This window comes from Panthera uncia, chromosome D1 (assembly GCF_023721935.1).
Source record: "Panthera uncia isolate 11264 chromosome D1, Puncia_PCG_1.0, whole genome shotgun sequence".
Classification (NCBI taxonomy): Eukaryota; Metazoa; Chordata; class Mammalia; order Carnivora; family Felidae; genus Panthera; species Panthera uncia.
In genome coordinates, this window is record NC_064808.1 from 61,477,109 (window position 1) to 61,765,466 (window position 288,358).

Genomic DNA, 288,358 nt, shown 5'->3' on the forward strand with positions numbered 1-288,358 from the left:
ATCATAATGTAAGTTTGCTGGTATAAAAAGCAAAAATAAAAACAGAAAATGACACATAATAGAAAGGAATAGTGAAATGTTTGTGTATATAGCCAAACAGTTTTCTAATAAGCATCATTATTTTAGAGCACAGATATAAATACGTAAGACTAACACTGGGGAAAAAAACAAACAGAAAATTCACCATGCAAAATCTTGGTGAATCTATAACTTCATGAAGTACAGAGGGATGAAAAACATTTGACTACATTAAATATAGATCAATAAAACCATACTAAGAGAAATGAGAGCCACATGCTCTTCTGGGGAAAAGCTCACAGAGGCAAAAAAGAAAGAGAAAACTGGTATTAGCAAAGAAGCTCAAAGTTTCCCTCTCCTGAGAGCCCTCTCCTAATGGAAACCAGAGTTTCCATTAACATATCAAGGGGATTGATATGCTGGGAAACAATTGGTTGCAACAACAGAAAAATAAATCAAGTATGATATAAAACTAATGAATATTTCTATATAATTAATAGACATAATTTCTCTGTATTCCTCATTTTGTGGAAAACAATATAGGAGTGCTAACTTTTTAAAATAAGAAAACCAGGGGCGCCTTGGTCAGTTAAGCGTCCAAATCAGTTTTAGCTCAGAAACCAACACGGTTTCATGAGTTCAAGCCCTGCCTGTGGTTCTGCACTGGCAGCACAGAGTTTGCTTGAGATTCTCTGTCTCCCTCTCTCTCTCTGCCCCTCCTCACTACTGCTGTCTTTATCTCTCTCAGAGTAAATAAATAGGGGTGACTGGGTGGCTCAGTCTGTTGAGCATCCAACTTCGGCTCAGGTCATGATCTCACAGCTTGTGAGTTCAAGTCCCGTGTCGGGCTCTGTGCTGACAGCTTGGAGCCTGGAGCCTGCTTTGGATTCTGTGTCTCCCTCTCTCTCTGCCCCTAACCCACTCGCATTCTGTCTCTGTCTCGCTCAAAAATAAATAAACATAATAAATAAATAAACTTAAAAAATTTTAAATAATGAAGGACCTGTAATTCCTAAGGTGGTCTCTGGAACCAAATTTTATTTTTAACTCTGAATAACTGAACCAAATTAAAAAATATATTTTATGTGCTATTGAATTTACAAAGGTATTTTTATTTTTAGTTATTTAAAAAATTTTTTTAACATTTATTCATTTTTTTGAGAGTGAGAGAGACAGAGCATGAGCGGGGGAGGGGCAGAGAGAGTGGGAGACAAAGAATCCAAAGCAGGCTCCAGGCTCCAAGGTGTCAGCACAGAGCATGATGTGGGGATCGGACTCACGGGTCGCAATCATGACCTGAGCTGAAGTTGTATGTTTAACCAACTAAGACACCCAGGCACCCCTACAAAGGTATTTTTTAAATATTTATTTATCTATGTTTTAACTCTTGAGTAACTAGGAGTATGGAATTTCAGAAAAAACTATTTTCATTGACAAATGTTCAGTAAGTGTCCAAAGAGAAATGTGTATCCTAATCAGATCATAGTTCTATAAATGGGTCAAGGGGAGTGATTACAATATTATAGGGATTGTAGTAAGTGATTTATTTGTATTATTTAACCTAATATTTAAAAATGGTGACAAGTTACTCTTGCTTTACACACGAGAAAATTGAGATTCACAGAAAACATGTATCTGTTGTCTAGTTAGTAGGACGTGATAAAGCTGAAGTTAGAAGCTATGCGTCTAAATCCAGAGCTTACCATTATCAGGACACTGCTCTGCTTGTATTTATGACAGGAGCATCCCAGGACAAACCGCAACTCATACAGGCATAGCCAAAAGGTAAAAACCACAGGCTCTGGACTCAGATGGACCTGGATTTAGTGTTCAAGTCAGAAAGTACCAAGTCCAAACTGAGAAACTATTTAACTTCTTGAACTTCAGTTTTCTTAACTATGAAATGGGTGTAATATTATCTACTGCAAAGAATTGTGAAGGTCAAATAAGTTAATTGTTTCTAGGAAGTTTCCCATTCTTTCTCCAGGTAGATTCACTCTGTCTACTTGGTGAACCTTATATTATTGTAGCATTTATCACACTGACCTTTAATATTTATACCCAGCATAACATGTTGCATTAGCAGATCTGAACTCATTATTAAAATAGTAAAAACTGGAACACCTGGGTGGCTCAGTCGGTTAAGTGCCTGACTTCGGCTCAGGTCATGATCTCACAGTCCGTGAGTTCGAGCCCCATGTCAGACTCTGTGCTGACAGCTCAGAGCCTGGAGCCTGCTTCAGATTCTGTGTCTCCCTCTCTCTCTGCCCCTACCCTGCTCATGCTCTGTCTCTCTCATCTCAAAAATAAATAAAAACATTAAATTTTTTTTTGAAAAATAGTAAAAATTATTTCATTTCAAAAATAGTCTGTTAACTTATTCAACAATAATTGAATAGTTTGGTTTACAACTGTGAAAGGGTTTTTTTCCTCCTCATAAAGCACACAGAAAATACATAAATAACAAAGGAAGAAACGTTTTCAGGTAATGATAAATGTTATAAAGAAAAATAAAATAGGGTAAAGGGATGAAGATCTGTTTTAGGTAGGCCACTCGAAGACTGCTCTTCTGAGGATACCCTTGAGGAAAGGCTTAAATGAAGGCAAAGTCAGGCAAGCCTGATTCAGGAAAAGACTGCACCAGGCTCAGGGAAGAGCACAGGTAAAAGCCCATGTAACCCAAGTGTAGGGAGGTAGAGAGGAGAAGGTAGGAGACGGAATTCAGAAGACAGTAGGGCTCACCCGTAGTTGTCTGGACTGTAATCTAAATGTTATGGGAATCCATTGGAGACTTCTGAGTAGTGACAGGCATGATTTAAGTTGTGTTTTTAAGAGTCTTCTGTCTTTTCTCTCGGGAGGAAAGGGGAAGGAAAGAGGTCAGTGAGGTAGCTACATTGGTCTTGTTGAGGACAGATGGAATTGTGACTTGGACTAGGGACAAAGATGTGGTGAGCAGTACTCTGATTTAGGAAATATTTTGTGAGTGGAGATAACAAGACTGTTGCTGGATTGGTTATGGGATTTCAAATACTGTGCATTCCTTTGTTAAAAGATCTATTGATCTCACTGTGTCTACAGTAATGAATGAGAAATTTATGAAAGCAACATGTAGCTATGACTACATGTGAAAGTAGTGAAAGTTTGTGAAAAACAAAGTGTTTATTAAAACCTGAGGCTGTGATAGACGCCAAACCACATGGACTGCTTATAAACAGTTTAAATGCTATTTAAAGTTAAATGCCTAACATTTATGAATTGAATGCAAGAAGACAGCGTTGTCATGAGGCTTTGAGAGGTATTTTGACACCTCCTCCTACATCCCTTACACCAACACCCCATGTCCTGCTATTCTTTGATATGATCAGTGAACATTTTCTCTATCTTCAGGAAAGTGATATACTAATGCTATCTGAAGCCCTTTCCCTCTTCCTGTCAAATTTCTGGACAGACTAAGCACTTCTTAAAAAGGAACACAAACATCTACATGCTAACCAGGGTGTTTAAGGTTTTTTGTCTTTATTATTAGTAGTAGCAGTATTATTGATATATATCACACACTTGCTTGGTAATTGGCTAAAGTGATCACATGAAATCTATGTTCATCATTATCTTGAAAGAAAACCTGTTAAATAAATAGAAAAGATGGGAGATGATTATGTAATGTTACCCAAGCCTCTTTTTCTTCCTAGGTGACTGGTACTGGTTACTGGTATGTTGGGGCTGGTCAATGTGTTCAAACCTGTGAGTCTGTGGAGCAGAGAGGGCTGCAACAGATAATGTGCCTGGATTGACAGTTATGCCTAAAATAGGAATTCTGGAGCTATCCTTGGGTCCCAAGCAATTAGCTTATACTTTTTATCCCTTTCAATTTGGCTGTTCTGGTCAGTTTAATTGTAGCTGTCGTTCAATGTGAGTAATCAGTTTAATCACTGTATCTGGAGTGGTTAGTCCAGGCAGGCAGAGTGTCTTTGAATGTGTCCTATGCTCAGACTTGGGTTTTTACTGCAGAGTGGAAATAGAGGTTTGAGTGGAGGAATTGTTGGCTCCTTGTAGGATGTGGGTTTCCTGATACCAGAAGTTTCCATCTGGTTTTATGGAGCCAGTTTTTGAAAAGATGACATCTAAGTCCTGAAAGCGGAAGAACTGATGCACACTCTTCCTTACCACTATCCAGTTACTTCTTTCGAACTTAGATGACACACAGGTAAGGTACTGGAGGTAGCATGATCCTATGGGTATGGACTGTCCATCTGCCTAGGTCATAGCCTGGTTGATAGGACACTCATCTTTCTCTCTATGGCCTTCTCCCAAGCTTCTTACAGGGTGTGCATTCTTGTCATGATCCAGGGTCCCCGAGAGACTGTACTTTCCCAAACTCAGTACTTTCCTTCTTCCAAATACAGTGTGTTGTCAGAGGCAGCATGTGGGCTGAGAACTTTGGAGTTGGCCATCCTGGATAACTTAATTTCCCTTAGGTAAGTGACTTAACTCCTATGATGCTCAATTTCCTCATTTTTGAAACAGGTACATCATTTCTGACTTCACAGAGCTCTTGTAAAGAGTAAATTCACTTATGCATGTAACCCACTTAGCTCATGTCTGGCATAGTGTTGGTGTTCAACAAATGATGGATATTATCTTTCAGATTAAAAAAATGATTCAGTATACTTTTCCTAAGTGCACTATGTAATTTTCATGACAACACTATACTGGTAGAATAAACAAGTGAACACCAAATCTTTGAGGACCTTAAGGAAATAGTCAACAACAACATTTAAATTTAGGAAACATGCCTAAGAAATTTAAAAGATGTATTTACACTAATGTTTCTCTTTTTGTACTGAGCCTCATGAGCAAAGATACCATAACTTATTTATATTTGAGTATGCTCAAAACTTTCTCATAATCCACACTTTAATTATCCTTCAATGACAGTATGAGGCAATGAATATATGTATTTTTGCTCTTTAACTGAACTGCAAGTCCTAAATAGCAGCAAGAGTATTATCTTAACTAGAATTAGAATATGTATTTTATTTCTTCAATTTATTTTTATTGAGGTATAATTGGCATATAACATTATATTAATTTCAGCTGTAGAACAATGATTTGCTATGTGGGTATATTACAAAATGATGGGCACAATAAGTTCAGCTGACATCAATCACTACATATAGTTACAAAGAAATGTTCTTTTTTTAATGAGGACTTTTAAGTTTACTCTCTAGGCAACTTTCATATATGCAATACAATATTATTAACTATAGTCCCTATAGAGTAGTTATATCCCTATGACTTTTTTTTATATAGAGAGAGAGACAGAGAGGGGCGGGGGTAATGGGGCAGAGAGAGAGAGAGAGAGAAAGAGAGAGAGAATCCCAAGCAGGCTTCACGCTGAGGAGGGGATAAATCCCCCGACCCTGAGATCATGACCTGAGCTGAAATCAAGAGTCGGATGCTGAACTGACTGAGCCATCCAGGCGCCCCCCACCCATGACTTATTTATTTTATAACTGGGAGTTTGTACCTTTTGACTCCATTCAACCATTTCACTCACCTCCCACCCCCACCTTTGGCAACCACAAATCTGTTCTCTGTATCTACAAGCTTGTTTTGTTTGTTTATTTATTTAGATTCCACATATAAATGAGATCTGATGGTATTTGTCTTTCTCTGTCTGACTTACTTTGCCTAGCATAACACCCTCAAGGTCTATCCTTGTTGTTGCAAAAGGCAAGATTTTGTTCTTTTTTTTTTTTTTTTTTTTATGGCAGAATACTCCTGTGTGTATATGTGTGTATGTAACCATTTTCTTGTTTTCTTTTTTTTTCTTTATCCCTTCATCATCTATAGTGTATATATTTTAAATTATTTTTGAAAGCATTGAGTGACACATATAAAATCTGAATACATGCCTTGCCTAATGCTGAATGAGTTAGGTACTCCAGCTCTCTTTATAAGCCATCTGTTTGTATGGGTGGTCACTGACAAACAGAGCAAGCAATTTACCTCATTATCAAAATTGGCCTGAATATGTCTTTAAATGTCAATTTTGGAAGAATCAAGTTTCCTCAAAAGACTACTGTAGTAGTTTGATACACTGTAATTTTAAAAACCCTGCTTGCCTTATGCCCAATGTTGTTCTCAATACACTGCTAACTAGCACATAACTAGCATAACTGTAGAATGAGGCAAAAAAGAGATGAATCATTCAGGTCCCTTTGTATTAGAAAGAAGGTGGAAAATCAGTAGTAATGGCCACAGTTAATTAGCAAAAGCATGGTCACATGCAAACAGAGGCTCAGATGAGAGTAAGGGCTCAACCTGTGGCTACACTAAAAAGAACGTTTATTTAAGGAAAGACAAGGATTTCTGCTGAACCAAAATATACTTTTGTGCAAATTAGAAAAAAAAATAAATTATATTTTTTCATACCCTCAACAGCTGGCTCAGGAAAACTTTTCAGAACCCAAAAGCAGAACACTAGCTATCCATGCGCACACATGCCCAAAAATTAGCCTTCCCACACACTCCCTGATACTACAAGGACGCAAATGCCATTACTACAGAACATGCTTTGTGCCATGCCACCCCGACTCAGGTTGAGATGACTGTGTCAGATTCAGAATTGGACGAAGGGGCAGATTTTGGCCTCAGAAATCAGTGGGTAGGCAGGAGAAAGCAACCTCAGGGTACATCTGGAACATAGTTGGAACAAAGGCACAGCTGAACATGAATGGCTGCAAGGTAGATTTATGCAGGTAGGGTTTACATAGGTCAATTTATTGCTGCCTACTACTTGACTTGAAAGCCCAGAATCTCTGTGTCTAAGATGTGAATGGCATAGCCCTCGGTTGTGCCTTCTTTGTATAGTACACAACCTGAACACCCAGATGTGACAGATACGACTGTAAGAAAGAATGAGACATTTTCACACTTATATCTGATGTCCAGTGCAAATATTACACCCAGACACAAATATAGAATGGTCTAAGACAAGAATAAAAAGGTAATCCAAGATGACTAATAGGCACAAGTAACGCATTTGAGAAATACGTGCCATTATATAAGAGTCTGTATTTCTTCCAAAATTCTTTCTGTTTCTATTTCCTTTTCGGTATTCTTTAGGTCACTTTGTTAACTATTTTGTTAGTTATGGACTATCACTAACATGGAATATTAAAGCTACATAGGGATTTAGAGATAATTAACTTTTAATTAGTTAACGTCATAGGTGATGAACTTGACATCCTGAAAGATTAAGGGCCCTGGGATGACATAGCACCCAAAGAGGAAAGCAGAAACAAATTCTTAGCTGCCTGATCACTGGTATTGTTTTTGGCATGCATCTTTATTAGTCATTTTAAGGAAAAATAACTTAATCATTTTAATGCATGCGTTTAATTATTTTGCTTTTTGCTAGTCATGCCTTTTGTCTTCCCCCTTCAGTTTACCTTTCGTACTGCAATTGCTGTGATCATTCCAAAACAGAACTAACAGAAATAGGATCATGCAAATCTCTCCTGCATGGAATATTAATGCGTTTCCGCTCTGTGTGTATTGATTTATTCATTTCTTCAAAACATATCTATCATGTATCTGAAAGATGCTGGTTACACTGCAATGAAAACACACATAGTTTCTGACCTCATGGTATATCTGGTGAGAGACACATACTATGGCAAAGAAGCAAAACATCATATAAATAAGTACATAATTATAAATTTTGCTTAGTGATAATAAGAAAAATAGGGGTTGTTCTAAAGTTGATGATGCAGGAGAAAGAGAGATTCACTCAAGAGACAGAGTCATTCAGGAGAGAAGGGCAGGGTCTGGAGTACAGGAGACGGCGCCCACACACTCGTGGGCTACCAGCTGCAAGTTCACAAGCAGTCATACCGTTGCATCTCTCTAGCCTCATCTCTATCCCTTCTCCTTATTGCTCCATAAAATTTTCATGCACCCCTACTTCAAGATACTTCCTTTTCTGTTCCTAGAAATATAATTCAGACTCTACAATCCAGTTAAAAAAAAAAAAAAAAAAACTTTCTCCTCTGACAAACCTGTGAAGAAGAACTCACCATAGGCTCCCACCACTCAACCAGGGCTCTCACGTGCTTCACACAGGTTCCAATTACCACTTGGTACTTTGCTGATCTATTTGCATTTGTTTGTACTATTAGACTGTGAATTCAATGAGAATAAGAACTATGTTTTACTTATTTCTCTACATGAATAAACTAATGAGTTAAATTCCTCAAGTCACAAAAAATGTCGCAAGGGTGTTAGTGACAAATTTGGGACTAGAACCCAGAACTGTGAATCCCCAACCCAGTTCCACTTGGCATTCTAAACATACAAACTGGGTGTATCTTTACAACATGACATAGTATCAGAAAGACAAAGGCAATTTATATGGAGTTTGAAGGGGGAGATGATATTGGTTCTCTCCATGCAAATCTAAGAAAATGTGTTTGGAAAATGACATTCAATTTAGAGCACTGCCAAACTGCATAAACATGAGGACACAGGAAAGAAAAACAGAACGTGTTAGGCAAACGAACATGCTGGCTTAGAAAGAATCACAAGGATTCACACCTGAATTGGCTACTTGACAAGAAGGAGGAGAACAGTGCAGTGCATAAATAAGAGAACGAAATACTGGATATTTTCTCAAAGGAAGAAATAAAATCAAATTTTAAGCCAAGGTTTATTACAACTAATTAATGTAGTAAATAAGTAACATACAGTAGCTACGTTTTTAAAAAATTTCTCAATGTTTATTTTTGAGAGAGAGACAGAGACAGAGCATGAGCAGAGGAGAGCAGAGAGAGAGGGAGACACAGAATCCAAAGCAGGCTTCAGGCTCCGAGCTGCCAGCAGCCTGAGGTGGGGCTCAAACTCATGAACCGTGAGATCATGACCTGAGCCAAAATCGGACGTTCAACTGACTGAGACATCCAGGCGCCCACAGTAGCTATGGTTTTTAAAGCACGTTTATAGTCACTGCCTCAAAACTGTACAGTAAGATAAGGTAACTTTGTATTATGATCTTCATTTAACAGCTTGGGAAAAGGGGTCTGATTGCCAAAATCATACTAGAGTTAGAATCACATGTGAATCATCTACTTCTTGGGAGAGTGTGCTCACGGCTATATCACAATGGAATCAACCTTCTGTAAATGAATGCATGGTAGGCAAAACATGAGAAAAATATCTAGGAGCGAGAGCCCTGCCTTTGGGATCTGATCATTTTCTGACATGTCAATGCATGTCCCAGTGCAAAACATTACTGCATCTTACTTTAGAGGAGAGATATGTATCTTAACAGTTCTGCATAAATCTCTTTTGCTTTGGTAATTACATATTATATTATAAATGTACTGACAGCTTACAATTAAAAGGAAACCTAAAATAAAAACTTCTGTAACATAATCACATAATTATAATAATCATTCCATTTCATAGTACAGGTATCTTGTAACTTCCACATTTTAAAAAGCAGGAGCAACTTTGATTCATGTTGATGTCATATGATTTTTGTATCCTACCATTCAGGAAAACCTTATCTTACCGCTGTCTGTTGCCTTCTCCCTGGTACATTCAATGTTTGTTCCCTCTTTGCCTTTCCTGGATTTCTCCGTGTCAGTAATCATATGATTCTTACTCTTCTGTCATTAACTATTTAAAATTCTGCTTCTTTTCCAGAAAATAATTTTGATGATTTGAAAATGAGAAAGGACATCGTAGTGTCCACCCCTGCTTTTGATCTTTTGCTCCAGCACAAGATGGAGAATATAGTCCTGACTAGTGGGGAGACTGGGAAATGGAGCTGTCATATCCAATACCCATATCAACTGGTGACATGACCTTGAGCAAATTCAATCACGTTGTATACCTCCTTAGACGCGGTTTTCTTAACCTCCCAGAGAGCGAAGAAGGTTGAGTGTTGATGTAAATAACCTGGGGTCAGGAGGCATTTTTTTGATTGATGTTCATAGACCGAATCCCACCTCTAGGATAGGACCAGTCTTTTTGGCACTCAGTTGAAGGGATGAACAGGAGGTAACAAAGTTGTCATTATTTGAATTTCTATTATCAGACATAATCTTCTCTGAACCATGTCAGCACTGCTGAAATGAAAAGAGTTCTGCTTATCAGGGTATTTGATTTGCAATGACAGCTGTCAGAGGGCTCTGCTAAGGCCCAGATTTTAGAATGCAGGATTAGAGAACAGCTTCCCCAGTCCTTGTTTGCTTCCATTTTTTCCCTTATTTTAGTTTGAAAGAGCAAATTCTAAATTGCATTTCATGGTTCAGAGAAGATAGGAACAGAGCTCAATTATCTAGGTTTATTTATCATTTGTACCAATTGGATAAATTGTCATATTCTATACTACTAAAGCAGAAACCAGAGATCTTGGTATATTTTGCAGTATTCAGTAGACTCCACCCAAGAAAATTAACTTTAGGTCAGAGGAATCCATTGCTATATAGATAGCTTGGCTTCTTAAATTTGTTAGCACTTGACAAAAATCAAGGCCTATTTATATTATTTTTCTGATCAAAATGTTGATATCTGGGGGGGTTGCCTGGGTGTCTCAGTCTAAGCATCCTACTCTTGATTTTGGCTCAGGTCATAATCTCACAATTCCTGAGATTAAGCCCCGCATCAGGCTCTGCATTGATCACAATTGATCTGCTTGGGGTTTCTCTCTCCCTCTCTCTGACCCTACCCCACTCACCTGCATGAGTGAACTGTCTCTCTCTCTCTTTCTCTCTCTCTCTCTCAAGATAAATAAATAAACATTAAAAAATAAAATGAAATGTTAAGATCTGGTATTGGACTTCTTAGAGAATGACATAGCTAGAAGAAAATTTACACAGACGCAATGATAAGCAAAAAGAATATGGTACTAATGATCCTGAAGCTTACAATCTAAGAAGAAAATCAAATATAAACATACACAATTATATATTCAATTATACTGAATTAATTGATATAAAGGAAAATATCTAGGTAAGAGTATAACTAGAGTATATCTAGGTAAGAGTATATCTAGGTAAGGAAAATGCTAGGTAAGAGTATAACATGGAAATCTAATTTAGATTGGAAATTTGAAGAAATCTTTACACGCGAATAATCATGTCATTTAATCTTAGTAATGTTCAAATAGCTTAATATCATGCCTACTTTGTGGATAAAGAAAGGTGGCTAAGAAAGTGTTGAGAAAAAAAATTATTAGCAAATCACCATGAGAACTGATAACCAAGGCAAGATCTTTTCTCAATCCCCAAGTCAATGTTTCTTGTCTGTGTGAATTCTACTTCAACACTGTGATTTTGTTTATGTCATCCTGGCAAGGCTACTGTTCCCAGGCAGACTCAAACATTAATCTAAGTACTGCTGTAAGGATTTATTGTGGATGTGATTAAAGTCCATAATCAGTTGACTTTAGCTAAGGGAGATCATCCTAGAACTACTTGATGGGCTTGATTCAGTCAATCAAAAGGCCTTAAAAGCAGAATAGTCCTCAAAGGGGGAACTGCACTGGAGAACAGTAGCTTCAGCTTATGCCCCAGAGTTCTAGCTCCTTCTTGACAATCTGCTCAATGGATTCCAGGTTTGCCTAGCAAGCCCCTGTAACCACACAGCCAAGTCCTTGCAATAATCTCTGTATGTAGATCTCTTAATGATTCTTCTCCAGTTGAAGTCTTACTGGTTTAAACCTTCAAATTTGTACCTGATACAAAGAAAATGTAGATAGCTCTTCAAGTATCAGTAAGCTATTTTAGAAAGTGAATGAAAAAAAATATTTATAGCAGCACTTTCAACAATAGCCAAATTATGCAAAGAGCCTAAATGTCCATCAACTGATGAATGGATAAAGAAATTGTTGTTTATATAAACAATGGAATACTACATGGCAAGGAGATAGAATGAAATATGGCCTTTTGTAGCAACGTGGATGGAACTGGAGAGTGTTCTGCTAAGTGAAATAAGTCATACAGAGAAAGACAGATACCATATGTTTTCACTCCTATATGGACCCTGAGAAACTTAACAGAAGATCGTGGGGGAGGGGAAGGAAAAAAAAGTTAGAGAGGGAGGGAGCCAAACCATAAGAGACTTAAAAACTGAGAACAAACTGAGGGTTGATGGGGGGTGGGAGGGAGGGGAGGGTGGGTGATGGGTATTGAGGACGGCACCTGTTGGGATGAGCACTGGGTGTTGTATGGAAACCAATTTGACAATAAATTTCATATTAAAAAAATAAAAAAATATATTCAAACCATTTTAGAAGAATTTTTGAAAGTTATTTTCAAGTGTTACATATTTTTCTTTCCTTTTTCAAAGACAGTTCTCCAAAATTCCATGGCACCAAGCTGAAGAAAGGAGTGAAACAATGGATACACTTTTTTCTCATTGCCTTGGGAAAAGGCACTGAACTGGAATAAACATGTCTTGGTTTCAGGTCACAACTCTGCTACTTTCCAGTTCATCAGTTTTTGTGAACTTCACCTTTTTCAATGTCAAATGAAGCTCATGATTGCTGTCCTGCTTATCTCTGGGCTTGCAGTGAGCATTACAGAGATTACAAATGTGAAAGCGCTTTGCTTGATATTAATGCTTTTAACAAACTAAGAAGTAGAGCAACGTGGTAGATTCAATTTTGATTGTGTGTCATTTGCTTGATCTGCAGCAATGCCTCAGTAGCTTTGCAAAGCATAGGGGCACAGATGCTTTCTTCTTATTATGACTTACATGGATGCAAATTGTAGGCAACAGAACAATACTGGTATTACATGTCAAAGCACAATAGGAGACAGAATGAAAAGGTTATAATCAAGCTGCACAAATCTCTTCAGTCAACTTTCTGTCTGAAATATGTCAAATGCTATTTCTTGGAATTTTAGGCACTTGATGACTGAGCTTATTAGAAAGTACATCTATCTCAGGTAGGCACTACTACAAAATTTTAGTAATAAAACAGCAAACACAAATGCACGCATACACGAACATATACAGGTTATTATGAATTATTTCTTGTCACTATTATGAATTCTACTTGTCACTCTTTTCTTAGATATATAAAGAATATTTTATTTACTTCTTTGTTCTGGCACTGAGAAACTTTTTGTATTGAGATTTTATTTTTTCTGATCATGAAAACAAAGCGTTAGGTAAAAAGGGGCAATGAACTATTTTAGATCTGTAGTATTTCTATGGCTTTCCTCTAATTTCATCAAGAAAGCATTTAAAAAAGATGTAGTAATAGTACACATAATTTTCAGAAAGTATTGTTACAGAATTAACAGCTAAAGCTTTTTAAAGCTCTTAAAATCAGCAAAGAAGCAGAAGAAAATAAAGTTGCCCTACACTGTCTTTTGTTGATGTAATAATTTTATATAGACAAAAGCAATATAGATTCAAAAGGAAGAAGAAAACAGTAATTATCTAAACATACATGATAATCTATAATAGAACAATTATTAGAATCACAAAATTTCAAAAAGGTGACAGATATAAGGCTAAGGTTCAAAAAGAAATTATTTATTCCTTTTCACCAGTAAATCCAAGCTGAAAATGAAAGAGATAATATAACCATTTGCTTTCGCAACAAAACTATAATGTATCTAGAAATTAATCCAATTATTTTGAAGAAGGTTATGAAACTCTATAAAGGACATAATACAAAATACAAATATACTGAGAATGACACCACACCAAATACAGTGACTTAGTATTATAAAGATTTCAATACTCTCCACATTGATAATTTCAAAATAATTTTAATAAAAATACAAGATTTTTGAAAAATTAATAAGTTAATTCTAAAATTTGTATGACAGAATAATAGTGTACCAATAGTAACATGATTTGAGAAAGAATATCAATGACAAGAGGTCTCATTTATCAGCTATTAAGACATTTAGAGCCACATTAAATTAAACAAGTTCATACAATTAAAACAAAAGAAAAATAAACCAGTGTGTTAGAATAGGAGTTCAGCAAGTTACCTATGCTATTTTTTAAAAATTAGTTCATAATGGAGGTAGCATAGAAAAATCAGTATATCAATGTAGAGTGAGTTATTTTGTAAAAGAATGTTGGAAATATCAGTTCATTGTTTAATAATAATGATGGTGATGATAATAATAAAGAAATAACAGTACTTATGTGGCATTCAAAATGTGTCAGATAATGATCTAAACACCTCAAATTTACTAACTCTTTTGATGAGACAGTGCTATAAGAAAAGCATTATTTGTGCATTTTTAAAGATCAGGAAACTGAGGTACAGACTGGAGTTAAGAAAATTGCACTAAGAGACACACAAGTGTGGGGAATAAGTTTAGAATGAATTCCCTGGGCTTGCACAGATGGGTTAACAAGGCATAAATAATTAGAAAGCCATAGGATGCTTACACCCAAGTTTGGGTAAACAAGATTAGGCAAATAGGTATAGAGAAGGCAGGGCAAAGGCCCCAATATAGAACAAAGGTATATGAGGTAAACAAGAATAGGTATTCAGGGTGGAAATGGCCCCCAATTTAGTCCAATAGCAGAGAGCTGCTTTCACAGGAAGGAAGGACCAAATTAGGTAAACAGGTAAATAGGGCTATAGACCATTGTGGGGTGCCCAGCACAGAGGACCTAATTCACAAAAGAAAGGTGCCTTGTTGATCCTGAGGTAGCATGCTCTGTCTTTCTTGTCACCTAGACCACTTTAGGTAAACAGAGGTGATGCCTCAAGTCTGCTGTAAACAACCTTCCACCCAGCACTGATTTTGTTTTGTATTAACCCAAAACTCTAACATCGCATATTCTCCAAACCCCTTTCCCTCACGCCCATGAGTTAATGTTCACAGTTTCACTGTCTCTTTGTGCATGTCCATCACCATGTTTGTAAGCCTTCTGATCCTGACAAAAACGGAGCAAGGACCCTTAATCGGGGCTCTTGTCTTCTCCCGGACATTAGCCATCTCTCACAGTTTTTAAAATTTGTTTTTTAATTTTTTTAATGTTTATTCATTTGTGAGAGACAGAGAGAACACAGTATGAGTCGGGGAGGGGCAGAGAGAGAGGGAGAGAGTATCCAAAGCAGGCTCCAGGCTCTGAGCTGTCAGCAGGGCTTGAACTCAGGGACCAAGTGATAATGACCTGAGGTGAAGTCAGACACTCAACCGGCTGAGCCACCCAGGTGCCCCAGCTATCTCTCATATTTTCACCCTGTGTTCTGCTTTCTTGCTGGACAAGAAAGAACTCTAGACCCAGAGTTTATGACAACAAGTAATAGTCAGGATACAAACTCAATGGATTGGCTACGAAGTCTTATCATGTATCCATTATATTTTGCTGCCTTTACAGGGGAAAAATTAGAGTCTTATCTCTTGCCATATACACAAGGTAAATTCCAGGTGACTTAAGGATATATATGAAATTTAAATCTAAAAGTATTAAATGCAGTGGAATATACAAGGTAAACAGATGGATTCCCTACTGTAAATTGATATTCTAGATATTTCTAGACTACATTAGGGAACACCTGAAGATCAGTGAAGAAAAGCCATAAAAGTAATGTAAAAATAGTCAAAGAATAGGGGCGCCTGGGTGGCGCAGTCGGTTAAGCGTCCGACTTCAGCCAGGTCACGATCTCACAGTCCGTGAGTTCGAGCCCCGCGTCAGGCTCTGGGCTGATGGCTCGGAGCCTGGAGCCTGTTTCCGATTCTGTGTCTCCCTCTCTCTCTGACCCTCCCCCGTTCATGCTCTGCCTCTCTCTGTCCCAAAAAATAAATAAAAAAACGTTGAAAAAAAAAAATAGTCAAAGAATAGAAAACAAGTAATTTATCAACCAGAAAGCCTATATGCCTAATAAGAATATTAAGAAATGTTCAACCTCACTAGTAATTAGCAAATGGTTTAAAGATGAGGTATTTACTTATGAGCTGACAAAAAAACAAAATGCTTTTGATTACAACCAAGTACTTGTTAATGTGGGTTAAAAGTGACATAACCATTTAGAGAACACTCTGGAAAAACAAAATTAAATATGAGCCCTCTGCCTGCTCCATTCTATTTCTGGTTTTATCCACCAAACAAAACCTAACAAAGGAGTCCAAGGAGACAGGTGAAGGTGCTCATCACATTGTTGACAGTAAGTGTTGGAGGCAACCTAAGTGACTTTACCAGAATAATATGTACCAGGAATTCTAAGGAGTGATGAGAAGGAGTGACCTAAGACTATACAGAGAAACAAAGGGAAATAGGAGATGCAGGCTTTCAGTTAGATGGTAGCCACACTTGTGGTGTGTGTGTGTGTGTGTGTGTGTGTGTGTGTGTGTGTGTGTGTGTGTATTTAACCGGTTGAACTGGTTAAATGGAAGTAAGTATAATTTTGTCACGTTAACATATTAGAAAAGTAGAGAAGACACAGGGGAGTGAGAATATTTTCTTTTATAGAGATTTAACTGGCATGCTGTTAAAGTTATATTTCCATGTAATATTTTTCTAATATAATTTGGAAATCACACTTTCACAATTCAATGATGCTTCTTTGATTTATATAAGAAGAGCATTGGTATATCAAACCAAACTTAATAAAATCAAATAAATTAAACCATCTTCTTGAAGAATGAAAGACAATAAACTTTCAATTTAGCCTTAATATTATAATTAATTTTATAGAAATATTAATATTTATAGAAATATAAATTAGGGATGTTTTCAATAACTTTTGAAGGACAATTCATATGCAAATAGTCTTTTGACCTTCAAATTGAAAATTCTAACATTTATGTGTATGTTTTAAACAAAATTACCTGAATTATTACACACATGGATAACTGAATTTCATAATATAATTCCAAAACAAATAAACCAAATACAACAAATCATTCAACTTTCTTTCCCAAAGTACATTTAATTCCTCTCTCTACTCAAATGGAATAAAGAAACAGAAATTATCTTGTAGAGATTTAAGCCTTGCTATTCCTTTATGTCTGCTCCTAAATCTTTTTGATAAATTGTTCTGTTCCTTAACAAGAGAAAAAAAAAAAAACTGTAAGAAAAACAACAGAAACACATTTCTGAGGATGAAACTTTTAGTGTTTAGAAAAGAATGTTTGTATAATCTAATTATAAACATGAAATCTCCTAACATTGCTTGCTAAGATTTTCTTCTGATAATATTATGCAGGCAAGACCCTGGGCTTTGGAACCCAAGATATCTGGTTGAAACCCATGCTCTATTATTGCAAGATATATGGTACTTGACAAATGTCTTTGCCATTGAACTTCATAGATATTTTGTTTAGGATTATATCAGGTGGTGATTTCTTAGTTATAGTTGCTGGCCATAGAATATAATCGGATAATGATGATTAATAATAAAGGTAATGATTAAAATGATGTAGTTGGAATTGATAGTAATGAGGAGGATGATAAAGAGTAGAAGCTTCATCACATTCTTTTGCTAAGGAGTTTTTGCTTCAAATAGGAGTCAAATAATCAAACTGCATTGTAAAGAAAATAGCATATAGATCTTCACAGTTTCTTCCTGTATGGAAGCACTTTCATCCCTTTATTAATCACAAAAGACACATATTCTTGGGTCTATAAAAACTTGGTTTGGGGATGCGTGACTGGCTCAGTCAGTGAAGCATTCCAACTCTTGATTTCGACTCAAGTCACGATCTCAGGAACCGTGAGATTAAGCCCCATGTTGTGCTCTGCTGACAGCACTGGAGCCTGCTCAGGATTCTCTCTCTCTCTCTCTCTCTCTCTCTCTCTCTAACCACCCACCCCTACTCTGCTCTCTCTCTCTCTCTCTCTCTGTCTCAAAATAAATAAACACTTTTTAAAAACTTGGTTTCATGCCCTTTAGAGGAAGGACCAGGGCTGGCTTCATGGTGATCTGTGCAGTTGCACTGGGTACCATGCTCACAAAGTCTCTCTCTCTCTTTCTAAGTTTTTATTTTAATCACCTGGTGCTCATCACAACAAATGAACTCCTTAATCCCCATCACCAGTTTCACCCAAATCCCCACTCACCCACATCCCCTCTGGTAACCAACAGTTCTTTCTCTATAGTTAAAAGTATGCTCCTTGGGTTTCTCTCTTTCTCTCTTTTTTCCCCTTCGCTCGTTTGTTTTGTTTTTTTATATTTCACATGAGTGAAATCATATGGTATTTGTCTTTCTCTGACTTATTTATTTCACTTAGCATTATACTTTGTAGTCCTATCCATGTCATTCCAAATGGCAAGATTTCATTCATTTTTATGGCTGATTAATATTGCATTGTATGTATATGTGTGTGTATATATAAATAACATATCTTCCTTATCCATTCATCAATCATTGGCACTTGGGCTGCTTCTACAATTTGGTTGTTGTAAATAATGCTTCTATAAACACAGGGATGCATGTAACCCTTTGAATGAGCATTTTTGTATTCTTTGGGTAAATACTCAATAGTGTGATTCCAGGATCATAAAGTAGTTCTATTTTTAACTTTTTGAGGAACCTCCATACTGTTTTCCACAGTGGCTACACCAGTTTGCATCCCCACCAACAGTGCAAGAGGGTTCCTTTTTCTCTGTATCCTCACCAACACCTACTGTTTCTTGTGTTGTTGAGTTTACCCTAGGTGTGAGGTGATACATCATTGTAGTTTTGATTTGCACTTCCCTGATGATAAATGATGATGAGCATCTTTTCATGTATCTGTGGGCCATCTATATGTCTTCTTTGGAGAAATGTCTGTTAATGTCTTCTGCCCAATTTTAATGGTATTATTTGGTTTTAAGGGTGTTGAGTTTTATAAGGTCTTTATATATTTTGGATATTAATCTTTTATCACAAGGTCTTCACTCTTGATTTAATGTTCTTTTGTCCCCATAATGAAATTCATAATAATCTGTGAACAAGAAAACCTACATTTTCATTTTGTGTTGGGCCCAGGAAATTATGTAGCCAGCCCTGAGAAGAACTAAACAAACTAACCAATTGTTTTAAAATTTGTTGCTTGAACTTCAGAGCATACTTCCTAATAAAAAGAATAGTATAACTTATTTTGTCCTAGTTGAGCCATTAACATGCTCTACAATCCATAAACATGTTAAACTATTGAACATATTCCAGTTATTAACTCCGTATTTTGGGGTAGGTTGGCTAACTGAAATCAATATCTCAGTTTGTACCTCTACAAGTTGGGGATAATTATACTTATTTTGAAGATTCATTTTAAGGGGACACCTAGGTGGTTCAGTCAGTTAAATGTCCGACTATTGATTTCAGCTCAGGTCATGATCTCACAGTTCATAGGTTCAAGTCCCACATTGAGCTGCTTAGGATTCTGTCTCCCTCTCTCTGCCCCTTTCCTACTCTCTCTCTATCTCTTTCTCTCTCAGAATAAATAAATAAACATTAAAAAAAGTTAAAGATTTGTTCTAAGGATTAAATAGTATAGTGTATTTAAAACTAATTTACTCATACCTAGATATGGAAATGGCTCAATGGTAAATATAATCATGTATACATGAGGTAAGATAGATAATGTTATATAATAATGTTAAATAAGTTAAAGCTAATAGTTTATAATATAATAATTATTTATTAAATACATGTTTGAGAGCATAGTAATATATACATGCTTTAATAATTTTTTAAAGGAATTACTGAAAGCAGGTTTATAAACTTTTGACACAGCAGTTTTCAACCATGTCTTTTTTTTTTTTTTTGCCTACTACCTTATTCCCTGATTTTGAAGTTTCAAAGAAAGCAGCATGTCTAAGGTAACAGTGGTAGTAAGAGCCAGGCCTGAGGCTGAAAACATGGTTTTCTAATACAAAGTTCTTCCATTTACACCAAACAGATACTTCACACAGATAATTCACACTCAGTAAATGATAGGTTGTGTAACACTCCAAAAGAGCAGAAATCTTAGTCACTGTCCTTGAAGAGTTTATAATTTTGTTGGTACAACAGAATACATGGAGACCAGTACACATGAAACAAATAGAGATTAGGACAGTATAAAAAATAAAGGCTGCATTTTGTGATCTGAGGAGGTCTGGGGATTTGAAACATTCATCTAAATAGATTGCTTTAAGGCATACTAAAGTTTGGTCCTAAAAAATTCTTGAAGGGTGTGTGGGTGGCTGAGTTGCTTAAGATTCCAACTCTTTATTTTGGCTCAGGTCATGATCTCATGGTTCAGTGACAACATGTGGCCTGTTTGGGATTCTCCTCTCTGTCTCTGTCTCTCTCAAAATAAGTTAAAACATTCTTGAACCTTCTCAACCCTATGTTACTAAAATGCTCTCAGTCACTGGGAACCTTTCTGTCTGTGCTAACCTGCCTGTCTCCAAGATTATACCTCTAAAACATACTATTGTACTTATGGGAATTTAAATGAAACTAAGATTTTCGCATTTCTGTTCTCAAGTTTTGATCAATATGTAAATATATTTTTGCCACCACTGACTATAAATGTGAACATTATGGCCTAATGAAGACATAGAAGCATAACGGACTCCTAAATAAGACTGTCTATATTCAAAGCCTAACTGTACTACCTACTGGGTCTTGACCTTGGATGGATTATCTAACCACAATAAGACTTGCTACTCTAATTTATACTATTAGTTTAATGATAGCACCCTCTGAAGAGTGGTGATGAGGAATTAATAAAGCAAGTCATATAAAGCATTTAGCTAACAGGACCTGTCAGATAGTAAACACTCAATATATGTTAGAAATGATGATAAGAAGGAGAAGAATGATGACAATAATGGTGATGATGGTGATGATGATGCAGGGATTACAACATTAGGGTGTTGAATTGAGTAGCTTTCTAGAAACTGTAGTGCTAAGTACCACCTGTTTAGAAGTATGATGCATAACACAGCATCTGTCTGGCAACACAGAAAACACAGGAACTTACATTTTGAGTAAGAGCTACATTTATGGAGTTAACAGCTCTACATAGATAATGAATTATTTTATATACTTTATCTAGACACAGCCATAGTTTTGTGTTGTAATTACTGCTAATATACTAACTATTGTTTGGAGAGTTTTAATTACTTAAAATGCACCACCAACAGTTCTTAAACACAAGAAGGCCAAACAATGTGGAATTACCTTTCATGAAGGAACAGGAAAGTTAAACATATTATTTATTAAAAATCTACTCTATTACAAGTACTGGGCTTGGCTTTTTTTGCATAGTTTAGATCATCTAATCTTCACAGTCTTATATAATCTTTGAGGCAATAATGGGTATCAACCTCTCACAGATGAGGAAATCGGAGAGACAGGTTGCCTAACTCCTTCAATATCATACAGATACGACACGAGAAAAGATTCAATGTTAGATCTCAGTTTCAGAGGCAGAATTTGTCCCCCTTCCATTAACACCTCTTATTCCTACCCCCACAGGAATGATCACCATCATCTACAAAAGACAAAATTATGAGTTAAATATGGGCAGATCTTCTGTAAACAGGCTACTTTTGAATGCCTTGATAATTCCCCAGTAAAAATGGTATCTATCTTGGAATAAAGGGACGCAAAGCCACTGAAGTTTTAAAGATTGTCATGCGGTTGGGGCACCTAGGTGGCTCAGTCAGTTAAGCGTCTGACTTTTTTGATTTCAGCTCAGGTCATGATCTCAGGGTTTGTGAATTCAAGCCCCATGTGAGTCTATGTGCTGGCAGTGTGGAGCCTGCTTGGGATTCTTTCTCTCTTTCCCTCTCTCTCTCTGCCCCTCCTCTGCCTATACACACACTCTCTATCTCAAAATGAATAAATAAACCTTAAAATAATTAAAAAATAGATTGTCATGGGGTTCAAAAGTGTGCTGTACAATTACATTAAAAAATCTATGGCTGTCCAGTATGTCACAGTAGAAAAATCTCTGTCTATTCAGGGGCTGACGGAAATCTTGATTAAATTTTGGATCCATGCTTGACTTACCTCATCTTTCTCAGTCACAGTGTCTCCACTTATAAAATAAAGAGAAATATATAATTTAACAAATTATTATTGGGCTTGAAATGTATAACAGAGTAGAAATCACTGATAAACTTTTAAGCATAATTCAAATGAAAGTCATTATCATCATATCAGCTGAAAACCAAACTAGAAGCTGGACATATTCTTATGAATCTTAAGAACTATTAATTACATTTATCAATCAGGTAAATTTCCAAAATATCATCTTATTTGTAAGTTTTATTCAAAAATTTTTTCAATACTGCTGTACTTATTTGACAAAGTTATGCATTATCTATATAGTCCAAATACACAAATGTGCCTTGAATTGTGTCTCCACATCCATCTGAAAAACTAATAATTACTTGTACATGAATATACAATTGTTTACAGTACTGGTAATTATTATATTTTCCTAAATTTCCTAAATCCTACACAAATGTGAAACATTCATTTCAAGGAAGATTTATTTGTAAAATATACTTCCTACTATAATACTGGAGCCCCAAAACAAAGTAATTCACAGTAGGCAGTGGAGAATAGTTTTGGTTAGCATGAGTTAGAAATAGATGTAGTTGGGGGTTGGGAAGAAAAAAGAGGAATGGTGGCAGAAAAAGACTGAATGTCTTGGAGTGAAGCATTGAAAGAGGAGAATAAATCAGGGATAACATGTCCCAGAGTCTTAGGAACACATCTCTGGATATATGCAGATTGAATTTGCTGAGATGTACAATGAAGGATGTAGGCCAGAATGATCTGCTCCACCCAGCTGTCTTTCAGCATGGTATTATCATGACTGCAGCTAAAATCAGAAACAACATATGATTTTTTCTGACTTATGTAAGTAACTGAAGTTTATTCTGAGCCCTTTTATATGACTCCCAATCCACTCAGTATCCATAGAATCTCAACACACCAGTCTGCTCTAAAGTTTAAAAGTATAAAAAAAGTCCTCATTATGACCTTGAACTTGGTTCTGAAGGCTAACAGAATTAACAAATAGGTAAACTTGCATGAGACTCATTAAAAATCTTAATATATATTAAAGGTAACTAAATAGGCTTTTGGTCACATTGAGGTATATGGGGCCCCATGGAATGGGAGATGAAATAGGAGTCAAATATGAAAGGAGCAGAAATATTTTAGAATTCCAGGAAAATGCACCTTTCAATTATCATAGGACTGGCACATTTTATTGAATTCTACTGTATTTGTATTTCACCAAATTTACGTGATTTAGTCTTTTGCTGACTAAATCAAGAAAAAAATAACCTGTCATAATCACTATTAATCTGAGATGATCTTAAAACTAAAGAATCCAGGGGCACCTGGATGGCTCAGTCAGTTAAATATCAGACTCTTGGTTTCAGCTTGCTTCATGATCTTCCAGTTCATGGGTCTGAGCCCTACATCATGGGCTCTGCCTACAGCACAAAGCCTGTTTGGGATTCTCTCTCTCCCTTTCTCTCTGCCCCTCCTCTACTCTTTCTTTCAAAATCAATAAACAAGCAAACAAACAAACAAAGAACCCATTGATCAAATGTGATTCCTTAATGAGTCCTTGGAAGACTGTATTATTTCAATGTAGTGCACCCAGCTCCTTGTGCAATACCTTTCACCTAACAAACATTCAGTAAGTGCAAGCTCTAGAAAGCCTTCCCCTGGTAAATACAAAGATTGTACACAATCAAGTACTTGCAACACCTGCATTTTTAGGAAAATCTTACATGACAGTGAATAATTTTTTAAGTTACAACTTGGCTCCTTTATTCTACAGAATGTATTCAGAAAGTCTCCATATTAGGTATGTAAAGCAAAAGTAATATGGGAAAACATCTCTAAGGGGCAATGCAGGAATGGACTGACTGAGGGAAGAATCTAGATGAACTGGCATTGTCTTCTCTTTCTGTAATGACTTTTTATTCTACTCCTAAAACCATTTGTGTCCACATATATAAACTGCATTTCCATGCAATCTATTTGTATACAGTACCCTTAAAATAGTTCAATAAGTTTGAAATCCAAGAGAAAGGTACAGTGAAGAATATAAAAGGAAAGGATTCAGCTGTAAGAAAATTTTGAGGAACATTTACCAAACTATCTAAAACATAATCACTGTATTTCCTTATCACATTTATGCCCTCTGTCTTATCTCCCCTCTCCTACATTCACACAAAGATTTCTCAGCCAGAGAGGAGTTCTTTGTTGATTCTAGGTAGGGAAAGTGAAGTGGGGCTTCCTGCCTGAGGTCACAGAGGCACTAACTGCTGGAATCAGTCTCCAAACTCAAGGCTCTCTAGCTCCAGAGGTGGAGACTTGACCAATACACATTGCTTCCTTTTTTAAAACCAGAAGAAGACGCCTTGCTTCTCTCCTTTATAATGTATACTCTAATGGAGGTTTGGTATAGCTTTCTATATTAATAAAACATTAAAATGATTCTGTTAATTAAAAAGCTAACTGTGCCATCGCTTAATCTCTAACAAATTTAATTTCCATCTAGTGAAGGATATAAAAAGTAAGCCCTTTTCTAATTTTTGTTTTACAATTTTCTTTTTAAATTGGTAGACTAAACTAAATAGAGATTGCACTGTGGAGTTTTGTTTTTGTTTTTGTATTTATTTTTATTTTTGCTTTTTGCTCACTAACAGCATTTAGCTAATTTAGCCAAAATGAAAATATGTATTTATAAAAATCCTAATAATACTACTGCCACCAGCACATAGCATTTATGTACTATTTTATGTTTTTTTTTCTTTTTTAAGTCTATTTTTACTTTGCGAGAGACAGAGAAAGCATGAGTAGGGGGAGGGACAGAGAGAGAAACCCAAGCAGGCTCTGTGCTGCCAGCACAGAGACTGATGTCAGGCTTGAACCCAACAAGCCACAAGATCATGACCTAAGCTGAAACCAAGAACTGGACATTTAACTGACTGAGCCAACCAGGTGCCTCTATTTTACGCTTTTAAATTGTAATTTCTATAAGACACGGGTGACTTCATAATAGATAATGATAGCATCATCTTTATTTTATAGGTGAGGCAACCAAGTTCCTAAACTTTTCAGTGATATAATTAGTATAATTCTCTATCTAGTAAGATATAGAGTCTAGACTAAAATTCATGTCTTTATCCTAATCTAGTGTCTATTCTTCTACATTTAGTCACCCTTAACTGTTTTCATAAAACTGTTACAGGCAAAAGTAAAATGAGGTAAAATGGGCAGCCAGTTCAAGGATGTACCTCTAGTGACAAGAATGTTTAGGAAAGAACATACATTCCAGATATATTCCCTATGGTAATAAAATGCTATTTTTAAAACAAATTAACTTTTTTAGAACAGCTTTAAAGTTGAGCGGAAGGTAGAGTTTTCCATGTGTTTGTCCTGCCCCACACATAACATAGCTTCTCCTGTTACCAATATCCCCACTCGAGTGGTACATTTATTGCAACTGATTAACTTAAAATGACAAAGCATTATCATCGGGAGTCTACAGTTAACACTAGGGTTCACTCTTGGTGTTGTGCATTCTTTGGGTTTGGACAAATGTATAATGACATGTAGCCATCATTACAGTATAACAGAATATTTTCACTATCTTAAAAATCCTTTGTACTCTGACCACATGATACTTTCAATATTATAAATAAAAATATAATGAAAAAATGCTCATGAAAGTTAGCCCTTCAGAGTACTTATAGTCTTAGACAGACATCTTGCATTACACTGTGGTGTATTTAGAGTTTAAAAAGAATCCCTCAAAAATATGGGATCATTTGTGCAACAGTACATGACTGCTTAGAAAATACTTCACAAGAACACAACTCACAGCTCAGAAAAACTACTGGAAGACTAGGCCAGATAAGGAATCACACTGAAATTTAAAAGAGCAAACCTTCTTTAGGAAATTTCAGTAATATAAATAATGTATAAATGTGCTTTTCACAGATGAATGGCAACAGGAAGAAAGAACTGTAGACTAGTCCATGGTGGGATATGGTCATTTCAGCATAAGAAAATTTAGGTTGAGAGAAGACATAAGGTTTATCTTTTTTAATTCTTTCAACTAGACACATTTCATATAGGTTTATAAAGATGCTACTTTAGGATTTATATACCAAAATGCCTGAACATTAATCAATTGAGCTAATGTTTATTGTTTTAGATGATTTGTCAGTACCCCTGTTTTAAGTATACATGCACATTTTCTCTTAAATTTAAAAGTTCTATAAATTTAAAAAGCTATAAAAGTAGACAAAAATGTTGTCTGGCCATAGTATCAATTAGTGTTTCACTGGTATTTTTTTTGTCCATTAATTTCAACCCAACACCTGATGTATGGTTAATTCATTGTCTGGTAACTGTACACATTTCTATATTCAAATTTAGATCTACTAAGTCAAATGTGATTATTAGATTTGTTGTACTTATTCCAAATCCAGAATGTTATCTAGTTTTGCTTTAAATACATAACATAAAAATTTCTTCCTTTTTTTTTTTTGCCTTTTCTGCTAAAATATAGGGGATGCAAATAAAGAACAACTAAACATCTCACTCTGCTCAATTGAGGTTTGAGTCAATCATGGCTTACGTTTATGATCTTATCTTGTTATGCAATTATATGCAGCCACCTCAGGAACTAAGTAATCAGTAATTTTTTTTTGGATTTTTAAAAATAATTTATCAATTTACTCATTCGGATGTTAATAGACATCTATACTATAAGATTCTTATTATATGAAAACACATTCATTTATTTCATTCCATAATATTTTGTTATTCACTTTTCAAAATTTCCAATTTTGAAACCATCTACACAAAGCATACTTACTAGAATTTGAACATAAAACTAAATTGTGAACATTCTGGCAGTCAATGAAAAAGGGTAACTCAGTGGTTTTTACACCTTATTAGATGGTAGGTATATGACTATGTATGGAAATGACTTTCTGTTGCAAGCATCTAACGTTCTGTAAAGAAAAGGAACACAACCAATAGATTCCAATAGAACATGGCAATAGATTCAGAGCAAGTCTGTGAGCAACTTGTTCTTAGTGCATGGAATGAAGAAAATAATTTTTTTGTGGACAACCCCAGGAAGGCTTCCTAGAGGATATACAATTTGAGTTTTACTTTAAAAGGTAACAGACACCAGCATAAAGAAAAGGTTAGTGGAAATAGCAATAAATATTGCATCAAAGCAATCTAGATGCTTTACAAAAATATAAAGACATATAAAAATATGTCTTCATAGCAGATGTACCATGTTAGGACACTGACTCACATAAGTATTTAATTCTTCCAAAGCACAAATAAAAAAAAAAAAAAGCAGAGGTATTATATTTATAACAATGACCTATGTTGATATTGGGTAAAAAAACTAATGACATACTGTGGCTGTCACTCTTTAAATTGCAGAAATTGAAACACATAAATATTACATGTGCACACATGTTCACACACAAGCAAGTATACATGCATGCTTCACTTTTCCTTATAAATCCATTTTTCATGGCATTTTAGCCTGATAAAAGACTCTCAGAAATGCTATCTTTACTCATTCAGTGTTACCAAAAAAAAAATGAAAAAAATTAGGAGACTCAGAAGTAAGTCCCTTCTGTCCGTTACTTATTGATTAGTGCTCCAGGTATCCATTTCTGTGCAACGAAGTACCCCAAAGCTTAGTGACTTATAACAATGACTATTTAATTTTTCTCATGATTTTGTGGGTGAGGAATTCAGTCTTAGCTCTATGACACTGATGGTGGTCTTCAGGTAGTATTCAGCTGGCAGTTAGGATCTAGAAAGTCCAAGACAGATTTACTTACATTTTTGGTGCTTTGAATGGAATGGCTGGAAGGCTGAACTCAGCTGGGGCTGTCAACAGTGGCCTCTCTAACACAGTGGCTTTAGGGTAACTGGACTTTTTATAAAGTTAGTCAGGGCTCTGAGCAAACTTTTGGTGAATAAGTCAGAAACTTCCAGGTCTTATATGACCTGGCCCTGGAAGTCATTTGGTGTCAGTTCCACTGTGCCCAACTGGTTGAAGCAATTACAAGCCTATCCAGATCCAAGGATTAGGACGTAGACGCCACCTCTCAATGGGAGGAGTTTCAAAGAATGTGGGGCTATGTTTTAAAGCTACCACTATGGACTGACTTAGATTAAAATAAGACTTAAATCCCTGTTCTGAAATACACACTTAGAATATTTGCCTGTGTCTATTAGCAGGTTAGCCAATCAAACCTATTCTCCTCACTTTCCCTGATTAACCATCATGAAATTAACCATTCTGAAACTATTAAAATATTACAGTTTGTAGCTCAATGTATTCCTATGTCTTAAATATGCATCTAATATCTATGCATATTACTTTTATATGCATAAGTTTTCCTTAACACAGATGTCTATGTCATCATCTGTGCCACACGTTGGAAAATGTGCCTGAGGTTTTCAAAATCCATTGACTTTTGGAGATTCTAGGGCTATACTGAGAATATCGGGCACCTGTCAGATGTTGGCAGCTAATTATGACAGCAAGAGCATTCTTAGCTCCCAAAAATCTGGCCCAAAGGTTTCCAGATAGTGACATCAAATATTCACATCATGGGAATAACCCTTTGATCTTACTTAAAGCCAGGGTGGGACATATCATCTGTTAAATGTTAAATCCAAAGGAAATATATCAAGTAACTTTCAGACAACAGGACATTCTGGAACACCAAACAGGGGAAGGGCAGTATGTATGTGGGTTGTCATGGTGAAGCTATTTTGGGCAGCCAAGAGATAGATGACACTGACAAAGTAGAAGAGGGCCTAAAAGGAGAGGTCATGGAATAAGAATGAGAAGATTTGGAAAAGAGGAGATTAGGGGAGGAATATTTTTCTTAAGAATATTAAGAAGCAGAAGAGGGTAAATAAAACAGAAAACCTATTTAATAGAAGATTGCTATTACAGGCATTCATTATGTATCAACACCCATGCTTATTTTTTTTTTTTAACAGACGTATGGTTACCTATTAGGTGATTCTCATCATGTTTCTAATGGCAAGAAAGTAAAGTATAGAAGTGCAAACTAACTTGTTCAAAGTCTTAAAGCTAGAGATGGAAGCACCAATATTCAACCTCGGGTTTATCGGATTCCTTAACCACTCTACCTACTTTAAAGATCTTATGCCATTTCAACTCTCAAAAGACTAGTAAAATGAACAGTTGGGCAAGATATTCTGTTATTCGGAGTTTGGGCAGACCTTCCAGAAGGTAATAATTTAATTGCCTTTTATAGGACATCAAGATTTTTCTAGGTGGAAAAAGAAGGGCAACATTTATAAAGGAATCATTGTGAGCAAATGTCCAGAAGTATAAAAACTGGTACCTTGCAGGATATGATGCACATTTAAATGAAGCAATCAGAAATGAGTCTGCTAAAGGCACAGAATATTTTAGAAGGTTCTCAGGCTTTGGAACCAAATAGAGTTAAAGTCATAGTCATATGTGGTCATATATATTTTAAACGATCTATGTGACGTTAAATTTTTCTCATGTATTCCATGTGTGCGTTCATTACTTTATTCATTATCTCAGCAAATATCTATTTGGACACTTATTATATACCAGTCAATACGCTAGGTACTAGGGATGTACTTGTGAACAAAATGGATATAACCTCTGCTTGTATGGAACTTAGAGTCTCATGGAGGAGACTCATGACTGATTATCAGTATTGAGCTTCCAGCTTGCATATGTGAGAGATGGTTCTGGAAACAGCTAGTAGGGGCTACAGCCACATTTTGTGTTCTAGATCACAGCTACTGTGGAGTGTCTTTGAATTCAATAGTCTAGTGACAGTCCCCTGATTTCTGCTGCCCTAGATCTTCCAATGATTTGATTTAAAATATATTTATGTATATATGTATATATATATATATATATATATATATATATTATGTATATTTAAATATATATATATAAAATCGCTTTCTGCTTAAAATACCTAGAATATTTTTTGTTTCCTAAATTAAATCATGTCCATAACAGTGAGTCAGACATATAAATAGGCAACTTATATAATATGTTAAGTGCTATGGCAGCCAAAAGCATAGTGACAAGACAACCAAAAAGTACTTTTAATCAACCTATGGATTATAGCACCGAATACTAACCACCAAAGAGTTTATAAAAAGTCTTCCAGAGAAATCGGCATAGCAACAAGAAGAGCATAGAGTCACCGAGAGCAAGGGAGGAAAAGAAATATCATTCTGGCCACCTTTGCCAAGACTGAGTTTTTCTGAGCATGTCTTTCCATAGATGCAAAAGCTTGAGACTAAACTAAGTGCTCTTTCTGTTCTAAAATTCCATAAATCTATTAGAAAGACTTTGCTTATAAGAAAACATTTTCAAACATGTCAGAATTTCATAAGGTATTTTCTTTTGTATCATTAGTCTACACTCTTACAAGGATAAAGGTCAAACTAGTTGTTATAATGGGAGGAAATCATTTAGCTACTTGGGAGTTTTCAGATTCTAATGAAATTAAGATAAAATTCATACGTCTTCTATGTGAACAATGGTACACAGGTGTTAGCGAGCCACACCATCAGAAAACATAGAGTGAGATATCAATATCTTAAGCTTTTATCATGACACATGCTCCCTGTTCTTGTTGCCAATTTATTATTAAAACCAGAGAAAATGAAGTTCTCAAATTCAGGAACAATTTATACCTTTATTGTGAGATAGGAAGATTGGGAACAAAAAAAGATACTTTTGTATTTTCCAGGCACTATAATTTCTAAGAAAGTTTCAAGAGTAGTCAACATGTCAGTTGTCATCATCCCCTACCCTCAATTATAAATGATTCATGAGCAGAAATTATTACTTAATAGCCACTTCCAGAAGCACCAAAACATTGTAGCTCTTCAGTTCAAATTATTTTTTTAATTTAATTTAATTTTTTTCAATATATGAAGTTTATTGTTAAATTGGTTTCCATACAACACCCAGTGCTCATCCCAAAAGGTGCCCTCCTCAATACCCATCACCCACCCTCCCTTCCCTCCCACCCCCCATCAACCCTCAGTTTTTAATCCTCAGTTCAAATTCTTATGTTTCTGACAGTAATCATACAACCCAGACATTCTTTTCCTATGCAAAGGCATTTCTATAAATTGTTGCTGGTGCTGCTGAACCTCAATGCTCAGTGTTTTGGGTTTTTTTACTATTCTTTAGGCTTTGTGCATCACAATCTCTGAAACAAATGTAACCTTTTGTTGAGAGAGTAGAAAGATCTTTCTACTTATCACAGTAAGTTTCTTTGAAAAGAATCAGTGACCTACTGATTGGGTAGCATGGCAGGGAAACGTGCATTTGTTTGTTTGCTTGCTTTCCTTCTATAAAATAGGCAGGTCACCCCATTCTATTTAGAACAGAGTGACTTTCCCTATCTCAGAAAGCCTTCCACACACTGAATGCTTTTTTATAGCTTTTGAGACATTGTGGTGTACTGTACTATTGTCTAACAGAAGTAGAAGGAAAAAGAGCTCCCTGAGAGCAAAGGAAGTGTCTTTTTTTTTCTCCTTCTCTGTAGCACCTAGCACAAAGCTTGACAGTTTGACAAAACTCAATAAATTTGGACTAAATCATCTTAAAATATATACAAATGCTAATTTAAAAGATCTGGTAGGGGCACCTGGGTGGCTCAGTCTGTTAAGTGTCTGACTTCAGCTCAGGTCATGATCTCGCAGTTCATGAGTTTGAGCCCTACGTCGGGCTCTGTGCTGACAGCTCAGAGCCTGGAAACTGCTTCAGATTCTCTGTCTCCCTCTCTCCCTGCCCCTCGTCCACTCACATTGTGTGTGTCTCTCTCTCTCATAAATAAACATTAAAAAAAGAAAAGATCTGGTAAATTTAGTAGACCTAAGAAACCTAGAGGAAAAAAAATAAATTCTTACTCATAGATTGTTACATAAGGAATTATTAGGAAGCAAGTCTTTAAAGAATGACACAATTTCAAGAGTGTTTGAGCAGATGTATAAGCAAATGCATTGATTTTGAATATGAAAATGTAACTATTCAAACTACCTGTTTATTGTAACTTTGATAAAAAAAAGTAAATGTGAAATAAAGTCTAAATGCTTTAGTAAAATAAACTTGGACTTACAAACATAAAATTTTATAAACCTCAAATAAAGTTTGAGTCCTTAAGGTATGTAATGGTTAATTTTACATGTTGGCCTGACTAGACTATATTGACCAGTTGCTTGGTCAAACAGTAGTCTAGATATTGCTTTAAAGATACATTTCAGTTATAACTAACATTTAAATCAGTTGACTTTAAGTAGACTACCCTGCATAATTTGGGTTGGCCTCATCCAATCAGTTGAAGGCCTTAATAGCAAAGGTTTCCCAAAGAAAAAAAGAGTACAGTTTCCAGACAGCAACATATAGATGCTACCCAAGTTTCTAGCCTTCAGAGTCAAAACTGCAATATGAACTCTTACCTAAATCTGCAGCCTGCTGGCTTGCCTTATAGATTTTGGAGTGACAGTCCCCAGTCATGTGATCTAATTCCTAATAGGTGATAACATAAGCCAGGAGAAGAGACTTAGGTTACTGTATAGGCCCAAATAGCCTATGGACCTATAAAGGTCTATCATTTTCTGGTGATAACAGATGGTTTGCTATTAACATCTGTATTTTAGGTGATTTCCAAAGCATTCCTTCTTTGTATACTAAAGGGTGTAACTCTTAAGAGGGTGTGAACAATAAAAACATTCTTTCTAGTATTCCCAGTTCAATGTTCCCTCCTCTTCTTTTCCATTCCTACTGCTATGCTTGATGTGGGTACATAATTTTCACTATAGAAAGGAAGATAGCTTCCTATAACTCTTCCTCTTCCAAGTCACAACTCCTTGCAGCCTCTCCTCCCAGGACAGACTTCCAACGGGAAAATTTAGTTTATTTCTCTCCTATTTAATATCTGTCAGTAGTGGCCCAGGTCCTTGAACAAGAAGGCTAAACTCCTATAAAGATGACACTCACAGTCCACTGTAATCATGGCCAACCTCTTCCTTGCTCCATCCCCAAACTTGCCTTATCCTCGGTCTCTGATCAAGCATTAATGGGCTCTCTGGTACCCTGCACTGCCTTATCACATCCCATCTTTGATCTAGAAATGTGTAGACCTCACACACTTTTTCAGCCTCATATACTTTAGAGTTGAGAGTATAAGCTATCCACAATGTGAAACCTTCGCTGTCAGGTAGAATTAGATACATGTTCTCGCATGGACCCACTGCTTCTCAATAGCACTCTGACTTCACAGTAGCAATTGCCACAAGAACATGGTTGCTGACTTCCATATACATTTCCCTATTAGCTTTTGTCCTTCTTGAGGGTAGTTTCCATGGTTTCAGACTTGTATTTGCGTGCATATTCTAGGGCATAACGCACAGACAGTGAATTGTTGTTGACTGAATAATGATACAAATGTAGAGTTGGTGCCAGTAATTGGTTTCAGTGTAACTCAGCATTAATTGTTAGTTGTTTCTTCACAGGCCAAGACCATTTCCTTTATCTCCATCTAACAATATGGACTCTGAAAACCTAACAACAAGTTTACTTTTCAATAGCTGAATTGCATCAATTTGGTGAACTTATAATGGGTTTGTTTTATTCATCACCTTGTTTTATTCACCATCTTCAGTTGTAAATTCTTTTCATGGGGTTTCTATGGTTTAATGATAACCAGAAATGACTCAAGCAGTTAAAGAATTCACTTCATTAGTGCAGAGTGTACTAATTTGCATCACAAAACAATTCATTTAAATACAGAAAGCTGCTCTGCATGTCTCTTCTTCATGCCTAGTATAATTGTACCTTTATTAATGCAATCTCTCAAGGTATCCATCTTAACTAGCTTGTTCTCCAGCTGTCTGGGATGGTGAAGACCGACATTTCCTCTGATGCTTTTAAGCAGTGAAGAGAGGCCAATGCTATGAAGTAAAAACCTATGCTAATTAAGCATATTGTTTTCACTTTGGCAGTAACAAACATAGTATGCGTGACCCCTTGTGTTACAGTGGCAGGACCATGGAAGGGACCTAAATTCAAACCCTAGTTCTATCACTTAACTGCACTACATTTTATAAATTCATGTAGATTATTCCAACCATCTCCCAATTTCTTTCTTTCTGTGTGTGTGTGTGTGTGTGTGTGTGTGTGCACGCACACGCATGTGCACATGTGCTTATGCAAGTTTTTCAAAACCACAAACTATGTAAATGTCCCAGGAATGATACCACTACAGAGTAATATAATTGTAGTATTGTGCTTTTGAGTCAGCAGACCTAGAATAAAGTTCTTCTCTAGTGTGTATTATCTGCACATTTTAAACTCATTCTTCACTGAGTAGTTATGAGGATGAAATGAGATGGTGCATAGTACAATGTTAGATGCCCAGTAAGTGATGGATAAATGTTAGGGGACCCATGCAATGATGACTCAGGCAGTATATGCTACGTTTCTCCCTCTCTCCCTTCCTTCCTCCTTTCTGTGTGTATCTATTACCTATCCAGGGATGCAAACCCTTAAAAAGGGAGGTTCAGACTCACAATTGTAAAGAAATTTCTAAACGTGTAGCCTTCATTTCTGATGCCCTTCCTCTTCCTCTTCAGAATATGCTGATATTTTTCTGATACATAATCCCCTTCTAGTTTTGAACAGAAAATTATCTGCTACAATCATTTATATCTGGATTGATATACATTCAAAATAAACTCAGACTCCTCTCTGTGTTCTGAGTGCTTCTGAAGAGAGTATCTGCTACAATCAAAGCTATTGGAGGTAATTGCAAGGAGGATGGAAACCAGATATAGCAGCTGCCAGTATCTGAGCACCTATCGGGGACACTAAGTGTGATCTCTAAGTCCCACAGCCACTATGAAGGTGAGAGTTCCTGTATATAATTCAGAAATGAGAAACTAAGGGTCAAAGAGAAATAAGGGATCAAAGACATCTAATTAGAAAAAAAAGCCACATTTCTCATCTGCTTAGTAGTCAACACCTTTTCTATTTCTAATTAATCATATTGCCTGTCACACCTGAAATTATCTTATGATAAAGAAGAAATCTGATTGCTTTAGGAAAAATAAAGGCTGTCTGCTGGACTTGGACATCTGTTTCATAAAGCTGCTGGATAAAATGTTCAAATATCATTTCCTTTATGTGAGGGTCTTCTCTCCCCTCTACTTTAACATTTACTCAGTCTTATAATGAGGCACAGGGAAGAGCTACAGACAGAGGCCCATATACCATGTATGTAAACATTTAAAAATTATTAATCAAATGATAAAATAGTTAAAGTATTGCATCTTTCAACCAGAAAGGTCAAACATACATTTAGAACGATTGCATTTCCAGGAATCCTCCCAGTCCCCAATCCCCAGCCCCAAATCTGCAGCCCCACTCCTTCTCTGCTGCCCTGGCTCATCCACAGTGAGGAGGGCCTTGGGGACACATATAGGGGTCTCCTTTCAACACATTCAAACTCCATCTGTATCCCCACACACAACCTGTGACCACACAGGTCTACGATGTATTTCACAAAAGTGCAGAGGAAGACTACAGGAAAATTTAGACAGTGAATTCTGGGATCCCAAGTACTCAAAGCATATACGTATCTAAGGACGTTCACAGGCTCCAGGCAGTCATGTCTCTGACTTCATTGGATTTTCACCAAATAAGAAGTTGTATAGTGAGAAGAAGGCAAGGTGCCTAAACAGGTCCCTCTTGACCTGGTATAAAACTAGTTGTGTTCTTTCCCTACATAGTGAGAACCCAGGGCCACTTCTCCTTGAAGTCCCTGCATCCTGTGTTCCACCATCCCTGTTAGAAGTTCTGCCACTTGCTATAACTGGGAATCAAACTGATTTCACCCTTCTCTCCTCTATTTCTGTGTCGTTCTCCTTCGTCCTCTTTCTCCTTCATTCTCTTTCTCCTTTCCACTCTCTCTGTTTAAATGCATTGCCTTAGGAGTCCAACAACAGCTCAAATACTGGCTCCTTTACTTGATATTCATATGGACTTGGTGTCTCTGTGTAGCAGGTTCCTTATCTGTAAAGCCTGGAAAATAAGAGCTACAATCTTATTTGACTGTGATGAGGATTATAGGAGGCAATGTGTGTGAAGCATTTGACATGGTGCCAGTCAAATTTAGTGGCTTAAAAAACTGTGGTTTCTTTTCTGCCCTATTGCCTCCCTCCCTCTTTATCACCTTCCTTTAATTTTCCCACGATTTCCCCCCCCCCTTGTTTCTGTTTTTGTTTTCCTTGTTTCTTAATTAATCACTGGCTAGTCTGTGGCTACTGTAGTTCTAGGTCTAGAAGCACAGTGATTCTCAAACTAGGGACGGTTTCTACCACCAGAGAACATTTACCAATGTCTGGATGCAAAACGTTGTCACAAGTAAAAGAAAGATGCTAAAACATCTGGTGGGTAGAAGGAGGGATGCTGTCAAACATTTATAATGCACTGGACGGCCCTCTATAATAAAGAATTATCCACTCCCAAATGTTAGTGGTGCTGAGTTTGAGACCCCTGTTCTAGAGGTTTGGACTCTCATCTTAAAGAGTCTAAAGTCTCACAGGAAAGACAGACGAAACACTAACAATATTCTCTTTTAAGCCGCAAGTGCTGGTTGCTGTAGAAGTAAAAAGAAAACATCGGTGAACTTCTTACAAAAGAAATGATATTTTGGATGACTCTTAAAGAATACTAAAAATACAATAGACGTTTCCACTTACTGAGTGCTTTTTATACACTAGCACCGGGCTAAGCTATTTCCATACATTATGAGAGAATGTGTTCTGAGCTTTGTGTGGGGAGGAACAAGATCTACATCTTCAGCATCTGTATCAATGTCAGGCACATATTAAGAACTCAATAAATACATGCTGAATGAATAGATGGATGTAAATATCTTAGTTCTGAGCTTAAAATATAATAAGAACTCAGCAAATAGCATTTATTATTAATGTATCTTTTATTATTAATGTATGTCATATTGAATATACTAGGTCATATACTAGTAAGTTTTAATACAAATTGGTTTATGATTTCAATGTTCATACTCTTAACAATTAAGCCCCCGAAATTGTATAGGAAAACAAGTTAAGAACAGATGAAGGATAAAGCATTATGAATGGAAAAGCGGAGGACAGTCACAGAGAAAACAAGGGCTGTCGTGAGGCAATATTAGATGACACAAGGACAGGAGAGGTTACAAGGCAGAACAACAGCAATGAGGTTGAAAAGGTGGGTCGCAGTCAGATTGCAGAGGCCCTTGTAGGTCATGCTAAAGTGCGCCTTGGATCTGGGCTATTGACAAATGAATGGATAAGTGTTTCTTCTGCAGTTACCTCTTCAGTCTTTAGAAATGGGGTCAAGTGCAAGGATTTCTATCCCTGCTCAAGGAATACTGAGCAGTTTGTAAAAGAGGGACAAGTGGTAAACGAGATGGATTTTGAAGGTATGGCAGGATAGCTGTCCTAAGGAACAGGGAAAAAGAAGCCAGTGCAAAAAAAAAAAAAAAAGTACCCAGGAACCTGATTATACAAAATACCAAAATTACATGATGTCAGCCTCATTGTCTAACATCTTTTTTTTTTGCAATTAAGAATTCGGTATTAAGATTTTTCTAAGTTTCCTGTCATTATCACCCTTTGTGCTAACAGTGTTTTTCCATCACACAGGTGCTACAGGTGCAAACGTTTTGGCACCGAATAGTTCAGACTACTGCCAGAAAGTCTTGCCACACAGCAAGATTTCCAAGCTCAATCATGGCCTAATCTTGATTCTTAGCAAGTCTCTTCTCTGTAAGACTCCTCAACTGAGTTTTGGAGATAAGAACCTAAAATGAATTATTCCCATTTCACTAAACAGGACCAATGGTCAAAGAAAATTAACCAATAAGTCCCTCTTTCAGATTTCTGTCTTAATTCTACTTATTCTTTAAGGACCATCTCAGAGGACTGAGTGTTATTATACTATACAATTCCTAGGTAACATGAACATGATACATAATTTAAATATATCTCATGTAAGCTCTTCTAAAACCCTGTGGCTAGATAATCTTCATTTTGCAAATGAAGGAAATAAGTCTTAAAAATCCAATAATAGCTAGCATTTATTGAGCAGAAATATTTGACAACAAACATTCTAAATGCTTTCTCTTGCACTATGTTACTTTTTCTCATAAGATATTTTCTGTAGACTCACCCTGACTATCCTCCTACACCAAAGTAATGAACAAAACTATTCACCTACCTCCACAGTCCTTAACCTCAAGTGCTAAGGAGAAGGTGTTCAAGGAATGTGCAATGAAGAAAAAGAAGAAAATATAAAGAAGGAAAGGAGGGAGCTGTAGGTAAGGAAAGATGGAAGGTAGGAGGTTATGAAGTTCATACCATTCTAGTGAAAAAGAAAAATAGGTAAAATAATATGTAAAGCCCAGTATGGTCAGCTCTACAATGGAAGTATACACAACAATAAAGCACAAGGAAAAAGTAATTACAATAGTATGGGGATTCCTGGAATACTTCTGTGGAGATGCTTTGTCTTGGCTAAGTTCTACAACATGAAGAGTAGTTTCCTGGGCAACAAAGAGAGATGAAGCCATGGTCCACATGGTTGAACAAAAGAGTAAATGATAAGGTACTAATAAATCTTAGAAAATAATTTCTGTTAGTCAAATGAAGGCATCAGTTGTACACGCATTGCAACACCTCCTTAACCCTAGTAACCTCATGAGCAATGATTTACTTGTGAGGAACATTTGACAAGAGACTTTAGGTGCAGAAACACACCAAAAAAAAAAATAACAAAAAAAAAATCAATTAAGGGTTTGTTTTCACCCAGATGTGAAGTTGTGAGCACTTTAACATTTGGTCCCTTAATTGTTTTGTTTCTGACTCAGATCACAGCTTGAAATGCTGAGTGTTAGGTTTGGCAGGTTCCTACCATAAATCTCCCCATGGGGCTTGTGGTTGTCATTACAGCCTTACTGGAGTATGTTGCTTTTTTGAAGACCCTTCTTGGAATCACCAGGAAACTGTGATCCTTATCAATGATCTGACATTTAATCATTTATTGGAGTTATTTTTGGAGAGATGTTAACTCCTCAGCAAAACAATAGAGACCTTGAGATTTGGACCATACTTGATACTTTCTGTTTCCCAGTGAAACACCATATAGTGACATGTCCTTAGGAAAACTGTGAGAATATATCCTCAATTAATTAAGTAATGAAGAGGCTAATTCTTCAGAGCTTACTAAAAGGGTAAAATCTGCCTTCTAGTCATTGACTACAAGGTCTGTATAAAATAGATTGTAGGCAGAAAAAAAGGATGAAAAATGGACTGTGTGGAGAAAAGACATAAAGCTATTGCTCAGAATCACAGCAAGAATGGTAGAGGGAGGGAAATGCTGCTGTAATATGCTAATCACAGAAAGATGCAAGACTAGAACATAAAACAGAATGGTTTAAGAATCAAGAGGAAGAAGAAACAAAGAGAGCCAGTTTGGAAGAGACAGCAAAAGACAGTAATAACTGGACATTGATATATTTACTATGGGACTCACTACCTTCCCCCCCTACTAAAGACATAGTATATGCTCAGGACAAAACAAGAGACCAGAGTCATGTGGGAGCCTTAAGAAAAATGCAATGGATCAAAATTTAATTTAGCAATTCAGCAAACATTTATTAGGTATCTACTGTGGACCAAGAATTGTGTTAGGCTGTGAAAGTACAAAGATGAATGGGACAAAGACAAATGAGCTCATGGCTTACTGGGGCTAAATGACATGCATTATAGCTTTTTGTTAACAGTGTGGTAAGTGTTATAATAGAAGTATATGTGCAGGGCTTTGGAAACAGTGGAGAGAACAGTTTAATCTATCTGAAGAGAGTCCAGGAAAAAAATAAAATCCATGGCAAAGCAATGACATTCACAACTGGCCTTCAAGGTTGTTAAAACATTCTCCAAATGGACAAGACAGAGTAAAGGACAGATTTTCTAGGTCAAGAAAAGGTCATGAGCAAAGGCAATGCAGATACACACTGTTGGTGTGTCGGAAAAAAATCTCCTGTAAAGTGGCAGGATTTGGCTGAAGTATTGGCTACTCAATTAAGGATCAAAAATAAGTAAGAAGTAGCTAGGTTATAAAAGGCTCTGAATTATATGCTAACAAATCTGGACCTTTTTCTCTAGCCAAGATATTAGAAGCTTTAAAATGAGAAGTTGTGATCAGAGCATGTTTTAGAAAATCACTCTAGTGCCATGGTAAAAATAAAATGAGCTTGGTGAGGTCTTAAAGAGATTAAGGCAGGAAGGTCAATTAGGGGGTGATTTTTAGTTGATTCAAACTGAGAAAGAAAAGGGAAATGATTGAAAATATCCACAGAGCCACTTCTGGCATAGACTCTTACTAGTGCCTTTTCTAAGAGTCTAGATATTTAATAATGTGGATATTTGTAGGCAACATTGTCTAAACAGACTTATGGCCAATACTATATAAATATATAGTGCATTTTATTTGAATAGTTTGTAACATGGTCGTGCTTGCATCCTCTTATTATTGCCCAGCACATAAAATAATTTGTGTGAATGAATGAAAAGTGTTCATGTGAAACTGCGCTCAAAGGTTTTTCTCTGTAAGCAACACTGTCAGACCTCTATGAGGGATTGTTTGTATCAGAGACACCTGTGTCTGGTGGAACACCAGCAGTAACTGAGTTTTCTGATTTATCAAGAAAATATTTTGAGTGCGAAAATTAATTTTTACGCATTTATAAAAGGCTGCCTAGGTAAATGGAATGGTAAGCATTAAAAAAGAACAACGACAGAAGACCAATCAACTCAGTAAGTTATTTCTGTGGACTGAAAAGCGTAGGATTATACAAGCAATGTTGGCTTAAATGAAGAGTAGGTAGTGTTACCGGTACTGCCTTGCTCTATTGTGGCAAGAATGATGGCACACCCCTTTCAAATAGAAAAAGAAAATACTTCAGTTGTTTTCATTTCCATATATAAGTTAATATGGCTACTTGGTGTTGGGCCATTTTTAAAAAGCATTCTTGCTTGGCATAAAATTTCCATATTTATCAGTATCAGAAAGAATGTTTTATTTGAAGGCAGATAGAACTGGTTTCAAATCTTAGAGCTTTTCCTTGATGGTTGTGTGACCTGGAAAGAGACCAAATTTCTTTGACTCTCAGGTGTTTTGTTTTGTTTTGTTTTATCAATAAATCCAGGCAAATGTTTCATACCCATTTTTGGAAAGAGCAGATAAGACAACGTATGGAAAATGCTTTACTCTCTTTAGGAGCACATGTGAAGATCCAGAATTCTGCTTCTCCTTCTTTCCTCTCTCATTGCACTCATTTATCTTCCTATCTCCCCACATACACATATTTTCTAAAACAGACAAATAAAAAACAAAAATTTTAAAAAGCCCTGTAGTAACTGGAAAGCAAAATTGTCACAAAGTTCAGAGAAAGTTGAAGTAATTAGACTGCACTGGTATTTGATCTCAAATTAAAAACCCGACTCCCTGAGAAGAGTTCCAGATATGCTGGCAATAATTCCAACACCCAACACTTTTCCTATCTTAGGTAGTAGCCTTTACAAAGTGACAATTTTAAGGAGCAAAGTACTAAGACTCTTTGTGTATGTGACTGAGCAATAAATACAGTTAAGACTTTACATTTCAGGGACAAAATAAACTTAAAAAGTTTTTAAACATTTATTTTTGAGAGAGAGAGAGAGAGATGGGAGGGAGGGAGGGGGAGAGAGAGAGAGAGAGAGAGAGAGAGAGAGAGAGAGAATGAGTGGGGAAGGGGCAGAGAGAAGGAGGGAGACACAGAATCTGAAGCAGACTTCAGGCTCTGAACTGTCAGCACAGATCCCAACGTGGGCCTCAAACTCAGTGACCATGAGATCATGACCTGGGCCAAAGTCGGATGCTTACCTGACTGAGCCACCGAGGTGTTCCAAAACTTTAGAAGTCTCAGCTCACACAATGATGACACTCCCAAACTTCCCACTACCCAACAAATTTGGTTTGTCATGCTTTAAACAAGAGAACAAGTATGTTTTCTACTCAGTTATGGGTAACTTCTCTCTGGCCTAGAGAAAGCAGTGGAATCATGGTCTAAAGCCATGCTGAATGCCTCCTGATCCCTCAATGCATTTGGCATAACATGTTTGTTTAATTTGATGCTATCTCAGTGTTAATGCTTTTGTTTCCTTCCTAAAAGATTCCTGTGAATCCTTTAGCTGAACTTATTTATTATACTGTGTCTGTGATTTTGTGGAGAACCACTATGTAAAGTAAGGAAGAGCTGGATCTCATTATGGCATTGCTAATCTACTATTTTCAACTCTCATTCCATAGTATATAATTGGCATTTTCCTAATGTCATGCTGACAGTAAGTCCTACGCCATCACTGGAGATTAAAAAGCCCTTGAAAGTCTATTATGTAACCTTCATTTCTAGCAACATTTCTGCACCTCTCTGGGGTAAAGAGCAGATTTAAAGAAAAGCTGAGGACATATATGCTTCCTCCTGGAAGACAACTGTTTGCAAGAGAAAGGGAACCAACTATGACACATGCAGAATGTCGAAGCTCAGTTTTCCCAGAATGGACTTAACCATCAATATTGTTCAGGTTGATACAACTCAACTTTCTCTCCATCACTGCTCTCTATAAACATGTTCCTTCTCTGGTGTTACTCACAAGGGTGAGCAGCACTTGTGTTCTAAGAGGTGCTCAAACTAGCAATCTGGACACATTTCTGAGCTTTCTCTCTCTCCCTCTGGATCCTTTCAACAGCAAATTTTGTTGGTCCTACATCCTAAAACCTTAAGACAATCCATATGAGAATTTCTGAGAAATTCCACTGCAACTTCTGTGGACCTGGATACCACTACTTTTTGATTGGTTTATTGAATAAGCTTTCTAAGTAGTTTCCTGCCTCTATATCAACCAGCTCTGATACAGACCCTACAGACAGAATAGCCTGACTCAGTGCAAGTATAATCATATCATTCCCCTATGAAAAACCCCTCAATGTCTTCCACTTTATCTATAATAAAACCTTATGTCTTTAAAACATGTTAGTTAAGACTTTCCACCCTCATCATCAATCTTCACAGTAATTCACGTGATACAAATCTCTTTCACATCTTTACTTGCACCATGAGCTTTCCTTTATGTCTTCCTGCATGCTGTTCTCATTGCCTGAAATAATTCCTCCTTCTCCACATCCCTTAGGCCTTAGCTAAGCCATCAATTTTGCAGGGAAACTTTCTTGACACACTAAATCTGGTCAGTTATTCTTCCAAGGTGTTCCCATATTTTTCTATATTTCTTTTAATTAGTCCATAATTGGCTCTATTTATTGTATTACAAGTTTACTCATCTATATCTTTTCAAGATGCTTTTCAAGTATGCTTTTCAGGAAAAGTACTCTATGCTAGTCTATTTGCTATTGTACCCTCAACAATTAGTCCCGCATATAGTAAAACCCAATAGTTATCAATTAAATTAATGATTATGTGAATCCTGTGTACAAGGCTCATGATATGAAAAATTACTTGGATTCATAAGAGAATTTCTTTGTTTTTCATGGTCTAAGTAAACAATAAATAGGTAACTTAAAATTTTTATTACCTCAAACATTCAAACTTGTAGATCACCCTGTCTCTGTCCCTAAACAAGGATCTAGATTAAAACATAATCTTCCTGGACCCTTAGAAGATACATAGGAATGTTTTTTTTTTTAAATATTCTATTTTCCTCTATTAAACTAATTGTCATAGGATCACTTCCACCTCTCTCACATATTAATCTACAACTTGGTTAACTGTGAATTAACACTCTAAGGTGGGCCAGGAAGATAAAAGACATAGTTAACTTATCACTGAGGCAGAATTCATGCATCTTGGGAATGCTATTTTTTTAATGTTTATTTGTTTTTTTAAGGTCACACTTTTTAAAAAATATAATTTATTGTCAAATTGGTTTCCATACAACACCCAGTGCTCATCCCAAGTGCCCTCCTCGATGCCCATCATCCACTTTTCCCTCTCCCCTACCCCCCATCAACCCTCAGTTTGTTCTCTATATTGAAGAGTCTCTTATGGTTTTCCTCCCTCCCTCTCTGTAACTTTTTTTCCCCCTTCCCTTCCCCCATGGTCTTCTGTTAAGTTTCTCAAGATCCACATACAAGTGAAAACATATGGTATCTTTCTCTGACTGACTTATTTCACCTAGCATAATACCCTCCAGTTCCATCCACATTGCTGCAAATGGCCAGATTTCATTCTTTCTTATTGCCAAGTAGTATTCTATTGTGTATATAAACCACATCTTCCTTATCCATTCATCAGTTGATGGACATTTAGGCTTTTTCCATAATTTGGCTATTGTTGAAAGTGCTGCTATAAACGTTGGGGTACATGTGCCCCTATGCATCAGCACTCCTGTATCCCTTGGGTAAATGTCTAGCAGTGCTATTGCTGGGTCATAGGGTAGTTCTATTTTTAATTTTTTTGAGGAATCTCCACACTGTTTCCTAGAGTGGCTGTACCAGTTTGGGGAATGCTATTTTCTAAAAACCTAAAGTTCATTCTAGGTAAATAAACAAAGGTCAGGGCCAAGAGATTATCATGCCTAGATAGAGAAATGGTCTGTGCCCTGGAATTCATTGATATATTAATAAAATTATATCAAAAGTTAGCTACTGAAGAAGTAAAAAATGGTAAAAGACACTTGAGGTTGGTGTCTAAGGCTGCTATCAACATGACAGAAACAATCCTTTTACTTTGAAAAAGACATGTTAACTTTTGGTTTTTCTCCTCTGTAAGCTGGGGCTCTCTGCCTCACTCTTCATAACCCATAGAATTTTTCTAAAGCTCAAACAGTAATGATGTTGGCTCTGGAAAATATCCACATACTAAAGACTTGCAGTATCTTGTAGAACTCTTAGAAGACAGCGGAGAGCTACACACTAGAATGCAGTGGCCCCCATACTGTGAAGGCTGGGTGGTCCTTCTGTACCTTCTCTTTCCAGAAGGAACTGCATTCTGGGAAATCAAAGAAGTAATATTCTTCCATTTCTGGTGCTTATGAAGTGCCTAGAAAATACTGTGTTTTCAATAAACGCCGAAGAAAGAAGTTTGTATATATATAGATATATATATCTATATATATATCTATGTGTGTGTGTGTGTGTATATATATACGTATATATACGTATATATACGTATATATACGTATATATATACGTATATATACGTATATATACATAGATATGTATATATATATACATATATATATATACTTTTCCTTTTTTAAAATGTTTATTTATTTTTGAGAGAGAGAGTGTAAGTAGGGGAAAGGCAGAGAAAGAGGGAGACACAGAGTCCAAAGCAGGCTCCAAGCTCTGAGCTGTCAGCACAGAGCCTGACCCAGGGCCCGAACTCATGAACGGTGAGATCATGACTTGAGCCGAAGTTGGACATTTAAGTGACTGAGTCACCCGGGCACCCCTATATATACATTTCCTGATGCAAAAGTATCAACAAATATTTTAAGAGGAAAGAATAAATATCTAAATTAAGTAGAGCACATTTCAAGAAAGAGGGAAAGAGAGCTGCTGTGTCACTACTACAGACTCTATTCCTGAATCTATGCTAATACCATTAGATATTTTATTCCATCTGAAACTCATTTATGAAAGGAAATTGGCACCATTTTACTGCTGAGACAACCGAGGCTCAGAGAGGTGAGAGAGATTGTTTCACAATTAAAAAGTGGTAGAACCAGGATTGAAAACTGAGTCTACTGCTTTCAAATTTAATTTTCTATCTAATTTCAATTATTGATAGAGGTAGGATTCTAATGCAAGAAAGAATATTTTCTGTAGCTTCCTCTTAAAGATTCTATACTTACTTACATTTCCCCAAAGCAAGTAGACCTCATAGTAGTTCTCAATAGCTAGGACTATTTTAATCACCCCCAATAGAAAGAATGGTGAATCATACTGTGTGGTCAGAAATTGGAAGATAAATTAGGTTCCTTACTGAAGCACATTTCCTTGATGCATATGTAATATCAATCAGGATCTCTCTTGATGACTCAGTGGGATAGAACAGCAGGAACTTGTTCAACATCCAGCGGGAAGCCTGATCTGTAGCCTGTTCCAAGTGTTATTTGAGAAGGAAAAGTTTGAAGGAGGGTACAAGATTGGTCCTGCCAACTCAGTATTAACCAAACTCTAGCTGGGCTGAGATCAAACTTCCCCAACTTGTTCTGATGTCTTGCATTTCCAGATCACCCATATGAATTCAGTTAAATCCATTCTAAAGCATACAAAATACATTTTCAATATTCCTATGCAGCATAAACACCATGTTAATCATGAAGGACATTTTTTTCCCCTGTAAGAATAGGTAGAAGGCAAAAGATAACTCTAAAAGTGTTTTCTTCATGTAAATGACAGGCAGAAATTAATTCAAAGGCTAAATGTGTCAGAATGCTCAGTGGTCCAGGTATAATACAGCTCAATCTCCTCTTGTTTGCAGTCTGTGACCATAGTGGAGTGTTGTGCAAAGATTCTGAAAGACTCTTTGTCAGGGAACTTTGCATCCAGTTCCAGATCTAATATTTCCTTGCCTGGAGCCCTTAGCAAGTAGTTAGTGCCCTAAATGATAATATAATACAGCCATCGGGCTTTGTATTTTTACCTGAACACTATTCATCCTTCAAGACTCAATTTTAATATTTACCTTATTATAAGATAAATTGTATATGGAGAGGAATTTTATTATCTATTTTTATAGTTACCAGAACCCATATAACCTAAGGTCTCACTTAAACTAGGTACTTTTCAATATTTGTTAAATACATTAATGTGAAGTGATCCCTGACTTCTGATGGTGACTTATCCTTCTCTGTGGCTCTTACCTTATTTTACATTTATCTCTGTCAAAGTATTGATAGCATGGAACAACCTATATTTACCTATCTGTCCCCCTATTAGATTGAGATCTTATTTATATTTGTATGTCCAGTGCACAGAACTCTACATGGCTTGTGGTTTTAAATAAATATATCTTAGTGAACTGTGTGATTTTGTGATTATCAAAGCAAGTTCTTCTGTGTTTGAGAGTCTTTGCTTCTACTGGAGCCTATTCTGATCTCATTCTTGCTCAAACTTCTTGTGTTTTAGTCAGTAGCACCTAGTAGTGATTATGTATTATATTTCTACCATGATAAACATGATAGTAAACACTCATATGGGGGTTATTGTCTGTCAGATGCTGTTTTTATCTATTATCAATATTATATTATTATATATAACATATATTCAATCGATTTCTCTTATTACATAATGGTGGCTATTATTTCCATTTCCTAAATGAGAAAACTGAGGCACATATTGGTTAAGGGACTCGCCTGAGATCATATAAGAAGTGGAAGAAACAAGATTATAAAGTCTGATAATCTAGTTCCAAAGTCCATGCCTTTAATCATTATTCCATACTGCCTCTCTTTGGACTAGGTATTTATGTGTATGTTTTCTATTATTCCCTATAATAATTCTTTAACATCATTATTACTATTTCTCTGAAACCAATGAGGAAATAGAGACTTAGAGAAATTAGGTAACTCACTCTCAAATCTCACATGTAGTAACTATCCAAGGTCAGAATTTCCCTGACTACAGCTTTTAACTCCATGTTCTATACTTGTTCTATGTTGTAGCACAGAATTTAATTAATTACCATTTGTTTCATACTCTTCGGTCTGTTTCCTTCAACTAGACTTTAAATCTTTAGTAGAAAAATTGTATATGTAGTATTAGTATATCTTTCTCAACACTGAGTACAATTCTTATCATATAAAATTAGTATTAATTGTTGCCCTATTAATTAATATTAACTGAGACTTGCACAATTATGAGCCTGTGTATGTAAAAATAGGGAATACAAGTGAGTTACAAATATAAAGATATGAGCTATGCAATGAGCATTTTAAGTAAAATGTAACTAGGGATTTAAAGAAAATTTATGGCTCTGGGTTATTATTCACACAGCATGAAATTGAGAAGTAATTTGGTCTTGTGGGTAAAACACAAGAAGTCAAGAATTGTGGGCTCTCTGTTTTAAATGCTACTTTATGTGACTTTCTTTACATAGCTTCTCTGTCTATGAAAGCGAGGGAATTTAATTTCTTTGTCGAAAAGAAGAAACATATTTTCCACTGAGAAATCCATACAGAAAAAAAGTGTGTTACACAAATATCCATTATTCTTAAAAAGCTTAAATCATCTAACTCTTCCCTATGTGGATGTCTTTTTTTGTCCAAAACCAGCAGTATCTGGTTTACCTGAGAGCTTGCAAGAAAATGAAGAAATCTCTGGCTTCATCCCAGACCTAGTAAATCAGAATCTGTTACTTGAACAAAATATCTAAGCAATTCACACACATTAAAGTTTGAGAAGTTTGTTCTTTACGTTTAGGAGTCTGTTTCTCTCTTTGTCATTGCTACTGTTCGTTCATTTGTTTTGCTTTTTTAGATTCCACATGAGTGAAATCATATGGTGTTTGTCTTTCTCTTTCTGGCTTATTTCACTTAACATAATACTCTCTAGTTTCATGATTGTTGTTGCTAATGGCAAGATTTCATAGTTTTTATGGCTGATTGATATTCCATTGTGCATATATACCACATCTTCTTTATTCATTAATTTATTGATGAAAACTTAGGTTGCTTATATATCTTGACTATTATAAATAATACCACAATAAGCATAGGGTGCATATATATGCCAAAGGGGAAGGGGGTGGGAAGATGGGTGAAATAAGTGAAAGGGGTTAAGAGGTGCAAACTTCCAGTTAATAATTCACAGGGATGACAATTACAGCACTGGGAATATTGTCGACAATATTATAATGTACTTATCTTGTTGAGCATTACATAATATATGTATTTGTTGAATAAGTATATTGTACATCTGAAACTAATTTGATATATGTCAACTATACTTTAGATAAAATTTAAAATGTTTGTACTACAGTAAGTTCATCCCATATGGAAGAGTTCCTCCAGGATTTTTTTTTTCTTTTTGATATCTTATCCTGGGATTTAGTTCAGAATTGTGTGTTTTTTAGTGTTTACTTATTTTATTTTGAGTAAGAAAGAGTGTGTGTAAGCAGGGGAGGGGAAAAGGGAGAGAGGGGGAGAGAGAGAATCCCAAGCAGGTTCCACTTTGTCAGCACAGAGCCTGATACGGGGCTCTATCCCACAAACCTTGAGATCATGACCTGTGCCAAAACCAAGAGTCAGACGCTTAACCAACTGAGCCATGCAGGCACCCCCAGAATTGTTTCTTAATCTTACATTTCTTCTTCCCAGTACCAGGATTACCAATAAAACCATTTTCCACTGCTTGAGATTCCATAGATCTTATTTTGGGTTACTAACCCTTCCAAACAAAGCAAATGACCAGGTACATCACTAGCAGTTCTTCTTACACGGATGTTCATGACTAACTTTTGGGGTCACTCTTGATAGGATCTATGCAGGATCAGGTTAGTTTTAGCTTGTGGGCACATAATGAGATGTCCCATCTTTGAAAAAGTGGGTCCTTTTTTCTCCTCTGTAAGAGTCTCCACTTACCCTCAAGCAGCCATACATGTAACCTAAGTTGATTACACCTAGTTTCAACCAAGTGCCACCACCTGGCTTCTATTCTTCAAGGATCCCTTTATCCCCATTACTCTCAGAAAGCACTCAGAGAAGAGCCACCAATGAGCTTCTCAGTAATGCTGTTTCCTCATTAAGACATTCCTCATGGTAATTCCTTTGGTAAATGGATTGCCCCAGGCCCTGCTTTCTCATGTTCTGGACTTAGGAAACCTATTCGCTCTATTGTTCCCATAGCTCTGAGCCATTTGATGACTTTTTTCCTCACCATCTTCTGTGTCATTTCTGATATTCCTACTTCATTTATCTTTTCTTGTGAAGTTTCCAAGAACATCCTTAGCTTCCTAGACCTATGACTAACTCCCAGCGTCCTTGCCAAAGTGTTAAATCTTCTTTTATGGGATAATACTGCTGTATCAATAAATATTTGTAGATAAGCTTTTCCTTATCTAAATTAACATTTCATCCTCCCTCCAAGTCATGGCATCTTTAAAATCCATACATTCTCCTGACTTCTGCTAGTACATGTTGGCTAGACACTGGGTTTTTTAGGTATAAACACTGTCTTCCTATAGAAACATCACCTCTCCAGTCAGATTATAATTTGACCTTAGTTGCTGGTTTCATAGCCATATTATCTTAGATAGAGATAAAAATCTCTCTATCATCTTCAAGCTATGAGAGAACAGTAGGCTTCAACAGAAAGGGTTGAGCCATTTCTGTAGGCCAGAAGTTTCAGTGGAATTTATGGATTCAGAGTTTTAAAGTGCACCGACCCAGGTATTCTCATCCCAAGTGTCAGATTCTTACTTATCCCTATTCATGGTCCTGACCTTGGCATATAGACTTGCAGTGTTTGAGAATTTAATCATTTTTGGAGCTCTGTGGCACATATAATTGAGTCCTGGATCTGATCCTCCACTTTGCCCCCCAGGTGCAGATGAGAGTCTCTTTATGTGCTGCCAAAGAGGTCCTCTGGCTTTGACAGTTTGCCTTTAATTGGTGATTAAAAATCTAGTCTTTCATTATCTTTTCCAATCCATCAATCGTACCCAGCAAGAGCCATTCAAATGCATACTCCTTATAATTGCTACTCCCTCAAATTTTCCAAGGTCTGAGTTATTGTACCAGTCAGTGCATTACCTTCTGTGGTATCTCATCCCAGTTCATCACCAGAGAGTTTTAACACTGCCAGGGGCTATAAGTACTCCATCTATCACTGCACTGCCAACTGCCTGGAGGGTGACCAACTCAAAATCCCATTTTAGAGTCTGATTCCTACAATCGTTTCAAATACCAATCATCCCAAAATTACATTTCTCAGGAAACAGACTATTAGGCAGATATTTATGTGCAGGGGTTTTACTGGAGAGTGTTTAGGAAAATATACCCGAATGGGAGTGCAGAAACAGGTTTGGGCAGAGGGAGAACTGTGAGATGTAGTTGTTATACAGTCCTCACCATATCCTCTGGGAAACCCTTGAGCCAGAATAGTCCTTCCAAGTTTCTTGAATAAAGGCAAGGCGTTCAGACCCTTGTATTTCCCGTATTAACCAGTTTTGGATATGGTTATTTCCCGGGAAGGAAGCACAACCTTAGTTGAGACAACTCACTTCAACTGAAATCAATTCCTTGAGAGGACTTAGATGTGCGATATTAGCACCAGCACTCCTGGCTGAAGTGAGAAGAAAGTGAGAAGAAAGAGAGAAAAAAGAGAAAATTAGTGTCAGGCTGCCTGGGTGGCTCAGTCAGTTAAGCATCTGACTCTTGATTTCAGCTCAGGTCATGGTGTCACACACAGTTTGTGAGACTGAGTACCACTTCTGGCTCAGTAGCATGGAGCCTGCTTAGGATTCTCTCTTTCTCTCTTCCCCTCCCCTGCTCATTCTCTCTCTCTCTCTCTCTCTCTCTCTCTCTCTCTCTCTCTCCCTCTCTCTCTCTCTCAATAATAAATAAGCTTAAAACAAGGAAATTACTGTCTTTTTAAACTTTGAAATATTAAACAAAACAACAGGACAAGAAATAAACAAGTTATTTCTTATAAGTCTTAGGTTTGTTGCTAAGATCAGAAAGATAAGGCAGAGAAGAGGTCCTGAAAAGTGAACAACAGTATGCCCAAACACTCTTTGACTATCAAATCCTTAAGGTATTAGAATATGTAGTAAAGTAATTGTATTTTATGTTTAAGATCTCTATTTGATTAGTGACATGCTCAGTCAATCATTCAATGCTAGATTTTAAATTCATTAAGGCAGAGCTCACATCTGTCCTGTTCACTCTCAACATAGTACCTCTCACGTAATAGGCATCCACTATATACTTAATGAATAAAGGATTTATGGTATGGCAATATCAAAGAGAATTATGAGCCTTAAGTTCCAATATAAATTCTATCTTTGTTAACCCTAAAGCCTGTCTTTTATGTGTCCCCACATGTCTCATATGTAGCAAGCCCAGTGCTACCTTCTGGAGTGAATATTAACATTATTGCAACCTCATAGAAATATGAATAAAATATGATATTCGTGTCTTAAGCGTGAACAAAATTTTCATGAATGCTTAGTATTTTTTCCAAAATGCTAAACAAGTCAATTGAGGCACATGACTTATCAGACTGATCAAAATGTTAAGCTTTTGGTATGTGTCTCCTGTCAAATTAATACTTTATATTTGGAATGATTTCTCTAGTTGAAGAGGAAATAAAAATTAAGACAAGTGCACAGAATTAAAAGGCAAAAGCTAATGAAGATGAAATCAATATCAAGTTCTGTAAGTACAATACTCTTGTCAAATAGATACCCCAATCTAAGGAAAAAGTTTTGGGTAAGATATTCTGCCCTAAATGTGGCTATATTTTTAACTAACAAGAAAAAAAGTAACTAGGCTTGTGATGAAATGATAAAGTACTGTATCTAAATAGTTTAGGGAAAAGCTCCAGGAACTCACTTGCCCTTTACAAAATGGGAATATTCCTGTAGGATTTTCACAGTGCCTGTATCCAATAGTTATAGAAAGCCAAAGCCAAAATGTGCTCTGTAAATAGAGCCAGCTTGAACACAGAGTACCAACTTGGACAAGATACAAACACAAGAATCCAGAGATATGAAGCCAGAAGACATTAAACTGTGAGCACCTATCTGTTACCCTGTAATTTGGGACAAGAAGAAGAGCATGTGTCTCAAGCTCCTAATCCCTGAAAGGGAATGAACCACACCAGCAGAAGCCTAGGATCATCTCAAAGACTCAAGGAGATAATGGATGCAAAAGCACTTCAAAGGCTGTGTATCTTCAACCTATATTTATAATCACTGTTATGGCAGTGATTTCAAATTTTCTCTAGGCTGGTGAGCTCACAAGTTTGATGGCAAGGGCTCAGAATTAAATATAGGCCTGGCAAAGGGATATACAAGTATTTCAAGCAGAATGGTGTCTACATAGAAAAAGGGGAAAGCTCTCTTTTTTTTAATCTATCAGTGATCTGAACATTTTTTTCTGCAGTGATATTTTTCTCTATACATGTTACTTAATAATAATTACAAAGCTTTGTATAAAGAAAACCCTATCACATTGTTACATTGCAACAGATATACTTGAGACCTAAGTAGCTGAAAGCATTAATGCAATAAAATACAATTATGTAGCTAAATTATTCCTTGAATTATTGATGCAATATTGACTCATTTAGTATCTCTTGTAACAAATGGGCAGAACATACACTTACAGGTTAATATACCCTACCAAGGGAAGAAATGCACAGCAGCTGAACCCATAAATTCAGTAATTTTATAACCCTATGTTTTATTAAAATCCATTAGATTCCTTCAAAGGCACAAGGTCAAGGAAGAACAAAAAAAAAAAAAAAAAAAAGAAAAGAAAAGAAAAAGGTATCCCATACTAGTTTAAACAAGTTTAAACAGGTACAAAAACAATGGTGAATATGTACCATTTGTCATTTTAATTACCAACATCCATTTTCTGTTAATTCTCTGTAACGTAGAGATGTGGTTAAACAATAAAAACTGCTAATAGCTCATGAACTCTTTGGCCCCAATTATCTATCTCTACAAGGAATGATTTTGTTTTTGCTAGAAAATTCACTACATATACTGTTTTTCTGAGACATGCAGAAAACCTAGAGATGCATTTATTTTATCTTTTTTTTTTAATTTTTTTTTCAACGTTTCTTATTTATTTTTGGGACAGAGAGAGACAGAGCATGAACGGGGGAGGGGCAGAGAGAGAGGGAGACACAGAATCGGAAACAGGCTCCAGGCTCCGAGCCATCAGCCCAGAGCCTGACGCGGGGCTCGAACTCACGGACCACAAGATCGTGACCTGGCTGAAGTCGGACGCTTAACCGACTGCGCCACCCAGGCGCCCCTAGAGATGCATTTAAATACCAGTGACCCTGAGAATCATGGTGTATATACAGTAAGTAAGTAATTGGCAAATGCTTGTTTATTTTTTAAACTACAAAAGACTCTTACGTTCTTCATTTTCAACGGTACATATATTATTTGCTTTTGCATATTCTTTCTTCATAGCTAGTTAACAACTTGAGAATAGAGCCTGTCTCTTAAGTTCTTTTTGAATATCCCATAGGTTCTGAAAATGCACTGAATACAGAGACAAATTAATATGCACCAAAATTACTTATAACATTCAAGCTCTCAGTTATGAAATGGAGGTCAAAAAGATAATACTATCAGGTGACAGTATCCTAAATCTCAAACTAAATCCAATGTTTGCATTATATTTAAATATGATATATAATGTCACAAAGAACAGCAGCTGAATACCATCAAAGATGGCTTTTTTGACCAAATATCATTCTTTCGATAAGCATCATATAGTGTGGTTCTGAGTCATAGTAGCTTTTGGCTAAAATGTGAACTTTACCAAGTTTTCAGGTAATTACTTTGAGTAAATAAGAGCTTTCTGAGTTCTTAGGTATAAGGGTGAATGTTGGCATTTCTGACATTTCAAGGGAATGCCTCAAATTTTCATAGAATCTTTAGGACTTGCTCTTTACCTTTTTTTTTTTTTTTTTAAGAAAACAATTTGGCCATATATTACTGATTAAATGAGTCTATAAAAAGGAAGAGAAGTTCTTTTTTTTTTCTTTCAGGGTAAGTGTTCTTCATTCCATTGAATGGCATCTTAAAATTACAGAGTTGGGGTACAAATAAAATAAAAACAAGTTTGGTTTCATTAAGGAAAAAATGCTTATATAATTTTATCATCTGCCAACATAAAAAAAAAAAAGTCTTCAATAGTGCCTTGTAGGGTTGATTGAGAATTCTGCATTGCTGTATATCTCACTCTCTTCATAGTCTTGAGATCTTCTAGGCAACGTGAACAGTATCTCCTGAGTCTGATGGTTAACAAAAAGGTTTGCATAGCTTCAATGTCTATGCTACATACAAAATGTACTCTAACCTTTAATCTGGTTAGAAGTAGGAGACTAAGGCACTATTTCTAGATGGGGAAAGTCCATTCCCCTAATCTCTCTTGCCCAAAGTCCAGTGCATGAGCACCTTGACCACTGCAACCATCCCTGAAGAATAAATCACTTCTTTATCTGGCTACCTCTGTACCTGGTACATACTTCCACTTTTGCACTTACCACACAAGAATTTAATGTATTTCTGGCATGTTTGTCACTTCCAATAGACTGAACTTCTGGAAGAAAGGAATTTTGTTTTATATATCTTTGTATCTCCAGGACCAAGCATAACCCCTAGTCTTTAGTAAATTCTAAACAATTAGCCTCTGTTACTAGTCAAACTTCAATAAATATGTCTTATTGAGTATTTTATGTGAAATATCTGCTTATATTAATCCTGATTCCTCAGTTCAATAAATGTAAGGAATAAGGTGAATCATTTTTCTAGACAAAGTCTGTAAGTCTAATTAATAGAAAAAGAAAGGGAACCATGAAAGGAGCATCTATGGAGAAAGGAGTAAAGAGTAGAGTTAACCTTAGGAACTTTGGGCTAGAGAGTCCTGGTGTCTGGAATATTTTTCCCCTGATTTTGGCATATATGAATACATTTTGTCATTTAGATCTCTGTTTATATCTTAAGAGAGGTCTCTCCCTTAAGTGCCCAATCTAAAGTAATCACTTTATCATGTCATCTTATTTTAATTCTCTGCATAATTTTAGTCATTGTCTGATGATTGTTTTTATTTATTTATTCTTTTTATGTATGCATTTATTTACTGCCTATCTACTAAAATGTAGGATCCATGAAACAAAGCTGCTAGTCACTACTTTTATGTCTAAATACTACTTGGCTCATAGTAAGTGCTTAGTAAATATATGATGAGTAAATATATGAATGATGAGTTGATTTAAAAAGCAAATCAATTGGGGTGGCTGGGTGGCTCAGTCAGTTGAGCGTCCGACTTCGGCTCAGGTCATGATCTCATGGTCCGTGAGTTCGAGCCCCTCATTGGGCTCTGTGCTGACAGCTCAGAGCCTGGAGCCTGCTTTGGATTCTGTGTCTCCTTCTCTCTCTGCCCCTCCCCTGCTCATGCTCTGTCTCTCTGTCAAAAATAAGTAAACATTAAAAAAAAGCAAATCAATTGCAAAATTTGATATTTTTCACTAAAAGTAAATTACTTTAAAAAATACCTAACATTTAAATATTCCCTAAAAATATATTTCAAAAGTCTCAGGTAAGAATAGGAAATGTAGGAAGTCACAGAGAACAGAACATATTGGTCTTCCATCATCACCCCAATGAGAAAGGAAGGGACAAAAGTGTTGGATTCAAAAGGATCTTTAGGGTAGTTAATGGTAATGCATTAGAGGGACAGTCAATGAAAACCTAGGAGGAAATAAATGATAAATTAAATAGCTTCCTTAATAGCTGATTGAATACAGTCATACATATGTGAAGAGATTCTTTTCGCAAAACCAGATGAACATCAAGGTTGTTAAACAAGGAAGCCATTAAACTGACGTGGTTTTAATGCCTTAGTAGCCTACATAACCAAACCAAAACCTAAGCCTATAACACCTCAAGATTAAGAAATCAAAATCTAAGGACAACAAATCACAATCAGCCCAGTAGCTTCACCAAATAAAGCAACTGTGTAAGTTACAGCCAATCAAATAATTTCCTAACTTTGCTTCTGCCTTTTCTCTAAAACGTCCTTCTCCTAGCTCCTATCAGTGGAGTGCTTCTAACCACTTCTGGTTTCCTGCTGACCAATTTGAATCAATTTTTGCTCAATAAACTCCTAAATGTGTAATATGCCTCAGTTTATCTTTTAACAAGGTCAATTTGAATCTTAAATAGGAAATACAGTATTCATATGGATTTGTATTTTTATAAATGGCAGAGAAAATGCTATCAGTCCACCAATCCTGCTTCCTTTACTCTTTGCTCTCACAGTCTACATTTAGGTACAGTCCTATGGTCTAGACAATAGACAACAGAATGTGGACAGAAGAGTTTACCATTTCCAGGCATGGCCCCTAAAACTCTCAAGAGATCTCCCCCAATTTCTCTGATGCAGTGAATTCAGTGGATGGTTCTGAGGTGCCACTGAATAGAAACCTACCAAACACCTAATTGGACTCTGAAGTGAAGGAGAAATAAACTCTGCCAAGCCACTGCAATGTTGTAATCATATATGCTGACATGTCTTGATTTTATTTCCCAACATGCTCCTGTCCTCCTCCTCTTTGAAGTTTTATCTATATGCTTCTATGCTAATTAGTGACCAAGGTATTCTATCTCAGGGTTGATTTGTACAAGTGTAGAAATAAGGCTGAGGTCAGGGCAAGTGCAACCCTCCTTTGGATTTTTTAACAGAATCTAGGGGAGAGTTTGAGGCCCTCCATAATGGTGAGATTAGAGTATGTGCAAGTAGACTTCCTGAGAGACTAAAGCAGATGGCAGAGTAATACAGAGATGAACATCCTGTAAGCATCTGAGGCGCTGGCTTTGTGTGTCCCAGAGGTCCGGCTAAAAGCTTGCTTTTCCACAGTTTTCAGAGATACCCCATTATTCTTCTTGTCAGTTCTCTGTTACTTAAACCCAAGAATTCATGTATAATATTGAGACTGAATATCACTGTATTTTAGCAAATAGAATTATGTGGGATTCATCAAAACCATTTATACAGGGCTTTCCCATCCTCACTGTATGAGCAAACTTGAACCATAAAGCACTACTCTCTATTCTCGGCTGTCATTTCTCAGACATATGACAAGTCCATCTGCCAGGGAATAGGAAGAAGGAGTGGAGGAAACAACCACAAGTCACCAAATGATTCGGCTATTCTATATTTAAGTAGTGTGTCTCAAACTCTAATGTATCTATGAATTACCTAGAGATATTATTAAAATGAAGATGTGGATACAGGTCTGGACTGGGACCTGAGACTCTGCATTTCTGAAATGCTTTCAAGTGCTACTTTCAAGTGCTTGTTTACTACCACACTTTGTGGAGCAAGGTTCTAGAGCAGATTGTGTGTCTCTTGTGGTTATTCCTTCCTTGTATATGATGCTCAGTGGGGACAACTAGAACAGCTTCATAATGTTTCTCAAAAGCTCTCATAGGATTCATTATGCAGTTCTCAGAAAAGCAGCATTGGCATCATCTGGGAGCATATTAGAAATGCAAATTTTGGAGTTCTACCTTAATCTACTGAATCAGAAGGTTTGGGCACGGGGCCCTAGAAATTATATTTGTAAACTCTGTACGCAAACATTATGCACTATAAAGGCTGAAAAAACTAGAAACTGTGGATTGGGAGCTGACAAAGTATCTTTGAGTAAATACCACTTTCATAGGCTTCAGAAGCTATGCTATGACTGAGAAAAACACACAGGCCAAGCACAAGAGACTTTGGGAAAGGCTTAGTCAACCTGAATGACACTTTAACCCTTTACATGTGTTCTATCAAGAGCAAAGTTCATTAGTGCATGAATGGCATGGTCCAGCAGGAGAGGCTGGGCAAAGGTAGAGATAATAGGAGATCCATTTTTCTGTCTGGGCTTCACATGCAAGCCATAACTTCTACAAAAACAGTTTCCTGATATACAAACTCAAATTGTTACCATCATTCTCTACCTGTCAGAGAAAAGGGGATAACTAAATGTGAGACTTCATATATTGCCCTTTGAGAATTCTAACCACCAGGGTATTTGCTAGTGATTGATATTTATGTAAGAAATATTTTAATCAATTATAAGGAGTTCATTATTTGTCAGGAAAGAAAAAAGGAGAATTTACCATATGGAAGGTAAAAATAATTTAAAAAGGAAAAAAAAAACGTTTAGAAGAAGAGGGTAATAAAGATCTAAGTGATCTCGAGAAAGGCTTTATGCAATAAACAGCTGAAATCAGATATATAAAATCTGATACCTATATATAGAGAGATAAAAATATATACCTATAGAGACTAAAGAAAGTCTTTTGTTACTGTCTTCTACACTCCTTTCTTCTATTAATGCCTGGTTACCATGAATGTCTGTTGTTCAGACTATCATGCTGACAGCTATGTATTTATTTTAATCTTTAAAACAAGGCTGTGAAGTCTTTGAAACAGGGTCATTTGTTTTTGATGAAATATATTTTTGATAGATTTATTTGACCTGGATCTATGTAGGTAAAGAAATATCATCTTGAGAAAAGACTACAACATTAATAAAAGATATTTTGCACAAGGAGTCTACCTACCTGTTTATTATTACTCTTTTATGCCCAGATTTGGGTAAAAGAAGCTGAGAAGCTGAGTGGGTACAGTCACATAACAAAGATGTCAACAGAAATGGATTCATCATCAGGATCCTCTGACCTAACTTGGACAAATTCTTGGTGAAAATAATTAAAAGGAAATGAAGATAAAGTTACTAAGGAGTGGAAAACAGTAGGGAAAATAATATTTTGTACCTTGCGTTTCTGGGCAATGATATTCAACATCCCTGAGCTTTTGGTTAAATTAAGCTTCATATGTTTTTTCTCATCCCAGAGCACATTGCACATGGCTCCACCTCCCATTCCCACCCCTTCTGCTGTCCACTCCATTTTAGTTTGTACAGGATGTGTAATTAATACCCAATTTATGTCCTTTTCTGAAATGTTCATGAAGACAAATAGATATGGCCCCCCAAATGACCTTTGTTGAATCCCTTGATACCTTTCCCTCAAATGGATGTTTTAGCATTTACAAATCACTTTCATTTTCTTTTCGCCTGCCAGATGGCTTTGAATCTCTGTGGTGGCTTTCTTCTCCAAACACCACAGTTTTCTAAAGGATCAAATAAAGTTCATCGTGGCTTATCTCAATTTCCCTGGGATAACTCACATTTCAAAATGAAAAAGTCAGAATAAATCAACAGCAGTAGCAGGCAGTTATAGAGGTCCACGCTGAGGGCACTTGCTTCCCCCTACCTACTGTGAGGTATATGTGAAGCGTGGTCTCAGGAAGAGAGGCGCATGGGACGGCGGCAAGCAGAACGTGTGATGGAGATGATTAGGAGGTGACCAAATATGATGCAGCATCCAGGAAAGGTAAATATGTGAAAGGCCCACAAGCTTATTAATCCTCTGTCCATAAAACAGTCGGTACAGATGCGCAAACCAGGAAGAGGAGGAGAGGGAGGAGCCCAAATTGGAACCGGAAATGCCCGGTGCTTAAGACGATCTGGCAAGCAAATGACTCCCTGAGCAGAGTAGGGAGACATAATTGTTTTGTGTTGTTATTGATAATAGTATAAAACCTTTTTTTAATCCTATACTGAGTGCCTGTTGTGCTATGTATGCACTTTATATGTGTATCTCATAATTCACACAATCCAGAATTTGTATTATGATCACACTCATTTTAAAAACATGAAAACTATGTGCACCTGGCTGGCTCCGTGGGTACTGCATGTGGCTCTTGATCTCTGGGTTGTAAGTTCAAACCCCACATTGGGTGTAGAGATTACTTAAAAATAAAAAATATTTTTAAAAAAGGCTCCAAAAGACTTCAAATATCCTATTGATTCAGAACTAGGTTTCAAAGTAGATCTCTAATGTTGAGACAGTTACTTAACAAAGTTAATATATTTTAAGCAATCGTAACTTGCTATACTATTGCTCTCCCTCTAATTCCTATCATAAATATATATGACTTTTAAAGTTACTGTGACCCATGGAGTAAAATTATGGAGACAAGTTGCTTCTCATTGATTATGGTAATATCTAACAAATTAAATAGTGATGAGAGTTTAAATAATTTTTACTCTATGTCTTTAATTTTGCTTTTATATAATTTTTCTAATTCATAATAAGCACAATGCTTGCCACATAAATATATGTTAACTTTCTTCTATTTTTTTTGTCTTGATACTAAGAGTACTTGCAAAGGAGTAAAAGATCCCCAGTTGTGCCTGCCACTTGATGGGCCATGCTTAATGAGTAACAAGGGGAGCAGAGTGAAGGGACCTTCAAAACAGGGCCACAAAAGAGATCAAAGGGGAAAGTATCTCCATGCAGCACAATTCCAGAAGACCTCTCTCACACCATACTCTAAGTAAAAAGCATGCAGTGGAGCAACACCATGTGAATGGTGCCTAGGGGTTGTGCAGTACATGGCCCTGGATGAAGGGGAAACACCTGTAAGTGCTTTCACAGCAAAACAGCACTGACATCTTCCAAGATGTCACAGCAAAGACTTTTTTTAATTTTTAATTTCAATTTTTTTTTTTAATTTTGAGAGGAGGGGGTGGAGAGGAGGGGCAGAGAGAGAGGGAGACACAGAATCCAAGGCAGGATCCGAGGCAGGATACAAACTTTGAGCTGTCAGTACAGAGTCCGATGCGGGACTTGAACTCATGAACATGAGATCATGACTTGAGCCAAAGTCAGATGCTTAACTGACCGAGCCACCCTGGCACCCCCACGGCAAAGCCTTATAACTCTTAAGACTCACTTGCATAGAAAATGCTGTAGGAACTTCTCCAGAAGCTGCTTATCATTCAAGACTTAGTTGAAATGGGGCTTTTCCTGACACTTTTGGTTAGCTTCAACATCATTGTTGTCTATGTTCCTAACCACTTTGTTTATACCTCTAGCTTAGCATGTGGACTTTGTGTTACATGGCCTTCTACTGTGTAGGACTATGACTTTTTTGAAGCCAACAGCTTTGTGGGACAGGTACACCTCAGAGTCACAGCTCTGGGGTCAAACCCTGTATATACCAATTATTAGTTCTTGCCTTTTTGAACTTTAGTTTCTCTACCTTTAAGTGGGAATAATTTATGGTATCTATTTCATAGATTTGTTTTATGATTATACGAATGACAAGGTATGAAAATATTGTTGGATACTTTATTAATAGTATTTCTTACCTAGAACTAAAGGGTGCCAGAGGAATAGCAGAATTTCACATATAGGTTAGAATTTTCTATTATCTCTTAAATCATGCCACCCAAGGAGCTGCCTATAATAGAAATTATTGCTGGTGTTACAGGTTTTCTATAGATTAAATATTTTGTTATGCTATATTATTTTTCAAAACTTAAATTGAGTTTAAACCATTTAAATACTACTTCTAATATAAATCCCAGAACAAATCATCTTAACAATAAATTTCCATATAGATGCTCAGTCTGTCTTATTAAAGGCACATGGTCGCCTTCAATGGTACAAACTATAAGCCAGTGCTTAAATAACACTGGTGCCCAGAGATAAATAGATGCGAAAGCATGGATTCACAGACACACAAAATAAGACTTATTTTGATTTTTCTCCCCCAATACTGGACTCCCCAGTAATACAGAATTGCATATCCTTTCCCATCCTGACACTTACTCAGAAACCTAGTCTTAAGTAACAATGGGACTTTCAAGTGAAGCCTTTTAACCCTTCTAGGAACAGTTAAGAACCTTTCCTCCTTTGGGATCCCTTGATAAAAATCTCTCAGAATAATAATCACTGTGACTTAAGCTCACTGAGCATGCGCATCTCTCTATCTCATCCGGGAGAGAGACAGCACTCAGTGTGTTCGTAAAGTGAATGAATGAATGAATGAATGGCCAATGAGTCATATCACAGATACCCACAATCTTACCACCAGGGGTAGAGCAGTGATAGAAATGGTTCCTGAAAGCGTGGCAGCTCCCACTGTTACTCTCCTCCTCTATCTCATGAACTAAAAGGCAGAGAAAATCAACTTGGAAATTCCCTTTTCTAGAGTTTCATCCTTCCATAGTATGTAATCTTCACAGGTAGGCATGTGCTAAACTATAAGGGTATAGTGAACTCCCAGGCCACAGCACACCTAGACTCAGGGTAAACAAATGTCCTTGTGAGGGAAATGAATGCAAATCAAGCCTGTAAATATTGAAAACAAGATGCAAATTCATTGTACAACTGTATATGAGAAAATGTCTTTTTAAAAATTTCCCTCTAGGGGCGCCTGGGTGGCTCAGTCGGTTGAGCGTCTGACTTCAGCTCGGGTCATGATCTCGTGGTCTGTGGGTCCGAGCCCCGCGTCGGGCTCTGTGCTGACAGCTCAGAGCCTGGAGCCTGCTTCAGATTCTGTGTCTCCCTCTCTCTCTGACCCTCCCCCGTTCATGCTCTGTCTCTCTCTGTCTCAAAAATAAATAAACGTTAAAAAAAATTAAAAAAAATAAAAATAAAAATAAAAATTTCCCTCTAATAAAGCAAGAATTCTCTTGCAATATAAAACGGTCTTCATTTCACTTAGATCCCTATAATCCTACACCCATATTTTGAAATTACAATCAAAAATTTTGTATTTAGACATAAATAGTTCTTTTGAATTTTTGTCACATCTTTGGTTATCATGATAAAATATACATAACAAAATTTAACCACTTTTGAGTGTACAATTCACCAAACTTAAGTTCATTCACTGTTGTGCAACCGTCACCACATTTTATCCCCAGAACTTTTTTCATCTTCCCAAACAAAACTTTATATCCATTAAACAGTAACTCCTCATTTGCTTTTCCCTATAGCCCCTAACTTCTATTCTGTTTCCATTCATTTGATTACTGGAAAAGGCAAAAATATGGAGGCAGTAAAAAAATCAGTGGTTTCCTTTCTTTTGCTGAAGGATCTGGAAGGGGTCCCTTGGCTATGCCTGCCTACCTAGAAAGGGTAAGAAAAGGTTCTGCTTCCTGCTCCTTCTTGCAGGCTGCTCTGGTCATAGGCAGGATTAGGGATATCCTTTGCTAGGACACACGCATAACCAGCGTCCTCCACAGAGTCTCCCAACCTGTACATTAGTTATTACAAAGATTTTTTTCTTTCCTGACTATATCACAGAGCACAAAGGATTTTTAGGGCATTGAAACTACTACACAGGATACTGCAATTGGATATATGTCATTCTATATCATTCAAACTCACAGAAGGTACAATACCAAGAGTGAACCCTAATCAACTACTGACTCTAGTTGATTAATGTACCACTCCAGTGGGGATGTTTGTAATAGAGAAGGCTATGTTTATGTGAGGGCAGGGGTGATATGAGAAATGTCTGTATCTTCTGCTCAATGTTGCTATGAACCTAAAACTGTTCTTAAAAAAAAAAGTCTATTTAAAAAAAAAGAAAGGAAGGGTGCCTGGTGGCTCAGTCACTTTAAGTGTCCAACTCTAGGACACTTTCAGCTCAGGTCATGATCACAGTCATGGGATTGAGTCCCACATTGGGCTCTGTGCTGGGCATGAATGAAGCCTCTTGAAGATTCTCTCTCTCCTCTTCCCTCTGCCCCTCCATCCTTGTTCAAGAAAGAGAAAGAAAGAAAGAAAGAAAGAAAGAAAGAAAGAAAGAAAGAAAGAGAAAGAAAGTTAGTTCTGACATATGCTACAACATGAACTTTGAAGACATTATGCTAAGTGAAATAACCAGTCACAAAAAGACAAATGTTAGGGATGCCCAGGTGGCTCAGTGGGTTAAGTATCCAACTTCAGCTCAGATCATGAAATCATGGTTCATGAGTTTGAGCCCCACATCAGGCTCTGTGCTGACAGTGCAGAGCCTGCCTGGGATTTTCTCTCTCTCCCTCTCTCTCACTCTGCCTCTCCCCCATTCATGCTCTCTCTCTCAAAATAAATAAATAAAAGCTTAAAAATTAAAATTAAAAAAAAAGACAAATGTTACATGATTCTACTTATATAAGGAACCTAGAGTGGTCAAAATTATGGAGATGAAAAATTCTTTTTAATTTTTAATTTTTTAAGAATTAAATTCCATTTAGAATCACTGCACAAATAATTAAAGCATCTTTAAAGCATCACTCATGGCACCTGGGTGGCTCAATTGGTTGAGCTTCTAACTCTTAATTTCAGGTCAGGTCATGGTCTCATGGTTCGTGGGCTTAATCTCCACCTTGGGCTCTGCACTGACCGTGTGGAGCCAGCTTGAGATTCTGTCTCCCTCTCTCTCTCTCTCTCTCAAAATAAGCAAATAAACTTAAAAAAATCATCGCTCATAATGCAATATTTTAATCCTAACACAACTGTTCAAATGAATCCGTTTTGTGTACTGAAAGTTATTTATTTTGTATACATAAACTTAAAATGCTATAGTCAAACTCTTTACATTGTTTTATGTCTTCTTCATTTCAAATAAGAATTTACTTATAAGCATTAATTATGTAACTAATGTTATATTTTTCAACTGATACATTTAATAATTTAATCATCCTCTTGGAGTTTTTTTCCTATTAATTTGTATTTATTGACAGTAAAGACCAACTCAATGATCATCTTTATGCTCACATATTTCTTCCTTATTTTTAGAATGGATGCATTCAGGTCAATATTCTTTTAAAGACACCTCTCAAAATTTTATATCTATCACATTATTTTGTCTTACTTTATAGCATTTATCCCATGTAAAGTTTCTGTTCCTGCCTGCATGCGTGTGTATATGTATGTGTGTGTGTGCGTCCATGTGCACTTATTTGTGTTCATGCGTACTGTCTCTTCTCTGACTACTATGCTTGCTTATGATGACAAGGACATTGTCTGTTTTCTCACTATTATATAGTCAATCACTGTAACATTTCCAGATATATATTAGGCATTCATAAACATGTATGAAAATTAAAGTAATAATTACATGAACAAATAAATGGATAGCTTTGGATAAACAATAAGTTATTTCTTCACACTTCAGGGTATTATTTGGCATCAGTATTTAGAATTTTTTATAATTTAAAATATGAATAAAATTTCAAAGTAAAACTTACTATTTCTAAAACTCTCATAAAAATAATGCTTAGAAAAATAGAAAAGGAAAATCCTCCACATTCTCATTACTCAAATGCTGAGCTTTTCAGCGACTTTATTTCTGGTCTTTTTTGTTCATACAGATTTACATAAAATTATGAGCTAATTAGCATATAATATATACACAAATTTCTAAGCATATTTCTCTTCATGTAGTGGATGTATTCACAAAGAAACATTTTGAAGACTGCTTTTATATTAGGTATAAATAGTATTATGTGCATTTTATTGAATTTATGGTTTATTTATGCTGCATTCAGGAGAATATGCTGAATGCATCATGCTACCAACAAAGGAGGGTTAAAATGCTAAACATGGAGAATGTTATTTATAGGGATTTTAATTGTTGTAGAAAAATATAACCATAAATCTGCATGCTACACTGAAAGCTTTATGAAATGAAAAGGTTTTAAATGCCTATTTCAAGGTTGACAGTGTCATACTATTTCAACTAAAATATCTTTTTGTGTTCAGGGTGCAGTGTAAAGATACCAATAAAATCACCCACAAAAATTATCAGAGGTAAAGATTATATGAGCTCTTAGAAATCTACTCTAGTCTCTCTGAAATTATGAACAAATAAAAATATCACCCAATGTCAATATTTCTTATTTACTGGGAAAGTATTTTTAGAAGTTAAAGGAAAATTATTTTTAGTTACTGTTTACACAGCAGAAAAATTTGGTGGTATAGAAAGAGTGATCTCTTAAGTGAGACAAATGTTCAAATTCTGGTTTGATAATCAAAGCAAGTTATTTATTTTTCCAGGCCCCAGATGCCTCATTTCTAGAATTAAAAATAATATAACTTCTTTTATGAGATAATTATGAGGATTAAATAAAAAAATGTGCACTCGGTGCTTAGTATGCTACCTGCCCCATGATAAGCACTCCGTAACTGGCAGTCACGTAATACTAAAAGATGATGGAGTCTATTCATGAGGTGAGGGATGAACCACACTCATTTCTGGTGGTTCAGATTACTCCCTGGTTACAAAGAGAGGCCAAGTCACATGCCAACATTTGTTTGGGAAGCTGCATATTTTGAAGACACTAAATTTATTTTTTAGTAAGACTGTAGTTGAAAATAACAAGGAAAAATGACACAAGCCAAACAAGTTTAAAACCAAAGATAAATTAACTATTATTAATTCACACAGTTAAATTTCAGAGGCAGTTTTAACTTTAGACATAGCTTAATTAGAAGCTAAAAATCTGGCCTCAAGAGGAATTACGGTTTCAACCTACTTCTCCAAAACTCAGCAACTTAAAGTCAGAGATTTTGGTTTCTGATTGGCTATCTAGGGTCAATTACCTAGCCATTCCTGAACCTGTCACCGTGGCCTGTGGCATGGGAGATTCTAATTGGCTCATCTAAACCCACATTTCTCCATTGGAGCTTCATGAACTAAGAGCTGAAGAAGGATGGTGTCACAAATACACTATGCTTCCTTACCTCTGTCAAACCAGGGTGTTATTCTCAGGAACAGGATAAATAAATATTTCAGTGAACAAACACAATGGATTTCTACTCCCATGACCTAAAACAATCTAATGCAGATGAAATAAGGACTGTGGAGATATGTTATGAGATTCAGAACCCTAATGGAACATACTTCTGTTTTGCTGAATAACAATAATTCTTACAAAAATTCATCTTTAGCATGTAGGAAAGGCTGGCCAGCATTGCAGGTTAGACAAGTTATTAATACTAAGCAGTTCTTACTGTATGACTAATCATTCACTTACTCTTTCTGCCCTTTATCCCCTCCTTCCTTTGTTGTCTCTTTTCTCTCCCAATATTATTTTCTTTCTCAAACATTTATTGATCACCTCCTATGTACAGCCTTCCTGTAAATTGATAAAAGATATTTCTGCCTCTAATGAAATTTATGATCTAGTTAGAAAGGTACAACAGAAGAAAGTGTATTATATTGAAAAAAAGCAGTGCCAGATAGGACCAAACAAGTACAATTGTGGAGGGTAGCAATAATGTTATAATGGAATTAAAATATGGCTTGGGGTCAAACGCCCTGGATCATATTCCTAGTTCTGTCTCTTACCAACTGTGTGACTTTTGGAAAGTCATGTAAGCAATATGAGCCTCCAATTCTTCATTCATGTCACAGAGATGATACCACCTGTTTCAAAGCAATGTGGCGAGGATCAAAAGAATGACATATGTGGAAGTGCCAACAACATTCTCTGACACATAACTGGCATCACAACGTTTCTAAATAAAGTGTCCTGGGTTTTTCATAAGAGGGAGAAATATTTTAAGCTGCAGGAACCAGGGAAGACTTCACTGGGATGGCATTAAATAAAATTAATAGAACTGGATAACACATATGGAGGAAAAGACCATTCTGGTATTAGGGGAAAAATAAGCAAAACAATGGAAACAAGAACACATAATTTTTTAATGAAAGTAGAGAACATTGCATGTTGGCTGAAATAATGAGGTTTTGTTTGTTTTAGTTGTAGAATTATTTCCTCAATGAATTTTTTTAGACACCTAATACGTGCAACAGCTAAGGGACCCACTCTTGTTGAAAATAGGTGTGAGAAGACCCCCTACCTCACAATCCCACTAAGGAAATCTAGGACTTCACAATGCATAGTTTTAAAACCAATGCAGTGTTAATAGAAAACAGGAAAACTGGGCTAGGGATCAAAGACAACATTCAGTGACTGAAGACAGACCTAATTTGTAGTTTTGCAAGTTATACCACACTTGCTTATGTCTCATGCCTTTGCACATGAAGACTCTGTTATTGGAATGTATCCCTCATGAATCCACCAGCTTCTTGTCCTTTAAGATGCAGTTCAGCAAAGCCTTCCTTGATCTTCTTTGTCCATCCTTTAAGCTTCTTGCTGAACTAAGTGCTAATTCTCTGAGCCACATGCTGAACCAAGTATATAATTTTTCTTGATCTTCTATGGATATGAACTGACTTGCTCATTATTAGGAAGCTTGCTTTCTTTCCTTTTCTTTCTTTTCTTTCTTTCTTTCTTTCTTTCTTTCTTTCTTTCTTTCTTTCTTTCCTTCTTTCTTTGTTATCTTTTCTCCTCTTTCCTCTTCTTTTCTTTCTTTCAAATTTCTAACAGCCTTATTGAGGTATAATTGGCATATAACAAACCACACATTTCAGAATAAAACACACATCTCTGAAAGTACAATTAACATATAATAAACCATACATTTCAGACATATAATAAACCATATATTTCTGAAACCATACATTTCTTAAATGTATACATATCATATATGAAATTGTATACAGTTTGATAAGTTTTGACATATATATGCACCCATGAACAAACTTCCACAGTCAAAATATGAAGATTATATTCTTAATATCCTCACACCAGTTTGTAATACCTTCTTTTCACCTTTGTCAGTCCCCCTTTATTCCCAGTCAATGACTGGTCTGCTTTCTGCCATTAGTTTTTTTGTTTGTTCATTTATTTGTCTTCTATTTTCGAATACTCTAATTGAATCAAAGAGCACTTTTTTTGTCTTGTTTTTTTCAATCAGCATTAGTTATTTTGAGATTCACCCATGTATGTAGCATTGCCAAGTAGTATTCAATCATATGCATGTACTACAGTTTTTTGTTTTTGTTTTTGTTTTTTGTGTGCTTTTTGTGTTCTTTTAACTCACGAACTTGTTTAGAGATGCTAGGATTATTTTTGATTTTTGGTTATTACAAGTAGAGATGCTATGAACACTCATATAAATTATTTATGTGGATATATATTTTAATTTCTCTTGGAAAAACACAAATTCATAAAATGGCTGGATAATAAGGTAGGTATATGTTTAACTTAAAAAAATTTTTCTTTACAGTTAGTTTATCAATGTATAATACCCACTTATATTTGTCAACCTTTTAGATTTTAACTGTTCTAATAGGAACAGAGAATAAAACTGCATTTCTGTAAAGAAGAATTATCTTGGGCATCTTTTTATGTGCTTATTTATATTCCACATATTTTCTTTAGTAAAGTGACCAATTATTTATTTATTTATTTATTTACTGTGTGTTTTGTTTTCTTATTGTGTTAAGGGTTCTTATTTTTCTGGCATAAGTCACTCATCAGCTATATGATTTGCAAATATTTTGTTCCTAAGTCTGGCCTTCCTCATTCACTTAATATCTTTTGAAGATATTAATTTTGATTAAGTATAATTTATTGTTCTATGGATTTCTGCTTTGTGTTTAAGAAAATTTTGCCTAACTCAAGATCACAAAGAACTATTTTTTTTATTCTAAACATGTAATAACTTAATGTTTCACATTTAGATCTATGATTTTAATAACATAAATAACATGTATATGGTATAAGTTACGAATTGGAAGGTCTTTTGTGTGTGTTCTTTGTTTTTGTATTGTTTTGCAAATGAATATGCAATAGTTCAAAAAATCAATTGCTCATATATATCTGGACTCGACTTTATTCTGTTCCATTTATTTATTTATCTTTTTTTAACTTTTTTAAGTTTATTTATTTGAGAGAGACAGAAACAACACAAGTGTGGGAGGGGCAGAGATGGAGGGAGAGAGAGAATCCCAAAATCCCAAGCAGACTCTGCACCATCAGCATACAGCCTGATGTGGAACTCAAAAGCATGAAACTGTGAGATCATGACCTGAGCTGAAACAAAGGCCCAGACGCTTAACCGATTGAGCCACTCAGGTGCCCCTGTCTATCTTTTATTTTTTAATGTTTATTTACTTATTTTTGAGAGACAGAGAGGGAGAGAGAGGCATAGAAAGAGGGAGACATAGAATCCCAAGCAGGCTCTGTGCTGTCATCACAGAGCCCGATGCAGGGATCAAGCTCACAAACCATGAGGTGATGCCCTGAGCCAAAACCAGACACTTGACAGAGCCACCCAGGCACCCCATCTATGTATCTATTTATTATACTATGCACTACATATTTGTGGTTTATTTACTACTTGTTGAAAGTTTGTATCTCAAACACCATCAATCTTATCCCCTTACCCTCCATCCCCTGGTAGCCACTACTTTAGTCTCTGGTTTCTTTGTTTAGAATTTATTTTGAGAGAGAGTAAGAGAGAGAGAGAGAGAGAGCGAGAGAGAGAGAGCATGAGCAAGGGAGGGGCAGAGAGAGCAGGAGAGAGAGAATCTCAAGCAGGCTCTACACTAATAGCACAGAGCCCAATGTGGGGCTAAAACTCATGAACTGTGAGATCATGACCTGAGTCAAAATGATCATGACAAGAGTGAGATCATGACAAGAGTCTCACGCTTAACTGACTGAGCCACCCAATCGCACCTATTTATTTATTTTTACAGATTTGACTTTTTTAGATTCTACATAAGAGTGGTATCATATGGTACATGTCTTTCTCTGTCTGACTTATCTCACTCAGCATAATGTGCTCAAGGTCCATCCATGTTGTCACAAATGGAAGGATATCCTTCTATGTAATGGGTGAATAATATCCCATTATGTGTGTGAATAAATATAAATATATAAATATAAATATAAATATAAATATAAATATAATGTATATGTATATCATGTCTTTTTCTTTGTCCATTCATCTGCTGATAAACATTTGGGGTGTTTCCATATCTTGGCTATTGTAAATACTCCTGCAATAAACATGGGTGTACACATATGTCATCAAAATCCTGTTTTCATTTCCTTTGGGTATATACCCAGAAGTGGAATTGTTGAATCATATAAAGATGTATTTTTAATTTTTTGGAGGAAACTCCTTATTGTTTTCCATAGTGGTTAGATTATTTTACATAGTCTACACCAACAGCGTAGGATTCCCTTTTTACCACACCCTCACCAACATGTCTTGTTTTTTGCCTTAAAAGTTTTAATTTAAAGTCCACTTAGCTAACATATATTGTAATATTAGTTTCAGGTATACAGTATGGTGATCCAACACTTCCACACAACAGCCAGTGCTCATCACAGCAAGTGCATTCCTTAATTCCCAAGGAATTTCATTCATCCCCCCACCTACTACCTCTCTTGTAATTATCTTTTTGTTTTCTATAGTTAAGAGTCTCTTTCTTGGTTTGCCTCTCTCTGTTTTATTTTTCCTTTGCTTGTTTGTTTTGTTTCTTAAATTTCACACATGAGTGAAATCATACAATATTTTTCTTTCTCTGATTGACTTATTTAACTTAGCATGATATTCTCTAGCTCTATGAATGTCATTGAAAATTATAAGATTTCATTCTTTTTATAGCCAAGTAATATTCCTGTGCGTGTGCATGTGTGTGCATGCACACACACAAATGACACATCTTCCTTAGTCATTCATCAGTCAGTGGGCACTTGGGCTGTTTCCACAATTCTGCTATTGTAGAAAATGATGGTATAAACATCAGGGTACGTGTATCCCTTTGAATTAGTACTGTTCTATTCTTTGGGTAAATACCTAATGGTGCACTTACTGGAATGTAGGGTAATTTTATTTTTAATTTTTTTGAGGAAACTCCATAGTGTTTTCTAGAGTGGCTGCAACAGTTTGCATTTCCAACAGTGCAAGACAGTTTGCCTCCCTCCACATTTTCTCCAACACGTATTGTTTCTTTCTTTCTTTTCTTTTAATGTTAGCCATTCTGACAGGTGTGAGGTAATATCTCATTGTAGTTTTGATTTGTATTTCCCTGATAATCTTTGATGTTGAGCATCTTTTCATATGTCTGTTGATCATCTGTGTATCAAATGCCTATTGGAAAAATGCCTATTCATGTCTTCTGCCCATTTTTAATTGGATTACTCATTTTTGGGTGTTGAGTTTTATAAGTTCTTTATACATTTTGGATACTAACCCTTTATCAAATCTGTCATTTGCAAATACTTCTCCCATTCTATAGGTTACCTTTTAGTTTTGTTGATTGTTTCCTTTTCTATACAGAAGTTTTTTGTTTTTGTTTTTGTCTTTTATTTTTGTTTTGGTTTGGTTTTGTTTTTATGAAGTCCAGTAGTTTATTTTTCTTTTGTTTTCCTTGCCTTAGGAGACATATTTAGTAAGAAGTTGCTATGGCCAATGTCAAAGATGTTACTGCCTGCGTTCTCCACTAGATTTTAATGGTTTCAAGTCTTTCATTTGGGTCTTTAACCTGTTTTGAATTTATTGTTGTGTAAAAAGTCATCATGTTTCATTCTTTTGCATGTTGCTGTCCATTTTTCCCAACACTTGTTGAAGAGACTGTCTTTTTTCCATTGGATATTCTTTCCTGCTTTGCTGAAGGTTAGTTGGCCATATATTTGTGGGTTCACTTCTGTAGGTTCATTAATTGTGGATTTTCTATTCTGATATATTGATCAATATGTTCATTTCTGTGCTGCCACCATACTATTTTGATCACCATAGCTTTGTAAAATAACTTGAAGTCTGGAATTTTGATGTTTCCAACTTTGATTTTATTTTTCAAAGTTGCTTTGGCTATTTGGGGTCTTTTGTGGTTCAATACAAAATTTAGCTCTGTTAAAATTGTTCTAGCTCTGTGAAAAATGTTGGTATTTTGGCAGGGATTGCATTAAATGCACAGATTGTTTTGGGTAGTATAGAGATTTTAATGATATTTATTCTTCCAATCCATGAGCATGGAATGTTTTTTCCATTTCTTTGTGTCATCTTCAGTTTATTTCACAGGTGTTCTATAGTTTTCAGAGAATATGTATTTTACCTCTTTGGTTAGATTTATTCCTAGGTATCCTACAATTTTTGGTGCAACTGTAAATGGGATCCATTCCTTAATTTCTCTTTCAGCTGCTTTATTATCAGTATATAGAAATTCAACAGATTTCTGTATGTTGATTTTGTATCCTGCACTTTAATGAATTTGTAAATATCAATATTGTAAATATCAATTTGGGCAGTGTTTTGGTGGAGTCCCTTGGGTTCTCCATATAAAGTATCATGTCATCTGCAAATAGTGAAAGTTTTATTTCTTTCCAACCAATATAGATGTTTTTTTATTTGTTTTTGTTGTTTTATTGCTATGGCTAGGACTCCCAATCCTATGTTAAATAACAGTGGTGTAAGTGGACATCTCTACCTTGTTCCTGACCACAGAGGAAAAGCTCTCAGGGGGCCTGGGTGGCTCAGTCAGTTAGGCATCTGACTCTTGATTTCAGTTCAAGTGATGATCTCGAGGTCATGAGATGAAGTCTTGAGTCAGGCTTTGCACTTGGGATGGAGTCTGCTTAACATTTTCTCCCTCCCTCTCCATCTTCTTCTCCCCTGCTCCTGCTCCAGTGCTCTAGCTCTCTCTTTCATTCTCAAAACAAAACGAACAAAAACAAAAAAGCAAAAAAAAAAAGGAAAAAAAAAACCTCTCAAATTTTCCCTATTGAGGATGATATTAGCTGTGGATTGTTTTATATATATCACCTTTATTATTTTGAGGTATGTTCCTCTAGCCCTATTTTATGTTGATCAGGGATACTAGCCTGTAGTTCTCTTTTTTTTAGTGGAGTCTTTATCTGGTTTTAGTATCAGGGTAATGCTGGCCTCATAGAATTAATTTGGAAGTTTTCCTTCCTTTTATATTATCTTGTAAGAGTTTTAGAAGAATGGGTATTTACTCTTCTTTAAATGTTTGGTAGAATTCACAAAACATGTGAAGCTATCTGGTCCTGGTCTTTTGCTGAGACTTTTTTGATTACCGATTCAAAATTTTTGGTGGTTATTGGTCTGTTCAAGTTTTCTGTTTTCTCCTGTTTCTGTTTTGATAGTTTATATGTTTGTAGGAATTTATCCATTTCTTCCAAGTTGTCCAATTTGTTGGCATACCGTGTTTCATAACATTCTCTTATATTTATTTGTATTTCTGTTGTATTGGCTGATATTTCTCTATCATTTGCGATTTTATTTATTTTGGTGTTTTCTCTTTGCTTTTTGGTAAGTCTGGCTAGAGGTTTATCAATTTTATTTTATTTTTCAAAACCAGCTCCTGGCTTCATTGATCTGTTGTATTGTTTTTCGGTTTTTTTTTTTTTTAGTTTCTATGTCACTTATTTCTGCTCTAATCTTTATTTTTTTCCTTCCTTCTGCTGGTTTTAGATTTTGTTTGTTCTTCATTTTCCAGCTCCTTTAGGCATACATGTAGGTCGCTTATTTGAGACTTTCTTGCTCCCTGTTATAGCCCTGTATTTCTATAAACTTCCCTCTTAGTACCACTTTTGCTGCTTTCCAAAGATTTTGCACTGTTGAGTTTTCATTCTAATTTTTTCCAAGTAATTTATAATTTATTCTTTAATGTCCTGGTTGACCCATTCGTTGTTTAGCAGCATTTTGTTTAACCTCCATCTAGTTGTCATCTTTCCAAATTTTTTCTCATAGTTGACTTCTAGTTCAAAGTGTTGTGGACAGCAAAGGTGCATGGTACAACTTCATTTTTTGTGTATTTGTTGAGGTCTGTTTTGTGACCTAGTTTGTGATCTATTCTGGAGACAGTTCCATGTGAATTTGAAAAGAATGTGTACCCTGCTATTTTAGGATGGGATGTTGTGAATATATCTATTCATTCCACCTGGTCCAGTGTGTCATTCAAAGCCATTGTTTCCTTGTTGATTTTCTGTTTAGATGATCTACTGAAGTAAGTGAATTGTTAAAGTCCTCTACTATTATCGTGGTATTATCCATTAGTTCCTTTATTTTTGTTATTAATTGTTCTACATATTTTTGTGCTATCAGGTTGGGCACATAAATATTTACAATTGTTAGATCTTATTGGGTTGTTCTCCTGATTATACTATATTCTTTGTATATTTTTACAGTCTTTTAAAAATTTTTTTTTATGTTATTTAATTTTTATTATGTTTATTTATTTTTGATATAGAGAGACAGAGTGTGAGCAGAGGAGGGGCAGAGAGAGAGGGAGATACAGAATCTGAGCAGGCTCCAGGCTCTGAGCTATCAGCACATAGCCTGACGTGGGGCTTGGACCCATGAAACTTGGGATCATGACCTGAGCCAAAGTCAGATGCTTAACCAACTGAGCCAACCAGGTGCCTCACAGTCTTTTAAAAATGTTTTGTTTATTTTTGAGAGGGGAGAGGGGCAGAGAGAGGGAGACAGAGGATTCAAAGCAGGCTATGTGCTGACAGCAGAGAGCCTGATGGAGGGCTCGAATTCACAAACTGTGAGGTCATGACCTGAGATGAAGTTGTATGCTTAACCAATTGAGCCACCCAGGCACTCCCAGTCTTTATTTTAAAGTATAGCTTGTCTATTACAAGCATTATTATTCCAGCTTTGTTTTCACACCATTTACATGATAAACGTTTCTCCAGCCACTCACTTTCATTAAGCAGGTGTCTTTAGGTCAAAAGGAGTCTCCTTTGACACACACATATAGGTGTGTCTTTTTATTTTAACCCACTCTGACATCCTATGTCTTGTAATTGTAGAGTTTAGTTCATTTTCATTTAAAGCAATTATTGATATGCATGTATTGCCATCTTAATACTTCTTTTGCCATTGTTTCTGTAGATTTTCTCTTTTCCTTTCTTGTCTTTGTCACTTTTGGTTTCTTCTCCTTTAATATTTCTCCTTTAACATTTCTTGCAGGGCTGGTTTAGTGATCACAACTCCTTTAGTTTTGTTTGGGAAACTCTATCTCTCCTTCTATTCCAAATGTTTGACTTGCTGGAGAGAGTATTCTTGGCTGCAGATTTCTCTCATCAGCACTTTGACTCTATCATGTCATTTCCTTCTCGATTTTCACATGTCTGTTGAGAAATCTCCAGTTAGCCTTACGGGTTTTCCCTAGTAAAGTAAGGACTATTTTAGACATGCTGCTTTAAAATTTTTTTCATCACTATATTTTGCAACTTCAATTACAATATATCTTGATGTTGGATTTTGTTGATTTTGATGGAAGTTCTGTGTGCCTTCTGGATCTGGATGTCTGTTTCCTTTCCCAGATTTGGGAAGCTTTCTGCTATTATTTCTTGAATAAAAATTTTCAGCCCACCTTTTCTCTCCCTCCTTCTTTTGAGACTCCTATGTTATTATGTTTCATGGGATCACTGAGTTCCCTAAGTCTATTCTCGTACTGCATAATTCTTCTTTCTCTGTTTTGTTCAGCTTCATTATCTTCCATTATTTTGTCTTCTATGTCACTAATTCATGCCTCTGCTTTTCCAGTCTACTATCCATTGCATCAAGCTTGTTTCCAATCTTATTTATTGCATTCTTCATCTCTTCATCTCTTTTTTAACTCTATTATCTCTTTGGTAAGGGTCTTATTGAAGTATTCTATTCTTTTCTCAAGCCCAGTGAGTATCTTTATGATTGTTTCTTTAAATTCTCCATCAGGCATGTTATTTTTGTCTATTTCACTTAGATCTCTGGCTGTGGTCTTACCTTGTCTTTTCATTTGGGATAAATTCTTCCATCTTGGCATTTTTGTAAGTTTCTGTCTCTTCTCCGTGTTAGAAAAGCCAGTATGTCTCTTGATCCTGAAAGTAAAGGCCTTACAAAGAAGAAGTCATGTAGTGTCCAGGGCCATGGCACTTCAAGGAGTGTCTCTAGTGTGAGCTGCATGTGCTTTGCTGTTGTGTTTTGGCTGCTCTATCCTTTAGGCCAGTCATCTGCTGAGGCTCTCCTTGCCTACTGTGGGAAATGTTTGGTCTCTGGCCTGAATGTGGTGAGTTTTAACAGGTGTGCTCTGGTCTGCCTGTGAAATGAGACCTGACACCAACTCCACCAGAATGGAAGACCAGCAGAACTCTCTGGTAGGGAGATGTGGTATAGACAGGGTATTGTGCCCATATTCTGGGGGAGGGGTCTACTGTGCTGGGACTGAGGCAAGCATGAATGAGAAGGGGCAATCCTTCCAGATTGCAGGGTGGAGGGGCTTGGTGTATGCAAGTATCCTTGCTGAGCTGTTTCCCATAGGTAGCTCTGTGTTTATGTTCAGGGGTGGGAGAGGAAAATGGTGCCATCCAGGTCTTTTGTTCCTGGAAAAGTATGTCCATGAATGCTGCTTCTCAGGAAAGTGCTCCTAGAATAGCAAATAATCTTCCCTCTGTGTGCCCTAGGTGTTTTTCAGATTGTGGTTTCCACGCCATTTTCCTCCAGGGTTTTTGCGTGCCTTCTCTCCAGGAGCAGTGCAGGGCCTTTCAGGCTCGATCCCGGCCAAGCTCATTGATCTTTAAAACTCCAGGCTTTAAGCCCCACTGGTTGCAAGAACTCATGAAATTCAGCCCATCTCCTTTTCCAAGCAAATGGCTTGGGGGAAATGTTCTCCTTGTGCATTTCCCTACGTGTTCCTCTCTCTCTCTCTCACCCTTTTGTGACCATGGCTCCCTCCCCTCTGCAGCATGGTGAGCCATTTCTCCCCTAAACCACATCTCCACACTTCCTACCTTCTTCAGTGTGGCTTCTCCTTACCCTTCAGTTGTGGTGTTTGCTCTGTCAGTACTGGGTTTATTTCTGAGGTATTTAGGATGATGATAGCTATCTAGTTGTATTTGCAGAACAAGATGAACCTAGTGTCCTCCTTACTCTGCTGCTATCTTCCTTTCCTTCCAGCCATAGGTTCTTAAGATGTCCTTTAGCAGGTTAGGGACATTCTTATCTATCCATAGTTAGGTGTGAGCTTTTATCAAAAATTTGTTTGGTTTTGTCAAATGCTATATTTCTTTATGTCTGAAAAAGGTTTTATTTTGCTTTTGTTTTAGAAAGATAGTTTTTCCAGGTATAAATTCTAGATTGACAGTGTTTTATCCTTTAGTAATTTATAGATGGGCCCCACTGTTTTCTCAAGTGGATTGGAAACTAGGAGAAGTCCAGTAACAAGATTCCAGTCTTATCTTTGTTGCTCTGTACATAGTGCCTTTTCCCCTGGATTCTTTTTTCATGGTCTTCTTTTCCCATCTCTATTCCTAAGACCATTATTCATAATTTTAGTGGATTTCCTCCTGGTTCCTTGACCTCTAATAGCAGCTTATCTCCCTTCTTCCACTCTTGTCCTCCAGAGAACCTTCCTAGCTCTTTCCTTTACTTTCCATTTTATCTACAAATTACAGTAATATTGGCATTCTTTCTGTTTTTCTAGTATGTCAAGCTTATTTTTGCCTTTAGAACCTGAAAACATAGGTCATCAGGTCTTCAAGGCTTGGCTTCTCTTGTGAACATCTCAGTTTAGAGGTTACCTCCTCAGGGACTCTCCCCATTCCTGACCTAAAAGAACAGTCTAATCACTCTGAATGACATCATCCTGTTTTAAATTTCTGCAGGTTTCTTGAGATCTATAAAGAAGCAAAATATAATTTGTATTTTTATCACCACTTTAAAACAACTTTATAATGAGGTGCTTGGTTTAGTTTTCTTCATGTTCCTTGTAATTGTTGAGCTTCCTAAATAGGCAATTTTATAGTTTTCCTCAAATTTGACAACTTTCAGCCATCCTCTCTTCAAAAAACTTTGCTGCCCTCTCTTAGGTCAATCAAAGATGTCTCCAAGTTCACTGGTGCTGTTTCATCCTGCCCCCTCTTTTTTCTTTTTCTTTCTTTATTCCATCTTGGATAGGTTTGTTGTTTTTTTCTTTGTTTGTTTGTTTTTTGCTGTACTTTCAAATTTTCTTTTCTTCTGCAATGATTAATTTATTTGGAATCCTATCTAATGTAGTTTTCACCTAAAACATTGTACCTTTCACCATTAGAAACTTGATTTGGGTGTTTTCTTATCTCTTCCATATATCCTAACTTTGAGAATATGCCAATGTCTGCTAGTTTTTACATCTGTGTTGGTTCTGACTTCACCTCAAGTGATCAATTTTCTTTTCAGTATGGATTATGTATTCCTGATTTTTTTTAAAGCGTGGTGATTTTTTATTGGATGCTAAATAATATGAATTTTATCTTATTTGAGGTGGATATATTTATAAGAAGTATTCTTGAGCTTTCTTCTAGAATGCATTTAAATTATTTAGAAACACTTTGATGCTGGGGTTTCTGGCTGCCTTAGTCAGTAGAGCATGTGACTCTTGATCTCAGGGTTTTAAGTTTGAACCCCCATTGGGTGTAGAGATTAAAGAAATAATTTGATCTTTTTAGGTCTAGCTTTTAAGATATGCTATGCAGGATCAGGGTAGTGCTCAGTCGAGATCTCTATCCTCCACTAATGAAATAAAATCCTGAAATGTATTCTACCCAGTCTCCCATGAGTCATGAATTTTTCCCATCTGCTGATGGAAGCAGACATTACTTCTCGTCCTGTAGTAATGGTAGGCACTGTTCCCTCCCATCCCTTCTAGGTAGTTCTTCCTCTAGTCTCATGCAGTTTTCTCATATGCAGGCACTGATCAGTACTCAGTTGAATAGTCAAAAGGACACTTGGTAATCTCTAAAGTTTTCTTTCTGTGCAGCTTTGTCCTCTGTGCTATCAGTTTTGTGAATTCGCATCCTTTTGGTCTCTCCAGACTGTCAGGTCCACTTTCTCAACTGTAAGAGCCAAGCGTAGTAATTGACATAGAACTAAGAGTCCAGGTAAATCTGACCACATTTGTTACCCTATCACTAGGTTCTGCCTGAGTTCCCTTTCTTTGTACCACAAACAGAAACTCAAGGTAATAAAGTATTTCTTCAGGATTCTACAGAATACCTAATTCTTAATAAGGACATAATATATGCTCCATACCTTCATTTTTTTAACGTTTATTCATTTCTAAGACAGAGTGTGAGTGGGGGAGGGGTAGAGAAAGAGGGAGACACAGAATCCAAAGCAGGCTCCAGGCTCTGAGCTGTCAGCACAGAGCTCAACCCTTTGCTCAAACTCACAAATTGTGAGGTCATGAACTGAGCTGAAGTCAGATGCTTACCGACTGAGCCACCTAGGTACCTCACTTCATACCTTTAAATTAATCAATAAAATTACTCTGAGTTCTAAAGTAGATAAATTTGAAATGCAAGTTAAATGTACAGGATTTGTTTTTAAAATCACAGGCTCTCAAACAAATAAGACTTCTTCTAAAGGATTAACATTGGAAAAGGAGAAAATGAGGAAAACATGAAACATGTGGGATAAAAAAATAAAAATTAAAAAAATCAATATAATGGATCTCCTGTGTGGACTTTCTGAAAAGAATCAGAGGAAGACCATTAGGCAAGGCTTTTGAACCATGTCCCAAAAGAGATACAAGTCAGGCTCTGCTGAAAAAAAAAAAAAAATCAAACAAAACAACAAACAAACAAAAACATATGGAACATCCAGGAGGAGAAAAAAAGATTTGGTATCTGGAGAGTAGTAAGTCCTATAAAACTGCTACAAAGGGTAGGAAAGCAGATGCAGGAAAGCAGATCAGAAAGATAGATTAATCCAGACTGTGAAGATCATGCTTGCAATGCAACAGGATTTAAAATTTATCCTGTAGGCTAATGGTTCTCAACCCTATTAGTGTATCCGAATCACCCTTGGAGATCTTGAGAAATGTACTTGCCATAATATGACTTTTGGAGACACTTATGTAGTAGTTCTCAGGCACAGCCCAGGCCTCCAATGTTTTAAAATCTTAACAGGTGGGGCTGACGCACAGCCAGATTTTTATGACAGCAGTTTTAGGTCAACTTTGTAGGTCAAAGTTGCTACGAAAAATAAAACAATAATATATACCTTCTTTAATATTTATATTTGTGCCTTTTCTAACTCTTCAGAGAATAATAGCACTGAATAAAAAAATATAAAACTTATCCAATAGGAAACGATCTCTAAAATATTCCCAGTACCCATTTATCCAAAAAACACATTGAGAGGTATGTTCTGGGTACAATACTGACCATCTGTTTCATAATTATATGATATTAGGCATGGTATTATTTTATAGTGGCAGACACAACACAAGGACTCAGGTAAAAGTCAGAAAGTTCTCTTTATTACTGACCTCTCCAAATAAGGGAAAGCTACCATGCAGGGTCACACACATGGTTGCACCTGCGACAGAGTAACAGCAAGGTGGCACTGTAGAAGGTAGTTTATGCATAGCTAGATTTCACGGTCTTTATGTGGACTGCATATTTTAAATAATTCTTACAGCCCAAGGAAGAAGGGGCCTTTCCTGAGTGTTAGGTAACTGAGAGCCTCTAGTATGGGTATGTGTGTTGTAAAATCCAGGAGTGTTAGGGCCTGATAAGAAAAGTAGTTGGGGGTCAAGGCTTAGAAAAATGCCCATGAAGGGGAATTGAGAATTTTTAGCCGTGACTTCAAATCTGGGTCAACACACCACTTGTGAAATATTCTATTAGACTACACCATGTAAAATACATCGCTAGCAGGGATGTTGCAATTATTGTATCTTATAGTTGACTTTTGGCTGTCCAGTAATTAGATCCTTTCATAGTGTGGATATACCCACTGTATGAATCTTGGAGAGAGGCAATAGTCATATAGTAGGAGATCTAAAAAGTATCGTGCTACTCTTAGCAGAGAGCATCAAATTACCATTTTGATGAACTGGTCAGGAAACACTTTACAGAAAAGTTTGTGATTTCATGTACACTGTGGCAGAAATTATGCCATATGTTTGCTACATCACTTTTTCCATGGTAAATAGAAAAACTACATTTCTCAACCTGTTTTTAAAAAAATGTTTATTTATTTTGAGAGAGACAGAGAGTGAGTGGGAGAGGGGCAGAGAGAGAGGGAGAGAGAGAATCCAAAGCAGGCTCTGTCCTGTCAGTGCTGAGCCCATTGCAGGGCTCGAACTCATGAACTGTGAGATCACCTGAGTCGAAACCAAGAGTCAGATGCTTAACCAATTGAACCACCCAGGTGACCGTCAACCTCTTTTAGACTTATTTTGTAAACACATGACAGTCTGGCCAATAAAATGTGAGCAGAAGGGTTTTAATCCACTTTAAGACTTGGCTTTTTAAAATTATCACGTTTCTCCATCCTCCTTCCCCTACAATAGCCTCAAATGGTATTGTCACAGGTTCAAAGAGCTAAAAGCTGAGTCACAGGAGGAGATCCTCAAAGGGAAAGCCACTCAATCTGCACTAAATTTTGCACGAGCAAGATAAAAATCTTTATACATTTAAGCCATTGAGATTTAAGACTTCGTTATTGCAGCAGAGCCTGTAATATCCTGACTAATATGTGTACACCACGGAAATGCAGTTGAAAAATTTCTCTTTGCCAGTGTCTATTAAACTTTTGGCATTTTGTAGAGGTTAGAGAAACTGAAATGAATAAGAAAAATTTCCTAGTCATAAGTATCTCAAAGACACTAAATGATATTGCCAGGATAGCCAAGCTGGTAGATTCTAGATTACATCTGCCAAAATTCCAAAGCATGAAATTTAAACTTTGTTTTAATTTTAGAGTTTAAAAAAGGATGCTGAAGAGGTAGAGAAACCCCATGAGTCACTCATACACATAATGCTACTAGTGTTTATGTTTTGAAGATGAGAATTTTGGGGTTCAGAGATGTTAAACAACATGCCCAAGGTTACATAGCTCATAAGTAGAAAATAGTGAATTTGAACACTGATTTATCTAACTATAACTATAAAGAATGCCTCAAGGACTGTAGTCTACTGCATATAATTATCTACTAAGGATACAAAACAGTAAGTCCAAAAACCCAATCTTGTCTATATAAATGCATACTGATCTATCTGGTTTTCCCTATTTCCATAGTTTATACCTTTAACTCTAAAAAGTTAATATGTTCTCCTATGTTGAGATATTGACACAAGAAAAATTCCTGGCACAAAAGAAAACTCTACAAAGTTATACCTACTTCATTTTCTTAATTAAAGCAAGAGTAACCTAAAAAAATAATAAAGTAATCATAACCTTAAAACCATGTAGTAAAATTATTCACTTTGGTATGAAAACTCTATTTCATATACTTAGCTTTTTATTCTATTCATGTAGGTATGTACATATAATAGAGGAACAAAGCTTATTATTGCTTTAATTGAATTCATTTTTTTCCAATTTACATTTTCAGAAAAATCCTTTTAACAAGTGTTACTGTTATATGTACCTATTTATGCATCTATCATTGGTCTATCAATTTTCTGTTTGTTGAAACATTCGGTATCTTCAGATAACTTTAAAAACAAGGAGAGGCATAATGTATCCTGGTCCATACTATATTAGTTACAACTTTCTCAACAAAAATAACTCAGTATTATCAGTCTTTACTTATCAGTATTTATTTATTTATTTATTTATTTATTTATTTACTTATTTATCTATCTATTTATTTTGATAGAGACAGAGTGAGCAGAAGAGAGGGGCAGAGAGAGAGAGAGAGAGAGAGAGAGAGAGAGAGAGAGAGAAAATATCCCAAGCAGGCTTTATGCTCAGCATGGAGCCTAAAGCAGGGCTTGATCCCATGACCCCCAGAATCATGACCTGAGCCAAAACCAAGAATCAGACACTCAACCAACTGAGGCCCCCAGGCACACTAAAGATTGTTTTTAATATATCAGGCTTTTTTCTATTTTATTTCAATTTGAAAATGTGGTGAGGCTGGAAACGTAGTTATTTGTTACTGTGATAAATATCAAGATAAGCCTTAGAGAAAAAGTGACAACTCATGGACAACCCAGAAAAATGTTGCTTTAAAGCACTATTCTATTCATGTTACAATTTTTGTTTGTTTTTCTTGTATCCTTTCTTTATATCCAAGGACATTTGCATGATATGTATGTCTTTTTGAGAATGCAGTTTATCCTTCATGAGAAATCAAACAGTGAAACCTACAGAATTCAAAATACTGCTTTCAAAAGATGAACAAAACCTGTAGGGAGCAATATTAGAGATTGATAAGCCTATTTTGGATTACATCATAATTTTAATTACTGTTGGATATAGAGTTAAGCTATACAGATCTTGGCTGTGTTGCTCCATAACTATATGTTTGAAATTCCAAATATGTTTTTCAGCACAGTCTTGAAAATATTATACATATAATATACACATGATATATATATATGTATATATATATATATATCCCTCTTACTATGAGTATATGTACGATATAATGTTTATATATGTACATAAGTTTGTGTCTATACATATGTACATATGCATATATGTGGGTATATCTTAAACACACACACACACCTCTGGCTGAGTGTCATGGCATGAATAAAATGGTGTTGAAATTATATGCTACATAAAAAGGACTCCTCAGAAAATTAGTCTATTTGGAAATGCAAAAACTCATAGGCTTGTATTTAAAATCCTAGAAATCAAAGAATATTTTGTTTACCAAAATTGCTAATAAAATGTTAAACAAAGATTCTATTTTCACACCATTGCCTTTGATGATAGAGAATTAAAAACAGCAGGAGAAACACCTACAATAACAAGCAGAAGCAACATTGATAAGCAAATCCCATTGAGCCTAGAGGCAGGATTGAACAGAGAAATGCTGGACTGAGAGACACAGGAGAACTGATTCCAAATTTCCCTGATGTTAATTTCTTTGATTCTGTCAGCAGTAGTCATGGTATTATTTGGCAGAACTATGCCAAACAATGCTCTTACACTGTGGTGTCTGTCTCCAGCCTCTGTAACTGCACATGATACACGTAAACAAAAGAAGTAAACTCCCTTTACAAATCTGAAGATTGTTTGCCTTTCCACTACCTAAAATATCAGGTTCAATCTCCTTACTATGACCCACAGAGCATTCACATTTTGCCCCCTTTGATTTCCCTAAAACATCTTAGTCTCATGTGCCACCCTCTTCTCACAAATGGTTCTTGTCTCTAGTCACTTTACATGTGTAATGCACAGAGCACATAGTGCTGCTACCTCAGGCCTCAGTGCCTTTGCACATGAACTTTCTAATACTTAGAACAATGCCCAAACATGATCCCACTCTGCATTTAAGACTCAATGAAAATGTCATTTTCTCTGTGAATTCTTTGTGAAGAAATCCTCCTTGTTTCCCTAATTTTCTCCTCTTCATTTTGATTCCAGATTCCCCGGGAGAAAGTAAAATGTGTGCTTGGGGATCTAAGATAAGATATTTAAATTACAGATGAACTACTTATTACAACAGTGACCATAAATAGAATAATTTAACTATTCAGAGTTTCAGCTTATTCAGACATAAATCAAGCATGATAAAATCAAAATTATGGGTTTTTTTCATGAAGACTTAAGGAAATATGCAAGTAAAAGTCCTCAAAAAGGTCCTAACACAGGGTAGATATCCAAGAAGTACTGTCCTTTATCCTCCATTCCTTTCCCCAGACTCTTATGGGCTTTTCATAAAACCAAAGTAACTCATCTTATTTCCATATACATGCCTACTGATCTCCTTACCATCAACAGCTTGATGGGACAGTCATGATTTATCTTTGTACTCTCAATCATGGCAAATTATTGTTGGTCTTCAAGGATGTTTAATAAATATATCAAATAAACTAGCCTCCTTTTCCTATGTTTCCTTTTTTCCCTCATGTGAATATACAGATTTGACATAAAATAATGAAAAAGATATCTTCAAATTGTGCTTTAATTTTAACTTAATATTTTGTCCAATTTGTTTCAGATTCCTCTTAATTGCTGCTTGTGATGAGTACTTATTATTTCATTACGGTGATATGCCGAAAATTTATAATCTCTCAAATGTTGTTGAGTACCTAAGGTGTTTCTTATTTTTTACCATTATAATGATACTTGAATAAGTATCTTTATGCACACATGCTTTTTCTTCAAAATACAATTCGTAGTTTGCATTATTAGAATGCACTGATATGTCTAAGAAGGGGTGGACACACCTTTGGCTCTAGAAATAATTTGCCAAATTACTTCCAAAATGATTTCCACAGCTTCATTCTATCACCACTGAGGCATGTATAAGCCAGTTGTACCAAAATCTACAGAAATTGCATTTAATCTTTCTGCAGATAACTGTTTCACCTGCTCTTCACTTCTTCCATTTCTTTCTTTTTTTTTTAATGTTTATTTATTTTTGAGGCAGAGAGAGACAAAGCATGAACGGGGGAGGGGCAGAGAGAGGGAGACACAGAATCTGAAGCAGGCTCCAGGCTCTGAGCTGTCAGCACAGAGCCTGATGCGGGGCTCGAACTCACAGACCGTGAGATCGTGACCTGAGCCAAGGTGGGATGCTCAACCGACTGAGCCACCCAAGCGCCCCACTTCTTCTATTCCTATGACAGCTTCTCCTATTCCCATTTCAACCATGTGGTCTAACTGGATGTTATTTGCTTACTTTAACCCTGTCTTATTAGGCAGGGTTAATTGCTCTAATAATAAGTACCTGGACCTCACAGAGAATTTTCAAGTCTATAATTAAATAAGGAGCCAATCTCTTTCTCAGGCTAGGAAGTAAAGGTTGTAAAGATATAGACTTTGCTTTTCTGTCCCCAGGGCTTTGAACTTAATATGGTTGGTTCATTCCCATCATCCCCCATCACTTTCTAGTTTGTCTATATTATTTTATTTTTTAATAAAAAATGTATAAAATTACTCATTGCTAGATTGCTTATTTTCTCTCTCATTCCTCAATATCCCAACCTCCCTCTGTAAGAGACAATAAGCTTCATGAGGTCTGGTTGTTTCAGTCGTATTTGGTATTGCATTCCTAGCACCAGGAAAATTACCTGGTGAAGAGAAGAGTGTCAAGAACAATTTGTTGAATAAATATTGAATTAATATGTAAGATACCCACTTTTTCTGTCAATAAATTTGAACTGAAGTTGAATCACAAAAGAATTCTGATTGATATAGACCTAAATTTGAGTCTTACTCAAAGACTATATATGCTTCAGTTTAAAAGTAAAATTCATGGCATGAAAAAATATAACTTCTTCCAATGGGAAATTTGCGGAAACTCCAAAAGGAAGAACAAACTCTTGTAATCAAGGTCTCTCATCAGGTTCCACCAGCCATTTGTCATGTCGCTAATTCTCTACCCAATTTCATACAGAGGAAAGGAGTTTTACAACAGGAGCTCATTGCAGAAATTAAAACTCAAACTGGCTGTCCTCTGTTCATTTGCCACACGACATAGGTTTCTGGTGACATTCAGCTAATGAATTTTCTTCATGATTAACTACCCGTTATAGGTGGCCATTATAATGGAAATATATTCAGCCTGTGCTGCACCCCTTACAAGCAAGGTAGTTGTGTAAAGGGTCATTAATATAAGTGAGCTGGGACAGTCTTCTTTTATGAAGTCAGAGAAAAATGGAGCTTGAAAAATATTGCTCACAATCAAACAAATTGCTGAAACAAAAACTATGCTCTGCTGGACCATAACATCTATTCTTTTTTATTAGGATGCAAGCAAAAGTTATGCAAAATTAGATGATATATGCAATACAGGAATTCTCTATTTCATTCTTCTGGATGCACTGAAGGAAAGGCAAAAAGAACTAAAAAAAGTCAAACAACTGTCCAATTATTTCTCTTTTAAAATCAACATCTTCTAGTATTTGCTTAACTTGTCAAAATTCTCTGTAGAATTTATACTATGGGAAGCTTTCACCATTGCTTAATCTGTAGTGACATCTGGTGGCCCAAATCACTCAAGTAGTTGGAGAAAACTTGCATCTTCATTATACATCTTTTAAGACTCCTTATTGGATATAAGTCCTTATGTGATCACCATTAAGAATGAGTTAACCCTTTCTTGGATTCTAAAGCCAAGTGTACATGTGTGATGTGCAAGAGAATGGAGGGATAGCACAACTAAATTTAAAAAGACTATAAAAATGCCTAAATTTGGGATTAAAGTATAATCTCACTTTATGATTCTTTTTCATGTTCAAAATGGTTTGCCTTTATACATTATTTTGGACTAAATTATTTACTGACTGCCTAGTAATCGTCAAATACTATGGGTACTTTGCTTCTTTATCATTAATCTACTCAATATTTTATTGAGCATCTATTATGAACCACATTATTTACAAAAATTTACCTATAAATAGGATTGATCACTCTGATTTTATCAGTGGAAAATCAATATGCCATTTCAATAGCGACTTCTGGATTTCCTAGTGTCCCAGCAAATATCTCAAGATTTTCAACCATGTTTTCACAGTTCTGCATACCTGATACCCTTAGCATATCAGGTATATTTCTGGGCATTCAGCAATTATTCAGATATACATGACAATCAAATGCCTGCTGACTATTGATATATTGTGCACTTTTAATAAATTAATCATTAATAGACTAATGAAGCAATGCATTCTTTCACTACTTCTATTCTCAATAAATGGGTACCCCTTCAACAGTTACACAAATCAAGTACATAGGAAATACCCTTGATTCCTCTCCTTCCTTAAAACCAATCCATCACCAATTCCTATTGATTTTATTTCCTGAATAGATTCCAAATGTCTTGAAGTCTTCCCATTTATCATATCCTTAATGTCAGTTCCAATTATTTCTCAACAGAATTACCAACCAGACTAACTAATCTCCTCATATGTACTTGTATTCTCCCAGCATTTTTCTCCGCAATGCAGCCAGAGTGATCTTTTCCACATCAAATCTTGTCATCTCCATGCTTAAAATCCTCTACTGGCTTCCCATTACTCTAGTAAACAGACAAAAATGTTTAACCATGCATGGTCTTACTGAGTCTTACTTTGAACCTCAATCCATCAAAGGAGCCTTCTTCCTACCTTAGAAAAGCCTGTATCATTTTTGTATATCAGGTTACAAATTATTTTGTAAAAAACGGCCTTCCTGTCCATATTAACCTGTCCATATATTTAAGCAGGTTAAATATAACACCCTTAAAATATAAAAATGTACCTCAATATAATGGTAATTTCATATTACTTCCATTTGGTTAATATCTGCCTCCCCTCCTAGACTGTTAACTTCTTAATGAACAGAAATGTGTCTGCTTTGGCTAATCATTGTATCTCTAGCACCTAGACCAAAATCTGGCATACACACTGCAGTTGCTTGTTAAATATCAGTTAAAAGAATGACTCTCTCTCTATATATGTAAGGGTAATTAATAAAATGGGTGTTGTACTCCAAAACACTTGTGTTTAAATCCTGACACTGTTGTTATATTGTTCTATGAAACTTGATACATATTTCTATGAACCTCTGTCTTCTCATCTGCAAATGGGTAAAGGCTGTTGTAAGGATAAAATTAAATAAATTAATGAATGCAAAGCCCTTACCACAAAGTTAGTTGCCTAATAAATGGTAGCTATTGTGATTATTATCATCCATATTTAAAGAAAATGCATCAAATTATAGAAGAATATGTGCCACTCTCAATGGCTTTGTGATTATGTAGAAGGTTGTAAGCAGGGCTCTAGGTGAGCTTACCTGTAAAACTATATCACACATCAATTCCGTATTAGGAAATGGAAAAGATGCAAGAAGGTAGTGGACAAAGTGGTTACCAGCAATTTTCCCGGAGTAGTAAAATGTAGAATAAGCAGGTGAATTATCATTTTAATGTTTATTTTTGAGAGAGAGAGAGAGAGAGAGAGAGAGCGCGCGCATGAGTGGGGGAGGGGCAGAGAGAGAGAGAGAGAGAGAGAGAGAGAGGGAGAAGGGGGGTGAGAAACAGAATCTGAAGCAGGCTCCAGGCTCTGAGCTGTCAGCACAGAGCCTGATGTGGGGCTTGAACTCATAAACTGTGAGATCATGACCTGAGCTGAAGTTGGATGCTTAACCGACTGAGCCAACCAGGCGTCCCAGCAGGTGAATTATCATTCTATACATATATACACACACACAGGTAACCAGAAATACATTTGTGTGTGTGCGCCTCTGTGTGTGTGAATACTTTTAGTAAGCATGAAGGCTTTAAAAGACACCAACACTACAAAATGGGTTTGCTAAGAAACACCAGAGGGCTCCCCTGCAAGGCAGGACACTGAAGACTGTGGCAAGAAGAATACCCTGGGGAGGGACATGAAGAGGTAAGAGACTCTCCCCAACCATCGGTAGGTGATAAGGAAACATGCTATTCTCGTTTGAACCACAAAGTTAGAGATCTGAGTGAGGGGCATCCTCATCTATTTTCTCATGATTCCTTACTTGTGCATAGATATTTTTAGACAAAAGTACTACATTATGCATGATTTACATTTCTAGTTTTCCTTGCCTACTATATTGTATAATAAAGAATATGGTTTAAATTATATTTTTTATAAATCATTTAGAAAAGATATGAAAGGCTAGGATCTATGATATATCTTTTTAAAGTTCTGAGTGTAAGAACCACAACTCTTTGTGATAAATATGTGTGTGCCTGGCCCTAGGCACTTCTTTCCACCCTCTATTTCTGAGAGATTATTCCTGGTATGTCTTACAAGTATATCATGGAAGTAGAAATGGAGAAAAATCTGGAAAGCACCAAAGATATACCAGAGTAGAGAGGAAACATAACAACAAAATAATTTGACAATTAAGGAAGAGCTATAGTTTTTAATTAAGGGAGCATACCAAAAACACATGCCCAAACCCTAAACTTTACTACTTGCAATGGACTCTCTAGGATATGGAGCTGGATGTGTCAGCTTTGAAGAAGTTTCACATTGGTTTTAATGAGCATCCACATTTAAGAACCCACAAGTATATACCAGAAAGCAGCAAGTTGAGGGGGAATTATTTCCCTATTAGTTTATTCAGTACTTTTCAAACACATATGGATTTTAATTTCTCCGTGTTTTTTTCTTGATGTTCCCTTAGTCTCAGTTGCCATTCTGTTTTCGTCTTACAAGGGCATTAAATCATCTGTCTGTGAAAGGTTTTCCTATGTTCTTCAATTAATATGAACCCCCGCCTTCCTTCATGTTCCCATGAGTCTTTTGATGTAAACACAACAATAATTTTGCTTGGCCTCACAATACTTAAGGTTGTATGCTTTCTTTAGGTAAAGAGCTTATTCAGATCTATATCCTACCAGGACTTTTGCACAGAGCTTTAGACACAGAAAGTGCTCAATTAATGTTATTGGACAGAAAGAATGAAGGCATAAATTAATCAATTACTTATTTTCCCAATTTCAAATTTATATTCAAGAAAGAATAGCATAGTGATCTAGATGTCAGACTCTGGAGTCAGAATACCTGAGGGCTTATACCAGTTTGGCCATTTACATAACATCTCAGTATCTCAGTTTCCTTATTTGGAAAAGAAAGATTATAATAACATCTACCTAAAGTGTTGTTATAACACTTTAGCATTTGCAAAATACTTAGATAAACATTTGGCATGTAGAAAGTATTCAGAAATAGGCTTCATTGATTGAACCACTAATCTACAGAGACACTGTTCTCGGTCATAATTAAAACAGTTGGAAAGTATTTATTGCCTCTTCTTTTTGCTCAGTCTAAATTACAATAAAGTAAAATCTCATGTTGAATTGATAGTCTCTTCTCAAGCAGTCCAAACACTTGCAAAAAATACATTAATTTTAACTCTGTGTAGCATTATCATAATTAATATTTATTAAGCGCCCAGTGTGGAATATACAGCATAGAGAAGATACAGAGAGAGCTTGAATTTGAAAGAGACAATCTGATGTTTCCCTATACCTGCATTGACATTTTAATCAAGCATTCCAGTAGACATTCCACAGACCATTTTCAGGATCTGTAAAGCTTCTGTGACTGCCAAAAGTCCCTCACATGCCCCATCTAAAGTCATTTAACAGGGGGCTAGATGTAGTAGAAAAAGTCCGAGTTGCACGAAGATGTTCCTGGGTTTGAGATAAAGATAAATTGGCTTTATGACTTTGGGCAAGATACAGGACCATTTTGGGCCCCAGTTATTTTACCTTGAATACTGGAATTATAATATTTACATGGCAGGGATAGTCATTGGCAGATACTAAATGTCATGGTTATTATTTTCTCAGTCGGTTAAAAATGATTTTGAATTATCATTATGGTTCTAAGATCTAATGTTCTGGGAGGTCATCCTAGGTTACCAGAATTACTTAAATATTTGCATGGGGAATTAAAATTGCTCAGAGTCACAAAATTTCATATTGGTCATAGGAATTGTCGGCAGCTACAGAAAAACCAACTTCAAAGCCCTATGCATTAATAGCATAGCGTCTGGTTATGGGGGGAGTCTGATCTATCTCTCATCCATAACAAATGACCTGCAGGGCAAAGAAGAATAATTATCCTTGCAGTCACTGGTTTTGTAAGGTGACTCACCTTTCTGCTTGAGAGATTTCTTTACCATTGCACATTTAGAGGAGTGAGAACCGTAAAAGAGTTGAAAGTACATCAAACATTTATCTCTAGTTTCATTTTCTAAGGAAGAGCAGGTGTGTCATACGATTTCTCGGAGGGGCAAAGACTCCTCTAAGGCCTCTTCTGGTACTCATAGAGATGGAGGGCATGGGATGGAAAGCCACAGATAAATACTTCACTCAGAGACACCAGGTCCAGGCAGTACATTCTCACAAGACTAAGAGTCTCAGAAATAGTCAAATTGTTATGACTAAAAGAGAAAACTCTTATAAACTCTTACAGGAGACAGTATTAAAAACTGATATAAACTCAATATAAAATATCCTTAAATCACACTACTGAGAACACTTCAATGATGGCCTCTGAGACATATTTCTCTCTCCATCCTCTGTGCCTACACCCCACGTCTGATGCATGCACATCTACACATTCATAAAACCAGAAACAAGATTTAGCATACCGCCACTGTTATAGTTTATTTGTTTTTGCTATTCAACCAGCCGGTACTGAACATCTAAAAAGAATAATTAATGTATGTAAAAGTGTCTCAAGCACAAAGTGCTTTGTGATTACTATTTAACAGAGAAAATCTCCTTTCCCATAGGCAGAGTAACGGTCTTCAAACATATTTTACCTGTGAATTTTCTCTAAATAACAATTCTATTTTTCTTTTAAAGTTTTATTGATTTATTTTGAGAGAGAGAGAGAGACACACACACACAAAAGCAGGTAAGGGGCAGAGAGAAGGAGAGACAGAATCCCAAGCAGGCTCCATGCCTGAAACCCTGATGCAGGGCTTGAACTCATGAACTCTGAGATCATGAACTCATGAACTCATGAACATGATGAACCTGAGCCTAGATCAAGAGTCAGACACTTAACTGACTGAGTCACCTAGGTGCCCCTCCAAATAATAATTTTAATAGGCAACATTCCCTGAACACTTAACCAGTTACTAGGTATTATTCTGTTTGCTTTCCATTTACTAATTTATTTCACTATCAGAATTTTACAAGGTTGGACTATTATTAGTCTTTTAAAATTATTAGTAGAGATGAAGAAACTGAGGCTGAGAGAAGTGAAGTGATTCGGCGTTAAATAGCTCGTGAGTGATGAAACTAATTTTTGAACCCAGTCTTTTTCCAGAAACCTTACTCCTAACTTATCCAACATGTGTTAAATTTAGAAAACAATGAAGCAGAGAGGCTCTGGTAAATTCATTCATTCAACAAATATTTAGTACCTACAATGAGTCCTGCTACATCTTAATCATTAGAAGTAGCCAATGAATTTGTTCTTGTTCATATGAAACATGCAGTAGAGTAGAAAAATAGATAATAAAACTAATAATATACAAAGAAAAAGCAAATGTATAGTAATTGTGATAACTCTGTAGTCCTTTTCCACACATGTTCTTTCTACACCTCCGTGATCCCCAAGACAACACAAAGCGCCACCATTCACCAAGTTGTTCATTGCTCAAATGTTGAAATAATTTGATTCAAATCCAACCAAAACTTCTATCAGATATACCTTCAAAGTATATTTCTAATCTGACTTTGTGCTTCTATAATATGATCCTAAGCCAGGCCACATCGTCTCTTACCAGGATTACTGCTCTAACCTCCCCCTAGTCTTCATGCTTCCCCTCCCCCCTTTCTCTCCAACATTCCCTGTCTAGTGGGACAGTAAGTTCTGCTAATTCTACCTCTTGAATCATTCTAACTCTTCAATTTGTTGTTATTTTCATAATTTAGATCCACATCTTTGACTCTATTAGTGCTAAGTCAGGGACTGTGGAACACTGAGGAGCCCCAGAGTTGTAAGAGGTCTCTGAAGACATGTGTGCACATAAAACTTTCTGTAGCTTCCATAAGGGCAAGAAAAACTACCACTAATTGGGAATAAGGAAAAAAGTTACATTTAAAATAGACTTCTGTGGGAGTGCTGACAACACTGACTCTCATTTTTGGCCCTCCATCTTGTTCATGCCCATGCAAAACCTCCCTCCCTTTCTACGTGTTCCAGGCCCCATGGTATTAATGTGTGCCCTGACTGGAATGTGGGAAGGTTTGTTCTGCTCTTCCCCAAAATGGCACACAGAAGCCTCCACTTTAGACAAGTAGTAGAGATGACTGACACACAGAAACGTCCACTTTAGATATGTATCCTGTGACCTCATCAGCATGTCCCATTGCTCCATGAAAGCTGAGGATTAAGGTCTGGACTGGGTGGAGAAGCGCTGTAGAGACTGGGGGCAGAGAATGGCCAAGTACCCCCTGGATTTTCCCTTCTTCCAATCTCCCCCATAAGTTATCCTGAATAAAATTCTTTATAAATGGTATGGAGTAGTTTGCTTCATTTCTCAGTCTTGAAGTGCTTTCTCAATCTGGAGGATATTTTACTAAACCTCCTCAATTTTCTAACAACTTCCAAATTGAAAAGTTAGGAACCAGTGACAAACCTCTTGACCACTTACACATATCATACATTTTCTTCACTCCCAACACTGTTCCTTCTCAAGTAAATAGATCTGATCATTTCACTAATATGCTGACATTAATGTCTTCCTATTGTTTAGGGAGAAATATCATAACTCCTTAGTTTGTTGTTTGGGATCTCTGTTGTACCATACCCTCATTCTTGTACCCTCTGTACCTTAATTACTACCTAATTTGTCATTCATTAGTTATATTAAAAAATCTTCATGACTTCATGTTTTAGCTTATGTTTTATTCATGTTTTGGCTCTAATGTCTTTTTTATTCTTTATCTCCTAGACAAAATATTTCAAGACCAAGCCTAATTGCTCTTTCTTTGGAGCCTTTCTGATTCCCTTTATGCAAAGTAAGTTAATCTTTCTACCAGTACTTCTATAGTACTTATAAAGTGGTAATAAGTTACACATCATAATTTTCCCCTTTGACAGAATGACCTAAAACCAGAAACTTTAAAAATCTAAAGTATCAACAAACCTTAGAATATATTCTGCTGTATAGTAGGCCTGTAAACATTTGATACATCATTCTTTTTTTTTTTGTCTTTGTCTTTCTGACTTTATTTTCTTTCTTCCTTCCTTCTTTCCTTCCTTTCTGTCCTTTCTTTCCTTCTTTCTTTTCTTTCTTTCTTTATCTCATTTTCTTTCTTTGAGTATAGTTGACACGATGTCATATTGATTTTATATTTGTCCATATTATTTAAATTTAAATTCAAACATAAAGTATGCAAATTGTATGCTTTCAAATATCATCTTAGTTTCAAGTTTTGCTTATAAATTTTGAAAGGAAATATATTATTATTTATTACTATACATACCTTAACAAGTCTTGATTCACAACCATACTTAATTAGGGTAAACAGCCTACTATTTGGTCTTCCACCTTAGGCTTACCCTTCTTCAGTTCAATGTCCATTTTATAGTCAGAGAGCTATTTCCATAATAAGAAGTTTGATTATGTTTCTCCCTTGAACTGCAAACCCTTTCACATCCTAGATGAAGTCCAAACTCCTTTCCATGGTTTGCCAGATCCCTCCTTTCTGGTCCCTCCTCGTCTCTTCTGTCTTGTCTCCCCCCACTTTCAACTCTATCTACCCCAAAGCTCTAAATCCGATTCTATGCTCCAGGCATGTCAAACTTGTTTTAGTTTCCCTTTCATCATCCACCTCTGTGAATGCTGCTTCTCTATGCTTCTGTTTATACATCCTTCTCCTATCATTTTCCCTTCAATTCCTTGGTGTTCTTTAGGGTTACTACTTAATTTAAATGTCAACTAGTCCAATGTCTTTCCTGACAAACTCTACACTCTCCCCTCCAACAACACTAGGTAGCTGTTGTTCCTCTATCTTCCACTGTACCATGTGCCTGCCACTATCACAGCACTTACCAGGGTTTATATTTACTTCCTGTTTACTTGTTTAAACACCTCACTAAACTTCAGAATCTTTGAGTTCTTGAACAATCTTATTATCATAGTGTCTCTAGAACCTTGCACAGTCCCTAGCACATAATAAATACTAAGTAAATATTTGTTAAATGGATGAATGCAAACTCCTATTCAGACCTTAGACTCAGCCAAAATCTCAAGAGCAATGTGAGATCTTAGGAAAAATAATTCTCAAGATGGTTTAAGGATTCTAAGTGAGAAACTTATTCTAAATGAGGCTCATTCTGAGCCTTAGGCTGGGAGAAGAGGATTTTAACCACAGAAAAAGAGATACTCATCATGAAGTAGACCTTCAGATACCAAATCTGGTTTTAAAAGCGCTAGTAATTTTAGAATGAAAACATGTTGTTCCCCAGAAAAGCTGAGCAGGTAGGTTTTAGTTTTCTTCATAGGAAAGGAGAGAAGACAAATCTACAAGGCAGAAACAAAGATTACATATCCGAAATAGCTGGTGACCTTGGGCAAGTAAATTCCCCTTTTTCATCCCATTTCAACCACAAAATAGAGAAACAGGTTGAATTTTCTTCAGGATCCTTGATGGCCTATTTCTGTTTAATGAGTCTAGAAGATAACCCTCACCTCTATTACCTACTACTGCAAAGTCTCCCTAAATGTGTATCATCTTCTGCTCTGATATATCCTCTATACTACCAAAACTTTCATTTCTTACATAAGAACATAATCATACCACCAATAATTTCTATCTTCCAATCACTGCCCTATACTCCTTGATGCCCCAGCTGGGGAATGGACCCATGTTCGATCAATAGAATGAATAGTTTACCTACTCATACTTGGATGTGTCCATGACCCATCAGCTCGACATTTTGGCTAGAAGGACTAGAAAAGTGTTCTTGCCACTGCTATTGCCAGGCTGGTAGGATATCAGCCTCATGTGAATGTGGCAAGAGCCAAGCTGTAAGAAAGATGGCACAAAGGAAGGCAAGGCAAACAGGTACAGTGAGGATTAAGACCTGTTCCTGGTTCCAATATTTTTGAGTCCTCAGGTTCAGTCAAATGTTAGCACTACCTTGCAGCTTTCAGTTATTATGAATTGGTTTACTATCACTTCAATAGTCTTAATATATTATATTTAAGGTGAATCTCAACATCTATGTTTAATAATGAGAAAAATGCCACTTCTTTTAAGGTTGTTGTTAAAATAATGTATGAAAAATTGAATAGCCTATTGTGTTGACTTGTATGGGCTTTCAACACATACTACCTTCTTTCTTTTCTTACCTGAATATATATATATATATATATATATATATACATATATATATATATGTATGTATATATATGTATATATATATATAGTCTTGGTAGTCTTGGTAGTTATATATATAATATATATATATATATATATATATATATAGTCTTGGTAGTTCTATTATCCTTCCCATGGAAGGTCAAATTACTGTCTATATTACGAAATAAATAAATTCACAAGGCAAATGCTTTGTTAGTGTGTGGACTGAAAAGCTAATTTATGTGAACAAGGACAAGTTTCAAGCATTGAGGCATGCTTGGGCTCCACATTCTTCGACCTCATAGTTTATATTGCTGACTACTTTTTTGTGTTTACTATAACAGTTAATCCTCACAACAATCCTATTAGGGAGGTCTTTATTATGCCTATTCTTAGATATATAAACCATATTAGTTTCCTTGTGTTTTCCCACTTTCTAGAGGCTACCTGCATTCCTTGGGCTAACTCTGACCTCTGCTTCTGTCACACTGTCTCTGTCTCTGACTTTGACCTTCCTGTCTCCCTCTAATAAGGACTCTTGGTTACGCTGGGCCCATCTAAACAATGCAGTATAACCTCCCCATCTCAATTCCTTAATTTAATCATATCTGCAAATTCCTCTTTAGCATTTCAGGCGACATATTCACAAGTTTCAAGGATTAGTATGTGGACATATCGTTAGGGTAGGATGAGCATTATCCAGCCTACAATATAAACTAATCTTATAGAAATTAGAGACAGGCCCAAAGCTACACAGATGGTTGCTCTGAAGGCTAGGTTTCAACTCCAGTCACGACAGTCTAATTCCGAAGCGTGTGCTCTTATCTATCATGTCTATGATATGTAGACAGGGCTTCATGGCACACTCTATAATATTATAAAAATATAGAAAACACAGTATAGATTTATTCACTGTCAGTCTCCAGAATAGTTTGTTTGGTTCTGCCTGAAGCTTTTTTTCTCAGCCATAAGCTGCAGAAAAGTGAATCTGTTACTTGGAAAAGTACATCTGTGTGCTTTCTCCAGGCAGTCATGAGACTTTCATGTCCTTATGATTTACACTGTATATAAACCTTGGCACCCAGTTAGTTTCCTGTTGGCAAAATGACTTCACTATATACATCATTCTTATCTTAAATGTTTGTGAAAGTCAGTCAGTCAACAAGCATTTATCGAGTGCCTAAAAAAGCATTTCACATAAATCAATGTGCTATAAGTCAATAAGATAATCACTCAAATGTCACCAATATAAATGGCATTCCTCAAATGAAAGTTTTAAAACACTGAGATTGTGAAAACACACAAAAAATATGACTGCATGGCTAAATTATACTTAATGACCTGAAGGTTTAGAAGATGTTTAAATGTCTGTATGTCTGTCTAGCTACCTACCTAACCACGCCCCTCACACATACACACACACATAAGACACCTACATGTTTAAGTCAAATATTTTCAGTGAATCAGGCTATTCATTTTTTTAGATGTAATGCTGAGCACATGGATATAAGCACAGTAAATAATTAATCATAAAATGTTTGCTGAACTAGGAGGTACTATGAATTGGACCCTAAAGCATACATATGCACTCCACCATTGAGGCTTCTTAGAGATGAGAATGCCGAGTTACACGCAGCTCTCTGGATGTATTATATACTCTGGTGAAGGAAACTTTAACATGCAGTTCCACTGACTGAAATGCTCTCTTCAATCTCTTCACCTAGTTAAGCCATATTGACACCTCAAGTGTCACCTTCTCCAAGGTACTTCTCATTCCCATTTACACACTTTCACAGCACTCAGTACTTGCCTCTATGATGACAGAGATTATCATTCAAGTTAGCTGAGCTATCAATCTGTATTACCTACTGTATTATGATATCCATGAAGACAAAGCTGCATTTTATCTACTTTAATCCATGCAGTCCCCAGCATGGATTCTGGCTTAAAATAAAGAAAATGCAATGGGATCTGGAAAATGAAAGGTCTAATATTGTGTAGAGATACATAAGATTTCTGTAAAACTGGAACTCTCAATACAAGTACTACTCAGAACCATAATCCTACTTTCCCCTGGTTGATGAAACCCTTTCACTTTTAGTTCTGAAATTAGTTCAGAATGTGGAATCAATATTTCCCTTAAATGGAAGCATGTAAATTATATGTGTAACTCTTTATGGATAGTAATGAAAACACCAATAATGCAAGAATCATGGCCCAGGAAGAAATTTAGCTTCTCACATCAGCCAGTATCACCACCAGATGCATGGCGGCCCTCACCTTTGAGGGATTTGGAGGCCAAGGGACTACACACTGAACTAGGCTGCATCTGTTCCAGTTCTGGGTGGTCAAACTTGCTTCTAAAAATATTCTCTTTTCTTGATGAAATAAATTGATAATGTAATCTATCAGATTGTGTTGTGGGGTGTGCACATCTGCATCTGGTTTCTATCTGCCAAACTTGAAAATGACATAAAATATCAGGGAAAGCTTTATAAAAGAACTAACATTTGAACAAGGAGTTTTATAGAAGTTTAGAGTTTGTCCCGTGCAGGAGTAAGAATAACAGCCTTCAAGGTAGAGAGAAAATGTACAAATCTATAGAATATTCAGGAAAAGAGGAAAAAATGGCTGCAGCATAAAATGAAATTGGACTTATAGGTGGAGAATATTGGAAGTATTCTCCTCCCAATATTGAAGGTAAGGTTGGAGACATGGATTGGACCTTGACATTGAATGTCTTTGAAAACCAAATTAAAGAGTAAATGCTAGGAAAACAAAATGGCATGAAAAGGATTTTGTAAAATAGGATATTTAGTAATTAATAGCTATTTAAAAGCCATATAATGCTAATGCTGTTTTGTTGATTTATCAGGACTCTTGAATAAATATTTTCCACTGTTCATCTTCCCAGAACACTGTCCTTGCTGGTTTCTGATGATAAAATATACACAAGAAAATCATCTAGGCCCAGGCTAAAGACCTACCTCATTTGTGAAACCATTCCAAATTCTCACTCATTAAGTGCCCCTATTATATTCTTTCTATTTATAGCTTCTGGAATGTATCATACTTTATATTATAATTAGTTTTGTTTATACCTGTCTCTCCTACTATAATATGAACACCTTAAGCTTTAAGGCATGTCTGATTTCCAACAGCAGCAACTATGAAAACAATAATAATGATTAATAACCATGTAATGTTTGCTGTATGATAGGAACATCTCTAAGCACATTACCAGCTCATTCAATATTCTGAGACAATGAAAGTATGACATAGAGAGGCATGAGATCATATACTTTGGATGAGCCGGATCATCATCCCCAAATTCTGGATCCAGAGTTCTTGCCCTTAAATATATGTAATACTATTTCTTTACCAAAACCAAGGATGATGTTTTTTATATATTCTATAATCAAATGATAATTGTAATAATAAAAACACTATTTACCCTCAAAACATATAATTGATTTATTTTTAAAAAAATTTATTAAAGTAGGTTATATTTCAAGCACTTTTTGTTTTCTCAGGATTCAAAAGTAAAGCCGCTTCTGCTCTTGTAGACCTCATAGTCACAAGAGATTATATATCTACAAAATGTCACCTACAGATAAATTTTTAGTCATTTAAAATGGTATCAACAGCCAAATTATGTCTTCAGTCATAATTTCTAATGATAAATGTAAACCTGGATTAGTGCTGATTATTTTAGTGAATTCATATATCCTTTGGGCATTTTATTGTTACATGACCTTATCAAGAAAACAAATTTTAGTCATTTATGTGGTTGAGAAGTTTTAACAAATTACTTTAGAGAGACTGTTTTCTTGCTTATCAGGATTTATGTATCAGAAAGTATATCCAAACTAGATAGAAATTCTTCAATTGCAAGAAGGACTAATTTTAGACCCAGAAACAAGCCTTTGATACAACAATTCTTGACATTTGAATTCATCATGGTATAACTGCTTGAGAAATAGCTGCTTACCTATAAAAGTTAAATGTACTCTCTCATCCATACGAAGTATTCAATCATATGTTAGTCAGTTTCTCATGTTTCCAGCTCAGTACCACAAGCCATTATTTTTCTCTTGATTTAACATATACACTTACATAGTTTTTATAAATTCCATAATTTGGTGTTAAATGAAGTACAGAAATACTGGTACTGAAAATAGCTTTTTTTTTTTTTTTTGAAAGTTGAGAGGTTAAACAATCAAAACTCAAGGCTGCTTCTTTGAACCCACTAAATGGCTGTTCAATTTCACCAACAAGGCTACTTAATGACTAGTTATTTCCAGATTAAATTTCAAGAGGTCCTTTATAGCATTTTTCTGCAATCTTCTACATCACAGGTCTCTCTAATATGACTGTCGATCAGATCCTGCTTAGTTAAGGTAACACATGTCAAATATTTTCAAGAAAAATGTCTCAACAAGTCTCATATACTTCATTTTAAAAATCAAATTAATTTAAAAATATGTTAAATAACCAAACATCTCTTCAGATGCCCTAACTTTCCACTTTGTAGACAGCATGTTTACATAAAAATACTCTTGTTTATACATAATGACTTGGTCTCTCACTTTGCAACTTCTATATTTTCTATTCACTGATTTAATTTCTTTTCTACTTTTATTCATTCTATTTTTTCCAGGTTTTCATGGGCCATTTAAAAAAAACATAACTTTTTTAGAATATTCTCAACTGATTCTTAGAATGTAGGCTATAATTGCTCAACATTATAATATTTGCTTGTGGTGATATCAAATAGCATTGTCTCATTTGCAAAATGAGTACTTAAAAGAGAAATGCTATGGGAACAAATCAACTTTATTATAAAATGTTAATAGGCTGGTAAGGTAGTATAGAGTAAGCCTATTTCAACTCCTCTAATAATATTTCCTCCTGTATTCTCAAAGGAGACGGTTAAAAGTGTTTTGTTAAGATGTCTGTGTAAAATAAAAATATTACATAGACATTAATATAAATCCCAATTCCTAAATAATAATTAAAAATTATGTGTAATCGTATTTTCACTGGCTCTCCCAAGAAGATATCTTGCATTATTCAATGAAGTAATGAGACATGAAAACACCAACAATTCCTCTTGAATAACCCATCTGATTTATAATACATTTAAGTCAAGAATAAATTCTTCCTGCTGTATTGCTTCTCAGCTAAGTTACATAGATTCATAAGGACACAGAGCCACAGAACATCTAAATTATTTATTAGGAAAGAAACGAGATTTCCCTTGGTTTAAGATAAAACCTGTGACTTCACAGTGATGGTTTTTTCAACTTCGATGCATTGTGAATAGCAACAGAAAATATCAACTGCCATTAAAATTATTAAATAAACTCCCCAAAAATACTTAGTTTGAAATTAGCTCTCAGATAAAATTAATAAGTTCTTGTAAACTTGATTATTAAATGTGCATGCTTCAATATTAGGAAACCTAACATTTTCTGACAGGATTTTATTACTTTGATACATCAAAGAAACTAAATACTTCATCCATTCAAATTCTGGAACAAGAATGAATCATTCATTTCCATATTTCTAAGCATTTTATGAGATGAAAGAATTTCATAGACATTCCATATTTTTCATGGGGTTCTAAAACCTTTAAAAAATAGAAAATCTAAGCAAATTACATTGTTCATAGAAGTTAGCACTGTATAGTTTGTCTCAGGTTAGTTTTTCTATTTTTCCTTTTTTTTCTTTATTCATCTGGACCCTGGTTTTTCTTTATTCATATGAACCCTGTGTTTTCATGACAACACAAACACTAAGTGTTCTCCAAATCATTTAATTCCATTATCTTTTGCCACTTTGCAGATGGAACTGTTTCACCCATCATATCATTTAGTGAGGGATAAACAAAAAATATTTCTCTAGGAACTTTATCTGCAGGTGGAGAATAGAATATTACAATACCCCTAAATCATAGGTTTGGTTTCTAGCTTTAAGGATCAGGGTGTCAGAATATATACTTTTTAAAAATGCATCACATTAAGAAACGTGGTATCACTTACCAGTCAGTTTACATCTCAGCACCCATCTCCAAACAAAATTGACACTGAAAGAATTAAAAAATATTAAATAAAATATAAAAGCAAAAAATACAAAGTCTGATTATTTCATAGTAAAATTATAAATCATATTATTAAGTATACATTAACACAGCTACTGAAAAAAATACAGTATTTAGACAGAATGCATTTTAATAATATAATGACAATAGACTTTCCATAGATAGGCAAATTTGTACAAACTAATCTTCATTTATGGCAAGGAAGTAAATTCAGTATAAATTTTTTTAAGGTATCAGCTAGGTTAGAATGCATTAAGGATAAAAACAATTTCAGTTAGCACCTATGCTGAATTATTGTCCAAGCAGTTAGGATAAAAATAGTGCTGGTCAAAAAATAATAAAATATATAGGAATAAACTTAACCAAATTGGTGAAAGATTTGTTCTGTGGAGACTATAAAACACGGATGAAAGAAATTGAAGATAACACAAACAAATGGAAAGACATTCCATGTGCATGTGTTGTAAAACAATACTGTTAAAATGTCTATACCCCAAAAAATCTACACATTTAATGCAATCCATATCAAAATACTAACATTTTTCAAAGAACTACAACAACAAATGTAAAATTTATATGCAACCACAAAAGATCAAAAATAGTGTAAGCAATCTTGAGAAAGAAGAACAAAAGTGAAGGTATCACAATCCCAGATTTCAAGATATACTGCAAAACTGTAGTAATTAAAACAGTATAGTACTTGCACAAAAATAGATGCAGAGATCAACAGAACAGAATAGAAAGCCCCCAAATAAACCCACACCTATATGGTCAATTAATCTTTGACAAAGAAGGCAAGAAGACACAATGAGAAAAAGACAGTCCAGATAGTCCCTTTGATAATGGCTTTGGGAAAATGGGACAGCTACATGCCAAAAAGAAAGAAAGAAAGAAAGAAAGAAAGAAAGAAAGAAAGAAAGAAAATGGACCACTTTCTTACATCATACCCAAAAATAAACTCAAAATGGAGTAGAGACCAAAATGTTAGACCTGAAATCATCCTAGAAGACAGCAGTCAGTAATTTCTCTGACATGGGCAGTGGCAACATTTATCTAGGTATATCTCCTGAAGAAAGGAAAACAAAAGCAAAAATAAACTTTTGGGTCTACATCAAAATAAAAAGCTTCTGCACAGCAAAGGAAACAATCAATAAAACTAAAAGATAGCCTACTTAACTGGAGAAAATGTCTGCAAAGGACATATCTGATAAAAGGTTAGCATACAAAATTTATAAAGAACTTATCCAGCTCAACACCAAAAAAAAACCCCAAATAAACCAATTAAAAACAAATGGGCAGAAGACTTGAAAGGACATTTATCAAATAAGACATTCAGATGGCCAACAGACACATGAAAATATGTTCAATATGACTTATGAGAGAAATGCAAACTGAAACTATAATGAGATATCACCTCACACCTGTCAGAATGGTTAAAATAAGAAATGGAAGAAACAAGTGTTGTGAGGATGTGGAGAAAAAGGAATCCTCATGCACTGTTGGTGGGAATGCAAACTGGTACAGTCACTGTAGAAGACAGTATGTAGGTACCTCGAAAAATGAAAAATAGAATTACCTTATGATCCAATAATTCCACTACTGGGTATTATCCAAAGAACAAAAAAAAAAGACTAACTAAAGAAGGTATATGCACCCCTATGTTTATAGTAGCATTATTTACAACATTCAAGATATGCAGCCTAAGTGTTCTTTACTAGATGAATGGATAAAGAAGATGTGGTGTGTGTGTGTGTGTGTGTGTGTGTGTGTGTGTGTGCATATGCAACAAAACAAAATATTACTCAGCCATTAAAAAAATGAAATCTTGCCATTTGCATCAACATGGGTGGATGTAAAGAGTATAATGCTAAATGAAAGAAATCAGAGAAGGCCAAATACCAGATGATTTCACTCAAGCAAATGAACAAAGGAAAAAAGTCAAAAACCAAGAAACAGACTCAAACAAATTGATGGGTACCAGAGGGGAGGTTCCTGGGGAGATGGGTGAAACAGGTAAAGGGAATTAAGAGTACACTTGTTTTCATGAGTACTGAGTAATGTATAGAATTGCTGAATTAGTATATTGTACACCCGAAACGAACACCTAATGTTTACCAGACTGGAATTAAAATAAATAGAGATGGTCATATTCATTGCAGCGTTAAAAAATAAAATATACATAACATGGCGATTGGCAACCTTCTTATCTAAAGAGACAATAAATATTTTAGGCTTCAGGGGCATGCAGTCTCTTTCTCAACTACTCGACTCTGTATGTAAAGGAATAGGTATGTCTGTGCAATTAAACTTTATTGACAAAATCAGCCAGCTGGCAAGAATTTGGCCCCAGGCCACAATTTTCTGAGTCCCAGGAAAACACACTGAATATTCCAACTCAGGAATATCAATCTTAACACACGACAGACAAATGAAATATAGAGAATTACTGGGACTGAATAATTAGAGCCCAATGCTTCAGAATAAACTATGTGATTTAAAATCACCCTACAGGGGCGCCTGGGTGGCTCAGTCAGTTAAACGGCTGACTTTGGCTCAGGTCATGATCTCGCAGTCCGTGAGTTCGAGCCCTGCGTCGGGCTCTGTGCTGACAGCTCAGAGCCTGGACCCTGCTTCAGATTCTGTGTCTCCCTCTCTCTGACCCTCCCCTGTTAATGCTCTGTTTCTCCGTCTCAAAAATAAATTTAAAAAAAAGTTAAAAAAAATTTAAAATCACCGTACAAACACCTGCAGAGCTCTCAGCCCCAAATGATGAAAAAGGAGACTCAGAGTAATTATTTTTAATATTTACAGTAAATATTAAAAATATATTGTAAATATAAAGTAGATATCTAAAAGTGATAGTAAATAGGAAATCTCATAATTTTAAAAGAATAAAGACAATTATTTAACTTTTAATTATGCATTTTAAAAAATGCTAAGTAACAGCAAGATTCCTGGGACCTAACTTTTGCTTGTAGATTAGGGAATTCTACTAAATTAGGAAGAATAATAGATTGGAATTACCCAGATAGAATAATAAGGCCAAGCTTTCCAATCCTTGGAAAATGAGTTGAAAAGATGAATCCAGAAAGTATTGTTCCAGATAAAGATCTGGTGTCAGTCTGGAAGGGAGTTTACGGGCTTCCTGCAATAGTTTCACTATTTGATCATTAGCTAACCAATATGTAATACTGGTAAAAACAAGAGAACAGACTCAATTGCAAACACACTCAGGTATTCAAAGAAATACTAATTTTACTGATTTTGGCAATATGAGATAAAACTCAAACTGGGAAACAGATTATGCAGAAGACAACTAATTATATTTGCTTTTCTAAAATTTTTATTTATTTTGAGGGAGAGAAAGTGCACGAGTGGAAGGAAGGGGGGCAGATAGAGAAGGAGAGAGAGAATCTCAAGCAAGCCTGATGCTCAGCACAGAGCCCAACTCGGGGCTTGATCCCACGACCTTGAGATCACAACCTGAGCTAATATCAGGAATTAGAGGTTTAACCAACTGAGCCACGAAGGTGCCCAGAAACTATTATATTTGTGACAGATTTGTGACAGAAGAGGCTAGCAATAAGAATTCTTGCTATTACTTCACAGTTAGAATTGCTATTTATTCCTTTTTGAATTTTTGAAAATGGTTGTGTGTGATAGACCTTGAAGTTGTGCATTTTAGTTTTTAGTGAACACTGAACACTGACCCCAGACCACATACCTATACACCTACTTTTACTCCATGTGGCTATTTTTCATTTTGAATGGCTAGATCATCCTAGTAACTTTACCTTTATAGTCGAAATATGGTTCTACTTGTCAGAGCAAAAGAAAAAAAAAATGTTAAGAAGGCATCTCTGACAAACATAAATAATAGATTTCTTGTGCTCTTCATTCATGACTCCCAGTTATGGGCCCCATGTGTCTTCCCAAAATCCATATAAAATCCTAACCCCAGTACCTCAGAATGTGACTGTACCTGTAGAAAGAGCCTTTACAAAGGTAATTAAAATGAAATGAGATCATTAGACTTGGCCCTGATCCTTTATGACTGGTGTTCTTATAGGAAGAATAAACTCAGAGACAAACATGAGCACACACAGAAGATCATCTGAAGACACAGGGAGAAGAAAGCCATCTACAAACAGACAGGCCTCAAATAAAAACAGAAATAAAAATAAAACAAAAGCACAACCCTGCCAACACCTTGATCTCACATGTCTTGGCCCTAGAACTGTGAAAAAGTAAAATTCTGTTTTGAAGCCACTTTGTGGTACAGAGAGTGTATGATGCTCTTGCTCTCCCCTCCCCGCCTATGAGGCCAATCGAGGAATGGCAGCAGTGAAACAGACTAAAAGTCAACTTACCCACCCCTCTTTCTCTACCACCTCCAGTGACTACTAGCAATTACCGAAGTAAGTATGTCACACACTTGCACTGAGAAAGAATAACTGGCTACAGGTGGAGGAAGGAGGAGAAAGGCTCATTATAAACGGCAGTTCTCCATTTTAAGAAAAATGAATGCAGAAAATGTAGTTGAAATCCATGTGGTCAGAAACTATACATTGTCCCTCTTTTTGTAAATTCTCAGTTATTGGCTGCATTCCAGAGGCCACAGGTTGGAATTCCAATTAACCATGAAACTGTCAAAAATAAGGGTTGTATCAGGAGACCTTAACAGTCTGCTCATCATTTCAGAGAAAACTGAGGCTCTTAAACATTAATTTGCTCAAAGTCACAAAGGTAACGAATGTAGATCTTGCATTCATTACACAATCACGTTGGTCTTTTTCCAAAGTTTGTACACTATGGAAACTCTGCCTCAGTGGGCAGTTCATTCATTGTTTCAACAAATGTTTATTGATTGCCTGCTACGTTCCAGAGACACTTCTTGGTATTAGGATACAACAGTGAACAACATAGACTAAAGCTGGCTTCTTGAGTTTATATTCTAACATTGGGTGATAGACAGTAAACAATAATCATAATAGGCAGTTGTATTACATAATATAAGATTAAAAGTGTTAGGAAGAAAAGAAAAAGTATAGCAGGGTAAAGGGATTGGGGATAGCAGGATGGAAGCTGATGCAGAGCAGGGCAGGAGGCAGTTTGCGATTTCAAATTGGGTGTTCAAGGTAGGTTCATTGACATTTAAGCAAACAATTTAAAGAGATAAGGGAGCTAACTAGAAACCTATTTCTGTGAAGATTGATCCAGAGAATTCTAGTGCAACCTTAAGTTTTCAGATTGGCCCCTGCCTGACTTTTTGGAGAAACAACAGGGCAACTAGTGTGGCTGCAGTAGAGGGAATGATGGAGAAAGTAGTAGGAGAGGAATGGAGGCAAATGAGGGGTGGAGAGGTGAATAGATCTGGTTAAGAGGGCCTTGCAAACTATTGAAAGGAAACTGGATTTTACTCTAAGCACTCTAAGTACCCATTACAGGGTGTTGAGCAAAAATTAGTGTTTTATTAATGTTTATTTATTTTTGAGATTCAGAGAGAGCAAGATAGCGCAAGCATGAGGGGGAGGGCAGAGAGACAGGGAGAGAGAATTCGAAGCAGGCTCCCAGCTCTGAGCTGTCAGCACAGAGCCTGATGCAGGGCTGCAACTCATAACTGGTGATATCATGACCTGAGCTCAAGTCAGACACTCAACCAACTGAGCCACCTAGGTGCTCGGAGCAAAAATTAATTCTTATTAAAAGTAATACTCTGGCTGCTATCTTGACCATATATCTGGGTTTTAGGCAGGGTGTAAGCAGGGAGAGGTGTTAGGAAGTTAGTTACTGCAATCATACTCAAGAAAGAAGGTGGTGGCTTGGACCATGGTAGTAGCATGGAAATGATGAGAAGCAACTGATTGTTGACGTATTTTAAGTATATTATAAAGGTGAAGATATTCTGGCACATTAGGTATAGGTTATGAGAGAAAGAGAGGAAGAAATCTGTTGTGTTAGCATGTAAGCTTTTTCCATGAAGGTTTCTCTTTTATATAATACATGTGTTATGGTGTGATAAGCATGAGCTTGGAAGAAAGGCAAATGTGGTATTGATTTCTGGTCCTAGTGGGTACTAGGCATCTCTTTCAACAAAACAGTGCTGTGCTTAAGAGCTCAAATCTGGGGACACATGGGTGGCTCAGTCAGTTAAGCGTGGGAAGTCAGTTTAGGTCATGATCTCATGGTTCATGGGTTCGAGACCCACATCTCCCGCTGTGCTGACAGCCTGGAGCCTGCTTCTTATTTCGGGTATCCCTCCCTCTCTCTCCCTGCCCCTTCCCCACTCATGCTCTGTTCCTTTCTCTCAAAAATAAAACATTTAAAAAAAAACCTTAAAAACAAAAAGAGCTCAAGTCTAAAGCCCTGTGATCCTTTCTATGAAAGCTGGCTCTTTCACTTACTGAGAAACTTTGAGGGATTTAAATTTGACCCTCTAATCCTCAGTATCCTCATTATATTATTGGGTAATAAACATAATTACCAGAGAGGGAGAGACAAAGAGGTGGGGGAGGGAGGAAAAATGTATCACATCTGTTAAGGCCTATTAAGCAGTATGAGCTTAGTGCCAAACATATAGCAGGTGTAGTAGATTGAATTAATGGCTCCAATGCCTTCTCCCTCCCTGTAGCCACACCCTTTGCCATGTAATTTCCTAATAGCCCCTACTCAAGAGGAAGAGTATAGTTCCTTACTGTTTAACTTTGGGTTGTGCCCTGTGACTTACTTTGGCCTGTAGAATGAGAATAGAAGTGATAGTGTGACAAATCCAACCAAGCCTAGTCCTTAAGAGGCTTTGGGTATTTCTGCTTTTCCTTCTGTACCTCTCTCCTGTCCCTGGATTCCCCGAACATGAGAGTGTTGTGGGGCAGAGCCACTTCTTCTGACCCTTGACCTGCATCTGGAGGCAGAGCAGCTTCAGCTACCTCACCCTGAAGCAGAGGTGCCCAGAGCCCGGAGGAACCCCCGACCGATGGGAAGATATGTGCGTAAGAATAAGCAGTTTGTTCTTTCAGTCACTGAGGTTGGGGATGCTTTGTTACACGTAATAGCTCAGTAAGTGATAGAGTCGGCACTGAATAATCCTAGTCTATTTCCTTAAAGTTTTGATTAAAACAACAACAAAAACCCAAATACCCTCTACGTTGATTGAACTGTCTTCCTTTGCTTTATAGTTTTTAATACTTTGATACTGAGAGCAGATTGGGAGTTAAGACACAAGTCAAATTCCACAAAATAAAATTCCAGGGGTTCCTGGGTGGCTGAGTTGGTTGAACATCTAACTCTTGATTTGGGCTCAGGTCATGATCCCAAGGTCATGGGATTGAGCCTGCATCCATCTCTGAACTGAGTGTGGAGCCTGTTTAAGATTATCTTGCTCCCTGGGGCGCCTGGGTGGCTCAGTCGGTTGAGCGTCCGACTTCGGCTCAGGTCATGATCTCGCGGTCTGTGAGTTCGAGCCCCGCGTGGGGCTCTGTGCTGACAGCTCAGAGCCTGCAGCCTGCTTCGGATTATGTGTCTCCCTCTCTCTCTGCCCCTCCCCCGTTCATGTTCTGTCTCTCTGTCAAAAATAAACATTAAAAAAATAAAAATGATTATCTTGCTCCCCCTCTGGCCCTCTGCCCTGCTTCCATGCTCTCTCTCTAAAAATAACATAACAATAAAATAAAAAAATTAAAAAAAAACAAACTCTACATTATACCAGCCAAGAGTGACTTAACTCTTCCCTCTTTAAGTTATAGAATACCTTAGAGAGTTGGTAAGTGTTAAAAAGCTCAAATGGGATTGTCAGCCAGCGCCAGTGAGTTTGAGCAATATCCTTGACTATATCAGAGCACTCTCTTACTCACTGTAAATACAATTGGGGATTGAGCTCCTATAAGCCAATTCTTTCTGAATGAAATATGCCTAAAAGAGAAAATAAAATATTCTCTAGTGTGTGTGTTGGGGGTATATATTGCTCTCACTGAGGCTATCACTATATTTTAAATAATTTTAAGTGATATGTATAGAAAAACGTGTCTATCCTCATTTCTCGTGGATTCTGTGTTTACAAATGTGTGTACTAAAATATACGTGTAATCCCCAATTAAACATATATGGGACTTTCAATCATTTGTAGACATGCTCAGTGTGGTGAGAATTTTGAGTTACCTGGTGAGTCTGTTCCCAGTGGAGGTCCAACAAGGCAGTTTCTGCTTTGCTTCACCACTCACTCTGGAAACAAGTGTGTCCTTTTCATGGTCTATTTAGTGCCATGTTTTTCTCATTTTTGTGCTTTTTACTGGTGATTTCACTGTTTAAAATGGCCCCCGAGTGTAGTGCAAAAGTGCTGTCAAAGCTGTGATGTGCCTAATGGAGAAAATAGATAAGTTATATAAGCTTTGTTCAGGCATGAGTTACAGTGGTGTTGACTGTGAGTTCAGTGTTAACAAATCAACAATATATACCGTGTCTTCATGCATACTACAAGGTTATATATTAATCAGTTGACAAAGATGTGTGACGGGAGGCTCACAGAACAGAACCCTGTATTTTTCCTAGGAGCATTCATTTACTGTTTGCTAGTTTAATATTTGTGGTAACTATAGCACAAAACTACAGCAAAACGTGAGAAGTGACTGTGTGTATATGTGTATTTGTGTGTATTCATATATCTGCATATCTCCCTATATCGATCATACGTCTCCCTTAGAATAGCATTTTAATTATATCCTCCAATAGTTTCAATCACCAAACAATTCTTTACAGAAAGAAGCTACTACCTTCTGTAAGGCAAGCCTGGGACCTGTCATGAGAAGACAATGATAGACAACTTCCTATCAGTATTAGTCATTCAAGTCTTTACCTTTTTATACTTCTTGGGTTGTAACACTTAAATGAGTAAGATTATTACCATGAGATTCAGTGGAAGAAAAAAACCTGAATGACTGACTTTCTCAAACTTGGAAAACAACCTTCCAGAAAGAGTTAAAGATATTATTAAAATAAGGATTATGAAAAGACTTAACAAGAAGTATCAAGGGCAACCACTTATCCCTAAAATAACCATTTTCTCACTGGATTCTCCTTTCTTTTTGACCTTAAAGTATCTTCTACATATCTCATTATTGCACGTGAATTCTATTGCAATAATCTTACTGCTTTTCTCTTGTCTTTGATCTCTCAATCCCTAGCCCACTGTCTGCCACACAATGAGTTCTCAGTGCACATCATGAACTATAATGACGGACTATTTAAGTGTTACCACACTACACTGGAGCTTCACATGCATTTTATATGCATATGTATGTGTGCATAATTTGTGATATTTAAAAGGTAACATTAATCTCAGTATAAACTACCCCAAAGCAAATACTTTACTCACACTTCCCAGGAATTTCTTTTTAAATTTACTTCAGTCTAAGTCAAAACCAGTTGCTGGAGGAAGTCATAGAGAAGATATGACCACCGATCAATCTGCGAGCTGGAACCAGAAATAGGAGGCTCTTCACCTTCTCGCCTGTCCTTGGAATGTATGTTGCACCCACTGTTCCCAAAGCTGGAGTAGTTTTAAAGACTCAGCCCTGAGGAAGTAATGCTGAGACCATCTGGAAGGTATACATGACTTAACCTCATTAATGTCTCTAAATAAACATTTTAAGATTCTGTCAGGTGGATGGAGATATCTACTTGTCTTGTGGCCACCCAAGACAAGCCTCATATATAAGTTCTCTTGGTTATTAAACCTGTCTCCTGGGGCACATGGGTGGCTCAGTCGGTTAAGCATCCAACTTCAGCTCAGGTCATGATATCCCGGTTTGTGAGTTCGAGCCCCATGTTGGGCTCTGTGCTGACGCTTCAGAGGCTGGAGCCTGCTTGAGATTCGTGTCTCTGTCTCTGTCTCTGTCTCTCTCTCTGCCCCTCCCTGTTCACACTCTGTCTCTATCTCTCTCAAAAATAAATTAAAACAAACAAACAAACAAACAAAAAAAAAAAAAACACAGCCTCCTAACAGTCTGCAGTGGCCTGTCTCTTTCTTTGGTCTTTTCTTGCTGTTCGTGTCTGGGCCTGGTTTGCAAACCAACACCAGCATAGTGGAAAGAACATGGTCTTTATTAAATAGGGGTTTATATTCTGCCACAGCTGAAACAGCTTCTGATTCTGTGTCTCCCTCTCTCTCTCTCTGCCCCTCCCCTGCTTGCACTCTGTCTCAAAAAAAAAAACAAAAAAACAAAAAAAAACATTAAAAAAATTAAAAATAAAAAACAACACCAAAAGCCACAGAGCAGCTAAGGGATGGAACCAGAAATTGAACCGAGTCTGTCTCTAGAGTTCACATTCTTCTCCACTCTATAAACTGTACTCATTGTGGAACATCCAAAAAAGTTACAAAACTTTTCTAATCTTCAAGTTCTTTATATGTCAAGTGGGTGGTAGAATAAAACTGCTCATGAAATAGCTGTGTGGATCATGCCAGATCTAACATGTGGATATGTGTGCATATCGTATCCACTTTATATATGCTAGTTCTTTTCTTCCAAAGCCTTATTTATGTCCATATCTTGAAATAGTTCAATGATAAATTAGCTTCTCGTAAACATGATCCTTGTTGTTTTAATTTTCAGAAATGTAGGAATCTGGATTGCAGCTGGAGGGCTGTGAATTATCAAAAAAAAAGTCTCTGCTATAGGCAATAATTTTAATGTTAATTAACTCCATCTGGAAGGAAAAGCAGGTGTTGAAATTGATCACTTAAGTACAGAAAGCAAAGGCTGTTTACTAAACTCTCCCTAAATTAATTTGGCTGAGCTTGTGGTTAAATTGCTTTCAAGTCACTTTTCTTTAAATGCCTTATACCAAATGCTGAAATTGGAAAAAGAAGTAGACCAAGCAGATTTTAATGAAATGTAACAAACTGGACTGAAAGGTCACCTAAAAATAAAAATTGTATCTTAAAAATGAAAAAATGTAACAGCTTTGCTTCAATAGCAACTGGAATTTGAACAAAAACCTGTGGTACTTCTCATGTGTTGTTCACAAATCACCTGAATCAAATCAAAGTGCATGCACTAGAAAAAGTATAGAGTTCTGGGCTCTCTACCGGACCAATTGAGTCAGATGTGACAGCAAGGTCTAGGAATCTGCATTTAACAACTCAGGTGATTTTTATTCTCACTAAAACTTAGGAATCATTGTCCTAAGGATGGGGAGATACCAAATCACACAGTAGTGATATATAATCCTAAAAAGATGACAGATTAGTATAATAGTTATCTGAGAAGGTAAAATATAACACTGAAGCTTGAAAAATATCATTAAACGAATCTTTACTCTTTCAGAAAATATCGAACAATTATAGTGTTCAATTTCCTTGTCTTCTGTCATTACCTAACACCTCACTAGAAAGCCCAGATTCCCTAAACTTTTTCCAAGGCCTTCCATAACGTGATTTGATTGTCCATTCCACTCCAAAGTTCAGTCCCAAACCAGCAGAATCAGCATCACTCATATTTACAGAATCAGAAATTCTGAGGGTGGAACCCCAGCAATGTGTGTTGTAGCAAAGCCTCCAGGTGATTTCAATGCAGACTAGAATTTGAACATTATGTACCCTTCACGATTTGTTGTGATTCATCAGACTTCAGTCACTTGTTATGCACAAGGCATTAGGGATGATATTATTGTAGTAAAATAACTGGGTCTCTTGTTTCCATTGATAGACAAAGGGCACAAATTTTCAGTTGTAAAATGAATAAGTTCTAGGTATCTAATATACAGCATGGTGACTATAATTAACAATAATGTATTGTATAGTTAAAAGTTGCTATGACAGGAGAGCTTTAATGTTCTCACCATAACAAAAACAAAATGGTAGTTATCTGAGATAAAGGATGTGTTAACTAAACTTATTGTGGTAAACATTTCACAACATAAACATGTATGAAATCATTACCTAGTACACCTTAAACTTACACAATGGTGTATGTTAATTATATCTCAAAACTAGAAAAAAAGAGAAAATTGCATGGAAAAAAAAAGTTTTTGATAGAACCTGCTATTGTCTCCAAGTATGAAAGAACCAACACTTAATGAATATTTAGCACACATTAGTTACTCTTCTGAGTGCTTGGCATTTATTATCACCCTAGAGGAGCCTGAGTGGCTCAGTTGGTTAAGTATCTGACTTCCACTCAGGTCATGATCTTGAGATTCGTTAAGTTCAAGCCCTGCGTCGGGCTCTGTACTAACCGCTCAGAGCCTGGAGCCTGCTTCTGATTCTGTGTCTCCCTCTCTCTCTGCCCCTCCCCCATTTGCACTCTGTCTCAAAAATTAAAAAAAAAAAAACATTAAAAAAATTAAAAATAAAAACCACCAAAAGCCATAGAGCAGCTAAGAGATGGAACCAGAAATTGAACTGAGTCTGTCTCTAGAGTTCACATTCTTCTCCACTCTATAAACTGCTATCAGTTTGTCAGCAATTCTCAAACACCACCTGAAGAATCCTTAGCCCTAATCAGGACAAAGACAACGCCCAAACCTGAGAAAAGAATAGGACTTTTAAGATCGTAAGATACAATATTTTTACACTAGAGTAAATTTGTTCCCAATATCCTACCTTTTTTAAAATCATCTCAAAGCCTGCTTATCTTTAGGTTTCTAATAAAACAGACTTTATTAGAAAAGCCTTTCACCTGTGTGAACATGAAGCAAAACACAGTGTATCAAAGCCTAGGCTTCCCTATGTATAGACTGAAGATAACAATATTATTTAACCATAGAGAAACAGTATGAAATGGGGGAATATACGTGAAAGTGCATTTTAAACTTTCAAACAATAATTATTTGCTTGTAATGTGGTGTCACAGTATTTTTCATACCAAAGTTTTCAGAATTTGTTTGCAAAGTGTCTCCTTTTACTGACCTTTTATACCACAATTAGCACTGTCTGTATAGACTGATTGCACAAAGTACGTTTAAAAAAATTTTTTTTAATGTTTTATTTTATTTTTGAGACAGAGAGAGACAGAGCATGGATGGGGGAGGGTCAGAGAGAGACAGAGACACAGAATCTGAAGCAGGCTCCAGGCTCTGAGCTGTCAGCACAGAGCTCAAGGCGGGGCTCGAACTCACAGACCATGAGATCATGACCTGAGCCAAAGTCAGAAGCTCAACCGACGGAGCCATCCTGGCGCCCCACTTTTTTTTTTTTTTTTTAGTAACTCATTCATCAAATCTCAACCCTCAATCTCCACCTCTCAGTGGAGTTTTCAAACTTTCCTTACTATAAAATTAACCAAAGGTGCTTTTGAAAATGATAGTTTCTAGTGTCTCCCTGGAATTTTTATTATTTAGATCTGGCATGAGATCCAGATACATAGTTTAAGAAATATCCCAGGGGCGCCTGGGTGGCTCACTTGGTTAAGTTGTCTAACTTCAGCTCAGGTCAGGATCTCATGGCTCGTGAGTTCAAGCCCTACATCAGGCTCTGTGTTGACAGCTTAGAGCCTGGACCCTGCTTCAGATTGTGTTTCCATCTCTCTCTGGCCCGCTCCCTCTTGTGTTCTCTTTCTCTCTCTCTCAAAAATAAATAAGCATAAAAAAATAAAGAAATATCCCAAATGATTGTCATAATGAGTTGAGTGGCAGAAATATTAGAGTAAATACTAAAACTCTTCTAAAGATTTAAAGCAGAAAAAAAATCCTCTCACTTTCTATTAGCATCAAGATTATTTTTGGACATAGTTTTGGACATAGTTTTTTTTGTTTGTTTCTTTGTTTTTGGTTATTTTGTTTGTTTTACTCCAAAACATTTGTCAGAAATGGCATTTTTTTTTCCTGGGAGGAAGGTATGTTAATAAAGTATTTATTTAGATAGACAAAGTTATGAGAAAGTAACAACGTAGACACAAATCCCAGTGTTTTAACGTAATAACTACCTCAGTTTGGTTCACAGGGAATGCCCACTGAGGGTCAGGACAGATGGGGGAATGAGAATGGAGGCTCTATTCCATGGGTGACTAAGGGAACCAGACTGAGCTTCTAGCACCTTGCAACTATGTCATCTGGAACTTGCAGCCTTTCAATTACCAAGGTAGGGGAAGGAGAAACTGAAAACTCAAATTTGGGTATGTCACTGCCTCAAGCCAGAAGTGGCACACAACTCAATCCTTAGTTCATTGGCCAAAACAGCCAAACATGCCCATCACAATAAAAGGGGCTTAGAAATATGGAGTGACAAGTGGGGTATTTTGCAAGCTTTACTATCTCTGCTTCGGTCTACTTTAAATTCAGTGAGTACTCTAAATAAATAATCACCAATCTTTAAGCAATGTAAAGCTACCCAGCAATCTGGGAAAAAGAGAAAGTGCTAATCAAATTGGTTTCTCACCCCAAGAATTTAAAATTGACCTAAGAGAGGGCGCCTGGGTGGCTCAGTCGGTTAAGGGTCCAACTTCAGCTCAGGTCATGATCTCACAGTCCGTGAGTTTGAGCCCCGCGTCGGGCTCTCTGCTGACAGCTCAGAGCCTGGGGACTGCCTCAGATTCTGTGTCCCCCTCTCTCTCTGCCCCTCCCCTGATCACGCTCTGTCTCTCTCTGTCTCAAAAATAAATACAAACATTAAAAATAATAATAATAAAATAAAATTTACCTAAGACTGTAGTAAATCATCAAATTACAAAGATTATGCATTAAAGAGATGACTTGTGTGACACATGGTTTAATCTAAAAAAATGAACACCTTTAGAAGGCAGAGCTTCATGAAAGAAATGAGATAAATTAGGACCACAAGATTTCCAAAAAGAATCTGAGAATATGCAGATATATCCTAAACTTTGAGGGACTCACCATGAGAAAAACACAAATCAAATTTAGGATAAATCATGGAATTGAGTGCATGATTCAGGAAAATACAATATGACTCATCATTATAGGAAAGAAAGGAAGAAAATAAAACAAGTATCTTTAAGAATGTTCCATATGCAAGGACTCAGCTGATGCTTTACCTATGTTATCTCCATTTTATCAACTAAACCCTCAGAAGCAAGTATTATTCCCATTTTACAGATGAAATTTAAAAATGTGAAGGAGCTAGATTAACACTACACATTTAGTAAATAACAAAACTAAGATTCAAAACCATGACTGTGAGTCCCATGTTGTGTACAGGAATGTGTATATTTTTTAATTTAAATTTTGTTAATATTTATTTACTTTTCAGAGAGAGGTAGAGAGAATGGAGGAGGGGCAGAGAGAGAGGGGAACATAGAATCCAAAGCAGGTTGCAGGTTCCAGGTTCCAAGGTGTCAGCACAGAGCCTGATGAGGGGCTTGAACCCACCAACCATGAGATCATGACCTCAGCCAGTCAGACGCTTAACAGACTGAGCCACCCAGGCTCCCTGGGAATGTGTATATTTTCCCCATTATATTATGTGATGCTATGCTAACCTAGGACCTCCTTCACTAAAATCTTGCCTTTATAAAAGAGAAAGAATACTTCTAAGACACTACACTAGTAATGTTTAATGAAGTCATAATCTATTCACAGCCATAGTCAGTGATCCTGTGATAACTTCATGTATAACATTCCTGTGCTACAGTACCAGAGACATATAAAACAAATAGGCAAGACCACTGAGGCATATTCCTTTGAACAGTCCTTCTCTGCCTTTTCCTTCTAAATTGCACAAGAATTGGCAGCTAATTAACAACTCATTAGCAACATTGATAAACCATGTGACAAAAACAAATTCTGTGCTAACAGAAAGGAGAGCTTTCCAATGAATATAAAACAGAATATAGGATAACATCAAATTTCTGAAACTAGCTTCCTATGGATTTCTTTAAAAAAATTGTTTTTAACATTTATTTACTCTTGTGACACAGAGGGAGACAGAGCATGAGTGAGGGATGGGCAAGGAGAGAAGAAACACAGAATCCGAAGCAGGCTCCAGGCTCTGAGATGTGAGCACAAAGCCTGATGTGGGGGTTGAGCTCACTGACCCAACCATGAGATCATACCTGAGCCGAAGTTGGACACCTAACTGACTAAGCTACCCAAGCGCCTCGTATACAGATTTCTAAATTATTCTTGTATTTCATGTTTTCTTAGTCATTCATACATTAAAATATATATCAATCACCATGTTCAAAGCAATGTGGTAATTTTAGGGACACAAAAAGTGTCAAATACAATTCGTACCTTCAGGAACTTTACAGTATAAAAAGATGATTAGGGAGTGTATACATTTCCATTTTAGGAAACAAACTTTATGAGGCTGGAATATGATCTTTTTAGCTAAATGTTGGCATTTCATTGATGTATCCACAGATGAACATCTGACCGCAGATTTTCTAGATGCACTGCTATTAGAGTAGGTATGAAATTCATGGTTAAGAGGCTGGGAAAATTTTGGATGTGTATAAAAATTGGATCTCACAGATTAATTTGAAGCATTTTGAATAACTAGACCTGCAACTTTTTCAATTAAAAACATTCAGTTATTCTCATTTCTGTTAAAATAAAGTTGTAACTCCTTAAAATGGTTCACAAGGTCTTGACAATGTCTTTCCACTTTTTGTGTGTTCTGTCCATTTCATGGATCTCAGAAGAGGCCACACTGTATCACACTTGCGTTATTCCCTTTCCACTGTGTGAATTTCACCCAACCTACCAACTCACTTGATCTTTACCATTGCTCCTCACGCTTTAAGATGTAGTTAACTTCACTAAATATAGAAGGCCTGCCTAAACTCAAGTCAGATTTACTGTATCTACTTATATTGAACTCATCACACCACATAATAGGTATCGTATTTGTCTTGTATTTATCCCTTTGGCCTTTGGACTTTCTTGAGAACAGAGGTTTTATCTTTTCAGCTCTGTATCTTTGGGGGCTAATACTAGGCAAGGGCATAGTATGAACTTAATATCTTAACTATTAAGTGGATCAATAAGTGTGTACTATTCCATTTCACATCTATAATGAGAATATATGAATGCTGGGCCAGTGGGTATCACGGTCACAGGAAACTACTTTAAGCTACAGACATGGTTAATAGAAAAAGATGCACTAACATTTTTTTCTCCTAAAAGAACAGATCCAGCTATTTTAATGAAGTAGTTAAGTAGATCATCTCATACAACAAAACCTTAAAGAAATAAATATAGATTTTTTAATGTTTCCTTTCAATAAAATTTGTATTTGTCATGATCATAGCTTAGTTACATAATTACATCTAGGAGATCCAAATAGAATTATAGAATACTTACAATTCTCTGCTTCAACAGATAGTAGCTATTAGCATTCTGTGAGTTTTCTTTACAACCTGCCTTTGCAAAAGATGTAACACTTAAAAGAAGTACATCATTTTTTTCCCTAGTCTTTCTTAAGTTTAAACAGGAAAAAAAGAAAATCCTAGGTTCAGACCATTGGAACATGAATGCACCTGAGCTGAATGTACTTTTGAAGCAAATAAGAAAGTGAGCCATGAAAATGAGACAAGGAATGTGAAAAATCAGCCTATGAGTACCACAATAAGAAAAGGGTCCTCTTGGGGCAACTGGGTGGCTTAGTTGGTTGAGGGTCTGACTCCTGATTTTGGCTCAGGTCATGATCTCAGGGTCATGGGATTGAGCCCTGCATCAGGCTCCATGATGAGCATGGAGCCTGCTTAAGATTCTCTCTCTCTCTCTCTCTCTCTCTCTCTCTCTGTCTCTCTGTCTCTCTGTCTCTATTTCCCTCCACCCATCTCCCCCACTCATGCTCTCTCCCTTTCTAAAAGAGAGGAGGGAGGGGAGGAAGGAAAAAAAGGAAGGAAGGACGGAATAAGGGAAGGAAACAGGGAAGGAAGGAAATGGTCCTCTTCTTCCTTACTTCAGTGTTATGCCCATTTAATCACTTTTTAATTCACTCTATCTGACCTGAGTCTTGCCAGAATTGTAGGTGCCTGTAACTATAGGATTCAGGCCCATTGACATTAAAACAAGTGTTTTATCAATGTGATGAACAGAAAAAATATGCAGCCGAGAATCCTTTATCCAGCAAGTCTGTCATTCAGAATAGAAGGAGAGATAAAGGTTTTCCCAAACAAACAAAAACTGAAGGAATTCATCACCACTAAACCAGCCCTACAAGAGATCCTAAGGGGGATTCTGTGAGTGAAATGTTGCAAGGACCACAAAGTACCAGAGACATCACTACAAGCATAAAACATACAGACATCACAATGACTCTAAACCCACATCTTTCAATAATAACACTGAATGTAAATGGACTAAATGCTCCAACCAAGACACAGGGTATCAGAATGGATAAAAAAACAAGACCCATCTATTTTCTGTCTACAAGAGACTCATTTTAGACCTGAGGACACCTTCAGATTGAAAGTGAGGGGATGGAGAACTATCTATCTATCATGCTACTGGAAGTCAAAAGAAAGCTGGAGTAGCCATACTTATAATCAGACAAACTAGACTTAAATTAAAGGCTGTAACAAGAGATGAAGAAGGGCATTATATAATCATTACAGGGTCTATCCATCAGGAAGAGCTAACAATTATAAATGTATATGTACCGAATACGGAAGCCCCCAAATATATAAAACAATTACTCACAAACATAAGCAACCTTATTGATAAGAATGTGGTAATTGCAGGGGACTTTAATACCACACTTACAACAATGCATAGATCATCTAGACACAGGATCAATAAAGAAACAAGGGCCCTGAATGATACATTGGATCAGATGGACTTGACAGATATATTTAGAACTCTGCATCCCAAAGCAACAGAATATACTTTCTTCTCAAGTGCACATGGAACATTCTCCAAGATAAATCACATACTTGGTCACAAAACAGCCCTTCATAAGTATAAAAGAACTGAGATCATACCATGCACACTTTCAGACCAGAATGCTATGAAGCTTGAAATCAACCACAGGAAAAAGTCTGGAAAACCTCCAAAAGCATGGAGGTTAAAGAACACCCTACTAAAGAATGAATGGGTCAACCAGGCAATTAGAGAAGAAATTAAAAAATATATGGAAACAAATGAAAATGAAAATACAACAATCCAAATGCTTTGGGATGCAGTGAAGGCAGTCCTGAGAGGAAAATACATTGCAATCCAGGCCTATCTTCCAAGAAACAAGAAAAATCCCAAATGCAAAATCTAACAGTACACCTAAAGGAAACAGAAGCAGAACAGCAAAGACACTCCAAACCCAGCAGAAGAAGAGAAATAGTAATGATCAGAGCAGAAAAAAAAACAATATAGAATCTAAAAAACTGTAGAGAAGATCAATGAAAAAAACAGTTGGTTTTTGAAAAAATAAATAAAATTGATAAATCCCTAGCCAGGCTTCTCAAAAAGAAAAGGGAGATGACCCAAATAAATAAAATTATGAATGAAAATGGAATTATTACAACCAATCCCTCAGAGATACAAACAATTATCAGGGAATACTAAGGAAAATTATATGCGAACAAACTGGACAACCTGGAAGAAATGGACAAATTCTGAAACACCCACCCACTTCCCAAACTCAAACAGGAAGAAATAGAAAGCTTGAACAGACTCAATATCCAGCGAAAAAATTGAATCAGTTATCAAAAATCTCCCAACAAATAAGAGGCCAGGACCAGATGGCTTCCCTGGGGAATTCTACCAGACACTTAAAGCACAGATAATACCTATCCTTCTCAAGCTGTTCCAAAAAATTTAAAGGGAAGGAAAACTTCCAGACTCATTCTATGAAGCCAGCATTACTTTGATTCCCAAACCAGACAGAAACCCAGCAAAAAAAGAGAACTACAGATCAATATCCCTGATGAATATGGATGCAAAAATTCTCAACAAGATACTAGCAAATCGAATTCAACGGCATATAAAAAGAATTATTCACCATGATCAAGTGGGATTCATTCCTGGGCTGCAGGGCTGGTTCAACATTCGCAAATCAATCAATGTGATACATCACTTTAACAAAAGAACAGATAAGAACCATATGATCCTGTCAATCGATGCAGAAAAAGCATTTGACAAAATTCAGCAACCTTTCTTAAAAAAAACCCTTGAGAAAGTCAGGATAGAAGGAACATACTTACACATTATAAAAGCCATATATGAAAAGCCCACAGCTAATATCATCCTCAACAGGGAAAAACTGAGAGCTTTCCCCCTGAGATCAGGAACGCGACAGGGATGACCACTCTCACCGCTGTTGTTTAACATAGTGTTGGAAGTTCTAGTATCAGCAATCAGACAACAAAAGGAAGTCAAAGGCATCAAAATTGGCAAAGATGAAGTCAAGCTTTCACTTTTTGAAGATGACATGATACTATACATGGAAAACCTAATAGACTCCACCAAAAGTCTGCTAGAACTGATACATGAACTCAGCAAAGTCGCAGGATACAAAATCTATGTACAGAAATCAGTTGCATTCTTATACACTAATAATGAAGCAACAGAAAGACAAATAAAGAAACTCACCCCATTCACAATTGCACCAAGAAGCATAAAATACCTAGGAATAAGCCTAACCACAAATGTAAAAGATCTGTATGCTGAAAACTCTAGAAAGCTTATGAAGGTAATTGAAGAAGATATAAAGAAATGGAAAGACATTCCCTGCTCATGGATTGGAAGAATAAATATTGTCGAAATGTCAATACTACCCAAAGCTATCTACACATTCAATGCCATCCCAATCAAAATTGCACCAGCATTCTTCTCAAAGCTAGAACAAACAATCCTAAAATTTTTATGGGACCACAAAAGACCCTGAATAGCCGAGGTAATATTGAAGAGGAAGACCAAAGCAGGAGGCATCACAATCCCAGACTTTAGCCTCTACTACAAAGCTGTCATCATCAAGACAGCATGATATTGGCACAAAAACAGACACATAGACCAATGGAATAGAATAGAGACTCCAGAATTGGACCCACAAAAGTATGGCCAACTAATCTTTGACAAAGCAGGAAAGAATATCCAATGGAAAAAAAGACAGTCTCTTTAACACATGGTGCTGGGAGAACTGGACAGCCACATGCAGAAGGTTGAAACTAGACCACTTTCTTACACCATTCACAAAAATAAACTCAAAATGGATAAAGGACCTGAATATGAGGCAGGAAACCATCAAAACCCTAGAGGAGAAAGCAGGAAAAAAACCTCTCTGACCTCAGCCACAGCAATTTCTTACTTGACACATCTCCAAAGGCAAGGGAATTAAAAGCAAAAATGAACTATTGGGACCTCATCAAGATAAAAAGCTTCTGCAGGAGGAGCCAAGATGGTGAAATAGCATGGAAGCTTTTTGCGTGTCTCGAGTCCATGAAATACAGCCAGAACAACACTAAACCATCCTGCACACCTAGAAAACTGATTGGAGGATTAATACAACAATCTGCACAACCTGAACCACAGAATTCATCAGGTACACAGCGCAGACAGGTGAACTTGGGGAGCGAGAAGCCGCGGGAAGGGAGGAGCTTTTGCAGGTGGAGAGAGAACAGAGAGGGGGGCGGGGGAGAATACAGGAAAAGCACCCCTTCCCAAAAGCAGCTGGAGAGAAAGTGGAAAATTGGAAACAGCCGCAGAGACTAAACAAAAAAGTATAAAGGAGAAAGGAGAGGGTTTAAATTCCATTAAGACTATAAACAAGGGGAGCGCAAAGTCTGCAACTCTGCAGCTCGATACCTGGCGGTGATCTGGTGGGAAGGGTAAATCCCCAGGAGCACAGTGGGGTCCAGGAGGTTCTCGGGCCACACGGGGAAAAGTGGTTCCACTGCTGGAAGGACATTTGGTAGAGACTGTTGAAGCCACCTGGTCCCAGCAGACCCTGGAAAACTGCCACATTCGCGGGTGCTGGAACAAGGTCGTTAAGGGTGAAGCCTGGTGCCACGTGTGTGTTGTGATTTTCCATAATCCCTGAAACGCTGCTGCCACAATATCTCGCGAACTTTTTCTGGGGCAGGCTGGCAGCTGGCCGCAGTCTCGGGGCACCAGCAGCACCAGGGTCCAGCAAGCATTCCTGGGTGCAGCCGACATTCCGCCATTGCTCGGTGAGACCCCCCGCAGAGGGGCAGAGCAGGTCAAAGCCGCAGTCCTTCGGAAGTAAGGGGCCAGGGAAAACAGCCGCATCTGAGACAAAACTTGGGAGAGAGGTACTGCCTGGGGCCTGGTCACGGAGAGTGAAAAAGCAGGAAGTGGACAAATGCTGAAGACAGAGAACAGGTGCATGATTGCTGATGCGGGAGACAGAGTTCCAACACTAGAGATTGGGTAGATGGGTGAAGACAGGGTCACCGCTCCCAAGCATGCGCATACTCACCTACAAACGCCAAACACTCCACCCCAGTAGGCTAGCAGCGCCATCTAGTGGAGAACGGAGCCGTTACACTGAGCCCCGCCCAACTGGGCCAACCTTGTTCTTCAAGAACACATGTCTCACCACCTACTTAGTTTATGGACTATAAAGCGCTTCATAATCTGACTTCTATGGGAAAATGACGTAATTTTAGTCCTATTTCAATCTGTTAGCAGTTCCATCTATTCAATTTTCTCTTTTTTTTCTTTTACTTCTTTTTCTTGAATACAGAAAGGGAAAAAATTCATTTTTATTTTCAATTTTTATTAAAATATATTTCTTTAATTTTTTAGCTCTATTTTTTACTTTGGTGTAAATTTTTTTAATTCTATTTTATTTCGTACATCATTTTATTTTAGTCTACTTCAGTGTATTCCCTTTTTCAAATTTTCAAATGATTTCCTTTTTATTTTTCTTTTTTCTCTTTTTTGTTTCTTTTCTTTTTCCTGAATGCAGAAAGAGAAAAACTTCATTTTTACTTTCAATTTCTATTAAAAATATTTTCTTTAATTTTTTACTATATTTTTTGCTTTTTGTAATTTTTTTCAAATTCTATTTTACTTCCATCACTTTATTTTAGTCTACTATAGTGTATTCACTTTGTCAAATTTTCAAACGATTTCCTTTCTTTTTTTCTCTTTTTTCTATTTTTCTTGAATACAGAAAGAAAAAATTCATTTTTATTTTTTTATTAAAAATATTTTCTTTAATTTTTTCTACTATATTCTTTACTTTTGTGTAATTTTTTTCAAATTCTATTTTACTCCCATCATCTCATTTTAGTCTACTTCAGTGTATTTATTTTTTCAAATTCTCAAACAATTTCCTTTTTTTTTCTCCCCACCCCTCTTTTCTGTCTACTGTCAAACCACTTTAAACACCCAGACCAAAACACTCCTAGGATCTAGCATCATTACTCGATTTTTTGTGTGTATGTGATTTTAATTTTTTAATTTTAATATTATTTAATTTTTTTAATTTTAATTTTTCTACCTCATTAATCCCTTTTCCCCCTCCAAAATGACAAAACGAAGGAATTCACCCCAAAAGAAAGAGCACGAAGAAATGACAGCCAGGGACTTAACCAACACAGGTACAAGCAAGATGTCTGAACCAGAATTTAGAATCACAATAATAAGAATCATAGTTGGAGTCAAAAATAGATTAGAATCCCTTTATGCAGAGATAAAAGAAGTAAAAAATAGAATGAAATTAAAAATGCTATAACTGGGCTGCAATCATGGATGGATGCAGCGGCGGCAAGGATGGATGAGGCAGAACAGAGAATCAGCAATATAGAAGACAAACTTATAGAGAATAATGAAGCAGAAAAAAAGAGGGAGATTAAGGCAAAAGAGCAAGATTTTAGAATTAGAGAAATCAGTGACTCATTAAAAAGGAACAACATCAGAATCATAGGAGTCCCAGAAGAGGAACAGAAAGAAATAGGGGTAGAAGGGTTATGTGAGCAAATCATAGTGGAAAACTTTCCTAACCTGGGGAAAGACACAGACATCAAAATCCAGGAAGCACAGACGACCCCCATTAGACTCAACAAAAACTGACCATTAACAAGGCATGTCATAGTCAAATTCACAATATACTCAGGCAAGGAGAGAATCATGAAAGCAGCCAGGGAAAAAAGTCCCTAACCTACAAGGGAAGATAGATCAGGTTTGCAGCAGACCTATCCACAGAAACTTGGCAGGCCAAAAAGGAGTGGCAGGATATATTCAATGTACTGAATCAGAAAAATATGCAGCCAAGAATTCTTTATTCAGCAAGGCTGTCATTCAAAATAGAAGGAGAGATAAAACGTTTCCCAGGCAAACAAAAATTAAAGAAGTTTGTGACCATTAAACCAGCCCTGCAAGAAATTTTAAGGGGGACTCTCTGAGGCAAGAAAATATGAAAATTATATATAAATACCAAAAGAAACAAAGATCAGAAAGGATCAAAGAACACCACCAGAAACTCCAACACTACAAGCATCATAATGGCAATAAATTCATATCTTTCAGTATTTACTCTAAACGTCAATGGACTCAAAGCTCCAAACAAAAGACATAGGGTACAGATGGATAAGAAAACAAGATCCATCTATATGCTGTTTACAAGAGGCCCACTTTAGACCTAAAGACACCTTGAGATTGAAAATAAGGGGAGGAAGAACAATCTATCATGCTAATGGTCAACAAAAGAAAGCCGAAGTAGCCATACTTATATCAAACAATCTAGACTTTAAAATAAAGACTGTATCAAGAGATGCAGAAGGACATTATATCATAATGAAGGGGTCTATCCACCAAGAAGACCTAACAATTATAAAGATTTATGTGCCAAAAGTGGAGCACCCAATTACATAAATCAATTAATCACAAACATAAAGAAACTCATTGATAGTAATACTATAATAGTAGGAGACTTCAACACCACACAACAATGGACAGATCATCTAATCAAAAAATCAACAAGGAAACAATGGCTTTGAATGACACACTGGACCAGATGGACTTAACAGATATATTCAGAACATTTCATCCTAAAGCAGCAGAACATACATTCTTCTCCAATGCACATGGAACGTTCTCCAGAATAGACCATATACTGGGACACAAATCAGCCCTAAGTAAGTACAAAAAGATCGAGATCAATACCATGCATATTTTCAGACCACAACGCTATGAAACTCGAGATCAACTACAGGAAAAAATTTAGAAAGGTAACAAATACTTGGAGACTGAAGAACATCCTACTAAAGAATGAATGGGCTAACCAAGAAGTTAAAGATGATATTAAAAAGTATATGGAAGTCAATGAAAATTATAACACTACAACCCAAAACCTCTGGGACGCAGGAAAGGTGGTCAGTCATAAGAGGAAAGTATATAGCAATCCAGGCCTTCCTAAAGAAGGAAGAAAGATCTCAGACACACAACCTAACCTTATGCCTTAAGGAGCTGGAAATGGAATAGCAAATGAAACCCAAAACCAGCAGAAGACAGGAAATAATAAAGATTAGAGCAGAAATTAATGCTATCAAAACCAAAAAAAGAGAACAGATTAATGAAACCAGAAGCTCGTTCTTTGAAAGAATTAACAAAATTGATAAACCGCTAGCCAGTTTGATCAAAAAGAAAAAGGAAAGGACCCAAATAAATAAAATCAATAATGAAAGAGGAGAGGTCACAACCAACAAACAGAAATAAAAAAACGATAATAAGAATTACATGCCAATAAAATGGGCAATCTGGAAGAAAGGGACAAATTCCTAGAAACATATATACTACAAAAAGTGAAACAGGAAGGGATAGAAAATTTGAACAGATACATAACCAGCAAGGAAATCGAATTAGTAATCAAAAATCTGCCAAAAACCAAGAGTCCAGGGCCAGATGGCTTTCCAGGGGAATTCTACCAAACATTTGAGGAAGAGTTAACACCTATTCTCTTGAAACTGTTCCAAAACATAGAAATGGAAGGAAAACTTCCAAATTGTTTCTATGAAGCCAGCATGACCTTAAGTCCAAAACCAGACAGAGAACCCACTAAAAAGGAAAACTATAGACCAATTTCCCTTATGAACATGGACGCAAAAATCCTCAACAAGATATTAGTCAACTGGCTTCAACAATACATTAAAAAAATTATTCACCGCGACCAAGTGGGATTTATACCTGGGATGCTCGGCTGGTTCAATAGCTGCAAAACAATAAACGTGATTCATCACATCAATAAAAGAAAGGACAAGAACCACATGATCCTCTCAATAGATGCAGAGAAAGCCTTTGACAAAACACAGCATCCTTTCTTGATAAAAACCCTCAAGAAAGTAGGGATAGAAGGAGCATACCTCGACATCATAAAAGCCATATATGAATGACCCAACGCTAATATCATCCTCAATGGGAAAAAACTGAGAGCTTTCCCCCTAAGGTCAGGAAGAAGATAGGGATGTCCACCCTCGCCACTGTTGTTCAACATAGTATTGGAAGTCTTAGCCTCTGCAATGAGACAACACAAAGAAATAAAAGGCATCCAAATTCGCCAGGAGGAGCTCAAACTTTGACTCTTCGCAGATGACGTGATACTCTATGGAAAACCTAAAATATTCCACCAAAAAACTGCTGGAATTGATTCATGAATTCAGCAAAGTTGCAGGATATAAAATCAACACACAGAAATCGGTTGCATTCCTATACACCAACAATAAAGCGACAGAAAGAGAAATCAAGAAATCGATCCCATTTACAGTTGCACAAGAAACCATAAAATACCTAGGAATAAATCTAACCAAAGAGGTGAAAAATCTATACACTGAAAACTATAGAAAGCTTATGAAAGAAATTAAAGACACAAAAAAATAGAAAAAGATTCCATGCTCCTGGATAGGATGAACAAATATTGTTAAAATGTCAATACTACCCAAAGCAATCTCCATATTCAATGCAATCCCTATCAAAATAACACCAGCATTCTTCACAGAGCTAGAACAAATAATCCTAAAATTTGTATGGAACCAGAAAAGACCCCAAATAGCCAAAGCAATCTTGAAAAAGAAAACCTAAGCAGGAGGCATCACAATTCCAGACTTCAAGCTATACTACAAAGCTGTAATCATCAAGACAGTATGGTACTGGCACAAGAACAGACACTCAGATCAATGGAACAGAATAGAGAACCCAGAAACGGACCCACAAACGTATGGCCAACTAATCTTTGACAAAGCAGGAAAGAATATCCAATGGAATAAAGACAGTCTCTTCAGCAAGTGGTGCTGGGAAAACTGGACAGCAACATGCAGAAGAAGAACCTGGACCACTTTCTTACACCATACACAAAAATAAACTCAAAATGGATGAAAGACCTCAATGTAAGACAGGAAGCCATCAAAATCCTCGAGGAGAAAGCAGGCAAAAACCTCTTTGATCTTGGCCACAGCAACTTCTTACTCAACACGTCTCCAGAGGCGTGGGAAACAAAAGCAAAAATGAACTACTGGGACCTTATCAAAATAAAAAGCTTCTGCACAGTGAAGGAAACAATCAGCAAAACCAAAAGGCAATCGATAGAATGGGAGAAGACATTTGTAAATGACATATCAGATAAAGGGTTAGTATCCAAAATGTATAAAGAACTTACCAAACTCAACACCCAAAAAACAAATAACCCAGTGAAGAAATGGGCAAAAGACATGAATAGACACTTCTCCGAGGAAGACATCCAGATGGCCAACCGTCACATGAAAAAAAGCTCAACATCACTCATCATCAGGGAAATACAAATCAAAACCACAATGAGATACCACCTCACACCTGTCAGAATGGCTAACGGATAACTCAGGCAACAACTGATGTTGGTGAGGATGCAGAGAAAGAGGATCTCTTTTGCATTGTTGGTGGTAATGCAAGCTGGTGCAGCTACTCTGGAAAACAGTATGGAGGTTCCTCAAAAAACTAAAAATAGAACTACCCTAGGACCCAGCAATTGCACTACTAGGTATTTATCCAAGGGATAAAGGTGTGCTGTTTCAAAGGGACACATGCACCCCCATGTTTATAGCAGCACTATCAACAATAGCTAAAGCATGAAAAGAGCCCAAATGTCCATTGAGAGATGCATGGATAAAGAAGGTGTGGTGTATATATATATACAATGAAGTATTACTTGGCAATCAAAGAGAATGAAATCTTGCCATTTGCAACTACATGGATGGAACTGGAAGGTATTATGCTAAGTGACATTAGTCAGAGAAAGACCAAAATCATATGACTTCACTCATATGAGGACTTTAAGAGACAAAACAGATGAACATAAGGGAAGGGAAACAAAAATAATATAAAAACAGAGAGGGGGACAAAACAGAAGAGATTCATAAATATGGAGAACAAACTGAGGGTTACTGGAGGGAGGGGGGATGGGCTAAATAGGTAAGGGGCACTAAGGAATGTACTCCTGAAATCATTGTAGCACTACATGCTAACTAATTTGGATGTAAATTAAAAAAAATAATAAAACATAATATAAAAATAAATAAAAAGCTTCTGTACTGCAAAGGAAACAATCAACAAAACTAAAAGGCAACCAACCGAATGGGAAAAGATATTGCAAATGACATATCGGACAAAGGGCTAGTATCCAAAATCTATTATCCAAACTATATCCAATCTATCTAGTATCCAAAATCCAAACTCCACACCTGAAAAACAAATAATCCAGCGAAAAAAATGGGCAACAGACTTGAATAGACACTTCTCTAAAGAAGACATCCAGATGGCCAACAGGCACATGAAAAGATACTCAACGTCACTCCTCATCAGGGAAATACAAATCAAAACCACACTCAGATACCACCTCATGCCAGTCAGAGTGGCCAAAATGAACAAATCAGGAGACTACAGATGCTGGAGAGGATGTGGAGAAACGGGAACCCTCTAGCACTGCTGGTGGGAATGCAAACTGGTGCAGCTGCTCTGGAAAACAGTGTGGAGGTTCCTCAAAAAATAAAAAATAGATCTATCCTATGACCCAGCAATAGCATGCTAGGAATTTATCCAAGGGATACAGGAGTGCTGGTGCCTAGGGGCACTTTTACCCCAATGTTTACAGCAGCACTTTCAACAATAGCCAAATTGTGGAAAGAGCCTAAATGTCCATTGACTGATGAATGGATAAAGAAACTGTGGTTTATATATACAATGGAATACTACTTGGCGATGAGAAAGAATGAAATATGGCCTTTTGTAGCAGCGTGGACGGAACTGGAGAGTGTGATGCTAAGTGAAATATGTCATACAGAGAAAGACAGATACCATATGTTTTTACTCTTATGTGGATCCTGAGAAACTTAACAGAAGACCATGGTGGAGGGGAAGGGAAAAAAAAAAGTTAGAGAGGGAGGGAGCCAAAGCATAAGAGACTCTTGAAAACTGAGAATAAACTGAGGGTTGATGGGGGGTGGGAGGGAGGGGAAAGTGGGTAATGGGTATTGAGGAGAGCACCTGTTGGGATGAGCACTGGGTGTTGTATGGAAACCAATTTGACAATAAATTTCTTATAAAAAAAAAACAAAATAAAACAAAACAATTAAAAGAAAAAAAAAACAAGTGTTTTACTTCCAATTTAAAATAACAAATTAGCAGCCTTTGACACATCTTTCAACTTCAAATTCAGTTTTTTTCTACTTTCTTACGATGATACATAAAAAGACAAATGGAGAAAACTATTGGCAAAATGACGAAACAAGTGATATTAGTTTGACAGTATGCTGATCAACATGGGCTTTGTCTCATGAAAGAGATTAACTTCTCTTGCAGAAAAGAACACAGACATTTCATTACAGTGTTTCGTTAATTTAGAGACTCAGGGTCTACTAAATCAGAAACCGTTGGTGGTTGTGGTGGTGGTAGTTTTGAGTGACAAGAAAGAAAGCTGTAGGAAATGGGAGATGATTCCACTTGAGCGGAGCCACAACCGCTAAATTTCTATAGTAGTTACACACACCTCATCACCTTCCAGGTATTACACTAAGACAGGTTCCATAAGAATTACAATGTTGGGGTAGAAGATTTAAGAGGAATACTTAGGCCCTGTATGTTAGGAAACTTCAATTTTGTCTATATCTATCATTGGCTTTATTTGGGGAGAATAAGATGGAAAAAAAAAGAACCTTTAAAATAAATTATAAAAATTAAAAGTATGTGTATTCTTAAATCAACATAAATTTAAGAAAAATAGGCATTTTCAATAGAAGAAAAAATTAAATTGCTTTTTGAAACAAATAAAGACTAAAAAGGAGGTTGTAATAGGGGCACCTTGGTGGCTCAGCTGATTAAGTGTCTGACTTGGGCTCAGGTCATGATCTCACAGTTTGTGAGTTCAAGCCCTGAATTGGGCTCTGTGCTGACAGCTCAGAGCCTGGAGCCCACGTTGGGTTCTGTGTCTCCCTCTCTCTCTGCCTCTCTCCTGCTCATGCTCTCTCTCTCTCCTTCAAACATAAATAAACATTAAAAAAAATTTAAAAATAGAGTTTGTAATAAACAGAGAGTGTTTTTCTACTTTTAATAATATCCTAAAAAACTAGTCAACAGCATCAAACTTATTTGAAAGAGTGCATGAAAAATAAAATTATATTACCAGTGTCATGAAAGCCAGTGTAAATCTATAGGGAGTCTAGTCATTAATGCAAAAAGCAGACTGAAAAATCTCTTGAGAATACAGAAGAAAAATGAAAGCATGGCAAAGATTAAAGTATTGAGACAGCTAGTAGATAGACAGAAAAAATACATCAAATGTTGAAATCTAAGGATTTCAGCAAATATAAACAAAATTGTATAGTGTAATTAACAGTGACATAATTGCAGAAATTCCTCAGCAAGTAAAAGTACCAATGTCTTTAAGTTCTTCAAGCTAAATTAAATAGAAATGTTCCATAACAAGATGAACTTTGAAAAAAACAGTTTGATTTCAATGACAATTTTAAATGATCTACACATTAAAACAGTATCTAAAAGTATATGGAAATACTCTGATTCAACCAAACCTTATGGCAATAAATTCCAAAAAAAAAAAAAAACAAAAACAACCCACAATGAAACAAAATTTAAAGGATTTTGAGTCTATGTATATATAATGTTCCAAAGGATAATAAATATAGAGGAAGACAAAAATATATTAATCTATAACAGATAGGTAAATATACTCAGAAAATGTGTTATTTTTTTTTAAATGAGATTTTCCCATTATATTTATAATAAAAATTCAAGAAGAAAAAGATGTAAAGTGAGTTCAACATTAGATTTGCTCTATATTTTGTAAATATGGGAACATTTGTTTATAAAACATTTAATATAAAGACGACAAAAGCTATTTATATAAAAAATACGTTAACACTAAAAATCAGGTGGTTGTCAAAAACTAAGAACTCACTCTCGGTAAGACAGTTTTGTTATAGTTATCTCATTATTAACATACATGTTTTTTGTAGAAAACACAAGTAGACAGAAACACGTGTATATGTGAGTGTGTGTGTGTGTGTGTGTGTGTGTGTATGTGTGTGTATAATCTCCTTCCAATTCCCTAGAATTAATCTTGCATAACCTTGCTCTGGTGAGCATCTTTTATGAAATGGGAAAAATTCTCCCTTACTATATTCAGAAGTCTTTCTTGTTGTTCTTAATAGTGCATTACTCAAAAATCCTGTTATGAAGGACTCTTTTTGTTTTCTTAAGGAGGTGATGGCTACCTGGCATGCCCAGGAACTAATTCTAAGGCAACCTTATATAGTTGTTGTGTGTCTTAAAGGTCATGAAAAACATACAACTTCTTACATATCTGGTTAAAAATGGTGTGAACATAACAGTGACAGCTAATGGTTAAAGAAGTGCCTTATGGCTGAAATGGGTAAATGAAGCCATGGTTTCATAGGTCCATCCTAAGAATCATGATATTCTCTTGCATAACCCCAGTATAGCTATCAACTTCAATAATTTTTACATGAATACAATCCTTCTAATTTGTTATTTGTATTCGACCATTTTCAATAGACCAAATAATGTCCTCTATAGCATGTTTTCTCCTCCCATCTAGGGCCAGGTAGAAAATTACTTCTCAAGCCTCTTTTAATCTAGAATATTACCCTAGTTCTTCAATGACTTTGATATTGACATTTTTGAAGATTTCAGTTCACCATCCTTTTTTCTAATAGAACATTTTTCATTTCATTTGTCTGAGGTTTCTTAATAATTACTTTCACTCTTTGCTTTATTGGCCAGGACACAACATAGGTGGTGAGTACTTCTTAGATTTGGAGGCACATGATGTCCATTGGTCTTTCACTAGAGATTTTAATTTTGATAATCTGGTAAACATTTTGCCCACTTAATGGACATTTGTCCATTGACTGATTATATACAACCATATACATATATATATATATATATATACACACACACATACATATACACATACACACACACACATATATACACATATACATATACGTATACATATATATACTCAAATATATATTCAAAGCGAAAGTATTCAACTTAGTGATCATTTTGTGTGTGTATTTCATATATGTCTCTACATTGAGTGTTGTTGTGGTTTTTGTCTAAGTCTAAGGGAGCTGGTCATGACTGAGGTATTGTATGAACATTATTAACCTTATTGTACCCTCAGATTGTAGAAGAGTGAATTTACTGCATGTGCTAGTAAGAAGGGGAACACAAAATACAAAGTTCAGACTTTTCTAACTGAAAGTGATTAAAAATAACAACAAATATTACACATTATAATTAATTAAATGCATCAGAGAGAATCAATCTCAAGAACAAAGAACAAATCAAACAACAAGGATGGAGGGGAGGAAAACAGTAAAGACAATGAAAAGTGATCCATTGGAAAGGGTAGGGACAGCAAAAACATCACATGTCTATATGCCTAAGATTTACAAAAAACCATGTGTAGTGGACACTGGGGTCTGCTGTTTATAATTCTCTTTTGGGAACAGAGCTGGCTCTCATTACCCAACCTGCCAGTGACAGTAGCTGCTGATGACTCAAAGTTATGCTCCTTTCTGGGAGTTGCTCTTGACCAAAGAGAGGTATCTCAGCTAAGGTTATATTTCCCTCTCAATGTGTGTGTGACTGGGGGAGGCAGCCTGAATCTAGTGACTAGTTGATGAGATGTTAAAATGTTCAGGTCTCGGGGCGCCTGGGTGGCGCAGTCAGGTAGGCGTCCGACTTCATCCAGGTCACGATCTCACGGTCCGTGAGTTCGAGCCCCGCGTCAGGCTCTGGGCTGATGGCTCGGAGCCTGGAGCCTGTTTCCGATTCTGTGTCTCCCTCTCTCTCTGCCCTTCCCCCGTTCATGCTCTGTCTCTCTCTGTCCCAAAAATAAATAAACGTTGAAAAAAAAAAATTTAAATGTTTAAAATGTTCAGGTCTCCTTGGTTTGATTTTGGCCTTCGTTTAAGGTCCAGACCAGCTGATGAAATTGCTATTGCAAGGCACGGATGATGTAGGATGTTCAATCCCTGCCTGAATATAGATGGCAAGATGGTATCTATAATATCATTGTATGCCAGAGTAGTTTAACCTTCTTTGAATAAGGAAAATCTAATTTAAATTTGCTCAGCAAATCATGTCTGATAGAAAAAAATACAAATATGTACACTTTATATATTGCTTTATTATTATACACACACACATTCAACAAGAAATAAAAATAAATGGAAAGTTCTAACATTTCAAAGCACAAATTCTCATTTTTATTTCATAATAATATATATGGAAAGTGCTGGCCCAAAATAAACCTTTCAACTTTCCAATGAGTAGACTTACACAAAGTTTTCTCATCAACATTTTTAGCTATTTTCTCATCTTCAAACCAGACGGAGATAGTATCCATATTTACAGAAGGAGAAAATGAGGCTTGAAGAGCTTAAACAACTGGTTCAAAGCCACATGGCAGCAAGTGATAGAGTCAGGATTTGAACTATAGTTGACTTCAAAGTCGTAATTATTTGACCCCTTTCAAAATGTCACTGCTCCAAAATATGATTTAGAGGTTACTTAAATTACTTGGAAAACGTGGGAAACAAAACCTCATCATATTTCCACCCATAAGTGATTACTTCCCTTAAAGAATCAAGATAAATGCATAGTATGGCATGATAACTTCGTATCCATACACCCAGGTTCAAGCACGGACTTTGCCACTAAGTAGCTGGGTGATTTTGGCTGAATTACATGACTTTTCCAAGTCCCAACTTCTTCATCTGAAAATCAGAACGGTGATAGTAACCTCCAAAAGTGTTGGTGGAGATAAAATGTGTTGACGAGTTAAAGCGCTTAGCACAGTGCTTGGCACACAGTAAGCACTCAACAGATGATAGCTGCCATTACATTAGATAAAACATGACAAAGAACAATATCAGAAGATTGTTTCTGTTTTCTATTTGTACTAATACAACATTATAAATCTCAACAAGTCACAAGGTATTTCAAGGTCAAACATTTAACAATAACTAATTAATTATATTTTCCTTTTAGTAAATCATTATCAGAAGAAATCATTAGGTGACCTTTTTTGGTTACAGCAATCCAATGAAACTTACATTAGCCAGTGTTTCAGGAACATTAGTCTAATGTGCTTTCAGAGATCACCTTCTCTGAGCAGTATAATAAGTTTGTGTGAAAAGCATAAAGCATGTAATATATAATAAGATTTGGACTTTAATGAACCATCTTGGCAAACTGACTAGTACTATAATTCAAAGGTGAGTTTTCCTTAATTAATGAATTAAAAAAGCCAAGAGTATTCCCTAAATGCTACACCTGATTATACTTTCACTTATTTTCCGTTTTTGCCACAAGTCTTTTAATTGTTTAGCAACATGAAGTAAATCTGAAGTGACCTTGGTTATGAAGTTAATAGGGAAGAATAGGAGCAACTTAAAAACAGTTGGCACAGTTAGCAATTTGTGTAGCTTCAAAGCCTGGAAATATTAGCAAGTTTGGCTTCTGTTTGATTATAAATCCACTCAGGTAATTTCCTGAAAATTCCCCCTACCAGGTGTATACAAAAAGGGTCTTACTAAACCACTGGGTCAGACTTAGGTAAACATTCACACTGCAAGATTCCAAGAACACAAGACTAGCAGGTCACGTCACAGGGTAACTTCATCTCTGTTAGTCCTACAGCCTTTGAAAGAGTCTGGAACAGGTGACTGTATTATGTATTGTGCCATACAAAGTAGTAAATTCCCCATGTGAAGGAATTTTGCAGAATTGCAGGGTGTTTCTGATATTTAGTAAATGCCTAATAAATAGGCTTGGAATGCAGTGAATGTGTGATTGCTGAAGAAATGAATATGTGAACGAGCAAGTGACAAATAGTAATATTTCTTCATTTGGCTTAAAGTATTCTCCTATGAATATGCTCGACTTAGCTATACCTGGAAGTGTTAGTCCTTATGTAAATCTAAAATTTCAACAAGTCTCAGGTGCCAGGAGTGATAGGAAGAACTAGTATTTTATGTGAACTTAAGAAAGAAAGCAAAACACTGCTGACTTAATTGTGATTACATTGTCGTGCCTTCATTTCTAAAGCAAATTTCACTGAAATTTGGAGAAATAAAATTTGGAAAAAAATACATCTTAGCATGAATACTATTGCATTTTTGTTGTTGTTTTATTTAAATAAGCCTTAAGTTTTCACGGAAGACAAAAGCAGAGAGAATGAAATAGAACTGTTTAACACCCCTTGATGAAGAAAAATGACTTAGGAAGAGGCCACTGAGGAGACTGTAGATGAATCTCTACTCTTTAAATCTTTTTTCTGGAGGCAGTTCTGGGAAGCTGAGGATCTACTAGAACTTGCGGAGAACACTGAGCTTTCTATGGTAGTTAGACTCAGCAACTGTTAGAAAAATGACTTTTCTTAAAATTGTTATAAGGAGAACCAGCATGAAAACAAAAACTGCAATAGTTATTTCTAACCCCAGAAGTTGTACTTAGTGTGTAACAGAAAGGATTCAGTTCTAGAAACAAAAATATAAATTCTGGGTAAATTTATTGAGGTTCACTTACCTCTGATGTAACTAACGATAGCCACAACTTTTAAGTTAATTGCTTCCTAAGTGAGTTGCACTGCATTGCTTTCTACAACAGTATAAATAATATAAACATAGGTAGTCATAGAGATGTACAGCTTATGACTCATGTTTTAAAGGAAGTAAAGAGAGGTCTATACATATGAGAAAGAGTTCTTATATTTTTGGGCTTCTGGTATCAAAATGGCAAATTTTGAGAGAAAGGATAGGCTTTGGAAAATTCAATGCGCCTTTTGACTTTAGGCTATGTCTTAACAAAACTAGATAATCAACACTATAAACTATCAGCTATTTAAAATATTTTAGAGGTAATTTAGTTTATCACATAAATGTCTTAGCCACTGCGCCTCATTTCCTTTGAACTTAAGTAGGGCTTATTTTCAAGGAGGGTATTCTGGTTTCACCTACTTCTTTCTTGAAGAAAGGAATTGTGTCATTTTATCTCTATGCTCTTTCATGGTAAACTTAAGACAGCCAGGGATTGAGTTAATAGTTGTGTAACCTTCTGGGGTCTTCATGTACCTTAATTGTAATAAAAGGATACTTGCTCACCTCCAAATGATACGCTGGAAATAAACCAAAGTGGTGACATCTACCAGGAGCATGTTCCTGTCTCTATATATCTTCTCTGTTAGCTGTCCATAACAATGGCTAGCAGTGTTGTAAAGGGACAAGAAAAACTTTGAAATGTGATATGGTTTCTCTTGGAGGTACCCAATAAGTTGCCTAATTGTAAAAAAATATAAACTTTTAATGGAGGAATCTATTTTTTTCTTCTTTAAACACTCAAAGCCCTTTGGAAAGGGCTCTCCTGCCTCTTGCCAAGCTAGTTCACATATGTAGCAACCACGGGACAAAGTGTTGCTATCCTTATTGATCAGAGGCTGAGGCATCTATGGGTCACCTCTTATTAGTGGAGCCAGTTATGTTGCCTTACAAGGACTTCCCTATACTCATCTTCATTCATTCTTTACTTACAGGGAATGTAGCTTTCCTATATTTTCTCTTTCCCTCAGGGAAACACACTTAAGAAAATGAATGCCTTGTTGTGTGACCACACTATTGCTCACCAATTTATTCCACTTGCAAGTAAGTTGGCTCAGTACCCTGCCAATGCTTGTCCTGCTGCTGACTATCACTGTCTTGTACTATTGTCATGAAAATTAAATGAGTTAATACACACAAAGTGGTTTGAAAAGCACCTGGCCCACAGAGTACTCTTAGTAAGTGTTTGTTAGCATCATTGTCGCTGGTAAGTGTACCTTGATTCTATACCCTATCTCAGGCCCTTTAGATGCAAGGAAGAAGGAGAAAAAGTCCCAATTAGCTTCCTAAACACAAGCTTAGGTGATAACAAATTTTACTAGTATCACTAGCATTCATTTCTCAGCTGGCTTTTGTCCTCATGAAGATAATTCTTTGTCCTAGAACCTGAGGACAGGTGAGTAGTAGGATATTCAGACACTAAAATTTCTGACAAGTCTTAACAAGAGTGATTACTGTAGAATTCCAGATAAATATTTGGGAAAAAATTATCCCTAGGTTTTATCAGCAAGTAAATATTACTAGTGTCAGTGACAAAGGTTCAAAGGTTAGCGGATCACATCTGTTTTCAGTTTAGTTTTGATTGGGGAAGGAGGACAGGGTTGATCAGGCATAACTCAGCATGACTGTTGAAAACAAAGCCATGTCCAACTGAAAGAAAGAACAAGATGTTGGCCAAATTCAGGTATTGTGTATCCTGAGACAACCTAAGAAAAAAGCTATTATAAGGGACCAAGAAAGTTACCTAAAAAATGCAGAGCTTGCATTATATTTTTTGCCTCTGAACAATACTTGTCTGGACCACACATGAACTTCCATAACATTATAATTCAACTAATCCTCTGGCTGCCTTATTCCAAAGAAAAGTAGCCAAAATGAAAAGGTTGAGCACTGTTTATGAACATGAGTAATGAACAAGGCAGCTATGTATTTCTTGGTGAGAGACACCCTGCTGAAACTGAGGCAGGATGAAACAAAATAAAATACTCTTGAGATTGAAATCCTGTATTCTATGCACTGCATATTTACATGTATATAGACATATCTATACATACGTATACCAAAAGTTGGGGGGATTGAAGGAAGAATCTTCTAGGATAAAGATTCAATTGCTTACCAGTGGTAACTATTAAGGAAACTATTTAATGTTGCTGAGTCCATTTATCTATATGCAACAGGGAACTATTATCATCTGTTCTCTTTATGTTTCACTTGTACTTTCAATTTGATACCTCAGATCAAGTAATGCAGAAGAAAACATTTTTCATAGTAAAAAACAGTATGCATAAGTAAGAGCTTATTAACTGTAAACTAATATAATAAACACTGAATTTAAACTTTCCAGACTATGTTGGACTGAGGGTGTAGGCATCTGTCTCTTCCCCAAACACTAATCCCATTTGTAATACATAATTGCACAACTTGGAAAGAAAAATGTTATGAAAATCTCAGGAGCTTCCTATTTACCTTCACGGGTTATTTCTACAATTTCTCCAGAAAATGAATTGTTAATGTGTGTGCTACGAATAATTGCATAAATAATGACAGTGCCAAAGAAACAATCAATAATTATCCATGCAACTTTTATAACAGTAAATTCCAAGTGCAAAATGCTTGGCAACTTAAAGAAAGAAGTTGAACTTGTTAATTTTCTGGCAATAAGGTTAAATAGAAATGAAGCAATTCAAACATATGTGAGCAGCTGGGCTCCCTGGCAATTGAAATCCCTAAACAGCTGGCAGAGAGAGAGCCTACTATAGAGGATGCATCACGGCTGGAGGTGTGGGGGGAGAGGGTGCGGATAAGAAGAAAGAAAGAGGCAAGAGAAGGCATTACAGATGTTTTCTTGGAGATCTGTTCAATTTGTCCCTCAAAACTTGTCTGGGGAGGCTGGGTGGTTCAGTGGGTTAAGCGTCTGACTTTGGCTCAGGTGATGATCTCGTGGTCTGTGAGTTCAAGCCCCGCGTCGGGCTCTGTGCTGACAGCTCGGAGCCTGGAGCCTGTTTCAGATTCTGTGTCTCCCTCTCTCTCTGACCCTCCCCCTTTCATGCTCTGTGTCTCTCTGTCTCAAAAAGAAATAAATGTTAAAACAATTTAAAAAAAACCTTGTCTGATTAAGATCAAAATTCTGCAATGCTACAGATAACATTTTCTGAAGATCTATTCCATGTTAGAAATTTTATATGTGATTATCTCATTTTACTCCACACAAACTGAAGATAATACTATGATTCCCATTTTGTGACTGAATAAACCAAGTCTAGGTGGTTTCAGTGATTTGGCCAAGGTAAGTTATAGACTCAGCAGCATTCACATCTGTGTGCATCTGACTCTAAAGCCCACGTTTTTTGTAGTTTTTACCCTCTCTTTGGAGCATGCATGTGCAGAAGAGCCACAGGGAATCTTTCAAGGTTTAAAGCTTCCAAACTTCTGTCACACAACTTCTTGGCGACCAGAGACACTTAATATTTTTCAAACTAGGTTAAATCATATGAAATTGCCAACATTAGACCACTTTGGACCATCAAAATAACAAATTAATTTATGTACCAAACAATTTAGCTTTTATGCTCCAACCAAAAATATGTCCTCCCGACTTTTACCATTTAGCCACCCCTCAGTCTCTTATTCTACTCTCCAAATACCAAAAGTCTCCTCAGTTCTTTTCAGAGTTGGCTCAAATGTAAACTCCTCCTTTAAGACATTTATCAAACTCCTTGATAGGAAAAAAATTGTCAATGACCCTAAATTAAGATGCCTTCTCTTAAGTTTCTTTATCTGAATACTCCTTGGAGAATTTTTTCTCTTTCCATCTTAAGTTATAAATATTTTGAATCCATATTTGATATTATAATCTCTATAAGGTGACAGACTGCAGGTTCATCATATTTCAATTCCTTAAGATTGGAACTATAGTAATCAATAAGTATATACATAATTCACGATGCCATGTTTGAACCATAAATACCTGGATCTTACCACTTTTCCCATTGCTTGTTACCTTTCACATTTTGCACATGATTCTAGCACCTAAATGCAGGGAACTTGTCTTGTATATCTTTGAATCGTTCAAACCTATTTCAGGGCCAGTACACAGTTAGTGCTTACTGAATGCACATTCCATATACAGTGTGCCTCCCTGATTCAGTCCCAACTCCACCCATTAACTAAGATTAATGTAGCTTTAGTTTATGTTTACCAAGTTTGCTTATACCATGATGCGATAGTCAGCCTCCACGTCTTTTACTTTACCAGTTGATCGCTCACGAAAGTGTCGTATGCACAGATGGCAATGGTCTTTATTCAATATTAAAGCTTTGGAGGCATCAATTTTCAGATAATATACTTGAACCTGCCTGTAATTGTTAATTGTGTACATTTTTGTTTGTGAGTGAGGACTCAATAACTTAATCTATGTCTTAACAATTTTAAAAGCAATAATTAAGTTTCTAGCACTTTAATGTTACAGACATGTAAATTTTTAGAAATAGAAAAAATTTAACAGTACTCATGTGCTCAATAGATGCTTTGCAACCTAATTCATTTAATTCTTTTTTTTAGAAAAATGTTTATTTACTTTTGAGAGAGAGAGAGACAGAGAGAGAGAGAGAAAGAGAGACAGAGCGGGAGAGGGTCATAGAGAGAGGGAGACACAGAATCTGAAGCAAGCTCCAGGCTCTGAGCTGTCAGCACAGAGCCTGACGTAGGGCTTGAACTCACTAGCCGCAAGATCATGACCTGAGTAGAAGTCGGATGCTTAACCAGCTGAGCCACCCAGGCACCCATTAATTCATTTAATTCTTAAAGTAATCCTATATGTGTCATGCTACTAAACCAGGTTAACTGTAGGATGAGACTTAAGAAAAGGTAAGTAACTTAGTCAAGATCATATAGTAAGCAGTTGGCGGAGATGAAAGTTACCCAATCTTCTCTCACTCCACAGTCTATACTTCATTCACTTCATGATGTACAAATATAAAATGAATCCCAGGAATCCCAGGAATAAGGCTAACTACAATCACTGTTTTTATTTTTATACCATAATTTACCTTTTCAGTCATGTGCTCATACAACCCAATGAGTCATTAAACAATCATAAGAATTATTAAGAATTGAATCATTATGAATGCAGAAAGGTAACCATCATTTGCTCAGTTTCTAGAAGGTGTCACAATTCCTGCAAGAGTTTTCTTAAACACTGTTTTCTGTACTCTGCAATAACCGTTGGCAATAAAAATATATAGTGACTTTCATGTGACTCTGACATAGGCAAAGGAGAGCTCAGAAATTAATAACTCACTCAGGCCAACAGCCAAGAGGTGAGTGAGGTGCCATGCAGATCCAGGTCTACGTAACTTTAAACACTTGTTCTACCACATGAGTCCAAGCTCTCTCCCTAAGAGAGATAAAAATCCTTTTTTGGGACAAATGCATAGTGGGAATTATACTGCAATGAACCATTGGACCTGCTATTGCTAATTCTGGGACTCTGCACATTATGAGGAAGTTTTTTGTTTGTTTCTTTTATATATTTACTTAAAAAAATTAAAGCCCCTGACAAAATTACAATTAGATAAAAAAAGTTCGGGAAATCTAATGTAGATCATAGTGATCATTGTCAACAATACAATATTATAGGCTTCTAAGTTGCTAACAGACTAGATCTTAATTGCTTTCATTACCAAAAAAAAAAAAAAAAAAAAAAAAAAAAAGAGAGAGAGAGAGGAAGAAATGATAATTATGTGACAGAGGTGTTAGATAATGCTATGGTGGTAATCATACTCCTACATATAAATGCATCAAATCAACACATTGCACACCTTACACTTATAGTGTTATATGGCAATTATGTCTCAATTTTAAAAAGAAAAAAACTACATTGACCCTTTAACACAGACAAATGCCTTACAAAGAGAAGTTAAGGAAATTCACCGAATTAACAAGAAATCCTCTGCACCAGAAATGATTAACATTTATTTTTATTGGTGTATTTTCTTTTTCATTATTTAGCATCTTATGTATTCATTGAGTACGTGGAACAAAGCAATGCCCAGCATTTCGGTATCCATTTCCAGGAATGTCATTGTCCTTGGCACTGGATCCCAAATCCAGTTGGCATCAGGATAATCAGGGATATTTGAAAAATACAGCTTTTCAAGTCCTATAGTTTATTTAGAATCTTTGGAATATCATTATAGTTATATTTAATACAATGGATTTTGGTATTAACAATGACTTGAAGGATTTGTATTGTGTCATTTTAGGCAAATCTGGAATTACATTCCCTAGAATTACCTTCCATTCATGGTTCCTGCTTAGCTTGCCATACAACACATTTTGCATGAGATCTGGAAGGCAGGAGTGAAGCAGCAAGTGTCTTATTTTTAATACTCAGAAAGTCAGTGTAAGACATAAAGTCCTATGCAGCACCCACCTATGATTTATTGTAACCAGGCTCACCTTGGTGGTGTGGAGCAACAGTTGGGCCCAAAGAATCTTGATTCCCTGATAAATTTCTTCCATCTTCTCTGACTCCTTGGTCAGGGGCATATCTTACTCTGTGATGAAGGGCAACCAACTATCATCTTTTGGAGGATACTCCTAATGTTTAAATTAGAGCTTTGGAGGTGATGAGAGACCCAAAGTTTCCAGTTCATCTTTGTAGGTTCCAGTTCAACCTTGAAGATTCCAACTGTTCTTATTTCTACCACATCATGTGTATATTATGTTCTCAGATATTAACCCCAAACACAAACAACAGTTTTACATAGTTTGTATGACCATCTCCCACAGGTGCCTTATGCCAAATCCTTATAATAAATCTTTATATATAATTTATATGTGTGTAGGTGTACGCATATATGTATACATATATGTATATTTACACACTCAAACATATATATATTTATTCATGTATATACACAGATATTAGTATGGATATAAGTGTGTGTCAGTGTATACAAACATATACACTCACATAAACACATAAATATATACACATCCATTTATCCATCTAACTAAAAACATCCAAGTGGTTCCGCTTTTCTGAAAACCTCGAATGATAATGAATTTGATATTAAAAGTGATTTCAGAGGAACTGAACTTTAATGATGAGTTATCTGAATTGGTTCTGGTTTCTCTGGAGTTAGTTCCCTGATATGATTAAATACACTAATACTCTTTCCAGTGGTAAGCAGGACATTAGTAGTAGCTGTTTAAAAATATCACCTGTAGACACCAGTAATAAATTGCATAGAGAGAGCAACCCTTTATGTCGCCAAGTATTTGAGGCTGTAAAATATATTAGTAAAAGTAAATAAGATAATTGAGTGGATTGATTACTTCTAAGTGCTTTTTGGAGAACTTGGGGGAAAAGTGATGACCTCAAGGCTTTAAATTCCCAGCTAAAACTTCATGTAGACTATAAAAAACTTCTGTGATCACCCTAAAATAAGCCCTTATATCCCACAGCTGCAGAACAAAGATTTTTGAAAACCAAACTAAGTCTTATCTTCTAGGCAGTTAAATTATAATGCAAATTGACCTTCCAACTTCTCAGAATGTATTGTATTAAAGTTAGGCTGTTAATTGGGAAGGATTATAACTGAAAATTGGGATGGAGACATACGGGCAGATTTTCATAAACCTAGGAGCAGGGAACATTAAATTCTGTTGAGTCTCATTTGTCAGTAGAAACAGCTTTCCTGCTGTCTGAGGGGGTTAGTCAGCTCTTGTCTCAAGAAACTATCATGGCTTTCCTTGAAGTACTTATCTTGTGAAGGGTCGCTAATCCTTTTAAAGACATATCACCAGCACTCCTCACTGCTTCTAGACCTAAAACTAGATTCGAGACCACATGGACTCCAGATAATAAGGTACAAAGTTTGACCCTTAATAAGGTGTGAAACATGTCACAAATGCATGACTTTGATAATGTATATAAACCGAAACTGGGGGTAAAGATCCTTCAGAGACAGGATTGTGGTGGAAGAAATTTAAAATTAAATTAGATAAAATTATTTTGGCTTGAACCATAATTTATTATGGATTCACTAAGCAGATACTTGGATTAAACATGTTAGATTGAGGGTTAGGAATAAATTCTAACAGTTAAGTTACTTGTGGACCAAAAAGTCACCCACAGTAAATAACTTGAAATATAGGAACTTCTTTGGTGTATAAAAGAAGGCTTTTAGGGTAACGAGTGCTATAGTGTGCTTAAAAGATCTTCTCATTCACCCCCTAAATATATCTCCTGGAAGAGTCTGAAGGACAGTTAGTTCTGTTATCATGACTGGAAAATATATTTGCGAGGGGAGTTCCATCATCCTTGACCAGCTCTGAGATGTTCTCTGTAAGCCAGAAATGACAAAAGAAACTGCTGACACTGATTCTAAATCCCTAACTGTAAGGCATAGGATCCTAGATATCAGAAGCCAAGTTTCAGCACTTTGTTGCTGAAGCCAAGGTCAGTGTGGTTGCCAAAAAGGGTAGCATAGTTGAAAACACTTGTCATCGTATACTGAGCCTCAGAGATGTTTGTCATTGACTAATAATGCTGATCCTAGAACTGAAATATATGGGTAGGTTTCTAAAGTCTTTATTAGTACAAGCAGAAGAGCTCTAGGTCTGAGTTTATAATGGAGAGTCAAGACCTGTCAATTAAATCTCAGACACGAGCCAATTCCCAGACACAGATTCTCATGGAAGAAGGGTAGAGGAATTCTCTGCTATTAAACCAAATATGTATATTGTAAATCTTCCTCCTAGATTTCTCCCCAAAGAAACTTCTGCCATTTATTGGGAGGCAGCAATAAGGAAGCCAAAAATAGCATTCGGACTTGCAGAATTCCTCGATACAGGATCCGAAATGACACTAATTCTTACAAACCAAACCTCAGTTGTGGTTCCCCCAGTCAGAATAGAGACTTGTGGAGATAAAGTCATCAATGGAATTGGGTGTTGGTTCTGTCTCACAGAATGCACAAATAGTCCCTGAGCCCATATTATAGTTTTCCCTCAGATCTGGATCATGAAACTGGAGTAGACATGCTTGCAGATGGAGAATTTCCACAATTGTTATCTGACCTGTGGAGTACAGTCGCTTATGATAGGGAGAGCCAAAAGGAAAACTTTAGAACTGGCTCGGTCTACCAAAATAGTAAATTAAAAGCAAGGCCACACTTTTTAATGGATTAGAAAAATTACTGAACCATGTAGGACTTGAAAAATGAAAGAGTACTTATTCCTCCCTCTTCTCATTTCAACTGACCTTCCTGGCCTGTGCAGAACCCAGATGGATCTTGGGGAACTACATTGGCATATCATAAAATTAACACATGGTGGCTGCAAATGCGGCTACACTTCTAGGTGTGATTTCATTATTAGAATAAATCAGTGCATCTTTTGGCACCTGGTATTAGATGTTGATCTTTATATCCCCTTTCTGTATATCTCCCTTGCTTCTGTAGTTGTTAGCAAAGATCACCAGGAGATATTTAGTTTCAGCCAGAAGGACCAGCAACATGTCTTCGCTGTTACACATTGAGACTCTGCCAACTCATCATTGCTATTTTGTAATCCATTCCTCAGGAACTTGGTCATCTTCCCATTCTACAGGACACATATTACATTGATGATGCCATACTGACTGGACTTGATGACAAGGACGTCATTGGTACTCTAGGCTCACACGTAAAGGAAGTGTGCCAGAGAGTGGGGATTTTTTTTTTCACAAAAACACAAGAACGTGCCAACTAGTTAAATTTCTCTGGACCCTGTAGTCTGCTGGCTTGTTGAGATATATTTTCTGAGGTAAAAGAAACTGTTGCATCTGAACTTCCTACCATTAAGAAAGAGGCATGATAAGTAATGTGTCACTTTGGATATAGGAGGGAAGATACTTCATTTAAGCAGGCTGCTTTGATTTATTTATTGAAGAATCTGAAAAGCTATTAGTTTTGAGTGAGGCCCAGAAAAAGATAGGGCTCTCCAACAGGTCCAGGTCATGGTACAAAATGTTCTGCTCTTTGGGCTGTATGCCTCAGCAGACCTGATGGTGCTTCAAGTGTTACTGGAAGACAGGAATGCTGTATCTCTATGTCAGGCCACAATAGGTGGATCATAATACATACCTTTATGATTTGGAACTAAGCTATATCTTCAGATAACCATTCTACTTTTGAGTAAGAATATTTGGCTTGGTGCTGGACCTTCTTAATATAGCCAGAATGCTTGACAATGAGCCAGTAAGTTATGTAATCTGTACCAATCCATTAAGTTGATTATGCAGAGCATTACATCATCAAATGTAAATTATATATATATAAGACTGTGCTCAAGCACATTCTGAAGTTGCATGAGCAAGTGGCATGGATGGCTATGGCTTACATTCCTGTTGTGTTACCTCCTTCCTTCTGACCTGTACCTATGACCTCATGGGGAGTTTCCTTGTGGTCATTTGGCTGTGGAATAAGCAAAAATAAGATCTTGTTTACAGATGGTTCTGCAAAATATGATGGTGCTACCTGAAAGTATATGACTGTAGAATTATAGCTCTACAATCCATCACAGATCCATTCTGTGGAAGCCCTGAACAACAGTGGTAGACAAAAATTCTTCCTATGGGCAGAAATTCAAGCAGAAACTTGATTGGTTATTTTGACAGTGTGGTATGTGCTTGTGTGTGTGCATGCATGCACATGCATAAAATCATGAGCTAATGGTTTGACGGGATGGTCAGGGCTTGAGAGAACATGATTAAGAAACTGGCAACAAGAAGACAGAGCTATATAGACAGACTTCTCTGGATGGACACAAAATATGAAAATATGTGTTACATGTGAATGTTCACCAAAGGTTAGCCTCAGGAGAGGAGGATCTTAATAACAGGGTGGACCATAAACCTGTAATCATTAATCATGTTCTTTACCCAACTACTCCTACTTTTTCCCAGTAGGCTCATAACAAAAAGTGGTCATGGTACCAACAGTGGAGTTCATGTGTGGTTTCAGCAAGATGGAATTCCACTCACAAATTATGATCTGGTTATGGCTACTGCTCATTGCCCAATGAATCAACAGCAGATATCAACACTAAGAACCCCCCCTCCCCCATATGCCATCATTCCTGGTGGGATCACATGGTATCAGGTTGGTTAGATAAGATCATTTCCATTAAGGAAGAAGAGCTTTGTTCTCACTGAAACACATTTAGGCTGGATATAGATTTACCTTCCCTACCACTGTGTTTGCTAAAATTACTATCTATTGACTTACAGGATGTCTAATCTACTGTCATGATATTCCATATAGCATTGCTCTTGACCATAGAACTCATTTTACAGTGAACAAAGTATGGCAATAGGCTCATGGGATTTGCTTGTCTTACCGCGTTACCATCACCTTGAACCAGCTGGTCTAAGAGTGATGAAATGCTTTTCGAAGACTGAATTCAAACCTGGGTGACACAACTTACAGGCCTGGGTTAATGTCCTCTAGGCTGTGGCACATGCCCTAAATCAGTGACCAAGAATTCCTAACCTATGGGGAATGTTAGTGAAAAGGCAATTAGAGCTTATGATTCTAGATACCCCAGGAATATACATACTAATTCATATTTCCAGGGGACGAGTGAGGTATATTCTGAGTTACAAACAACCAGGAAAGAGATAGGATTACCCTGACTTGGGAAATCTGGATTGTCCTGCATGGAAATTAAATGTTCCTTGTTCCAAAAATATAACACACATAAGCAAATATTACTGTGTTGAATAACTGTATCACTTAATTATACTTCAGGAAAGGTATTCGCCTTGAAAGAATGTGGCTCCAACATGTAATTTTAAAGAAAAAATAGAATAGTAATGTTTACTATGATGACTGTCCATCCAAGCACTTAAAACACAAGTGAATCATATGAGGAAAAATTTACCAATTGCCAGTGTCACCCAAAGTTATTACAAACACAACTGGGATGAAAATATATCACAGTGTCAATTTCTATTATTTTACATAATGCAAATTATTCACTGGAATTTGAAAACTTAAATAGCCACATGGATCACGAGATTGCTCATTAGTCCATAAAAAGAAGAAAAAGGGGAAAAACACTATATACAGCCTCAGCACTTTGTGTAATCTGTTGTGTTTGCATTATTTTAATTATTGACGAGCTCATAGGAATATCTTAACACTTTGAGTAAAGGAACTTGAAATTTAGCATTGGACAAGTAGAGGGGCAGAAGCCATAGAGTGTGTCCAGTACAACAGCAAGGATCCCCACTCTAGTTCCAAGCCCAGACTTTTCCCCTCATCCCAACTGCAATGGTTTTATGGGAGGCCTTCTCAGTGGAGAAAACTGGTTGGCAATGATATTATAGTACATTAAAATTCTCGAAACTTTGTGGTACTTGTTCAACTACTTATATTTAATAACTGTTATATGTGACATGTTTGCTAAATACCTCTTGTCAGCGCCTATTGCAAGTTTTTATAGGAAAGGAATAATTAATTAGAAGAGAGAGATTTAAAGGATCAGAGATGCTCACAGGCTGAGTACCTGCAATTTAGTCCCTCTGATGTGTCTGCAGTCCTGAGTAACTAAAAACACTCAAGACCTATGCTCAATCCTGGGTTCTGTGACCTGTTGCTGGGTGACTTTGGGCAAGATACTCAACAACTGTAAGTCTTGGTTTACTGATCCATATAATATCACTATAATATTGATCCTCTGCAACGTATCTATAAAAACTGCATGTGAAACCATTGTAAAATCCTTATTCTGAAATTCTTTGTGATGCATGCTAAGTACTCAGTAAATGGTAGCTACAATTATTTTATAAGACATCCAAATTTGCAAATTAAACGCTGTCATGATTTGTTATATTTTGAACAAGAAAAAACACTAATTCTACACCATTTTTTACTTGCAAATAAAAATAGAAAGTGACAAGTAGCTGCTAGAAACTGTGCAGATAAGGTTCACAAATTCTTCAGAATGATCATTTGCCTCTTTCTTTCCAACTTGAAAAGAAAGGTAATCTGTTTTCCAAGTTGTTTTGTGCACCACCCCCCCCTCAATCTTTAACAGTACCTTATTTACTTGTTTTCTAATGATTTCCTGCTGCTTTTCTCATCAGGTTGTCTCATCTGGAACAGAACATACGCACTACAGGCCCTAATTAAGGCTAGCTAAAGTACCTCTTGCTTTTCTGTTTATCCAGTCTGCTAGCAATCAAGAGAAATGACCCTGCCATGGCAGGCACAGCCACAGCTCGGCTGCGCTACCAAAATGGGACACTGTGTCCATGTCAAGTGTGAGCCCAAAATGATACCAGATAAGAATGAAAAATGACAGAATCCCTCACATGACAAATTATGCCTCTTAAGAGCCAACAGCCAGTTTGAAAGCGTTTAGGAAAAACACAGAGAAAATATTTGGAAGTAATTAGGAAAACCGAGTGCTTCGAAAGTAAAAACAAAAATAACCTCCTGTTATATAATTTCCCACTCCTCAGCCTTCCATGTAATTCTAAAATTAAATCAAACTTGAAGGGAGATTATTTAATTTTGAGATTTATGTCCTGTTTTACCAAGAAATGAGATAAGATGGTAAACATGGCTTTCCTTCAGCTCCAAGAAATTTTGTTTTGAGTCATTGCGTGGACACATTCTGACTGTTCTCTTTTTCTAGTTGATGAGAACCGTTTATTGAATTATGTGCCTTCAGAACCAACACCAAGACTGATACAGCAAGGTACTTTGTGGACACCACTTGGCTCCCTTCAAAACCAGTCATCACCCGCTTGTCTTTCCTTGGTAAGTCTGTGCAATGGCACCTGCCAGGCAATGTCTACTGCAGTGGAACTGTCTTCTAAAGAGGCACTGCCTCTACCTCTCCAGGGGCATGTGTCCTCACCTTTAACTCCTTGTCACACTATTTTATTCTTCTTTAGTTATTTTCAACCCTCTTCCCTAAAATCAATGCAATTCCCAGTGACAGGATAACAAGGGTATTTCCCTGGCTGGTTCATACCCATTGTGACTAACTGGTGAAGGGAAAGAGAACAGGTGTCGGATCCAGACAGGTCTGAATTCCCCTCCAGTCTATGTGGTCCTTGACAAGTCCCAATTTTTTTGGACTCCACGCTATCACCTGGGTTTCTGCTTTAAGACAACATTGCATAAATGCTTCAGAATGGTTGGATTTCAGTGATAAAATAAAGTACCTGTAATGCCTGATATGGAGTGGGCACACAAGTTTTGTTTCAAATTATATTAAATTATGGGATATGGAAATTCTATCATTCAGATGTCTTCCCACTTCGCCACCAACCATAACCTCCTAAAGGACAGGGCTCTAATTCCTAACTACTGTTCAGCTACCCGTGACTTTTGGTTCTAACAGACTTTGTCCCTGCTGCTCTATCAAAAGTTACGGGTCTATTGCCATCGTCATACCCCTTCACACTAAAGAAAAAGGTGAGGTTGCAGGCCCCCAGAACAATGTCAGAGCATACTGCTTTGAAATCAGTAAATTCCCGTCATTGTGCACCTTTCAAGAGCTTTATTTTTCGTTTAGATTAAAGCTCATCCTTCCTGGCATTTTATAAAAGCTTCTTCATTTATGGTTCTCCTCGACCTCTTCCTGCTCATTTTCAGCCAGTTCCACTGTTCAGAGACACTCCTATCTGTGTCTGTATTTGTTTCTCACTGCCTAGAAGACTCTTCCGAACCCTCTTTACAGCCTATCCACTTCTCAAGACTCGGATCAAAGATTCTCACTGCAAGAAGTCTTTCCTTAGTAATTCAAGACATGAGGTCTTTCTTGCTCTTCATTCTCTAAGTCATGCCTCATTCCAGCCCAGAACCATAACTACCAGAGAGTCACTCAGCACACATTTCTTAAATTACTTAATGAATAATATTTATCTCAATGAATTATCATGACTTGACTGTTCTTTTTTATCCACGAGAAACACCTTAAGAACAGAAGATAATGTTCTAGCTTGGTCTCAAACTTGTCAGAACATGGGTAGTCAGTATGTGTGTACTGAAAAAAGAAGGTCAATAGCAACACAGATATTAAAATTTCTCTTACATACAGTTGTACTCTATATAGGTGGAAAGGACAGAGCCACACCAAGTGATATACACATGAACTGGGTTATCTTCATAGGAGAAACAATGACTTTCTATTTTATTAATAACTAATATTTATTATGTGCAAGGTAATGTGCTAAGAGCTATAGATGCATTATCTTATGTAATCATCATTACAACTCTATGAGGTAGATACTGCTATTACTCTTGCCTTAAAGTTAAGGAAACTGAATCTTAAAGGGGCTGGTGGGTCACCAATGTTACAACTCTAGAAGATGATAAAGTTGGGACAAGAATCACATCTACGTGAGCCAAAGCCCAAGCTGTCAATAATCTACTATATACTGTCCACTGCTGCTCCTATGGATGTTACCTTGTAGATTGTCACTAATACAGTAACAATATTAATGTTTTAGAAATGATGCCCTGACAGCTTAGAGAAATGCAGGTGGCAAGTGACTGAAACATTCCTGGGGAGAACTTTAAGCTTCAGGGGACCTGAAGTCATTAATTGGGGTTTGATTAACATCCCAAACATTTGGCACAATGCACACAAACACAATGGGGCAAGGGTTGCAGCATGGTCAAACACTTATTGTGCACAATCATAATGCTGTGCAGTACAAGACTTTGAAAAGGTGAGAGCGGATGATGCCTATCATATGTAATCATCAGGATAACTTTATGATGTGGGACATTACATTTCATTGATAAACTAATTCATACAATCACGGTAAGATAATTTTTTGAATTAATTTCTGTCTTGTTCTAGTTGCTGTAGGAATAAGAAAGATAAAGTTTCCCCTCATTTCTTCCATTTGCCATAGTGACTCTCTGGGTTCTTTTATCAAGCAGAGGCTGGAATACGGGATTAATATCTCATGTTTCTTAGTGCGCTCTAAATGTCATCACTCCCCATGTGTTACATGGCCTGGCCTTTGTTTATCTGGGTATATTGGCTAACAATTTGGAAAATACAGGGTTGCCACACAACCAGTGGGTAGAAGGTTGTCTCCCCATTACCTGAGAGAACACTGAGTATTATGTGTTCCTGGAGGTGCTCTTTGGCTATCACTGGTATACAGCACTCCAAGGGAAGTTGAAACTTGAGGTTAATCGATTCCATGGATGTTTTAGGGACTAGGACTCAGTAGGTATCCACATCCAGCATAGGGAGAATGAAATAGCATAATTATCAATAGCCCATGTGAGTGAGTAAGCACAAGCACTGGCATCTATAATAAATTTAAAATCAATGGGCACTTTTTAAATTTTTCTGAACAGTGAGAACCCAGGGTTTTCTGTATGACCCCAGGGAATTATTTCTTGATCCTTCCTTTACCCTCAAATAACAAATTACACTTCCAGGCAGCCCTAAAAATGTGAAAATGACTCCTTGCTAATCGGATAGAGGGGGGAAATACAGAAATTAGTCTTTTTTCTGCAACCTGAGTGTGTTAGTATATATTTATTTAATAATTCTTCATTAATCACCAAAATGTTTCAGTCATTCTGAAGCATACAGGGATAAAATAATGAACCTTATTTTAAAGGGCCCAGAGTTCTAGAAAGACAAAGATAGGTGGCAGATACAGGATAGCATAGAACACCCAAGACTATAGTAAGCACATGCAATCCATTATAAAGGATCATAAAAGATATTGCTGATTTACTCTTTCAGGATCAGGGAAGACTTCCTGGAAAGCTGTTCTCAAAGCAGTCAAAAAACAATGCCAGTTTGGGCAGGTCTACAAAGGTTGAGGAGTATGGACTCAGAAAGATTAAGTAGCTAGTGCAACTAGAAAATGGCAGAGCCGCAATCCAAATCCTGTGCTGTTTCTACTAATGCGTGCTATTAGGGGAGGACTTCGTCTAATGAAGACAGGAATGGGCCAACCAAACAAAATTAAAAGAAAAGCAGACTTCAGCTACTGAGGCCAACATAGAACTCTTGTGTTGAGGCCCCATCTGAGGCCCAATCTTCAGAAACAGATGAGCAGGCCAGATGTACACAGTTAGTCTGCTACCTTACTGGTTCAATAATTCTCATTATAGTAATTGCAATCAAATGTTGGTAAGATCGGAGGCCCAGAGTCTCTCTTTTCCCCTTTAATTCCATGACACAAAACAGAGTTGCAATTGCATCTCCAGACTAGAGAGGAAATGCTACTTCCTCTCTGGATGGACTCCTGCAGACACCATTGACTAAAAGATGCTAAGACGAAAAAAGGAAGTATTAGCAGTCCCTAGGCTTACCATATGTATTATACAAAGCACCCAGGAACTGCACACACGAGAGGATAATACACGCTGTGTGGCAGCAGCAGCATGAGCAGCAGTTATAGACAGCTGTGGTACAGCCACCATGAATTTGCATGAGATGTAATTTTATTAGATAGATGGCCCTATTTGATTAATCATAGCAACTGGTGGCAAACAATATTTGCATAGAACATATCTTTTTTGTCCTAGCATCCATTGGTATGTGAGACACATTCAACAAAAAGCAGTTAGCAAATGGGCATCAGGCGCATAAAAGGTTTATGTTGTTTTTACGAACAAAATTGCTGTTTACAAATATCACACAGCAGGTTCTCTGTTTTATGGACAAAAATAATTCACTCGGAAGCTATAAAGGTCCCAGAGAAATGGGTTTGCTTATATCTATTCCATTTTAAATTATGAGAAGCCCATGCCACCACCCCAGAGGCTTGCACCTTTCCTGGCCATGCCTTGAATATTCACGCATCCTAGCCAAATGATGAATCCTAGCTAGGAAGGCTTGCGGCTACAGTTCATTTACAGCATGTTAGCTAAATGTCATTCTTTGCGAAGCACAGGCAAACACAGAAGTTTCTATAGCAGGAAAAGCCTTACTCCTCATTTTTCCAAAAGGGGTATGTTTCAGTCCATTTCAAGGGGACAGGAGAACAAAGATTATAAACAAATAAAAAGTAATTCCCACTGTAAAGCACTTTGGAAACAATCCTCCCAGACACATTTAAATCTTTTTTTCAAAAGGAATTTAAAGCATAAGATTTTTTTTTTTTGGCCTATTTTAACATTCTTTATTCTCTTTTACTTAAAACAGCCAACGACTTAATTTGGAAAGTGAGATTGGCTTTCAAATTTATTATCATCATTAATGTAATAGGAGAAGGAGGATCTCTCTCCTCTGCCCAATTATTAAAGGTATTTATAGGACTTCTGATTTGAAATGGTAACCAAGCACTGATGTTGTCTTTCCATCCATAGTAGCATTTTTCTGACAACCAGAAAATATTACTACAACAAAAGCAAAGAGAAAAAAGTCCTAACAGACTTTCTGAAAAACAAAACAAAACAAAATTTATTTATTTAAAAATTTTTATAGTTAATAGATAACTATGCAAATAAAACCTAATAATTATAGAATGGGATACAAACATCGTATCATTATAAAATTTTAAGAATGAGCTGGAAGGAAAGTGAAAGGACAGAAGGGAGGGTAAATGTGAACCTTTTAAAGTTTTTAAAAACTAAACTATGTTAATTTAAGCTATAATGTTAATCATTAAAGAAAAGAACTAAATATAGTTCTTTTTTTTCACTTTATATCCACTTGTATTGTTCTAAAAAATTTGCTCCGTATGCATACATGTTCCTCTGTAAATTAAAACATGAGCTGGGACACCTGGGTGGCTCAGACAGTTAAGCGTCCGACATTTGGTTTCCCTCGGGTCATGATCTCACAGTTTGTGAGTTAGAGCCCCTCATCGGTTTCTGCACTGACAACAGCGAAGCCTGCTTGGGATTCTCTCTCTCTCCCTCTTTCTCCGCCCCTTCACTGATCACACACTCTCTCTCAAAATAAATAAACTTTTAAAAATTAATTAATTAATTAAAACATGAGCTAGCTAGCATATATATTATGACTCCAACTATGTTAAAGAAAAAGAAAATATAATTTGTTTAATATGCATAACTAGTAGTAGAACTAAAGGCAAAAACTATAAGGGGAAGAGGGGCTGATGGGACTAGGAGAGCAGCAGAGGGAAGGCAGAAGCACTTCAGTGGGTTTGTTGTATCTGAGTGAGAGTTTTACTCTCTGTGGTAAGTAAACAAGTTTGGCTCTCCTGAGGAATGCATGTGAGAGATTTTTTAAAGAGCCCGTGGGACCCTATGTAGGACACAGTGCTAGCATGAGGGAATCCACTTCTCACATCCTAGTATCCCTACCCACAGTGCACACTTCAGCCCCTTGCTTCTGGGGTTACCTCAGCCTGGAGACCACCTTTGTTCAATGTCAACTAAAACCAAGAGAAACTCACCTCTCCTTTGTCTGTATCAGATCAAAGAGGGGGAGTTCAGGATGCTCCACTGAAACCATCTCTCTCTGCTCTGGGACCATTTTTCACATCCCCTGCACATACACCCATCTCAGATGAGCAAACACAGACTAAACAGGGGCCCACCCTGGAACTGTGAAATCAGTGTGCTGGTTGTAGACATCCTCAATCTCATGGTTGATTCCCTTAGAAATCACCTCATTTGGATATAGGGAGTGGAAAGTCTTTTAATAGGAACACTGCATTTTGTGCAAGATCAACACTTTCTGCCCTATAGCATCTCCCTTCAAGGTGCTTTTCTTGTAACTGAGAAAAGGAAATGAAAATGTTTTGCAATTGAACTGGTTCTGCCCTTGCGTCTCTCCAAAAGCTGGGCTTGGTGGATTGGTCTGAACTGCAGGTGACTCCTTGACTTTGTTATGTGGGTTGCCTTTGACCACAGCTCAGGTTTGAGAGAGTAAGAAAACTCCCTGTCTATGCATTTGCTTACAGTGAGAGTTCAGTCCAGCAGCTATTATAGTATTCTAACTAGGAGAAGATAAGGCTGAGTTTTGAATAGATGTTCGCATGGAGGTTATAGAAGTTCAAAAGACATTTCTCAAATAAAATCAGTAGGACCATGTGAAAAAATCCAGCGCAGGAGAGGGTAAAAGGTGTGAAAAAGAGAAAGAATCAAGAGGGTTTTCCAGGTTTTTGACTTGAGTAGTTCCCTAGATCACCATCTGAGAAGGCAAATGCATGAGGATGGGTTTGGGGCAACAAAGTTGATGACGAGACGTTGAGGAAAATTTCAGTTTGACATATCTGTAGCACACCCTGAAGAAAATGCTGAGAAGATAGTTGGTCTGAAACTCAAGGTGAGCAATCAGAGCTGGAGTCCTGTGTAGGTAGTCATATGAATACTTCTGATGAATAGGACTACAGGGAAAGAAGAGGAAACCTTGTTTTCAGTGAAAGGATAACAAAGAAGCCTCAGTTATTTGACGACAGGAGACTGTGTTTTAACAGTGAAGGGGTAGGGGTGCCTGGGTGGTGCAGTCAGTTGAGCGTCTGCCTCTTAATTTTGGCTCAGGTCATGATCCCAAGGTCATGGGATGGAGCCCTACATCGGGCTCTGTACTCAGTGTGGAGCCTGCTTAAGATTCTCCCTCTCTCTCCTTTTGTCTCTCCCTGCTCTCTCTTCTCAAAAAAATAAAAATAAACAAATAAGTAGAAAAATAAAGAAATAAAAGTGAAGGACTAAATAAAAGATGGGATTTCTCCTTCAATAATAAACTCAAACTAACATGGCTGGTTATTCAAGAATCCAGTACTTCTGGGGCACCTGGGTGGCTCGGCCAGTTAAGCGTCCAACTTAGGCTCAGGTCATGATCTCACGGTCTGTGGGTTTGAGCCCCGCACTGGCCTCTGTGTGGACAGCAAATAAATGCCCCTCCCTCGCTCATGCTCTGTGTCTCTTAAAAATAAATAAACATTAAAAAAAAAAAAAGAATCCAGTACTTCTACCAGTAGGAGTGACTTAGATGATAAATGAAGAGGTAGCTGCTGCATGGTTGCCAGACCCCTTCTCTAGCATTTTACTAAAATAGGAAGGAGGATAGGATGGTAAGGAAAACATGACTCCCGACTTTAGATAAATTAAAAACTTGCTCTATGTGATGTTTCAAATGTTATTAAGAAAACAGTTTTTAACTTGGAACCTAGAAAATGCTATTTTTGTGATCTTCTTAGTTGAATCACTGAAATGCATTCTGCTTATACCAAGACAAACTTAGTGGCAGAGTTAAGCCACGGTCTTGTAGCAAATGATTATAGGTAGGAAATTCCATTAGATGAGAATTTCGTTGCCATTCATGCAGCAACCTCAGGACCAAAACAACTGACTGAGGCTTGTAATATCTCAGGCATAATATTCCAGTGACTGAAAAAGCTGATATCACACAACCATTTGTAGCACTTCTAACCCATAGATCAATAAATTATTACTGTAATATTCTATCACAGGAGATGCACAGAAGATAAATTGATTTTATGATTACTCAGTTTAGTCATTATCAAACACAGGTACTATGTGATTCTTTTTGCTAATTCAAATGCCATCCTAATTTTCTTATTTTATAGTGTAGAGGATCAATCAATAAATACTAAATCAATAAATATTTGTTTGCCAACATTTCTCCCTCCTCCTTCCTTTATCCTGCCCTTCACAGCCCTCTGTGTATCTAGCAACTAGAATGTGTCTGAATCACAGTAGGACAGAGAAGAAACCAAGATTTGAGGTTCACAACTTGGTTGAGAAATAAGACTAAGATAGTTAAAGACGAGGAGCTATGGGCATCAAATTCCACAATATAGACTGGAAATATGATAGAGAAGCCATTCAGAGAAACAAGAGATGAATAGGGCCATAAAAAGTAGTAATGCCCTTCATGGAGTGTCAGCTAAGTTTTGAAGGGTATTTTGAATACGCAGAGATGAAAGAAACTGAAAAAGACACAAACAAATGAAAGGATATTTCATGGTTATGGATTGGAAGAATTAATGTGAAAATGTCCATACTACCCAAAACAATCTACAGATTCAGTGTAACCCCTATCAAAATTCCAGTGGCATTTTCACAAAACTAGAAAAAAACAATTCTAAAATTTGTATGGAACCACAAAAGGCCCCCAAAAGATTAAGCAATCTTGAGAAAGAAGAACACTAGAGGCTTCACCTAACCTGATTTCAAAATATATTACAAAGCTATAGTATTGAGAACAGTATAGTATTGGCATAAAAACAGACACATTGATCAATGGAACAGAATAGAAAGCCCAGCAATCAACTCCCTCATAAATAGTCCATTAACTTACAACAAAACAGACAAGAATATACAATGAGGAAAGGGCAGTCTCTTCAATAAATGGTGCTGAGAAAATAGGGCAGCCACATAAATGAGAATGAAACTGCTCAACTGTCTTACACGATGCACAAAAATTAACTCCAAATAGATTAAAGCCACAAAACTCCTAGGAGAAGATAGAGGCATTAAGCAACTTGATGTCTGTCTTAGAAATCATTTTTTTTTAATTTGACACTGAAAGCAAAGAAAACAAAAGCAAAAATAAACACGTGGAACTACATCAAACTAAAAGCTTCTATGTAGCAGAGAAAACTATTAATAAAATGAATATGAAAACTAATGAATGGGACAAAATGCTTGCAAATCATATATTTGATAAGACATTAATACCCAAAATATATAAATAACTCATACAACTCAACAGCAAAAAATCAAACAATCAATGAAAAATGAGAAGATCTAAACATACATTTTTCCCCCAAAAGACATACAGATAGTCAACAGGTACATGAAAAGATTTTCAACATTACTAATCATCAGAGAAATGCATACCAAAACCACAATGAGATACCACCTCATCCCTCTTAGAATGGCTATCAAAAGCCCCAAAATTAACAAGAGTCAGTAAGGATGTGGAAAACAGGCAACCCTTGTACACTGTTGAGGGGGATATAAATTGGTGCAGCCACTATGGAAAAGAATAGGGAGTTTCCTCCAAAAAATAAAAAATAGAACTACCATATAATATAGCAATTCATCTTCTGGGTGTTTATACAAAGAAAACAAAAACAGTAATTTGAAAAGGTGTATGCACCCCCATGTTCACTGCAACATTGTTTACAACAGCCAAGAAATGAAGCAACTTTAGTGCCCATTGATGGATCAATAGATAAAGAAAATGTGGTATATATATTTATATACATCCATACATACACACATACATACACACATACACACACAGATACACATACAAAGATAAACACCATGGGATATTATTAAGCCATAAAAAGAGTGAAATCTTGCCATTCGTGTCAACATGGATAGACCTTGAGGGCTTTATGCTAAGTGGAGTTAAGTCAGATTTGTTTGCTTTTCAGATTGGCATGGTGTCAGTTTAAAGAATGAACTGAGTTTCACAAAACAATCTAAAGGTTATTCTTTCAGGTACCCATATGTGGACCAACTAAGACTAAGTGCCTATTCTCTGTATATCTGTTGGGTCACAACACTCTCAGGAGTTTCCCAGGTGTAATCTGAAACTGGCCCCTGAACTCAGAGGGCAGGGGGAGACAGAAGAAAGAGACCACTCAAGGTTGGTAGGTGGCAGTTTCAATAAGCAAAGGGAACTTACACATGAGGTTTGTCTTGCGCAACAACAAGCTGAGTGGATCTCTGCACCTGCCCACCAAATCTTAAAAATTATTATAAAGAGGTATGTATGTTGTTTTCAAGACCCTATCACCATCTCAAGGCCATGTCTGGAACAGCTTCAGAGAAAGACGAGAACCCACATTCCAAGCAAAAGACAGTGGATGAGGAGCCTCCGAATACTTGGGTCCAGTTCACAGGTCAATCTGTGGTCATGTCCTTTTTTAAAAATTGTAATTCCAGTGTAGTTAATATACAGTGCTAAGTTAGTTTCAGATGTACAACACAGTGATCGAAAAGTTCTATACATTACTCAGTGCTCATCAAGACAAGTGCACTCCTAATCCCCTTCACCTATTTCACTCAGCCCCCACCCACCTCTCCTCTGGTACCATCTGTTTGTTCTCTATAGTTAAGAGTTTGTTTTGGGTTTCTCTATTTTTCTCCTTTGTTCATTTGTTTTGTTTCTTAAATTCCACAAATGAGTGAAATCATATGGTATTTGTCTTTCTCTTATCAGCTTATTTTGCTTACCATTATACCCTCTAGATTCATCCATGTTGTAGCAAATGGCAAAATATCAACTTTATCTATGGCTGAATAATATACTATTATATATATTCTTCTTTATCCATTCATCTATTTCTGGACACTTAGGCTGCTTCCATACTGTGGCTATTGTAAATAATGCTGCGATAAACATAGGGGTGCATATATCCCTAGTAATTAGTGTTTTTGTATTCTTTGAGTAAATACCCTGAAGTGTGATTCCTGGATTGTAGGGTAGTTTTAGTTTTAATTTTATAACATTTATTCATTTTTGAGAGAGACAGAGCACAAGCAGGGGAGGGACAGAGGTACAGGGAGACATAGAATCCGAAGCAAGCTCCAGGCTATGAGCTGTCACCACAGAGCCCAACGCGGGGCTCAAACTCACGAACTGTGAGATCATGACCTGAGCCAAGGTCAGATGCTTAACCAAATGAGCCACCCAGGCACTGCTCTAGTTTTAATTTTTGGAGGAAACTTCAAATTGTCTTCCACGGTGGCTGCTCCAGTTTGTATTCATATCAACAGTACACAAGGGTTCCTTTTCCTCCACATCCTTGCCAACACTTGCTGTTTCTAGTGTTTTTGGTTTTAGCCATTCTGATACATGTGAGGTGATATCTCATTGTAGTTTTGATTTGCATTTCCCTGATGATGAGTGATGTTGAGCATCTTTCCATGTGTCTGTTGACCATCTGTATGTCTTCTTCGGATAGATGTCTGTTCGTGTCTTCTGTCATTTTTAACTGGATTGTTTGTTTTTTGGGTGTTGTATAAGCTCTTTATATATTTTGGATACTAACCCTTTACTGGATATGTCATTTGCAAAATTATCTTCCATTCAGTAGGCTGTATTTTAGTTTTGTTGGTTGTTTTTCTTTTGTTTTGTTTTTTTGCTGTGTAGAAGCTTTTTATTTTGACCTAGTTCCAACCATTTATTTTTGCTTCTGTTTCCCTCGCCTAAGGAAACAGATATAGAAAGATATTACTATGATCAATGTCAGAGAAACTGCTTTTACTCTATTCGAGGATTTTTATGGCTTTAGGTTTCACATTTAAATATTTAAACCAATTTGAGTTTTATTTTTGTGTATGGTGTAAAAAGTGGTCTTATTTTCATTCTTTGGCATGTAGCTGTCCAGTTTTCCCAACAGCTTTTGATGAAGAGACTGTCTTTTTTCCATTGCATATTCTTGTCTCCTGTGTCAAAGATTAATTGTCCACATAATTGCGGGTTTATTTCATGGCTTTCTATTGTATCCTATAGATCTGTGTGTCTGTTTTTGTCCCAGTATCATACTCTTTTGATTACTACAGTTTTGTAATATAATTTGAAGTCTGAAATTGTGATACCTCCAGCTTTTTCTTTTTCAAAATTGCTTTGAATATTTAGGGTATTTTGTGGTTCCATACAAATTTTAGGATTGTTTGTTCTAGTTCTGTGAAAAATGCTATTGGTATTTTGATAGGGACTCCATTACATATGTAGATGCTTTGGGTAGTATAGACATTTTAACAATATTTGTTCTTCCAATCCATGAGCATGGAATGTCTTTCCATTTCTTTGCTTCATCTTGAATTTCTTTCATTAGCATTTTATAATTTTCAGAGTACAGGTCTTTCATCTCTTTGGTTTAGGTTTATTTCTAGGAATTTTATTATTTTTGATGCAATTGCAAATGGTATTTTCTTAATTTCTCCTTCGGCTACTTCATTATTGGTGTATAGAAATGCAATGGATTTCTGTACATTCATTTTGTATCCTATGACTTTACTGAATTGATTTATCAGTTCTGGTAGTTTTTGTTGGAATCTTAAGGGTTTTCTTTACATAGTGTCAGGTCATATACAAATAGTGAAGGTTTTAATTCTTCCTTACCAATTTGGATGCCTTTCATTTATTTTTGTTGTCTGATGGCTGTGGCTAGAACTTCCAGTACTAAGTGGAACAAAAGTAGTAAGAGTGGATATTATTTTCTTGCTCCTGGCAGTCATGTCTTTTTTTTTTTTAATTTTGTTTTAAGTTTATTTATTTTTGAGACAGAGAGAGACAGAGCATGAACGGCGGAGGGGCAGAGAGAGAGGGAGACACAGAATCAGAAGCAGGCTCCAGGCTCTGAGCCATCAGCCCAGAGCCTGACGCGGGGCTCGAACTCACGGACCGCGAGATCGTGACCTGAGCCGAAGTCGGACGCTTAACCGACTGAGCCACCCAGGCGCCCCCAGTCATGTCTTTTTGATGACATCCTCCAATGATGTCATAATGTTGGATCCTATCTCATGGGAACTGATAGCTTAAAGTGGGTTTGGAGAAAAGCTATAAAATATGCAAACTCAACAAAAGAAGAAGCACAATATAAATATGATTTTAAGTGGACTGCATAGTATACTGAAGAGAAAAATGTTTTAAAAAATTTTAGCAAATTCCAAATAATCAATAAAAATACTGATTAGATAGGTGTTATCTGTATACCCATGTATTAAATGTAGCCATTTTTTCCTACCCATGTAAATATGTGTTTTTAGACAGAATGTAAAGAATGGAAAGTAGATAGGGTAAAGCAGATTTTTGGTTGGAATAACAGCTCATCACTCATTTGTGTAAGCATGAGTGAGTCACTTACTTCTGAAATTGAACATCTTCATCTGTAAAAGAAGGGATACTTAATCCTCCTATCTCATAAGATGTTATAAGGATTAGAGATAATGTATGCGAAGTGCCTACCAAGCAAACAGCAAAGACTTCAGGAGTTGCTAGATCCCAGGTGGTCTGCAGATAGGTTCAGAGTGCTTTTAAAATTACATAGAAAAAAATTAATTTTACTACCTCCAACTGAAATTTAGTGTTTCTTTCAATGATAAATATAGATAATATATATAACAAATAATCTTAGCAGTACCTGTGACTTTTATTACCAACAGAGATTGTTATAGGTATCTTCATATCACATTACAGGGTGCAGATATATTGAAATATCATTAGCAATTATCACTATTTTGAAATTATGGCATAAACCTGCTATAGTATCTTGCTATTTGATGAATTTAAAAAGAATAAAACAATACTATAGTAATAACTTTTTAGGAAAATATTTGGACAAATATATTGGAATGCAAGTGATTGATTTGTGCATTTTATTTTATGAATTTGAAGTCATTTACAAACATTCCTTTGAGAAAAAGCCCATGAACTTTTCAAGATCGCCAAAGGAGTCCACAGCATAAAAGGGTTAAGAGCTCAAATTCTTATTGCCTTTTAATAGTCTGTTAAATACTTAGACATCTTAGCACTTAACAGATGATCATTACATACCATGGAACCTGGCTGGGAGTTAAGTAGAAGAGAAGCATAGAGATTTCATAGCACTAGGGGAGCTCTGAATTTTTGATGTTAGAAATTTAAAATGAAGTTGGAGTTGTTTACTTCACACCTGTTCATATTATCTCAGTGCCAAGAATCAGACAAAGCTGCCAATCGTCAAGCAAACAGATTTTCCTCGTATTTAGGTACTGAGTCCTCAACTGAGTTTAGCTCCTAACTCCATGAGTTCATGATTAAACAACACAAATCTTTCCTTTGTCCTTGCCATGTGTACCAAGATTTAGATTGGGAACACATACCATTATGTAAGCTTACATTTGTCTTATGTCTCATTTAAATGTATCAAACACTTTAACATAAATCAGGAGAATTGGAAGCCATTTGAGGCATTCATTATTCTGATAAGAACACAGCCCATCATAGTAAAGGGCACAGGCCCTCCAATATTGTACAGTTATGAGTATAACTCTCTGTGCCACTACTTAGTTTAGAGAAGTTGCCTAACCCTCTGAGCCTCAGGGTACTCATGGGGAAAGTAAGAAGATCAATACTCATTTTACAGAGTAAAGATCAAACACACCCTCAGTAGTTGTTAGTTCCTTTTCTTTCAAAAAGAGCAGTATTTCTACAGCTAATGGTTTATTTCAAATTCCAATTGTTATTTGTGGCTATCCTTTTTTTTTTCCTTCAAGTTTATTCCCCATCCTCCCCACCCCCACATAATTCTTCCATTTTGATTACTTCCTGGGTTAATGACTGTGTTAAGTTTTTCCTTCAAACAACGTTGGGAAAACCTGATTCACTTCACAGTTAGTAAGCCCTGAATTTAAATTCCAGGACCAACGCTTGCTAGTTTTATAGCTTTGGATTGTCATTTGCCTTCTTGGTATATCTGTTTCTTTATCAGTAAACTAGTTTTAATGATGCCTAAGCTACAAGGTTATTGTGAGAGTTTGTATATGAAGGTACCTGGCACATAGTGATTTTTAGAAACTAATTTTCTGGTTTTAGAGAAACATTTATCAGGATCCAGTGTTATGTGTATGAAGGAGAGAAATGGGTGACATCACAAAGGTGGCCACGATAAAGCTCTTGATGGAAATACCATGTTACTCAAAGTATTGCCTATTTCTTTACTATATGAAATCTCAGTGAATTTTGTGTATACTATGAAGTCCCAAAGGAGAAGAGTACTATGAATATAATGCATATATCTTACCCTAATATGCTATATACTATATATACAACCTACTATGCTATATAATAAAGTAATCTAATATATTAATACTAAGCTTATTTTAATAGAAGGAACTTCAGCATGAATCTTTTGGAACAATCCTAAATTTTCTGGACAATCTTACACTCAGCACTATAACGGAGAATACTTTAAATATAATTGGAAGTTGAGTGGCAGAAGACAAATACATGGGTCAATTGGAGAATCATTTTACAACAGTGTGTCAAGTGTTTGAAACAGACAGACATTTAGCAAATCCAGGGGGAAAACTTCTTGTTAGGGTGTGTACTGGCCAGAGGAAACATACAGTGAAATCCAGTCCAAAACTTATTTTGACTTATGAAGAACCAGGAAATTCATCCCAAAGAGAAAGAGGATGAAGTGAATGCCAACTTCATAAGTGTTGCAATATTATGATGTTCTGTTCATATATGTTTAAATGCCTAAAAGGATGTTTAAGGTTGCTTGCATTGATGCATTCATTAGATCTTCAACCAGCTCTCTAGCAAATATGAGAGTGCCCCTATAATGAGAACTGTACTTCCATTATGGGCCCCATAATGACAGATAATTACAGGTGGTCCAATTATCACTGCTGACTGGGGAGGACTACTTTCTATTTCCCTCTTCTTTTTGTAATATTTATTGATTTTGAGGGAAAGAGAGAGCATGAGCAGGGGAAGGGCAGAGAGAGAGTGAGAGAGAGGATACCAAGCAGGCTCCATGCTGTCAGCACAGAGCCTGACATGGGGCTTGATCCCACAAACTGTGTGATCATGACCTGAGCTGATATCAAGAGTCAGATGCTTAACCAGCAGAGCCAACCGGGTGCCCCTCTATTTTCTTACTAATGTGAAACTGTAAAGGAAGAAAAAAAAAATTGGGTTTAACTGTGAAGTATTGAGACGGCAATTACTCACCTAGATTCTGTGTCCCTATGAAACAAACTATGACAAAACTGACTCCATTCTTAGTGTGACTAACTTAATTGAGTCCAAATCAGCTCTACCAAATCTAAACAAGACATGAAAATAATACCTTGGAGGTTAACAGTACAAGTTTCTCACGATCTCGTCGGTGTTTGTGACAACCCATGTGGGGTGAGTTTTATTATAACCATTTGATAGAAAGTTAACTGAGGCTCAGAAAGGATGTTACTAACCTAAACTTACAAAACTAGTGAAACTAACCTCAAATTATATCTGGAGACACCAAAACCTGTCTTTCTCCTTACTACAGTTTATAGCAGTGCCTGGGCAGGAAGGATATAGCCAGACTCCTAGTATGTGGATAGCAATTCCTTATATTTATTTCATAGCCTCCCATCTAATTGTCCACTTGTTTACTTTCTCCTCTCCCTTTTCTTTTTAAGTTTATTTATTTATTTTGAGAGAGGGGAGGAGCAGAGAGACAGGGAGAGACGGAATCTCAAGCAGTCTCTGTGCTGTCAGCGTGGAGCCCAATGCGGGGTTCAATCTCACAAACAGTGAGAGATCATGACCTGAGCCAAAATCAAGAGTCGGAAGATTAACTCACTGAGCCACCCAGGCACTCGGACTCCTCTCCCTTTTCTAACATTTTGTTTGAGTTGCTCAAATAAGATCTTTTATAAAGTAGTCTTAATGTAAGGGAACTACTTGATATAATGTTTGATGCTATTTCTGTAGGATCAACAATCTTAGCAAGAAAAGCATATTTTTATCATTAACATATGATACGTCATACAGTCAAAAATAGGGTTCAGCTGGGTAATGGGACCCTATACCAGAGTGCTCCAGTGGGAGCGAAGTCCCAAAGGCCTTTGCCCTAGTTTGCACCTGATTAACTATTCCAGTAATGAGCACAGAGTACAATTAAGTTTAAGTACTTCCTCAGGTACTTCACAAAAGCCGATTCTGGTATAGTTAAACCCATGCACACAGGGAGGGGTAAATTGAACCACATGAAAATAGTGTCTTTGGTGTTTATAAAGTTGATCTGCCCCTGCTGTTTATTACCCACCTGAAGTCATAAGCCTGTGCTTGTGACACCCCAAGTGCTTGCTGTATGAATTATGATTAATGTGGAAAATTAAAAGTGCAAGCACCTTGTTTCCCACACAGGTGTTACCAGCATCTGAGGTGGAGCTTCTAAAAAGGAGGAGAGATGAGGATGGCATAGCTCCTCAGACAGGCTCTGTACCTTCATTTGGATAATTGGAAACATTAAGAGCAGCCCACTGTAGGTGACTGGTAATTCCCTGGTGCCCCAGAGGAGCCTCATAAAGAGATGATCTGGCAATCAGCAACATCATTTGACAATTTGCTAGGAGAAACCTCATCTATTTAGTTTTATTTTTTATCACATTCCCTACATGATAGTAATTTTAATAGAAAGTGTGATTCAAAGAGTTTTCAAGTCCCTAATTTTTCCAATCCAGAATATTCTCTCCAAGGTCCAATTACAGCAAACCCTAGAGAGTGGATACTGATTTAAGCATATGAATCAGGGTATCAACTCCTTGTTTTATCTTAAGTTTGTAAAGGGATGCTTATTTCATTGGATAGTTTATCTGATAAAGCTAGTTTCTCCACTTGCCCAGTCAATCTTTCCTCAATTAAATTACTGATTAAATTCCTACTGCCTGGTAGGCATTGTTCTGGGCAATATAGATGGGGAAAAAATCACATTATTCATCACAAGGAATTTAATCTCTAAAATCAGCAATATTAAATGCAATCAAATGTTGCAGGTGATTGAGAGGAATTGAACAGCATGACACAGAAAGAAGGCAGGGTGATGGGGATGTATTTCTGTCTGGACAGATATCTAAGACATCTTAGAGAAGGTGACTGTCTTAAACTGAATACTGAAGATGACAGTCCATTCACAATGTAAGTGGAAAGAGAAGTGCATATTAGAGTTCTAACAAAGGAAACAGAAGGATCGGAGGTGTGAAGGTGCAGATTTACTTTGTGTATTCAAAAAATGGGGCTAGGTACATGGCTATAGATAATAATAGCTAACACTTACCTGTATCTGGAATACACATATATTCCATAGATAGTTCTAAGTCCTTTATATGTATTAATCCATTTTAAATGTATATGCTCCTTATGACATAAATATTATTATCCTCATTTTTCAAATGAGTAAAATGAAGGTTGTGTGACTTGCCCAAGATCATACAGCTAGTGAGAAAAAGAAGAATTCAAGCCAGGTAGTCTTATTTCAGAGCAATGTTTTCAACCATGATATTGTATCTTGAGGAAGAGGTCCACAATCATGTCAATGACTTTAACAGGATCTCATTTGTGGGTTTAATCGGAAAGATTCCACACTCCAATTATAATTATAGGGGAAACAAAACACCAAGACTACAATGAGGTATATAAAACACTTGTCAAGAAAAGGTTATTTCATGGAGCACCATGGTGGTTCAGTTGGTTAAGCACCCGACTTCGGCTCCGGTCATTATCTCACCATGATTCGTAGGTTCTAGCCCCACGTCAGGCTCTGTGGTGACAGCTCAGAGTCTGGAGCCTGCTTCGGATTTCTGTCTCCCTTTCTCTCTGCCCCTCCTCTGCTCATGATCTATCTCTCTCTGTCTCTCAAAAATAAATAAACATTAAAAAATTTTTTTTAAAGAAAAGGTTATTTCAATAGTCCAGGCAAGAGCTAATGAAGTCTATAATTATACGGAAAATGAGAAGAATGGAGCAGGACAGATTTGAGTGGTGGTAAAGGGATCAGACTAAGGAGTTTGTAGAGAATAAGGGTAAGAAAGAAATGGAAGGTGGCACACAGTGTGTCTGGCATGGATCACGAATGGGTTCTCTACTTAATTTTCAAGTTCAGCAATTGTAGTCTTTATGATATTTTTAGAATTGGTAAGGAAACAGTCAACACCTAACTTTACATCACAACTCAGAAATATCAATTTATGCCCATGGCATAAGATTTAAGTGCTTTGCACATCTGGAGGAATCTGTTCTCTATGCATTTTCTTTCACCAAACAGTGTTGAACATTTTTTTTTTCTCTCTCATAATATATACAGAAAATAATTCTCTCTCATCAATCTCACAAAACCTGCTCATTGCGATTTTAGCTCTACAATGACCTTTTCTTATTGCCTGAGTAATGCCTGCCTAGCCCATTTTGTAACAAATACAGATTGCTTTCCTTCTCTTTCTGTCTGGTGATGAGCTGATTAATAGCAGCACAAGTGGCTGCTCCTTGAGACTAATTAATCACCTGTCATAATTGTTCAACAGTTAAATAACTATTAATCTGGATGCTAGTCAGAGTGAAGGTTGACAGGATTAGGAAAGAGGACAGTTCTCACAGTGAAATTAGGGCTAAGCTTTTGCTAAAATGCTGCTTCTAAAAGTCAGAAGATTGTGCTGCATTTGGGGAAGAGTCTCTTAAAGGCTTTTGTACATATGAAAGATTAAGAGATTGAAGGTCATTGCAAGCTTACTATCTAGTCATTATAGTGTGTCACATAAAATAGTATTGTAATTAGCACCAAAGATGTAAATAGGTGGCAGTAATCTGAGAGTTGTGGGTCAAGGCTTGTATCTGGAAAGGGACAAGCCCAAAGGAAATGTAAAGCATCAAAAGGAACTGCCTCATTGAAAGCATGGAGACTAGGTGGAAAATAACAAAAATACCCTGCTTTCCTAAAAACACGAGATAATAAAAAAAGGAAATGTGAGGTGAGAGGGCAACTTTGCAACATTTTCTGTTTCTCCTGCCCATTATTGAGGCTGGAGGAAGTTTTGTAACAATCATTCAGGCAGCTTGCACACAAATAAGATTTGCTTCTGGGTCCCAAAGAGGCTGCTGCTGCTCATCCCTGAGGTGTGGGGCAGTGAGGGAATAGAGTACTATTTAGGAAGATATGCAGCAGAAGCCATCTCATGCAGAATTGAAGGGGAGAGATAAGTTCATTCCTTTCCATGTTAACAGAGGTGAAAATTTTTGTTTCAACTCATGATTGGGAATAATGGCAGGGGTGATTTTTAGCTAAGTGACAATCATTAAAAGCTTGCAATAGTATAGTTGTGTTATATTATCATGTCATGTTTTGTTATCACATTAGCTCCTATCATATATGGGCTTGTTCCCTATTCCACATATCATTAGGAGAACAGAGAAAGGAGAGTGTTGCAAAGTGAATATTTGAAGAACTTCTCGAAGCATGACCTGCTATGGGTATAATTAATATTATTTATTTTGTCAATAATTATATAATTATTAACAGTAATTGGACCCATTACTAAGGTTAGTGGTAAAATATTTTTGACTAGTATGTTTTCAAGTTATAGTGTATTGTTGTAAAGGTATTCTTCATACTTCATTTAATAATTGGTTTAACCCTATTGTTACACAACTTGCCCTGGGAATATAATTTTGCATGACGAAATAAGAAATTTGGGAGGTATGCTTTCTGTCACTTATTCTAATTATGTAACAATTTCCTCAACATTATCTGCATCGGTTGGTTTCCCAGGTGATATTTATTCATTGAGGAGACACCTGACAGATCCTGTGATATCTGTGCGTTTGTTCTACCCAGTTGTTTCCATGAAACATCTTACCCATTATACAAAAGTTTATCCATCCGGGTCTCAAATACTCCTCTCTCATTTTTTTTTCTTCTCCTTTCCCTTTTTTGTCTTAATTATTATAACAATAATATGAATAACATATTACAATTAGAGCAAGTATTTTGCCTGCCTTAAACTCATTTAAGCCTCTAAACTCTAAGGTTTGGAGCAGGTCAAGAAAAAAACAAAAACAAAAAACAATTGGACTGGAAAAAGGGTAGATAGCATAGCATCTTTAGGGACAGTATAAAGTAGAAGGGTGAACATGTATTCTTGGAATAAGGCTGTCCACATTTAATTCTTGACTCTTGCTCAATTGCTTTGGTAGTTATTAAACTCCCAGTTACCTCTATTACTTCATCTGTATACTAGAGATAAATTTTCTACTTTCTAGGGCCATCATAACCATTTAACTTAAAAAGGATTTAACATCAGGGCACCTGGGTGGCTCAGTTGGTTAAGTGTCTGACTTCGGCTCAGGTCATGATCTCTCAGTTCACGAGTTTGAGCTCTGCATCAGACTCTGTGCTGACAGCTGGGAGCCTTGAGCCTCCTTCAGATTCTGTGTCTGCTTCTCTCTTTGACCCTCCCCCCGTTCATGCTCTGTCTCTCTCTCTCTGTCTCAAAAACAAATAAACGTTAAAAAATTAAAAAAAAAAAGGATTTAACAACGCTAATAAGCCCATAGTAAGCACTTAGTGAATGTTAGTAGAAATAACTTAAGAATAGAGACTTGTCACATCCCACTAGAAATTAAACTCTAGTTTGACACTAATCCATAGCATTTACTCTTTGCATTATGTGCAAAGACCCTCCATCATCTGATTCCAACCTAAAAACATCCCACAGTATAGCCATATTTAACATATGGGATTCTCTAAAAATATTTATTATGTGTTGAGTTGTGTCCCCCCTAAACTCATATGTTGATGTTCTAGCCCCCAATACCTCATAATGTGAACCTATTTGGAGATAGGGTCTTTGCAGAAATAATTAAGTGAAAACGATATCACTGGGGAGGCCCTAGTCCAATATGACTAATGTCTTTATAAAAAGAGGCAACTGGGTGACAAACACACACAGGGAGAACACCATGTGAAGATGAAGGCAGAGATTGAGGAAATGCTTCTACAAGCCAGGGAATACTAAAGATTGGCAGAAAACTGCCAGAAGCTAGGAGAGAAACATGGAGAAAATTCTTTCTCATCTAGAGGACCCAACGTTGCCAACACCTTGATCTTAGACTTCTAATTTCCAGAATAGTGAGACAACAAATTTCTGTTCGCAGTTACCTAGTTTGTGGTACCATGTTATGGCATCTCTAGAGAACTAATACAATATAGTATTATTTCTTTTTACATATTTGTACTTCTTCTCAAATATTATTCTCTTTTTATCTCTGTAGACAAATACTATTTTTTTCTTCCATATAAATTCCACACATTTATTCAGAGAGGTCTTAGGTAGGACTGTTTAGGCTTCTTTTTGCCATACTGCAAAGTCAAGGCTGAAGTGAGAATATCCAAGTCACTTACCAAATGTTGCTAGTATCCAGCTCTTACTTTGGATTGTAAGTATTGGCCTATTTTAAAATCATGGGTTCTTAGAGGACTCTGATCTTTGTACACTGGATTTCCTCCCTCCTCTGCTTTGTCTTACTGTGATCCCAAAGTATCTCATGCTACATAAGATTTTACCATTTATAGATTCCCCAAAGCCAGTTGCTATGTAATATAAGAAAAGAAAAGCTAAGTCTGCCACCATATGGCTATTTGTTTATGTGAGCTGGCCAGGGTTGAAATCCATTTGAATGATGACAGATGTTTAGTCATCATATTTAAGCTTATTAGTGAACTGCAGATATAAGCAATGCATCTTTCAGCAACGCCTCAGTTATTCTGAACCAAGCATTTGTGGGACTTGACCTATAAACTACACTCGCAAGAACACTAGGATTTAACAAAAGAATGTATTATGATTAATGGTCTAGTCCCATTGGAATTAATGATTTTCTATTAGGAAATACTACACTCATGAGTCTTGGTCATGAATGTATGTGAGATTCCATTAAGCCATTTACCCTAATAGACTGCTGTTTTACACACAAGTCTGAATACTTCTAACACATGAATGTAGGGAAATCTTTTAAACCACCTACACCCATGCCATATGCCCTAACGGAGAGCAAAGACGAATAAATGACAACCTCTTTCGTGCTCTTAGTTGCTTTCAGAATAAAGTCAAAATTCCCTAAAATGGTGTGATGTCCTGTCTTCTGCCTATTCCACTAACCTCGTGTTTTGGTATTTCTACTAAATAATACACTAGATATTAAGAACTTGTTCAGTTAAATTAATGTGTCATTCTGTTTCACATTCCTGTCCCTCCATAACTGCTGCTGTCCTTCCCTGGACTTTTCTCTCCCCTTGTGTGCTAGGGTGTTCAGTCCACAAGCTATGTTTTCTAGGAAAACTTCACTGATTTCTCTGGCAACTTAATGTGCTTTTTCTCTTTTGTTTTCATTCATCTTATATACACGTCCATTCTACCACTATAATTACTCATAACTAGTCTACTTCTCCAGCAGACGGGAAGCTTCTTTCGGATAGGTACTATTTTATGATCACATTCCCATTCTAAATACTCCACTGAATCACTAGAAAAAACTGACAGAGTGATCTTTCGATATATGGGTGTCTTCATCAGTTCAGGCTACTATAACATTTTACCATAGGGGGTGACTTAAACAAGAAATATTTATTTCTCACAGTTCTAGAGACTGAGAAGTCCAAGATCAAGAAGCTGACAGGGGTGCACGGGTGGTTCAGTAATTTAAGCATCTGACACTTGATTTTGGCTCAGGTCATGATCTCATAGTTGTGAAATCGAGCCCTACATCAGGCTTCACACTGAGCGCAGAGCGTAGCGCCTGCTTGAGATTCTCTCTGCCCACTCCCACTCTCTAAAATAAAAGAAGAAGGAGGAGGACGAGGAGGAGAAGGACAAGGAGAAGAAAAAGGAGAAGAAATTGACAGATTTGCTATCTTCTTGCTGTATCCTCACATGGCACAGTAAAGGAGCTGTACATTTTTTATCCTCTTATAAAGGCACCAATCTATCATGAAGGCTTTATTCTCATTACCACATTCAAACTGTGTCACCTCCCAGAAACTCCATCTCCAAATACAATCACAATGAGGATTAGTCTTCGACACAGGAATGTTTTAGGGGGATACAAACATTTGGACCATATCAATGGGTGAGTGAGTGAATAAGTTAGTTAATGAATGAGTGAATGGAAGAGTAAATTACTGGGAAGATAAATGAATGAACTGAAAAGAAATAATTTCTCTAAAATAATCTTTGTCTTTCTTTAACATTGTTATTGTTATATTGGTAGAGCTGTCCGAACGGAGCCAATACTATGTGTATAGAAAGTTTTGTTAAATCTGTAAGGCAAGATTGTGCCTAGAGCCAATTCTTTAAGCGAATGGTAGTCTTCATGACTAGAAAAACCGGGGGGGCCCAAGCAGAATAAAAATGGAGTCTCCTCCCTCCCATTCCTTCTCCCCATTAGATATTACTATTACGAAGAGCCAAAATGGCCAAACTCTTGGAAGTGTGGTCATGCTGATTAGTGTCAACACATTGCTAGTCTTAGGGAGATCATCTAACGCTAAGAAGTGAAGAAACCTGGAAATGGAATCTATATCATCTCTTTGGAGTTCAGCTAGAATGTGAAAGTCTCAATGGCATTGGAAACCATCTTAGATAAGATAGGAAATACAAATATATACTTGTATGGTAGACTACTATGGTCTTTTAATTTTTTGTCAGTGTTTCTATTGTTATCTTTAAGTTTTTGGTAATGACTTTTTTTGAAATATCTCAGCTATGCAAGGGGATCTAAATGGAAACCTGGCTTATACTTCAAAACAGAAAGGCTTAGCTTCTGTTTTATATGAAAAGAGCCCAAAAGTTGGATAAACTTGATGAGAATATAATTAGGTATTCTTGGTACAGCTGACTTTCTTCAGTGGGGTGATCTCCTTTCAGAGCCACATATCTGGATTTCTGTATCTTAGGAGAGATTTTATCTACTAACAAATTCCTTCAGGGTTATCACTGACCCAGTACCTGGCACACTGCAGGCACTCATCAATAATGTGAATAATTGTGAGAGTTTAGTATACATTTATAGACAGGTGATGGCTAAAGATCCCTCAGTCATACAGGCTCTGTACCACTATGGGTCTTTTGCCCCTCCTTTCTGCTTCCATTTTTTGCTTTGTGGTACTCTTGAGTTCTTATGGTTGTGAAATTCTGGAGAATTTTCTTATTAACTAACAAAAATGTCTTTAAACACACTATTTTAAATAATTGAAATTGCCACTCTCCACAGGATTTCAAGGGCAAAAAGAAAAAAAAATCATTAAATCATTGTTAAGATTTCTGACCTCAATATTTCCCATGTCACTATGGTTAATAACTTAATATTTCTAAGTCTCTATTTGATTAAATAGGGGAGGTAAAATTTATTATGTCTGTATTAAAGTTTATTGTAAGAATTAAATGAGATAAATTAACACCTTAAGCTAACAATAAACCTAATTGTCAAATTAACATTTGGAGCTAGGTGGCCAGCTGACCCCAAAGATTCATGCTCCTTTTCTGTAGTGTAGAGCTGCTCTAACTGCCCAAACAAGGTCCTAGTTTCCTTACAGCAAGGTGGGATTAAATGAACAATTACAATTTCTTGCCAGCAGAATGTGAGTGGAAGTGATGTGTGTCACTTCTAGGCCCAGGAATTTAAGAAACACATGTGATTTTCTCTACATCTCATTTCTGTGTCTCTGTCAGCCTGATATCAATGTCACTGTTAACCTTCAAAGCTTCTAACTTCAAAGGGAGATAGAACAGCCTCCATCATTTTGGATCACTGAATGATTATGTAGAACACAGTCCTACAGATTTCCTATAGCACTCAATTATACAGGCAAGAAAAAAGTTTTGTAGCATTAAGCCTCTGAGGTTTAGAGATTATAATAGCATTTTCATTTCTCTAACTAGCTAACTACCTATCTATAGCTTGAATTAAAGAGCTGCTTCAACAACAATCTCAAATACATAATGTTGGCTTAGTGGCTGGATGGCAGGCATCAAGGAAGAAGAGTAATTTGGAAAGATGCAGAGTTCTGTTTTACTGTAACAAAATGTTTGATTAAAACAATGTGCCTGTTGGCCCTATAGTTCTAGGGAAAATGGTTAGATTAAGCCAGAATGTTAGCGTGTGTGGCTACTATTGGCTGTCCAGAGTATTTGAAAGAAAGCAATGAACTCAAGCAAAGATTGGAAGATTTTCAAGCAGAGATTAAAGGAATTAACAAAAAGTCTGGAGATTAATGACACTACATAGTAGAAAGGTTACTGCTTTCTGGGCCCTCAAGTAGCAAGATATAGTGTTTAAAAGATCGACCATGCAACAAAAAACCACTATGTCTCTCTAAACTAAATAGTATGAGCTCTGTTGCAAATCATACCTATGTCTCTCCAAACTAAATAGTATGAGCTCTGTTGCAAATAATACCTTAAGAGAGGTACATCCCACTGAAGTCCATTGTTTCAGATGATTTCAAGATAGATACTATTAAGCTTAAAGATAGAACAATGGGGATGAGAAAGTTAAGAAATAAAGCAGATTTGAGAAACATGTCCAGGAAACAATTTTAGATGGCTAATGGAATTTACTACAAGCACAAATACTACAAACAGTTAAAAGCTGTGCTTTTATTTTTGTTTTTGTTTTTATTTCTCAGGGAATTGTATTGCTAAAGAAACCAAAGTCCAGATTTAAAATATCTTCTGACATTCAATTTTTAAAATAACCCTTGTTCCTCTAAAGTTACATGAACATCTAGTAGGCTGTGAAAATTTCAGATATGTCATGGAAGATAGAAGAGGAAGAGATTTTGCAGCAATGAATCCAGGAACAATTGAGAGTAAAATAATTCTTCCCAGAGAGCAGAATTACTAATCAAGGAATTATCCCCACAACAGGGCAGGGTTCCTTACAATGCCAATCCTGGAGGATCTTATTACTTCTACAGGCTGGTGACTGTTATATGTCTCTTATTCTTTTATTTTCCAACTGGGAGTTTTGAATTTAGTTATTCTACCCTTGTTTTCTGCACTGTACACTGGGTGACATATAAACAGATAGCTTGTCTCTAAATTTATAGTTTTATAAATAATGAGGAGCTATATATATGACCTGATGTAGAAATTGTGATTACACAGAAATTTAGCCTTTGAGATGAGTAGAGGATCCACCAGTATAGCATTTAAGATTTTCCCCTTTGAGGGGAAGGGGAAAGCAGTACTGAATATGTTCTTTGCTTGGGAAGAAGAGTACACAAAGAAATTTGATGACCAGAGGGGCAGACCTTAGTAGAGATGCCAAGCTATCCACCAATATCTATTTTATTCAAGAGATCTTTCTTCAAAATCTCTTTCTTCAAGAGATTTTTTTTTTTCTGAGAAGCAGCTGTCCAGTCAAGAACCATATTTTCCAGAAAATGCTTGCATCAAGGCAGGACCACCAACTTCTTGCTACTGGACTATGAGCAAAAGTGATGTATGTCAATTCTGGACCAAAATGATTAAGAAGTGCTTGTGTGTGCCTTCTTTTATTCTTCTCTTATTTGTAAGCTAAAAGTCACATGGTAAACAGGGTAGATGCTGAAGATAGGTGAATAAGACCCATGTCCAGCAGTCAGTGACAACTGGCCTTTTTCTGACTTTGAAGATAGGTTCAGCCTTCATGGGGTCGATGCAGGCTATATCATCTGAATTCTGTTCAGTCCAAACACTCGCTTCTTTCAAGTTTTAATTTGTACATATTTCCCTAGCTGGCATAATTTCACCAAAGATAACCTGGAGTTGCAGTGGCTAGTTTGGGAAAATTTTGATATAAATGAGATTATTCATTTGAGACACACTTGAGAACAAAAAAAAAAAAAATTAAAAAAGAAAAAAAAAATCTTGTGAAGAGATTCACTATACTGTCTGCCACAAAATAAGATTAATTTGTATAATACATGAGATATACTCTTTCATTTTTATGCTTCAGGGATTAATAAGTGTCAGCTTGTTGATTGAATGACTTGATGAAATAATGAGAAGCCTGAGTTATTATTTAAACAAGTTCTAAAAACTCCCTTTCTTTTGGGTATATGTATTAAGATGTGTATTTCTACATTTATGTCTTCTTTCCCTGAAGAAGTCAGGAAAATAAACCTTTTAAAGTGATGGTCATATAAAAAAAAATGGTAACTGGGAAGAGAATATTTAACTATGAATTTGAGTAATGACCTTTGTTCTGAGCTACTATGTGAGAAGAAAAACTAGACACACAGGGTTTGGGATATTATTTCAAGAATCTTTTAAAATTTGGCTTATGAATATAGAAATTTATAAATTATATTGAAAACAGTTCATGTTATTTTCCTGACAATAAATTAATCTGTAAACCAATTAGCTTGATTTAATTTAGCTTAGAATCCAACATATAAAAATTGGGTTAGCACGGTATTTTAGCTAGTACATGGGTTAGGTTTAATTTTTCATGATTTAAAGGTGGTAATTTATATAAATGACTGAATGAAATTATGTAGGATAGTTACTAAAAGTACAGAACAATGAATATGATCTATTTGTTTATCAAGGGAATTATTATGGTCGATTAAGATGGTAAATTCAATATATGTGTTGTTTTATTTGGTAGTATGATAAAATTTAATTTTATTTTGTTCTGAATTTGAAAACTTTAAATATGTTATCTATTTGTGTGTACATGTATATATACATAAGTGTGTGTATATCTCTGTTAATTAGATAGCTTGGGCTGTGATCACAAAATACCACAGGTCAGTGGCTTAAACAAATAAGATGTATTTTCTCATAGCTCTAGAGGCTGGAAAATCCAAACTGGATGTTCCAACAGGGTACAGTTTCTGATGTGAGTTCTCTTCCTGGCTTGCAGACGGCTGCCTGCATGGTGGAGAGAGAAAGCAAGCTCTCTGACAACTCTTCCTAAAAGGATGCTAATCCTGGGGTGCCTGGGTGGGTTGGTCAGTTGAGCGTCAAACTCTTAGTTGTGGCTCAAGTCATGATCTCATGGTTTTGTAAGTTCAACCCCCATGGTTGAGCTGTGCATAGGGGTTGCCCCTCCCCTACTTGTGCTGTCTCTCTCTATGTCAAATACAGAAATAAATAAACTTTGAAAAAATAGGATCCTATCCTATCAAATTAGGGCACCGCCATGATTTAACATTAATTACGTCCTTATATCAATTACAGTCATACTGGGGTTAGGGTTTCTTTCGGAGAGCACAATTTAGTCCATAGAAATCTGAATATACCTAATAAAATATACTAATCAATGTTTGTTCTATAGTGCCAGATGGATAGTATTTAAAATGGAATGAAGCTAGATTTTTTTCCCATATAATGACTCAATTATTCTGTGCTTAGATTACAGAAATGTCACACACTATGTTATATTTCTATACTTTTGGCATAAGCCTGGATCATTATAACAACAAATCTTTATTTTTGAAAAAAAAAGTTAAAAGTTCCTAATGGTCATGGTTTCTCAATGCTGTATGTTTTGATAATATTGCCTGTTTGGATACTAATGGCATGTTCATGCTTGGTCTACTTTGACAAACTCCTGATCCAAATGCCAAATTCAGAATAATAAAATGCTCAAGAAGCTTTCTATGCCTAAACTATATTTTATAAACTAATACAAAGTTTATATAATTTATATAAACTAATAGAAAGATTTCATTTGCATTTGTAAAACAAATGCCAATAGGAATAGTTAGGGTTCTTTGTCATTTCCAAATTTTTATTTGTTAAAAATTACTGTTATTGATAATAAATATACATCTGACAAATCAATAGAACAATTCCATCTTCCTAGGCAAATTATATGTAAGCAAAATACAAAAATATAAATATAATTCAGTGATATTTCTTATATTAAAATAAACATAATTATGCTTAACTATAGAGTCTGGCATAATAATTGTCTCAAAATTGATCTTACTTCTAGGTTTCTGCCACCTGTATCAACCAGGACAATCAGCATAACTTCCGGAATAAATCAAAGGCTATGGAGGTTTGCAATGCTCTTAGTGTTTTTTTATACGTTCTTATTCCCAGAAGCCATTAACTGCAGCCTTATTAATTAATTCTATGTTATACTACAAGAGAGGATTGTTCTCTCTTTCATTCTTATTCTATCAGTTAATATAATAGATTAATTAGCCACAGCTGTTTTGTTCATTTTGTTAACATAACAGAGATAAACTGGATGTGATCTTATGCCAACTGATAGGAACTTTATAGTCATGAAGGTGTCTGGTATATGTTCTACTTGTCTGCACCAAATCCCGACAAAACTTTAAAAGGTAAGGCAGGGACTAGACCTAAAATCTTGATGGCTCTTTGCCTACAGATGGACTTTATACTATTTTCCCAGAAATAGGCTATGGATTTGCTTAGGTGATTGTATAATTATTCTCAAGATAGAACAAAGCTTTTCCATGTTGGAAAGCCACAACTTTACAGTATAACAGTATAACAAAGAAAAAGGATTGACTGACATTTTTCTTACTGAGGCCCAAACTATCTCATGATCGAAACACTCACCTTACTAATGCTGCTGTTAGGTAGTTTCAAAGGCACCTCCTCTTATTTAAAATGGTACTGCCCAGATGACATGATATTATACATGGAAAATACGATAGACTCCACCAGAAGTCTGCTAGAACTGATACATGAATTCAGCAAAGTCGCAGGACACAAAATCAATGTACAGAAATCAGTGGCATTCTTATACACTAATAATGAAGCAACAGAAAGACAACTAAAGAAACTGATCCCATTCACAATTGCACCAAGAAGCATAAAATACCTAGGAATAAATCTAACCAAAGATGTAAAAGGTCTGTATGCTGAAAACTATAGAAAGCTTATGAAGGAAATTGAAGAAGATATAAAGAAATGGAAAAACATTCTGTGCTCATGGATTGGAAGAATAAATATTGTCAAAATGTCAATACTACCCAAAGCTATCTACACATTCAATGCCATCCCAATCAACATTGCACCACCATTCTTCTCGAAACTAGAACAAGCAATCCTAAAATTCATATGGAACCACAAAAGGCCCCAAATAGCCAAAGTAATTTTGAAGAAGAAGACCAAAGCAGGAGGCATCACAATCCCAGACTTTAGCCTCTACTACAAAGCTGTCATCATCAAGACAGCATGGTTTTGGCACAAAAACAGACACATAGACCAATGGAATAGAATAGAAACCGCAGAACTAGACCCAGAAACATATGGCCAACTCATCTTTGACAAAGCAGGAAAGAACATCCAATGGAAAAAAGACAGTCTCTTTAACAAATGGTGCTGGGAGAACTGGACAGCAACATGCAGAAGGTTGAAACTAGACCACTTTCTCACACCATTCACAAAAATAAACTCAAAATGGATAAAGGAACTGAATGTGAGACAGGAAACCATCAAAACCCTAGAGGAGAAAGCAGGAAAAGACCTCTCTGACCTCAGCCGTAGCAATTTCTTACTCGACACATCCCCAAAGGCAAGGGAATTAAAAGCAAAAATGAACTACTGGGACCTCATGAAGATAAAAAGCTTCTGCACAGCAAAGGAAACAACCAACAAAACTAAAAGGCAACCAACAGGATGGGAAAAGATATTTGCAAATGACATATCGGACAAAGGGCTAGTACCCAAAATCTATAAAGAGCTCACCAAACTCCACAACCGAAAAACAAATAATCCAGTGAAGAAATGGGCAGAAAACATGAATAGACACTTCTCTAAAGAAGACATCCAGATGGCCAACAGGCACATGAAAAGATGCTCAACATCACTCCTCATCAGGGAAATACAAATCAAAACCACACTGAGATATCACCTCACGCCAGTTAGAGTGGCCAAAATGAACAAATCAGGAGACTATAGATGCTGGAGAGGATGTGGAGACACGGGAACCCTCTTGCACTGTTGGTGGGAATGCAAATTGGTGCAGCTGCTCTGGAAAACAGTGTGGAGGTTCCTCAGAAAATTAAAAATAGACCTACCTTATGACCCAGAAATAGCACTGCTAGGAATTTACCCAAGGGATACAGGAGTACTGATGCATAGGGGCACTTGTACGCCAATGTTTATAGCAGCACTCTCAACAATAGCCAAATGATGGAAAGAGCCTAAATGTCCATCAACTGATGAATGGGTAAAGAAATTGTGGTTTATATACACAATGGAGTACTACGTGGCAATGAGAAAGAATGAAATATGGCCCTTTGTAGCAACGTGGATGGAACTGGAGAGTGTGATGCTACAGATAAAGACAGATACCATATGGTTTCACTCTTATGTGGATCCTGAGAAACTTAACAGAAACCCATGGGGGAGGGGAAGGAAAAAGAAAAAAAAGAGGTTAGAGTGGGAGAGAGCCAAAGCATAAGAGACTGTTAAAAACTGAGAACAAACTGAGGGTTGATGAGGGGTGGGAGGGAGGGGAGGGTGGGTGATGGGTATTGAGGAGGGAACCTTTTGGGTTGAACACTGGGTATTGTATGGAAACCAATTTGACAATAAACTTCATATATTGAAAAAATAAATAAATAAATAAAATGGTACTGCCCATGTCACATTCAATATTCAAGTAACGTTAAAAGGACAAAATTAATTCTCAAACTTAAATTAGTAGGTATACACCCAAAAGAATTGCAAACAGGTATTCACACAGATGCTTGCACATGAATGTTTATAAGCAGCATTATCTGCAATAGCCAAAAGATGGAAACAATCCAAATGTCCATCAATGGATGAGTGGATAACAAAATGTGATATGTCCTTATGATAGAAGATTAACTCAGCCATAAAAGGAATGAAGTTTTGGCACAAACTATAATGTGAGTAAAATTCAAAAATATTGTACAAAATTAAAGCTAGACATAAAAAGTCATGTATTATATGATTTCAATTACATGAAATATCTAGAATAGGTAAATACCTAGAGACAGAAAGTATATTAGTGATTGACAGGGGCTGAGAAAAGGGGGGATAGGGAGTGACTTCTTAATGAGAATGTGTTTTCTTCTGGAGGTGATGATAACATTTTGAAACTAGATAAAGTGTGATTGGCTGAACAACATTGCGAACAAATAAAAAACAAACTCCTGACTTAGTCACTTTTAAATGATTACTTTTATGTTATATTAATTTCACCTCAAAAAACATAAAAAATTAAGTAAGCCAAACTTTGAGAAACTCTTTGTTTTAAGTTTATTTATTTATTTAGAGAGAGACTTGGGGAGGGGCAGAGAGAAAAGGAGAAAGAATCCCAAGCAGGCTCTGTGCTGTCAGTGCAGAGTCCAACAGGGGACTTAAACTCATGAACCATGAAATCATGACCTGAGCTGAGCTGAAGCCAAGAGTTGGACACTTAACGGGGCGCCTGGATGGCTCAGTTGGTTGGGTGACCTACTTTGGCTCAGGTCATGATCTCGCAGTTTGTGAGTTCGAGCCCTGCGTCGGGTTCTGTGCTGACAGGTCAGAGCCTGGAGCCTGTTTTGGATTCTGTGTCTTCTCCTCTCTCTACCCCTCTCCTGCTCATGCTCTGTGTCTCTCTGTCTCTCAATAATAAGTAAATGTTTAAAAAATTAAAAAAAAAAAAGAGTTGGACGCTTAACCTACTGAGCCACCCAGGCACCCCGAGAAACTCTTGAACTTTCTTAGCCTAAATTTTTACCTTTGACCTTAATGACAATGAAGTCAACTCTTTTGAAAGTCCATTTATTCTATTGGTCCATATAAACTGAGAATCCTCGCTATCTGGAAGTACTACTACAGTTCTAGACACTACATTATTACAGAGTGATATGAGTAATAATTACAAAGAATTCAACCAATGCACCCAGTCTTATTACCAAGATAGAAGCAGCTTTTCCTCAACATCTTAAATAAAAAACAAATAAACAACGACAAAACCTCTTCACAAATTTAAACCCACAGACTTCATCTTTTAGAAATGACCTCAGAGAAACCATCCTAGAGTCTCAGTGAAAAGGACCTTTCAGGTACTGTTATCATTGTGCTCTGAACCCTAGAGTGCTTATTCATCAAAGAGATGTAAGTCAACCTTTAATCATTATAAGACTGTTTCAACTGATGACCTCAAACTAAAAATTCTTAGGAATTCTTAAAACTGCATTAGACAGCTCCTGCCTGCCAATTCTAAATCATCAGGAAAATGGAAATCAAAACTACAATGAGATATCATCTCACACCTGTTAGGGTATCTGTTATTATATATATATATTCCAAGTATTGACAAGGATGTGGAGAAAAGTGAACCCTTAAATACTATTGGTGGGAAGGTGAATTAGTACAGCCATCAAGGAAATCAGTATGGAAGTTCCTTAAAAAATCAAAAATATGTAAAAAGTAAAAATTAAAATCATATTACCTAGCAGTCTCACTTGTGGGTATATATCCAAGGAATGAAATCAGAATTATGAAGACCTATCAGTACTTTCATGTTTATTTCAGAATTACTCACAATAACCAACATATGAAAAGAACCTAAATTTCCTTCAATGAATGGATAAATACACACACACATACACACACACAAATACACACACACACAAACAGGGATCATATTTTGCCTTGAAAGAAGGTAATACTGTGATTTGTGAAAATGTGTATGGGGCTGGAGAACACTAGGCTAAATGAAATAAGCAAGACACAGGAAGAGAAAAGCTGCATGATCTCACTTATATGTGTTATCTAAAATAGTCAAAATCCCAGAAGCAGAGATTAAGACAGTGTTTGCTGATAGGGTCAGGAGGGTAATGGAATGAGTTGGCCAAAGGGTACAGTCTCAGTTATGCACGATGAATAAATTCTGGAGATCTAATGTACAGCATGGTGATTGGTAATTAACAATATTGTGTAATGGACATTTGCTAAGGGAGTAGATTTTAAATCTCAACACACACACACAGAAATGATAAGTGAGATGATGAATGTGTCAATCAGCTTTATCATGGTCATCATTTCAGAATGTATACATATATCATAACATGAAATTGTATACCTATGTATTTTACAGACAATTTTATAAGTCAGTGATATCTTGATAAAGCTGTTTAAAAATACATCATGTTTTTGTACACTTTTGAAATGTAGCCAAACTAAACAAATAAAGAAGGATTTTGTTTTATAAAGCATGCACATTTTTCAACTGCTAACCCCTATACAAAAATGTGGTGCCTACCAAAATATGTGAAGATTAGTAGCACTTGATAAAGTCTCAAAATAAAAATAAATACATATTTTAACTTGGTCTATTATCAACCACTAGCCTTCTTAAAAAATTCACTTTAAACTATTCAAGTCCAGACCCTATAGATGGATATCCTTTCCAAAGTCCTCCTTTTGAGACTACTAAGATCCTCAGTGGTATTCTCACTTCCTACAACTGGTGTAAAATAGTTCATCTTTGATAAACAAGGTTGCACTAGTGAGTTTTCTGTCATCATAGCCTACTACCTAATCAACAGCTATTTTTAGATATCTTATAGACATTTTATATTTAACACGCTTAAAACAAAATTCTGTTTCACATCCACCTGTTTACCCCACACTTTGATTTCTCACTGAGTAGAGAACCACTTCATTCTTACAGATACTCAGACTCCAAATCATAGAATCATCCTTGATTTCTTTATTTCTGTTATAGCTTGCAGTCTTTTCAGGTCTTGGTGTAGCAAATATAGTTTTACAAATCCGAACACTTCTTCCCACTCTTGTTAACACAGTGCTCCAAGCAACCATTTCTCTTTATTGGATTATTGTAATTATCTTGTAGGGTCGCCTTGCCTCTGCCTTTTTCCCTACCCCCAGTGGTCTCCTATCAGGTCATGCCAAATCTGCTAGGAACACTCCAGTGAATTCCCAGCTCATTCAGATAACAGCCAGACTCCTAGGAGGAAGTATTATCTGCTTCATGCCCTTTGACTCTCAGACCTTATTTCCCATTGCTTTTCTTGTTCACTCCTTTATAACCACATCAATCTCCTTATTAATAATCGAACAGAACAGGTCTATTCCAGTTTCAAGAATTTGTTCTTCCTGTTCGCTTTAACTAAAATGATGTTTCCTGAGATATTTGCATAAATTCTTTACTTTCTTCAGCTTTTTAGTAAAATGACAACTTTTCAATAAGACCTTCAAAGACTATCACATTCAAAATGGGGGCCTATGTAGCATTATTGACAATAGCCACGACATGGAAGCAATGTAAACATCCATAAACAGACAAATGGAAAAGGAAAATGTGGTGTATACACCACACAGACAGACAGACAGACAGACAGACACACACACACACACACACACACACACACTGGAATATTAGGAAGAAGATAATGCCATTTGAGACAACATATATTATGCTAAGTGAAATAAATAAGACAAAGAAAGACAATTCCATATGATTCCACTCATAAATGGAAACTTTAAACAAAGAATAAACAACAAAATGTGGAATCACAACAATAAATACAGAGAACACACTGATGTATGCCAGAGGGGAGAGGGATGGGGAGAATGGGCAAATGAGTGAAGGGGAGAGGAAGATAAAGACCTCCAGTTATGGAATTAGTAAATAATGGGAATAAAAAGCAGGGCATAAAGAAAACAGCAATACTGTTTTTTTTTTTAACTTGTTCATTTATTTTTGAGAGACAGAGAAAATGCAAGTAGGGGAAGGGCAGAGAGAATCCCAAACAGGCTCTGCACTGTCAGTGCAAAGCCTAATGCAGGGCTCCAACCCATGAACCAGAAGATCATGACTTGACGCTAAACCAACTGAGCCACCCAGGGGCCTCCTGTCAGTGATATTGTAATAGTGATGTAATTGGACAGATGGTAGCTATATTTGTGGTGAACATAGCACAACAAACAAATGTCAAATCACTACATTGTACACATGAAACTAATGTAACATTGTCTGTCAACTAGGGACATATTTCATCTTGCCCTATACACCTTGACTGCTTTGTACTTGTTTTTAGCACATGTAACTCATATAATTATCTAATATTTATTTTTACACATGATGGAAAGGATTTTGTCTCCCTTTGTTTTTTTTTAAGTAGGCTCCTCACCCAACATGGGGCTCAAACTCCCAACCCTGAGATCAAGAGTCCCCAGCATATAGAACAGTGTTTTAATAAACAATTGTTATTGTTTATTAATCGACATGGACTGTACTATATTAATCTATGCTACACATCATAGAGGGCTGACTATGGGCTTTTCTCTTCAGCCTCTGAATTCTGACCTTAGACTGTCTATTGCTGGTGCTGTTTAGCAGAAAACCTCTTGATTTCATTTTAGAAAGTAATATTGGCTTATCTCCTCAAATTTATTATCACCCTCACAATACCATAATTCTGTACCTTGTGCTTTGCTCAAACGTTCCATTGGCAGTGACTGTGGCTCAGAGATACCCAGGTTTGTTACATGACCCAATATATATCAGCCTATGTACTATCTAGGCAATATTTATTAAAAAGCGCCTTGTAACAAAATCAGCTGTTTCCCCCTCCTTGCCCATTCCCATCTTGCCCTTTCATATGTTGGAACTTATTTCCATCTAGTGGCTAGCACTTTAGAAGCCTGACTGAATGTATGCAGCATGTTAGCTTCTCAAGAGAGGTTTGAAAATGTGGGGGGACAGTAATGTAACTTTCTGACTTCCCACTTGTTGATGCAAGCCCTGTATCACCATTGTAGAAGCATTTACCTTAATACTCAGTATCTCAATACTCAGTATCTAATGCATAAATAGGTCCTAAGTTTATATATATATATATATTCCCTTTATAATTCTAAAATGAAGTACTCAAAGTTGAATCTCTTCATTTAAGCAGTAGTTCCCATAAGGCACAGGTTGTATTATCTGTATTATAGCTTAGTATCCTTCCCCTATATCTCCATTTCTTTTCTGAAGCCAAATATGTCCTGTATGAAGCAAATGTGGCAATACACTTATGTTTTAGAACCTGCTATTCTTGCTCTTATATGTATGTAGGTTGTCATTTTATCTTCGTATCTCAGTTTCACTTCAAATTGAAACCATCTTTGAATTGTATACTTGGTTTTCAGGATCACTCTGTACATATAGATACACAGCTTGCTGTGCCTCAAGCTCTCTTTGTTAGAAAAGAGATTAATATAAATATTGAAGTTTTTATGCAAATTTAATTACCTTTGTGAAAATGTTCACCCTGAGAGTCAAGCCATAAGAGACTCCTAAATATAGAGAACAAACTGAGGGTTGGTGGGGGGCGGGGGCGGGGATGGGTGATGGGCACTAGGGAGGACACTTGTTGAGATGAGCACTGGGTATTGTATGTAAGTGATGAATCATGGGAATCTACCCCCAAAACCAAGAGCACACTGTACATATACTGTATGTTAGTTAACTTGACAATAAATTTTATATATATATATATGTATATATATATATATATATATACACATTTCACTACAAAAATGATGCTCTTGACCTTTCTAGACTTTTAACATATTATCACTCACAATGATATTCTAATAGTGATATAAAAGGGACTCCTATATACCATATCAGATCAAAGATACTGACTTTGTAATAAAATGAAGTTGTTTTATATTTTCAAGTCACGTTGTAAATGTACTTTTCTACAGGAGGAGAGAAAAGAGCTTTTAGACAAGTTTCATAATAATTAACCCCAGCCCCTCCCATCTTACCCAGCTTGAAAGTGTGACTATATGGCCCCATAAAAACATTCAGAAATAACAAGATCTTCCAACTCTGTCTCGTGTGGGCAAATGAAAGCAAAACTCTCATGCCCCAGAAACATGATATGAGTGTAGCTCACACCCCCCAGGAGCACCCAATATTATGGTATGAGCCTGTTCTGGACTCCAGTCAGAACCATAAGCAGCCGGTTGCCTGAAAATGATCAACTAATAGACAAAAATTTCCTCACTGATGCATAATCTGAGTAATTTACAAATAAAAGGCATATCCAAGAATTCACATGCTTTTGTAGGTGATTTCTAAAGCCAAGTGCTATCTCAGTGGACAGATACAGGATGTGTTCTGTTAGCTCTCTTCCCTGGGAAGCCAAAAGACATGGGAACTTCCTTCCTGGAAAACAAGAACACATAGTGTTCCTTATACAACAGATTACATTCCAGTAGCTGAGGTGGGCTTTTAAATGCAAAGAATATACCTTTTTTCTTATTATGATATTAATCATAATTGTTATTAAAATCTGGAAAGTATAGACAAAAAATAAAATAAAAAACAATATATTTAATATGTAGAGATAACATGTTTTATTGTATCTACACTTACTAATTTTCTCCTTTTTCTGATGTATGTGTGTGTATATATATATATATATATATATGTATATGTGTATACATATATATATATATATTCAACATATCTGTTTTATAAACTATTTTTGTCTAATAAGATAGTTTGAATGGTTTATGTTATGATATAGTCCTATAATGGTGTACTTTTTAAAAAGCTGCACAGTTCTACATACTAAAATTGTATCAGAGGCTATTTAAACAAGCCTCTAATGTATTGAGATGAATGTATTTGCGAATTTTCATATGCTATCATGGGCATAGCAATATCCTCGTTTTTGAGTCATACGTGCTATAAATTATTTCTTTAACTGTGAATTACCAGTTAAAATTGTTTGAATAAGGGGCGCCTGGGTGGCTTAGTCAGTTGAGCCTACAACTTTGGCTCAGAAGTATCTCACAGTTCGTGAGTTCAAGCTCCACGTCAGGCTGTGTGCTGACAGCTGGGAGTCTGGAGCCTGTTTTGGATTCTGTGTCTCCTTCTCTCTCTCTGCCCCTCCCCTTCTCTCTCTCTCTCTCTCTCTCTCTCTCTCAAAAAGTAAATAAACATTATTTTTTTTTAATTTTTTTTTCAACGTTTTTTATTTATTTTTGGGACAGAGAGAGACAGAGCATGAACGGGGGAGGGGCAGAGAGAGAGGGAGACACAGAATCGGAAACAGGCTCCAGGCTCCGAGCCATCAGCCCAGAGCCTGACGCGGGGCTCGAACTCACGGACCGCGAGATCGTGACCTGGCTGAAGTCGGACGCTCAACCGACTGCGCCACCCAGGCGCCCCAAACATTATTGTTTTTTTTTTTTTAAAAAATTGTGTGAATAAGATAAAGGATTCAGTTACATATTGGCAAATGTTTTTCAAATGATTGTAACCCATTATGTTCCTACTAGGACATACATACCTATTCTCTAAAACACAAACAGCATCAAATGTCATCACTTCAAAATAGTCTCATTGAGGGAAAAATGCTGCAAACTTACTTTTTTCCTTTAAATTCATTTGATAATGATATTGTACATGTTTATACTTTTATAATTCATCTCAATGTCTTTTTTTATGCTTGTTCAATTTCCTTGCCTATATTTCTGTTAAGGTGGCATTTTCTATTGATCTGTAATAACTTTTTTATATTAAAGATAAAAACACTGTATAGTATACATGACACACACCAGTTATTTCTTTTTTAGTTTGTAGATTATATCCTTGAAATTTACAATTTTAAAGAAAATACACCTAAGTTTCCTTGTAGTACATACTTGATATTCTAAATTATGGAGTTATTTTGGTATATACTATAAGGTAGAAATCTACTTATCTCCAAATAATCATTTGTCCCAAGATGATTAAATGTTTTTTTTTAATTCATTGAAGAATAGCATAGATTCATTTAGACATTTTATCCTCCATGTATCCCTTATAGTAAGCTGGGTAATTCTCTGCAATGACCATAGGAGACAAGAGACAAGAGACCATAGGAGAAGTTACCATTACTAGACAGAAGAGCAGAATGGCCTTAATGTAGTGTTATCACGCTCAGTGGTCCCTTTTGTAATAAACTAACAGATAAAAGAAACTGAAAGAAATAGAGCTACACGGTAACCCCAGTGGTCTTATGGACAGAGAAAAAGGGCTTTGAAATCCGAATGCCTCACAACATCTAGGAACCTTGTGAGCATTGCCTCAGACAGAGGACTTGCATCTGGCCAGTTTATGGATCTATAATCTGTTGGACAGAGTGACAGAAGTAATGCACAAATTTTTATACAGAGCAGGTAATTGTGAAAATAACCCCTTTACAATGTGTTCCAGTATTTCCATGATATTTTCCACATTACAAATTGTCCACACCTTCCACAATGTTTTTTTACAACACTCCAAATCCCAGCCAAACCAAACCATCTACCAATTTATTGAAAATATTTGTAACTTTAATTTTTTGAATGTTATTCCTTCTGTCTTGAATGTTCCTTTCTACTCATTCTATGAAACTTATGCTCATCCTTGCTAAGGTCCAACTTAAATGTCATGTCTTCCACAAAAAATTCCTAATTACCCTAGGCAGAATTAACGACTTCTTCTTTTTCTGTATTTTCCCAGCAGTGATCTTATCATCTACTTATCATTTATTTTTATGCCTTACATTACACTAAGTTATTTACATGTTTATCACCACCTACTTAACTATGAGGTCCATTGAGAGACTCTTTTCTAGTTCATCACTGAACCTTAAGTAGTATCTAGCATCCTGCATACTATTTAGTATGTAGTTAACAAATATTTGCATCATGGGCTCATACATGAGGTTTATATAAATAAAAGTAGTCAAACAAGTGGATGAGGAGAAGAAACAAACATATTTAGCTGTCCAGTGTGTATTAGGTGCTATGTAAATACTCTCGGTTAATATTCAGAACTCTATGAGTATGTATAATTACTTTGATTATTTAGAAATGGAAATTGAAATATAAGAAAATGACATACTTTGTCCAAGGCCACAGGAGCAGGAAGTGTGAGAGCCAAGATTTAATCAATTTAGGTATCTCTTACTCTAATGTATACCTGCCTTTTTGTGTCTCACCCAAGTCTTTGTTCTTAGCCTTTCTTTCTGTCCTGTATTTAAGCAGCATAGATTTAAGCAATTTATGGGGCACCTGGGTGGCTCAGTCGGTTGAGCGGCCGACTTTGGCTCAGGTCATGATCTCACGGTCCGTGAGTTCGAGCCCCGCGTCGGGCTCTGGGCTGACAGCTCAGAGCCTGGAGCCTGTTTCCGATTCTGTGTCTCCCTCTCTCTGACCCTCCCCCGTTCATGCTCTGTCTCTCTCTGTCTCAAAAATAAATAAACGTTAAAAAAAATTAAAAAAAAAGATTTAAGCAATTTATGCTCAAAACATTATCAATAAAATCATGTAGAAGTGTAGACTGGGATGTTTTTAGAAGCTATTTGGGTTATCTATTTATGAAATTTTCCGAGGAAGAACTCAGTCATGAAACAAAGGACAGTTCAATACTGGACAGCATTGGGCAGACATACTACGATAGCTGCTCAGAGGAGGAATAGAGTAATGTAGTCTAGACTGATCTGGAAGACCCTGAGTGCTGGCTGGAAAATACGGAGGGTACATGGAGTCTGTGTGTCAATTGTAGGCACAGGCTAGTCTCATAGAACCAAACTAAGTAAGTAATACATCCATCCCCATTTGAACATTTCAAGCTAGACAAGTAATGAAAAGTCTTACCTGGATCCCACACCTTCTAATTTAGAATACGCTTCTATCAAATGGTGTCTTATATCATCTTCACAACCCTGCCATAAAGGCAGTAAGGGAGACACCGAATTTGTTCAAACATTGACTCAATGATTATTTTATTCACACAGAAAGTTACCGGTGATTCTCTATGTGATAAGTATAGTTCTAGGAACTTTTAGACATAAATATAAAATGGGCTTTGGTGTTTAGTACCATCATTCTTATTTCAGATTGATAATTTGACTTACCCAACCATATAGAATTATTAAAGAGCAGAGTAGGAATTGTAATCAAATTATCTGACTCTCCAGTAGGTCAAAGAAAATCCTGGTCTTGCCTAAAAAGTGTGACAAAATTAAATAGATAGTATAAAAACTACAAATTTAGTAGGTATCTGTACATTACTTCAATCTTATTGTCTATTGTAACCTAATTCAGCCATTCTCAGAGCCCCTGGTTAAATCTCTCCAATCTTTTCTCTGTATTTCTCACTAGACTGAACAAAATATTCTAGTTAGGTTTTTACTGATGGAAAGGTAGACACCCAGAGGCAAAGCTGAGTGCTGCAGACTTGGAGCTACCTAAAACCCAAATTAATTTGCTGATAGATTCAATGTTAGGAATGGGCCTCTCTTTTAAATTCAATACTCTCTTAACTGTATCCAAAAGCCATTTCAGTTCAATGAAAAGAAATTCCTAAAAAGTCACAGTGTTGTCACCCATGCAAAGGACACTTAGCAGGCCTCCTTCATCTAAAAAGAAATATACCAATGGTTCTATTACAACACAGAAGGTCGTCTTATCCAGGGATAATAGAAGGCATTATAACACCTATTTGAAGAGTTTCCAGTTCAAATTGTAACTCCTTTGAGTCCAGTTTTTGATGCTTAAATTGCATCATTTTATTATGCTGAGAAAGGGGAGAAAACATATTGATCGTACAACCAGGCACATACATTAGCCAATTTAAAGAATTTCTCAAAACAATAATATTGGTGTTACTACTGTTATTTGTTACCCAGGCTTTTGGGGTCATATAAATGTACACAGAGTAATGATAATTTAATTTGATTATTAAGTCAGGTTTCTCATCCATAAAAGTGGGCCTATTATTGAGTTTTCCTACCAAGAGAATTGGGGAGAGAATCAAGGGAGTAATAAGCATTGTAAATTATAAATTGATATATAATTAAAGGTAAGGTTTATTTTAAAATGCTGCTTGGGGCACCTGGGTGGCTCAGTTGGTTGAACACCCAACTCTTGATTTCAGCTCAGGTCATGATCCCAGGGTCAGGGGATAAAGCCTTGCGTCTGACTCCATGATGAGCGTGAAGTCTACTTAACATTCTCTTTCTCTTGCCCTATGCTCCTCTCCCCCACTCCCATTTGCCCTAAAAAAAAAAATAAAAAAATAAAAAATAAAATAAAATAAAATTGCTGCTTGATTCCAGCAGCAAATGGGCCTGCCTAAATTGGTGGATCCTAATGCCTACTTTCATCTAAGTTGTCACTCTACCTTTTCAAGAATAAACAGTTGACATTGGAACATTCCTTTCCTATTATCATGATCAATAGGGTTTACTTATCTGTGCCCATATTCATAATGATAAAGAAATAACCAACCTTGCTAAAAACCATTAATGTTTTTTTACCATGTTAAAGTTCTTACAAACACAAGAATCCATTGGGGTCTATCTTAATGTTAGTTATACACAATGTACCTGGCACAGAAATCTCTCACTGCTTCAGAGCATTAGACCTCAGTGACTCTTTTGCCTAGCCCAGGAAAGTGGTGATATTTCATACTTTAATAATTAATTCTGAATCATATAGAGATAGAACACTGTATTTTTTTCTATTGAATGGACATAGGACAACAAAGTAAAAAAGAATCCAAATTTGTTCATTTGAGTTTATAGTGATCAGTGTAATGAGAAAGTGTTCTAATCCACCTATTAAGTGGTTCCTATATGCTAGCACATCATTGTGATTGTTATAATCACATACCAATGTGATTTTTTTCCTCACAAACCATTTGTTCAGAAGGTGTAGATGGAGAAATCAAGGTAACTATCTAGAAGGTCACAAAAAGAACAGAGAGGAGCTATGATGAGAATCTAGATCTATCTAACTCATTTCAACTAATGATTATTTTTCCTAATCCCCTTTATTACATCATGGACTACACAGTGTGAAAGATTTTGTCATCCAGAGAAAGTGTGTTTATTAAGTAATGAATTATTTTCTCATTTATTAATAAATCAAAATATAATAATGTCAGTTAGTGTTCTGATCAGTCTAAGATAGCCAGCTCTATCACAATGATTTGACATAACAGTTAAGAAATACTCCTATTTATTTATTCAGCCTTATATCAGAATTAAATTTGTGTGATGCTCCAAAAATTACAAAATGTCAAGAACTAGTGTTTATGTCTTTTCAGAATCAGAGGTCTTGGAGTAAGGAACCAGTGACTTGGGGATAGTATGATCAGTAAACCCAGAGGCACCTGCAATGAAAGACTCTTTTTCTCAGCACTGAATGAGATAAAGTAGAGACGAGGGAGGCATATACTAACTGAAATCAACTCTTGATTTTTTCATATTTTCAAGGATCCTGAAACTGGGCTAAGGACAAGAGGTAGGTTTCTAGAGATTCAGGATCAAGGATCATCTTCTATTGTACATCCAGAGTTCCATTCCTTATCCCCTGCCTCTGCACTATTCCTTTCTTCAGTCTGTCCAAGAAATTAAGGCTTTGCTCTGTGTTGTATTAAGCTTTTTTAAAGCTTTTTTAAAATGAGATTCCACAACTGAATTTTTAGTTATGAGTATCTGTACCATTTGTAATTTAGAAATTCCAGGTTTCACCTGGCTGCTTATGAGTCACGTTTACAGTAATGGTCCATACCTCATGCATCAAACCTATACCTTCTGATCAGCAGGAAGACCTGTATTTTCAATAGGTCCTGCTATTCAACTATTTTTGAGATTCCTAAACAATAAAAATCTTCATATCTCAAATGCTCCTTAAACCTTATTAGTTTATGCAATCTGGGTGAGATAAATCTCCTTTTGGTGTAGTCACTCTGTAATATATTATCCAAACTTGGGTACGTTTGAGAGTTAAAGAGGACTTTTACCAGATGAGATAGCTGGGTCTGTCCAGACCAAACTGGTGCTTGACGTCATTGTACCTACCTCTAGGGATGCTCTAGAAGCAAATAATGTCACATACTCTCATCTGTCCCCTGGTGGATGGCAGTGTCATATCTACCCCCTAGTCCACATCTACTCTCAACTCACAACAAACCTTCAAGGTCTTTGGTGGTTTTTCCTGAATCTACAGACTTTCATTCCTAGGGCATGCAGTTATTCCTCAATGGATAATGCGGCAGAGGAATGTCCAGATGTAGAAATTTTCCAGTTTCACCTTTTATCTCCAACTTCCATATCCTGGTACATGGGCCATGCAATTCAACATGAACTTCTACCTTTAATAATGTGATCTCCTTCACTGGCCCTGCAGCCATGTGCCTCTCTGATCCCATACGTTCTTTGGCCACTTGGAACCCATAATTTGATGAGTTAACTATCTAGAATATTCTTTGACATTAGAAGGTTGGTTAGCCAAAGACTAAATCCACATGCCAACTGAAAAAAAAAAAATTACCACCAGCTCAGCCAAGATAGCCTGCTCTATTATTATTACTTACACAATACAATCTAGTTCATATTGATTCCTTCACCAATCCATGCTGTATTAAAAAAAAAAAAAAAAGATTTGGTATTGGCAGTTTCAAACAGAATTTTTTTAATTTCTATTTTTCCTATTTCCTCGTTGTCCTACCATTTTGGTGGTATTACTGATGCTGTCAATAACAAACAGAGGGTAACTTTAAAACACAATTGTAAAAGTTTACATGCACTGCTTCATTTGAGGTGGACAACTATATGAAATAAAAAAGTATTATTTATCATTCATTTTATTGTTGAGAAAACTGAGGTTCAGAGAAGTTTTAAAATTCTTCCCAGGGTCAGAAAAAATAAATAAATAAAAATTTTCCCAGGGTCTAACAATTAAATAGTGACTTAACCAGAAAACAAAGTCTATATTTTCTGCAGTTACATTTTGTGCCCTACAAACACTGAACATCCTCACTGCAACAACTTTTTTCAATGGCCTTAACCAACACCAATGACAGGAAGTTGAAAGACATGGGTAGAGCACCAAGGTGAACACCAGTCACCATCCAGTGGTCCCTTTTCATTAAATGTCCCTTTATTTTTCTGCTTGAAGGATCTCTGTTTGCAATGGAATCAACTTTCTCTGGCTTGAATAGTTCAGCTTCAACCTTAAGTTTATGTCCCTTTATATTCTCTTAGATAAATGCCATCCCTTGGGACACATAAGGGGTTGTTTGGTACCTTTTTAATCATTTGTATTGCCTTTTTAACATCTTGCATTATCTTGCTGATGCTGGAAACACCAGGGCATCATTTTACACAGATCAGCAACTCTGTGTACAGTAGTTTGGGTATTTTGCATTTGTGACAGAATACATTCCACTCATTTGTCTCATAGATGTCAGTTGCATTTAAAACTTATTTTTCAGATCTAAAGACTGCACCTCCAATGCTGCACCAAAAAATGTCAGGCACTATTTTATATGTATCTTCAATATTTATGATCAGTATTAGAATAGTGTGGTGTAGAATAAGGTTTCGGGTTTAGGCTGAAGTTCTTACTCTATCACTAATTCATCTGATGATGGGCAAATTACTAAAATGCTCTGAGACTCATTTTTCTCACCTGTCCAATGGTTATTATGATTACACCATGTATATTAAAATGCCCAAGACAGCCTAAGTGCTCAATATATGGGAGCTCTCATTAAAATTAACAGTAATGACCTCTACTGAATCAGTAATTAACACGTTTTTGTTTGATTTTGTTTTGTTTAAAGAAGGTAGACAATAATGACTTAAAAGCTGTAATGCATAATAAGGTGAGATGATATCCCAAATACTGACCTCAGACACATGGAATGCTAAAAAGTAAACTAACTCAAAGCCAAGTGGGCTTTGCCTGCAAAGGACCTAAACTGACTAAAACTACTTCACCATAAGACTCAATTCAGAAAAAGATAACTCATTCCCAAAACTTTTATGGTTTCCATTCAAGTTATTAAAAGAATTATTTTCATTAGATAATTTACTCTTCAGATGCTTGCTCATGCCTTCCTTTTTGCTCCAGACATTTTTTTTATTTTTAAATCATACCTTTTGAACTGAATCCTCAATGTTACCCTGAAAGCCTCTACTAACTCTGTTACCCATCTCTGGTGGATGGCATTTTATTTAATGAAGTTGAAAATGTAAAATGTTTAAGTTCATTAAGGGCACAATAGGTGGAACCTTCACGGGAAGAGCACAGGAAAACACTTAAGCAGAAAAAGGTGGTCACGCACAGAAAAGAAAACGCAACTGGGAACTGGAAGACCAATCATTACGATGCATGACCTTGACAATGGATTGAATCCCTCTGGGGTTAAATCTTCCCATCTGTTAAGAAGATGGTGTATGTGATGAGCTGTGATGTTCCTTGTTGAGTTCTAATCATTAAATGTTGAGAGAGATTTTCTAGAAATTTTTGGTTTTCTTTTTCTTCATTTGAAACTCAGATCCAGTCAATTGAGTTAGTCATAAAACTCAATTATAGCTTTCTATAATCACTCATTTACAGAAGTTTAATTATTATTTTTATAGTTTTTTGGTTTGTCTCTTCTCCTATCATCACTGAAACTTCCATTCCTATCTTCCCCACGATTGGTCTTGCTCTAAGTTAATATATGTTTTTGGAAGAATTTTTAGATACATTTTTCCATTACATAAAGAATACTTTACTGTACATTCCATTTTTTTTACTTATGTTTGTCCCAACACTGTGTTAAACTCTTTGTATCTCCAGCTCATTGTTTCTCAATGCCACCATAGTATTTTCACAGGAAACTTCCAGACTTACCTATTCTCCCAGGGTAGGACACATAGATGACCACCATCTAAATATTACCCCAAATATTCAGTCTTTACCAGGATAATTCTTAGGTAATTTATAGTTTTGTTGGTATTATGAGCAGTATCCTTCCTCCCACACCCCTCATACTTTTATCAAGCTGTTTATATCTGGTGAGGAAAAAACATATAGATTTGTTAGTATCCTGTATTTGAACATCTTGCTTAATCCTCTTATTAGTATTACTGGTGTACTAGTAGACTCTATTTGATTTTTTAATAGATGACAATATTATCTGCAATAGGGGTTTGGTGTCTTCCTATCCTTATGCTTTTATACCTCTTTTTTTTATTAAAGTGGCAAAAAAACCCTTCTGTTATTAGTGATAGCAGCCTTCTCTTCTTCATTATCTTAAAGGAAATGAGTCAAAGTTTGTTCACTGAATTTGATATTTACTGTATGTTTTGATATAAAGCTTTTACTGAGTTAAGAAAGCTATATTCTGTTGTTAGCAATAAAAGCATTTTCTATACACATTTTAACAATATTAACTCTTCCAATCCATAAACCCAGGATACTTCCTATTTATGATTCTATTTCTGTCTGTCTTCAGTTTCTTTCATCAACGCCTTATAGCTTTCATGTAAACCAACAATCCCACTTTCGCATACATATCCAAAGGGAATTAAATAAGTAGCTCTGAGATAACTTCACTTTCATATTCACTGAAGTACTATTCACAAGCACCAAGACATGAAAATAACTTGTGTCTGTCAATGGATGAAGGCATAAAGAAAATGCCTCACTCACACACACACACCACACACAGGAATATTACTTAGCCTTAAAAAAGAAGGAAATCCTACAATTTTCAAAAACATGGATGAACTTAGAGGACATATTCTAAGTGAAATAAGCCAGACACAGAATGACAAATATTGTATGATCTCAATAATATGTAAAATCTAAAAAAGTCAAATTCATAAAAGCAGAGAGTAGGACAATGGCTGCCAGGGACTACGGGGTGGAAAATAATGGGAAGATACTGGTCAAAATATTATAAGACAAATAACTTCAGGGATCTAATACATAGCATGGTGATTATAGTTAATAATACTGTATTGTATATATAAGATTTACTAAGACATTAAATCTCAAGTATTCACACATGCACACGCAAAAGAGGTAACTATGTGAAGTGATGAATGTATTAATTAGCTTAACTGGACAGTCATTGCACAATGTAAACATATTAAATCATCATGTTTTATCTCCTAAGTACATATAATTTTTATTTGTCGTTTTATGTGAATAAAGCTAGGAGGAAAAAAAGTCTGTTCCTATGGGATTCAAAGAAGATACTATATAACTAAATTGTTATATATGTCCAGTTAGTTAAGTAGTATACATTCTCGCTGAAGATAATTGCTAGACATCCACAATTAGTGCAACACTAGGCAATGCAATGATTACAAACCCTACCACAGAGAAATTAAAAATTCAAGAAGAAAAACCAACTGTGAATACAAATAAGAATAAGAAACAGCAAAGCATGCTAATATTTATAAGCCAACGTCAGGAAAGCCAACATCTCAACTATGGGAGTTGAGAGGAGAACAAATTCCTTCCTAATATAGTGATGTGGGAAGATGAGGGGGTGTTATATAGAAAGATTTGCTAAAGGAGCATCACTTTAATATGTGCCTGGAAGCATAGGTAGAGAAGGGCATGTGCAGAAGGAAAAATGGAACACAGTTATAAACCTGAGAGAACTCAGGCTACAGTGAGAAACGACAAGTCCCCTGAAGGGGTTAAATAGGAAATTTCATAGCTGGGGGCTCAGGGATTATGGGGAAGTTTAAATTTATATAAACCTAAGTCTTAAATACCACACTAAAGGATGTTGACTGCAACCAGTAGGCAATCTGAAAGAACAGAAGGATTTTAAACAGAAAAGTGATATGATCAGAATCAAACTTCCAAACAAAAATGATTGAGAGTCCCATTAGTAGGTTACTGAAATAATCCAGAGGTGAGTAATTGAGCTATGGATATGAAATACTGGTATGGGGAAGAAAGAATATAGATATGAAAAATTCTTAGCAGGTGAAATTGTGAGAATAGGACATGTGATTCAAAAATTAAAAATCAAAGGGCACCTAGGTGGCTCAGCTGGTTAAGAATCCGACTCTTGATTTTGTCTCAGGTCATGATCTCACAGTTCATGAGAATGAGCCCCACACTGGGGTCTATGCTGACAGTGCGGAGCCTGCTTGGGATTCTCTCACTCCCTCTTGCTCTCAGCCTCTCTCCCCTCTGAAAATAAATAAACAAGCATTTTTAAAATTAAAAAAATAAAAACTAAAAATCAAAATATTAACAAAGTGACACATATATGAATTACAATTACTGATAGAAATGTTGTGTCCATAGGCGAACAGTGAGACTTTTTAAAGCCTATAAAAAAACAAAACACACACACACACACACACACACACACAAACACACACACACACAAACACACACACACACACAAATAGGCATAAAGAACCATAATTTCACAATATAAATGGATCCATGTTTACAGGACCTAAAACTCAAGCAATTTTAGGGATCTGACCCTCTTTAAGGAACAGAATAAAACTAACAAACAAATATTTTTGGTTTTAATGGAAATAAAAAAATTATAAGAAACTAATTATAAGAAATTTAGTTTTAAGAGAGAGAAAGCAGGGGAGGGGCAGAGAGAGAGAGGGAGACAGAGAATCCAAAGCAGGCTCTGAGCTGTCAGTGCAGAGGCCAAGGCAGGGCTCAAACTCATGAACTGTGACATCATGACCTGAGCCGAAGTTGGACGCTTAACTGACTGAGCCACCCAGGCAACCCTCATTCTATTTTTTTTTTTTTGTTACTGTTAGTGTAGTTGAGCTTTTAAAAAAATCATTTTACAAAGTGTTATTTGAATTGCCATGTAAATTTTCAGGATTACTATCAAACTGGGAAAATGTCAATTTATCACATATGATTTGCAATATCTGAAAGAATTTTTCATAGCCTAGCTTGTAGGTCTGTAATCCACAGTCGTGTCTCCTCCGCTACCCACATATCTCTGCACCTGGGGTGCACAGGGAAATATGAGCAAATGGCATTGATCTCTTAGCTCTGAGTCAGCCCAGAAGACAGCAGGAATATTCCTGGTAGCTCTTCTGACACTGAGATGCATCCAAATAATTTTGCCTCTACATGGATGTGACTATGAACTACATAAATATATCCCACTATACATAAACTAAATGTATCCCTAACTGTACCTTAGTCATATCCCAAAACTGCACTGGGCAATTCCACCACCATCTGCCAAGAAAGAGTGTGACAGAAAGGAATATGACATGAAAAGAGAAGGCTGACCCAACAGATTGTAGTTAAACTATCTTAATTTCATAAATTTTACTATATATATGGCTACATGAACACCAAGGCCTTGAAAGGGACCCAGGCAAGTGAGGGGCCTAGAAACATACCATTTCATTAGCGTTGTGGTAAAATTGTCTCTAAAAAAAAATTAATATGCATTTGGTGATACTTTTTATAAAATAGGAGTTCTGCTTTAGATTGGTTGAGGATGAGAGGCCAGTAGCACATCCAGGGAGAAATATCCAGCACACAATGATTATAGATTGGCAATGTTAGAGGGGAAGTAGAGAGGAGGGCACTCATCCTTGGAAAGGCAGTCACTGGGGGATACTAAATAATTGACTATTGAGATAACACAGAACACAACCTCTTTAAGAGAGATAGATTTGAAGGAAAGGCACACTAATGAACTGTGTCCAAAAGTTTACAAACAGCAATGGAAATGTGGCATGGGGCTAATTTCATCTCCACTGTGACCATATGCTTGGTGAAGCCATTAATGGCACTAATTGCTCAGGGGTGGCTCTGTGAAGTACATTTTATCCGCTTTGCTGAGAAATATAACAGAAAACATAAAATCTCAAGATTGCTGTTTGTAGCCCCTTCACAAATAAGCCACAATTTATCTAAGTAGGATTTGGTATTAAGAGAAAAGCCTGATCTTTCTTCTGCATGGACCAAATAAATCTCTGTTCAGCCCAGGAGCAAAGGTTTTCCAAATTAACTCTTCACGGATGGGTTGCTTGTCACCATTTCTGAGTCAACACAGATGGAAACACATGCTGTAGTTCTGTTCCTGAGTATGGTCCTGTAATTACTCTAAAATACCAAACAGTGTATTATAAGTAAGTAAGTAAGATGACAGGCAGAAAATGAAAGACTTCAGATACTTAGGGGATCCCTGAACACAAGTAAATCTGTTATTTCATTTCTAAGTAATTGGCTATTTAGAAAGTTGGGTTTGACACAATTAGATTATCCAACTAAACTAGAAATTGTGTTTACCCACAAAACACATGTAACATCTAAGTAATTAGGCATGGCCTAGAGAGCTGATGGCTAAGCAGAGGACTCAATGTGAGTCAGAAGGAGCATTAGAAAAGAAGGTATACTGATGGATGGATAAGAATGCCCCTCTCCCCAGCCCCAGAAGTCAGAATTAGCTTTCACCAGTGTAAAAAATCTCTAGAGTAAAGCAAAGTCAATGGCAAGCCTGCAAAGGAAAATGTGAAAGCAAGAGAAGAACTGAAGGTTTTTTTGGTCCCTTTTTTTAGTGTCAGTGACTCTCCTTGTATTTTGCAGGATTCAGGATAAGGCAAAAGTGGCTGCACTGGAGACTATAGAATTTCCAGCATTTTACTGCATTCTAGTATGGTTGGAGTGACAAGTAGGGCATGTTGTAGAGTCTTAATTGAAGGAAAAAAATAAGAAAAAAAAAGCTTCCCCATACCATCAAGCACTGTGATCAAGAGGGAGGATTTTACTGTTACCATCTTCATAGCCAGTTCATGACATAATGATGCAATGAATCAGTATGTAGGGAGAACTACAGAATGTCATCCTTGGTGGAATGAAAGCATCATGTGGTGTATGTAGCATATTAGGCATTTCTATAATATGCTACCCCTAGAGCAAAGTTAGATACTCTTCTATGAGGAGTCATCATCTCAAACTTCCATTACTTTGATAGCCAGACAGGAGTTTACTAATATTTAATGTTCTACCGACAATCAGTGGTAAAATTCAAGTGATCATAAGCAACTGAGGGCAGATGGAGAATTTATGTCTAACAAAGATCCCCCCAAGGGCTGTAGCGCCTGGATGCTCAGACAGCGCCCTACCCAGAGGTGTCCCAGCAGCAGTGGGCAGACGGAGATGGACATCTTGCCAGGCAGATGTTGCCAGTTGGATCTACCTCAAAAGGGCTCTTTTGCAAATTCACTCAAAGACTGGTGCATTGCAGACAGTAATCTCACAAGTCATATGTGAAAAGGTCTTTCATCCCAAATCACCCAGAACAGTGATTCTTCAATGACAAAGCAAACCCAGAAAGATACCATGATACCTGTGAAATGTTCCTCTACAGACAAGTACTCCTCTTCTTAGTACCTTTGGTCTATAGAACAGTGGGAAAGAGGAGCAGGCTTTTCAGTAAGACAAATAGATTTGGTTCAAATCACAACTATTGCTGCCACTCAGGGGATGTTTGAGCTGAGACAAAGCATTTAACCTCCTGAAGCACAAGTTTTTCTGCTTCCTCACTTCAACTTTCATATCTGGGCTCTTCTGCAATGAAGCAAAACATGGGCACCAGATAACATAGAAGGTCTAGGAATAAATTTAGGAATGCATGAGTTTTACCAAAACTTTTGTGGATAAGTGTGGAGGCCAAGTATAGAATCTCCTTTAAATACTTAGATGATAATTTCATTTGCTCACATTTATACAAAAATTACTGGAAATTATTAAATAGGGTATCTTTCCCAAATGCTATCCTGGAGTAAAAGGCAAACTTCCAAAAGTTTTTTTTGTGATTCGGTCAAAATTTTAACCATTATGGGCCTCATTCTACCTCAAAATATTTTTTGGCAATTAGGTATTTATTTCGTACTACATCCAAATGAAGAGATTGGCCTTGTTGAATCATGTATTTTTTGAGATGTTAACAAACTCAGGTAATATATTATTTCAATACTATAATAATATGCCCACCTATTTGGGCCTGTCCATTGCCTGGCATTCAGCAACCTTGGCACATTTTTTGATGCAAGTGCATTTCCTAAGGAATGGCTTTATCGGATACACAAGCCGATGCTCTACAAGTTGCCAGTGTTAAAGGGGATGTCACCTTAACAGCAGGGTGACCAGGGAGGTAATAGCATGATGGAACCCAACATCAAGAGGCCTAGGCAAAATGATCATTTCTAAATTTTCTTCCAGCATTTAAATCTGCATTAATGAAATGTGACTTTGCAGAACGAATGCAGCCCATATCAAATGGGAAATTCAGGAAACAGCACCCTGGAGCCCAGGGAAAGCTGGTGGGACAATGATATGGCAGCCTTAGAATAGTCCATAGAAACTCTTTAATACCTGAATTTCTTTTATTATTATTTTTTTAATACGAAATTTATTGTCAAATTGGTTTCTATACAACACCCAGTGCTCATCCCAACAGGTGCCCTCCTCAATGTCCATCACCCACTTTCCCCTCCCTCCCACCTCCCATCAACCCTCAGTTTATTCTCAGTTTTCAAGAGTCTCTTATGCTTTGGCTCCCTCTCTCTCTAACTTTTTTTTCCTTCCCCTCCCCCATGGTCTTCTGTTAAGTTTCTCAGGATCCACCTAAGAATGAAAACATATGGTATCTGTCTTTCTCTGTATGACTTATTTCACTTAGCATAACACTCTCCAGTTCCATCCACGTTGCTACAAAAGGCCATATTTCATTCTTTCTCATTGCCACGTAGTATTCTATTGTGTATATAAACCACAATTTCTTTACCCATTCATCAGGTGATGGACATTTAGGCTCTTTCCATAATTTGGCTGTTGTTGAGAGTGCTGCTATAAACATTGGGGTACGAGTGCCCCTATGCATCAGCACTCCTGTATCCCTTGGGTAAATTCTTAGCAGTGCTATTGCTGGGTCATAGGGTAGATCTATTTTTTATTTTTTGAGGAACCTCCACACTGTTTTCCAGAGCAGCTGCACCAATTTGCATTCCCACCAACAGTGCAAGAGGGTTCCCGTTTCTCCACATCCTCGCCAGCATCCTCGCCAAATCTCCTGATTTGTTCATTTTGGCCACTCTGACTGGCGTGAGGTGATATCTGAGTGTGGTTTTGATTTGTATTTCCCTGATGAGGAGTGACACTGAGCATCTTTTCATGTGCCTATTGGCCATCTGCATGTCTTCTTTAGAGAAGTGTCTATTACCGTACAAGAAATGCATTTTCTGCACTGATTTTTCCCCAGGATTTCTTATTCCATGTCTGCAGCCTTTGCCATCATAACACCATTCACTCTTCCACATAAACACTCTTACTGCCTACCATCTTCCTTGTGCTTCTGCATTTATCCTTCATGATATAAGCACAATCACTTTCTGGCTTCCAGACTGAGGGAGGTGGACCTCCCCCATATGCCTCTTTCAGCACACTTAGATCGCATTTTATTTGTTAACTTATAGGTTACCATTTTCCTCATTCAGAATAATGCCTTTGCTTCACTCATCTCTGAATCATCTGAATTAGGGAAATGACTGGCAAATAATAGATGCCTATTAAAAGTCCATGAAGAAAGGAATGAGGTTGTAATTAATAGACTTTGGTGAATTTGTAACTCTGTATTCATGTGCTAGGTAACACCATCACCTGGGTATATGGTTCTTTTCCTTTTACATTTTATAGTCTAGAAGATAACTGGAAATTCTCATCACTGATATATTTTTTTCCAAAGGAGAAAAATAAAGAAAAGAAAGAAGGAGAGATAGCAAGAGAGGGTAAGTAGGAAAGAAAGGAAGGAAGGAAAGAAGGAAGAAAGGATGAACTAATCAACAATCAAAAATGATAAAACACACTTCTGCAAATCTGGAAGAGATTCTGTTTTTGGTTTCTGCTCCCTTGTGTAGTCATACTGAGGCCTTGCTTAAGTGTGTCCATGCAATTGCCCTAATTGGAGTTAACTAAGTATTTTTGCATGTGTGTATTTTCCCCCAGAGCTAATCTGTGCATCTCAGTATATCCAATTCTAAAGGATATATGCATCCCTATGTTTATAGCAAAATAATTTATAGTAACCAAATTTTGGAAGAAGCCCAAATGGCCACTGACTGATGAATGGATAAAGAAGATACAGCACATATATACATAATGAAATATTATTCAGCCATAAAAAAGAATGAAATCTTGCCATTTGCAACAACATGGATGGAACTTGAGAGTATAATGCTACATGAAATAAATCAGTCAGAGAAAGGCAAATACTATATGATTTCACTCATATGTGGAATCTAAGAAACAAACAGAAAACAAGCAAAGGAAAAAAAAAAAGTGAGAGAGGCAAACCAAAAACAGACTCTTAACTATAGAGAACAAACTGATGGCTACCAGAGGGGAGGCAGGTGGGGGAATAGGTGAAATAGGTGAAATAGATGATGGGGATTAAGGAGGGCACTTATGATGAGCTGGGATGATGTAAGGAATTGTTGAATCTCTATATTGTACACCAAAAACCAATATAACACTGTATGTTACTTATACTGGAATTTAAAATTAAAATGAAATTTTAAAAAGGTTTAAAAAATATAGCTAATTCAACCCACAAAGCATTTATTAAGCAAATAATATATTCTAGTCAAGGTAAAATACAAATTTGAGCAAGTCATGGTCTCTGCACTCAAAGGAAAGGAAAAAAAATTGAGTGAACAGGTTTGGGGCCGCTTATGTGCCATACAGACTTTGGTCATGAACATATATGGGGGAGAAATCTTTTCCCCCAATTTAATTTTCTAGTCTGTGTGCAAGCTTTACATAGCCTGTCATGTAGAACAAAATTTACCAGGAAAGAATTTCCTATAGGTGGGCTGCACTCCCACAATCTACTTTGGACAATTCACAGGTCACCTTGAAGGATGTGTCCTCCCTTCCTCCTGACTTTACAGTGTATTCTGGAGAGTAAGAGAAGTTTGTTTGTTTTAAAATACAATGGGTTGAGTTTTGTATTTTTTTTTTTTTTGGAAGAAGATCTGTATGTGTGTTTGTGTGAGATGTTAGATAAAAGTCCTGATGCTCTAAAAAGAGAAAAAACTAACAATGTACTTCTGAGATTAGGTGGGTAATTTAGAACACCAAGTCATTTCACATCCCTGGGGTGGAAAGAGGCACACAGCCTGCTCTTAGAATCGATAATCAAAACAAATCCTACCCCAGCAGGACATATAGTATCTGTCCAGTTAATAAAAGCTTGAGCTCCTATTTTTAGATTTATTCTCACACTAGGGAGACAGCAGTGACATAAAGGAGTTTTGTTCAAAAGCCATCTAGACTTTTTCAGAAGGGAGTTTTCCCTTAGTTTTTTTTTTTTTTTCCCATCTCCTCTTTCCCTTCCTTCCTGTTCTAATTAAAGCAGATTTAAGGGAGGAACTCACATTTTCAAAGCCAAATTTTCTGTTTTGAGGGTTGGCTCTGAGTTTTCTATTTGATGAATAAACCAGGCACTTGGCATGCTTGCTAAACAAAGTATTTTTTTGTTTGTTTGTTCTCCAGAAACCTCAGGGAACATGAGGATTTTAGAATCAACCCCTATGAATTCCTTGCCAAATCCCTGAAAGTCTCACTGTTGTTTTGGGAGGGAAAATATGGTGTCTGTGTTTGAAAACCAGGTCCAAGGTGGCAGAAGGTTAACAGTCTATATATATGGGCAAGACAATTAACCTTGGCCAAGGGTGAAGCAATACAGAGAAAAGTAGAGAATCAGGAATGAATGCATATCCAATATTGTTCTCTCATCACGCCAGACCTCTCTGCTGGGCTATCTATAGTTTCTAGGTTTTGAAAGAAACCTGGATATTCTCATCTTTAGTTCATGACTAAGATCCCCCTTGAAAGACTTGAAAAATACTAATATATATAATATATAATAGATATTTATTATATATACTACATATTTATTATGTATAATATATATTACATATATATGTAATTTAGTTGTTCTGGAGAAAAGGCAACATATAAGATTGAATAGACTCTAGTGAGAAAAGCTTCCCAATCTCAGCTAAAACCTCAAAGAGTCAGAGGAGGGAGACCAGTCTTGACACCAGACAAAATGAACTTTAATATTCATCTCTGCTACTTTCTGAGCCATACTGGGGAAATCATTTGATCCCTTTGAAGGTTGGCTGGTTAATTTTTAAAAATAATACATGTTTTATTAATTATACTTTTCATATGCTAGGCCTTTGCTTGACTAATACCACCTCGCTTGATACTCAAAACAACTCTAAGAGGGAGACCATATTATTCTATTTTCGATGAGGTCATGGAAGTTTAGAAAGATCACGCAACTAAATGAAAAGGGGAAATAACTTGCAAGGGAGCAGTTAAAATATTAAACGCCAAATACATAGAGCACCTGGCGTGTGGCAGACACAGTAATGCTGGGGATGCTAATAGGGCTGGTGATGGTGGTGGCGGTGGTTCTAGTGACTGGAATCATGAACTGCTGATTAGAGGAAGGGCTAAGGAGTGAGGAACAAGGACTGAGGAGGTTCTTGAGCTCCTTCAAACCTAGCTCAGTGCCTTGCAACAAATGCATTGCAACAAACATGCACTGACTGACATTGCCAGGATTATGTGTGGGCCCCTAGGACTTGGAGGACAGATGTAGGCATCTTTGAGGTACACGACTCAAGGCTGGCTTATCTAAACAGTGCACCATCAGAGAAGATGAGCACACGGTTTCAGTAAAGACAATCCTGTGAGTTATGAAACTCCAGGGAGGTTCTGCGTGGGTGGCATACTAACACTTTCTGAAACAGGTTCTACACTTTTCTAAAATTTTGCCTTAAGCAGCTGGACTGTTTCAAACTCAGGTTTCAATAAAACTCAAACCATCTGGGCATTTTCGAACTGAGGTTTCAATATTGCTCAGGCTACCTATAAAAATGAAAGTAGAGAGTTAATATTAAGCTTTTACACTTGTGAGTAATAAATAAATTGAATATGAACACTTGGCTAATGCACTGACACTGAATATAAGCTCATTGAACTAAAAAAAATAAAATAAAAAAAAAAAAAAAGCCTTAAATGGCATTCATTGTAAAAATGAACTTGCATTTGTTTTAAAAATATAAATTTATTGAGGCACCTGGGTGGCTCAGTTTGTTAAGCGTTTGACTCTTGATTTCAGCTCAGGTCATGATCTCGCATTTCATGAGATGGAGTCCCTGTGCTGGGCTCTGGGCTAACAACACAGAACCTGTCTGGGATTCTCTCTCTCCCTCTCTCTCTGCCCCTCCCCTGCTCACATGCACGTGTGCTCTCCGCCCCCGCCCCCCACCCTGTCTTTCTTGAAATAAACTATTATAAATATATAAATATAAATAAATATACATATTTAAAATGTATAAATATATTTATATTTTATATAAATATTGTATATATATATATATAATTTTTCAAAAAATGAATTTCAGGTGGTGGCTGATATTGTAGCTAGATAGCTGGGGCAAAGGAGGCAGGAATTATTTTCCCAGGACATATTTTCTCTTTTAGTGATCAGCAATGATGATAGTACAATATAAATTATTAAATGCCTGTTACACTCTTTATTATCTCATTTAGTTTAACCTCACAAAAACTCTGTGAAGCAAGTATTCTATCTTCCCTTTCTAGATGCTGAATTTGGGGAACAGGAACATGAAGCCATTGAGAGGTTGTATAGCTTCACTGGAAGGATTATGATTAGATGCAGATTTGACCATAAGACTCATGTTTTCATTTACAGCAAAGAAACCGTGACAATACATCTTGTGGCCCTAGATACTTTGTACATTTGCCTTGCCCTGTCATCCCCCTAGGCTAATTTTAGACAAATGTCTCTCCTAGCCTGGCTGCCTTGGAGAGTGGGGAGTCTTCTCCAGTCATACCTCATACCATGTATCTGGAATGATACATCACCTCCTAAGGCTGTATTGAAAACTGTCATTCCTATATGAGAAATCTCTTTATGTGTAGAAATCTCTATGTGAGAAATCTCTATATGCCAATGAGAGAGAGGCTCACCTATTATAGAACCTGAGGGACTCCCAGAAGGGCCGTCTAACTCGGAGATCCAGATCACCTAACTGGGGAAAACCTGATTCCATCTTTTCAAACATTCATGATCCATTGAGAGAAATAGGCAATAAGTAGGTAATCATTAAACAATGAAAGAAGGGAACATGGAGGCACTATAGGAACAAAGAGAAGGGGCACCAATATAGAGCTAAATGGAGATGATCCATTGTTAAAGAGGTGTCTGAAATTGATATTGAAAGCTCATGTGAGGTGGACAGGAGAAATGACAAGTGGCAGCCTGAAGGGCAGGTGGTAGCAGAAGGTGCAGAATAAATCATCATTGAGGAAGCACACATGAGGAGGACCTCAATTTTTTGTGTTATTGAGACTTAAAGGGTGACGTGGAGAGTGACAGGGCATATGCCTGGTCATTGAGGGTCCTGAATGTCATGTTAAGGAGCCTGGATTTCTATCTCACTGAGAGTTCCAGCAGAAAAGATGCTTCTCAGATCTATATTTTAAATTAAAATACTAATTAAACATTAATACTAATACTACTAATAATAATTCTAACGTTTCTAGAGCTGACCTCTTCCTTTTTTTAAAATTTATTTTAATTAATTAATTAATTAATTAACTTATGTTTTTTTTATCCCTAGCTAGATGTCTTGTTCATGTGGCTGGCTCACCACTATGAACACAGTCCCTTGACATTCCAGATGTGTCTCTGGAGCTAGGATACTTCCTTTACCATTTTCTTACTTAGCTAGGACCTTATTGCATTTATCCAGCCTTTCCCAGGCTATCCCAAACCCCAATGTGCCTTGCTTCCATAGAACCTTCTTTGAGGGTACACTATTGCCATCTCTAGAAGTTCTGTTCCCATGTAAATGTGAGTGGTATGGGGGAGAAAGCACAGTCATCCAAGTCATTTCCATGGTTCACCTCATGAAAATACATACACCTATGCGTTGTTATTATTATTACCATCACATTTAACAGATGGAGAAGGGAAGCACAGAGGCTGTGAGTGACAGAGCTGGGATTTAAAACACACTGGGCGGGCTGTCTGTCTGGAGAGCCTAAGCTCCCACACACTGTGCAACACAGATTCTTAATATTAAGTCACTCTCAGCCCTAGCTTTATGCAGTAATACTGAGACTGACAGGACCAAGATCTCAGATTTGTCTGCCAATTCTATGACAGGCTTTATTCAATTTTTATTCCATTATTTTTAATTATTTTTATTATTAATAGAAATGACACTTTATATTGTCTTGCTTTACAGTTTTCAAGCATATACACATATCTCCCTCTTCCTCAGAATGAGAGTATATTGCCAGAGTCTAAGAATGATTTTATGCTTTATGTAACTGATCAGCCAACTGTAAAGAAGAGTTGCCATTTTAGAAACTCCTCAGTCATCAACATGAGTGACAGCAGTCACAAATAAATCAGATGCAATGCCTAGAAGGTAAATTGTTCATAAAATAAAATATGTTTCTAATGCCATTTTCAAATGTTTCTCCTAGCTGAGACAGTAAGATAAACACTCATCTCCTCTCTTAAGCCAGTTAACTGTAATTGGGTAGAGGATCTTACCTCAAGGAGAATAGCTTTGTGCTGCCAAAAAACCCCAAGGGCTCCCATGCTACAGAAGCACCTTCTAAAATGGAAATCATAAAAAGACCCCTTCTAAAGCAGGACTGGAAAGCAGGATGGGGCTGGAGGGTTTAGTTACTCTGAATCTGTGATTCATAAAGATGGACGCAGTAGCAATGAAGGTGGAATTCTCTAGTCCCTAACTGCCAGGAGAGACCACCGTGAGGAACAAATTCTATCTTCGTATTCAATCTTTCTGCTAACCTGATGAGCAAAAATTATAGACTTGTATTCCCATGAAGAGACATCAGATCTGTATCTTCTGGTGGGGAAGAAGGGAAGGAAAAACAAAACAAACAAACAAGAAAACAAATCTGACTGGATGGACGTGTTTATTTGGCAATAGTACTATCAGACTTGCCTGAACAACTTCTTAGCCTGCGGAGCTTCCCAATGATGCTGGAATTGTTTCTTTTGACTTTTGTTTTAACATGTGTTCTTTTTTTTTTTAATAACTCTAAATTACTCTCATTTTCTAAGAAGAAATTAGTATGAACTGGAATCAGTTCCAGCTGCTACTGATTCTAACTTCACTTCAGAAAGCTAAGTGGCCCCAAAGAATTTGTTTGACCTTTACAACCTTCCTTTTTCTTATCTGTGCAGTGGGGATGACACCATTCTCTCAACTCACAGAGATATTGTGGGGGTTTGATAAGATTCACACCCACACAACTTAGTGCCTGACATACAGATCGCAGTTAGTATATTGTAGATTTTATGATTATTTTCTTAGTCCACTGAATGTTAAGGGTTGCCCACTGAATTTTCTTTTTGTAGTCACTTAGTGTTTGAGGTATTGTCCATTCCACTGGTTCTCAAACATTTCTCTTTCAAGACTCCTTTATACTCCATAAATTGTGGAAGGCAACAAATAGCTGTTTTATTTTTTTTTTTAATTTTTTAACGTTTTTATTTATTTTTGAGACAGAGAGAGACAGAGCATGAAAGGGGGAGGGTCAGAGAGAGAGGGAGACACAGAATCTGAAACAGGCTCCAGGCTCAGAGCAGTCAGCACAGAGCCCGACGCGGGGCTTGAACTCACATACCGCGAGGTCGTGACCTGGGTCGAAGTCGGACGCTTAACCAACTGAGCCACCCAGGCGCCCCAAATAGCTGTTTTAAAAGCGTAGGTTATATCTATTAGTATTTGCCACATTAAAAACTAGAACTCATGTTTAAACTTTATTATTATATTTAAAATTACAATGCTATACTCAAGACATTGACATAAATACCTTAAGAAACCTGATACTTTGTAAAACAAAAACAGAATAAGGACAGTGGTATTGTGTGTTTTTTGCAATTCTCTAGTTTTTGGCTCAGTTGAAGTTATCTCTGTGTGCATATCTGCTTCTGTATCCAATCTGTTACGATACATACTTTTATTGAGTTGAAGGATATGAAGAAATATGGGTGCACACAGATAGGCAGTTAGAAAACTGTAGGTCCTCATAGACCTCCTGAAAGGTTCTCAAAGACCTCCCACGACTTCCCTTTGAAAAACTCAGTTCTATTCAAAGCACAGATTTCCACTACCCACCTTGCCTCATTTACCATGTTGACAGCCCTAAAGAAAGAGTACTAATCTGAAGTGTCAGGCACCCAGCTGGCACTTCTCTTTTCCCCAAATATGTAATAGAAGTGGAAAGCTGACTCTCTTTACTATCTAGTTTATCAATTCACATGTGGCATTGTTCCATTGATGCCAGGGGCATGCCAGGGCTGATTCTATTTCTTCCCCCAATTTGTACTTTGGGCCTTTATGAAGGCTGTGGACATATCACTCTCAGCTTGGGGACAGAGATAAACAAAGCAAGCTCAATCAAGGTATATTTTTGGAGAAATGGAAATATATTGTCATCCAAAAAGAAGTTTCATATAGGAAATAGAAACAAGAAAAGTAATAACAGTTTAACAGTTTATCACCTTGACAGTATATATATATATATATATATATATATATACTTTTCATATGTAATAGCTTTGATTTTTACTTTCAGCAACAGTGTTGGAAAATAAAAGAGGTTTATCAATGGAGCAAAAATACTAAGGAAATTATACATGTTAGAAAGAAAATGAAGTCAAATCTATGGTAAAAACAGAGGAGAGGAAAACATAGGCTAAAAATGGGAAGCAAAAGCCGTTCTTCACAACAATCCTTGGAGAAACTCCAAAACCACATTCATCAAGCATATTATTTAAGAACTACACTTGGAACCTTCAACTAATTAGGTCTTGCCCTCTTCTCTGTGAAGTCTAGTAAGACCTTTTCAGGTGACAGAATGCTCTATAATCTGAACTGTCCAATACGGTAGCCACTAGTTACACAGAACTACTGGGCACTTAAAATGTACTTAGTGTAATTGAGGAATTGTATTTTTAACTTTATTTAATTTTAATTAAGTTAAGTTTTAGAAGTCAAATGTGACTAGTGGCTATTATACTAGATAGTGGAGAACTGAAATGAAAAAAAGATGTCTTCATATGAAAAGTGTTAATTATATTTTGTTTTAATCAAATATTGAAATGCAATGCTGTTGTTGGAAAGAATGAGGTAGGTCTAGTGACTGGCAGAGATGTTGACAATGTGATTATTTTTAAAAGAGAGTTGGAGAATGTTAGAATGTTAGAGATGGTATAGTGCATATTTGTAGAAAAAGAATTTGAAAGAATATATACCACCCTGGGAAGGGTTGGAATTTCACTTCTATATATGTTTAGTGTTATGGAACAAGAATGTTAAAAATAGAGACATGAAGGGGAAAATTAGTCATAAATGGGATGCCTACAAGATAACAACTTTTATGAGTTAAACATATTTGCTTTGGGGCCCCTGGGTGGCTTAGTCAGTTAAGTGTCACACTCTTGGTTTCATCTCAGGTCATATCTCTCAGTTCGTGAGTTCAAGCCCCACATCAGGCTCCGCATTGACACTGCAGAGCCTGCTTGGGATTCTCTCTCTTCCCCACCCCCCCACCGCCGCTCACATGTGCTCACTCTCTCTCTCTCAAAATAAATAAATAAACCTTAAATATATATATATATATATATATATATATATATATATATACATATACTTCATTTGCCAAATGTATTCAAATAGATTGTTTAAAAAGTTACACATAAACACTGAAAGCTTTTAAAAAATAGAATGAAATTAATTTACCTCATTTTGAGATGAGAAAGTACTTATTAGGTATTACAAAGAGCAGAAATACAAAATTCTAAAAGAATAGTTCAATATATTTGAAAAGGAGAACTGTTACATTTTAAAATGCATTGCAAGTAAAACTAAACTCACATAAACTCAGTAAAAATATCTGTCTGCAAAATGACAAATGAGCCACTGTGAAGGTAGGTAGGGATAATGCATGTCTCATTCATCATTGTATCCCGAGATAACTAAAACGAGTGCCCAACACAAAGATGTCCCTACATAGATATGTGTAAAATATGAAGGAATTTTTATGCACTGGAAAAGAACAAGAATAAGCAGTTCACACGGGAGGAAATGGAAGTGACTAATACAAATATGAAAAAGTTAACTTCATTAATAATCAAAGAAAAGCAAATGGAAGCTTTTATACGCAATCTTTTCTTTTCAGAGCAGCAATCGTTCAAATAATGCTGGAGAGAATATTGGCCACAAAGCTGTATATGTCAGAGGTGTGTATGTATTAGAGGTTGTCATGAAATTGGTAAATCTCTCTGGAAAACAGTTCAATCAAATGCTTCATGAAATTTAAATACATGTTTGACCAAAATATTCTAATACTAAATCAGAAGGCAAACTAAACATGTAACAATATTAAAATGGTTATATACACACTAACTATTGTATACAATGGAACAGTATGCAATTACACACATTTTAAATAGTTTTATGTGGCATGCAAACTTTTTTTTATTCATTTCATATCAAACAGTTTTCAACTTTTCTTGGAAAATTTTCACTGAAATTATGTATAGAAACATAATACTGTAATATAAAAGTGGTGAGTTTATTCTACAAGTTAATATTTATAAAAAATGTATTACAAAACCACACAATGATAGTACTAATACTTTTTAACAAATTCAGGAATGAAAGATGGCATTTGCAAACATATATTAGCTTAGACCTCAAAATCATTTCAGTTATTTTGATTATATCATATCAGAAAATTTTTATTGCCTAGAATTTTGAATGGTGAAAAAAATGTTGATAATTTTAATATGCTTTTAATAATTTTAGTTAACTTGGTAAAACAATCTGCCTTGTAATTCAAATTAAACTTATTCAAAACCTTAAATGAACAGTAGTAGGAAATTGTTATTTTAAGTGGACATGCTATGGCTTATGTAGCTTATCATAATTTTTTTTTCTTTTAGAAATCAAAGACAGCATAGCTTTATTAGGACTACTTTTTATAAGTTTTTTTTTTACGCCAGTATTGTTAACATACAGTGTTGTATTAGTTTAAGTGTACAATATAGTGACTCAACAATTCTATACATTACTCAGTGCTCATCATAAGTGTATTCTTAATCTCCTTCAGCTGTTTCACCCCTCCCACCTCCCACCTCTGTAACCATCAGTTTATTCTCTGTAGTTAAGTGTCTGCTTCTTGGTCTGTCTCTCTTTTTTTTCCTTTACTCATTTATTTCTTAATTCCACACGTGAGTGAGACCATATGTGTATGAGCACTTAGCATTATACCCTCTAGCTCCATCCAAGTGGTTGTGAATGGCAAGATTTCATTCTTTTATGGATGAATATTAAAGTTAAAAAAAGAATAACCAAAATGTATATCTAATACACAAATCAATAAGTATGATATAATCATATAAGATATACATTTTCAGGGCAAAACTGATTATTAAGCCCTGAAGAAGGCAAGCTCCTTGCTCAAAATTTGATGTGACATGTGAGGGTTGCTTATGGGTGCTGCAGTAACGGCCTTAACTTACACTCTATGTAGGGGCATGTTTCAGCTCCAATGATTTAAAATACTTGTACTTATCTTTAAAATTTCCCATTAATTACACTTTAAATGAGTATAAATATACCTTGAGAGTTGAGAAAAATTTCCAAGGTATTCCTAAAATACTGTCTGACACATTTGAATATGGTGGTGTTTATATGCTTGCTTTAGAAATAGATAAAAAATATATTCTAAAATAAAATTTGATTAGCTACCCTAAAGCACTTCCAAAGAACACTGCTATAAAAATTTATAATAATTCTGCAGAATAAATATCAATATTGATACCACTTGAAGCATATGTGTGTGTGTGTGTGTGTGTGTGTGTGTGTACATGCGTGCAGACAGAGGTAAAATTCAGATAAAGATATGTCTTGGGGAAAAAGAACAAAACAACTAAACATTGCAAATTTTATAAGTAGGCTGTGATCTGAAAAGCATTTCTACTTTGTTTCCTTTATTATCCAGATTATTATGAGAATTTTCTTATTACTAAACTCTTTATGATCATTTAAAAGATTTTTCTTCTCAAAACTGTCCTTTCACCTTTTAGTTGAGCTGTAATACAATTTGAAAAGAAAAAACTATGAATCAGTGGTTCTGATAAGTATTACTTTAGTAAAAGATCGTTTTTTTAAATTTTTTAAATATTTATTCATTTTTGAGAGACAGAGTACGAGCAGGGGAGGGGCAGAGAGAGAGGGAGACACAGAACCTGAAGCAGGCTCCAGGCTCCAAGCTGTCAGCACAAAGCCTGACTTGGGGCTCGAAACCACCAACCGTGAGATCGTGACCTCAGCCGAAGTGGGACACTTAACCGACTGAGCCACCCAGGCGCCTCTAAAAGATCTTCTTAACTGCCACAAATTTTATATTCCATCTAATTATCATAGCTTCATTTATTAGTCATTTTATTCAATAAATAGTTTTTGAGGACCCACTGTGCGCCAGGAACTGAAGTATCACTGAATAAATCCTTTTATTCAGGTCTTAGGGCTGGCAACTAATTTTGCAGCACATTAAGATCACACCCATTTTCTGTATTATTACAGTCAAGACAAACTTAAAAGAATCTTGCATAGAACACTGTTTACTGAACTCCCCAAACTAAAAATATGCATGTGCATGTGTGTGCTTGAGTGTATGTCAATGTGAAACAAATTATTTTTATTAAAATACTCTAGTTTTAATATTAGGACACATATTTTAGATGGAAGGCTCATGTTTCAATGCCACAGATTCATTTCTTGATGCTGCTGTTGTTGTTTTTAATGTGCTAGATCCCAAAGATTACTAAACACACTAAGATAATTGATCATTTTATCAAGGCAAATGATATTACCTTACTTCCACATGGATAAATACATTATTATTTTTGGGCACCTGGGTGGCCTAGCTGGTTGAGCGTCTGACTCTTGATTTCAGCTCAGGTCATGATCTCGCAGTTTTGTGAGTTCAAGCCCCACGTTGGGCTCTGTACTCACAGTGTGGAGCCTGCTTGAGATTCTCCCTCTCTCCCTCTGTTTCTCTTTGCCCCTCCCCTGATTGTACTCTCTCTGTCCTTCTCAAAAAGAAAGAAAAAGAAAGAAAGAAAGAAAGAAAGAAAGAGAGAGAGAAAGAAAGAAAGAAAGAAGGAAAGGGAAAGAAAGAAAGAAAGAAAGAAAGAAAGAAAGAAAGAAAGAAAAGAGAAGAAAAAAGAAAAGAAGGAAAGGCTTTAAAAAATGTTATGGTTTTCCCAAATGCAAAGCAAAATTAAGTGGACTTTGAATTGAGAGCCATGCATAAAATACTTACCCTCTGGTGCTAGGGTTAAGATGTGCTTGAATATAAAAATAAAATTCATAAAAGGCCAACTCACAATAAAGAAGAATTTAAAGTTTAAAACAAAATGTCTCCTGAATGTCCTTGCTTATAAACACGAGGCAGCTCACAAGAATATTTATGGACCAAGCCATGAAATATTTTGCATGTATTTATTTCTAAGTCACTCAGAAGCTTTCTGAGTTACAAGCACAGTCCGTAGCCATTCATTCCAACAGTATATTTTAATAAGTCTCTAGATGCACTCTCACAGCTGAACCTAAGAATGAGCCCTAGAACTAATTTTGGTAAAGGTATGCCAGAAGCTATTAGTGAGCTGAATCTATTGCATAATTTGTCATTCACTGAAGCTATAAGGCATCACTTTGTCCCCAAGAGCCCAATAAATATATTCCTCCTTCTCTCCATATGTGTTAATTCCACTTTTGGGTCTTACTAGGATATCATAAAATTTGGATTATATTTCGGCTAAATCCATGTACAATATGTGCATACACATACACCTACATTTCTTTGGATTGTATTCTTTTTTTCTAGTGGATACCAAATCTTTAACTGACAAATACCTTTTAATAAATTTTAAAATCTATCTTCCTTATAATAATGTAATAATGATATAACATTGATTCCACTTATCTCTGTAAGTGCTACTGAAGCATTATAAAAATACATTATTTTTTTCTTAAAAGAATTTTCTACTTTTTGATAAATTTATTTATAAAATAATTAGTTCCTTGTGGCTTTATCCTACTTTTAAAATTATATAAGTTAAAGGCAAATCTGACCATGTTTCTTCTAAAATTCTCCTCCGGGGCGCCTGGGTGGCTTGGTCGGTTAAGCGTCCGACTTCGGCTCAGGTCATGATCTCACAGTCCGTGAGTTCGAGCCCCGCGTCGGGCTCTGTGCTGACAGCTCAGAGCCTGGAGCCTGTTTCAGATTCTGTGTTTCCCTCTCTCTCTGCCCCTCCCCTGTTCATGCTCTGTCTCTCTCTGTATCAAAGATAAATAAACGTTAAAAAAAATAAAATAAATAAAAAAATAAAAAAAAATAAAATTCTCCTCCATGGCTTCTCATCATCTGTAGAATAAATTTCTAATTCTGCCAGGTAGCTCACTAGAAGGTCCATGATGAGTTTCTCCCTGCCCTCCTAGTTCATTCTCCATCACTCTTCCACATGCAGCCACTTCCAACTGCCTGCCTGTCCAGCTTGCCACGCCTTTCCTCAGTGGTCCTGTCTCTAGAATGCTCCTTCCTATTTCAATCACAAAACTTACACTCTTTCTTCGAGTTCAATCTCCTCTGGCTTTTCCTAAATTCACAGTAATGTCACATTCTTACTCCTATATAATAACAACATATTTTATTTATATTTTTGCAAATCTACTTTCTACACTAAACTGGGAGTTTTTCAAGGTTAGGGATAATACTCTACTACTGCCTAGCCCAACACCTGAAGAATATAGGTATTTAGTTCCTGTCTATAAAAACATGTGGGTGAATTAATAGATGCATGAATTTTAAAAAGTGGCAAAGCACTAATAAAGTAAGAAGCAAAACTTATTTGCCGATTCAAGGAATATTATATTTGAAATTTACTAAACGCAGGTACTGATCTTCTGTACGCATAGTGCAGAAGACCCAAATGTACCAAAGTTGACCTATAAGAGATGTGCCTCCAGAGTGTTATAATAGGGCCATACTATTATTCATATATGTAAATATAACATGTAATATGTATTTCATATAAATATATAGATATAGATAGATATAATAACTTGGCCAAAGCCACTCACTGAAACAGTATCTCAAATAACAGTTCTTATTTCTGTACAAAACATATGGTGACTCCTTTAAATCATAGATCTGAGCCAATGTTGAGTTCAAAATTCCATTCAACTATATAGAAATAGGTATTTTTGGTCATACCCCAATAAATCCATATACTTTAATTTTCACTTGTGTTTGTGAGAGTTATCTTTCTTTTCTAGGCTTTTTCAGGTTTAAACAAAGGTATTTGTTTTTTCTTTTGCAATCCTTACATAAACAAGATATAAAACAATAAGCTGGAGGAGACGTGGGGAGAGGGGCATGTTTTCAGGAAGAGAAAACTCAAATGCCTATAGGTCTCAGGTGATGAGAATGACAGACGATGAGTAACAATAGGGGATGGTAGGGTTGACTCTAATTGGAAAGCCCCTGTCCTGCCTGAGAGCAGCAGTTGCATTAAGCTCTAACAGATGCCTTATGGAATGATTACCAGCTAGTGCATTGCCAAAACTACTTCTGCTGCATTTTCTTCTCTCCTTCCTTTTCCTTCTAGCTCTTCTTCCTTCTCCTTCACAACAAATGACAGAAATCCAATTTTTTCGTGAGAAAAATCGAATTTAGTAAAGTCAGAAACATGTAATATTTTGACAAAGACTGTACAAGTGAAACCAAGCATTTCTGAATCCTACCCTTTTGTGCTATGTGGTCTAGGCTCACTCACTAGCTAAGTGCTTGGACATTCTCATGGTGGACAGGATTCAAATTTATTTCTTTAAGAAAAGAGGAATGCACATTGTGAAATTTTCTACTTTCTATCAAGTGGATGAATTTGACTCGGTCATTCTATGAATGCTTGTTTGTTCGATCTCCAATTTCAGATGCCTCGTATTTCCCTGTCTGGGTGGCTTTCCCTAATGAGTTATGTTTCATCTCTTTCCTCTACTATGTCAACATAGACTAAATTTTATCCTCATTTTATTTATTTTTTTAAAACCATACCTTTATTTTTTTTAACGTTTTTATTTATTTTTGAGACAGAGAGAGACAGAGCATGAACGGGGAGGGTCAGAGAGAGAGGGAGACACAGAATCTGAAACAGGCTCCAGGCTCTGAGCGGTCAGCACAGAGCCCGACGCGGGGCTTGAACTCATGGACCGTGAGATCATGACCTGAGCCGAAGTCAGCTGCTTAACCGACTGAGCCACCCAGGCGCCCCAATTTTATCCTCATTTTAAAAACCATCTCAAATACTTCTATTTTCTTTGACAGAGTAAGAGTAACATTTCTTTTGCTTTTTAAAAAATTTTTAAGGTTTATTTATTTTTGAGAGAGAGAGACAGAGTGTGAGTGGGGCAGGGGCATAGAGAAAGGGAAACACAGAATCCAAAGCAGGCTCCAGGCTCTGAGCTGTCAGCACAGACCCTGACATGGGGCTCTAATTCACAGACTGTGAGATTATGACCTGAACCGAAGTCCTACGCTTAACCGACTGATCCATCCAAGCACCCTGAGTAACATTTTCTTTGATTTCCAATTACTGTTCTCTCTGCCTCTCTCTGTATGCTTCTATACCTACTCACATTATACATATCTATATTATATCTTATATACTACACTAGATCTTAAGCTCACCCCTTTGTTTCCTAGTGGAGCCAGGCACAGTGGTTTTCACATATTTAATGTTTCTGGTAAGTTTCTATCACAGCTTTTACATTTGTTAAAGAGTTAGTATAGACTATTAATATAAAATTCAGAATTAATCTCCCCTGATATGAAAATGACCTTTAAATAAAGCACTTATAGGTATCTAAATTGTATTTAGTTTGCTCTATTATCTAATTGGCTGTTGTCAGGTAAATAACTTCAATGTAAAGGAAGTTCAGGCAGTCTACAGATGTTGAGTTACATGTATGTTTTGTTTGTTTTTAAGAAGTCCCATGCTTGATATAAAAGAGTATTATTAGTAATGGCATTCTTAGACTATTACTTAATGTTTGTTTGTTTGTTTGTTTGCTTGCTTATTTATTTACCTGTTTTATATTTTCTTAATGTTAATTTATTTTTGAGAGAGAGAGAGACAGACAGACAGACAGACAGAATGCAAGCAGGGAAGGGGCAGAGAGAGACAGGGAGACATGGAATCTGAAGCAGTCTCCAGGCTCCCAGTGTCACAGAGCCTGTCGTGGGGCTCAAACTCACTGAGTGTGAAATCATGACCTGAGCCCAAGTCAGACTCTTAACCGACTGAGCCGCCCATGTGCCCCCCTTAATTTTTTTGTAACTTATAAACAGGTTCCTGGACTCTTTGGAAACAGTTTAAGATAAGTTTCATAATCTTTTTAAATAAAGGATTACATGCTTAATCAAAAAACAGAAAAGGAAATTCAACTGAAAGGCAGAGTAGAAACCTATAAAAACTGATTTTTTTTTCAAGAGATTTGATATATTAGGCAAAGTGTTCAGGTAATTAGAAGTACTTTCCCCCCATTTCTAATTAAAATGCAAATAACCTTAGAACTAGATATGGGCTCCAATAGCAAGCAGCTGGGGAAATCTGTAGTATTTGGAGTCAGAACATCTAAATTCAAGCCAACCAAGTTATGTGATCCCGGAAGGGTTACTTTCTTTCTTATCCCCCATTTTTTTCACATAGGAACTTAATATAGTCCTGGGAAAAATGTTATTAAAAAGATAAAAGAAGAATCCAGTGAAGGCAAACTAATGTTTTGTGATTGAATTAAATAAGATAATATGTAAATGTGACCCATATATTATATGCAGCTCTAAGCTGTGTCATTGTTATGGTATTTTCTTCAAATAAAACCACTGTTTTCTGCAGGGAGATAGATCTCTGATGGTCTGGATGGAATCTGTCAGGAATTTCACCCCACTATGTTTAGTTTATCATTGACTCTCAATATTATTTATCAAAGAAAGGGAGAGTCAGATTAGATAAACCTCACAGTTCTCTTGCAAACCAAAAACAGAACAAAACAGAGAATGATAGAACCACGTATGTCCAAGTTGTAGGATTCGGTTGGATCTGAAAATAAATATAAAAAATGGTTTTTATATGATATGTTCACTTTTCTAAGGGTAAATGACTACTGGCACATCAGTGCTAATATGAAGTTTTTAGAGCTGTTTTAAAAATAATTTTAAAATATACATTTTGTTTAAAGCTAAAGCTATCATGTTTCAGAGAACATTCTGCAGAACAGAATACTTTAAAATGCTTTAAACATATTTTAACATTCTAATTGGTTTCTTGACACTAGTACTGTACTTTTGACTATAAAAATATACCTAGAGTTATATTATCAACAGGTCTCCACAATATTTGGATCATTTGATATTCACTAAGGAGAACTTGAAAGCTTTATTAATTTGAAACAACTAATTTAGTTTGTAGTTATTCTCCTTTGGAAAATGTAATAAATGAGAAAATTAGATTTTGAAGAAATTAGTTAATTATTATCTCATATGTGTAAGCAACTCTTATGAAGACAACATTTGTTCTGATAAAGGGACAAAAACAAAAATAGAATAAACCAATAAGTCACTCAATGTCATTCCTTTTTGTTTGTTAAGGAAAAGAGATATAATATATAAATATATTGTATTTATAATAAAAATAAAATAGCTTTAAGTGGTGGAAAGGAAAATAAAAAAGAAACCATCAACTCTATATTCCTAGATAATAGAGTTTGAGAATTACCCTGTTAAAATATCCCAAGTCCCAATCATACCTCAGGTTATGTTCCTAAACACCTGAACTTTTAACTGAACATTTCCCCGAGGTTGTGGTTAATCGAATTCCATTATTTAGGCAATTGTGAAACGTAAAATGTTGACTCTAATTTGGATTGCCCTCCAGGGTCCTTGCTACACAAATTTTGTACTGATTTTTACAGAAAAGGTATTTCAAGGGGAAAAAATATATATGTGATTAGCTAAACTCGATTTTATGGGGGCAATGGGCCAACTCCTTGGACTTGTGAAGAATACCACATGATCCTTCTTAACACAAATCAAGACTTTGCTTCCCCCCACCCCCAAAGCCTGCAATCTCAGCATCTCACTAACCTTTTAAACCCCTGCACTAAATGGAAAAGGAAGGCTTCCAGTTGATGGACAGTGACATTTCTCCCTGTCATACCTTTAGTTTATAAAGCAATATGCTGAGTATAGGCTCCTGTTTCTTGACCTCCTCTAGGCCTCATCTGGAATGACCTTTGTGGTCTAAGCATTAATATAAGAAATTACTTGGTGTGTCCATGCCATAATCCAGACCAATCAAGGAGTTCCTGAGTTACCAGCTGGTAGGATCTAAAATTACTCCTGCTCTCATCAATATAATATTCATAATGACACAAGCTTTTAAAGACCAACTAAATTCCTCTTCCCACCCTAGCTTCCCCGCGTTGTCATAGTCTACATGGCTACAATAATAGCAATATCAACAACTACAAAAATATTACATTTACCTCACCCATGTGAAGTAGCAGGTGTTTGCCTGGCATTAGGCATGCAAAGTCTATCATTCCTATTATCAATGTCACTGTTACTTTCACCATGAAGGAATCGATAGACTGAATTCAGGTTCAGTTAAGGTTAGGTAACTTACTAAAGGCTAGGGACTAAGCTTCTCTTTCAGTTTGTCTATCAATCCTCAATCTCAGAATTCTTGCACCAACTTAGTTCTTAAAATTTGGGTTCTTCTCAGGAAATATGAATGAAATGACCTAGTGATGTCACAATAACACCATCTCACTTTTCTTCAAAGTATGCATACAATTTCTACTTTTGTTCCTACTATTTTAATTAACTGCAATATTAACTGGAATAACCTCCAGTTATAGAACTCTTTCCTAAAAAAATGGTTATTCAAAACATAGTTCAAATCCATCCTATCCAAAAGGCAGTCCTGTATTTTACTGCTTACAATTCTGTTCTGCGAACTTTGAGATCCCGGCTCTGCTGGCTTTATCTCTTAAGGTTCTTGGCTTTTTTTACTTTAAGCACCAAGAACACGCAGTCACTGGTCATCACATGGGTACAACACGAATTTCCTTATATTGGTGTTTCTGTTTATGCTCTGCCTGGGATGTTTTCTTCAAAATGTTTATTCACTGAACACCTACTCTAATTCTTTAAGAAGCACATAAGATTTTACCTCTTCTAGGAAGCCTGCTCTGACTCTCAAAGTCTATGTACCCACAATAACATGCTCTCAGAGAGCACCAATTATACTGAAATTATTCATGTATGTGTCTTTCTCCCTCACAAGACAATGTCTTGTTGCCTCCACAGCACTTTGTCTAAAGCCATGCATATTTTAAAATAAATACATGATGAGAAGTTTTATAACATTAAAATATGCCTTATAAGGCATTAATTATTTCTGTGTGGTTGCATGCTCGAGCCTGTTATTTGTGTTATTATTTATTCAGTCAATAATGTCCATGCCCTATCCCAGTGATCAAGAAGACAACTCTCTCAAGATTGTCTGGCTTGACCAAATACTATCAGTAAAATCTTGTCCAAGTTACTTAACTTGTCTTCATTTTATTTCTCTTGTCTAAAAATAGACATAATAATAGTTTCTATCTAATAGCTTTCTAATGAGAATTAAATAATTGCATATATAAAGAGCTTTTACAATAGTGCTTGCTTTATAGTAAGTACACTATTTTTAGGTCCTATTCTTAGCTATTAATGTATTAATTCTTAGCATCCATTTGCATATGTACACTGAATGGATATATAGCCTAGGAAATGCACTCAGTTTTGAGTACATATTATGAAAACAAAAAATCCATGGCTTGGTCTGCATAAAGAACACTGCATGAAAAAAGACAAAATAAGTAAAGAAATTATATATATATATATATATATATATATATATATATATATCATAGACATAGACACATATCTATATAATTAAAATATATGATAAGTTGTGATAATGTCATAAATAAAATCATCAAGTGATCTGTGAGAGAAAATAATGTGGGTATCCAACCTTATGTCACAAAGCCAAATAAGGCTTCATTGAGGAGGATCATTTAAGCTGAGAAACAGTAAGAATGAACTACTTTAACATTTGAAAAAGAGTATTTTGAAAAGATAGACTATAAAATGCAAGGCCTGACAGATGGAGAAAGTCTGGTGTGCTGGAAGAATCAACTAAAGGCCAGGATATAAGAATATAGTCAGTGAAGGAAAGAATGGCAGGAATTTGAAGTAGACAGGGGAGACACAATGTATGACTTTGTAACCAAAGTGAGACCTCCTTTCTGAACAACCTTACAACACCTCTAGGAGACACCCAGTAAATACTTACTATATGGACATGAATTGCCTCAAAAGTGGTTATTTAATATAATTCTAAAATTTAAATAGACAAAGCGAACTATTTCTATAATTATTTTGCTGATTAAATTTAAAAAAGAAGTACCACATGATTCCACTTCTGGGTACCCACTAATTAGTAGAAGTACCCACTAATTCCACTACACTATTTCAAAAAGATAAATGTACCCCTATGCTTATTGCAGCATTATTTATAATAGCCAAGATATGGAAGCAGCCCAATGTCCATGGATAGATGAATGGACAAAGAAGATGTGATATGCTTGTGTGTGTGTGTATGCGTGCATGTGTGTGTGTATCCATTCATCTATTCATGGACATATCTGCAGGTGTGTATACGTACCTTATGACATTATCATATGTGTATGTGTGTGTGTGTGTGTGTGTGTGTGTATATATATATATATATATATATATATATATATATATATATATATATATATATATATATATTGCTCAGCCATAAAAAAGGATGAGATCATGCCATTTGCAACAACAGTGATGGACCTAGAGGATATAACTCTAAGTGAAATAAGTCAGACAAAGACAAATACCAAATTACTTCACTTATATGTGGAATCTAAAAAATAAAACAAATGAATAAACAAACTAACAAACAAAAAGCAGAATCAGACCTATAAACACAGAAAACAAACTGATGCTTGCCAGAGGGGAGGGAAGTGGTAGAATGGGTAAAATGAGTAAGGGGAGTAGAAGATACAGGCTTCTAGTTACGGAATGAGTAAGCCATGGGGATGAAAGGTACAGCATAGGAAATATAATCAGTGCTATTAAAATTGGTTACATAGTGACAGACAGTAGGTACACTTGTAGTGAGCATAGCATAATGTGCAGAATTATTGAAGCAATATATTGTACACCCGAAACTATTGTGACACTGTGTCAACTATACTCAAATACAAATAAATAAGTCAATAAGGTATGTTTCATGCAAGTATAAGTTAGATAAATGTTAAGCCAAATGTTTTAAAAGCTTAAAATGTTTCTTTACTATCGAACTTAGAAATTCTTTAATATGTTACTGTGAACTATCGACTGCTCAAAAATGAAATACAATATGAAGTCGTTCCCAAATGTTGTTCTGAAACTCTTGTTTTAGAGCATTCATTTGGTCTAAAACTACAACAAAACACCCACTTTGGTAAATGCTGGCTGAGATAAATAAGAGAGTTTAATATTACAGTCCATACTCGAATTTGTTGTGTGGCCTTGACAAGAGTCTTAAAGTTCCTAAACCTCAGTCCTTTCATTTTAAAATGGAGAGAATAAGTCATTTCAACTGGTCGTGGTATAAGTTAATCTATGTAAATGAGCCTAAGGTCTAGCATGTTTTAGTCAAAAAATATTACTACTTAAAAACATGGAAATATGCTTGTTGGGAGTGTATTTTTATAATTTGATGTTGGTTTAACTTTATTCAGATTTTATCCTAGGGTTTTCCACAGATATCAAAGTTGAGTAAAATATTAAAGGTTTCATCTTAAGAGAAAAAAGAGTTTATATGTTTAACTGACTTCGACAAGATGTTATAAAACTCAAAAAAAAAAAAAAAAGATAATGAATAAAAAGCAATGTAAAAGACCAACCTTCTGCCCAGATCTTAAAGGTATGGGGTTTCAAAGGTACAAACCTTAGGTTTAGTGATAGCTGGCTTCTGATGACCCCCAATGATCCCTACCTTTTTGTATTCATGCTCTTTTATTCGGGCTCTTTCTACATTAAATCATAGTTGGCCTGTCAGACTAGTAGAATGTGGTAGAAGTGACGGTGTGCAACTTCCAAGGTTAGGTTATAAAAAACATTGTAGCTTCTGTTTTGACCTGCTAGAATACTTGCTCTGGGTGAAGCTAGCCACCATATCATAAGACAATAGTCCCTATGGAAAGGACCAAATGGAGGGGTATAGGGAGCTTGCCCACAGCGAAGCCAACTTGCTGATTATGTGAGTGAGCCACCTTCGGAGTGGATCCTAGAGACTTCAAATGATTACAACCTTGGACTACATGTTGACTTTAACTTTCTGAAAGACCATTCAGTTAAACCGACCTTAAATGCCTGCTTCATGAAAACTGTAATGTATAGAAACTATGGTTTGGATAATTTTCTTTGCAGCAACAGGTAAGTAACAAATCTATAAACTGCTTTGTTGAGAATGTTTTGCTTAGTTCCATTTCCCCTTTTTAGGACTAATACACATTATTCCCAAATATTATACTTACTTCCCAAAGAGATTCTTTGTTCTGTTATTTTCTTCCTTTTTCTCATTATCATCACCATCTATATCAACCTTACTTATTTGGAGGTCTTGATACCTATTTACCATTCTGCTGGCTTCTTCAGTGAAATATCTGCTCCTCTGCATCTTTCTCTCTCATCAATGACTCTTTTTTCTTTTTATACACTTTGAGCTTTCTCTTATTATCAACAAACACAGAAAACACATTTTGTTCTGAAATTCTGCCACACCATCAAGGTACTATTTAACCATTTATTCAACAAATGTGAAATACCACTAAACAGTATCTTCCAGGTGGAAGTAAGATACAAATAGTTTCAAAAGATGATCTTTACTCTCATGAGATCAGAGACAAGTCAATAAGAAATGATAAATTAGACTGGCAAATGACAATGATCGGGGTCAGATCGCTAAACAGGTTATGGACAAGGACAAGGAAGACATAAAATAATGGTAGGGCTTGGTGTGCAGAGGAACAGCTAATGTCCTTACTTCCTCATCGAATAAGAGGCGTGGCCATGAGTTAATAACAAGGATGTGACAGACGGTAATGTAGCAGAGTCTCAAGGAAGCCAGATTTTTTATAGACCTATGAAGGAGTGGTTATTTAGGTATGGAGGAATGGGGGATACTGAACACACTTCTGAATACAAAGTACATAAGATATGCAAAAATAAGAAGTTTCATTTGAAAGAAAAGGATAAGTCAGATTCATAGAAGAAAAGCAGGAAGTTTACGCTGAGATATGAGGTATGGCGCATATTCAGTGAAAAGCTTGAAGATGTAGAAGGATATAGTAGTTAAGGAACTGATTATCCATATGACATAATAAAGGAATATAGGGGTCCATTAGTTATGAGAGGAGAAGAAAGTTAGATCAGAGCATGGGAATTAGAAAGAAGTACAGAGGTGAGTTGATAATAAAAGACATATGACCAGAGGCACTTATCTCTTAAGTAGTTGGCCAAGGGTAATGGGGTGTGAACCATGATGAATATAAATGACTACAATATTGTCCTTAAGCATCAGTACTTAGAAGGCCCTTGGCACAATGTCTTACACATAGAAGGCACTTAATATGTTTATGTTGAATGAGAGACCTCTAGGTCGAAAAAAGGTAATTGAAAGTTATTAAGCTACAGATGGTAATTGAAATAATATGAGTTAACAGAATTAGCCAAGGGGGCCATGATGACATTTACAAAGTCAAGAAACTCCTGGGAAATGGGTGTATGTATGTATATGTACACATACATACATGTACACATACATAAATATAGAAAACATTGTCAACTATTTATGTGGAAGAATGGAGATAATATATACAATTACGAGAAGGGATTAAATTATTTTAATTATTTTAATTATTTAATTTAATTATTTAATTATTTTAATAATCAAATTATTCAACACAGTCATTCTAAACTTGCCATGCTATTACCTGAGACCAAAAGTTTGGACCTGGAGCTTCTGCATCACCTGGGGACTTAGAAACAGCAATGCTTCCACCCACCTTCACAGCTACTGAATCATAAATTGGACTGGAGCCCAGGCATTGACTCCTAATTATATGATTAGAATATTGCCTCATTACCTTGTCTAATAAGTAATTCTATGTGAGTACCTTAGGTTTATACTCAATTCCATTTGGAAAGTATTTAGTATAGTCTAGAACAACCACTTCTTCTCTTCTCTCTTCTTCATTCTCACCCCTCTACAGGAAAATATCTATGCCATTTCTAACAAGTGATTATTATAATTTTAAAAACATGTTAAGTGAGGCAGAGATTACTCTTATATACGGACCATCCTATATTCTTGACTTTGGAAAGTTCTTCCATATTTGGAATTGATATCTTACTCTATGGAACTCCTGCTTTTACACACTTCTAAGTGTAACCTTGGAAAGGTTATTTACTTTCTCAGAATCACTCAGGATGCTACCATAAATCAGAGGCAGAATATCTAGTCAACTGTGGGGGATGATTTGTGATTCTGAATTCCTCAGCACAAGATACATTTTCTTTTTACCCAATGTGGAACTAAACTTTTTAAACATATACACACAGAGAGTAGAAAACCATATATCAATAAATGTTTCATGTACTTGACGTATAAAATATTATCTTTAATTCCTTACCTTTTACCTCTTAATTTAGTTCATGTTAATGCTTTAAAAATGATTATGCAAAATCTGATTCTATGTACATATGCATTTGTAAATACAGTTTATGCCAAAAAATAATCTTTCTTAATTATCTGCATTTAAATGTCTGTATACCACATTTCCTATTTATAGTAAGTTTACATGAAAACAACAGCTGCCCTTGAAAAATAATTGCCAGGAAAGAATCAGGGTATAACTAAGCAACCATGGGCATTTCCTGGTGAAATAAATCTATTTGACTGAAAGCAACTCTGAATGTTGAAATGGGAAGAGGAAAACATCCATGAGCATGTTGCTCCTCCTTCAAGAGCAACCAGATTTCAGATTTAATTAGATAACTATATTCTCTATCTGTATTTCTATTTTTTATAAGCCACCAGGCTTCCATAATTCTCACAGTGCACATACAGAGAACTGAGATACTAATATGGAAACAAGGGAGACTGAACATAACGGTTTTTAGAATAGCTTGATCAATTGGCAAGAGTATTAAATACCTACTAATTTTAACTTCATTAAACCCCAAAGTTGCTTCATATGTTTCACTGACTTTAAACCTGTCTTTGTAGCAGATTTAAACTTAGTGAACTATAGAGAGATGTGTCTTATTAATCTTTTAAAATGAGATTTAGCCTAATTTGAGGATTATGCGTAATATAATTTCAATACATGTTTGTAATAAATTGGTCAACAGTAAAATTAGTATGGCTGCTAGAAACTAAAACATTTCTATGTGTTGAATCTTGCTTTCATTTTCTTAATGCATTTGTCTCTAAACCGAATGTTTTAAAACTGCTTATTAGATGATATTTTAAAACATATGATAAAAAAATAAATTTCAAATGAAGTATAGTGAAAAGGAAGTTCCTTCCATTTTAGATCCTTTGCACCTATCTTCCTTTTTTTCATTTTTTTAATGTTTATTTATTTTTGAGAGAGACAGGGTACAAGCAGGGGAGGGGCAGAGAGGGAGAGAGAATCTAAAGCAGGCTCCAGGCTCTCAGCTGTCAGCACAGAGCCCGATGCGGGGCTTGAACTCATGAACCGCGAGATCATGACCTGAGCCAAAGCCGGATGCTCAACTGACTGAGCCTCCCAGATGCCCAATTTGCGCCTATCTTCTATTAACAGATTTCAGTATCCTTCAAGAATATTTTTTCCCATACTTTTCCCCTTTGTAGTACATAGCAGACAATTAATATTTAAATAAATATGCAAATATATACATATATAATGCATTATATATGTCTACCTGTCTACATATGATATTACAAAATTAAGAGGTGTTATGTATTCTGTTCTGGATATTATTTTTGCTTTTGTTTTGTAAGTGGTTATGTGTGTTCACATATCTTACAAATGCTTCCAGTAGACAGTATATAGATACACTTTTACCATATGAGAGTTCCCAAGTGTTCCATAATTATGATGCTGTTTAATCAGACCCGATTATTAGGCATTTAGATAGTTTCTGATTTTTCACTGTTACAAATAAAGTTGCCACACTTACCTTTTTCATGCATTTTTGTGTGTGGGCCATTACTGTGTGCACATCTGTAAAGCAGAATCCCAACAGTGAAGCTGCTGGGTTAAAAGTTCTGTGTATTTTAAATTTTGACAGAAACTGACAACTTGTCCTCAAATCACTAACCGTTTTAAAATAATAACTACTGTATTCCATTCCAAAATTCAAAATCTCTTACTCATACATCTGACCCCCGCATTTTACTCGAAGTAAACATAAAGTATCAGATTATTTTTTTTAAAGTCTGCTCAAACGGTTACTATACAAGTCCTTTTTTTACAGAGCCCCCTTGTCCTCACAGAAAAATACAATCTAAGTAAAAATATAGTGTCTGTTGTCTGTCAGGCAAGCACAGCTTCAACACATAAGCCTTGGACCCCTTTCCAATCAGATTGTCATACCTCATCCCCTTCTCTGAAGGTGCTGAACCAAGTCACAATCCTGCCAACAATGATTGTGAGTGTTTATTTACACACAACCTTGTCACTATCGTCTTTTTTCAAATGTGTTACTATTTGCCAACGTGTCATGAGAAGTAAAGGTGTCTCATTATTTTAGTTGACATTTATATAATTATAAAAGTGACTTGAGTACCTCCCTCGTTTCATTAAAACTTGGGATTCCTTCATAAACTTATCCGTTATTCTTCAAGAGCTATGCTAATTTTGTCATCATTGAACCAATATTATTGTATGACTTCTGAAGTAAGCACACTAGGCCAATTGATTTCTTAAGCAAGTTTTATATTTAGAAGGTTAGAGGAAAGGTGCTAAGTGGATCGTAGAAGTGTCTTGGTAGACAGGTGAAAAGGCAGAGTAAATCACTAGAATGGCAACATGTTGTAATGAAAGGAGCAAAACACTGGGAATGTTCATTGAATATACCATTTGTATATCATTTAGTGAATAAGGGATGGTCCAAGCCTTGAAGAAGGGGAAAAAACAGCAATAACAACAACAAAAAAGTGTTGAACTGATGCAGAGAATCAGACATTATGCTGACTGATTTCCCTGCCTACACATTTAAGGGAGAAGTTAATGCTGCAGCTTTACAGAGGAGGAAACAGAGGCATAGAAATATTACCCAGTTAGTGATAAAGGGATAATTTAAACCCAAAGTCTGTCTCTTTCCATGCCTGTGATTTTTTTCACAGTACTGCACTCATTTTTATCAACATGCAATTCTGATGAGAACCAGAAAAGTGAGTTCGCAAATAATTACAACTGGAGGCTGACAGAACTCCAAGAGGGAACAGAGAGGGAGAGGAGTGAGAGACAGACAGAAAGCTGTCTTTTGCATTTTGCACATGGGAAATGGTGACTAGGCTCCTTCTACACAATGAGTAAAGAAGGGGCATTAACTTTGAATCACGCACCTTGGCTTCAAGATTTGTGTTCCCACCTTAATTTGTTGTCAGATTTCAACATCTGCATCTCTTATCCATTCCCAAAGACTTCAGTGTATGTGCTCTTCAAATAGCTCTAGGTCATACAATAGTTTATATTCTCCCTGAATCTGAGTTCATTGTAAGTGATTTAATGTGACAAGAGATAGAAAATTGTATTGGCAGACTGTTGCTAAACTTAATTACTCACTAGATCCAACCCCAATCAATTAACTACAGCATTAGACAACATAAATTCTAGATTATCTTCTACTAGAAAGGTTGTTACTCCTGATTCTTCTCAATTAACAACTCTACCCCTTTCATTTGTTATACAGAGTCATAGACAGTGAATACGTGTTAATTTATAATAATCAAGCTTTATATTTATATAGCAATTGTCATTTTCAAAGCACTTTCATATCTCCTAACTCAATTCAGCTCCATCATAGAATAACTCATAAATCAAAGCAGATAACATTTTTGCAACTTTTCAGGTCATTAAAATGAGACTTGGAGAGGTCAATGACTCATCTAATGTAACATATTTAGGAAATTTTAGGTGTCAGACATGCCATAGTCCTGGGAGGTCAACAGATGTCTTTTTCAGAAAACTTCTAAATATAATATATGAGGAAGTCAAGACTTAGAAAACTTCAACAACTTGTGTAAAGTCACATACCTAGATAGTGGTAGAACTGAGAAATGCAGACAGTTTTTATCTTCTGGTCCAGTGCAATACTCAAAACAACACTCAAACTCCTAACAATTAGAAACAATACAAAAATCAGACATATTGGGGAAATTATGGTTTATGCTGTTGACCAAGTCTATTACAAGTCACCTTGCTATTGTGATACCTAAGCTTTTTCCAGTGTATCTACAAAATCTCAAGAGTAATGGCAAAATTAAAAATTTTAACTAACCGTTTGTTTTATCAACATAAACCAAAGTACAATTCAGTTTGTTTTTATCGAAGGTATATTCCTTAAATTTTTAATACTTTTTTAAAATTTTTTTAAATTTTTATTTATTTCTGAGAGAGACAGAGACAGAATGCAAGTGGGTCAGGGGCAGAGAGAGAGGGAGACACAGAATCCGAGGCAGGCTCCAGGCTCCAAGCTTTCAGCACAGAGCCCAACGCGGGGCTCGAACTTACAAACTGAGAGATCATGACGTGAGCCGAAGCCAGACACTCAACCGACTGAGCCACCCAGGTGCCCCTTTAAATTCTTAATTCCAAGACACTCCCCACTTCACCTTCATTTCCACATCCAGTATGTAACTTCCTATCATTATCTCATTCCCCTTGCCTACCAATGCCAGGCGACTAGACTTGTATGTATTCATTCTGCCACCTTCTCTGTCAGACAGCCTTACATATTTTCAATTCAACATTATGTCCTTTTACCCCTAACACATGCTGTTTGTTTGTTTGTTTGTTTGTTTTTCTGTGTGTGTTTTAAATTTTATTTATATTGACAGACAGAGCAAGTGGGGAAAGAGCAGAGTAAGGGACAGAGAGAGAATCCTAGTCAGTCTACACACTGTCAGTGCAGAGCCGGATGTGGGGCTCGAACTCACAAACTGTGAGATCATGACCTATGTTGAAGTCAGATGCTTAACCGAGTAAGCCACTGTTTTGTTGTTGTTGTTGTTGTTGTTGTTGTTGTTGTTGTTTTTTACTGCTCCTTTCAAGTTTTTCACTTGACACTTATTCCCACTCTGGATTTTTCTCATCTTAATTTGTCCCACCTCTTAACTTTGGAAACTTATCTCATACCTCATGTATTCTACTATGTCTCCTCAGACTTCCCAGTTCATTTTGATACTTCCAATTACAAAACACCTGAACGCACCCCTTTTGGAGAAAATAAAGTGTGCCCCCAAAATAAGAAAGCATCATTGTCTTTCAGGCACAATTCAGAGACCTCTGTACATGTTATCATCCTTGATCATCATAATTGCAAATATTTGGTAGGATTAGAAAAGTTAAATGAGTTGTCTGTGTTAGAAAATACTAGTACTACCAACACTACTACTATTAATGAGAGTAACATTAACAAAATTATTATTAAGTTCTTCCTATATACAGGAGGGTGCTAAGTGGTTTAAGCATATTATGAAATTTTATGATCACAAAATAATCATAATAACACTACTCCCACTTTACAAATACAAAACATAAGGCCCACAGTTGTTAATCATGCTACTTAAGGTTTTATAACTGTATGTAATGAAGCTTAGCCATGAACCAATCCAAATGATTTTATGGCTCTTGAACAAACTTTCAACCATGTTTCTATACTTCAAAGAACAGACACAGCAATATACCATGATTTATCACCAGATTTATTACTGGTTTGACTCATACATTCTATGTCACACTTTTTTAAAGATGGAATAGTCCTAACACTTTGCACATTAAAATTTGTCTTGATAATCTGGCTGAGGGTTTATAAAAATGAAAAGGCACCTTACTAAATAGGACAAGATAATTTGTAAATTATATATCTTATAAAGGGTTTATATCTAAAACACATAAAGAATTTATATAAATCAACATCAAAACCACAAATAATCTGATTTAAAAATGGGCAGAGGACCTGAATAGACATTCTTTCAAAGAAGACACAGAGATGGCCAACAGACACATGAAAAGATGTTCCACATCACTAATCACCAGGGAAATGCAAGTCAAAACTACAATGAGGTAACACCTCACACCTGCCAGAATGGCTAGCATCAAAAACAAAAGAAATAAGGAGTGTTGGCAAAGATATGGAGATATGGAGGAAAAGGAACCCTCATGCACTACTGATGGGGTTATAAGTCTGTGCAGTCACTGTGGAAATCAGTACACAGATTCCTCAAAAAGTTAAAAATAGAAATACCATATAGTATATAATGTATTCCACTACTGGGTATTTACTAAAAAAAATGAAAATACTAATTAAAAAAGTATATTCACCTCTATGTTTATTGCAGCATTATTTACAATAGCCAAGATACCAGAGCAACCTAAGTGTCCATCAATAGATGAATAGAAAAAGAAGACATTGTATATACATATATATATATATATATGTGTGTGTGTGTGTATATATATATGTATATATACATATATGTATACTATATACATATATACATATATGTATATATACATATATATATACACACACACATACACTATATATATATATATATATATATATATATATATTTGTTAGATAGATATATACACAATATGAAACATTATTCAGTTATAAAAAATAATGAGATCTTGTCATTTGCAATAATATAGATTGAGGGCATTATGCTAACTGAAGTAAATCAGACAGAAAAAGACAAATATGATACAATTTCACTAGTATGTTGAATTTTTTTTAAAAAAATGAACAAAAACAACAAAAAAGACCCATATATGCAGAGGTCAAACTAGTGGCTGCCGGGGGCGGGGGGGCTGTAGGGATGGGGAGGAAAATGCGTGAAGAAGAAGTGAGAGATACAGACTTCTAGTTATGGAATGACTAAGTCACAGGGATGAAAAGTACAGCAAAGGGTGTATAGTCAGTGGTGCTGTAATAGTGTTGTATGGTGACAGAGGATAGCTGCACTGAGCTGAGCACAGCATAATGCATACAGTTGTCAAATCACTCTGTTGCACACCCAAAATTAATGTAACATTGTGTGTCAACCGTACTTCAATTAAAAAAATGTCTTGGAAGTTAGTTTCCCTGAAATAACAATAATTTATGGATCATTTATAAATGCTAAGTATTATAAATATTATCTCAAATCTCCAACCCTGTGCTGTAATTATGAGTACCCAAATTTTCTAAACAGGAAAACTGAAGCCTGTAATTTCACAACAATAAGTGGCCAAACTAGAATCCAAATCTTGTTCCATTGCTTTCAAAGTCATCGTGTCCCACTATTCTCCACCACCTCTCTTGCATCCATAATGTGGTTATAACATTGTTGGCAATTGATACATATTTGGTGCTGGAACCTTGCTTCTGTCTGATCTGATTTTGGGGAAACCGAAGGATCCATTTTGTGTGATTACATTTTCCTAAGCATAAATCAAAGAAGGTTGTGAAAAAAGCCTTTCCTCCATACATGATTTCTAGTTCATGTTAATGAAAAATTCTACTGAGTATAAAATGCAAATTGTATTTAATTATATATTTAGAGATTTACTTATTTTGAAAATTATACAACATCAAGACTCTCTAATTAATATGGGGACATACGGCCATCATATGCTCAGCAGCTTAAGTTTGATACTATAGATATGATTAATGAACCATTTTGTAGGCTTAAGGAATAGAAGAAGCAAGCTCTTCCTAAATACTTGTTAAATAAGGAGTTAAAAATTCATATGCACTCAGTTATGCCTTCAGTGTTAAAACTAATTAACATTCCTGCCATTATCTAACCATCTTTAAAAAAATCAAATTTTACAAGCATCTCAAATTCTTTTCCAAGGTTATTTTTCTCTTCTTTCTTTAGATTATTAACAGAGAAATGACCAGTTAAATCCAACTCTTTGTGTCTCTGTCAGTATCACAAAGTCACTGCATTATGAAGAAGAGAAACAGAAATAATGCAAGATGCACTTTGCATGTATCATTTTCTTTAGTATTTATAACAATCCAGCAAGGTAGCTATTATTATAATAAATTAACATTCTATTAAGTTGAGCCTGAGAAATGTACTAACTTGTCATACATAAAAATAATGGCCGAAAAGTAATGACTAGAAACCCAGAGACATGTGATATTTGAGACAATGCTTTCCCCTCTATCTTAAACTCTTTATGGGGCACCTGGGTGACTCAGTCAGTTAAGTGTCCAACTTCAGCTCAGGCCATGATCTGTCTGTTTGTGGGTTTGTGCCCCACATTGGGCTCTGTGCTGAGAGCTCAGAGCCTGGAGTCTGCTTTGGATTCTGTGTCTCCCTTTCTCTCTGCCCCTCCCCTGCCTGTGCTCTGTCTCTCTCTCTCAAAAATAAAATAAAACTTTAAAAAGAAATGTAAACTCTTTACTATACACTCACCAAATATTAGTTTTCCTTTCTCTTTTAATATAAAATAGGTATGTCTGTTAACCATGTCCAAAAAATGCTGCATAACAAATCACTCCAAACTCATGGGGTTAAAGCAACAATCATTTTATCTTTGATGATCTGCAGAGTACCTGGGGTCAGCTGGTGTGACCTAAGCTTTTCTCTAGTGACTGTCCTCAACAAGTCTCTCTTCTTCCTGGGACCAGCAGGCTAGCACAGGCACATCTGGTGATGGCACAGAGGCACATGTGTGGGCAAACTCAAGTGTACAGGGCTTTAGCTACATCATCTTTCTAACATCCTATTAGCTAACATGGCAACACCAAGATGTGACATTATACACTGCACACACAGTTGAGAAAACTGCCAAATTATTATTAAATGGCATAGATATGGAAAAAAGATGGAGAATCACGATCAGGAGTGCAATTTACCACAGAAGGGATAAAAATTTCTTTATCAATGGTTCTTAAAGTGGAGTATAAATCAAGAAAATCAAGGAAGTTTCCTAAAAATACAAAGTTTGGGCTACCTCTAGAGCTTAAATTCCTTTGATCTGGGGCAGCTGAGTGGCTCAGCCAGTTCAGTGTCTGACTCTTGATTTCACCTCCGGTCACGCTCTTATGGTTCATGGGATCGAGCCCTGAGCTGGGTTCTGCACTGACAATGCAGAGTCTACTTGGGAATCTCTCTCTCTCTCCCTCTCTCTGCCCCTCCCCCACTTGTTCCTGCTTGTGCATGCTCGCTTGCTTGCTCTCTCTCTCTCTCTCTCTCCCTCTGTCTGTCAAAAATAAATAAATAAACATTTAAGAAAATTCCTTTGATCTGGGTTTGGGCACCAAAATTATGTATTTTAACAAGAACCTAAGTGACTCTGAAGCAGGAGGCTCATACTTTGAAAAGCATGCTTCTACGTAGCATTTTTTTTCTTTCTAATATGTACCCCTTTGACAGATCTCACAGAAATATTTTATTCAATGTGCCAATTTCAGACCATTCAGTTAAAAATGTCATGTCTATGACTCAGCAATCAGAAACTCAGCTTTCTGCCCTAGCTCCAGAGAAATCCCACAATTAAAATATTTCAATCATAGATTTGTTACTAATACTTTGATGATATTTTGATATTATACCAAATACAAAAATTTGTATGTGCTACAGTAATGGCCAACACCAAAAGAATTAGCAAATGCAACCCTAATTTGGAACTTTCAGGAAAAGATGAAAAGAAAAGACACATGTATGAAGTAATCTATTGATACATAGATTTCCCTTTCACCTTTGTTCTAAAGTTTCCTTATATAAAAATTCAAGAGTACTCTATTATCTTGGTACTGAAAAACAGCAGATAAAAATAACAATAACTAAAAGTTAAAAAACATAGAATTTTACCATAATACAAAACAGTTGGTACTCAAATTTCTTCAAAATTATTTCTGAAGTGCTCTCAACAAGCTTTTTTAATTCTATGATTTTTATGGGGGGAAGGGACTCTGTGAGGTGCTCATCTCTCTTTAATGCTTTGCATCTATTAGAATTTCCTACAGAGAGAGGACGATTCTTTTTTTTTTTCTTTACAGGGACAGGAGTTAGCCAGGATAGTGATGTATTGATAAACACTGAGGTTGAAGCAGTCCCAGAAAAGATGAAGTACAGGAAAACTATGATATCTTGAAAGTCCTCTCTAAATGGTCAAAATAAAATATCCTAGTGTGACCTGAACTGAGATAGGTGAATTAAGTCTGAGCCTGGGTGGCTCAGTCAGTTAAACATCTGACTTCAGTTCACTCAGGTCATGATCTCACAGTTTGTAAGTTCTATCGAGCCCCACATTGGGTTCGCTGTTGTCAGTGCAGTACCTGCTTCTGATAATCTGTCCCTCTCTCTCTTTCTCTGCTCCTCTCCTGCTCGCGCGCTCTCTCTCAAGAGAGATTTGTTATGTAGAAATTTGTAATTCTTACATCTTCATTGGCAATTGTGACATGCCCTATAGAATTATAAAATATCCTTATTTTCCTTGTTAAATGCTTTTTTTATTCCTGACCTAACTTTTCTAATATTAATATTTCAACCCCTGCTGCCTCTCCCCAGCTCACATTCAATCTCTTTCCCTCTCTCTCTCAAAATAAATAAGTAAATAAACAAAGAAACAATAAATAAAATTAATTTTGGTATTCTGGATTGCCTATGTTTGCGTGTACTTTTGGAAATCTACATTGAAGGGATTATATCTTACTTGTTCCCTCTTCATTAATATGTTAAATAAAAACTTTGGTAAATGTTTATTCCATATGCATTTAAGTACAGATTACAAAATAATTTCCCTTAATCACTTTCTTTTTTTTTTAATTTTTTTCAATGTTTATTCATTTTGGAGAGACAGAGACAGAGGGCAAGCTGGAGAGGGAGAGAGACGAGACACAGAATCTGAAGCAGGCTCCAGGCACAGAGCCTGATGCAGAGCTCCAACTCACCAACCATGAGATCCTGACCTGAGCCGAAGCTGGATGCTCAACTGACTGAGCCACCCAGGTGCTCCTCATTTTTTTTTAACACTTATTTTGAGTGAGCACGTACACGCACTTATGCGTATAAGTACATATTACAAAAACAATTTCCCTTAATCTCTTTCATTTCTTTTTTTTAATGCTTATTTATTTATTTTGAGAGAAAGGGGGATCAAGAGCATGCATGCAAAGGAGGAGCAGAGAGAGAATCCCAAGCAAGTTCCATGCTGTCAGCAACAGCCCAAAGTGGGGCCTGAACCCACTAAATGTGAGATCATTACCTGAAATGAAACCACTGATGCTTAACCAATTGAGCCATACAGTTGCCCAAATGGCTTTTATTTCTAAGTTCTCTGAGTTATGTTGTTTTAATTCTGCCTCTTTGATACAGTGTTTATTTGGGTTTTGCTTTTTAAACCAGTCTCTTTCCTTTTGAATTTACATTTTTAAAAATTTTTTACATTTATTTTTGACAGAGAGAGGGACAGAGCATCAGCAGGGGAAGGGCAGACAGAGACAGAAACACAGAATCTGAAGCAGGATCCAGGCTCTAAGCTGTCAGCAGGGCTCGAACCCATGAACCACGAGATCATGACCTGAACCGAAGTCAGCCACTTAACTGACTGAGCCACCCAGGTGCCCTGAATTTACATTTTTAAGTTTTAATATAAATTACAAATGTTATATTTGTTGAATTATACACATACTATATATTATTTTTATTTTAATATATATTATATTGTATATATATTATAAAGTCTTCTACTGTATTCTCATTTCCTAAAGATTTCCCATTTTCCTCTTCTTTGGTTGGAATTTAAGTAATTTCCTCATGAATGGCTTATAAGAATAATAGAACCTGAGGAAGAGAATAAATGCAACTGTCCTTTAATATACCAAAAGATATTATATTCAGCTTCATTTATATTGAGAGAAATGCTAAGTATAGTCACACAGAGAAACCATTTTTTACCTATCGTGTTGGCAAAAATCTAAGTTTGACAACAAACTCCAGAAACTGGAAAAAAAAAATGGACTCTTTATCTGTTGTTGATGTGAGTTCAAAATAATGAAACCCATAAAAGGCAATTTGGGACTATCTATCAAAATTACAAATACCTTTAACATTTGACCTAGCAATTGCACCTTTTGGAATTTATCTTTAAAAATACCCACACATGTTTGCCATATGTACAAACTATATACTATAGCATTTTGGGGGGTAAGTTTATTTTTTTTTTTTATTTTGAAAGAGACAAAGACTGCACGAGTGGGGAAAGGTCAGACAGAGAGGGAGACAGAGAACCCCAAGCAGGCTCTGCACTGTCAGTGTGGAGCCCGAAGTGGGGCTCAAACCCACGAAACTGTGAGATGGTGACCTGAACTGAAACCAAGAGATGGACACTTAACCAACTGTGCCAACCACATACCCCGCAGCATGGTTTTTAATAACAAAATCTGAGGCACAAAACAAATGTCCACCAATAGACGAGTAGTTATATAAACCAAGGGGCACCTGTATTTATAATACAGGGCTTGTCTTAAAAAATGAAGAATCTCTTTATACTGATATGGGGGTAAAAACCCTCTAGTAGATTGTCAAGTAAAAAAAGGAAATCATAATATGCTGCTACTTTTATAAAAGAAAGGGCATACAATACTAATATATACTTATATTTACTTCTATCTATTTAAGGAAACACTGGAAGGATATACAAAGAAAAAAAAGGGGTTACTTACAGGGGCTGAGAGAAGCATAGTGGGCAGGACATAAGTGATAGAAAACCTATCAGTTAGTAACTGCCTTATTTTAATCAGAAGTCATATTTAAATATATATTTATATACAAATATATATACTTACACACACACACACACACACACACACACACACACACACACCAGTGCAGCACTATCCAGATGGGAACACTAACCCATCTATTTGTGCAAAGACCAATCAAAATGGATTCTGACCAAAAACAACCCATATGACTATACCAGAGAGTATAAATTGAATAATAGCCTTAGTTTTGAATGTTGACCCTCCTAAATATTTTACCTTCCAAAACAGCATAATTTTTCTTAATTTTAAATATAACTAAACCACAACACATAATCTGGTTTTTAAATTCTCATAGAGTATGTATCGAACAGCAAATTATTTTACACTTTCAGACATAATATAGGCTTAGGTCTGAAAATACAATAATTATATTCCTCAATAATTCTCTTGATATAAACAATAATCTAGACTTTTCTAAGGCATAACTTCTAAAAGTATGTATTTAAGGTCTGCTCCTCTTATAAGACTTCCCATAAAAATTTCCAAAATCAAATATATTTGCAAGTAGTATATATTGTGACCTTAGAGTCAATAAAAGCTATTAAAATATTGAAAGCTCTAAGAATTAAGGTACTAAAGGAACTGATAAAAGTTGTTTGAGATAGCTCAGTAAATTACATAACCACAGAACTCTTCATTTTTATCACAGTATTCCACTGAAAACTATGTTTGATATTATTTGCTAACTTCTCTAACTAACCTTACATATCTAATCAGGAATATGCGATCAAGTTGGCGCCGACTGTGGCTTGCAAAGGTGTCCATCTTTTCCCTCAGTAACTGTATTCCTGGATGTTTGGTGTGTTTATCAAATTCAAACTAATCCAGTCATTTTAAATTTAAATTTTAGGAAAGAGCTCGCTAGATAAAAATTGCCCAAATGACATGGTCTAAAAATATCCATTCTACAGCTGTTCTGCTAATTCAATTTCATTTTTAAAACAGGTTATGAATAAACAAACAATTGACAAGAAAATTATGCAATTAAAAACAATACAATAAGAAAGAAAATGCTTGGAGTTTGGTTCTAGTCATACTCGTTTTTTTTTTTTTTTCAATCTTGCCCTTTCTGCTTATAAGCTGCATGAAAATGAACAATTCACTTTGCTGACTTTCAATTCTCTAATCCATATATATGTGGATATACACCTTGCATGACTGTTGTCAGAACTACACAAAATATGTGTTGATTGCTCAATGAGGTGGTTATCATGAGAACTAACTTGGTTTTCTTCCTCCCTGTCCAGAAATACAAGCAAGAGTGGGGTTTTTTGTTTGTTTGTTTTTTGGTTGTTTTGTTTTGTTTTTTTGTTTTTAATGAGAGCAAGCATGAATGGGTGAGAGGGGCAAAGGGAGAGAGAGAGGGAGCTGCAGCAGACTCCACACTCAGTGCAGAGTCCGACCCAGGGCTTAATACCAAGACCCTGCAATCATGACATGAGCCAAAATCAAGTCCAACGCCACCCAGGTGCCCCAAGAGTGAGTTATTTCTTAATAATTCAAAATCCAATAAAAAAAAAAAACATGCAAAGTTGTTAGGTCAGTGTGCTAGTGGACTCAAAGCCAGCTTGAATTTAAAGGAAAAAAATTCAAAATTAAAACATGACTTGAGGCTTACATTTTTCTATGGACAGAGAGCAAGTTAGCAAAGCTTCTGAACTGTAATCCTGGGGCAATCCTTAGAGAAAAGGAAGCGTTTATCACAGAACAGAATTAATAGTCTCAGAAAACTCCACACAGGGGTAAATTGGGTTTCTAATAAATACATGTTCCCTGCCCTGGGACAGTAAGATTTGGGGCATGTGCTGTTGCTATCTATCTGGTTTTGAATGTGTTTATTGGAGTTATTCTATCACTATCTTCTAGTAGGTTTTTTATTTATTGGAACAGGTAACTTGTCTTTTTAGACCACAAATCTCTGCATTTAAAAACAAACAAGCAAACAAACAAATAAACAAACATCTGTGAAGCCAACTTTAAAGAGGAGCCTCATCCACACCTGGATAAGATTTACACACTGATATCTTATACTTTAAGCCTGAACTTCAGGCTGTAATAGGATATGACTTCTGGTGGCCTTCAGAGAGGGGGTTAGTATACTTTATATTTCTGGAGAAATATGGATATTTTATGACCAGAGGTCAGACTGGTGAATTCAAGTTAGCCCAAATTTGCTGCCATTCCATGTCTTTAATCCAGGCTGGTTTATGACTTACTGCAGTTGACAGAATGAGGCAAACTTGTAACTTCTTAAAGTGAACTTTAAGCAGGCATGTAAGAAATCAGCAGTTTCCATTTTTAATTGTCTCTCTCGTGGAATCCAGCTTCCATGATCTATGAAGCTCAAACCATGTAGGGAGGTCAGGTCACATGGGGGAGAACTGAGGTGCTCTAGTTAACTGTCCCACCTGACAGCCAGCACCAATGGCCAGCCATGTGAGTGAGCTGTCCTGGAGCTTTGAAACATTTGAGTCTCCCAGATGACTGCAGCTCCAGCCATCACCACCTAAAACAGAACTTTCCAGTTGAACTCAGTCAACCTGAGTCATGAGAGGTAGTAAATGTCTGTTATTGTTTTAAGCTATTGGAATTTATGGTATTTTTTATACAGACATAGATACATAGTCATAATATTTGCTAAAGGTATTCTAAGGGTGGAAAAAATCCTTTTTATACCCTAATAAACCTGTAAATTTCTTTTTTTTAATTTACTTGAGAGAGGCAGAGTGAGGAGAGAGAGAATCCGAAGCAGGCTCTGTGCTGTCAGTGCAGAGCCTGATGTGGGGCTTGAACTCACAAACCAAGAGGTCATGATTGAGCCAAAGTCAAGAGTTGGATGCCTAGCTGACTGACAGGTGCCCAAATTTCTTTTTTTTTAAGTTTATTAATTTATTGAGAGAGAGAGAGAGAGAGAGAGAGAGAGAGAGACCATGTGTGAGGGGGAAGGGGCAGAGAGAGCAGGATAGAGAGAATTCCAAGCAGGCTCCATGCAGTCAGTGTGGAGGATGATGAGAGTCTCAGTCTCACAACCATGAGATCATGACCCGAGCTGAAATCCAGAGTCAGACACTTAACCAACTCAGCCACCCAAGTGCCCCAAACCTGTAGGTTTCTAAGAGTTGAGGATGATTGGCTCTGTTTCCCAGTTTCCCTCTCTGCACCCAATGACTCTCCTTCTGTGGATAATCTCCTAAGTAGTAGAACTAGTTTTCAAAGTAACATGCTTTGGTTAAGAAGAAGACTTATTTGAGATAAAAAAAAAAAATTTAGCCAAACCATTTATTAGTTTTGAAAACTCATTAAGCTATTCAACATTTTGGAGTCTCAATTGTTACCTTTTAATTTTATTTTTTATTTTTCATTTATTTTTTTTAAGGAGGCTCCATGCCCAACATGGGGCTTGAATTCACAACCTGGAGACTGAGAGTCACATGCTCTACAGATAAGAGAATTCCAATTGTCACCTTTTTAAAATGGAGATAATAATACCCACTTTACAGAATATACATGAGTATTACATAAAATAAGACATAAAAATCATCCATCAGGAATTCCATTAAGTGCAGGCACTTAGTTTTATTAACTACTACCATTATTATCTAACAACATAGGAAGTGGCTTATTGGTTTGGGTGCATGAAATGACTCTTTCAGAGCAGATGTAGGAGGTTGATATCCATTTATGGTACAAATTATTGCGGTAATTTAATTAAAGAATGGTAAGCACTACTTTTTCTGGAAAGAAACTTTACTTTTCTATAAGTAATAAACACTCTGGGAAAAGTTACCACGTATTTTCTTGGCAACTGGAATTGAGGAAGTCATTTTATAAGGCAGTTCATAATGCCACGCATATATATACTTCCCCCTTCACAGCACAGTGTGTGTTGGTAAGTTAGATGATGGCAGAAAGGGTGCATCTGGCTCCCCTAAGTCTAGGCAGATGAGTTCCTTTTCTTAGTAGCCACATGCCTATTCAATCAATGCTAATCCTAACTCTGTTTCACCTTCATACACTCTGAGGGAGAAGCCATGCTGATTAGCAATCAAAGACAATAGCTAGCTTTTCCCAGTTTTCTCCCTAAAGTAAATACAAATCACAATTTAACTCCTTCCCAGGGGAGGGAAATATCAAGAGCTAGAAACCCGAAAGAACTGTAAAAAGCATGTGGATTCAGTTGTACATTTGGTAAATGCTAAGTCTACTTGTTTCTTCAAATAGAAAAGTTTAATAAAAATAATGATGCATCTTTTTTGAACCCAGTCCCCTTGTGTATGTACTCTATGCCATTCTCCATATCCTTATGACCACTTCACGCCTGTGTGAAATGGATTCAAATTAGCGCTTCTACCTTGGGCACCACCCTGGACTCTATTTCAGACAGAGTGGGATGAAAGGTATCTAAGGATACAGAAAGAATTAGAAAAGCTTATTTCCTGAGTGCTTCACCGAGTGTGGTTCCCAGGGCAGTAGCATCAGCATCTCCTGAAACTTTTTAGAAATGAAAATTATGGAGCGTCACCACACACCAGCTCCACCACAGACTCAAGAAACTCTGTGGTAAGGTGATGCAATCAGTGCTTTAACAAGTCCCCCTGGTGATTCTGAACGCTTAAAATTTGGGAACAGTCAGTGCAGCAGGTGGAGGTGAAGAAACATTCAAAAACACAAACAAATATAACACTAACCCCTGATCTCTCAGAAATATGCATTTCAAGACTGATTCCATCAAATAGCAAGGAAACCATTATGTGCCAATATTAGATGGTTGAAAGAGCTCTACTTCTGAAATCAGAAAGAACTGTAATTAACACATGACTCTTTGATCCTACCTGATTTTACCTAATCATTCTGAATGTGCTCTCAATTGTGAAATAGAGATAACAATATCTCTCTCAGTATGTATTAAATCAAATCACATGTATAAAATATCTAGTATAGAGCTAGGAACTCAGTATTCATTCCATTCATTATAGTTTTTGCTAGCAATGTGGGCAGTAACTTCAACTCAACAGGGTACAAGCTGCCTACTTCTGGGGTATGGACAGAAGGTTGTGAGGAATGGAGATGTTAAAATAGAAGTAGCAAAAAAGATAAGCATTGATAAGTTCACTCACTTCTTATCACCGAGGCTTCTTCTTCACAGACAATAGTGGAGAAGTAGTGTTAGGATTATCTGTGGCAGTGAATTCTATGTATGCATTTGTCTGAATTCTCTGGCTTCATTCATTTTCAAGTACTGAATGACTGCCTCTGAAGTGCCAGGAGCAGTGCCAGCCAATGAAGGCGAAACAGGTTATTCAGAAAAAGGCAGTGTAGGGTAACAATCAAGAACTTGGGCTTGAACCCGACCTGCCTGGTTTTGTATCCAGGCCTATCATCTATCTACTGTGTGACCTCAGGGAAGTCACTTAACCTCCAGGGTCTTGCTTTTTAATCTTTATTATTAGAAGGTGGTAATATAAAATACCTTGTAGGACTGTGGTCAGAATAAAATGAATTAATGTACATTAAAAATTAGATGAGTAGCCAAGCAACAGAGATCCTTCATACATGTGGGTTATGATCATCTTGTGCCACCATTGGCAGATTTCACTCCATGAAAGGCTTTCCCTGACATCCCACTGTCTGTATGATTGAGTCTGAATTTTACCCTGGCAGGCCCCTAGACCAGTGCATCTCAATCTTTAATGTGACTAGGATCGCTCAGGGGGTCTTGTCAAAGTACGGTACAGGTTCTGATTCAGTAAGCCTAGGGTAAGGCCTGAGTTCCTGCATTCCTAGCAAGTGTCCGGGGGATGCCAGCACTGCCTGTTCTCAGACCACAACTTCAATGCAAAACTACGTTCTAATTCCAAATCAGAATGTAGCCCATTGCAAGGCTGGGACATCATTTTAATAGAGATCCCTAAAAGATGCCATGGAAAAGAATAACTAATTCTTCCCCCACTTGGAGATCAAGCAATCTTTTAAGTACATATTGGTCATAAGGGAAGACAAACTATAAGCCAAAGGAAAAATATAAAAGTGTTCTTTGTTATGACTTTGGTATCAAGGGCACAGAATCTGAATCTGATCTAGACAGCGGCAGGAGACCAGAGCAATGACTGAGAAGTAATATTGAGAGAGTTGCAGGGCAGGGAAGAAAGCTTTTACTAACTGCTGTGCTGAGAGCTCCACCACAGAGACAGGGGAAATACAATTCACAGGCATGGAGTCAGAGTAGCAGGAAGTCATTTTTACAGATTCCTACACATGTTATATTGAATTATGGTGGAACGTTATTGCAAAACATGTTGGCTGTTCAGAATGCAATTTACTTCATTATGTCATTTTATTTTTAGGGATAGTATTTACCTCAGAGGTGTTACACAGATAAAATGAATTAATAGATATGGGGAATATAAAGTTTTTAGAATAGAATTGTACCTGACACACAGTAAGCATTAGGTTTATTTATATGATATATACTTATAAATTAATTTTACCATATATTATATTAACAAGAACAAGCTAAAAAGAGAGAAAAAATTTAGTTGACTTCTAAATGTTTCAACCCACAAACAATTATTCTAAGACTAAAGCTACCACAAACAGTAAATTCCACCCATGTTTCCCTTCCTTAAGCACCTCCAAGATGCCATATAGTTCCCAACTTAGGATCTTTCTTGGTGTTTCCTTGGTGGGAAGACTCTAACCCTACCTAGGTCTCGACATGGCTAACTCCTTTTTATCATTGAGGTCCTAGTTAAAATGTCGTCTCTTCAGAGAGAACTTCCTGAACATTAATCTTAATTATTTCTCTCCATCCCTACCTCAACAAGTTCAATAACTCTATATCATACATACCATTTTACTCCTTTGGAATACTTATTGCTATATGAAATCTTGTCCATATGTATGTTTCTTTGCTTGTTGAATGTTTCCTTCCAAGGAGAATGTCAGAGTGTAAGCACCTGGAGATTACAATCTCCCTTCCTTGCTGAATTTGGGTTGCAATCCCTGCACCTGGATCCAGAACATGGTAGACACTCAATAACTATTTCCTTAATAAGTAAATAAAGATAAATAAGACATGCTTCTCAAAACACCAAAATGTTAACAATTTCCAGATATGCTTAGAATAGTTTAAAATGTTATTCTTTGTATGTGTAGGCAATCTCCATCTAAAATTAGCAGCAATTAAACATTTATTGTATAGTATTTCTAGATTTGCAATGATATTCCTGCTACCTAGCTTTTGGCAGGTAAGAATAAAGTGAAGGAAGGACCTACAATCAATGGCTCCCTATGAATTGGTCAATGTACACATGTCGTGCTGAGTATAAGTCCATAACTCTGAACACAAAAATCACATTTAATTTTAGACAGCCTCTCAGCTACGAGTGAACTTGGGTGTAACATGAAGATCAGATTTTATCATTTAAATAGTGAGTGAAATAAAACCAATGTTGAAATGAATAAAACGGACATACAATTTTTATGTGTTCTTACTATATATTAAGCAATACTACTATATATTAACTTTAGTTAACAATAGGATTTCTAAATGTTATCAAATTATTTAATTTGTCGTATGAATAACCTAGTTCTTTCTTTACATTAACAGAAAGGAGAAGTGTTTGTTAAGAATGGAAAAGGGATTTACTGGGAGGAACAGTCACAATCTGGTATTTCTATGATCCTATATACTACAGTGACAGTTACTCAACTTTATACCTAGAAAATACTCAAGATAAAGTCAAAGGATATATAGCATGTATTTTCAGTTTGGGGTGTGAAAAAAAAGGAGTCTTATCAGAAGTCCAATTCTTAGTGTTGCCTTTTTCACACCGAAGTATTTCATTTTTGTGAAAGCAAGGTTCAATTGTATCAGGCCTGTATATATAATAATAAGCTGCGAAAACAAGCTGCAGAGGTGAGGTGGTGTAAAAATGGTCTTTCTACAAATTGTCTTTGATTGAAAGTAAAGATGTTAAAGCATCCTTAATTTTAATATCTAGCATGGCACATACCGAGCGGTTAATAACTATTCAGACCTAACAGATTCCATTTTTTAGTGTTTTTGTGTGCATTTTTAATTTTCATATTTATCGTTGATATTAAAATTAAAATCCTCTCTCTTCTTCCTGCTCCTTCAAAGTGTTTCTTTGGATTGATGGTTCGATCTTTCCTTTTGGGTTATTCATCTTATGCTCTTGTTTTCTTTGTCAGTTAGCTATCAACAAAGAAAGGCAATGCCCTATGTATTATTCACCTCAGTTTCCAAACATTTCTCGAGCACCAATTCTGTTCAAATAAGATTTTGTATAAGGTCCTAAAAATGGTACAGAAATGAACAAAATGTAGTCCTATGCTTGAAAAACATACACATTGTTATGGGGAAAATCTGAAGAGGTAAAAAAATGATTCATCCAAGAAGTAACAATTGGGATCCGTTTCTTGAAAAATGTTTGGGATTTTGATACGTGGGAGAGAGTTTAGAGATAATGGCAGAATGGCATATTAGCCAAATCATGGAACACAGACCAAAAAATCATAGTAAAATCAAGAATTTTTGAGAAGTAATATCGATATGTGATGTGGAACACAAGTCTGAAGGTTAAATTTGGGAAAATATAATGGATAAAAAGTAATTTTTTAAACAATGACCTAGCTCAAAAATTTTAGCAACAGGATTAGACATTTTCTTAGTATTATCGTCTTTTCCTTTTATTATAAATTGGAATTCCCTAAAATTGCCTCATCTAATATTTCCCCCATCTTAGATACCCTTACTATATTTTGAATCCTTCCACTTTTCTCCATTACATACCATTTTCCTATTGTCTTAACTAGACTCAGAAAGAATACCTCCTACAGCTAGCTATTGTTTCTTACTTCCAATCATTTCTCTATACCATAGCCAGTAAACTTTGTAAAATGAAAACTTTCCACATCATTTTCCTGCTTCAAAAATCTTCACTAGTTTCCCAATACCCTTAAGACTCCTAAACGTGATTTATGAGCTCTCGACTCCAACTCTTTATCCTTTCCAGTATCTCCTGTGTACATATCCCTCTGTAACTCATTTCCAAGCTTTTGCCTATGCTCTTCTGTCTGAAATTCACTACCCTCACCCCACTCAGTTTTAGACTTCAGTCCTTCAGGAAACATTTTTGACTCTCTCTGTTCAGCATTCTCCTCTCCATGTCCTCAGTATGCTCTTTTTATCATATTAAATTGTAACACAATATTTGCAGGGTCCTATCATCCTCACAAAGCTGGATGCTCTGTGAGGCTGGGCTCATACATACATATATATATATATATATATATATATATATATGTATGTATGTATGAGCTAAATGCATACAGAAAGAATAAATGATGTATTAACTGAATGAATGAGAAAGTAATAAAGGCAAAAATGAGGAAGTTAAGCTTTTCTAACTAATTTATGTGTTACTCATTAAAAGATTTAGATCTTATGAATTAATGAAAAACTTATATAAACAATACTCCTAATAGCTATTATTTATTGGGACACAAATAGGTGTCAAATCAGTGCTTGTAGTATTTTATCCAGGACTTGGCACAGTGCTGAGTACCAATATACAGATATGTATAATTGGCTGGCTAAATATTATTCTCATAACATTCCACAAATGCATTTACTATTCTGTTTTCTCATTTTATGCAAAAGGAAATCAATATTTTTTAAAGTTTACTTACTTATTTTTGAAAGAGGGAGAGAGAGAGAGAGAGAGCAAGCATGAGTGGGGGAAGGCAAAGAGAGAGGGGGAGAGAGAATATCCCAAGTGGGCTCTGGATTGTCAGTGCAGAGCCCAATGTGGGGCTGAATCTCATGAACCATGAGATCATGACCTGAGTCGAAGTCAAGAGTTGGACACTCAACCAACTGAGCCACCCAGATGCCCCAGGAAATCAATATTAAAAGAAGTAATTTCCCTAAAATCACACAATTCTGTTTGATCTAAAGGTTGTGTTTCCAATTATGTCAAAGTTTTCTAACATTTTCAAATATCAGAGCCCTTTTTTTCCTCTCCCACAATAAAGGTTATATATAAATATAATATATGAGGCTTTTGAAAATGGACCTACTCTGGGATGCGGCAATCCATTTCTCCTCCCCCTTGCACACTTAAGTTGGTCCCTGAATAATCTCCAGGGATACCTACAAGTAATTATAGAGGATATCTGATACCTTACTGACCCACTCCTTGTTTACTGGTATTAAATGAGTAAATGCTCAAGGCACAGTATTCACTATTAGGAATTTCTCTTGAATTCCCTGCCAGTATATTTGCAACATAATGCAATATATTTACTGTGGTCTAATATAGGCCTAGTTATCAAATCAAAAGGTTGATATCAGGAGATATACTGGCCAGGAGCACAGCTAAGAACTTCTGAAGTTTGGCATTCAATGTTCTCCAAGCATGGTAAAATGAGAATTTAGGAGAACTTACAACCAGGATTGGAGGACTCTGAAAGTTGATAGGATGGTAAAGTTGGAGATCTGCGTTCAGGCACTTTCTAAATTAGGACTATGCAGAAGTAGATTACAGTTTGAAAATGAATTCAGTTTCTTTCTGTTCTGGGAAGTGCATTTCATATGATGTTATGGTCAAGAGCAAAGGCTTTAGATCTGATACATATACATTCATGACTTAGCCTTGACACCACCCCTCCAAAACAAAGCTTACTTAAGACTATGTCTCTCACCCAAGTGTTTATTTTGGGAACAGAAATGAAGGACTGAAACAGGGAATGAGAGCCAGTCAATCAAAGTGCACAATATTGCTGCAGGCAACTGGAAATCCATTTGCCTGGGGTATAAGAGGACAGGAAGCATGCCAGGTAGCATATCATTTGAATAATTTTCATCTGCATTTTTATTCATGGCAGTGCTGTTTGTTCAAGACATTCTCTGGAAAGGAATGTCATGTTGAAATTTCTTTATAGAATCCTAGGCCACAGCATTTAACTGGAATTCAATTAATACTTTAGATTTAAAGTTAATTAAATAATAAGTGATGTTCTCCTCTGATTTTTAAGGAGAAAGATGAGAAAGAGAAGAGAGAGAGAAAGTAAGAAACTAAAATGAAATGCTTGGATTTTAGTTATTTTCTTTGAGGACTTCACAGTCTATTTGAACTCAGCCTTTAACAACAATTAAATCTAGTTAAAATTCAATAGCAAAAGTAGACCTAATTCTGGTATTTCTCCATATAAGAATTCTGTGAATGATCGTGTCCACGCACAGAAAAATTTGTACCCACATATTTCATTATTGCATGTGGGAGCTGATTCCACTTGTCTTGACCAGAGGAAGCTACCTGTGAAATAGAAGACTTAGATTGGACAAATTATTTTTTGCCTGTTCCTCCACCTGGCAAAAATGCAGGAAGTAGCAATTCTGTGTAATGTATTGTAAACAGTTAAGGCTGCCCTTTGGAAAACCACACTTCAAATGAGCTTTTGCAGATTGCTGTTAAACCCAAAGGGATGAATTATATCCTCTACTGCACATAATGAACCCAGCAGTCTGGTGTGAGGATTTAGGACAATGTTCCAATAAATATAATGTTTTGGCCAATTTGAGAGGGATTTAGAAAAGCGCCAGGTATATCTTTGGAGATTTTAATTGAATTAAGAATTATTAAGGGAATGGGAGAATGAGGGTTGTATCCTCATGCAATCTTCCTTCTTAGAGGACAGAGCCAGGTAACGAACCACAAATCCCAGACTTCGAGCTTGATCCTGGCTCACACTCTTCCTGGGTAGGAGTCAGATCCCTCCTCTGTGAGCCAAGGAATGTGTGTCCTTGTCACAGAATATTGGGATACTCTAGCACCAGAAGGCTCCTTACAGACCATCTGATCCAGGGATTCCACATTCAAACATCTTTAGGGTCAAACAGGTAGAATAAATGAATAAAGAAGTTAAGCATATGGCCATTTAAGATCCTGGCATCTGCAGATCAAATTTTCTTCCTGGACTAGTGGTTTAAGTCCTCTAATGACTATAATAATTACTACATTCTGGTAATAAGAATATAAAGTTTGAAATATATAAGGTTTAAGTCGATCTCCTTTGGATTTTAACACAGTTAAATCATCTACTAGCTGTGGAACCTAGAACAAGTTGCTTAATATTTCTTAGTCTCCCTTTGTTCATCTGTGAAATAAAGGAAAACAATACCTAATCTGCAGAGTTGTGGGGAAGGTCATACATGTGTGTGTATGTTATCTATAAATATATGTTATGTATTTTATATATATGTGTGTGTGTGTGTGTGTGTGTGTGTGTGCATGCATGTGCTCCTTATAGGCATATGTGTGTGTGCATATATATACATTCAAATTATATTTTTGTATTTTTTGGGTAAATATCCAGAGTGGTATTACGAGATCATATGGTAATTCAATTTTAATTTTTAAGGAACCTCCACACTATTTTCCACAGTGGTTGCAACAGTTTGCATTCTCACCAACAGTGCGCAAGAGTTCCTCTTTCTCCACAACCTCACCAAAACTTGATGTTTCTTCAGTCTGCTATTTTAATTAATGCAGTAGTCTATATGATATTCAATTCAATCCAAAAATTGGACTAATTGATTTCTCTTTTCTCCTGTGACAAAAAATTACCAGAAAATAAAAGGTTTTCTCCCCTGCAGGATTCCACAAAGTTTGTTATGATATCCTATGGAAATGGAACCAAAGTAATTGATCAGGTTTTAGTTTTTAAATCTGTGGCTAATATTGTATTAAATACAGAATTGCTGAATTAAAACATTAGTATTACATGGTTAAAGAATAGAGACATGCAAGTTTTAGACAGATGATATACTCTGTACACAAATACATATTTCTTAGCCAAAACTCTTAACTAGTACATACATTAGAATAACCTGTGAAAATGTAGCTTCACAAGCTACAAACAGAAACTGCTATCTCACTGTCTTCAAGATAGAAGTTGTTCATGTGAAATCTATTGTTGTATCAATACCTAGTAAAGATTTCTTTCACTTGACTTTATTTTTTAACTACAATTTTTATAACTTCAAAATTGATGATAAAAAAAGAAATTAATGATGGCACATTAGGATAGAGTTCACAGTCAGGTTCACTAACAGCTATGTGCTGTGACTTTCTATTCCTCCTCAAGTGTAGTCTATTACAAATTGCAAATTACTGTCTTCAATGAAACTTATTGTCTACAATGAGTAACTGTGAGGTTACTCATAAACACTTAAAACCTTAAATAATAAATCGATGGCTTTTTATCAACTACTGTACATTTAATGTTTGGACATTAGGTAACATATTAAGAAATTGTTATTGATGGCAATTAAAAAGAGTAATGTTAAATGAGAAATAGAAAATAAGGGCCCTGGTATTTAGCTTGAGTGACAAAATATTTCCTGCATTTCTCTAGTTTCATATCAGAGTTTGTTTACAGGGTTATGTTTTCCTGGTGCTCAACAGCCATAATTGTACAATGGCTTTTTTGTGGTTTTAATTTAGACCAGCAGTTGTCAATCCTTTTGATCTCAGGGCAACTTTACAAATTTACAGTCTTTGAGAATTCCAAAGAGCTTTTGTTTACATGGTTTATATTTATTGGTATTAACTATAATTTAAAACCTATAAATGTATACAATGATGATTTTAAATTATTAAAAATAATGACAATTACATGCTTACATGAACAACATATTTTATGAAAAATAACTATTTGGGGGCACTGGGGTTACTCAGTCAGTTAAGTCCAATTTTGGCTCAGGTCATGATCTCACGGTCTGTGGGTTTGAGACCCATATCTGGGTGGCTGCTTACAACATGGAGCCTGCTTCAGATCCTCTGTCCCTCTCTCCCCAGTCTCTGTCTACCCCGCCCCTGTTCATACTCTCTCTCTCTCTCTCAAAAATAAATAAACTTTAAAAAAAGAAAAAGAACTATATTTCAAAAAAGTAATTTTAATATGAAGAATAGCATGGTTTTAAGTTTTTATAAATTCTTTTTAATATGTAGCTTCAAAAGAGACAGCTGAATTCCCATATTTGTTCCCATATTCAATCTTTTGCAATATCACCTGTCATGTAGCCTTTGGAAAACTTCTGCTATATACTCATGAAAGAATGAGAGTAAAGGAGGCAAATATTATCTTAGTATTATTATGAAATAGTTTTGAAACTCATGGATCCTCTGAAAGAGTCTTGGGGACCTCCAGGGGTCTCTAGACTATACTTTCAGAAAAGTTTTTTGAAATCAGTAGTCTATCCTGGTCAGTCTATGTTATCCATATGAGCAGGTGTAATTGCCCTCTCAAAGGACAGCAGTTTTCCATATCTGACATCTAAAATGCAGCATACACAATTCATGAAACACAAATGGGGGTAACTTAATCTGTCTGAAATTTTAATTACTTTGGATTATATCCAAAAAATGTTTTAATGAGGCAAATATAGTCTCATTGTAAGTAATTATGGGATGTGGGGTGTATCAAGGGGACTGGAAAGAATAAATTTTGGAGACTTAAAGGTGTGTTGAGACCTAAAGAAACCACTGTAAAAAGGCTTTTTGTCACTTGCTTTAGATTTTGTTTTGTCTTTTGGAAGGCTTTGCATGATATAGGGAATATTTTATGTCAATTGGCATGATCAAAACATTTCTCTAAAGTCCTTAAAACAAGAATGTACTCTGTGTAGTTAACTTCAGGACCTAGAAAACTGAGTAGTGTGCTAGATCCTTTAAGAATCACGTATAAATTTCATATTAAACATTGACCAGAATTAATGGCTGAAGTTGAACACAAGTATACACCCACGTATATTTTCCATTCCTTCTTCGACAATGGTTATAAGGATATACACTGACACAATGCTGTCTGCTGGTATTACTACCATAAAAAGAAATACAGTATCACAGTAATAATACATTTGACCTCATTGGTTAATATTCAAAGTGATGGTCAAGAAGGTTATAAGCAAACATCAGCTTTCTTTCACACCTCTTAGCTCATTCTGCAAATTAATAACATCATCTTGGGAGCATTCAAGACCCTGGATAATGAATGTTAACAGCAGTTCCTGTTGGCTGCATCTGAGGATGCATTTATTTTTCTCATTATCTTACACACAATCTTTTAGCTATTGTCTGCCACTGTTGCTCACTCAGGAAGCCACAGAAAGTGCTAAAGATGTCAAGAAGCAATAAGCCTCATTTATTTTTATGGCCTTCATCAGCATTTTTTTTTCTCTCTCACTTTTTTTTTTTTAAACTTAAAGGCCTATAATAGAATTTGCTGATTAGAATCAGAAGTGTATCTAAGTATAGATATGAGAGACCTTCTCGGAAAGTGATGGGCTATGGAAGGGCACTTTACCAGTATCATACCCCTGACAGATGGTGAATCTAAAGTCAATTAATGAGTATGTCTTCTTTCCTTTCTGTCTGTGTTCTAGGTATTTCACAATTGATTAAAACTAATAATATTATGGGGTGCCTGGGTGGCTCAGTCAGTTAACCGTCTGGCTCTTGGTTTCGACTCAGGTCATGATCTCACAGTTCATGGGTTCAAGCCCCACATCGGGTTCTGTGTTGACAGTGCAAAGCCTGCTTGGGATTCCCTCTCCTCTTCTCTCTTTGCCCCTCCCCCACTTGCTCTCTCTGTCTCTCTCAAAATAAATAAATAAACTTAAAACCTAATAATATTATGAAAGTAAAAGATTTGGATGAATGATAGATAGTAAGTGGATTAAAATATGGCCAGAAGGGATATTCAGGGCAATATTATATGCAAATGACTGAAAAGCAAGATATATTATATCCCCTTAGCTATTAAAAGGTTATCCCTGGGGCACCTGGGTGGCTCAGTCAGTTAAGCATCTGACTTTGGCTCAGGTCATGATCTCATTGTTCGAGAGTTCGAGCCCCGCTTGGAGCCTGCTTCAGATTCTGTGTCTCCCTCTCTCTCTGTCCCTCTCCCATTCATGCTCTGTCTCTTTCTCTCAAAAATAAACACTAAAAAAAAAAAAAGAAATTAAAAGTGAGTAAGATTAAAATTTGTGCCAACAAAGACACAAAAGATTGAGGAAATAAATGAAGATAAAGTGACATAATGCCTTTTTATTGTCTCTCTCTCAAAAATAAACATTAAAGAAAATTTAAAAAAGGTTAGCCTTAATTTCTCTCCATATATCATTAAGACAAGAAAACAAAAGCAAATGATCACAATAGAGAAAGGTACAATGAGATAAAACATAATTTCATGTTACAATGGAAACCTTTTTGAGCTCATCAGTGGACGTGCCTGGACATGTAGGCTTTTGGACTAGGGTAGACCTAACAGTTCAAGGAACTTCTCCTCTGTAATAATAGAACATGCAGCCAGGGACACACATTAAAATTCCTTTTCTGAAGGAGAAGCAAATCCAGATGTGACAAAACGTCAGGACTTGTTTGTCAATTCAAGGAGCTGAATGGACAGTAAAAGGTAAGATGCTAACTTCAAAATGATACAGAGATCATAGAAGCACTTCATTTGGATTATCAGTGATCAATTATCCATTAGAAAAATGATAATCCTTGAAGAATATCTTAGGCACATTAGAGGTTTAGGATTATCAATCTCTCAGGAAGGGATGAAGGTAAAGGTGCATTTGAAGTACCTATATAGCACTTTAGTTAAAAATGAGAAAACATCAACTGTTCGTATAAAAGCAAGTAGGTGTTGATAAATACTATTAACTACCAATTACATACAGTTTCTTATCACAATCTCTCTTCCTGTCATATGCCTGGGTTAACTTAGAAACTGAGGGCATGATGCTGGTGTTTTGGGGGCTATTAGATATTTCTGATGGAGATGGAGAAGAAGGAGTAGGGGCTTGGAGAGGAGAGGTGGGTATTACTGAAAAAGACAAGAACTGAGAAAAATGGAGTCCTGATGACTTCTGCCAAGAATACATACCACTCCCTTTATTTGGGGATGTTTTCAGAGCTTGATCTATACCACTGTCATCTTCCTATTTCTCTGTTGTGATCTGGCCAATTGATACTTGCTCTGACTAGTTGGGTTTTATCCATTATCAAACTATTGAAGGCTGTCCTTAATAGCTGTGGTCAGCTAAGGCTGAACTGTTTTGCAGTTTGACCCCTTGTGTTCTAAATTATGTTGTCCCTGATCTGTGAATTCCAGGTATTCCTCTAGGAAGGTGAGGAATTCAGTAGGCTTCCAAAACCAAAGGGAAAATCTTAAAGCTGAAGATTTCAAAGAGCTCTCTTTATAAAAACCTATTGCAAATAAAAAATTCTTAAAAAGTCAGAAGAGTTAGCGTAGCTTTTACAATAGAAGAGTCTCCATGCTTGCTCATACTTGGACCCTTTCTCTGTGCTAAGCTAGTTAAAATGTACTTGTGGATTACAACTTTTAAGATCTTTATGGTTGAAAGGCAAACACGGAGTCATTGACAAAGTCAGTGAAAAAGGGATGTCTTCAAAACAAATGTAATTATACAACTCTTCAAACATACTTTTCTCCTTAAGGCCTTAGTGTATATGGTAAAGAGATGCACGTTAGGAAAGAGTCACTATCCAATAACCTATCTTCAAAGTAAGTTTGTAGTCCTCCAAGAGCTTTAAAATCCACAGGAGTTTAGAATTTTTATGCTAGTTCTTATAATAAGACATTAGAACAGTAAATGTCAAGAGCGTCTTTATGGTTTCAGAAACATATTGCTTGGATTGTAATCAATTATTCACTGTGTTAAAAAAGAAAACAAACTAAGTGAAAAAATAAAGAAGTAGTACCAGCCGCTATGAATCAATCACTATGGTAGTTTTACAAAATGCACAAGTGACCTATGAGGAAAATATTCCTATTAAAAATCCCATGCCAACAATGATATTGAGAACTTTAAATTTTAAATAGAGAAAAGACATATTTGTTTGTAAAATGTAAACCAATACTTGGCATGAACTATTATTGAAGTCATAGCAAAATTCCCGAGAGAATTAAGTTGAGACTTTACGTAAGAGTTAGCAGAGAGACATCTGTTCATTCAACAAAAATTCATCGAGTGACTTCTGAGTGCATGACACTGTCTTCAGTTGTGAAGACAGGGCAGGGATCATGACAGAAAACGTCCTTAAAGCTGTCTTGTAGAGAAGCTTCCATCTCCATACCGTTTTCTTTTAAGCAATTCGCTTGGAGTGGGGCAAGAATGCATAAGTTTGAAAAAAGAGTAGTGTGGAAGAAGAGTGGAGCCATTTATTAGTGGAATTTGAAATCCATGAAGTAATGGAGTCAATAAGAATCATTCAGGGTCTGTTTTAATGGAATGTCCTAATCATTTCTGCATTTCATGAAGAAACTCTGTTGTTTACATGGAAGTTGCATTAAAATTCCTCATTAGCATTCATATAATATTAGAAGTAATAAATCTTCTTAATACTCCCATCCCTAATACACATAACTGATCTACAAGCTGCTTATCATCTCAGCACTTGAAATAAATCATTTTCTTGTATTTGGTCATGTTATTGAGGGCCTAGAAATAGGACTTTAAAAAGTCATACAAATTATTCTAAATCAATGTGTAACATGATGAAGTAGAACTAAAATACCACTAGACAAACAAAAGTTCTAGTCAAGACTTTGACACTATCTTTATAGCCCTGGTGAAGTCATTAAACATTGTATCTCAATTTTCTTAAAAAGAAAATGAAGATAATGTTACCTACATTGCCTTCTTCTCAGAGCTAGTATAGATTTCCATAGGTCTATATACAAATAGCCTTTGACAAAGAAATACAACAAAACAAACAAAAGTTCATTTAAAGCACTGTGTCATAATTTACATTACATTATTACATGACTAACAGGTCCCTGAAGGGTAAAGTGTAAACAACCTCTAATTTGTCACTCTTCCACAATATAAGATGATATCCACCCTACTCCTCTAGAAAAGTATATTGTGTTCATTTCAGATTCCGTCAATGGTGCTCATGGTAGTGAGACCAGCAGGTAATTTAGACTATCGTAGGCCTTTCAGCGAGTCACTTCCTGACGTAGGGTGATATTACAGGCTGGTATTATCAAGTATGACAGTGTATGGCTCTACAGAGATGCTATGTCATCCTAAAAATGCTAATGACTTCTCAGTTGGACAGAGAAGCCTCAGAAGACTTTTATAAAGCAAGTCTTCAGTATAAGAGAGCTGGCTTTAATAACGTGGAAAAAAGGGAAACTGAAAAAAAGAATTTTAGGGATGGAAGAAACTGTGGACACTGACTTTTCCAATCTATTAACATAACCTTGGGAAAACAGATATGGCAGAGGATTTGAGCCACTTACACAAGGTCATCCACCTAGGCATTATCCAAAGTGGAGCCAGAACTCGTTTCTTTTAATACTTCACCCACTGTCCTTGCCATTTTTTCCAGTTTACATGTTTTTGTGACTGTGATTATTGAAAAAAGTTATGTCTTTTTCTTTCTGCTCATACTTATATTCTTATTATATTTGGGTCAATCTTCCTTCTTACAGTTTGCAATCTGCACACTTTGTAATCCTATAAATATAGTGTCATTTGGCATTTCTATTAATATGCCATTTACTCCACCATTCTAGATCTTTAATAAAAATGTTAAATAAGACCAGACCTAGCATTTGTTACTTTTTGTTTATAAGCTTTTCCTCAATTTTAATCTGACTGATTTTCTTGTCATCTAAGCTCATTTAAAACAAATTTGCAAGTAAAATATCATCAGACATAGTATCAGATGTTTTGCTAATGCCTAAATATATCACATTTTCCCATCTATCCATTAATTTTGAGAATTTATCAAAGGAAGGAACTCAGCTTGTCTACCATGAATTTTCATTTATAAACTCCTGCTGTTCTAGGTCTTTAAGCCTCTTTCTTTCAGTTGCTTTGAATTGTTCAGCTACTTTATAAAATACTTCTATCCATTTTCATACAATTTGTAATTTCCTTCCTTATCACCGACACAGATTTTGAGGGTGGGGATGGGAGTACCACCATATACTGGTATCTGAAATTCTTAAAATGAAAACACCAGACATCAAAAACCTTGGTCTCCTTAATTGAAAATAGTGTAAGTTCTTGGTGGAACCCTGATCTTTCAGTTCAAGGTACTAAATGCATTATTATGGATTATGAGAGACTGTAGACTAAGAAAATATTTATAAATCACAACTCTTAATTCTGTATCAGCAACATTCTTCTAGCCTGAGTTCTCTCTGTGTTACTGCTTCTGCCTGGGTTTAGACTCTTACTATCTCTTAATTGGAATTTTCTGACAATTTCTAGCCCATCTCTCTACCATTGTCTCTACCCACAGATCACATCTCCTCAGCATCACTAGCTATTTACCAAAAACTATGGGTCTTTTATGTACCATTAATTATTTCTCATTTTCTGTAGTGTAAAGTTTAAACTCCTTAACAAGCTCATACAAGACCCTTTACAATATGTCCCCAAACTCTCTTTGAACACCAATTCATTCTTTTCTAAACCTGTTGTTCTCTATTACTCGATGTCTTTATATGGACCCAGAACTCCCCTTCTTCCCTTTTTCACCTGGGAATTACACTTCATCCTTGATGACCCTGCTCTCTGGCATCTAAGTGAAACCTTTCTCAACCACTTCAGGCAGTTGGGAACATCATGTTTCAATATCACAAGTATACTGATAATTTTGCTCTCACTTCTATCATTGTGTTGTAATCTATCACAATAGAACACAGCTCCTGTAAGACAGACACTGTTTCTTCCTTAACAGGCTTACCCTGTTTGCCAACATGCAGTGAGCATCAAACATTTGTTGAAATACTAGGTGAATGCTCTGAAATTATTGAACATAGAAGTAGACTGCATCTAGAAAATGGACACCTTACTAGTACTGATGCCTTTTATTCTTGCAGTTCATTTTCACATTTATCAGCCCAAGATACACCAAATTGCCTTCTCTATAAACAGTGTTATTCACTTTGAATAGTGAAAATATTCTCTTGTAGCTTATAAAATCAAGCCTCAAAACTTTATCAGAGAAATCACATATAATTTTTATTTTTACCTTCTCTTCATCAGTAAAAGTGTTACAATGCATTACTCTTCTTAAATTTGAATTTGACATTGTAATTTCTCTGGTGAGCATCTAGCATGAGCACTAGCCACTAGCTTTCCCTGGTACATTAGTGATCATTACCAAGTTTCCAAAATATTTCATTCTCTTCTTGTTCTACACAGTCTCCCTTAGCTAGTATCATAAATTGATTTGTGTGACCTTGTTTGTCCATTCAATCCTTCCCAGCTCTAGTATCTTGCAGAAACTGAAGACCTTCGGACTTCAGGATCAGCCTTACCTACTGTGTAAGTTACTCCTGAGCATGCCCTGTCCTACTGGCCATTGGTGTCTGAAATTGATTTTTCTGCTCATAACTCAATACCTATTAGGGCTGATGTGAACATTCCTGATCTCCCACACCCACAAATCAACCAAACTACAGTTATTTTAAGTTCATGGCATGTTTGTATCCACAATTAGACTCAAATCCTGAGCCAATATTCAGTTCTTTCTTCTTGGGTGGTACTAAAGACTGAATGTTTGTGTTCCTCCCTGCCCCCTAAATTCATATATTGAAACCTAATTCTCAATGTGATGGTATCCAGAGGCGAGGCCTTTAGGAGATGATTGGGTCATAGGGTGGAGCCCTCACAAATGGTTTTAATGTTTTTATAAAAGGGACCACAAAAAACTAGCTAGTCCCTTCCACCATGTGAAAAAGCCATCTATGAAAATGGAGCAGTTTCTCACCAGACACTGAATCTGCCAGTACCTTGATCTTTGACATCCCATTCTTCGGAACTGTGAGAAATAAATCTGTATTGTTTATAAGTGACTTGGCCTATGGTATTCTGTTATAGTAGCCCATGTTGACTAAGACAAATGGGAAACTCAAGTTTTTATATTTGTACTCACCATATGAGGTCTAATCCAAACAAGACAGATCCACCCTGTGTACTAATAATTATACCTTATATTTGAGAATTGTGTAGAATCCATAAATTCTTTCATATAGATTATTCCATTCAGTTCATACAACACAGTGAGAAAGGCAGAGTATCAAAAAGAAGCACCAGTCGTACAATCATTTCCTAACCAAGTAAGGAATTCTCTACAAACTCAGTACATTAGTGGTGGGTTCTGCAATTAGTCTTAATGGCCAACCATGATAACCAGTGTGTTCCAGTTGCTCCAATCAGATACTGGGAATCATCCTTCTTCCTTTCCCTCACCATCCAATTAGTCATTAGGTCATCAATTCTACCTCTAAAATATCCTTTGTATCTTTCATGTCCATCTCTCTCCATCATGATCTATGCCTTCATGTCTCCCCTAGACTTTTTTTTTGTTAATTTTTTTTAACGTTTTATTTATTTTTGAGACAGGAGAGACAGAGCATGAACAGGGGAGGGTGGAGAGAGGGAGACACAGAATCTGAAACAGGCTCCAGGCTCTGAGCTGTCAGCACAGAGCCCGATGTGGGGCTCGAACTCACGGACCGCGAGATCATGACCTGAGCTGAAGTCGGCTGCTTAACCGACTGAGCCACCCAGGCGCCCCTCCCCTAGACTTTTCAAAATATGTTCATTTTGGACCTCCTTCACACCCCACACTCTTTAATTCTTCTAGTACATGACAGCCAGAATCATTTTTTTTTCTGAAATACAAATCTGATTATGTTTCATCTCCTTTCAAAATCACTAACTGGATCCCCTTGTTCTTGGAATCAAACACAATCTCTGTAACTAGGTATTGTAGTTTTCTCCCAATTTTACTTCAAACCATCTTAAAACAACTCTTTTCTCTTTCTTTCAGTCTTATTTCAGGCATTGCAAAAACTCTTTCAGTCCCTCAATGGATCTCAATTGTGTCTGTTTTCTCTCTTCACTGAATATTCATTCATACTTTCTTTTCCCTTTCTCTGAAACCTGCCTCTCTACCTTCTTCTCCTTCTAGATAAGTACCTCTCGCTCTTCAGATCTTGTTCCCTTTTTTCTCTCATTTTTTTGTGTTAAAAAAACACTGTTTTTGAACTATAGTTGACACACAATATTACATTAGTTTCAGCTGTACAACATAGTGAATCTACAACTATATACAATGTGTTATGCTCACCATGAGTGTAGCTACCACGTGTCACCATACAATGCTAATACAATATCACTGACTGTGTTCCCTATGCTGTACCTCCCATCTCTGTGACTTTGTTCATTCCATAACTAGAAGCCTATCCCTTCTACTTGACTTCACCCAATTTGCCCACCACCATCCCCTATCTCATTTTAGAGTCTTCTTCCTATGAAGTCTGCTCTGACTTCATAGGAAGCATAGGTTTGCTCACCACAGAAGTCTTTAGTGTCTCACATATTACTGTAGTCCCCACTAGGTTATTCATTCTGGGAATCTAAATACTGTACCTTCTTTGCCTTATTCACCATTTGCTACCCAACACCTGACACAGCTGGTGCTCCCTAACTACTAGTTATTATTGAAAGACTTCTGTCTTCATCCCCTCATACTTCAGGTTCCTGCATGGCTCATGGCTACCTGTCTCCTCTTACTTTCAGTATCTTCCATCATCTCTGCTCTAGCCCCAAACAAAAGTAAGCTTAGTCATTCTCTTTCCTATCATACAAACGGTGAGTGGAATTTGGACAAATGCTCATAAAATGCCTCTAACAGTTTTTCCTCACAAGAATGATAGGCCAATTTCTGGGTAGTTATGACTCATTCTGCAATTTGGGGTATGTATCTTTATCTAAAATCTATAGAAAGATCTATAAACTACCCTGTCAAATCTGAGTGCAAAAATTCTCATTCTATCTATATATACATTTTACCCCTTTTGTAAGTAATATTATTTTTTTCCTAACCTTCTAAGAGAAAGAAGTGTCAAACATTTCAGGATTCTACATTTATTTTCCATGGGTACCCTTCACTTTCTTTTTCATTGTTATCACCAACTCTGCTATCAAAAGGAACAGTAAGGTGAGTTAGTGATTTGATAAACAAATACAAAGGAATTTTAGGTTTCTGAGTTACAATTAAAGGGCCATTTAACAACACTGCATAGTTCCTAAAAGAGTACAAGATATTCAAATGTGAGGTAAAAATAAAATTACCAAACTGACACCTAATTCCCAGGAATTTTGCCTTAACTCTATTGATAATAGTCCCATGCTTGCTAATCTTGACTCAATCCCTTTGAGCAGAAGCTTCAGCTACTTCTTTTAGTTCCACAGACACATTATTCTTAAAAATTCCATGTGAGATTGACATTGGAAATTTTCTTAGCTGTCAGAGAATGGATCTTAGAAGCATGATCTATATTGGATTTACCAGGGAAGGCTTTTCATTGTGTTCTACGCATGTGGGTATGGTTTGGCATAAAAATAGAAAATCTTTAAAAAGGTATGGAATGCTCTTGTTGCAGTACTGTTGATCACAGAGTTATGCTTAGAGGAGCTAATGCTTAGAAGTATCAAACAGGTTACCTAACCGAACCCTCTCAACAACCTTGTAAGGGTTGTCAAGCTTCAATTCAGTAATTCTCAACCTTGGCTACACATAGGGATCACTTAAGGAGATTTAAAAATACAGATACTTTTGCCCCAATACCAAGGATTATAATTTAATTTGTTTTGGGTAAGGCCCAGGCATCTAGATTTTTCAAAGCTCTCCAGGAGATTCTAATGAACAGTCCGGATTGAGGAACATTGCTTTAATTTTATTAATTGAGAGCTGGAGTCAGTGATGCCTGCTAAGTACAGGCTCAGTCCTATCTGTCTAGTCATTGAGTCAAGGACATCCTGGGCAGGAAATAAATGAAAAGTCACAGCCCACAAGCTGATATATAGCTTAGAAGTAGCTTTGCTCAGGAAATGGTTTGAATGTTTATGCCCCCCTCCAAATTCCGTATATTGTAACCTACCCTGAAAGGTGATGGTATTAGGTGGCAGGGTCTTTGTGATTGGATTAGTTTGTGAGGGCAGAGCCCTCATGAATTACATCAGTGTCCTTATATATATAAAAGTCCTGAGAGAGCTCCTTTTTCTCCTCACACCATATGAGAACATTTGAACTTTGTAACTGCTACAATGAGAATTCTGGGACCCAAAACAGAGCCCTTACCCTACCATGCTAGCACCATTATCCTGAACTTCCAGCCACCACAATTGGGAGAAATAAATTCCAGTTGTTTATAAGATATCCAAATTTTGGTATTTTGTTATATTGTTACGGTGGCTTGAATGGTCCAAGACAGTTGCCATGTTACTTTACATTATTCATAGATTAAAATACAGATTTACTAAAACACATAAGGCCAGTCATAAGCTGCTTACATTTCCAAATATAATTCATACCATCTTCTCCCTCATTCACCATGCACCAGCCACACTGTTTTCTGTCTGTTTCTTCAAGAGTGCATGTTCTCACACTTAACTGCCTATGATTCTTCCTCCCCTGGAAATACTGGTTCATTCTCATCCTTAGGGTATTAGTTCAGATGTCACCTCTTCAAAATAGTCTTTTGTCAATTCTCCTTACCCAATTACACTCCATCTCACCCCTTTATTTTGATTTTTAATATGATAAATAATGTGATTTTTCTTGCCTATTTTTCTAGTTTATTGTATATCTTTTCCACCATCCTTTAAGGTGATAGATTGATTCATTTATTAAATAAAGAATGAATGAAGGAATAAATGAATGAAAAATAGAGCGAACTGGTCACTTTAAAAAATTCCTAAGGATCTGAGTTATAGTCTCTTCTAATTCTACCCTTGTAGTGTCTAATGTCTACATTTTATTCTCTCTCTCCAACCATCCATCCACTTTCTGCCCATTCACTCATCTTTTATTTCCTTATTTATAGATCAAATGTAGCAATCTACATATTCAATGCAATCACCATCAAAGTAACACCAGCATTCTTCACAGAGCTAGAACAAATAATCCTAAAATTTGTATGGAACCAGAAAAGACCCCGAATAGCAAAAGCAATCTTGAAAAAGAAAACCAAAGCAGGAGGCATCACAATCCCAGACTTCAAGCTATACTACAAAGCTGTAATCAAGACACTATGGTACTGGCACAAGAACAGACACTCAAATCAATGGAACAGAAGAGAGAACCAGAAATGGACACAAAAACGTATGGCCAACTAATCTTTGACAAAGCAGGAAATATCAAATGGAATAAAGACAGTCTTTTCAGCAAGTGGTGCTGGGAAAACAGGACAACGACATGCAGAAGAATGAACCTGGACCACTTTCTTACACCACACACAAAAATAAACTCAAAATGGATGAAAGACCTAAATGTGAGACAGGAAGCCATCAAAATACTTGAGGAGAAAGAAGGCAAAAACCTCTTTGATCTTGGCCACAGCAACTTCTTACTCAACACGTCTCCAGAGACAAGGGAAACAAAAGCAAAAATGAACTACTGGGACCTCATCAAAAAAAAAAAACTTTTCTGCACAGCAAAGGAAACAAACTAAAAGGCAACTGACAGGATGGAAGAAGATATTTGCAAACGACATACCAGATAAAGGGTTAGTATCCAAAATCTACAAAGAACTTATCAAACTCAACACCCAAAAAACAAAGAATCCAGTGAAGAAATGGGCAAAAGACACGAAGAGACACTTCTCCAAAGAAGACATCCAGATGCCCAACCGACACATGAAAAAATGCTCCACATCACTCATCATCAGGGAAATACAAATCAAAACCACAATTAGATACCACCTTACACCTGTCAGAATGGCTAACATGAACAACTCAGGCAACAACAGATGTTGGCGAGGATACGGAGAAAGAGGATCTCTTTTGCATTGCTGGTAGGAATGCAAACTGGTGCAGCCACTCTGGAAAACAGTATGGAGGTTCCTCAAAAAACTAAAAATAGAACTACCCTATGATCCAGCAATTGCACTACGAGGTATTTATCCAAGGGGTACAGGTGTGCTGTTTTGAAGGGACATATGCACCCCAATGTTTAGAGCAGCACTATCAACAATAGCCAAAGTACAGAAAGAGCCCAAATGTCCATTGATGGATGAATGGATAATGAAGATGAGGTATATACATACAATGGAGTATTACTCGGCAATCAAAAAGAATGAAATCTTGCCATTTGTAACTACGTGGATGGAACTGGAGAGTATTATGCTAAGTGAAATTAGTCAGTCATAGAAAGACAAATATCAAATGAGTTCACTCAAACAAGGACTTTAAGAGACAAAACAGATGAACACAAGGGAAGGGAAACAAAAATAATATAAAAAGTGGGAGGGGACAAAACATAAGAGACTCTTAAATATGGAGAACAAATAGAGGGTGACTGGAGGGGTTGTGGGAGGGGGAATGGGCTAAATGGGTCAGGAGCATTAAGGAATCTACTCCTGAAATCACTGTTGCACTATATACTAACTAATTTGGATGTAAATTCAAAAAAATAATAAATTAAAAAATAAATAAATTTTAAAAATGTAGTATCATGTACTAGGAAAAACAAAAACAAGACAAAACAATCAACAAATATATCATATCTATATCTATATCTATATCTGCATGTATATCTATATCTATATTTATATCCATATATATTATATCATACTATATACAGAACTAGTTTTTCAGAAGCACTTCTGAATCCCCTGTAATTCGAAACCCATAGCCAAAGGTAACAACTCTCCCAACATTTGCTTAACCACATATTAGTTTTGCCTATATTTGAACTTTATGAAAATTAAATCATACTAAATGCATCATGTTTTACTTCACTGCTCAACATTCTGTTTGTGATACTTATTTTTATAACATTTTGGCTATTCATTTGTACCATTCAAGTAATACATAAATCTACTATCACTAAATTATCTGTTAAGTGATAGGCATTACTGATAGGCACTGAGTAGCTTCAGTATTTGGTTATTAGGCATAGTGCTGCTATGATCACAGTTGTATATGCTTTCGGCATCTGTATGCAGTTTAGTGGGATATCGAGATGCGCCTAGGAGTGAAAGCTTGGTCAGAGAATATGCATAGGTTCAGTACTAATAGACAGTGCTAAATGATTTTTTAAATTCACTGTACTGTTTTACAGTGTATGAGGAAAGTGAGAGAGTTACAGTTGCTCTACATTTTTACCACCACTTGGTAATGTCAAATATGAATATTTATAATCAGTGTATTTATTATATTTTCATATTTATTACATTTTACATTATATACATAAATTCATATTAAATAAATTTTATTCCATTAAATATTTATAAAAATATATACAAATAAATATATAATATAGTATTATATTTATATTCTTATAAGTATTAGTATTTCATTCTTGTTTAACTTGTGGTTCCCTTATAGCTAATAAGTGACTCTTTCATATGTTTATGGCACTTTGAAAATCCAATCTGTGAAGTGCCTGCTCAAGTCATTAGACCATTTTAATTGGATTATCTGTCTTTCTCTTAATGACATGTAGTTCTTGTATATTCTGGACATGAAATTTTTGTTAGATAAACACAGAAAGAATATATTCTTTGTCTATGGCTTATTGTTTTACTCTTTTAAAAGTGTCTTTTGATGAATGTAATTTTAGTGAAGGCAACTTCGTTGTTTTTTCAGGGGGTTATTTAATATTTTTATATGATTTTAAATCATATTTAAACTTTCTGCATTTCCTAATTGTGGATAATAAATGAAACTATAATTTTATGCAGCAGCCTCGTTAAATTTACATTTTAATTGTATGTCTTTATTGACAGACACTTTCTACTTTTCAAAGTATACTGCTGTCCATACATAATGATATTCTTATTTCTTTCTTTGCAGTCCTAATGATAGGATGAATGATGCAGTACTGGGACAGGAAAAAAGTTATAGTGAGGTGATTTCCCTATAATCAACTACTTGTAGGTAGAACCTTTTCTCTTCATTAACAATAAAGGGGCATTATGTCACTTATATCTTCATTTAGTTCCTCAATCTTTTGTGTCTTTGTTGGCACAAATTTTAATTCTACTCACTTTTATTTTCTTAATTTTTTAAATTTATTTTTGAGAGAGAAAGCAAGAGAGAGAGCTAGAGAGCAGGGAAGGAACAGAGAGAGAGGGAGAAAGAGGATCCAAAGTGGGCTCCGTTCTGAGAGCGGAGAGCCCCATGTGGGGCTCGAACTCATAAACTGTGAGATCATGACCTGAGTCGATGTCAGATGCTTAACTGACTGAGCCACCCAGGCATCCCCAATTCTACTCACTTTTAATGGAGAAGGTAAAAAATTATAGAGCACATGCCTTTAAAAGTCTATATCATCTGGTTATGAGATAAAGTACAATTTTGCCAATTTGGAATCTCATTTTGAAATCTCAATATGCTTCCTTCTTTGATTTGGTTCTTTGCAGTAAAAGAGGTGGATTGAGTTTTCATTTCTGGTCTTGGGTTTCTTGGTGAGGTCATACTCATTAATTTGTATAGAAAATTAGTTACCCAAAATAACAGAACTCTTGAAGCTCCCTGGAAGAAGATCTCCCAAGATGAGCACAGTCCCTTCATTACTGGGCTCAGTGGTACCCAGGGGGAGCACTCTGTGTTCCTTCTCATCCCTATTTGCTGGTCCCTTGTTTTATATTGTTTTTGTAACATGCCCCACTCTCAGTAATAAGCATAATAAAAAGGTAAAAATTATTTGAGCCACTGAATCTTCTGTGACAATAAGTGTATATATATATTTTTTCTTCTTCTTCTTTGACAGATGATTGTGTGTATAGATATTATATATTATTTTTATGATTTTCTATATAAATTATACATATACACTCATCTGTCAAAGAAGAAGGAAGATTTGGAACTTGATTAAAAATGATGGTGTTCTATTTAGAAGAAAATGGATTTGCATAGGGAGACCTGAACTTAAATGACAGCTCTGCTACTTAGGATGTCCCTCAAGTAATTTAATTTGATTCTCCATTCTCTATTCTTTAATAGATACTGTGGTAGATACACTGTAATAAAGACAGATACTGTGGTAGACTGTTTGCAAAAATGGCCTCAATCTTTCCCCTCTCAGTATCGTTATCCCTTTGCAGAGTGACTTTGAAGCCCTTCCTATGAAGACGTAAAATTTATTTCTCTACCCTGTGAAGCTGGATTGACCTTGTGACTTACTTTGACCAACAAAGAGAATATGGCAGAAGCAATGATCTGCTAGCCCCTAGTCTAGGCTTTAAGAGTTCTTATACTTTTCCATGATCTCTCTTGGTCACCAGCCTGGCCAATATGAGAAAAGCTGCATGCAGCCTATCAGGGAATGGGGAACCACATGGAGCAGAGAAGAGATGTTCCAGCTGAGGCTACCACCTAGCAAACCCCCTGGGGGGCCCACAGTTGCATGACTGAGCCAGCTGAGAGCGGAAGAATCTTGCAGCTTAGTTTCACCCAGTGCAAACTGCCAACCTGCAGAAGAGTGAGCAAAGTAGCTTGTTGTTGTCAAGGCACTAAATTTTGTGGTGATTTGTAACATAGTAAAACCTGAAACAGGGGATTATAGTATCTGGTTTTTGTTCCTGGAAGAATTTAATTGAAATGATTTACTATGTGAAACAGATCATTTTGCCTAGCAAATTAACATAATTAATGCTTCATGTAATTTAACTGGAGAAAATAATGATGTTAGTATAAACTAAGAACTTGCAATGCAGTTAGAACAAAAAAAAAGTGACTACTGTAAGATTTTCTAGATTGTAATAGTTTGACCCTTTAGGTAGTTTACTTCAAAAATGCTTTTTATTATGATTTGTATTCAGGGGAAAAATAGAATAATATTGTCTCTCAATTGAGTTTTGTCACAATTTATGTAATGATTAGGGATTATGAAGTGATTTCACAAAAGTAACTGGCTTGATATTATACTGACTTTTAAATAATAAACCTTAGGGTGCCTTGGTGGTTCAGTTGGTTAAGCGACTGACTCTTGGTTTCTGCTCAGATAATAATCTCAGGGTTTGAGGTGGAGCCCCGCATTTGCTCTGTGCTGATACAGAGCCTGCGTGGGATTCTCTCTCTCCTTCTCTCTCTGCTCCTCCTCTGCTCACAAGCACACACACACTTTCTCTCTCAAAATAAATAAACTTAATAAACAATAAAGTTTGGCAGTAAAAAAATGATTTGTTTATCTAAGTTTACAGTTTCAATGTGGCAGACACAAGATTTGAATCCAGAAATTTTTAAAGTTTATTTATTTATTTTGAGAGGGGGGTTAGGGGCAGAGATGGAGAGAAAGAATACCAAGCAGGCCCCAGGATGTCAGTGTGCCCGATGCGGAGTTCCGTCTCACCAACCGAACCTTGAGATCATGACCTGAAGCTAAATCAAGAGTCAACAGGGGTGCCTGGGTGGCTCGGTCAGTTAAGCGGCCGACTTTGGCTCAGGTCACGATCTCGCGGTCCGTGAGTTCAAGCCCTGCGTCGGGCTCTGTGCTGACAGCTCAGAGTGTGGAGCCTGCTTCAGATTCTGTGTCTCCCTCTCTCTGACCCTCCCCTGTTCATGCTCTGTCTCTCCCTGTCTCAAAAATAAATAAATGTTAAAAAAAAAATGAGTCAACACTTACCTGACCTAGCCACCTAGGTGCCCCCAGATTTCTTTTTTAATGTATCTTCATGACATCGTTGACCACAGTGCTTAAGATAACAATCAAGCTCAAACATACTTGGGTTTCTGTCCTTACTTTCCTTCTTACTAACTTTGTGATCTTAAGTCAGCTGCTTAAGTGTACAAACCCTGCTCTCTTGTCTGATAGTTGTTATGAAGACAATGGGATAATTCAAACACATATTTCAGGATATAGTTTTAACATATAAAGAATGACTATTTTTTTTCTGAAGTAATTTTCTTTAAAGACTATGGAAAGACAAACCTCAATCATATAAAATCTCTATCTTTAAGTATTTAGGATTTAACACAAGAGTTCTGAACTTAAGGTCCACATAGAATTCAGGGTCTATGAATTTGGATCAAAAAAAAAAAAACTCTGTAGTTTATTTTCTTACTAACTTCTCCCTGAAATTTAGCATTTACTTAATTATAAATTAAGAAAACCCCAATAGCATTAACAGTACCAATAACTTTCTCATTGATAGGAACTGAAGATATTTTTAGAGCACATTATAGTTATTGAAGATATATTGAAATACTGTTTGTCATTACTATTTTTCAATTATCTATATTAGATTAAATACAAATGAAAATAGACTAAAAAACAAAATCCATGTCATTTAGCCATTTCATTTGTGATGAAGAGAAAACTGATGCTTTTGAAATCTTGAATGCATTCACTGAATCAACATCTGAATTCTAGGTATTATGTCAAATTTTGGAAACAAGGAGATAAAGCTCATTTGTTGAGATTAAATTATAGTATGAAAAGTTCTGTGATATCAGTATGCACAAGATGCAATAAAAGGTCAAAGAAGGAACATCTAATCCAGACGGAGTGGGACAAAGTCTTCCAAAGGAAAGCACTTCTGAGATTGGTCTTGATGGGCTAGAAAGGGTTGTTGTGTGAAGAATGGATGGAGTTGATTAAGGGTGAACAGAAGACAATAAAAGAAAGTAATAAAACATGGCAGCTACTTAAAGAACTGTTTTCCCTTTTTCCTGGGGCTGCAGTTGGACTTCCCAACCCCTTTGCAGTCCATAAGGTCATTTGGCAGGTTCCATTCAGTGCAAGGGGAACAGAAGTAAGCTATATAAAGATTTCAAAAACTCTCCCACAGGCAACCCAATGGCTTTGAAATTAATAAAGTAATTGTCTCAATTGTTTCAATGATTCAGAATTCTAATCAGTTTCTAGCTACTCAACAATCTTGATTATGAATAGCTAAGCAATCAGTAAAATAGGAAATCTGAATAACTCTGTGGGTGCCGAATATCTCATTCAGAATTCCAAAGTAATATAAGAAAAATCTCATGATTTCTTATGAAATTGCTTAAGAATTACTTCTTGTAGGAAAGAAGTATAAATGAGCATAAAGGAAGCAAACTTGGGGTCACCCATGGGAGAACTTTGATACTTGATTTGAAAGCCCTGCATCCTAGTTTCTTCCTTTATAAAAAGAAAAAAAAAAGATATTTACATTTTATAGCATTTTGATGATGCCTTAAAATATAGAGGACATGTAAGCTGAGTACTTGGTTTTGAGTACACATTAAATAAAAATCAGTTCCCTCTGCTAAATATATAGTGCTCTTATTATGATGATGAGGATTTTGTGTGGATTTTTCTGTATGAAATGATTTAAACTGAATCATCCAAATTCATCTTGATCTTTTATTCCTACAGGCAAATACTTTCAAAAATGACTATACGGAATTAAGATTACAGTCTGTAAAATAGTTCCCTCCATGAGAAGGAGACTGGCTTTATTTGCAATATGCATTAATAAAGCACACTAAACTACTTTACTTTAAAGTGTAAGCACCTCTCTGCCCAATACCATAAATAGAAGTTTAATGAAATGTTTGGTCAAGTTTAGATGAATTACATTTCACACAGCATGCATGTAATATGATGTGAATTTAAAAAGCCTTGGGCAGAAGTTATGTCCCCTGTGTCTTATCTAGCGCTAAGTACACTGCCAACAATCTCAACTGACGATAATAATAATTCAAAGGCATTTACAGTTTAATCAAAATTCAGAGATCCTTTTACTCATTTTGGAGTTGTTAGGTTGAACAAAATGCAGGTGAACCTATATCTTGGCATTTGTTTTCTACTTTTTTTTTTTAAAGTATTTTAAAGTATTTCATTTCCTCCATGAAAAGATTCAGCCTTTCCATTACTGTTCAAATGGTATACCTATGAGCTGCATGAAGCGAAAAATTAAGATTAACATTATTTTCAAATATTTGAGGGTGATAAAACACATCCGACAAAAGAGCCTAATCCAGGCCACATATTTCTTTAATTTTTTTAATGTTTATTTATTTTTGAGAGAGAGACAGAGAGACAGAGTGTGAGCAGGGGATGGGCAAAGAAAGAGGGAGACAGAATTTAAAGCAGGCTCCAGGCTCCTAGCTGTCAGCACAGAGCCCACCACAGGGCTCAAACTCATGAGCCATGAGACCATGGCCTGAGCTAAAGTCAGATGCCCAAGGGACTGAGCCACCCAGGGGCCCCTAGGCCACATATTTCATACTGATGATCCCTCCAGCTTCTAGCGTGGTATCCTGTCACTGAGGATGAATTGATGAATGGATATCAGCCTCAAAATATAACAGATGCCTCCCTTTTATTCACCTAGTACTGAACTGTCATTCAACATTTTATGAAAACTTTGGAAGTCTCTATATTTAATTAGGAAGATATTGTGGCTTAATGAATTACAGAAATTACTTCTCACTGTGTTAAATTTGAGTTTTATGTTCTCTAAACTTACTTCTCTCAAATGTTGAGTTCCAGTTCTACCTTCTGGTTGTGGGAGGCAGAGTTTTAGCCCCATGATCTTCAACCCCTGGTGGTACTTCCATGGTTATGTTTCCTTCCATGGCAGAAGAGACTTTGCCTCTGTAATTGGGTTACTTACTAATCAATGATTTTAAAATGGGGAGATTATCCTGGATTGTCTGATTGAACACAATGTAATCCCATAAGCCTTTAAAAGATGAAGGAGGAAAGAAGAAGGGGAAGTCAGAGAGATTCAAACCTTAAAAAAGACTCAACACCCCACTGCTAACTTAAAGATGTAGAGAGCCATATGAAAATCATGGATAGGAAGTATATTCTGCTAACTAGCAGTGAGTGTAGAACAGGACTCCAAGCCCCAGATGAAAACTGCAGCCCAGCTGACAGCTTGATTTTAGCCCTGTGATTCACTGAGCTGAGAACCTAGCTATGCCATGCTGGAATTCTCATCCACAGAGCTATGAGATAATACATATGATTCTTTTTAAGCTGCTAAGTTTATGGTAATAAAAATAGAAAACTAACACATTTTTGTTGTGTGAGATGGTAGATACTCCTATCCACTAGTCATATCCTCGATGGTAGTTTTAAATTTGAATACACACGATCTGTCTCTTGCAAGCTGGCTGAAAATCTTACGATGCCTAGAATCTTCTGCATGCTCTTCTTTGAACTGTTTCCAGGGCCATTTTGACCCTCTACGACTTATTTGACCAGAACATTTATATATACATTTATATGCACTACGAATATGTATAGTTATTCTGAGAACTATTGTCACCACAGTATCACAATCAACCAATTTCTGTGTATAGGAAATGGCCTACACAATAGCACCAATCTTCTAAAGCTAATACTTGTTTTTAAACAAGAACTTTTTTTAAGGCATAAAAGAACAGTACTGTGGCACATAAATCTACTGATAATGTGGATCATGGTAACTGATGTCAGCCAACTAGTTTATATTCAACATCATTAATCTCTTGGACATGACAAATCTTGGTAGCAGAAGGGAATAAGTTCCAGATAATACACTTTTGAAGGAATGAATAACCCTTCCTATGAAGCACTTTAATGACTCTCCTTGTCAGATTTAAAATTTTATTATTAACGTTAGAAAATGGAAGCCCAAAAAGATACAGTTGCAAATCAATTTCACTGTGCCTTCATAATGAGTCCCTAATTGAACTCAATTTCTGATACAGTTGTGAATTTCCTTCCATACTTAATTTTAATGACATATACAGAAGGATTTAGTGACTGGGCATAAAGGAATTTATTTTAACTCTCCACTTTTATGTAGTTTAATAGATGAAATATAAATCATCACCACATTAATATGATGATAGGGAATGTATTTATGTCTCTTTACAGGTTTGAGTATGATCACTTTGTTAAGTGGGTGTTTTCACTTAACTCATTAAAAATAAATGATAAGTAAGAACAACCCCAAATGCTAATGTTCATTATGTAAATCTGCATGGTAGACGATTTACATTCAATTTATTTAATGTCTAATAAAGAAATACTGCTTCTTTTTCTTCCCTTAAATTAATTGTTTGATTGCCATATAGAAAAAAAAATGAATTACAAATATAGGTGACTATTTCAAATGGTCAGAAGCTGGCCTTCAATATCTAAGAAAAAAAATAATAAAGCATTTTCTCCAAAGAATGGCACAAGGTGATAAATGTTTGCTTAAAATTAACATCTTTAATTACATTGCAATGTTCTGACAATATTAAAAATTGAGAATCATTGGAATGATGGACTTTTGCATAATCTGAGGACCACATACATCTGTGCTTTATTCTTTCTAATATAGATCTACTTGCTCTAATTCATTTATGGCTTTCTTTTTAATCAATTACCTTGTATAGCTGGGATATAGCATCTCACTTTTTTTTTTCCCTTAGCATGGTTTAGTGGCAATAGGACAGGCATTGCTATCAGATGAACCTCAGTCTTGTTACAGACTCTAAACCTCTCTAAACCTTGATAACCATCAACCTTGAAAAAGTAACTTGAAATCTTGAGCATTACTTTCAATATCTGAAAATGGGAAAGTATTCCTACCTTGAAGAATTGTAAAGATAATCTGAGATAATTTATGCAAATTGTACAGTGCAATGTTTGGTACCTAGTACACATATGAAATTCAACAAATACAGCTAATGTGATAATGAAGATGAAGATGATGATGACTATATAATTTTCTTTGTTCTTTTTTTTTTATTTTTTTATTTTTTTTTTTTAATTTTTTTTTTCAACGTTTTTTATTTATTTTTGGGACAGAGAGAGACAGAGCATGAACGGGGGAGGGGCAGAGAGAGAGGCAGACACAGAATCGGAAACAGGCTCCAGGCTCCGAGCCATCAGCCCAGAGCCTGACGCGGGGCTCGAACTCACGGACCGCGAGATCGTGACCTGGCTGAAGTCGGACGCTTAACCGACTGCGCCACCCAGGCGCCCCTAATTTTCTTTGTTCTAATCCCCATCCCTTTTGTGAATTCCGCTTGTTCATTACACAATTTGAAATGAAAGCATTTACTGAGAACTGATTTTATGCCAGGTATTATGTTAAATTTGGGTACATGAAATCTAATAAAATATCACCTTTGCTAAGAAAATAGATATCTACATACATTTTTTTTTCACATTTACATAAAGTCCATAATGATATTTGTAAGACCTGCTTTATATTTTTACTTTTTAATTGCCACCTTATCATTTCAAAGTTATATATTTTATATCCTTAACTGAAATATCAACTCGCATTGACAAGAGGTTTTTGGTTTTTTTTACTTATCAGAATTGGTAAGTCATTTCATGACTTAAAAACCCTTCACATACAATGAATACTAGGTAGTTAATGACTGAGAAAGAAAATGAAGTAATGAAATAAATTAGTGACTTAAGATGGACAAAATGGAACTTAATGTGCCTTACTATCTTCTCCATACATTTTACTTCAAGCTCCAGGAACACTAAGCCACTTAGAGATCCTTCCATCATTGGTGTTTTTCCTTTTTTTTTTAGTGCTCCTAACCTAACTTCTCACTCAACTCCACTCAGTGTTGACTTTTCCTTCCTCTGCATAATTAGCACATCTTATTCATTCAATGAATACTTACCCTCTCTGTGTTATGCATTGTCACAGGATGGAAGGCTACAGTAGGAAACAAAATGTACTTTCTGCCCTCACTGCGATCACGGACTAAAAGCCAAGAGAATTCTTAAGCAAAAAATTTACACAAATATTTAATAAAATACAATTGCTCTATGAGCTACAAAGTACAAGATGCTAGATAGTAAATAAATGGAAGACACAGAAAAGTCTGAGATGTTACCAAGTTTCTATTTCTAGACTTTGAGACTGAGATCCTAGGACAAAAATAAGGTCAGGTTATTCAGGCCCTACGTAATAGGAGTTCACTGAAAGAGTCATGCCAGGAGTGAATATTGGTATCCTAAAGGTTTTCTTGGAATAGTTGCTCTCATTAGTTGCTAAATACTTACTCCAGGCCTAGGCCTTATGCTTCTTATTTATACTGTCTAGCACAATGATCAGTGAGTGACTGGCATCTAAAAAATTGTTGTATGGAGGGCGCCTGGGTGGCTCAGTCAGTTGAGGGTCCAACTCTTGATTTCACCTTGGTCATGATCCCAGGGTCGTGGGATAGAGTCCTGTGTCTGGCTCCACACTGAGTGCAGAGACTGCTTGAGATTCTCTCTCTCTCTCTCTCTCTCTCTCTCTCTCTACTCTCTCTCTCTCTCTGCCTCTCTCTCCCAGTTGTGTTCTCTCTCTCTCAAAAGAAAAATATATATATACATACATACATACATACAGACGTAAACATTTGCATGGAGAAGCAGAAGAGTCTGACCATACAACTGGCTAGTTCTCAGGGCTTGCATGTACATTTTCTGAGATACAAAGGCCACAGGGGTTATCTTCTCAGAGCTTAGAACTCAGCCATCAGCACAAGATATCTGGGAGAAACTTGGATTGTTCTCAACAAGGAGTGATTCTCCCCTACATTACCCTGCTTTAGACTCAAGATAATGACCAATTTGTAACTAGACTGTTCCACCAAATAAATAGAAGAGAAGAATGAGAAGGGAAATAATATCAAGCTTCTGCTTTTATAGCAGGCACTTTCTTGTGCCTTTAGCTCTGTTAAGAAATGTCCAAAATGTGGAATTCAGGCAAAAAGAGAGTAAAACATGTCCTTTCAATGTTATACTGGTGCGTTACTTAACAGGCCTAACTGATCTTATTTAATTTTCTAGGATAGCAGTTCTCAAGTATTTTGTCGTTAGGACCTCTTTTCTGCCTTAGTAATTGTTCAGCATCCAAAAGAGGGTTGGATTTGGTGGGTTACAACTATGGAGTTTTACCACATGGGAAATCTAAATTATAAAATTGAAAAATATATATTTATTAACTTTAACATAACTATAATTGCATACTAACATATATTACATGTGTTTATAAAAGAAATACATTTTCCAAAACAAATGAGAAATTAGTGAAGAGTAGCACTGCTTTACGTTTTTATAAATCTCATTAATGTCTAGATTAAGGGAAAATAGCTGAATTCTCATGTCTGTTCCTACATTTAATCTGTTAACAATATCACACATCGTATAACCTCTAGAAAACTCCATTTATGAGTAAATAAGAGCAAAAGAGGCAAATAAAAACCCAGTATGATTATTAACATAGTTAATGTTAATAGTTAATGATGTTGTAGATATTCTGAAAGAGGCCTGGCTGAAAAGCACAGCCCAAGATAAAATACCAGCACTTGACTTTGCTATTTGAGCTCAGATACTATAGAACTTTATGTTAACCTGCAGATTTATGTTAAGTAGAAAAGGTAACCCAAAGATTATTAATTTTATTGTCTTTAAGTAACATTAACCATTTTAGTATTTAACTTAAAAATCTTTGTCTAACATTCTTTGTTCAGACAAAACATATAAACATAGTTTTTCAAATGTTCTTGGTACTAGCTTTATCATTCTTCTATTTTCCTTATTAATGATTTAATAAATTAACACATTTTCATTCTACATTTGTATGAGTTTATTTTTAACTATTTGAAACTAAATTTGACTGTAATCTCTACCTCAATAAATCTCCTAAATAACCAGGGGTGCCTGGGTGGCTCAGTCGGTTGAGCGTCTGACTTCGGCTCAGGTCATCATCTCACAGTCATGAGTTTGAGCTCCACGTCAGGCTCTGTGCTGACAGGTTGGGGCCTGGAGCCTGCTTCGCATTCTGTTGTCTCCCTCTCTCTCAGCTCCTCCCTTGCTCACACTCTCTCTCTCAAAAATAAAGATTAAAAAAAATAAAAATAATCTCCTCAATAACCAATAAAATACATTATGTCAATTTTACAGAGGAGGAAACTGAGGCTCAGGAAGTACAAGTGATATCTCTGAGATGAGATGTTAGCCCTAGTGATCTCCCAGATCTGATTCTGGTACCATC